Here is a 288,358-nt window from a genome sequence, read left to right as displayed (position 1 = left end):
TGAATAATAAAGATTGATTAAAAAAAAAAAAAAGTATGTCCCAAATACTGCCTTCTCCATGCAGGAGCCAAAGGGATTCTTTTAAAAAATCAGAATAAGTCACTTCTCTGTTCAAAATCCTGTGATGTCTTTTCATTTCACTTATAATTAAAAAAAAAAAAAAAAAAGTAAAAAAGAACCTTTCAGTAGGATGCAGATAGAATTCAGGTAACAACCCACTGGAATAATTAAGAATAAAAAATGAGGAAGTATTTGTGAAAATTAATATAAGTCTAAGAAAAATCAATATTAAAGAAGCCTTACAGAAAACTAATATTTATACCCAATTCAAGAACATCATACTAGAAGGCAAAATACTCTGGTCCTGACTGCTCCCTTTTTCCTATTTTTTTTTTTATTATTATTCTTGGGGCCCCAGGTTCAATGTTAATGTTAAAATCTGAAGTACCTGGAAGACTAGAATAGTTGAAGATATTCAAGACCTAATAAAAACATCTATAGCTCTAAATATCATGAAATATAACATAGAGACAGAGAACTAACCCTTCCCTAGCCAAACTTGCTTAAAGACCTTCTAATAGGAGATGGAAAGTAATGTTAATGAGAAAGGACATAACTTTAAGGATGGGAGGGTGGAGGTGTAATATGTGCAATCATCTGGAAAAGCTTTGTGAAAATTATTTTGGTTTAAGTTTAAGTTAAAATCTAGTTTGCTCCTGAATTGTCACCAGGCATCATAAAGTCAATAAAACCTTCAAAAAGTGTTCAAGCCAGCTAGACCTCTGTCTTCTACTCCATACTATCCTGGGATCCTAAGCTCTTCTACCTTTCATACTAGCATTTCCTCGTCCTATCTAAAAAAGAGAGAATATGCTAATTGACCCTCACACCATCGCAAAGATGGTGGCACCCACAGCCAATAAGAAGGGAATATGCTAATTGACTCTCCCACCCTCAAAGATGGTGGTGCCCACAGCCACAAGATAGTGGCACTTAGTCCCCTCAGTCCTGCTGGGGCTCCTACCTCTGGACTCCCCCAGTCCTGTCAGCCCCCTAGCCACCCAGGGCCAGCTCAAGGTGTAGGCAAGCCTTGGATGGTGGCTGCCCAGCTGCTCAGGGCCAGCCTGAAGCACAGGCAAGCCTCAGATGGCGGCTAACCAGCTGTCAAGGGACACCCAAGGCTCAGGTAACCAGAGCTGACAGCAGTGGCAGCAGCAGAGGTGTGATGAGGCGTCACCTTCCCCTGATTGCTAGGTCGCCTCCCACCCCTGAGTGCTCCCAGACTGTGAGAGGGGGCAGGCCAGGCTGAAAGACCCCTCTCCAGTGCAAAGATCCCCCTCTAGTTCTATATAATAAAAGACTAATATGCAAATTGTCCCCTCAGAAGTTTAACTGACTGGGAGTTTGGCTCACTATGATGTGTGCTGACCACCAGGAGGTGACACGGAAGAAGGAAGGTCCCAGCCAGCAGCCAGAAGGTCCTGGTTGGCCCTGATTGCTGGCCAGGCCTAGGGACCCTACCTGTGCACAAATTTCATGCACCAGGCCTGTAGTATACAATAATACACTCTTAATATTTTAGTGTGATGATTTATCTCTCAAAGATATTGCAGAACTAATTACTTCAGATTTAAGGTTTAATTTACATTGTTTAGTCAGATTTTTAGAGAGTTAAACTCCCTGATTTCTTTAATAATACTGCCTATCTTTTTGTATATTAAAGAATCTTTCTCGCCGAAGCCGGTTTGGCTCAATGGATAGAGCATCGGCCTGCGGACTGAAGGGTCCCGGGTTCGATTCCGGTCAAGGTCATGTACCTTGGTTGCGGGCATATCCCCAGTGGGGGGTGTGCAAGAGGCAGCTGATCGATGACTCTCTCTCATCGATGTTTCTAACTCTCTATCTCTCTCCCTTCCTCTCTGTACAAAATCAATAAAATATATTTTTTTAAAAAAAAGAATCTTTCTCTATCAAAACCAATATGAGGTAGGTCAAAAGAAAACTTGATTTCAAAATATCTGAACTGCAAAATGGCCACAGCAGCTTTTGTGGCCAATATATACCTATTATTTAAAGTACTAATCAGCCGAAACTGGTTTGGCTCAATGGATAGAGAGTCGGCTTGGGGACTGAAAGGTCCCAGGTTCGATTCCAGTCAAGGACATGTACCTTGGTTGTGGGCACATCCCCAGTAGGGGGTGTGCAAGAGGCAGCTGATCGATGACTCTCTCATTGATGTTTCTAACTCTCTATCTCTCTCCCTTCTTCTCTGTACAAAATCAATAAAATATATTTTTTTAAAAATAAATAAATAAATAAAAATAAAGTTCTGATCATAAAATCCATAACATAAAATCAAATGGCCTCTATTTACTCTTTGGAATAACAAATTAAGTGCAGAAATTCTTTCATACATCTCTCACAGGACCTACTAAAGTAAGCTTGTACTTGCTTAAGCTGTGTCTCTTCAGTGGTTTTATTTCCTACTACCTTGGAAAAAATAAAACTGCTTAAAAGATCAACAAAGACTACATTTTACAACCCTTTGGTGGAGAAAATACAATATATTTACCAATCTTCCTGGAAAATAAGGTTTACTCATATTGTTTTCAGCACCAAGGACAATGCCTTGAGCACAAAATACATTTTACATTCAATAAAAGCCTGTAGAATGATAAATTTGTTAATAGATGCTGGGGCTATCCTCAGGCAAACTAATGTGGGGAGCCTTGTTTTTCATTGAAACAATTATTGCCCTGCTTTATTCCCTCTGGCATTCAGGGCTCTGTGTTCCCTTTTTCCTATCCCCTATGAAAATCTACTCTCAGGGGCGAGAAATATCTTCCCTACTCTACACACTAAAGAATAAAATGAGCATTTATCAAACCATCTATGACAAAGGATTCAATGAAGACCAGGACTTCTGCAAAAAGCAAATAAAACAAGTTACTAGAAAATAAAATTAAAAAATCAAAGATATAAAAAAAACAAATCCCAATTTTTTTATTATTGGCTTCAAAAGACTTAAAATTACATTTCAAGAAACAAAATAAAAACAAACATAATGTAGGAAAAAATAAAGGATCACGGTCTGGCCCAATCTGCTGACTACACTTTGCCAAACACTGGCATAAATTACTAAGGAGCAAAATCTTCCCCCTGTGGGCATTTCCATTTCTGTTACACAAAAATATGCAGGCTAAAAGAGAGATGCCTCTTTTTATACATATTTGAAAGATGAGAATGTGATCAACTAACTTGGGGCAACTGCAGGCTGAGGGGGGGTGGGTGGGATTCCCAGGCTTCTCAGCCATCAGCATGCACAGGCCCGGCCTGTGCTAGGGCATGAGCAGCATTCATAGGTCCAGAGAAAATGTCAGCAGCCAAAGTTTGACAACATTTTCACACTTTCATCACAGGAAACTCCCAAGCCTCTCATCTGAAGCAATGTGGATCCTGACTTGTATCTTTGCTTTCATTGGACTGACTGTGATATTAAGATCTGTTGTCCTGATTTGCATTCCATCCAGCAAAGTAAGTCAGATTATGATTTATTCATATATGGGATATAAAACAGAAAACAACAAACTAACAAACTCACAGACAGACAACAGAAGGTGGGTTACCCAAGAAGAAGGGGGTTTGGGGGAGGATGAAGAGGGTAGAGGGGTTAATTATAGGGTGACAAAGGGAAACTAGACTTTGAGTAGTGAGCACATAGTGCAATATACTAGTACAGAATTGTACACTTGAAACTTATGTAATGTTATCAACCAATGTCATTCCAATAAACTTAGTAAAAAAGATTCTGTTGTCCAATGTTATTAACATATGAATGTACCAAAGGTTTAAAATGTAGACATTTTTAAATGTAAAATTAAGCCAAATTAAGCTGCTTTGCTCAATAGCAGATATACTTGCTATCATATGGGGAGAAAGAAAAATAAGATTAACATTACCAATAAGAAATAAAAATAAGACTTTGAAATTAAATAAATGGATTCATTTGGGTCCAATTGAGAAATTCTTAACAAAGATTGTAAGATATGTTAAACATTAGACTGAATGAAGATAACTTTAATGTGACAATTTTATGTGATGAGAAACGTCATGGACTTTGCCTTGAATTAAATTGATGAGAGGGCTAGAAACAGCATATATCAGTACATCGTCCACAGAACTGTGGGACAGGTAAGGTTTGCATTCTCCTGCTTCCCCTCGTTTTAGCACCTCTGTCAGACTTTGGAACTCTCCTCATATTGTCCTGTACTTCAGATCCTCCATCTGATCTTGGTCTCTCGGGGATTTCCACCCCTGTCCCGCAACTTCCCTCCCTGCAACTTTAGAAGCTAGTTCTATCCCAGTGATTCGGTTTCAGCTTGTAAAACTCTGTCCTTGCCATTATGTAATCAAATTGGAGAGCCTCTCCTTCGTGCTGGGTCTTGTGGCCAGGAGACTGTGAGACTTAGGCCAGTCTCTGGTAGGAAAGTGAAAAAGTGCAATGAAGACAATTATTCCATTGATTTCAGCTATAAATACCACTTTGCCTGAGTTGTCTGAATGACGAGTATTCTGTGCAAATGCTGCTCTCTAGTGCAATAGAACTGCAAATAATGCACATCTGTTCCTTATAATTCCGTTCAACATACTCCAAAGGCTCAAATCTAACAAAACACACCTAATATGACAGTTGGTTCATAATGTAAGTATGGGGAAGAGGAGGGAAACTTCAAGCATGAGGATGCTATAGAGCACATGTGTCAAACACAAGGCCCGCGGGCCAAATCCGTCCCGCCAGGCCTTGCAATGTGGCCCGCACCGCACTGTCATCACTGCACTCCGCTGCGTTTCCATCACAATGACAGTTTATGACTGTTCAGTAAACCATTCGGCCTGCGATTTAGGCTGGATTTTAGATTTTGGCCCCTTCTCTGATTGAGTTCGACACCCCTACTATAGAGGAAGTAAATATGCATAATTTAAGTAATAGGGTGCTAACTTAAACAGGGGTCACTGATAAGGAAAGTATTACTAATCTATCAATAGGCAATTACTAGCAGTTTACTCAGAAATAAAGTATGAAGATAGAGGAAGAATAAAATGTGGCCTCAAAGCCCAAGAAATTGTTTGCAATTTGGTCCAGGTGAAAAGATACGAAATAAGAGAATACATATTTGAGAGACAGAGAATGTGATACAGATGTCTACACTCATACTGTCCAACACAGTATTCACTAGTCACATACACAGTATTCACTAGCCACATCAGCACTTGAAACATGGCTAGTCGAGCCGAAACTGGTTTGGCTCAGTGGATAGAGCGTCGGACTGTGGACTGAAAGATCCCGGGTTCGATTCCGGTCAAGGGCATGTACCTTGGTTGCGGGCTCATCCCCAGTAGGGGGTGTGCAGGAGGCAGCTGATTGATGTTTCTCTCTCATCGATGTTTCTAACTCTCTATCCCTCTCCCTTCCTCTCTGTAAAAAATCAACAATAATAATTAAAATATATATATATATATATATATATATATATATATATATATATATATATATATATATATATATATATATATATATATATATATATATCATGGCTAGTCCAAATTGGGATATGCTGCAAGCATAAAATGTAAACCAGGTTTCTAAGACTATTTTTAATAAAATATTTCATTAATGATTTTAAATTGATCACATGTAGGAATAAAAATATTCTGGCAATATTAGAATAAATAAAATACATTAGAATGTGTTTTACCTGTGTTTAGAAAATGTAAAAATATGCATATGGTTTGCATTTTATTTCTATTAGATAACATGGCTTTGAAAACTGTATTTCAAAATAATGGGAGGTAGGTAGAGAATGGAAGAAAAATATCTTGAATAGGTCTTACTGAACTTGGAGAGAAAGAGAGGATAAAAGGAAAGTAAAATCTGGGAAATGTAGTGATGGAGTGAAAGTGGGGAGAGAATGGAAGAAAGGGGACAGAGGGAGCAGAAGATGCAGTCTGGGGGAGATTACAAAGAACAGCCTGACAGGGAGGGAAGCACAGGGGATACAGAGAGTCTTTGAAGCCAGGCAGAGGTTTGTGGGTTCCTTAGAAGTAAGGCAGACCTTGAAAGGGTTTGAGTCAGGGTAATTATATATGAAAGCTGAAGTTTATGAAGAACATTTTAGTAATGAGGTACTTAAACCTCTCATCACATCAGAAAGTTCTTATATAATCATTAAATTCAGATTTGCAGATGACAACACAAAACTATACAGGTCCGCCACCAAATTCAGTAAGAAATAGCGCATTCTTACAAATCCAATTAACCTTGGCCTTGTTAGTCAACTTTTTTTTCCTCTTGTCATTTTCAAATGCTATTGAATAGATGTGCTGTAATTTCTAATAGTGAGAAGAATAAGAGACTAGAAACTAAAGCACAGAGGAGGCTTGGAAGAGCTTTCAGAGAATGCTATCTGAACTAACAGTCCCCTTTCGTTGTCTTTGGAAAAGATGCCTTTTCTTCAAAGCCCTTTGAAATGAGAAGGGCACGCTGATAAACATCAATTCCTTCTAATTCATAATGTTTGCCAGTTTTTCTTCCTCTATCCCGCCCTTTATGTTGGTCCAGAACATGATTATCACAATATCTGGGTGAGCAAGATTGTGAAATGCAGCCATAAAATAAGTGATTATTTCTGAACTCATCTTTGTCACATTGTAATGCTCCACAAAGCACCTCTCTCGGGGCTACATTTGATTTTATCTGATCCCATCAGTACCATATCTATATACTGAGTGACTTCACAATACCCTCTCTTTCAATAGAAGCCAATCAAGTTATGGATTTGTTAGTAATAAAAATTACCAAGGAGCAGTTTGCAGATGATAAGAGCAACACAAATTCTAAAAAGAAGTAATAAGAGAAATAATGAGCATCTTCCTCACTTGTTGGAAGTGAGCAATCCCAAGCTCCCTGAAGCAACAATTAACCTATGGTATTCAACGGTAATGGACAAATATTAGAAATGTCATGTCAGCTTTTAGACTCTGTTGGTATCACATAGTCATTTAAAAGTTAAGTTCTCCCAAGTATTTTTTTGTCAAGTTGCTTTCTATAGTATTCTTTCCCTGTTAGGACAGAGCCTTAAATAAGCAGAATACTTTTGCTCTTGTTTTAATGATTTGTTTACTGGTTCATTCCAGAGTGTGAGCTACAAAAGGGGGAAGTGTCATAAATAGACTTTTGTGTCCCATGATTTTTCACTGTGTCACTAGTGGTATCATTTCCCATTGCCATAACTATTTGCAGAGCCTAGTAAATGAGCATTCAGCAAGCTGCTATAGAGACATCAGCAATAACTAAAGCACAGGCCTCACACATTTTTCTCTCACCCCAGCCTCCTTGAGTGTGTATCTGCTAAGCCTTTTACGATATATCACATAGCAAGGAAAGTGAGAGGCCAGCAGCCTTAATTACACAGCCAGCTCTCTCTCTCTAAACAAGAAGCATTTGGACTGGAAGGGGGTCTTTTGGGGGATTGCAAAGAAGAGTGAGAAAGACGTGACAGAATCGGAAGAGTCCGAGAGGGTTTCCTTTTAAGGGACTGTTTTCGGTTGGAAAATAGACTTAATGCATGATTTACCTGAAGAGATTTTAAAGGGCTCTTTGGAGAAAGAAGTCCATGCTGAACGGGAGCTACCTTGAGAGATGAAGATTCTGGCAAGCTAACAGGGCTTGATGAAGGAGAGGCAGGGGCCGGGTATTGTGAAATATGCAGTACCAGCCTTCTTCCCTCCACACGTGGGGCAGACAGACAGCTTACTCAGCCACAGCATCGTTATTAAACTGATTCCAGTAAAGCCTTCCCCAAAAATGGGCATTTGCACTTGAGGTGAACTACATGTAACACTTGCTTGGCTTCAGGCTTAAAAGTAAAAGACACCACCCATTTTCCTTTTCAGTTTGATTCATCTAATTCCACTTAGATAAACAAAGGCAAAGCTTCAAAGGAGAGGAAAATGAACAATAAGTTAACACACTTAGAACATGATTATAAAATAGTTATCAAATTCCTAAACTTAAAATGTGCCAAGTATTATAAATGTCATTCCTAAGCCCCATAATAACCCTTTGTATTGGGCATTATCTTAACTCCCCATTTTGTTGTTATTGTTCCCAAAACTGGGACTCTGAGAATTTATTTTCCCCAAATCACTAAAGAAGGAAATTAAAGAAGATACAAATATGTGGAAGCATATACCATGACAGATACACCAATCAGAAAGGATAGATGTGCCCCTATATTCATAGCAGCACAATTTACAACAGCCAAGACTTGGAAACAGCTTAAGTGCCCATCAGCAAATGAGTGAATTAGAAAACTGTGTTACTTTTTTCACAATGGAATACTATGCTGCTAAAAAAAAAAAAAAAAAAAAAAAAAAAAAAAAAAAAAAAAAAAAAAAAAAAAAGGGGGAGGAGGAGGAATTCTTATCATTGGCAACAGCATGGATGGAACTAGAGAGCATTATGCTAAGCAAAATAAGCCATCCAGAGAAAAATAAATATCACATGATCTCACTCATTTGTGGAATATAATAAACCACATAAACTGATGAACAAAAATAGAACAAAAGACATAGAAGCATCAAACAGACTGTCTAAACTATTAGGGAAGGTGGGAGGTGAGGGGGTAAGAGATCAACCAAAGGACTTATATGTATGCATATGAGCATAGCCAATGGATACACAGTAGGAAGTTGAAGTCATGTGCTGGGGGGTGGGAGCAGGCAGAGAAAGGTCAATGGGGGAAAAAGGAGACTCATGTAATACTTTAAACAATAAATATTTTAAATTTTAAAAAAGGGAAGAATTAACATCATTAAAATGTCCACACTATCCAAAGCATTTTACAGATTCAATGCAATTCCTATCAAGATATCAGTGGCATATTGCATAGAACTAAAACAAATATTCCAAAAATTTATAAAGAACCATATTCAGTCTTAGGAAAAAAGAACAAAGTTGGAGGAATCATGTTCCCTGATATCAAACTGTACTATAAGGCCATAGTAATCAAAACAGCCTGGCACTGGCATAAAAACAGATACAAAGATCAATGGAAAAGAAAAGAGAGCACAGAAACAAACCCACACCTTTGCAGTCAATCAATATTTGACAAAGGAGGCAAAAATACACAACGGACTACAGATAGTCTAGTCAATAAATGGTGTTGGGGAAATTAGACAGATACATGCAAAGAATTTAGGCCACCTTCTTACACCATACACAAGAATAAGCTCAATGTGGATTAAAGACTTAAATGTTAGATTCAAAACCATAAAAATCCTAGAAGAAAATATAGGCAGTAAAATGTCGGACATTTACCATAGTAATATTTTTTCTTATATATCTCCTTGGGCAAGGGAAAGAAAAGATAATATAAACAAATGGGACTACATCAAACTAAAAAGTTGTTACAGCAAAGGAAACATCAACAAAATGAAAAGATACCCCACAGAATGGGAGAACATATTCACCAACACATCTGATAAGGGCTTAATATCCAAAATTTATTAAGAACTTATAAAACTCAACACCAAAAAACAAAAACAAAAAAATCCAATTTAAAAATGGGCAAAGGACTTAAATAGAAACTTCCTCAAAAAGGACAGACAGATGGCCAATAGACTTATGAAGAGATGCTCAATGTCACTAATCATCAAAAAAATGCAAATTAAAACTATTGATACAATGAGATATCACCGCATACCTGCCAGAATGGCTAACATCAATAAATCAACAAACAAGTGTTGGTGAAGATGTGGGAAAAAGGGAATCCTTGTGCACTGTTGGTGGGAACGCAGATTGGTGCAGCCCTGTGGGAAGCAGTATGGAGGTAACTCAAAAAATTAAAAACGTAATTGTCTTATGACCCAGCAATTTCACTTCTGGGAATACATCAGAAGAAACCCGAACACTAATTCGAAAGAACAGATGTGGCCCTTTGTTCACTGCAGCATTATTTACAATAGCCAAGATCCGGAAACAGCACAAGTGTTCATCAGTTGATGAGTGGATAAAATAGCTATGGTACATTTACACAATAGGATACTACTCAGCCATAAAAAATCAAGGAAATTTCACCCTTTGCAATAGCATGAATTTACCTTGAGAACATTATGTTAAGGAAATAAGATAGAGAAAGATAAGTACCATATGATTTCACTCATATGTCAAATCTAATGAACAAACTAAGTGAACAAGAAAAAAGAAAGAGACTCATTGAGAGTAGGCAAACAGCTCTAGGCAAGAGGCAGAGGATGCAAGGGTCCTGGAGGGATTGAGAAGAAAAAAAAAGAAAAAAAAAAAAGAGAGGATTTATTAACATGGACAACATTGTGATGATATGAGAGGGGTGTGGAAGTCAAAGAGGGGATATGGGAGAAAAATGATGATGGAATAAATAAAATAGCCCTGGAAGAGGGTTGCAGGTTCAATCCCTGATATGATCGTGAACTTGAGGGAGGCAACAGACTGATGTATCTCCTGCGGTTGATGTTTCTCTCCCTTTCTCTCTCTCCTTTCCTCCCTCTCTAAAAACTATTTAAAAATAAGTAAAAGTTTGAAAAACTATTTTAAAAAAAGGAGTGCCCTGGCCAGTTCTCTCAGTGGTTAAAGTGTTGGCCCGTGCACTGAAGGATCCTGGGTCTGATTCCTGGTCAAGGGGTCAAGGTCACGTATCTGGGTTGCAGATTCCATCACTGGACCTGGTTGGGACCCATGTGGGAGGCAACCAATCAATGTGTCTCTCATATAAAAGTTTCCTTCTCTCTCTTTCCTTCTTTTTCTCACTCTCTCCCTCTTTCCCTCACTTCCTTCCACTTTGTCTAAAGTCAATGGAGAAAATCTCCTTGGGTGAGGATTATCAAACAAACAAAAAAGAATTATGCACTTATTTAATATATTTCCTTTATTTATGAAAAGTGATAGTGGCTTCTTTTTATGGAAGTGATATAAAATCTTCCTTAAAAATAAACTACATTTCAAAAACTAACATTGATTTTAAGGAAGTAATAGCTGGAAGAGATGGCAAATTAGTAAAATACATCCATTTATTGTAAGTCAAAGTGAAACAGCTTGGAATAAGTGAAATTTCTCCTGGCCACTCCTTAAAGCTCACACAAAAGAGGTAGTACTCAAACTCAGACATACAAGGTGAAGAAATGGCTTCCTAAACCAGTCATGTGCTTCCTCTTCTCAGCTCTTGAGAAATTCCCTCTGTGTTAATCAAGACCTCACAGGCCACAGAGGGAGTTTTCTGTGCTTTGTACACTGAGATTGCAGTTGGGAAATGAAGAAGAATCTGTCCTGCACTGCGTTCCCTCGAGGTCAGAACCTGTGCTTCTCACAGTCACAATTAGCTAACGTACACAATTAAGCCATGCAAATGAGGTAGAGGAGAAACCCAGGAGCCAGTGCCCTTCCCAACACATTTTACAGGAACAGTTAGTTCCCAAAGCCTGAAGCAATGGTGGGGCTATTAAGGTGATAGAAAGGAAGGAGGCATAATGGGACAAATGTTTGAGGCCAAGTGGAGTATTGATTGAACTCCTGACACCAAGTGATGCACAAACGTCCCCATTACCCTCTAAAGGGTAGCTTGCTCCTACCTCCAGTGACCACTGGTGAACAGTAATGTACATTTCCAGAGCGACTTTCTGATTTTTACTTTATTTTTAGAGGACACTCTATTAACATTAAACTAGCTCTAGCCAATGTCATCTGCTGATATCATCCTCAATGGCACTAATATGATTCCTGAATTCTAATATGCACATCCCCACACACACATTTTAATATTTCTCAAACTGGACTATACTTTACACCTGAATGTACATGAAATGTGGTCTTTCTTTTTCCTTCTTCATTACATTTCACACCTGATTTCCCCTTAGAATTGAGTAAATATAATGCTCACATGTGTTCATGAGAATTAGGGTGAGTCATAATTTTAGAAGTATGTCACCAAATATAAGCCTCTCAACATATTATTGGCTTTGAAATCATTTCTTTTTTAACTATTAAAAAAAAACTAACACAGTTTGTTAGAAAAAAAAATGCATTTGAACAAGAAACTAAGCTGATAGAAGCATAAAAATAATCAAAAGAATGTTACTATCTCCCAAAGGTTAGAGTCACCTTACTATCAAGAGAGAAAGACTAGATCAAGGAGAACCAGATAGTTCACAAATTGAATATTCCAGCGCTCATTTATCTTTATTTTTAATAATTCCATTTGTATGCATGTGTTAGATCACAAGAAAATGATGTTACTCTTCATGCTGACTTCTCATATAAATTACAAATACATTTTTATGATAATGATTTATGGGGTTAGCTATTTCTCTTTCTGACAGAGAGTTACCTACAAAGAAAAAATTATTCTACATCTGAGATGGGATGTCAGGAAAGGAATGGTTTCCAGATGCTTTGATTAAAAAAAGATTACAGAATATATGCAACAAAAAATTCCAAAGCAGGCAAAACATCCTGGTAGCAGTCAAGTTGGCTACTTTTGGTGAGAAGGATGGGGGAGTGATAGAAAAGGCCCTCTAAGGTAATTCCAGGGAGGGAGAGGCTGGTAGTGTTCTTTTCCTTTACCTAAATGGTGATCTACAGGTGTACTAACTTTTGGAAATTCACTGTGCGGTCTACCTATGAACTGTGCATTCTTCTGTCTTTGTGCTCTATTCTTCAATTTAAAAACAATTTTACAAAATAAATGAAACAGATATAGGAATTTTTATAAAATACTAGAGGCCTGCAGGCTCAGGCTGAAACTGGCTCTCTGACATCCCCCAAGGGGTCCCAGATTGTGAGACGGCACAGGACAGGCTGAGGGACCCCACAGGTGTACAATCAGGGCCGGGAAGAAACATGGGAGGTTGGCCAGCCAGGGAGGGACTGTGGGAGGGCTCCAGGGTGTGTCTGGCCCATCTCTCTCAGTCCCAATCAGGCAGACCCTAGCAGCAAGCTAACCTACTGGTAAGAGATCTGCCCCCTGGTGGTCAGTGCATGTCATAGTGAGCAGTTGAGCAGCCTTAACATATCATTAGCATATTACACTTGGATTGGTTGAAAGGCCGATCAGTCAACCTGACACTTAGCATATTAGGCTTTTATTCTATAGGATTATTTTTTTTTAATATATTTTATTGATTTTTGTACAGAATGGAAGGGAGATAGAGAGTTCGAAACATCAATGAGAGAGAGTCATCTATAAGCTGCCTCCTGCATACCTCCTACCAGGGATATGCCCACAACCAAGGTACATGCCCTTGACCAGAATCGAACCCGGGGCCCTTCAGTCCCCAAGCCGACACTCTATCCATTGAGCCAAACCGGTCCCGGCTCTATAGGATTATTTGTTGACCAAAATGGGATAAATTATTCTGCCTTCAGATAAACTGTCCTACTGGCTTTAATATTACACTGACTAGGGGATAAATGTTGACCCTAAGAACATTAATCTTAATGTTCTCTTAAGCCATTATCTATTTTCTAAGCATTATCAGAATAGAACATCTCTCTATATAAATGACAATCTTTGATCATTCTCAAAGAATAGCATAAAGCATGAAAATCAGAATTATTGATCTTGTGTTGTATAATGATGTTTCTATTGATGTGAAATACTATAGTTTCTATAACATTGTAGTCTTCCTGTTCCAATACACATAACCAGTCCTGGAGGACACCTAGAAATTACTTCCTTAAGTAAGCAGGTTCCAACAGAATAGTTTAGAGGTATGGATGCTGGATTTCTCCATCTCAAGTTACCCAGGTTACTGAGGTCCAGCAGAGGCTCAATAAGTACCACCCTCTTTCTGCTCCCACACAAAGCAGGGAAGAGACAGTGGATGGGGCTTTGAGCAGGGGCTATAGAAAAATAAGGAGCAGCAGAGGATTTAATGTCTCTGGGAACCAGTCAAAATAGGAGACTAAAAACATGTGTTGGAGATCCTGGTACCTGCCAATATGTGTGGGGACATACAATTGCCTCAGATGCCAAATTTGCTTACATCACCACTGCAGTTGGGTGGTGTCTATTAAAGATGGGAACACAGACATGTAGCCTCCACATCTCTTCCCACTCCCAGAGTAAGTAGATTTGTATCAGTGGATAAGGCCTGGTACTCCCCAAGAAGGCTCCATACTCCTACTGAATAATGCTTACCTGCACTCCCCCACCCCAGGCACATTCATGTCCAAATCCCTCGAAACTATGAACGTTACTTTTTTTTTTAGAAAGGGTCTTTGCAGATGTGATTAAGTGACGGATATTGATATGAGATTATTCTGGACAATGAAAACTGTCCTTATCCTATATAATAAAATCCTAATATGCAAATTGACCAAATGGTGGAACAACTAGCAGAATGACCAGTCACTATAATGTAGGGGTGTTGAACTCAATCAGAGAAGGGGCCAAAATCTAAAATCCAGCCTAAATCGCGGGCCGAATGGTTTACTGAACAGTCATAAACTGTCGTTGTGATGGAAACGCAGCGGAGTGCAGTGATGACAGCGCGGTGCGGGCCACATTGCAAGGCCTGGCGGGACGGATTTGGCCCGCGGGCCTTGTGTTTGACACATGTGCTATAATGCGTACTGACCACCAGGGGGAAGATACTCAATGTAGAAGTTGCCCCCTGGTGGTCAGTGGGCTTCCACAGGGAAGGGTCGCTCAGTCAGAAGCTGGGTTCCCAACTGGTGAGTGCAGTTGTGGTGGCAGGAGCCTCTCTTGCCTCCACTGCAGGCCAAAAGTATGGAGCAAGGAGTCCCAGACTGTGAGAGGGTTGTCTTACTGCTGGCTTAGGCATTTGGGTGGCAAATTTGTGAGGAAATCTGAACTCTTCATGCACTCCCAGGGGAATTAAAATGAAAAATTAAAATGCATTTATTCTGGCAATCCTACTTCTGAGGATTTATCTTAATTAAGGATATACCTACACACATATAATATTACTAGAGGCCCGGTGCACGAATTTGTGTATGGATGGGGTCCCTGGGTCTGGCTGGCAATCAGGGGCTGATTGGGAGGGTGGAGGGACCACAGGAGTTTGGCTGTAGGAGTGCACTGACCACCAAGGGGCAGCTCCTTCATTGAGCTTCTGTCCCCTGCTTGTCTGTGCATATACTGGCTGGTCATCTGGTCGTCTGGTCTTAGTGGTCGCTTAAGCTTTTATATATATAAATGTATGTATCAAGCTCTTCATTACAGAATTATTTGCGAAGCAACTCACATGTCTGTTTAAAGAGGTCTGGTTCTGTAATTATGGTTAACCACAGAATGGAATACTCTGCAGCACCTTAAAAAGATGAAGAAGCCCTCTTGGTATTGACATAGAAGGAACACACAGATAGCTGAGTAAAAAATATATAAAATTGGCTGCAGAGTATGAGACTTTTTATCTAAGACAGGAAGGTGATATAAATACATATTTATATTTGCTAGCATTTCTATAAAGAGGTACTAGAGAAAAACAAAAATTGAATAGAAGAAAGTGGTTTCCTGCAAAGGGTAAGAGATATAGAGTGGATGAGGACTGGGGGAGCTAGACTTCTCAGTATATTTATTTTAATATCATTTTGATTTTTTTTAACATGTGAATGTGTAACCTATTCATAAAAATTAAACTTAAGATGTATGCATTAATTGCCTGCTATGTAGAAAACCAATTCAGTACTACAGTTCTAACACTTTTAAACCAGCTACAGTGAATATTTTCAGCATCTATATGCGAGACATGGTATTTGCATTGGCTGGTGGGGGTCGGGGAGGAAGGGAACTCATGGTTTATAAGTTGTATTAAAGTAAAGTTTCTACCTTTGACTTGTATCTCTTTCCCTCAGGGCATAGCAGGTATATGATCTTAGGAAAGACTGAACACATGAATAAAAATATAAAATTCAATAGTGCAGAACAGTACTAAATAACTACCGAAGAAAAAGTGCTCTAGCTCGGAAGAGGAAAAGGTTCCATTGAACTAATCCAGAAAAGCCTCAGAGGAAATAAAATGTAAAATTGGTCTTAGGTATAATATAATTTTTCTTCACAAAAGGTTCTTCTACAGAACTTTTTTCTGTAGAAAAATATGTTTTTAGAACTGCTCTGATTTTATTATTTTCTAGAGGGTGGAGGAGAAATGTAAGAAGGAAATGCCCCATCATTTCTATATTATTTCTATTCATTTCTATTCAATTATCAAAAAGTGAATAACCTTGCAAAAATCAGTTTTTCTGGTCATCTTAGTACTTTATGAAAACAAAAATAGTACATGGAAGTAAGAGTTGGGTTGAAACTCATAATTTTAAGCAGTCTCATTTCTTTATTTTATTCCTAATTTAAAATCGTAATCATCTCAGGAACTTTTCTTTTGGACAGCTTTTGCAAACCACTTCTCAGCATGGCTTGGCCAGAATCAGAAGTGTAAATTTCCATTCCTGTTCTACACTTACAAAGAGGCTGCATTTCATGAATGCTCTTAAGACCCAGTGAGGAAGAGGGAGCACACCCTTGAAGGAGTCATTTGTCACAGCTCTCAGGATTGGAACCACTCCTCTAACACCTGAATGGCCTCTTGCACAGCCAGCCCTTCCTTTACCCTTTACCCCCAGAAACTATTGCCACTGTCATCTTGAAGCAGCTATACCTGCCAACAAGTTCTTAATGCTGACCTGGAAGATCTCATACCTTCAACCCAGTGGTTCTACTGCTAGCCTCGGAGCCCACAGATAAGACAAAATCAGCCCACCAGAGTGAAAGTAGTCACTCCAGAAGAATCATTCTGCCTTTCAGTAGCTTGGAGTCAGGAGGTGGGGGTGGGGAGGAAAAGGGAAGTGAATTAACGTTTTCTTCTTGTTGTTGTTAGTTTGGTTTTAAACACACCTTTATAACTTTTACATTTAAAGTAGTCAGGTACCAATATTTAGATTAATTGCCAAAATATATTACAACAAATAGTACATGTACTATTTAATCATCTAATTGACCATATTCACATGAAAAATGACATTTTCAACAGCATCTTAAACATGTAAAATGATTAGCAGAATAATAATTGTCTGCTAAGGATGCACTAGAGTATTTCAATAGCATTGATTGTATGCATTAATTGCCTGCTATGTAGAACCAAGGCATTCAAAGAAATAACATTTAGGGCTATAGTGATAAGAGATAAGCCAATTCTCTTCCACTAAAGTTATGGCTGCACAGAAATGAGGTGTTTGAACACTTTCCCTGGAGAAAAAGAAAATTTTTAAATAAAGTGCTGCCACTTAAGTTAGTAAGTAATACCCCAAGCAGATTTAATGGCTATGTAAGGAAAGAATTAGCCTACTTATTTGGGAGTTTAGTGGTTTTTGGAACACAGAAAGTGACAATGAGGTTGGGAATGGATGGACTTTGGGGCTTGTTCTGCTTTATAAATAATAATGAACCTTTCCCAGCATAAAGTAATGTAAAATAAATTTCTTTAAAAAAAATTGTCCTTAAAGTATAAAATTACCTCTTAACCCAATTGGCATTTCTCCACTCTGAGCACATTTTCTGAGAGTTCTTCTTAGAGAACGAAAGCTGCTGTATGATAATTAATTTCTACACACTTGGCCTACTGAGCTGGACCGTATACAAGCTGCCCTAGACAAGTGAAACTCAAAACTGCAATTTTTACTTCACAATGACATTACTTAGGCACTTAAAAGGCATCCAAACTACAACTTCACTTGTTCTTTTTATTCTTCATTTGGATTTTTTTTTTCTCCTTGAATACACAAGCAGTTTGTAACAACTGTTAAGAAACTCAGGTGATAATCAGATCTTGGTATACCAAAACTAGAAAGGTATTAGGTATTTGCTATTCATCAAAGGGACCAGAAGTTTTCTTTTCTTTTCCCCCCGGTGTGCAGAAAAGAAATGTGCACATCTTCTGACGTATAATGTGCAGTATATTAGTAGAAAAGGGGCTGTAGAGTTAGATCCTTATGCCATTTCCTATGGAGTATTCTCATTCTTTTCTCAAAGTACTATTTGGTAAAAGCAAGTGATAGTCTTAAGATGTGATCAGCAATGGTCGAGCACCATTTCTATTTTATCAATATATCCCTACACATGGAACATGGGCAAGCAAATAAGCCATTTCTGAGCAGAAAGATAAATTATGAAATAACTCATCTTTGATTTTATAGTAATAACTTACCTTTCATCTATGCACTTAGTTCAGCAATTTTTCAACTGGTGAGCTGCAAGAATTTTTAAAACATGCAATACCTGACTATTTAGTTAGGGGCACTGACCTCTTTTTCCTTACACTGTCAAATAAAAAAATGACAACAGCCAATACAACCAGCCCTCTGGTGTGAATGAGCCAAAATTATACCATTTTTTTAGTCAGATTGGAAAAAAATATATTTCGTGTGTGCTGCAGAATTTTAGTAGTTAGTTTATGTGTGCTATGAAATGAAAAATGTTGAAAAATTGAAGCTAGTTTATTGTTCTATGCTAAATTATTAATGCATGTTTCTGTTTATGAAAAATTACAAAATCTTAATTATGGCATAAGACATTCTGTAATTTCCCAACCAAGCTACCAAAAAGATGAATAGTTCTCTATGTATTTTAAGATGAAAAACAATGACATGACAATTCATTATTTTTTACATCTCTGAAAACAGATTTACTCTCTGTGACTCAGTTGCTTGCTCTCACAGAGTTCTAATTAACTTTCATGATAAAAACTTGCCAAATTTCATTACTTCTATAAAGGTGATACTATCTTATCTTTTATAATCAAATTTTAAATCCATGATTAATGCCATGGGTACAACAGGTTAAAAATAATGTGTCTGCTTTTCTTATCCTTTTATCTTGACAGTATATGAAATGCTTACTTTTATCTACCTAGAAATTTTGATGCTTACGTGGCCTGTTGTTTGTGTCACCTAAAAATACAATGACATTCAAATTAAACTTTTCTTTATTATGCTTCTTGAGATCATGGGCCGTATTTGTAGCTTAGTAAAATTCTGTAGACAAATCTATGCCCTGATTAAATAAATTTTGTTATTTTTGTTTTTGATGGGGACTTGGGTTAAACTGCATTCAACATTTATTGAGATCTAACATAAGCAAGGCACTATGCTTAGAGGCAATAGACCACATGTGTCAAACACAAGGCCCGTGGGCCAAATCCGTCCCGCCAGGCCTTGCAATGTGGCCCGCACCGCACTGTCATCACTGCACTCCGCTGCGTTTCCATCACAATGACAGTTTATGACTGTTCAGTAAACCATTCGGCCAGCGATTTAGGCTGGATTTTAGATTTTGGCCCCTTCTCTGATTGAGTTCGACACCCCTACAATAGACAGACAAGGGTGACTCCGAAAGCAGTCTGGTGAGCAGATAAGACATACTAGCCTTATGGTGATAAAGCAGAAAGACAGCATACCTGTTCATTAGTGCAAAAAGATGTTGGTTACAGAGCTGGCCCAACCTTGAGTAAGTCTCTTTGCCCTCTTAGTATCTTCATTTGTAAATGAGAAATAGACTTATTCAACAACACAAATTGAGCATCTATCATCATAGGAGCCAACATTAATGAGCAATTACCATGTGGCAGTTATCAGGGTAAACATTTCACATGGATCATCTCCTTTAATCTTCAAAGCAACCCCATTTTCAAGAGGAGAAAATTGAGGCTCAGAGATGTTAAGTAATTTTCCCAAGATTACAAAGTGGTTGAGTGGGATTCAAGCCTAGGTTGATTCAAACCCAGAAGCTGATGCTTTTAAATCCTATAATGCGTTTCTGCAATCCCCTCTAATAGCTTCTAACGTCAATATTATATGACCATTGTTTGCCCCCAAAATGTAAAATATAAATACAAAGAATTTGGTTTTACATTAATAATGGAGATTAAAGGTGCATAATAAAATAACACATTGCTTCCACCTAGGGAAGACTTCCTAAATGAGGCAACACATAGCTGAAAATTACAAAGACAGAGTAAGAGTATTCTAGGCTGAAAGAACTGAGTGAGTGGTTGCAGAGCAGTAAACACTCATGGATCTGCAAGGAACATGGGAAAGGGCAGTAAGAATGAAGCTTTGAAAAGTCAGCCTCAATCAGATTGTGGACAGCCTTTAGAATCAATCATGCTGAGGACCTTAGATACCACAGGAAATGGGAAGGTACTGAGAGTTGCAGAATATTAGAGTGAAATGATTAGGTTTTGTTTGTTTGTTTCTTTGTTTCTTTGTTCAGGGATTATTGCTTTGTTTTGTTGCAGTTTTTTATTATTGTTGTTTTTAATTACTTACAAATAATAAGAACAGTTGTCAAGGTTGCCAAATACAATATGAAAATACAAAACTATTATGACTAAACTAGTGACAAATAATTTAAAATGTCATTTTTAGATGACCCAATTTTCAATAGCAACATAATTAAAATATAACTTGGGGAAATATCACAAAAGATGTGAACTGTCTCTTCTGAGAAAATTATAAAACCTAATAAATAAATATAAGAGCATTCATAAGTAGAAAGATATATCATGTTCAAAAATGGAAATACAAAAAATTGATCTATAAGTTAAATGCAACTCCAGTGAAAATGACACAAAGGTTATTTGTGGAATTTTACAGTCCAGTCAATCCTTAATGTTTACATGAAGGAGAACAGGCCAAATTTGTCAAGTTAATTTTGAAGAAAAATGGTTGATATAAAACAACCTCCCCAGATGTCAAAACATTTTAAAACAAAGTGACCTGAGAATGGCCCAGAGACATTAGTGTGGTTTTATATTTCTTTGTTGGGTTAAAGAAATCCTACGGAGAAGGGAGACCAGAAAGATGACACTGATAACAAAGGAAGATGAGCTCCTCCACAGTGCCTCAGGTACTTTGATCAGAGTGACCCTGATCCTTAAACAGAGGACCCAAACTCTTAAGTAAAGACAAAAACTATTTTCAAAAGAAGCACTTGCATCACAGGAGCCTAGCCTAAGGATAATAATTCTTAGTCATTGGGAGTAAATTTCAATCATCCATCTGGCATTGCTAATCATCTGATATGTGCTAATCACAAAAAGATGAAATTGTAAGTACACTGTTCTAGATCTCAAATAGCCTTTGACAAAGTTGAGAGGCAGAAGTCACACATGAAATAACTAAAGAACTACCTATAAAGCAGCATACCAATAATAGAATAAAGAAAGAAAAAATATACTGAGAGTTCCAAGTATAGCAGTATCAAACCATAGGCAGATGTGCTCAGGAAAATATTCTGAGGTGGGTCTGGGTAGTCTATGGCTACAGAGGAAGTTATCATCAAGAGCATTGCCTGCATTTATCCACCAGCTCATCTGCATTTGTCCACCATGACTCAGGCAACAAAACCATTCATGTGCACTGTTGACTGCACCTAAATTCCATTAAATTATAACCAACTTGTGACTACAACTTCAAAACCTGTCTGCCCGCAAAATGTAAAATATAAATACAATCTGTCTTTCTCTGTAAGAAATTAACTAATGACCCTGAGATTTAAGAAAATGATAGGCTTGTCTTCCCACTTCTTGTTCTCCTTTTTGTGTTTAATGATGCTTCAAATAGCTAGAAATTTCTTCCCCCCAGGTACTCTTTATTTTGGGCCTTAGACCACTCACAAATGTTGCCTTTGAGTTACAGAGCAATGTAACTGAGAATAAAGGTTTAATGGGAGGAATTAAGGTTTAATGCCTGGTGGGGTGTTGATTCCTTTCTTGGAGAAATTTATTGGCTTACCCAGTGGTTCTCAACCTTTCTAATGCTGCGACCCTTTAATACAGTTCCTCATGTTGTGGTGACCCCAACCATAAAATTATTTTCATTGCTACTTCATAACTGTAATTTTGCCACTGTTATGAATTCTAATGGAAATATCTGTGTTTTCTGATGGTATATTGATAAATCTACAATGATTAAGCAACCACATAAAATCTCATTACTTAAAAAAAATTAAACTCACTGGTTTATACAGCAAAATTCCTTATTCATGTCCAACATCAGATCACTCACATGCCAGTGCAGTCGAATAATTTGTTGTAATCTTGGTAAATGGGAGGTGATCAACAAGTCCTTAGCTTCAGCTCTGAAGCAGCACATAATTTCTGAAATCCTCCTATATAATAAAGAGGTGATATGCAAATTGACTATCACTCCAACACATAAGATGGCTACCCCCATGTAGTCAAAGATGGTTGCCCCATGTGGATTGGGTCTGTGTGATGGCCTTCAGAGGAGGGCAGTTGTGGGTGATCAGGCCTGTAGGGGAGGGCAGATGGGAGCAACCAGGCATGTAGGGTAGGGTCAAGATCTGCAGGGGAAGGTATTTGAGGGGAACCAGGCCTGAAGGGGAGGCAGTTAGGGGATCCAGGCCTGCAGGGAGGGCAGTTAGGGGCAACCAGACCAGCAGAGGAGGGCATTTGGGGGAACCAGGCCTGCAGGGGAGGACAGTTGAGGGTGACCAGGCCTGCAGGGGAGGGCAGTTGGAGGGAACCAGGCCTTAAGGGGCGACAGGTGGAGGGGCAGGCCTGCAGAGAGGGCAGTAAGGGGCAACCAGGCCAGCAGGAGAATGCAGCTGGGGGCGACCAGGCCTGTGGGGGAGGGCAATTAGGGGTGACCAGGCCAGCAGGGAGGACAGTGAGCAGTTGGGAGCCAGAAGTCCTGGATTGTGAGAGGGATGCCCCAGATTGGAGAGGGTGCAGGCTGGGTTGAGGGACACCGCCCCCCTTGTGCATGAATTTCATGCACTGGGCCTCTAGCACATAAATAAAGAGAGATGGCTTCCCAACAATAACTGACACTTGTAATGTAGCAAGAAGATTCCCTGCGTTCTGATATTATGCTGTTATAAAGTGTAGCTTGCTTGATCTCCGGTGAACCCTGTGAGAAATTACTTTGCTTGCATTTTGCAGCTGAGGAAACTGAGACATGGAGAAGTAATGCTTACACCAGCTCTGATTCCAGAGCCCAAGCTCTTAATCATCTGCCCCCCTAGTTGTAGAGCCTTTTGTATGATTATTCACTAATTATATGTAGAAAGGTGAATAGCCCCAAAATTTCTAAATAGGGTGTGGGGGTATCTTTCTGCTTAGAAATGGAGGACTAGGGCTCTTGCCTGAACCTATATTACAATAGTAAAACCTATTTTAACTTAGATGGTACAGTTATTTCGGGTAGTTTATTTGGGGTGATTAACACTTTGGAGGGGAGGAGAGGTAAAGCCCTCTTAGGTCATCTTTTGGTATTGCCGATATGGATCCTGTTACTTCATCCTTAATATCACTTTCTCTTTGGTTTCCTGGAGAAGGGATGTGTGCTAGGATTTATCCTCCTTTTACACATTTGAGCTTACACATACTATGGACAAACAATACTGTCATAATCACTTTTTCTCTTGTGATTTTTTCTTTATCCGGTCCATTGAAAGACATACAAGATACTGGTACACAATCCTATATAATAAGAGAGAAATATGCTAATTATCTATTATGCCTTGAGGCATAAAGACCAGATCTTGGATCTACAGGAGGGTGGGGCAGCGAACTACAAGCAGGTGTGAAAAGATGTACAGGAAGGGGCAGGGCAGCAAGCTAAGAGGGAGGGGGAAAAGGTGGGGAAGGGCAGGTAGGGACAGTGGGCAGAGAGCTACTGGTACCCCTGGGCAGGGCTACTAACTAGTACCTAAATAATTGTTCATTTAGATGTGGGGGGAAATATTCACCTTCACAAAGCATTAGGCATACAAAGCCACTTTCTTTATAGAACTTATTTCTCCTGGTATTGCAGAAAAGTTAGGCCTTAGGGTTTGGTCATTTCTCTCTTAGGAAGCATAGTTATTCTGGGTTGATATTGCACAAAACCAAAAACCTGTGGAAGGCACAAGGAAATTGTTTTGCCTTTAGGGAAAACTGTGAAATAGAAAAAACTATTTGAAAACTATTCGTCGCTGGGACTTCATCAGAGCCCGGATCTTATTCTGAAGTGGTGTGTGTGTGTGAGCCTAGCCCTCACTAGGTCCATCTGAGAAAGCCGTCATCAATTCAGTTCCAGCCTGGTGTGGGCAGGACTCCGTGGCTCTGGAATTGCACAAAACTGGCCCGAATCAGCCGAAGCTCGGTGGCTTGGGGTGAATAATGTAATCTCTCTGAACCCCAGTTCTGCCCTCTGTAAATCTGGGATGACACTCTATCCTGGATATGTCCAGAAGATTACGCGTAATTCTTCATGTAGACTGAGGCGCACAGCATCAAACACAGCAGGAACCAGATACATGACAGCTACTTGGTGCTATGACATAAACACTGGGCGGTGAGTGAGGGGTGTGTTTCTATGTTTGAAGGAGGCGTTTGTGTTTTTATTCCTCAGTGAACGACGAGGATGTGCTGAATGATTTTTAAAGATGGGAAAACCGTGATGTGCCACTCATCTGCGGAGGAAAGCCTGCAAACACAGTTGCAGGCCAAAGGCTGATTTAACTCGAGGCTTACAGAAATATTGCAACACATCAAACAGAATGGTAAAGCACATTTTCAACGGTTTTTGTGTTTTTTTTAAACTCACTTTGTGCACCAGGCAAAAAATGACTTTTAAAGGTGTGAAAAGCATGCTTGAGAAAATGTTTACAGGTAAAGCAGACAAAACTATGGCGACTACGTCTTGTGGGAGAAGGAAATGACCTCACTGGACTTGGGGTGAGATGATGGTACTTATTGTGTCACAAGGTTAAAAATAAAGACATCCATTTATCAAATATTTGCTGAGCGCCCACACCCGCCCAGCTCACACACCAATTCACAGCACCAACTCCGCGGGGCTTCCTGCGGTCCAGGCGGCTTTCCCCGGCTAATGCCCGAGGCCTCATTTCCACAGGAGCATGGCCCAGCTGAGAACCGAGCAGGTCCAACGGCCCGACCTGAGGCTCGTTAGTTCCCGACACCCACTGCCTGGGGGAGAGCACCCAGAGGGCGCCTACGGTGGCCCGCGAGGAAACGGAGGCGCTTCCCCCGGAAGCTTGTCCGCCCGCAGAAAAGATGGCGCCTGTGGCATCAGGGGACCCTGCCGGCGGTCCTCCCGGCGGGGGCGGGGCCTACAAGGAGCAGGTATGAGTTTCAGAAGCAGGTGTGCTCTGCTTTTCCCGCCCTTTCCCTCCTCCCCTCGCTTTCCCAGCATTTGCTGAGGGTGGACAAGGAAAGAGTCAATAAAATTCGACCAGAAGCACTCTAGGCCGGACGTAGTAGGACAGCCGCGCACGCAGCCCGGCTCGGGGGGCGGGGCTCGGCCGGGCCCGGGGCGGGGCCAGGGCGGGATCGGGGGCGGGGCCTTGCTCGGAGCTGGGCGTGTTGGGGGCGTGGTCAGGCGGGCGGGGCGGGGCGGAGCTGCGGTTGCGGTCCCAGCGCCCGCCGCGGTGGCGGAGGCGCCGGCGTCGGAGAGTGGGTGAGTGAGAAGCCCGCGGGTCGCCGGCTGTCTGGGGTCGGGGGACGGGACCGCGCGGGGCGGAGGCGGAGGCGGGGGCTGTCCCCCGGGTTCGCTTTTCCTCTCTTTCTCCCTCTCTTCCGTGGCCTAATCCGGGTTTCCCTGCCCGGAGACGAGTGGGGTTGTCTGCGTCCGGGCCCCGGGCTTTCAGGCAGCGGCGGCGGCGCCGGGAGCAGGGGCTGGGGACCGAGCCTCCCCGCCGCTCTCCCTCCCGCAGCCCCCGAGCCGGCTCCTCCTCGGGACCCGGTGTCAGACCAATGGGACCCGCTGCATCGCGGGCTCCACGGACAAGAGCCCGGGGCCCGAGAGGCCTGCCCCGGGGAAGGCCGAGAGGCCGCTCCGGACCTAGCTGCGGGCAGCGAGGGGGTAACGCGGCGGGGAGGGCGGCGTGGACCCTGCACGTCCGCGGGCCCGACCCTTTGGGCCGCAGTGCTAGGCTGCCTTAGGCTCCGTTCTGTGGGTCAGGAGCTGCTTGCTTCACCGATCGCGGTCACGCCGATAAAGGAAGCATTGCGACTCGGGCATCACCGGGTGGGGTGGACGGTATCAGTTTCAGAAAGAAGTGCACTGATTACAGGTCCGAGCGGCCCCGGGAACTCTTCCCGGGCGTCTGCGTTCAGGGGGCACCGAGGGAGGTCAGGCACCTGCCCCAGAGAGGTTCACGACAGTCCTTGTTCGTCTATGCAGTGTTTCCCAAAGTGTGGTACGCGTACCCCCAGGGGTACGGCAAGAGTCTGGTGGGGGTACGCGTTGCACCGGAGTTTGGTGGGGATATGCATTTCATCGTGCTTAGCTGCGCCGAATTCTATGTTCTCATGAGTACGAGGGGTACTCAGCGTTACAAAAATTATAGAAGGGGTACACATATGTCAAAAGTTTGGGAAACACTGGTCTATAGCAAAGGAACAGCCTGGTGGTGGCCAGTGGATAAATTCCCATTAAAATTGTTACCATTCTTCACTTGTGATGCAAAGGAAGGGGACACACACTACTGGCATTACTTCTAATTTGTGCAAAAGGGCACCGGGAAATACTGTTAGGTAGGATCTTTCTCAGACTTTGAAAAACTGCACATAATGGGAGCATTACAGAAGCAAGTATATAACATATGGGCGACTAATAATATAGAGTCAGAATACCTGACATGTGATGTTGGTGTATGTGACGAAGATACTGTTGCCAGCACCTCAGCCAAACCCTGCCACTCTTTAGAAAAGGAAATCAGTTGGATTGGCCTTGTGATGACTGTTCCCTCTATGTATAGGAAAAAATGAGAAAAATTATAGATAGCAGTACAGACCTTGCAGTAAACTAGCACTCACCTGCTCCAGGAAACAATTGCATAGGGGCTAAATTTTTCCTTATAAAGTTGATTTTTTTTTAAAAAAATCTTTATTTGGCTCCCTTAGCAGTCTAAAATGTTCCTTTCAGAGAAAGGTAAAAAACATAAAAACTTCCCCACCTTTCAAGCCTGTCCTTGGGCTCAATTTAAGAAGTTACCTGAGAAATTTGAAGCTGTGAGAGATGGCCTGATAGTGATATCTTGATCATCTCTGAGTCTTGCCTAATGAAAATTTAGAAAGTGCTGCACACTGTCTGGAGTTACCAGCAGTTCACTGTCAGTAAAGTTCGTGGGGCAGCTTGTTTTCTAAGGTGGGCGGACTTAGGACCTGTTTCTCTCAAGGCTGGGAGAAGAGAAACAGAAAGCATGGCTACACGCTGGGTGGGTCTTAGTGATGGTTGAATTCTCATTTACAACTTCAGTGAAGCACCCCACTTTCTAAATACCAGTCAAAAAGAGATGACTGATACTTGTAAAGGTTTAAGAAAAGGCAAAGCTTCAGGGCTACCACTCTGCTAACAGTTTTAGCAAATAATTCATATAATCTGCATATGTTATTTTCAGAAAATATGTTGAATATATCTCCTCAACCCTGTCTTTTATAGAGTGGCAAGCCACAGTGCCACCCATTTTAGATCCTGGCTTCCCACAAAAGCTCTGTAGGTTAACAATGTTTGATAAGCCTCTGGGGAAGCTAACACTACATGTAAATAGATACGTACAATAGATTAAAAAAAAAAAAAAAAGACTACTGGTTTTGAACTGGTATTTTTTTCTGCCACATTTGTATATATGGATTTTCCTCACCAAAATGATGACTTTAAGTGTTAGTAAAATCATTTTTAAAGCTTTTAGTTAGACTTCTCTGTGACATTTCATTTCTCAAGTTATTTCTTTTGGCAGGATTTAAAACTTAATATGATGCTTGTCCTTTATTTTATTTATTTTTTTTCGAATGATATTAGCAGTGAGAGTGAATGTAATTAGTGATCTCTCACAGTTTAATTTTAACTATCAGTTAAAAAGTTTTGCCATAATCCAACCAGATTTTACCTTAGGACTCAATTCCATTTTAGGAAATGCTTTTATTTTCAATATAATGATGAAATGCTTGAGTTGCAATGTTGCCTTTATGATTATCCATCTTTTAAAAAAATATATATATATTTTATTGATTTTCCACAGAGAGAAAGGGAGTTGAATAGAAAGCTAGAAAGGTCGATGAGAGAGAAACATTGACCAGTTGCCTCCTGCACACCCCCTACCGGGGATGTGCCCGCAACCAAGGTACATGCCCTTGACCGGAATCGAACCTGGGACCTTTCAGTCCACAGACAGACACTCTTTCCACTGAGCCAAACCGATTTCAGCTTATTCATCATTTTTATCCAGGAAAAAAAAAAGAGCAAAAGAAAAATATAGTATAATACTATTTTATGGCTTTGTGTATACTTAATTCATTTCCTTGGCCTCCAGTTTGCTGTTGTTAAAGACAATAGCATCATTACAGTTTCAATTCAAATTACATTCTTGTATTCTGTCATTGTAAACTGCTTAAGTTGTATCCAAAAAGTGATTATTTTAAACATGCTATCCAGCTTAGATCCACTTACATTGTGATATAATGCATTAAAAAATAAGCATTCTATAAATGAATTTCTGAAGTAAAAGATGCACATGTAAGAACTGCCATTGTGTTAAACCGTTTCTGCACATACTTAGTGTTTGCCAAGTTGTGTGTGCCTATTTTTGACATCATGATAAAAGTGTGCATTTAATGCTCTAAAAATAGAAGTCATTGCTTTTCATCAGTTTCTGAACTCTCTTGACAAGGTATAGATAAATCCTTTAAGTAAAATGGTTTACTTTGACATGAATTTAGTTATAGATCAAATGTATTCTCCCAAAGCAATCATATAGGCAAAGATAGGGATATCACATTTTAGCTAACAACTGCTGTGCTTTATACTTTTGGTGAATGGAATCTACAATTTAGACTTGCTTAAATGAAATTGTCATTTTTAAAATTTTGTGTCTTTGAATACAAATATCAAATTTTAATATTACACAAAACTAGAAGCCCAGTGCATGAAATTCGTGCATGGGTAGAGTCCCTGCTGGCTGGGTCCTCCTTTTCCCAGTTGTTCACTGCAGACTGGGGCCTTCCTTCATTCCGCTCCTCCCTCTGGTGGTTAGAGCACGTCATAGTGAGTGATCGAACTCCCTGTCAATCAAACTCCTGAGGGGACACTTTGCAGATTAGGCTTTTATATATACAGATAGTTGATTCCTTTTACACTAACATCATGCAGAGCATGCACCTCAGTTTTAGTTCCTTGTCACTTTGGATTTCTAAGCATATTTTTGAATATAAGTGACATGTTACTATGTATCATAAAAATACATCAGCAAACACTCAGTGCTAGTTGAATGCCTCTATCTTGGTTGGAGACATGCTTCCAAAACATTTTGACTGAAGAGGAGAAAACTGCGAATGCCGAAATTATTTGGATTGTTGATGAATGACTTTAAAATTGCTGAACCTAATCACTGTTTTGTGTGCCTTGTTTAGATATCCTTGGAGCATTCGGATAATGTGACAGTTGGGATGTAGTGATGTCGACTCTCTGTCCTCCACCATCTCCAGCTGTTGCCAAGACAGAGATTGCTTTAAGTGGTGAATCACCTTTATTAGCTGCTACCTTTGCTTACTGGGACAATATTCTTGGTCCTAGAGTGAGACACATTTGGGCTCCAAAGACAGAACAGGTACTTCTCAGCGATGGAGAAATCACTTTTCTTGCCAACCACACCCTCAATGGAGAAATCCTTCGAAATGCGGAGAGTGGGGCTATAGATGTAAAGTTTTTTGTCTTGTCTGAAAAGGGAGTAATCATTGTTTCATTAATCTTCGATGGAAACTGGAATGGGGATAGGAGCACATATGGACTATCGATTATACTTCCACAGACAGAACTTAGCTTCTACCTCCCGCTTCACAGAGTGTGTGTCGATAGATTAACACACATTATCCGGAAAGGAAGGATATGGATGCATAAGGTGAGTGGTTCTGAGCTTATTAGTCATGTTAACCATTTATCTCCTGACACATTTATATGTAATTTTTAGAAATTATATGCAGCTAACTTCAAACAGTAGCTATTATTTGCAGCTACCGTACTAGATACAGATAGGTCTAGTCTCATGTCTGCCCTATTCATAATGACCATTGAAGGTAGGAGATGATAGTTCCATGTTACAGAGAAAAAGCTAAAGCTTAGAGAAAGTAGAGAACATAAGTTTTAGATCCATTGACCCTATTCTTTTTATTTTTTTTTTGAATTGCATGCCTGTGTGTTTTACTTATTACTTATTGTATGTGGGTACAAGCATTTCAAAACAATTGTTTCATAAGCAGTTGGCCATGAGCCTTTGATCCCTTTAACTTCTTTGCCAAGTTTCTATATTTGTAAAATGAGGACATTGGACAAAATGGTTTCTAGGAGATTCCTGTCATTTCATTTTCATATCATAAATGATAGTCCTATTCATTTTATTCCTCTTGCCGATTAGGCTAGAGCAGTGACCAGCAAACTCATTAGTCAACAGAGCCAAATATTAACAGTACAACGATTGAAATTTCTTTGGAGAGCCAACTTCTTCTAATGCCTCTTCTTCAAAATAGACTCACCCAGGCCATGGTATTTTGTGGAAGAGCCACACTCAAAGGGCCAAAAAGCTGCATGTGGCTCGTGAGCCACAGTTTGCCAACCACGGGGCTAGAGGAAACTATTATTTCCTAAATCCTGTAGTTTAATGTATAGTGACACTTCTGTTTCCATGTACTTTTGGCAGATATGAAGAACAAATTTATTTCACCTTTCTACTATGCAAGTTGATACCAGTACTAACATGGAAATCCATTAAATAATTATTAATTTTATGAGACTTTTTCTAGATAGTAAGGAAAAATACTATCTTTTAAAGGAATAGTTTCTTAACATGTTTGCAGGTTTGCCTCATTATTTTCATGTATATGAAAATTATTTAAAATCATGAAGCTATATTCTCCAGGTTCAGCTTGAACTTAGTTCATTTGAAAGTGCAAATCATTATCTTTGTGAAACTATGCAGATGTTACATTGACTGTTTTCTGTTAAATTATCTGTTTTTAACTGCCAAAAAAGGGTGGTTTTATGGATATGTTTAGTTAATTCCCTCCCTCCCCTTTTTTTCTGTCCTTAAGTGAAAGTATTTTTCCCATTAACTAAATTACACAAGAACATGTCTGCTACTTAACTGTATTGTAAAAAATAAGTGTCAATGTTTTTTGTTTTTGTTTTTAATTGTCTTTATGAATTTTCCCTTGCTAAGGAAAGGCAAGAGAATGTCCAGAAGATAGTGCTCGAAGGCACAGAGAGAATGGAAGATCAGGTAAGGTGGGGACTGCACGCTGTCAAACACTGCCAGGCACACGGTGTGACTGTGTAAGCTTGAGGGCTGTTTGTGTTAAGGCCTTGAGGCCAGATTAGTTTGACAGACTGAGCCCAAAAGTGAACAGAGCCTTAATGGAGATGTGTGGAATGAACCTGATAGAAACCTTACACCTGAATAATTAAATGTAAGTCCAATAGTAATCGCATCTACAGATTAATATTTTGTTACCTGTTGTCCATATCCACAGAGTAAATTTTGAATAACTTGCTCATAGTCAAAATTAAAAATTATGTTTGAGATTTTCTTTAAAGTCACGTTTCTCAGACATTTCCGCAGAAGTAGTTGTAACAGGAGGAAAGTGAGTACTCCTAAGGTATCTGTAGATGTAGGCACAGCTCTAAGCCTAACATACCTTTGAAATGGTATCTTTAGAATTCATGCATTACATTTTATTCTATGAAATGTCTGTCTGTTTTAATGTTATAATTTGCTGGTGTTATTCCTCACCTTTATATGACCGGGCTTCTTGTAATACCAAGTCTCCTGGAAAAAGTGCGTGTTTACCCCAGGACTTTGAATACCCTTAGGGAGCAGGCACCAGAGTTTGCAAAGCATGATTGCAAAGAGAGGGCTCCCTGTAGAAAATACAAGCGATTTCAGCATAGGGCCTAGCAGTTCTTCTGAAGTGGACTCTCCAGTGGAGAAAGGGTTCTTTGCTTTTACTGCTCTTGCCCCAGCCACCCTCTTTGTTCCTTTGAAACTCCAATACAGACATCATGGCTGGATTTTCTTTTCTCTGGTTCTCTTCAGCATGCCCGAAATAGAATACTGCTTTAAACAAAAATTTCCTTTTTTAAAAAATATATTTTTATTGGTTTCAGAAAGGAAGGAGGAGTGAGGGAAAGATAGAAACATCAATGATGAGAAAGAATCATTGATTGGCTGCCTCCTGTATGCCCCCATCCCAGGTATGTGCCCTGACAGGGAATCAAACAGTAACCTCCTGGTTCATAGGTCAGTGCTTAACCATTGAGCCACACCAGCCAGCCTAAACAAAACCTTCTAAAAATTTGTGAAAATGCAAGGGCATTAAGTAAGGAAATACTTTCGTAAATAACTTTTCAGACCAGTGGAGATTATTCTGGGGAAAGGTTTTGAGACTTACAAGAAATTCTCTTTATCCAGAGAAGTCCAGCCTATGCTTGTTAGTCAATAAGCAGCAGTGACTTTTGCCAACCTCTAGTTATGGAGTATTTAGAATTACTTCAAGATAAGGAAATTTAGAATCCAGTAAAATTTTGCTTTTACTGGGACTTTATTTCAAACCGGAGGCCTGTACTTACAAACTTACCACTGTTAATGAATGCTGTCTCGCTTTTAAGGGCTCTTAAAGACATAGTCCTACCCCTTCTGTCACGAGGAATGTATACTGGGACGAACAAGGTTCTTAGAGGGGAAAACATTCTCTTTCTCAGAAGTTTAAGGTAGAGAAGTTGTAGGAGGAAAGGAAACTGATGGGATTTTCTTTTACAGCCTCTCTGTGTTCAGCCTAGTAAGATTTTTTTTGTTAAGCTTCAAGACTGATTTCCTTTGCTTATAATGATGAATGTCAGATATTGTGTATGAACTACTATATATGCCTAAACCTAAGGGAAGGTATTTTCCCCAATTATCCTTTATGACAAGGAGTTGCCTGATAATTGAGGCTTTGCAAATCTCACATAATGTGCTTTCAATGACTTCATTTTAAACAATAAAGACTATTTGGGGATGACATGTAAGTGTAAAACAACTTCAGTCAGTGCTAGTTCTGGATGCTCAGAGTTGTCCTCTGATAAAATCACTGTACAAGGACACAAAAGTAACAGCACCTTCAGTCATTATTCTTGTTGATTTGTAGAGTTATTGATTGTAATTGTAAACAAGCATTTAAATTACTTTAAAAAGCAGAGCGTTTATGTTGTAGAGGTTATTATAGCTTGAATTTTTTAAATAGTAAAACCTTCTATGATGCAAGGAAGCTTCCAGCTTAGGATAAAATTTCCAGAGACAGCATTACATTTATTTATGTAATTGTTTTTGTGGCTTTTTAAATTTTATTTAAATTTTTTTTTAAATTTTAAATGTTGATATATGCCTTACTATGTGAACCCCACACTAAGTCTAACAACAATTGCATATAAATTCTCAAGCAACTTACATGATCAGGGGGCTCTGAAAACTGGGTTAGGTCACTCAAAAAATGAGTGTAGGGATGACAGAAGTTCTAATTTGAAGATGCATATGAAGAACTACATCTCAAAGTTTATATATTGAGGATGGTCAGAAATTTTGGGAGAGTGGTAGTGATAGTGCATAAATGAGGGATCACTTGATTTTCAGAAGCTTTACATTTGTGATATTCTATATTTTTGCTCTAGAAATTACAGATTTCAAAATTATATTTTTGACATATAAAAGAAGTAGAAGTATTATCTTGAAAAAAACTCTAAAGGAAACTTGTGTTTCATTGTATATTAAAATATATGTAATGTTTTTTATTTGTATCTGGGTAGCTTACTAGAGGCTCAGTGCACGGAAATGCGTGCACTTGAGGGTATTCCTCAGCTCAGCCTGCACCCTCTCACAGTTGGAAGCCCTTGGGGGATGTCCAACTGACACCGTAAGCTTCAGTTGGACATTCTTAGTAGCGCTGCCACAGAGGTGGGAGAGGCTCCTGCCACTGCTGCGCTCGCCAGCCTTCAGCCCAGCTTATGACTGAGCAGCATTCCCCCTGTGGGAACACACTGACCACCCGGGGACAGCCCCAGCCCCGGGCCTGCACACCCTCTCCCCCCCACCCCTCCCCGCATTGCCCTGCTGCCGCTGGCACCACCTGCTCACCAGCCCCACCTTCCCACCGACCTGTCATTCCGCCTATGGTGAATGTGCAATTAGGCTTTTATTAAATAGGATTATGAACGTAGAGGTTCAGGCTTTACTACTAAGTTCATTGCTCAGGATTCTAAAGTCTTAGGCTTTGCTTTATTTATTTTAAAATATAAAACATACTGATGACATTTAATTAAGATAGATCTCACATTTCAAAAGGAGAACCTTTCTGAATTTGGGGTGATGATTTAATTATTGCATTTAACAGTAAATGATAAACCAGTGATTCTGTTGTAAGAAAATTATTTCCAGAATAATGGAAATGAGTTTTAAATAGCATGTAAATCCTTTAGAAATGTTTTGGAGTTGTAGACTTGTTTGGAGCTGTGTTTGAACAAGTTAGCAAGTATTTCTATCTTTGCTTTCAATATTTAATTTTTTATGGTCCAGCTTATCTTATATTGTGTGATTTTTCTTCACCTCATTTACTTTTCTGGGCAGGGTCAGAGTATTATTCCAATGCTTACTGGAGAAGTAATTCCTGTAATGGAACTGCTTTCATCTATGAAATCACACAGTGTTCCTGAAGAAATAGATGTAAGTTCTTGTCTTATTAAATAGAAACATTGGTATCCTTTATCCATTTTTGTTACATTATTATTATGTATATTAGCAATATTCTCATTTTATTATTATAATTATGATAATATTAAATTTATTTATTTGACCTCTTTTGTATTTCCTAGAAGTGGGATAATTTCAAACCTTATAGAAGCAATCAATATTTAATGCAGTACTTTTGGTAACAAAACAGTGTGTAATGGAAGTTTACCCGTATTCACTAATGTAGTTTCCTTAATCATTTGTTGAGGACATTTAGGGTTACATACTATGCATGTATAGAGAATTTTTTAGGAAACAATTTTTGTAGCTTCCTGACATTTTTGTCATTAGGATTTGTCTCCTGATCCTGACAGCTCAGAAGAGGGAGTTTTTCTAGTAACAATTGTTGCTTAACCTGCCTGACCAGCCATCACATTTGTTCTTCTGAAAGTTTATGTAGTGCAGAGATTGTTTTATGGGGATTCTTGATGTTTAGAAATGAGGGCAATGTGTTATATTGAACCTAGACTTCAGAAACTTGTATAGTAAAAGTGGTTTTCAACATTGTTATACCAGAATTTTTTTGTGTGACTTTTAGATTGCTGAAACAGTTCTCAACGACGACGACATTGGTGACAGTTGTCATGAAGGCTTTCTTCTCAAGTAAGACTTTTGTTTATTTCCATAAAAGCTGAATGAAACAGATACAGACCTTATGCTTACCTATGAGAGGATATGGAAGGAAGGAAACAACAGAATACTACCCCATGTCTTTGTAGGGACAACATTGCATATGTGAACTATTACTCAGCTTTGTGTTATCTTTTTATTTCTTACATATCTCTGATATATTTGATGTTACTCTTTTCTTAATATCTAAAGAAGCTGAGTTTCGATAATGCCCAGACAAGAAATCTTAGTCCCCTGTTTGATTCTGGTTTCTTGTTTTACTTCTCATTAAAGCTGAAACTGATAATTTTTTCAATATATATTGAATATACTTGAGTTATTTGGGCCTAGAAAAGAAAGTGGGCTCTAAAATCAGATTTTCCAAGTTACTGCTATATAACCTTGGGCAAGCTACCTGAACTCTGTGCCTCCGTGCCTTTATCTGCAAAATGGGAATAATAATAACAATATTTGCTTCATAGGATTGTTCTAAGTGTTTAGTGAGATCAATTAGATTAAGCATTTAAAATAGTGCATGGCTGCCGAAACTGGTTTGGCTCAGTGGATAGAGTGTTGGTCTGCGGACTGAAAGGTCCCGGGTTCGATTCTGGTCAAGGGCATGTGCATTGGTTGCAGGCACATCCCCAGTGGGGGGTGTGCAAGAGGCAGCTGATCGATGATTCTCTCTCATCGATGTTTCTAACTCTCTATCCCTCTCTCTTCCTATCTGTAAAAAATCAATAAAATATATTAAAATAATTAAAAAAATAAAAAAATAAATAAAATAGTGTGTGGCACATAATAATAGCTGACATTTGCTATTTATATTTCTTTTAAGGAAAATGATAATAATAATAGCCAGTATTTATTGAGTGCCTACATGTTAGTCCCTAATCTAAGTGATTTGTCTTCATGTATAGTCTCATCTTGTGCTTTAGTGTTTCTTTATAATTGCAGATTATCATGAAGATTTATTTATTTTTTTAAATAATATTTTACTAATTTGAGACAGAGAGAAAGGAAGGAAGAGGGAGAGAAACATCAATTGGGTGCCTCTTGCATGGCCCTCACCCAGGGATTGAGCCTGCAACCTGGGCATGTGTCCTGACCAGGAATGGAACTGTTGACCTCTTGGTACACAGGACCACTCTCAACCAACTGGGCCACTCTGGCCAGGATATGAAATTTTATTTTTAAAAATGAGGAATGAAAAATGAGGAGTGCTCTTATGCCCAACAGTTTTTTCCTTTAGATTTATGATGGAGAATGGTAGAGGTGAGAGTGAGTCTAACCTAGAGGCCTTAAATGGCTTGAATCAGAAGCTCATTAGTCCTGATTCTGTTCAGTGTTAGCCATTCATAGCATTAATTTTAGTCCCCTTTTTTCTTTAAGTCACTTAACCTCTCTCTATACCTCAGTTCCTTCCACTGTAAAATGGTGATATTTTACTAAATGGGTTGTTTTAAGGTTCAAATGAGAGAATCGCTGTGAAAGGCATGTAAAAATGAGATGGCATTATATTTATAGCTTTGGTGTTTCACATGGAAAGCTATTCTAAATGATTTGAATAGCTTTCCTTCTTTCCTTTTACTTTGTGAAGTTGTTTTACAGTCCATTTTTTATATCTTTTTTCTTCAATTTACAGTGCTATTAGCTCACACCTGCAAACCTGTGGCTGTTCTGTTGTAGTAGGTAGCAGTGCAGAGAAAGTAAATAAGGTAATGTATTTTATAATCTAGCAAATAATCTCACTTTTTAATTCTGCTAACATACCACAGGTTGTAATTTAAAGTTAGGTTACAGACAACATGATCTAACAGTATAAGGCTATGACCAAGTAACTGTGACACGCTAAGCAAAAAGGAGGGTTTCATGGAGAAAGTCTGCATATAATTATAGCAGCCACCTGGAGAGGCACAATATATATTCAAATGTTAAAGGTTTTGAGATGTACTGAAATTTACCAGCATTTCCCAAACTTATTTGACCACAGAGTCCCTATTTTTAGCAACAATTGTTATCATCCATGGACTATTTTGTATGACTACGAAATATTTATTTCTCAGGATATATTTTATTGGCAAAAACAATTGAAATTTCAATTCCAATTTCTTTCATAAGCAAACCAATGCTGTGTGTTTTTTTACATTATATTTTAATGCTAAATTCTTTTCTTTTACAGATAGTAAAAACATTATGCCTTTTTCTGACTCCAGCAGAGAGAAAATGCTCTAGATTATGTGAAGCAGAATCATCATTTAAATATGAGTCAGGACTATTTGTTCAAGGCCTGCTAAAGGTAGAGTCTGCACTTGTCACAAGGGAAAGCGGTTTTGAACATTAGTATTTAATGTATCTCATGTTTTTATGCCAGGGGCCGACTTCCTTTGCAGAGACTGAGCATAGAGTCTATGTCTTATTGTTTTATGGTTGGTATCAGAGACATATCACAGAACATCTTTATGTTTCTCTCTGGTTTCCTGTAGCTGCCTGTTTGTCTTTAGGATTTTTAATTTTTTTAATATGTGCTTGAATCAGGTTGATTGTCTAAAATGGGAACATTTAATTTTTTTTTTACTGAACAAATTTGAATTTTTGTGTTACCATTTGGTTTATGTACCATATTCATTTATTGAAAAAAAATTAAAGCTACTTTCTAACTTGAAAAAGAATATAAATTTTTATCAATTCCTGTGTGTGTATTAAAAAGTTTTTTAATTTTTTTTTATTTGTTTAAATCTGCTATTGAAGGGAAAAGACAAATATTAATTAGCCATTGTTTTGAGTAATTATAGGGAGGACAGTTAATCACTTTATCAAACCTATTGTTGATTTTTTTAATCATAAACAAACACATGAAGTTACAGATTCCTAATGCTTATGTGATTATCTCATAATGGATGCTTTCTTGAAGGTGTAGATATAACAAAACGGACAAAAAATTCTTACAAATAAAAATTATATTCAGCTTTTGCATTTTCAATAATGGGCATGCTATGAGCTCAAAATAATAGTACTTAAATATAAAAACTATTTAAGGGAAACTTATTTCTGATTTGAATTGTACAAATCTGAAAATTAGAACTTCTTCCCTATAAAAAACATAGGTATTTAGTACTTTTTTTTCCCCTCAGCAACCTCTCATTTAATTATATAATTTTATTCCTAAAGTGTTTTATATTAGATTCATATAGGAAAGCTTCAAACTATAGCATAATGAAAATATATTTTAAAATTTTCTATGTAGTTATAAATTTTGTAGCCTTTTAAAAAATGGTTTGACATTATATATCAAGAGCCTTACAGACATTTAAAGACTTAAGTTACTGTTTCTACCTCTGGAAATTCTTCCTAAAGAAACAATTATATGTGCAGAAGATTTACATATAAAGATGATTATCACAGCATAATATTAGTAAAAAAAATGGAAACAGCCTTTATCTTCTATTCTCTTCAAGTACATAGCACATAGCACAGTGCCTTATACAGAGTATGTCCTTATTCCAGGGCAGCCTAGAAAGAAGTGCATTCTTTACTTATTATAAAGATACACATATGATTAGAATTTAAAAGAGCATGTGAATAGCCAAGAAGAAATGGTCATTTGTAATCTCACAATCCAGAGAATAACTATTGTTAATATTTGACATGTATCTTCTGGTTTTGTTTTCTTCTGTATGTATTTTTTTCACATCTCCCCTCACTCCCCCCAAAAATTGGATTATACTTTGCATGTTCTAACCTGTGGGGGGTTTATTTCACAATATATTGTGAACATCTTTCAATATCAACACTTAAACTTCTGCAGTTTAACTTAATCACTTTTTTTTGGATTCTTAGTTGTTTCTATCACTAAAACTTTTTACACAATCATGAGTAATATCTAAATATAAATTTCTAGAAATCGACTTGCTAAATCGAAATCAGGGTATTTGTTTGTTTAAATAAGTCTTTATATCATTTAGCAAATAAGACAGTGACTTTTCCTTTCATCGGGACAGGATTCCACTGGAAGCTTTGTGCTACCCTTCCGGCAAGTCATGTATGCTCCCTACCCCAGCACTCACATAGACGTGGATGTCAACACTGTCAAGCAGATGCCGCCCTGTCACGAGCACATCTACAATCAGCGCCGGTACATGCGCTCCGAGCTGACGGCATTCTGGAGAGCCACTTCAGAGGAGGACATGGCTCAGGACACAGTCATCTACACCGACGAGAGCTTCACTCCCGATCTGTAAGTCATGCTGCCTTTTGATATTGTCATGAAGCAGTATTATGAAATTGTATCTTTTGTGAGTAAGAGCAAAACAGATGAGTCTGTGTTTAAAGGAAAGAAATGTTACTGTGAGTTATGCTTGAAGAAATACTTGGTTAGCCGAATCCAGTTTGGCTCAGTGGATAGAGCATTGGTCTGCGGACTGAAAGGTCCCAGATTCGATTTCGGTCAAGGGCATGTACGTTGGTTGCGGGCACATCCCTGGCAAGGGGTGTGCAGGAGGCAACTGGTCGATGTTTCTCTCTCATAGATGTTTCTAGCTCTCTATCCCTCTTCCTTCCCCTCTGTGGAAAATCAATAAAATATAAAATTAAAAAAAGAAAAAAAAAGAAATACTTGGTTAATCAAGCATTTATTCTTAAATGTTTATTTTTCTTACTGTAATCGTGTTTCTCATAAGATAGGTTAGATTAGTTTTTTAAAATAAACATTTAAATATTTAACAAATATCTATTGAGCCCTAAGCACAGTACTAGCTACTAAGGTTAATAGTGGCCATACAGCCCCAGCTCTAACTTTTTTGCTTATAGTCACATGTATAGGAGTCACTGAAAAGCTTACTAACTAAAACCAAAGAAGTCATTCTAAGTCTTTTCTTTCTTGATATGTGAATATAAAATACAACAAAATTGTCAAAAATATCAATAGAGCATTCTTTTACTTTGAATTTTATATTGTGGTATTCATTCCTTGTCATAAAGTCTGATTAGTATTTTAAAAAGATAAAAAGTAATGATAATAAAATAGTCAGTGTTGACCCAATTAGGAAAAAATGGTGATGATAAATATGAGTTATAAAACCCTAAGTTAACACTGAAATTTTAGGTACTTTCCTATTTACTTCTGAAATCAGGAAAAGATTTGTAGCGTACTGGATACATTATGATTCTCTTTAATTAAAGTGCCTGGCACATAGAACGTGCTCAGTAAATGTTAACTAGAATCATACAGGTTTGAGTATATACAGGAGCAGTAAAATTGGAGTGATCAGCCTGTCCTGTTTTTCTAAGAAAATTTTGAGCCCAGGCAATAGACATGTGGCACACCAGTAGTCACACAGAATGTGCTGACCAAAAACAGAAAAGGAACACTATGTCCACCAGAAAGGGCACACATGTCCACCGGAAAGAGAACACATGTCCACCGGAAAGGGCACACATGTCCACTGGAAAGGGAACACCATGTCAGCTGAAAAGGGAACACATGGCCACCGGAAAGGACACACATGTCCACCGGAAAGGGAACACCATGTCAGCTGGAAAGGGAACACATGTCCACCGGAAAGGGCACACATGTCCACTGGAAGAGGACCACGGGATCTCAGCCTTGTGTGTCCCAGGTGCAGAAAGATGACTTCATTAGGGCCTGTCTTTCCCGGCTCTCCAGTTTTCCTGTTGGTTCCTTAGAAAGCTTTAGGGAAATTGGTTAGAACATGAATTATTCAAAATTGGAATTCCAGGTCACTAAGCTTTCATGTGCAGTATTGGTAATTTGATACACATGTAAAAGTTCTCAGAATTCTTTTGTTCCTTCAAGCATTTTTTTTTCCCTAAAGTATTTAGTTGTTTTTTTGTTGTTGTTGTTGTGTTTTTGTTTGTTGTTGTTTTTTTCTTTTTTTGGTTACTTCATAGCTCTTTTGGGGAATTTGGTGAACTTTAGAACGAGTTTTCAGCCATCTACATAGTATTTTTTTAGAGAGGATATGTGTATACGGTAACATTACTTTTTATTTAAAACAATATCACTAATTTTTAAGATATTTTTTAATTTTAATGTTTAGATATAATTTCAGTCACGACCAATAAAAAATGAAAAATCAGTCACAGTCACTGTAAATATATATATATATATATTTTTTTTTATTTTTTTTTTAATTTGTTTCAGAAAGGAAGGGAGAAGGAGAGGGAAATAGAAATATCAATGATGAGAGAGAATCATTGATCAGAGAATCCTGCAAGCCCCCTTCTAGGGATCAAGCCCAGAATTCAAGCATGTGCCCTTGACTGGAATCAAACCCAGAACCTTTCAGTTCACAGGCCAGTGCTCTATCCACTAAGCCATACCAGCTAGAGCTATTTTTTAACACTTTACTTTATCTAATTCATTATGAACAAGATACTTACTCAGTGAAACAGGCATCTTAAGAACAGCGGGCTTCAAACAGCCTATACCCTCTCCAAAACCAGAGAAGGAGTGCTGTCAGGTCCACATTGGCCACTAACTGGATACCTTGTAATTATTAAATGCTATCTCCCCCCCTCCCCACCCCCCCACCGCCCCATTTTGATTTCCTTCTGTTGTTTGGTATACTCTTCTCTTATAACTAGGAAATTTTAGGTACTTTCCTATTTATTTCTGCACACACACCTCTTCCTGCTACTCCTCTCATTATATGATGATTATTACTATTTTCAGTTAAAAATTGCTTACCTTATGTTACATTACCCTTTTCTCAGTAAACCCTCTAGGGAAGTAGAAGGCAAGGAGAGGGAAGGAGAAGGGGAAAGAGTAAAGGGTTTCAGACCTGGGAAGAGAGCTGTCTCTTTTTATGCACCTGCTCTGCCCTGTGTGGTGTGTTAGATGCACTCTCTCTCAGGTAGGCATTACATCTTAACTTCCTGTCTGATCGTAGACAAGGCAGATGATGCTTTCCTAGAACATTAGCTGGTTCGTGTAACTTGCCAGATGATAGGCTCGTGATGCAAACCCAGTGGTTGTCATGTTGCAGATAGTCATCTAGCTGTGTTTCTTAATCCCACTCCAATGATACCTAGCATCCATCCTTTTGTCTTTCCGGCTGGTGTAGGATTATGGAAATTAGCATTGTGTAGCCATTTCAACATTTGGAGTATTTTCTTCACAGGAATATTTTTCAAGATGTCCTACATAGAGACACGCTAGTAAAAGCCTTCCTGGATCAGGTAAATGTTATGACATGATTTTGGTTTTTTATTTAATGCATCCTCCAATGCCTGTACTCTGTATATAAATCTTAGAATTGAGTCATTATCTTTCTGTAGTGTCTCTGGTCTTTTTGAAAGTATCTACATCATTTTTTTTTTGAGTTGTTAATGAGTAGTAGTCTGAATACTAACAATTAAAGATACATCATTTCCCCCATTCAAATAATAAATGTTTTGTGCGGGAGAAGGAAGAGGGTGCATAAATGTTTTTTTATTTACCTTAATTAAGTCAAAAATGTCTTTAAACCCTGTACCTCTCTTTCAATTATAGCATTTTTATTGTCTCTTTCTTTTGAAAAAAAACAAAACAAGACTGCTTAATTATACATTTGAATAAAATTCTAGATTATATGGAACTTAATATACTAGAGCTTTGTCATAGTATCATTCTGAGAATTAGGTCAGGAAACTTTGTCATAGATGCAGCTTTGAAATAATGAGGTCCTTGGGTTTACTAGAAGTTTTTTATCAGGTCTGTAGTCTGTAACGTAACCCAAAGTTCAAAGATAATACATAGTCGTGTGATTCCGTATTTCTCAAGCTGAAATGAGATCCTTCTACTGCTATAGCTGTACCCTCCCCATGTCCGTTCCCTCTCTCGCCAGCAAGAGGGATATGAATATCTTAAAATCATAAATTAAGTGGGGCTTAACTTCTGGGAGCTTCAACTTTATTTGAAGATGTGGGCAGAAAAAGTCAAGTAACGTAATTAGAAGTAACCTATAAGTATGATTTTTAAAAATTATTTTAGAGAGAAAAAGGGAGAGAGAGACAGAGAAACATCAGTGTGAGAGAGAAACATCGATTGGTTGCCTCTAGCATGCACCCTGACTGGGAATAAAACCTGCTACATTTTGGTGTACAGCATGGTGCTCCAACCAACTGACCCACAATGGCCAGGGCCAATTATTACTTTTAATAATAAAAATAAATATGAGTGTATTCTGAGATAGAATGAAAAATACTAACCCTTAAATATAGCATAGAACTGTCAGAGTGCTTCCAGACTCGGTACTTCTGCCATTCTCCTGCCTGCTAGGAGAACATCTGTGGAAATGATTGTGGGAACTGCTCGAATGTACATTATCTGCCAAACTCTGTTAACACTATAATAGAAACATGCTGTGTAAGTAGAAAGAGATTAAAATATTTATTAAAGCATTCATTTTCCTTTAGGTCTTTCATTTGAAGCCTGGTTTATCTCTCAGGAGTACTTTCCTTGCACAGTTTCTGCTTGTCCTTCACAGAAAAGCTTTGACGCTAATAAAATATATAGAAGATGATACGTAAGTAAAACTATATGGAAGAAAAACATTTGTGCATTTTTTAAAAATTGTTCCTTTTGAGCGTTTTCTATATTACATATTTATTATGATTATTATTATTATTATTTGTAGGCAGAAGGGGAAAAAGCCGTTTAAATCTCTTCGGAACCTGAAGATAGACCTTGATTTAACAGCAGAGGGCGATCTTAACATAATAATGGCTCTAGCTGAGAAAATTAAACCAGGCCTGCACTCCTTTATCTTTGGAAGATCTTTCTATACTAGTGTACAAGAACGAGACGTTCTAATGACTTTTTAACCGTGTAACTTACTAAATATATTTCATCTCACTCATAATTGCTGCTAAAGTAGCTCAGTTGGTATGGGACACATCAGTCCCTGGGGTCATACTTCCAAGTCCAACTTGGCAATGGCAGTTAAACTTAGTTACACTACAGTTGTCAACAGAAATCTGTGAAGGGTGTCAGGTGCATCGTTAGCAGTGGATGGATCTTTTCCTAGTTGTGCTCTCTTGGGATACAGACTTATGTTTACAATTATAATATTATTGCTACCTTTAAAAAAGATATAATAATAGAATATAAACTTGACCACAACTACTGTTTTTTGAAACTTAGGATTCATGGTTTACATGTATCGAAGTGAAATCTGAGTTAGCTTCCAAAGATGGAGTGCTAGTTGACTTTGCACTTTTTGGTGATTCTTGGTATACGGGAATACTAATACTGTTGCAATCAGCTGAAAACTAGAGCTTCTGAATCATTTCATTTTCATAGACAGGAAGCTAACTTGAACCCAGGGTAAGCTTGAAAAAGAAAATATTGTTCAAGAAGATGTTTAGTTAAAGTTAATTATTAGATCCTACTTAGTAGATGTAGTTATTCAGAGTCAGTCTGTGTAAAAATGTCAGGCAGTGTGTAGAGTCCGGTTGTGATGAAAGCAATCAGGGTGGTTTTGTTTTGATGCTAAGTTCTATCAAAGAAAATATAGGAAGTTGGATTTTATGTTGTAGTAGTAGTTGTCAACTTTTTAAATTAATGTTCATTATTTTTGAGCCAACTGGAAATGTGTACTCCTATGTCCTTTTTTTCCTTGGGGACTTTAATTACTTGGAAGAAGCTTGGATTTCACTGGTCAGTCCTTGTCACCTTGTTTTCTTCTTGTAAAGTCTCTCCCTGATGGCAATCATTGTAATTCTGAAACTATGAAATGCAATAGAGAATATACCAATAGCTTTTTTCAGGAATAGAGGATAGTACCTTGACTTCTTACATTTCTGCACATATGTTTTAAGTTGTTGCTGTGTGTCTTTGCCCGCATCGTCTGAGGAGTAGCAGGAGATCCTTGACTGACATGCTATTTAACTAGGTGCTACTTTGGCAGAACTGAGTGGTCTATTTCTTGTGTTTCCTTAATGTGTTTGGACCATTTTGCTGGCTACAATATAACTGATTAACATAATTCTGTGCTAGAACAATATTGTCATAGTAGTAGGATATGCAAGCATAAAAAATTATTTAAAACTGTGAAAGTAACACAAAAGGGAAAAATATTTATAAGAAAGGGATAAAAGAGAGAGAGCCCCTCTGCCCTTGCCCAAGTTTAACCAAAAACTGTTCTGTTTTGAAAAGTCCTAATGGTCTTTCACATCATAGTAAGTATTTTATACACACAGAACTAGATGACTGATGCTGTCATGAAGAAATGTACACATACCACCTTATTGTACCCTATCCTCACTGTTTTTTACGTGATAAATTATTGAAGTGCTGACTGGTTTTCTTTTGTTGCTGGTTTATTATTGTTATTTAGAACGCAAGTTGTACAGTGAAATAAGTTATTAAAGCATGTGTAAACATTGTTACACATATTTTCTCTTGGAGAATTTTGAATAAAATATCTTTGAAATTTTGTCTCTTATGGTTGTTTGTTTAGAAAAGCAATGCTATGATACTGAAAGACTGTTTTCCTGTTCAGCTGACAGTCTTACTGAATCTAAACGTCTTTCTTTTATTTTTTACTAGAGGCCCAGTGCACGAAATTCATGCATGGGAGGGAAAGGGGGAGAGGTGTCCCTCAGCCCAGCCTGCTCCCACTCCAATCTGGGACCCCTTGAGGGATGTCTGACCACCCGTTTAGGCCTGATCCCACCAAGCCTAAACTGATGGTTGGACATCCCTCTCATAATCCAGGACTGCTGGCTCCCAACTGCTTGCCTACCTCTGCCTGATTACCCCTAACCAATTCTGCCTATCAGCCTGATCACCCCCTAACCACTCCCCTGCCAGCCTGATTGATGACTAACTGCTCCCCTGCCAGCCTGTTTGCCCCTAACTGCCCTCCCCTGCTGGCCTGGTCCCCCAAAATTGTCCTTCCCAGCAGGCCTGTTCTTCCCCCCCCCCCCCCCCCCCCCCCCCCCCCCCCCCCACTGCCCTTTCCTGCTGGCCTGGTCTCCTCCAACTGCCCTCCTCTGCTGGTCCAGTCACCCCCAACTGCCCTCCTCTGCTGGCCTGGTCACCCCTAACTACCCACAACTGCCCTCCTCTGTAGGCCATCTTGTGGCAGCCATCTTGTGTCTTGGAGTCAATTTGCATATTCCCTTTTTATTAGATAGGATTTTGAAAGAAAATACATGTAAAGTTCTATTGATGCTGGTGAAGGGGAGCAGAGTTTGCCATCCTATAATAGGCCTTTGGGGATATTGGTTATTTTAATCTGGTTATTTTTAAGAAATAAATGACTCAAAAGAACCTTTGACTTTCCCCCAACTGCCTAAAAACATTTAGTTGGAGGACCTTCACCAAGAAGGGAGAGACCGTCACAATTAACTGTAGTTTCATATGAACTAAGTCTGATAAGCCAGGAGGAATCGAGCAAGGCACTTTTGATTCAAGTCTGTGTTGCACAGTTAAAGCTGGCCCAGCAGTTATTTACCAAACATTTGCTTTTCCCTATTTCGGTAAATTGCTTTCCTGCCCTCTGAAGTCCCAAGCCACAACCCACCTCCTCCCTCCTTAGTTCAAGATGAGTTGTAAGCCTTTACTGCCTGATAGGTCTTGGGATCTTATATTCTATGGAATGCCCATATGTACATACATAATAAATTTGGCCACTTGCTCCTGTTAATCTGTCTCATGTTAATTTGGTTATTAGTCTAACCAAAAGAATTTAGAAGATAGAAGGAAAATTATTTTTCCTGCCCCCTACACTAGAATCTTATGTAAATCTTTATTTAAAAAAAAAAAAAGTCTTCCTGCTTAACTACCAGGATTGCATTTTGATGTCTTAAATGTGTACATTAATATTTCAAATGTATGATAATTATTGGGTAAATACATTTTAAAATTCCTGTTATCATGATATTGATGTAGCAGGGGTTACAGGGTTATAATAATATTGATATAAGAGGATTATAGCACATAATGTACCACTTGTCATATACAATAAGTATCTATAATAATAAAAACATAATATGCTAATTAGACAGTACATCCTTCCAGACGACCTACCGGATGAAGCAGAGGCTGAGAGGGAAACTCCCGTCCTGTCCCGGGTGCCAGAGGGAAGCCGGTGCCGGCAGCTGGGGAAGGAAGGCCTACACTTGCACGAATTTTGTGCATCGGGCCTCTAATAGACTATAAGAACCTTATGATAGTACACTGACATTTCTCCCTCCTCATCTGTGTGCTATTGTGACCTCACATTTTCCTTCTGCATTTATTATAAGATCCACACTTTTTTATTTTTGTGTAAGCAGTCAATTGTCTTTTTAAAGGAATTTAAATATAAGTATCCTAAATATCCCAATGAAAAGGCAGAAGTTGTCAGATTGGATAAAAAACAATATCCAACTGTATGCTGTAAATAAGAAACTCATGAAGGACAAAGATTAAAAGTGATAGGATGAAAAAAGATATACCACACCAATACAAATCAAAAGAAAGCTGGAGTGGCTATTATTAATATCAGGCAAAGTAGATTACAGAACAAAGAATATTACCAGCAACAAAAGATAATTTTATAATGCCAAACATCTTGCTGACCTTCAGTCCTAAGTGCTTGTTTACCTAACTACTATAAAAATGCACAAAATGAAAACTAATAGAACTGTAAGGAGAAACAGGCACTCTACAGTTAATATGTAGGGATTTGATACCCCTAAGACAATGTTTGATAGAACACGAAAACACAAAATAGGCATATAGAAGACTTGAACAAGACTAAAAACCAACTTGATATGTGACATTGTAGCACACAGCAGTGCCTAACAGTAATAGATTGCACATTTACACAAGGAACATATTCTGAGCCATAAATCAAGTCTCAATAAACCTAAAAGGATTCAAGTTACACAATGTGTAATCTCTGATCACATGTAATTAAATTAGAAATGAATAATAGATATCCAGGGAAACCTCAAACAGTTGGAAACTAGCACTTTTAATAGATTAGATAATTTCTAAATTGTGTATTGGGGGATGAGAGGAATGGATTGCAGATCAGAAAGGAAGGAATTGGTATGGTGGGGTGATTTTATGAGAAGTGGAAGAAACTCGCCCTGCCTTTGATGTCTGCCCCCTACAACCCATTTTTCACATGGACTGGAACAGCATGACCCTTGTGAAATCAAATCTGATGGTCACTTCCGTTTAATGGCTCTGTATCATTTATGAAAATAAATCTGAAATCTTTGCAACAGTTTCTGGTCATCCCTGTGACCTCACTGTTCCACTCTCACTTCCTAGTGCTTCCTCTTTGGTTGTATCTGTTCACTGTGCCTGTGCTTTGTCTCCACTGTGAGGCTCGAGTACATCCACGTCCTTTTCACTTTTGTGTTTCTGCCGAGTGTGGTGCCAGGCACAGGGCAGAAGTTGAATGAATATAATGAATATTTTAAACATTTTCTCTACCCTCTCCCCAAAGAGTCAGTTCCTGAAAATTAAGGAAATGGCTTCATCAGGAACTCCCCCGCCCTTTTAGAAAGTCTTTCATTAAAACTGAGCCTATGCACAATCTAGCTCTAAAATTTCAAAGACTTTAAGGCAGTGGTTTTCAATCTTTTTCAGGTAGTAATACCCTATCGTTTTCTGTTTCTGCATCTGTACCTCACTATCTCATCTCTTGCTGAAATATTCTTTTTAAATTAATAGCTTGATAAATTGCTAAGCAACTTTCATCAGACCAATTGGGACAGTGGCAGGTATCCATCTGTGAGTGCGGACATTTAAGAAATGTGATCCCGTATTTAGAAAAAAATCATTCCCCCAGCTCAGAGTTGGCTCCAACTGGCACCTTCTGGCATTTGCTTGTGGGTGGGGAATGTGGAATGCTTTGAAAGCTAAATGGATTTGTCAAGTTTCACAATACCCTTATGGCTGAAGGAAAACAGCATTCATTGTTTAAAATCACCATTGTTTGTTGTTTCTGCTTTTCTGCTCTTTAGAGACTGGTTCTGCAAAAACATTCACACCCAGCATTTTGCTCCTCACACATTTTCTGGAGACCTGAGAGGCCTGGAAACCTTTTTGGGGGGTTGCTCAGAATGTTCAGAACAAATTGAAAAAGTCCATTTTAGTGCTTAAGCTGAATTTTATGGAGAAGGAACATATTCCTATCCTTGAAGGCAGACGGTAGTTAATAGTAGTTAATAGGAGCTTGGGTCCTGGAGTTAGACTTCCAACGCCAAAACCCTGTTTTTCACTTCTTAGCTGTGGCCTTGGACAAGATGTTCAACCTCTCTGTGCTACCTCAATGTCCTCATCTATTAAATAGGAATAAGGATAGAACCTACATCATCAGGTTGTGTGACTATAAGTGGGTTAACACATGCAGAATGCTTCCAGGGAACTAGCACAGAGTAAGTGAACAATAAAATTCAGACATGGCTATTATCATTTTGTCATTGTCATCATCGTTAAGCAACTGAATGTAGAGTTTCCAATATCTAAATACTAAGCCACAACAAGTCTACAGTCAAGTTCTAAGTAATGCCATATCAGTAGCAAGATTGTTTTATTAGCTTGAACCAGGCTAAGTAGAGAGTATTGCCTTAGGATAATGGTCAGCAAACTCATTAATCAACAGAGCCAAATATCACAGTACAACGATTGAAATTTCTTTTGAGAACTAAATTTTTTAAACTTAAACTATATAAGACTGGTGCGACCACTGTGGAAAACAGTATGGCGTTTCCTCAAGAAACTGAAAATGGAACTCCCATTTTACCCAGTAATCCCACTCCTAGGAATATATCCCAAGAAACTAGAAACACCAATCAAAAAGAATATATGCACCCCTATGTTCATAGCAGCACAATCTACAATAGCTAGGATTTGGAAACAGCCTAGGTGCCTGTCAACAGATGATTGGATCAAAAAATCATGGTACATCTACACAATGGAATATGCTGCCATAAAAAAGAAGAAATTCTTATCATTTGCAGCGACCTGGATGGAATTGGAGAACATTATGCTGAGTGAAATAAGCCAGTCAATGAAAGAAAAACACCACATGATCTCACTCATTTATGAATAATAAGGAACATTATAAACTGATGAACAAAAAGATAGATACAGAGACAGTAAAGAAACAAACAGACTGTCAAATTACGCGAGGAGGGTAGGGAGATATGGGGGAGATAAGAGATCAACCTAAGGAATTTATGCATGCATATAAGCATAACCAATGGACACAAAACTCTGAAGAGAGAGGGTAATGGAGGGGGGGGGGGTAGGGATTGGTAAGGTATGTACACATATAATACCTTAATAAAAAAAATGAGGAAAAAAAAATAAACTAGGTAGGTACATTGTTGTTAACTTAATTAGGGTACTCCTAAGCTGGCCTTTGCTAAAAACTCAAGGAGCCAAAGAGCCGCATGTGGCTCCCGAGCTACAGTTTGCCGATCACTGCCTTAGGAGAAAGTTGTATGGCAAGAGAGAGGGGGTGTTAGTGAGTTACTACCCAGAGGCCTCAGCCTGTTTTTCAAACCTTCCACTGTCCCCACTGCCACGATTAAAACCTCGTTTCTCAACTGGATTAACTCAACAGCTTTCTCCTGGTCTCCATAATTTCACCCACGAAATTATGGCCACCCAAACCATTCCCTCCACGGGAGGCAGAGTGATCTTTCTAAAATAACATCCTCTTTGATGTCCTCACTCACTGGCTCTAAGAAACCTCAGTGGCAACCTTTCACACGATATAAAGCCTGCAATCCATGCTGAAGCACAGGGCCTAGGGATCTGACCCAGCAAACTTCTCCACTCCATCATGGGAGCCCCGTGAACTACCCGCCTTCCCCAACTCAATGTGCTCCCATCACCAGCCAGTGTGCATGCTGCCCTCACTGCCTGAAGTACACACTTCACCTGGTCATCTTGTCAGTCAGGATTCACCTCGGTTAGTGTGTGTTTGTCCAGGCCCCTCCCTCAACTTCAGACTAAAGCATCCCAGACTTCATGCTCCATAAGGCGAGGACCATGCCTGTGCACTAACTTATGCGTAATTGCCTGCCTCATCATGTTTATTACCGTATTTTTCGGACCATAAGATGCACCAGTTTTTAGAGAAGAGAAATGAAGAAAAAAAAGATTCTGAAACAAATAGTGTCCTAAAATATTTTATGTGCATTAAAACCCAACATCACAGTCATAAACACATGTAATCAACCCTGTAAAGTAAACAGCAGCATTTAGAACCATTTTAGAGCTGGGCAAGCACACAGAGACCACACAGAGCCGGGCAAGTAAAAAAACTTTTTTTAAAGTATATGTGTAGGCTATATTTGGACCATAAGACGCAGGGACATTTTTCCCCCACTTCTGGGGGAAAAAAGTGCGTCTTATGGTCCGAAAAATACGGTAAATATATGTTCAATTAATTCCCCTCTATTCAGGGCTCTGGTAGGTTTCTGTGATCATAGTCCTAGTATACCACTTAACTCTGTGCATCATCATTACGGGTGGCTTGTGTCTCATGGCTCTCTGAGCTTCAAAAGGCTGGCTCCTGTGTGACACATCATCGTATCCCCAGCTCCCACTGCAGTGCCTGCTATAAAACAGGAACTCAGGAAGTTCTGAAAGGATGGATAGTCTCCGGTTTAAAATTTCCCCAAATTCTGAAGCAAGGGGATTATGGACCCCTTTGGCAATACATGATGTTATCCCAATCATACCACTGACTTGTATGCATATTTTTTCTGGGTGGTGGGTCTACAGCCATGTTAGGTTCTCAAAGGAGTTTCCGATTCCCCCAAAAGGTAAGAATCTATTTCCTAAAGAGTTATTAAACAACAACAACCTGTGAAGCTAAATGTTTACGAGATAGTTTGATGAATCACCCCATTTGATCCAGATAAGGAAGTGTGTTTGTGTCTCCAGCCGGACCTCAGTGTCTCCCTGCTGCTGGACTAGCCATTCCCCATTGGGCTGCAGTGGGTGTTTCTCCTGGATGAGTGTCTCTTTGTAGTGGCCCCGCCCACACACCTGTAGGCAGAGTTTGAGACTCATTTGTATGGCCTTCTGGGCTTTAGAAGCATTGAAGATTCCAGGCCTGAGACCAGCAGCACAGTGTTTTAACCTAGGAATAGAGGTTTTTTTTGTCCAAATTGGAAACCTGTGGTCCCGTTTGGCTGGATATTCTCTGGCTTCCATCAACACACATGGGATTTTTTTTTTTTTTTGCTGGCTTAGACCCACATGAACAAGAAGACTAGAGCTTCTCTAAGAAGCTAAAAAAACAAACACACACACACACACACAAACACACACACACACACACACATTTTTAAAATAACTTAAGCAAATTAATTCATTCTGGTGCAAGCAACCCAGCTACATAAAATAAACTTCTTCAGAGTTTCGCAATAGCAGGTCCTGAACACGTAAACAACCCAAGGTCCACGTGAGCCGCTTGGCTGAACAGAAATTCTGCTGAAATGAAGAGCACCTGATAAAACTAAGAGTCAATCAATGACTGTCATGTGAGAACAAGATGCGGGGAGGAGCAGGACAACCCAACCCAAGGACAGTGAGACAGTCCCTTGACTAGATACTCAAAATCCTGGCTTTCCAGACCAAACTAGGATGGCGAGGGATGGGAGATTACAATCTATGCCTGGAACCTGTGCTGAGACCCTACCAATCCCCCTTTTCCCTGGGGAAAGCCAGAGTCTGCTCACTAAGCCAGAGGAAGGCCCTGCAGGCTCTTCAATGTGTCCTGTTGACAACATCATGGTTTCATTGAAACCCTAATAACATTCTTGGCCAAAGGAGCCCACACTATGATAATAACTTTATAACTAGCCCTTTTTGTGTGTGTATGTGTGTGTGTGTGTGTGTGTGTTTTAGCACAAAAATATGTTCTCTCTTATGAGGACCACGCTGTTCTAGTGAACTTACACTGTGCTTATCTGTGTACTAAAATATTATAGTACTTGCTATAAATAATAAACACAGTGATGATCATCTCATCGTTGTCTAGTTCCCTTCAAAACAAAGTACATTCTCTTTCTTCAGTAGGACTCAGGTCCTCTCTATGTGGGGATCACTGTGCTAGAATCCATAACTTAGAATGGACAGAACTTGGAGAAATTTAGAGAAAGGGCACATAAAACATTTTAAAAACAAGAAAATAACAACTTATGGGAAAGCGCTCAGGAACTTGCTATTGTTTACCTCAGAGATGAGGAAAATGTTGGGGGAAACCTCAATATTTTGTTTCAGGTATACAAAGAACCATGGTCACATTAGCAGCATTTATTGAGCCATGGCTATGTGCCAGGTGCTTTCTGAGCAAATTCTCATTGGACCCTCAGAACAAAGTTGTAAAGCAAATATCCCATGGCCCGCGAAGAGGACAGTGGGGCATATGTTCAATAACTGTCCAAATGCGATGAACATTTTTCACAACTACCCTGCTTTCTTTCTCTTTCTCCCTTTGCTCACCTGGAAGTTGGATTGTAGTTTCCCTTTCAGTGGAATTCAGGCATGACTCCATGAGTCTCTTTAGCCAAAGACATTTGAGCAAGTGACATATGTCACTTTCAAAAGGAAGGTTAGAAGGGAACCCTCATTCACTGCTGGTGGGAATGTAGACTGGTACAGCCACTATGAAAGCAGTCTGGCGATGCCTCAAAAAATTAAAAATAGAGCTGCCATATGACCCAACAATCCCACTCTTGGGTATATCCCAAAAAAACTTGAAATCCTTTATACGCAAAGATACATGATCCCTTATGTTCATTGCAGCATTGTTCATGGTGGCTAAGAGTTGGAAACAGCCAAAGTACCCTGCCAGAGAGGGTGGATAAAGAAGATGTGGTACATATACACAATGGAGCACTACACAGCCCAAAGAAAGGATGAAATAGTGTCATTTATCACAACATGGATGGACCTTGAGAACATTAGGTGAAATCAGTCAAACAGTAAAAGCTAAAAACTATATGGTTTCACTCATATGTGGGATATAAAACTGAAACATATGTACACAAACAGCAGTGTGGTGGTTGTCAGAGGGAGGAGTGGGGGAGAAGAAGGGGTTCCAATGTGAGGTGACAGGAGAAAATTTGCCTTTGGGTGGTGGCACATGGTCCTATATAACGGATTGTGTACATTAGTAATCCACACATGAAACCTATATGTTCATGGTGAGTAATGTCACCCCAATACACTTAAAAAAATAAAATGTTTATTAAAAAAAAAAAAAAGAATTCAATAAAATATCCAAAGTCAAAAGGAAGGCTAGAGAGCCAATGTGAGCTTTGTCTCTTTTTCACTCTGCCACCATTGGAGTGCCCAGGAATGGCTGCTCCACAGCTTCCGTCCTGCAGGGAGAGCTACAGGAGCAGAGCCCCTTCCCACCCCATCAATTTAAGATGAAAGAGCCATTAATCTTCTGTTTTAAGTTTTAAGCTTTGAGATTTGAAGTTTTAAGCTTTGAGATTTGAAGTTTTAAGCCTCAGCTCTAAGCAACTGAACCTGGGAGTTGTTTCTGTAGCAAAACCTGACTGATAGACCAGCTCACCCAGCTGAACTTGACCTGCTCTGTTGCCCATGACTTACTCTTAACTAACATGCTGTGCTGCCTTCCAGGTGCAGAATGATGACTATCCACCTTCTACTGAGTCTAAGGAGCAGGAAAAAGTAGGAGATAGGAATTGTGATTCCCCGAGGGGCAGTGGAGACTGATGGATAGAAAAGCGAGGAAGAGCAAGGAAACTTCCATTGAAGATTTATTCAGAAAAGAACAAAACAGTTACTGTTCTGATGCATTTCCTTCCAGGCATGTTTACTGAACACTTTGCATCTATTTCCTCAAAGAGGAGTCTACTTAAGGGAAAAATTCCTTAATAGAGTTTGTGGCTTGGAATTGTTTTTCTCTGTTCCAAGGTCTCTTTCTGGTTTAGTCTGAGCATATTTGCTTGCAGGCCTCACCACAGGAACCTTCTTCCCTACTATTCAGCACACAAGATGTTCTTTATTTCCAGTCCACCAAGAACCCCACTATCTTGCTTTGGATTCTCTCCAAATCAGAGCCTGAGACAAGAATGTGAGTGCAGTTAGTTTATTTGGGAGGTGACTCCAGGAAGCAGGAGTCAGAGAGCAGAGCGGGCTGACTGGAACAATAAGGAGGAAAAGCCAGTAGGAGGATGAACTGATGACTGGCCACTTCAGGCTTGGATTGTCCACCTCAAGGACAAGAGGGTAGAGCATTGGATCTCATTCCATTAGTTATCCCTGGGGGTTTAGTCCTCCCTACATACAGACACTGCTGCCCCCAGGCTGAGCAGGCTCCTGCAGCTGTGGAAACAGCCTCACGGAACACAGTGAGCTCACGCCTGGTGTATGCTGGAGATCTGGGAAGCCAGCCACCGTCAATGCAGTGGAATCAGAGATGCGTCCAGAGATGCGATGAGGGATACCAAGGACGTCTACCAAACCGGATCCCTAAACTCCAACCTCAGTTCTTATAGGGCTGATGGATGCAAGATGATACAAAGTTGGGTCTAAGACCACCGAAGAAGGCCTGCGTGAACCCTGGGCAAGTTTCCTAATCTCCGTGAGAACCAGATGAGCTAATAGCCAGCACAGCTCAATAACAGCACAGCACAGCCTATCGCACATAATAAGCGCTCAATAAGTGTGAGCTCCCAGCCCTCCCTGTCCTGGAAACATTCGTGAGCTGTGCTAGACGGAGGCAAATGGTCTCGAGGGACCTTCCAGCTCTTACCCCATGTGTTCTTGTTGGCTTCTGGTGCTGACTGTCCACTATTTAAGCAGCAACTTCAAATGAAAACCTGGCTTACTATCCGCTGAGATAAACAGAAAACACAGAGAAGCAGAGAGGCAAGGGAAGGGGATGAAAGTATAATTCAATTTTATTTAAAAAAGGAGAATTGTGCTTTTGGGACATTGGGCAGAAATCTTGATGAGTTGTCTAGCTGTTACAAATCCCCTTTGGGACAAAGTAACAAAGGAAAGGAGGGAAAGAAAGGAAGAAGGGATAGGGGGAGGGAGGGAGGAGAAAATAAATAGAAGGAAGAAATTATCCATTCAGCTCTGGAGACTGTTGAGCATTAAGCAATACTAGTAAGATTTGGGCGGGCGGGGGGGGGGGGGGGGAAGTTTTAACAAACTTTTCTAAAAACCTTCAGGGAGATATTTTTTCCTCAGAAAAGCAGCATCAGGGTTGTTCAATACCCAAGACAAGTCTCTTTCATTTTACTGGACATGAAACACCATCACATTTGAGACTGGCCAGAGGCCATTTAGAAATTCGATAGTTATTCCACCCAAGGGGCTTTCCACACGGTGTAGTGGCCTCTTCGGAGGAAATTAATATTGAGCAGTGTATCACATCTCATTGGGATCTTGAGAAAATAGGGCCCTGATTAGGTGAAACAGCTGGAGGCTAACGCAAGTCAGCAGGAGGGATACCCTCACGTTTGCGTCTTGCCTTCACTGTGATGTGAAAAGAAAAGTATTGTTCTTTTTTATGTCACGGAGGCAAGGCACGGGGTGGTCCGGAGAGGCTCCACATTCATCCACAGCCCACTCCAGGCTGACAGTAGGAAGATTGACTTGACGTCTTCATTTCTTTCAACAGACCTTCCAGGATAGCTTTGGAGGCACCGAAGACTCTCCTTGGTATGCCATCCAGGGCCGCTGGGAGTTAAGGACAGACTTCTTGGCTTGGGAGGTGGGCACTGATCACAAAGGTGGCCAGGCTGTGTGTTCCCCTTCAGGAGGAAGTCCGTGTGAGATCCTCATCATTTTCCTGTTTGGAAGAGGGAGGGGCCTGGGATCCAACCTGAAGAACCCGTGACGCCCACTCTCTTACCATCCCTCCTATGGGCTGAGTTTCCACTTGAGAAAGGTGGTGCAGTCTCCCTCTGGAACTGATTTGGGGATCTGGGCTGTGATGTCTCCAGATGAGACTACCTTTCACGGTCCTTCTCCTGGCAAGCAGCCCTTCTGGCTCCTCCTGACGCCGAGCTGTTTTATGGTGAGACAATTCCTCTCCGTTATTGAGGCTCCTGAGGCTGGCCACACGTGGGTCACACCTGGCTTGTGTCAGGTCTGAGCAAAAACCTCAGGCTCACCTCCTGAGAAGAATGACTTTATTAAAGAATCAAGCGATTCAAGAAAACAACCCACCATCTGGTAGGAGACCTGAAGGGGACGTGGGTCACTAGGAAAAATACAAATGGATCCTAAGAGCAGAAGGGAAGATCACAGTCTCATTTCAATAAAATGAATTTTAAAAATAGCTGGGAAAGAAAGTTCGACTTTATTCTTACAGAAAAGAAGCAGATAAATGTCCGTTAGGGTTCCAAAAAGCACTAGCTTGCTTAGCTGCACTGATACAACTTTGAAAAGTGTCGTGGTTTCTGCTCCTCTCAAACCCTGTCACCGTGCTTAGTTCCTCCTCAGAATGGGACTGATATAAAAAATGTCTAGTGTCATAAATGTTAAGAATTATGCCTGCAGAAAACATGCTTTCATATAACATGGATTTTGTAATGGTTTGAAATGTCTTAAAAAGTTATATATATGTATAAAAGATATATATATATAATGTCTAAAGATACTTATATACATGTTTTTTATATACAGTATATAGTATAAATATTTATTTTATACTAGGAGCTCGGTGCACAAAATTTGTGCACTGTGGGGAGATGGGGTCCCCTCAGACGAGCCTGCCCACTCTCACAGTCCAGGAGTCCTCAGGGGATGTCCTACTGATGACTTAGGCCCACTTCCCGCAATCTGGCCTCCTCTGCAGGAGGCGACCAAGCTGATCAGGGGAAGGCGCCAGCCCCATCACCCCGCTGCTGCAGCCACTGCCAGTCACCACAGCTGCCAGGGTATTTTCATCAACACGAACTCCAGTCAGTCCCTTCACCATGAAAAAAATGACAAATTTCTTTAGACATTTTTAAGATATGTCTTTCATAGGATATGACTTCTTTCTTTCTTTCTTTCTTTCTTTCTTTCTTTCTTTCTTTCTTTCTGTCTGTCTTTCTTCCTGTCTTTCTCTCTGTCTTTCTCTCTTTTCTTTTCTTTTTTATCCTCCATTGATTTTTAGAGAATGTGGAAGAGAAAGGGAGAGTCAGAGAGAAACATCAAAGTGAGAGGAACACTTTGATTGGTTGCCTCCTGCATGAGCCCTGATCTGGGGCCCAGCAAGAGGAGGAGCCTGCAACCTAGGTACATGCTCTTGATCAGAGTCGAACTCTAATCTGCAGGTGGAGGCTCTATCCACTGAGCCAAACCTGTTAGGGCAGGATATGACATTTCTTAGCCCTCCAATAGCGGACCTTTGTTTTTTCCTCCAGGAATGTGGTGGAAAAACCCTAGATCATCTTTTTGGATTCTTATTACCCAAGTTACCAAGAACACTGCCAGTGGTATACAGGGAGCTTAGCCAATGAGTGATCAGAAAAGGTGTTTCCCTCTGCAGCTCACGCACAGAGGCGGAACTGCTGGCAAGCTGAGGCTGGCACCCCTCCACTCCCTCTGCTCAAGCTTCCACTGTGGCTTGGAAATCTGTTAGGTAGACACTTAGACAGTTTGTGAACTGTCATTGGTTAGGGTGAAAGCAAGGGTTCTGCTGTCTGTTAGTAAGCTGCCCCTAACCATTTCAGTTAGCATTCCATGACACTGGGCAATCAGCTGGGAGTCAGAACAAAGAGGACTGCCCTCCCACCAGGTCTAATTTGAATAGCCCTTGAACTCTGAGCACTAGTCTCCAGAGCAAGCATGTCAAACTCAAGGCCCAGCCAATGTAATGGTGTGTAAGCAACACTTTAATAAGAATTCCGTAACTTAATTTGTACAATATCCTGTTATACATAATTATTAGTAAGGTTCTACATACCGGTTTGCTAATGACTAATTACTATAATTGTGTTGCATTCATTTCCCTTATGCTCCTTACGTGCAGGCACACTATTTCTCGCCACTAATACTGGCAGCAGATATTTTAGCAGCCGACTGCCATGTCATTAGTCTTGGACTGATTTGTTTGGTGTGCACAACAGGAAATATATCGCTTTCAGAAAACAAGAAAAATAGGCTTATTTGCATTACACTTATTAATTTGTGCAGTTATTCAGTGTTTGGTAAGTTAATGTTCAAGAAAAAAATATTAATTTTTATTAAGATGTTCTATTACTTTATGTTAACAATTACTCATGTATTTCAGCCCTTTGTCTTTAGCATGTCTCTATCAAAATAAACCTATGTTTCTATGAAAATGGAAGCTTTTGTTTTCTTGCTGCCCACATAAATTTAGACCTTGTGTATTTGGCCCGTGTTAGCCTTTGAGTTTGACACTCTTGTTCCAGAGCCTTATAGCTAGGGGTCTGTTTCTCGGTGACTGCAAACATGCCTTTCCACTTTGACTCCATTGCACTCTGATGTTATGACGTTGCCATGGTGACCCACTTCTGCTATCCCTTTGCTCTTTGGTAGCCTCTCAGAGGAAGCAGTAATGAGGCGGTTTGGCAACAGAATCGTCCTGGGGTTTTTCTTACACACCACTGAAGCCCGGCATGGCTTTTCTTACAGGAAATATAGAAAACCATTTGAAATTGATGAAAAGTAATTTGCACTGACTTGGGCAAAGATGGTGAATGTTATTCATTGTACATCAAACTACCCAGAAATATTCTCTTTTTTTTGTTCCCAATTCCAGGAAACAGTATCCTCAGGGACAGTGAGGCTTCTGAATCCAGCGTGGAATGTAAGACGTGCTGGGGTCTGGGTTTTTGTTTCTGTTTTACCTTCGTGAGGGTGGTGTGAGATGTGCTGCAATGGTGTTTCTTGAGTATTTACCAAGGGGCTGGCACTGTGCTAAGCAGCTCACATGCCTCCCCTCATTGAATTCATTCAGCGGCCTGTGTGTGACTGTCCCCCTGGCATAAGAGGAGGTAGTGAAACATGGAGACGTTAGGCGCCGCGGGCATGAGCATTCCTGACTCTGAGGCCCTTTCTCTTAATCACCGTGCACCTTGTCTTTCTGCAATGCATCTCCCAGGTGCTGCTGGTTCTGCTGTTTTCCCTAGAAGAGCTTGGAAGGGAGATTCCTGAGAGCTCTTGTCCAAGGTGCTCAGATCTATTCCGTAGGAATCTGGAGAGGACCGCCTGAAGCAGCCTAAAAGCTGCCAACTTTGTGTTGGACACATGCACAGTTGTGGCCTTTCCCACTTATATCCCAGGATACACAGAGCACTAATAGTCATGAGACCTGGAATCTATGTCCCAATCTTACTGGTTGTGTAATCTTGTGCAAGTCACTTCATCCTTCCTGCCTTACTCACTTCATCTCTGAAATGGAGTGGTGGAAACCATTCCTGTCCAAAGGTCAGGGCAGCCCAGTTGTCTCAGTATCTATATCTGACCTCTTTTAGAACCTTTTGAGTTTAAGATATATAAGACTGTGCCCTGGACCCAGAATTATGGGTCCATGAATGCTTTTCTTTCTTTCTTTCTTTCTTTCTTTCTTTCTTTCTTTCTTTCTTTCTTTCTTTCTTTCTTTCTTTCTTCCTTCCTTCCTTCCTTCCTTCCTTCCTTCCTTCCTTCCTTCCTTCCTTTCTTTCTTTCTTTCAGTATATTTTTATTGATTTCAGAGAGAAAGGGAGAGGAAGAGAGAGATAGAAACATCAATGATGAGAAAGAATCCTTGATTGGCTGCCTCCTGCATGCCCCCAACTGGGGATCAAGCCCACAACCCTGGCATGTGCTCCTGACCCGAATCGAACCTGGGACCTTTCAGTCTGCAGTCTGAAGCTCTACCCACTGAGCCAAACCAGCTAGAGCCATGAATGCCTTTCTTGAGTGCCCAAACAGAGTTAGCAACCTCTGCAAGAAGTTCATGTTTCTCATTACTCATTGCCTTTTGAGTTACAGCTTCAGACATTGACAGTTCCCTCAGATACTTTTTCTCCCATTAACATCTGTTAATAAGAATTATTAACTTTTCTTTAGAATCCTAGCCCTTATCCTCTAACTACAGGTTTAGTCCACATACCAGGTAGACTGATCTTGATTTCCAGAACACATCTAGCATTTTTCTAAAATTCCTGTGTCTTTACTCTATCTGAAACAAACTTTCTGTCTAACTCCAACAATGCCCACCATCTATAAGTCAGAGCTACATTCTCCCTGCAACTCCCTACAGTCAACTTAATCCAGAATTAACCTTTCCCTTCTCAATGCTCCACAGAAATCTATTACCCCCAATAGTCTTCTCCATATTATTGCTATTTGTATATCTTGTCATTTTTATTGGATTGTAAGCATCTTGAGGGCAAGACCCAGGGCTGCCCATTGCCACATGATAGGCATAGGAGAGCATCAGGGTTACTGCCATGGGCTTAAGCCCCACTGCCACATCGAAAACCTGCTTACACAGTGTACTAGCTACATGACCTTAAGTTAGTCCCTTCAACTTTCTATTCTATAATTTTTTCACCTGGGCCTGCCCCATAGGATAGTTAGGATGAAAGGAAGGGCTCTGCTGTTGGTTAGTAAGCTGCCTGTCATATTCTTAGGAGAATTCAATGAGATGTTTCATGTGGAATGCTTAGCAAGTACCTGGCATACTGTAAGTGCATAATTTTCATTATTTATAGTGCCTATGATAAAGTTTCCTCAATAATTATTTAGTAAACTAGAAGCCCAGTGCATGAAATTCATGCACAGGAGCAAGGGGGGGGGGGCGTTGTCCCTCAGCCCAGCCTGCACCCTCTCCAATCTGGGACCCCTCAAGGGATGTCCAACTGCCTGTTTAGGCCCAATCCCATTCGGACATCCCTCTCACAATCCAGGACTGCTGGCTCCCAACTGCTTGCCTGCCTGCTTTCCTGATTGCCCCTTTTTCTGCCTGCCAGCCTGATCACCCCCTAACCACTCCCATGCCAACCTGATTGATGTCTAACTACACCCCTGCCAAACCGTTTGCCCTCAACTTCCCTCCTCTGCCGGCCTGGTCACCCCTAACTGCCCTCTCCTGCAGGGTTGATCACCTTCAACTGCCCTCCCTTGCAGGCTGGTCCCACTCAACTGTCCTCCCCTGCTGGCCATCTTGAGGTGGCCATCTTGTGTTCACATGGGGGCAGGATCTTTGACCACATGGGGGCATCCATACTGTGTGTTGGAGTGATGGTCAATCTGCATATTACTCTTTTATTAGATAGGATAAAGTCCTGGTGCATAGGTAGGGGCCAGCTGGCTTGCCCTGAAAGGTATCCCAGATCAGGGTGGAGGTTCCCTTGGGGCATGGGGCGGCGTGAGCAAGGGATCTATGGTGGTTTGCAGGCCAGCCAAGCCCCCTGACAACCCAAGCAGAGGCCTGGTATCTGGAATTTGTTTACCTTCTACAACTGAAACTTTGTAGCCTTGAGTGGAAGCCTAAGCCAGCTAGGGCAGGCTGAAAGTTTGGCTGCTTCCGTTGCCAGAGAAACCTAAGCCTCCCTCCTGCTCTCTATGGCTGCAGACATCTTGGTTGGGGTTAATTTGCATATGAGCTCTTATTGGCTGGTGGGCGTGGCTTGTGGAGCTGAGTGGTGGTTAATTTGTATATTACTCTTTTATTAGGTAGGATGTTTATTGAGTGCTGTAGTAATCTGCACAGGCTATTATAAAAAAATACACTATAGACTGGGTGGCTTAAACAACAAACATTTGCCTCTCATAATGCTAGAGGCTGGGAAGTCTAAGGTCATGCTGGCTGCCAGTTTGGTTCCTAGTGAGGATGCTCTTCATGGCTTGTAGACTGCCACCTTCTCACTGTATCCTCACAAGAAAGAGAGAGACCTCTCTTTTTCCTTTTGTTTTCTTGTAAGAGTCATCTCATTATGAGCCCCCCCCCCCCGCCTCATCAGTTAATTTAACCCTAATTGCCTCCCAAAGGCCCCATCTCCAAATACCATCATATTGAGGAGTAGGGCTTCAACATATGAATTTGGGTCAGTCCATAGCAAGTACCTACCCATTTGTGCAGCTAGTTTAGGGATAGAGCAAGAAGCAGAACAGACAAAGACCCCTGTCTTGTGAAATTTATACTCTACTTGAAAGAGTAAGGATGTGTGGCAAATAAAATAATGGCCCACAAAGATGTCCATATTCTTATCTCCATGACCTGTGAATGTGTTACGTTGTGTGGCAAAGGGAAATTAAGGTTGCCGGTGGAATTAAGGTTGCTAATCAGGTGGCCTCACATAGGATGACAATCCTGGATCATCTCGCTGTAATCACAAGAACCCTTATAAGGAGAAGAGGGAAACAGGAAGATCAGACTGATGTCACCTGGAAAGGATTCCACCCGCTGTTGATAGTTTTGAAGATAGAAAAAGGGGACTGTGAGTCAAGGAATGCAAGAGGCCTCCAGGAGCTGATAAAACCAGGGAAACCGATTCTCCCCTATAGACTTCAAAAGGAATGCAGCCCTGCCCGCACCTTGATGTTCGCCCTGTGAGAACTGAGACTTTTAACCTTCTGAACTCTGAGATCATAAATTTCAACCGTTTTAAGCCACTAAGTTTGCTACAGCAGCCCTGGAAAGACAGGCCGTATATATATATCAGAAACCAGATGCAATAAATTACGTGGAGAAAATTGGAGCAGGGAATGCGGACGGCAAGTGTTAGAAGGGTCATTGTAATTTTAGACAGAGTTGAAAGGGGAGGCCTCTGGTGACTTCTGAGTAAATAGCGGAAGGAGGTGAGCTTGTCAGTCATGAAGTATCTGAGGAAAGAGCGTTCCAGGCTGAAGGCATAGCAAGTCGAAGACCCTGCAGTGGGAGTGTACCTGGCGTTTCTGGGAACCACAGAGGGCAGTGCGGATGTACTGGGATTGTGACTGGGATAGGCAATAAGGACAGTGGTAAAGGATGCATGTTCGTGCTGGTTTTACTCTGAGTGAGACAGGGAGCACCAAGAGGGTTTTGAGTAGCAGAGTGACATAATGTAGCTTAGATCTTGATGGAATTACACTGGCTGTTGTATGGGGAATAGACCATAGGGGAGAGGGAAAAAGTGGGGGACTAGTTAGGAGGCTATAATTATCTGTGGCTTAGACTTAAAGGTGAAACCAATAAGACTTGCTGACATGACAGGTGGCATAGAAAGGGATAAAAGTTACACATGTAATTTGGGGTCTTACAGAACTGGAAGGCTGAGTGTCCATTCACCAGGGGGGAAAGACAGCAGCTGGGACTCGTTGGAGGAGGAGGATCAGTTCAGCTTAGGTGAACTTTGGCACCTGAACACTCCTCCCCCATCCCTTCCCTTCAGTTTGCTTTTCTACGGAAGCAAGGAAGCGTACACATAAGGATTGGCAGCCAGTCAGAAGCAGTATCTCCTTCAGTTCATGGTGGAGTCAATGCAAGGCTCCAATAAGAGCTGGATTGGAGATTGAGATGTACCCAGGATGTGTAGATTGAAAGTTTGTGTCTCCCAAAATTCGTATGTTGAATCCTCACCCCAAGGTGGTAATATGTGGAGGTGGGACCTTTGGAAGATCACGAGGACAGAGCTCTTATAAATGAGATTAGTGCCTGGTATAAATGAGGCCCGAGAAAGCTTCCCGGCCCCCTTCTATGTGAGGATATCGCAACACGATGTATCCTCACTGAATCCGCTGTGCCTTGATCTTGGACTTCTCGGCCCCCAGAACTGTGAGAAAGGAATTTCCCTTGTTTGTAAGTCACCCAGTCTGCGGCGTTTTTCTCTAGCGGCCTGCAGGGACTAAGACACAGGAGGACTAAGAAGGGCTTCATTTTTGTTGTTGTTATTTGTTTGTTTGTTTTTAAATATATTTTTATTGATTTGTAACAGAGAGGAAGGAAGAGAGATAGTTAGAAACATCGATGAGAGTCATCGATCAGCTGCCTCTTGCACACCCCCTACGGAGATATGCCCGCAACCAAGGTACATGCCCTTGACCGGAATCAAACCCCCAACCTTTCAGTCCTCAAGCCAAGCCCACTCTCTATCCATTGAGCAAACCGGTTTTGGCAAGAAGGGCTTGGTTTTAAACGCTGGCCTATCCTCCTCCAGCCACCGGGTAACAGGCTGAGAAGCCGTGCAGAGTGGGTGAGAGCTGTGCCACCACTCGTCACACTGCCCTCACGCCCCGGTGAAAATTGTCCAGAAAATACCAAAGTTCCTCCCCATCACAACCTTACCATTGTGCCCCAGGGGAGGAATGAGGGCGTGAAAGTGGGATAAAGGTTTCCTTTTCCTGGAGCAAGGTGAAACAGACAGTTCCTTTAGTGTTTGTGGTTAGACCCGGATGCCCTCTTCCCCCTGCAAGTCCTGCTCACCTCACCCTGGGGGTGGACTGCTCTCCAAGGGTAGAAACTTTCTTTTCTTCCTCTCTTTGGGGACAGGATGGAAAAGGTCATTTAATGAGAATTCTTGGGCAAGCAGCAGCCTCTTCCCAGTCAGGGACTACTGAGTGGGGTGAGGGTGGGGGTTAAAGGTAACCTGCAGTGGTTAAGAGATGCTCCTAATTGTTCTGGATGATGAGGTTCCCTGATTGCTATGAGGCTAAAGAATCCAAAGGAGCTTTAAAGGCTGTGACTGGGCCAAAACCAGTTTGGCTCAGTGGATAGAATGCCTGCGGACTGAAGGGTCCCGGTTTCCATTCCAGCAAAGGCATGTACAGGGATTGCAGGCACATCCCCACTAGGGGGTGTGCAGGAGGCAGCTGATCGATGTTTCTCTCTCATCGATGTTTCTAACTCTCTATCCCTCTCCCTTCCTCTCTGTAAAAAAAAGCAATAAAATATACTTTAAAAAAAAACTGTGACTGTGATTTAAGGCAGTTTGGAAGTGAGATGGCATGACTCAGTGATGAACAGAGACATTGCTTAGTGGCTGGGTTTTTGTTTTGTTTTCCCAACCCCCTCATGTTTGAGTTTTATACTCACAATCTCCACTTTCTTTACCTTGCCCAAATGACACAGAATTACATGGAATCACTTAATCCAGGGTTGATATTATGAGACCGTGACTCTATATTAAATATTTCTTGCAACACTAGAAAGAACTTGGTATTGCAAAGGATGTGTGTGGTTTTAGAGGTTCTCATTCATAGTAGCGGAAACCACATCGGGGGAGGCATGTTTTCTATATATATAGAAAACATTTCTATTTAACATATTTTCATAACCCTTTAAATTGTGTAGTAGGAATTGTAAACTGTAATACTTACTCATTTGGTCAACTGTAATGCTTGAGTCATAATGCTCCATTGGTGTGCATTAAGATGCAAATATATGGGGAAAAGAGATGGGGAAGAGTCATTCTTTTCTTCAGGAAGTTTACGTTGAATGACTCCTACTATGAACGAGGAATACTCTTTATGTTTGGTTTAACCCCAGACAAACACCCTGCAGGTAGATAGTGCTCTTCCCAATCTACAGAGTGGGATACTGATGAAGATCTCTCAGATAGAAAGTGGCGGGGGGAGGGAGGGGGGACTTCAGCGTCCATGCTCATCTCATTACTCCCATCGTGTGCAAATAAACCCGGCATCATCTCCAAGCATTTCCCAGTGATGAATGCTCCCCTCTGTGAGGCAGCCACGTCAGAAAATCTTGGAGAAGATTAGGATCCCCACTCTCTAGGTCCCTTGGTGCCTTGGATGTGGCCTGGTGGACCCAGAACGCATCCTTTCCGGTCTGATACCTCCCTCGCCGCCCTGGCCAGAGGGCCCATGTCTTTCCTTAAGGCTGTGAGCCCCGGAAGGCTGTCCAGTCCTGGCATCTGTCCCCGGAGAAGATGACCCCAGGGCGACCTGAGGCCTTTCCCCCGCGGAGCTGCCATTCCGCGAGCGGCCGCCAGGGGGTCCCCGCTCGGCGCCCCCGCGCGCCCGCCGCGCGCCCAGTGCGTTGGGGGCTCCTCGAGAGCAGAGAGCCTGCAGCCGGAGCCCCGGGCGCACTCGCTGGTCCCGGAGACCCGGCGCGGATCCCCAGGAGGCGCCTCTCTGGCTCCGAGCTCGCCCTCTCCTCTCGCAGGCTGCAGCTCACCCGCCGCAAGACGCCGCCAGGGCCCCGGGCAGAAGGTAAAACCCCGCGGAGAGGGAGAACACGCTCCCGGCGAGGGAGGAGGTGGCGCCGCCCGCGGCCGCTCACGTCCGGTCGCGCCCAGGCGGGCAGGGTGCTGGGCGCACCTGGGAGCGGGTGCGAGGGAGGAGGGGGCGGGAGGATGAAGTAAGGGTGCGGGAGGTGGCGGACCCTGCGTCCCCGCCTGCCCGCGGCTGCTCCCGGCCGGCTTCTCGCACGTCCTGTCCGGTCCCCACCCTGGGTCCGGGGCCTGGATTTTAAGAGATAGCTCACCGTAACCCTTCTCCTTTCGCGGTGCAAGTCTGTGTCCGAGCCCCCCGCGAGCCGCAGAGGGCGCAGGGTGCGTGCAGGGAGCGGGCGGCGGGAGACAAACTTTTGCAGAAGCGCGCGGGGCCGGCGGCGCTGGGGCGTCTTGGTTTAGCGGGAGGCTCGGCGCAGGGCTGCCGGGGGGACTGCGCGCCGTCAGCTAGGTCCCCCTGAACTGTCCATGCTTCTTGGGGAGGGGGTAGGTAGAGGGGGGCTGCTTAAAGGACCCACAAATCCCGCCGAACCCCAGGAACTGTCAAACGTCTGCCATCCCTCACCTCCCTTTCCCTCTGCCGAGGAAAAAGGTGAAAACCCTTTAACTTTCCTTGGATGGTTCCTCCCCGCCTCGGGACCCCTCCCGGAAGGGTAAACGGCCCACCCCCAGGATCGCGGCAAGTAAGGACAGAGACCCCGAGCTCCTCGGGGTCCCCTTGCACCCACCTTCCTGCCCCCCACAGGCCCCCTCCCCTCCCCCCCCCCACACCACCCCTAGACGTCCTTTCTTAGGGACCGCGGGACAGAGGCCACGGAGACCCTGGCGAATGGCCTTTTGTTTCTCTGCGTCCCCCCTATTGTGTGCTTTCCAACATCTGGCGGGGCCAGGGGCGAGCAGGCGGCCCCGGCGCCCTCCGCTCCCGCCCCGCCAGCCACCGGCCCGCCCGCCCGGGATCCCGCCCCGGCCTGCGGTTAGAGAGAGGGCGGAGGGAAAGTTGTTCCTTCCCCGCCTCCTGGCCGCCCGTGGCCCCGGGCGCCTTTCTCAGATCTTATCCCGAGCGCGCAGCGTGGGGCGCAGATCCCTGCCCCGTGGGGCGCGGATCCCCCCACAAGGGGCGCAGATCCCTCCCCCAGGGGGCGCGGATCCCCCACAAGGGGCGCAGATCCCTCCCCCAGGGGGCGCGGATCCCCCTCAGGGGTGCAGCTTTCTAGGGTGGAAGCGAGGTTCCACGTCAACCCGGGGTGTCCCTTGGTGGGTTCCGGCGGATTTCAGCCCCCGCAGCCGGAGGGGATCAGGGCACCCAGGATCTGAGATGTGGAGTTTCCAGGGCTGGGGAGCAGGCGAGTAGCCTTGAAGAGAGCGAGGAGGGAAATAGCCCAGGACGCCTCGAGCCTTTGCCTAGAAGCCACGGGGAGTTGGCCCCCCTGCAGAGGGAACGTGGAGTCCGGACTGCGCTCAGGGTTCCCAGTTTGAATCTCAGACCCCTCCCCGCCGTTAGAAAAGCAGGGCACAGCGCAGAGGCTGCCCTGGCAGTGTTCGCGCTCCCACGTGCGGACCTCGGGACCGGCCAGGAGTGACCTGTGGGTGTGCGCCTGCTGTGGGGACTGCGCGCCGTCAGCTAACCCTAACCCTAACCCTAACCCTAACCCTAACCCTAACCCTAGCCTCTGGTCCTGCTTCCCCCCACAAGTTAGATGCTTACACGCAGTGCTTGTGCTCAGTGAGTGTGGGCTATTTACTAAGGAGCCAGGGCAGAAGCAAAGCAGCCACTTGGAGAAGGCAGGGTCCTCCCAGGAGGGTGCCCGGTAAGTAGCTCTGCCTGCTAGGAGGCGGAGTCTGTGCACCTGTTGCTAAGATACGGAGAGCCACCCATTTACCGGGGTTGCCAGTGTTTCCTGTGAGATGGCCAATGGGCCCCTCTTCCTAGGAGACTAGGTTACAGTCTTCTTATCTCCCTCCTCTTAATCCCTACCCCAAGCCAGGGGCAGGGGGAGGGTTCCATCTGAACGCTTCCACCTGGCTACCCACTCGTGCATTTTAAGTGAACTTGTCTCTGCAGTTCTAGAAGTTTCCCCTGTACCTGACCCACAGGACTTGGGCACTCACTCTTAGCAAAGAACCAAGAGCCTGCTGAATCGGGAAGGCGGACACACAGAGCACTTTCTCCAGACATTTCAGGATTTTACCAGTGGGGCCAGCAAAAAGAAAAAGTAAAATCTTTGAGGCACCTGAGGCACTTTGCAAACACTTCATGATGAAAACGGTCCCCAAGGAAGGGTTCCTTTGGAATTTAGCAGCAGCAGCTGCAGGAGAGAAGCGGCAACAAGGAGCTGGGAGGCTCTCAGTGCCCAGAGGCATCCTTAACAGTGTCATCTGCACTGCTGGTCTCAGCTGCCCCAGCAAGGAACGCAGGGTAATTGTAGTGGAAGATAAGCTTTACGGTTTCTTTAATTTTTGAATGAGACCCCCTTCAAAATTATTGTAGAAAATAGAAAATACAAAGAGGTGGAATAAAACCAAAGGGAGCAGAAATGTTATAAAGAAGGCTCCAGTGAACAGTCTTCTCCAGTGATTTCCTTGGAGTAAATTTCTGGAGATAGGAGAGCTAGGTCAAAGGAGTTGCTGCCTTTTTAGGGTATTTGATTGACTTATTGTCCTGGAGGAACTTGTGCCAACTGACCCTCTCCCCAACAACAGACAGAGGATTTTCCCCTCTCACACTCTGTAGTATTCTTTTCCATCTCTGCCAGACAGATGGGAAGGAAGTGTCTTACTGTTCTCCTTTTGCATTTTTTAAAATCATAAATGAGATGAAACACACTATCTGTGAGTGTTTCTTCCTTAGAGTGTGTCCTCACCTGTTTTTCAGTGGCCTTGGGGTGTTTTGTTTTGTTTTGTTTTGTTTTCCATCTAGTGGTGCTCTTTGCAAAAGCATTCTGTTCTGATTTCTGTCCCTGCCCACACGATCTGTATTGACTTGAAGTGCCAATTCTCTTCCCTCTTGTACAGCAAGCATTTGGCAAGACTGCGAACATCAATTACTAAAGTGACTGACATGATCCCAATAGAGTCATTAGGAAGGCCATGCAAAGGCATTGTTAGAGAAATTCATGGAAAACCCAAGTGTATACTTTCTGATTAGTAGCTTGCACACCCAACTACTTTGATGCTTGCAGTACTATTGTGTTTTTTGTTTTGTTTTTGTTTTTGTTTTGTTTTTAATAGAACGATTCTGTTGATAAGATGTTTTACTGAGTGGATGTTACTAACTCATTTTATGGTCTGCTCCTTCCACTGATAACCAGCAACCATGATCCACAACTTGTTCCTTTAGTTATTCTTTTTGACTGAAATTTGCCTCAGTTTTAGCATAAGACTTCCCATTTGGCTATACTGTTTGAGTCCTATACGTGGATGAATCTTGAATCTAAGCAATTTGGCAGCACCCTGTTACAACAAATAGCAGGAGGTCTCTCCCGGGGGCTGAACCAGGTTCTTTTTACCCTCTTTGTGAATTTGTGTAGCTGCAACCTTGATGCTGGTTCTTGCTTGAAGGTAGACAGAGGATTCTGAAATGGGTTGGAGGAGAAAGGAAGAGAAAGTTCATGTCAGTTAGATGGTAGATTAATATAGATGAGAAACCACATAAGAAAAATTAAATAAATAATCTAGGTAAATCTGGGTACAAAATAACTTCTAGAGAGATAAAATATATTAAAATGTCATGTATTATTAGAATAATTTACTTAACACGGAGAAAGTGATCTTCTAATTGGGAAAATACAATATGAAATTCTTCCAGAGTATGACTGTGGGCCTTTCATTTCAGACACACAAAACAATGAAGTCAAATACTACACTTTTCTGTATTGTTTTCTGCCCCTTTAAATGTAGAAGTGAAATAATATGCATTAAGAATGAACAGCGCTGTCTGCATTCGAGTCATGGGCTCTCAAAGGTTAAACCAGATCTTAATGTTCATCTAATTCAACCATCCAATACGAGAGAGTGGATCTTCACTCTCCTACAAACTTCATATCATTTCAAATAAACCAAGCTGAGAAACAAATGGGCCAGAAATGTCAACCTTTCTTCTTTCTTTTTTTTCTTTTTGAGAGCAGGAAGAGAAAGGGAGGGTTTTAATTATGGAAGTTTGTATAAGCTCTTTAAACAAGTTGAACTTCAGACTAAACAACCTGGACAGCAAGAGGGCTCAGTCCTTGAGGTGATCCATTTTCAGACATTCTCTGACCCATGCTCTCTAGCCATTGGCTTGGTGAAGTTGAAAGGTGAGATTCAAAGCACGTACAACACAGAAAAAGGAGAGAGGAGTGGAGAGCAGGAGATGGAGAGGGAAGAGCATTCCTTTAAAACTTTGTCACGAGACTCTTAGCCACCCCGAGGACGGTGGGCATTGCCTCTCTCAGAGAGGTGAATGTGGCTGGTGTTGCAAGGCCAAACTTGAGAGACAGTCAACATTACAGATGCCACCACCAATCCAGCCGAGAGCAGGCTGAGAGAATAGCCCAGGGATTCTTAAAAGCCAATAAAGGGGGAGGAGATTTTGGAGAGAAACAAAATGTTAGTTTAAAAAAAAAAAAAAAAAAAAAAAAAAGAGATCTACCTTATTTCCTGCTTGTTAGTTCTATGAGTTTCTGGAAGTAGTAGAAACATCTTTTGACTTCCAGTTGGACGATCTTCCAGGCGCAGTGACTGTACTGCTTGTCCTGCAAGAAAGTGCTTATCCTGTGGAAATACCTCCTCAGTTCTAACTTGCTGGGCCGGGGGGTCCTAAGTCCAGGGTGTCCCCTCTCATCCTCCTCCATCTCTTCCTCATCTTCACGTCCCTGCTCTTCTTGCAAGCATTGTTCCAGGTACTGCAGCTGCCAGTGAAGTCCGGTTTGGATTTGTTCCAGGTGTTCCTCTTCCCATGTGGACAGGAAGGCGGGTTGAGTGAAGATGCTGAAGGTCAGCATGGCCATCTCATAGAAGGCCCCCTGGATGTCTCTTTTCAGAAGAGGCTGGGTATGGAATAGGACCTCTCGGGGCAACTTGAAAGCTCTGTTTTCCCGTAGGCACCGCAGAGGAAATGATTTGCTTATATTGGTCAGAAGCATCACATTGTGCCTGGTGATTCTACGCAGATGAATATGCAGCAAGTCACAGCTCAGAGAGAGGGTGCCGGTGACGAACAGGCCTATGAGGCACGTAGGCCACACACACTTCCGAATCACCTCTGGCTTGGTGTTCATTTTCCTTCTAAGCCAAACGATTCGCTGTATTCACGATTCACAACGCTGTGCTGGGTCTTCCGAATGCCTTAGTATACCTTTTATACACCAGAATATCTTCGGTGGGGAGGAGTTTTCTGACTTGTCATTGTATGGTTCTTCGGGTTTCGTCCTCTCTCCTTTCCCTCTGTGTCTTTTTTTTTTTTTTTTTTCTTTTTTTTTTTTTTTACTTTGGATGACTACATTGACTTTGGAAATTCCTAGAAGCCCGGATGATCCATCCCAGCACTATAGAACTGAAGTAACAAGACTGATGCAGAGTGTTTGCGAAAGAACTGAGGGCTGTGTTTCTATACACTCACCCAACACTATGACATAAGAGAAAGGGATCCTCCAAGAATTTAGTTAATCATAGGCATTGACCAGGTGACTGTGATTATTTGGTTATAAGGCTAATCTTGTAAAATTAAGCTTCTAGATTTGGATATTTTCTGTTTTTACTTGATTTTTCCAGGCCTCACAAAAGATTAAAAAAACAACAACAACAGTTGGTCAGTTGATCATGGCACTTATCAAATAAAGGACTAAGCCGGCTGGGTTTTCTGTTGCATTTAGAAAATGTTGATATTCTTTTATATATATATAAAAGAATATATATATATATATATATATATATATATATATTATTGATTTTTACAGTCAGGAAGGGAGAGGGATAGAGAGTTAGAAGCATTGATGAGAGAGAAACATACAATAGATCAGCTGCCTCCTGTACACCCCCTACTGGGGATGTGCTTGCAACCAAGGTACATGCTCTTGACTGGAATCCAACCTGGGACCCTTCAATCCACAGGCTGTCACTCTATCCACTGAGCCAAACCAACTAGAGCAGAAAATATTGATATTCTTTTGTTGTTGTTGTTAACCCTCACCTGAGGATATTTCACTCCCACCCCCCCCAATTGATTTTTTAGAGAGAGTGGAAGGGAGGTCGGAGAGACAGAGAGGAAGAGAGAAACATCAGTGTGAGAGACACATCGATTGGTTGCCTCCTTCCCACATGTGCCCTGACAGGAACTGGATGGAGCCTTGACTGTAATCAAGCTGCCACCCTTTAGTTTGAGGGCAGATGCTCTAACCACTGAGCAACTGGCTGGGGTAGAAAATGTTGATATTCTCTGAGTATTCTTTTTTTTACTTAAAACTGAACCAGTGCTTCCATCTAATAAGACTCGGTTTCAATTCAGCTGAACATAGAATACAAGATAATTCAATATACTATTCTTAAAACTTTTCATTAAAAAACATATATATTCATATGAATACACACATATATTTTTAATTACTCACATAGTCTCTGTAAGGTGCAAAGCACATCTGAGGGCAACACCTTGTATACCTCACGTAACAACTTCTAACTTATGGCTGTTGTTAACCATCTTTACATTCCCTGTACTTCCATGTACAGTTTTGTCATTTTATTCTCTTCACCCCAAATTTTCTGCTTTTATAGACATTCCACATCATATCCTTATTTATTGCAAACTGTGGTTTTAGCACCTAGCACATGCCAGTCACTGGGCAAGGACTTGAAGAAGGAGGGGTAAGGTGGAGTCCAGGACCTTCAGGGGTCCGTGATGGAGCAAACAGGCATGCTCAAGTGTTTCAGGGAGCAGGAGTCATGGATAGGCCCTCCCTGGAGCAAGGACCTCATTCCCCAAGTTCCATAAATGTTAACTGATGCTGATGTTGACAATATTCATGACAAAGAAGAAAAGATGATTGACATGCATATCTTTCCCATTGTCAGTATGGCCTGATTTAGCAAATAAAAACATGGAACACCCGTGCAATATTTGGGATGTACCTATAAGAGCATTCAATGTTTATTCCACAATTTTACCTCTCCACCATGCAAGCTCCCACTGACCTATAAAGCGGAAGTCAGACTTGAAGTTCTCTGCAGGAAGCTTGTCCTCTGCTAGCCGTCCCCCTGGTGCACAGGTGCATTCAATTGTGTTTCTCTGCACCAGCTTTACTGTGTACATATCCACAACAACCATGTGCACTCCAAAAGGGGAACTTGCCATGTTAACACAAAATAGTACACACACACACACACACATGCACACACGCTTACACAGTGGCTCTGATCAGAAGCATTATTGGATTATCAGTCTTTAGTCAGACCTCTGTTCCGTCAAAGCCATCTCCTCTGAATATATCTCAAAATCTACACTAATAAAAGAGAAAGATGCAAATTGACTGTACCTTCATGATGCCCACCAGCCAATCAGGAGTGAGTATTCAAAGTAATAAAAAAGATGGCAGGTTAATTTGCATACACAGGTGGTGGCAGGAAGTGGATGCTTCCACACTGCCCCAGCTGCTCTGGGCCTCTGGGCAGTGTGGGAAGGTGGAAAGGCAACTCTGGGCTGGAACAAAGGCAGTGCTGGCAGCCAGGGGAAGGAAGGCCTATTCTTGCATAAATCTTTGTGCATCAGGCTTCTGGTATAATCATAAAATTGAAAGAAACACAGTGTAAGGAAATGTTCTTGTCAAAATCTGTCACAACTGCCCAGCCAGTCACAGTGGGCTATGTGTGGACATGGCTACTGTTTCTCTGACCTCTGTTTTCATTTCTCTAGTGATGTCTTATTATTTACATTAATATAAATGTAAAGCTTTCCTCTGAGGGGAGGCTGGTTGGCAAGGTTGCCCTGTTGTTGATGGAACTGTGGGAAGCACATGTGGATCACACGGTGAATAGTAGTGGGCAGGATACGATTTGTTTGAAAAAATATCCATGAGACACTTCAGTCTAGACGAGATAACTAATTCAGCTCAGGGGCATTTGGCATCTGCGGGTAAGATTCATTGCTTTTCATGGAAAGGCAAATTTTAATCCAGCACTCGGGAGTAACATGTTGATCATCCATGTTACTCAGTATTGGAGCGTAAGTCATTCCATTTGGGGTCAGTAGGTGATGGGGCCCAGCAGAGAGCTCAGAGATGGGATGCCTGTGTCCGTGTCTGTTGGTGCTTCCCACAGGACATGGGGACAACAGCCACCACAGAGTTGTGAGCAGCTCTGTTAGTGCCAGAGCCACCCTGGAGGCGCACCCTGGTACTCCATTACTGCTGGTAGGTGTTTCTCTCATTCCTCCTGCTTCCTCCCTTGGGACTAGCCTCTCCTGTGGCCGCCTTTTTGGCTCTCCCTCTCTCAGTGATGTACAGGACATAGACACGTATAATGACTACACAAGTAATACCTGGATATGTTCTTGTAAAAATTCAAACATGTCAGATACATGAAAGCCTGGCTTGCCAACTCAGCCTCTGCTCATGCTCTGTCCTCTGGGCAATAGCTACAGGTGTCAGTTTAACTACATTTGATGTAGTTAAGAAGGACATTTGATGTAGTTAAGACAGACATTTGATGTCTGTCCCCACCCTAAACACTAAGTTCTGTGAGTGCAAGGGCAACGACTGGCTTGTTTGCTGCACCCTCTCGAGTGCCCAGCAGACCCCAAAGAGATCAGGAGAGACCGGGACTACTATCATGGATGATGTGTGGCTGAGGAGTTGGGCAACTTGTATATGTACTTAATTGCCAAAGCAGGGTTATAAAAAAAAGTGTAATATGCTTTGAAATTTAATCCTGTAAGTGTATCTCTGTGACTGTCTACATGATATCCTTTGGAAAGAACATAAATAATCTACATTATCAACCCATCGTGAATTTGCGGCCCAGGATAAACGGGCCACCAGACCTAGCTCAGAAGGACCCAGGTGCCTATCTTGGCACCTGGCACTTGGTGGGTACTCAGTAATTACTTGTTGGATGGCTAGCTCCAGGTGATGGCCGACAGTCCTTGGTGTTCCTTGGCTTGTGGATGCTTCACTCCAAGGAAGCTATGTGTCAATAGCAGGGGAGTTATGTTGGGGTTTAGTTGTTGTGGTCGAGGGGTATGGGGAGGAAGAGTCAGGTGCTGAGGACAGCGGAGTCCACAGAATGGTACATGGCAGCACCAGCATCCACTCCGTGTCCTCTCTCACTCCCATTGCTGTGCTCTGGGATTCCCTGGGGCTGGCTAGGCCGGGAGCACCTTGATGCTAGTGGTAACACATAGTTTTGCACTGTTTAGCTGACTCATGTGTCTTTCCCTACGGATGAGAAATGTGTCTTAGTTTTGTTTTCATGGCATCCCTTCCCTAAGAGACTACCTGCTTGCTGCCTAAAAGATTGCATGCAATTTGTTATGTTTTTCAAGTTTGGGTATTAACCTGTGAGGCAGAGCTGCTGAGAGGTGATCAGATCATCCCTTCTGCGTCCACCCCCAGGAGTGCCACTTCTGGTTGTAAATGCTCCGATGAGCTGTCATTGTATCATCTCACCCGAAGAGAGACTCTTGGGGCAAATTTACTCTTGGTTCTATTTTTAGCCCAGCTCCGGGTTATCCCTACAGTAACTTCCTACGCAGGAGTCATTGGGGCTCTAAGAAAATGATCCCTGATCAAAAGGAATTTAACAGGGTGGAATAAGCATTCTGTGAAACGAATACACACCATCAGTAAAACCTACCCTCAGTTTTGGGATTCCCACAGCAGCTTCCATCCATGTTTTTGTCCCACTGTTGTTTCTCTTAGTCCATTTGAACCCCAATGGGGATTTCATTTATGAGAGAATAATGTTTCAGATGTTGACAATAAAAGATCACACCTTCGAGAATAATCCTCCACTTTAGCCCCTGTGTAGATGTGGGTTTCTTCCCAGACCACATCGGAGAGTGCCTGCAGTCTGGAAAGAAATGACAAGCGTGGTATGGGTGATGGACAGGAATGACCACCTGTCTGGGATAAATATTTTTAAAAGGAGTTGCTGCTGTTGCATAGATGAGGACAGTGTCTTCTTTTAATTCTTATCAGCTTGTATGTGGTCATAAGGTTTCTTGACACACAAAAAAACAAGATAAAGAACCAAAAAAAAGGCATTATTATGGAAAAATTTAAGTGAGCTTTTTTTTTTAGACAGACAGAATACTCACATGCGTCACATTTTAGGGTTTATTTTTTATTTATTTTATTTTTTTAGTGTTTGAGCAATGCCTGAGTTGGGGTGGTGTCTGGGAAAAGGAGCTGCGGGAGGTATTAATTTCCTAGAACTGCTGTGAAAGTTTCCACACATTGGGTGGCTTAAAACAACAAAAATTTATTCCCTCAGAAGGCCGTAATCAGAGTCATTAGGACCGTGTTTCCTCCAAACCAGCTAAGGAAGAATCTTTCTTCACTTCTTCTGGCCCCTGGTGACAGCTGGCAGTCCTTGGTGTTGGTTGGTTGGTAGATGTGTCACTCCAATCTCTGCCTCCACTGTCACCTGACACTTCCCCTGGGTCTGTGCCTCTGTCTTCCAGACATTACCTTTAGGTATTCTTTGGCAACAATCTGCCCAATTATTAATAAGAATAAAGGATGCTGTTTGGTTAGTGGTTACAAAGTACCCAATCTTTATGTAAATTACCTTTGGTTCTCACAGCCACTATGTAATGTAAATGTCATTATCCTCAACTTAAAAGGAGGAAATAAAGCTTAGAAATATTAAGTGACTTGCCCAAGGTCACATAACTGACAGGATCAGGATTCAAACCTAGGTCTGTCTCAGGCCACATTGTATTTTTACAGGATCTAATGGTACAAAATCTACTGTGAACATCTCTGCAGTCAGCCCATTTCTTTCCAAAAAGGACTTGAAGCAGCTTATAAAAGATACACAATACAAGAGAATAAAAAGTGTTTAAATCAGAGTTGAGGGTAAACAAAGTGGAGTCGAGGTAGAGCTGGTGCATGAGAATGATGGCTGGCGTCATTATTGCAGAGGGTTGCAAATCTGAATAGATGCGAGAGATAATATAATCTGGTAAGGTAACCACAGTATCCAAAAGATAAAACAAGCCAGTGACAAAGCTAAACCCCCAGTAGAAGCAGAGCTTTCCTTGGTACTGAGTCCTGGGAGGGATTTTTCCTTTTGTGCCTTCAAGAAGAGAGCACTGCCCAGCTGGTGTGGCTCACCGGTGGTTGAGCATCCACCTATGAACCAGGAGGTCACAGTTGGATTCCTAGTCAGGTCACATGACCAGGTTACTGCCCAATCCCCTGTAGGGGGCATACTGAAGGCAGCTGACTAGTGATTCTCTGTTATCATTGATTGGTGTTTCTATCTCCCTCTCCCTTCCTCTTTGAAATCAATAAAAATATATTTTAAAATAATAATAAGAGGAGAGCACTATGGGATTTTTTTTTTTTTTTTAAAGATACCAGCCACTTTCTTATGAGGTGACACCACCACCACCATCACCACCACCACCACCACCACCACCACCACCACCACCATCTCTGCCATCACGTAGGGGGCAGGTCTGTGCCTCATAACCTCCCTCCATGGAGGCGATGTCCTTGCAGGCATTCTGTAGGGGCTTGTTGAGTTTTCTCATGTTGAGCTCCGGAATGGAGTTCAGAAGTTCAGCTGGACTGGGAGAGCGTTTCTTCACCGTGGCTCAGAGTGGGGAAAAGCGTGGTCACACACACTGGCATTCTCAGAGGCGCTGGCGGGCAGCCTGCCTTGGCACTCCCAGAGCCCCCGCCCAGCCCCAGCCCTGCACTTCCTGTGATTCCTACGGAGGAGCTTTGGGGAAACTAACTATCTGTAGGCACGACTGTCCTCCATTTAAGTCAGAAAGGAAAAATGAGCTGTTTTGACCCAGTGCCACACACAGCACTGCAACATGCACTGGACTTGCACATAGTCCTGGGGTTCATTTGCTGTCCTCTCTGAGAGCCATAGCCCGAGATGCAGAAACTCAAGGAGGTGGTTCTGCTCTACATGTTCCCTCCCCTCCGGAAAGGGCTTTTTCATAAGTTGAATCATAAAATTCAAAGCTAGGATAGCCTGGTATCCCCAAATGTTATAGGTAATGAAATATTAAGACACATTCTCTTGGGATTATCAATATTGAAAACCTGGGTACTTCTTTTTTTAAGAGGAAAACTGTGAAAGGGCCACATGGATGGGCCTGGAGTGAAAACCTCTTTGTATTCCTAAGAGAGATGAATTAAGAGACCAAAATTGGGATTGCCCTCTTCTGGGAATGGGTCTGCTGGCATTCATAATGGTCCAGCATTTGACGTGCCACCGGAGGCTGTCCTAGAGACAGCACTGACAGAACTAGGCATTCCTGAACCCCTGGGAACAGAACTGTTTACCTTCACACCGAGGAGGCTGGGAAAGCACCGACATGTGCATGTGGTGTGTGCCCAGGCTGGCTTCGAGGAATTCATGCTGTGACACCTAAACTTCCAACGAGGCTGTCTAACATGAAAAGACAAACACATGTCAGCAGGGCCTGGGGTGGATCCACGTGTGCCCACCGTGTCTGTGACACGATCAAGCGTGCTTTCCTTATTGAAGAGTAGAAAATCATTGTGACTGTGTTGAAGACACAAACACAGAGTCAGAAAGGTAAATTAAAAAAAAAAAAAAAAGTTTTTTTGAGTAATGAAAACAACTAAAAGAAATTGGGATTGCCCTGTATCTATCCCCACCAGGACAGAAGATAGAGCAGTAACACTTCTTGCCAAATGTGATGATAAAGGTTTTTATGGATGGTACATGGGACAAAGAATGCTGAAAGTCCTGACTATACATTGTGTCCATCCATCCATCATCCATCCACCATCCATCCATCCATCTATCCATGTATCCGTCAGTCTCTGAGGATATGATGCCTAAAACAAGGTAATAAAAAAGAAAAGGAAAGTTCATGTCCCCATAGAGTGTCCAGATTTTCAGAGAATACAGATTAAAATTACAGGGTGCCACAAGTGCTAGGAAAGACATAAACAGGGCAAGAGGGTAACTGAGGAAGGTGATGGCGTGAATTGAGATGTGAAGGATGAAGAAACATCAACAATGTAAAGGATGGGAGGGAGGGCATTCAGCCAGAGAGAACTTAAGCCCCAAAGCCCTGATGGAAAAGAGCTTGGGATGTTCAAGGAACATAAAGGAGATTGGTTGGGTGGGAGGGAAGGGGCTGGGGAGGTTGGTACAGGAGAGGTTGTGATTGAGTAAGGGTGGCAGACCAAGATGGAGTTCCACTTTTATCCTAATACCAATGAAGCCACATGAAAGAATTTTAAGCAAGAGAGGAATGTGAAATGGCCTGTGCTTTAAGGAGGTCACTGTGGGGACACAATTTGGTCAAGAGCAGATACTTCAGTAGGTGGGGTGAGTGTGATGACCTAGATAAAGGTAGCAGCAGCAGAGATGGGGAGAATAGACTGATTTGAGAGATATTTTTAGTAAGTTATTTAAGACTCATCTGAGTCCAGGTTCACACCTTTGATGATCAAAGATCGTTTTCCAGATGTGCTGTTGATAATCCATTTGATTATAGGGTCTGTACTGTATCAACGTGATTGTTTTTTGATAACCAGTATGTAATCTCATTTGGCATCACATCTTTAACTGGATGGCCTTAAACTAGGTTAGGTCTCATATGTTGGACAGCAAAATAAATAATTTACTTAATTGGACTTAGGTTGGAGCTGAGGCTTAAATTTCCCAGGGTTAACCTAAAGATTAAATTCCTGAGAATGTCCCTGATGTATCTCCTGTGGGTACACAGAACAAATGTATATTTCTGTATGTTTTGACATTTAAATAAAATAATGTATTTTATGATCAATTTCAAACATGGATAACTATCTGTAGTTTTCTCATAAGGGAATATAATCATACAATTCTGAAGTTAAGAAAGTGATGCTAATCTGTTACCTCCTAAATATAGATGAGAGCTTATAGCTGACCACTCTAATCCTCTCGAATTGATTTTATTTAAAATCTTAGAAATGTTTAGTTGTCAGAAAAGTCCCTCTGTCTCAATGCTCTGACACAGATTATACTTCCATGATGCACTGCTGTTTAATAGGTTGAATCAAGATGAACTTGTCACTTTTCTTATGCCACAGGAAGAGTAAATAAATGAAAAGAAGATTCTGTATTTCAAAGTTTTCAACATTTTTCTTAAGCTTTTGACATGTCTGATGGTTTACCTAGTATAGAGGCTAGTCTTCTTAGTTTTAGATTGTTTGTACTTTTTTAATGAGCAAGCTCATGTCTGGTTTGGCACACAATGATTAGATCCATAATTTTATAATAATCTGTCAGTACTCCATAATTTTTCAAACACCCAGGACTTCCAGATGCGTCAGGCACCAGCTGCTGTAACAAACACATCCAAAAGCGTGAAACGGCTCATGCATGATGGAAGCCTGTAAAGTTTGAACAGAGGTAACTTGAGCTGCAGTGGGCTTTCTTCCAAGCAGTGGCCAGGATTACAGATGCCTTTGATCTTGTGGCTTTGTCATCTCCCGTGTGGCTTCCAAGGTTTCAGGGTTTATCTTCAAAAAGCTGGGACACAATGGCAAGAGCTGGAGGGTTGTCCATAGAAGTGTTCTCTGGGCCAGGCTTGGAGGGTCCCACATCCCTCCCATTTCCATCCCACTGGTGAGGACTTAGTTGCATCGTCCCGGCTCAGTACCAGGGGTGCCAGGAAGTGTAGTCCAGCCATGTGCCCTGGAAGAAGACGGAATCGTTTGATGAGCAGCTAGCGCATTTCTACTCTGCCCCTCAGCCATTTGGAAAAAGAGTCTAGCAATCAAAATGTGGTAGCACTGGTATGAGTTGGCTTGAGGCTTGGGTTGGCATGGAAATGACACCTGGGTGGATACCCATTAGAGGTTTTTTAAAATCCATTTGAAGAGAATCAGAGTTGTCAACCACAGGCAGTTTTCTCATGGGGCTCTTTTCTTTTTTCTGAAGATTAGAAGAAGTATTGTTGAAATAAAATAGTTTTAATTTCTTTTTCCAGGCTATACAAATAAGGGAAATGATTCATTTTGGTGTCTTTTTAAAAAAGCATGCTTTCCTTATAAGAAATCTATTTTGGTAGAAAGACACTGTCATTTGCTTTCTTTAAAAATCAGAATCTCTGAGACTTATTCCCCGTGGGGACCAACATGTAGAAGGAGACCCTTCAGTATCATCCAGGTGAACACTGCACTGTCATTAAGCAGACAGCAAGCTCAGCATCACCGAGTTTGCACACCCCATTTCACTTTGTCACCAAAAGAATCCTGCAAGGTCCCATTTTACAGTTTTGAGGAACCAAGGCTACGGAAAAGTTATATCACTTGGCAAAGGCTGCCCAAAACTAAGGCCTGCCTGGCTTTCTGTTCAGTTGTACTGAAGTGAAAAATAAGTGTCTCATGTCATATTTTTTTTTTAATAAAGAAGAAAATGTGTTACCTAATAACATTACAACAGTAACCTTAAAAAAAGAATAGCTTTCTTGAGAAAGATTTTAAAGATTTCTCTGGCTTCTGACAAAAATGAGTTAAACACACTCGGGTCCTGTTTTCAGCCGGTGGATCGCGAGGTCGTTTCCCTGTCTATGAAGTCAGTTTAGAGGCTCCACGCTGTTTATGAGTTCCTGCGCGTGGCCAGGCAGAGGGGATGGGCGGAGGGGACCCTGTGATTCCTGGGCGTGGCTGGAATTCCCCTCAGGCTCCTGCAGAACAGGGAGGAGCCAATCAATGATTCTCTTGCAACATTGATGTTTCTATCTCTCCCTCTCCCCTCCACTCCAAAATCAATAATATATATATATTTAGAAAATCGCTGCTTTAGCTGAAAGGTATTTATTATGATACTAGAGGCCCGATGCATGTAAGTTGTGCAAGAGTAGGCCTTCCACACTGGCTTCCCTCTGGCACCAGGACCCGTGCTTGGTCCAGAAGGTCGTCTGAAAAGACATCCGATCTAATTAGCATATTGCACTTTTATTATTATAGACTGGGGAAATAGTTCCTTCACAAAATGTTCACAGGAATCAAATCTGTCCTGGGTGCATATTACAAAAAGTCATTTTTCCCAAATGTATTCTTCTGTTTCCCCAGATGCGGGGCTCCTGGTTAGCACTAGTTCATAGTTCTCTATTGGTGCTTTCTTCTTATCCTCCTACTAGGTAACTTTGAATTCCTGGAAAAAAAAATAATAACAACAACAACTTGTTAGTTGCCAAATGTATCCCAAAAGAAAAATTAATTTGTGATTATTTATCATTATCAATATGACTAATTGGGCAACCTAAAGCTCCTCCAAGATGAATTATTCCTCAGACTTACTGTAGGGGTAAAGAATGCTGAATCTGTAGGACATGACTGTTGGTAATTGACCATGATTTAAAAGACATTTGTTGAGACTTCGCTAGATGTTAGAGAGTCAGTTCTGACTCAGAGGTTCTTTCAACCTTGGCCTGGCCGGTAGATCTGAGGGCATTCAGTCACTGGCTCCCACGGAAGCTACCAAAACAACCATCAAGGACAAGCTCTTCAGTTTAATTGCCTGCACCTAATTCCCTGTGTAGCTGCTTCCTGAAGCAACCAAGAAATCAACGGAGGTCCGGAAACCCTTTCTGAAAAGCAGGTTTTCTTGCTGGTCCTGATGGCTGACGGATTTATTCTAAAACAGCGAGGATTACAGAGTGTGTGTTCTGAGCAGCACACTCAGGGGTGCAAAGCCATGTAAGAGCTGCCCAGCGAGGAGAGATTAAGCGCCGTGCAGACTGTGATGAGTAACAAGAGTGGGGATACTGAATAAATGTCCTGTGAACTCAGCGGCACACAGAGGACCCCTCTAGAGGCTACAAAGACAACAGGAGAAGGAGCATGTGAAGGGTGAGTAGCAGATACTCTTGGGTGTGGATCCCAGCCCGACCTCTTACTATGAACATCTTACTATGTGGAAGCTTCATGTTCTTCATTTGCCGAAAGGAGCCTTAGCATCCTCTCATAGACATGATTATAAAGATGTAAAGTGCCCAGATGAGCACTTCAGTGTCTGGAATGAGGGAAGCTCTCCGTAAATCCTATCAGCAAATACAGTAAAGCTTAAAAAAAAAAAAAAAAAAACTTTCCTGAGGAAGATTTTAAAGATTCCTCTGGCTTTTGACAAAAGTGAAAGATGTCTCTGGCTTCTGACTCTGTAAATAGTTTCGTGGGTTTGCCTATCTTTAAAGCAGCGATATCACATCATAGGGCAGCGGTCCAGAGGAAATAAGGTGACAGAATTGAAAGGCCCGGCACAGTGTCTGCCATGTGGTCGGCGTGTGATAGTATTTGCCATCGTTCTCTGTGAAAAATGGGGCAGATGAGAGAGGACACCTCGGACCAGGGAGGAGACACACAACCTGGCCCGGGCTTGGCATGTTGCCCAGGCCTCCTGGACACAGAAGTTGTTCAATTGAATAGCAATCGAAAGGTAGACGGTGGTTGTAAAATGCGTGAAACATAAACGAAGAGCCTCTTCTTCTTTAGGGACCCCGAGGGAAGGATGCCAGGGTTTTGGAAGAAAATCAACTGAGCGGCCTCTAAGTTTTTCTTTTTCTTTTTCTTTTTAAAAAAAATATATTTTATTGATTTTCCACAGAGAGGAGGAGAGAAGGATAGAGAGCTAGAAACATCGATGAGAGAGAAACATCGACCAGCTGCCTCCTGCACACCCCCTACCGGGGATATGCCCGCAACCAATGTACATGCCCTTTACCAGAATTGAACCCGGGACCCTTCAGTCTGCAGACCGACTCTCTACCACTGAGCCAAACCAGTTTCGGCTCTAAGTTTTTCTGATGCTGAGGTTCCGTGGTTCCTGCAAAACTTTTAGTGGGTCCCGGAGAAAGAGGACAGGGAGTGAGACATCCCCGCAGCGGAGCTGCTGGGCTCCCCCTGGAACAGACCGACCATCAGGCAATGACTGCACTCCGAGGTCTTGACAGCAAGCAGCCCGTTTGCTGAGAGGAGACCAGGCTTTGTTTTCATGTGGCAATCGGCCCAGGTGTATTTGATTTGACAGGTAAGAGACGAAAGCAAAGGGCGTGAATGTATTTGGTGATGTGTCATTTCTCGCGCGTGTTTTCCCACCTTTGGCTTGAGATTCAGAGTCAGAGAGGGAATAGGGAAGAAAAGCCCAGCTCCCCCAGGAAATGAGTCTTAAGGCAGAACTGAGACACGTATGAGGGTGAGTCATCAGGCAGGGTCTGGGTTTGCAGCAGCGCACCTGCGGGCGGGGGCCCGGGGAGACCCTCCCCAGGCAGGAACACGCACACCCTGGGCCAGTGGTCGGCAAACTCACTAGTCAACAGAGCCAAACGCAACAGTACAGCGATTGACATTTCTTTTGAGAGCCACATTTTTTAAACTGAAATTTCTTCTAACGCCACGTCTTCAAAATAGACTCGCCCAGGCTGTGGTGTTTTGTGAAAGAGCCACACTCAAGGGGCCAAAAAGCCGCATGTGGCTTGAGAGCCACAGTTTGCCGACCACTGCCCTAGGCTCGTGGGAGGAGCCTGGGAGGTGTGTGGACTTCCTGCAGAGCAGGGCCCACGGCATTGGCCAGAGTCCTTGGACCGTAGAGCAGCCCTCCCGCAGTGTCCCATGAAATGTTACGTGGAGCATAAACTGCCAACAAGTTACAGAGGTTTCTCACTGCAGGACTCGCTGAGACCTCTGACAGGCAGTGAGAGCTGTGAGCATCCTGAGGAGGGAGACTGGGAATGGCACACTTCCCACACTCACTGGGAAGCGGTGCTTTTTGATGGAGGACACAAAGCCCACTTGGGGCCAGGACGACCCGTGGAAATCATTTCTTTGTTCTCACCCTCTCCCAGGGGTCCAGATACAGACACAGGTCTTGGGGCAGCCAAATGGGGGTGAACACTACCCCGGAGAACACTGTCATTTGGAAAAACCTAATGGGACTTGGTAGGCAAAATAATGGGCCTCCACAGAGGTCCACCCTCTAATCCCAGAACCTCTAACTACTTCCCTGACATGGCAATGGAGAGTTAGCACATGGGATTAAACGAGAGATCTTAAAAAAATAATAATAATAATAAAAAAATATATATATATATATATATATATATATATATATATATATATATATATATTATTGATTTTTTTACAGAGAGGAAGAGAGAGGGATAGAAAATTAGAAACATCGATGAGAGAGAGTCATTGATCAGCTGCCTCTTGCACACCTCCCTACTGGGGATGTGCCCCCAACCAAGGTACATGCCCTTGACCGGAATTGAACCCAGGACCCTTCAGTCTGCAGGCCGATGCTCTATCCACTGAGCCAAACCGGTTTTGGCCAATGAAAGATCCTGAGATGGGCAGTTACCCTGGATGATCACGGGGCTTTGTAAGCAGGAGGCCGGTGGGGGGAGTCTGAGGAGGTGCAGGGACAGAGCAGAGGTGAGGGTGACACGGGCCAGGGGGCAGGGAGAGTGCACGGCCTCTGGAGGCTGGAGAAGGCGAGGACGTGGGTTCTCCCGGGAGCCTCTGGGAGGAATGCAGCCGGCAGCCTTAGTAGATTTCTGACCTGCACGCCAGAAGGAAATACCTGTGGGTTGTTATGTGCCACTGCGCTTGTTGTCATTTGTTACAGCAGCCGTAGGGAACTCATACATGGCTCTGCTATTGGTCCCGCCTTTCCTGTGCTGGAAGTGTGGTGGGTGGATTAACATACCCGGGACCCTCCTAAGACCCCAAGCCCCTCCCAGACACTGGCCCTCGAGGGGAGACCTGCTAGTAACCACCATCTGGCCAAGTGGGCCCTGCTTTCTGGGAGTCCTTCCTCCACCTCTCCACCTCCCAGGACCCAATCATCACCGGCTCTTGCTGGGCCGCTCCCATGTGCAGCGACTGATCACCGACAGGCTTTGAAAGAAGCGATGCGACTGGTCACGGTGATGCACACCCGCTATGGACACCCGATAGTGATGTGTGGACTGAAGAGCTACCTGCCGGGTTCACATGTCCTGCAATTACTAGTGTGCTGGGGCTGGTGTTCTTTAACTAAGCCACGTTCGGTGAAATGCGTGCCTATCAGAGCCGTGCAGAAGCGAGGGAGGGCTGCATGTATTGAAATGGTGGCACAAATCCTTTCAGTCCTGTTGTTACCGCTGGACTGGTGGGCGGCCCGGCCAGGTCTTCATGCATCTGCTGAATACCAACGTCTGGATGTCACCGGTGCAAGGCTCAGGCACGGCAGTGAGCAACGTATGAATCTAAAGTAGAGCAAACGGTGGTGAAGGATCATCCGTACCTCGTTTCTGATGATGGAGGTTAGTTCTCCAGGAAACTGACTCTGAGATGCTGAGATGTGCATGTAGGAGGGTTCCTGGGGACCGCTGGTGGCAACGATGTCTCGCAGGGAGATGAGAGCCGCAGGATTGGGCAGAGGAAGAAGGTGACTATGACCAGTCCTGCTCCCACTTCCCTGTGTTGGGGATCAGTGGGGTCAGCACCTCTGATTCTCTGAAGTGACTGATCAGCTCACACTTATGGCTTTAAGAAAAGCTACCCCCCAACCCCCCCAAAAAAAGGGGGGAGTCAGCAGATCTCTCAGGGAGGTTGCCAAGAAATCAGCAGGGAGATGAACGAGATAATGGAGGGCTTTGTCACAAATGGAGACAGCATGCTTTAGAATGGCTGACCTCAAACTTAGGTTAAATACTAAATAAAAAATGATTTGTGCTTACTTTCTCTTTCAAAAGACTGAAGGTGCTCCTGCCTGTCAGAATTCAGCTTTGGCATCCTGGTGGACTGAGGGTGTGCAGGCCGCCTGGCCATGGCCTTGACTCATCTGGAGTGTCTGTCTAGACTCTAGAGGCTGAGTTCAGAAAAAGTCTAAAGGCAGAAAGAGCTTCTGGTTGGCTGATGGCTGCCCTTGTGCACCTGGGAGAGCAGGACAGCTGCTGTGTATTTTTTTTTTTTCCTGGACTAAAGTTTTCACCAACATTCCTCCATTGGCTAAAGGATGTTGTTGTTTTTTAAATGCTATCCAATTCTTACCTTGAATCAGGTGCAGTATATGTGATAGTATTTGTGTTGCTTATCGGTAAAATACTGCACGTAGGACGAAAAAGAGATAATTGTCTAGTCCCTGGATTTTAGAGGAAAGATAAAGAGTAATTGAGCATTTGAGTGGGAAGGAGATAGTGGACTTAGAATGTATAAGTATTATTTGGTTTTTATATTATGTAGGAGACAATGATTTGTGAATCCAAGATAATTCTAGGTCCTATGTGTCTCAACCTGCTTGTTTGGGGAAATGGAGAATTCTCTCATCCTCTCATTTGATCTGATAGCAGGCAGGGAAGAATGAGAGTAGAGCTTGCAGCACCAGGTGTAGCAAATCATGGTGGGAAACTGGAGATCCACCCAATTGGGAAGAAGAGGGATGGGTGTGTTTGGAAGAAATAAGTTAGCTAACTGATGGCACAAGAGTGAAGGACAGAGGGTTCGATTCCAGTGTTTATCTTTTTTGTTGAGTGTGCTGTCCGTGAAAGAGCAACTTGGACTACAGGTAACACCTGAACTGTGATGTTTCCATTTCCTTTTGCCCAGCAACTTCCCTTCCGGTCAAGTCAAACAGCAAAGGGCTGCCCATCAGTCCTCTGGCACTTGCCCATGCTGGAAGCGCATTACTTTGTTCAAAACGTTTCTGCATGCTTGTAAAGGTCCTATAGCTGTCACAGGAGTTTTAAATGAGGATTTTTTTCATCTGTCAAGTGAGGACAGCTATGCCCAATAAGGCAGTTTTGCAAAAGAACTTTGCATCCCTCACAAGATACCTTACAGGTAAGTCACAGTTTTGTTCCAGATGAGGGAATTTGAGACATACTAATAGCCAGAAAGAAACTAAAAAAGGTGAACCAGGCTCAGAGGAAATGTAGCTCCCCTGTTCTGGGTTTCTGGTTTCTGGTATGTTGGCTTTAATGGCAATCTTTTTAACCATTATTTGGATGTGCTCAGCAGTTCCCAAGCCTGGTCAAGTAAGGTCCCAGCATTTAAGAAGAAGAGAAAGTTAAGCTAGATGTAAAAAAAAACAAATGTAACTCACGATTGCCTTTGCATAAGACTCACTGAAAGGTTAATTTTTAATAAAATAATAAACAAAGGTTGACTTTGAATAAAAAATTCATAAACAATATGTATAGTAAATTATTTTGACATAAAACTCAATGGCAAAATGATAATTCAATCCAATATAAGACAAACAGCTTCTAGGAAAAATGAATTCCCAGCATTGAGATTCTTTAATATTAGAATATATTAGTTTTCCTGCATACACACACACACACACACACACACACACACACGCCATTCATTTCCTGCTTTAACTTGTCCCTCAGACGGTGCGATGGTGGCGGATGGTGGCACGGTATGACTCATTTCCCTCACGAAACAGATGTTGCCATGCGAACCAGAAATGGCACGTGTGGAAAGCAACTTAGTACATATTAAAGTGTCTGCCCTCAGAAATGGGCCCTGGATTGGATATGATTAATATTCCAGTTATGGGACGCAGTGATGTCTTCACCTGACACACTTCCTTTCTGTGCGTTTTAAAGGAGGACCTGAGCTCGTCTTGCTGGGACTGTCAGCGTAGTAACATGTGTACATGATGACTTGCTTCATAAGCCTGAAGGGTGAATAGGCTTGCATTCCTCCTCATCCTTTGAGGAGGTTCTTATTGGATCGTTGAATCATAAAAATACAGGACTCTTGGCTTCCAGCCTCAACCTCTGGCTTCTATGGGATTTTTCTTTGTTCCTCAGTTTCTCACCCATAAAAGAAATAAATGATTAGCAGTGGCTCTGAAGTATAAAACTAAATGTATTCGCTCTTTTAAGTCCTTGGGTAAAAGACATGAATTCTAAAACTCTAGTATACAATTTCTGTATTAATAAAGAGAGGAAAAACTGGAATATTAATCATATCCAATCCAGTGCCCAGTTCCTAAAAAGTGAACTTAGGAACCTGGTTAGGATACCCTGGCCAGGCAGGTTAGAATTTAAACTCACGATTCTTTTCTAGTCCATGTATTGGATGGTAATTTATGCAGATGCAGATAAATTTAGTAAAGTGCACTTTGTCAATTCCAGGTTGCGATTTTTTGAATCAGAGGTTGCATATGGTGACCCTCAGAAATGTTTCCTTTGCTCATAGAAAGCAATGGTTTTCCTTTTTAGCTATCAACCTGTAAAAACAGATTCACATAAAAATCCGGATAACTAGCTCCTCCGGAGAAAAAAAAGATCCAGCAATTCTGGGTCTTTATCTCCACGTGAGCACCCGCTGCTCGTGCTGAGTGGCTGCCCCCTTTCCATGGTGGTGCCCCCGCCCTGTGTGTCTTTATCTCCCGCTGGAAACACATGAGAGCCTGGTACTACACACCGGGTTTCCTCTGTGGGTCAGAGGAGAAAATCCTGGCACCGAGAATGAATAATTTCAGCATGACTAATGGTATTTGCATTCAAAGAGATTAGGTACCTGAACAAACACGGAGGGCCTGGCTGCCTTGTTTTTTTAGTAAGAAGTGAGTTCTCCTAACTTTCTTCTATTTTCTCTTAAGTTTGTCCAAGGGGTCATTTGCAAAATGGTTTTCCAAGACATGGCATAACCAGTCCCATCCCACCCCCACCCCCCCCCCCCGCCCCAACGTACACGCCACCTACTTAATTCCAGCAAGTCCTCTAATGAATGGCCCAGCACAGCTCATAAGATTCCCAAAGCCAATTAAACAATGTTCGTCCTTCTACCTCCCAGCAGATTGGGGAGTAGCTCAGCAGAGCAGTGATTGATATGAAAAGTAGCAACGTCTCCTTAAGCACTTGCAGCCCTGTGGTTATTCTATGAGGCACAAGCTTTCAACACAGTGGCCTTTTATCCCCTGTGCTTTGGGAGTGTGAGAACACAGGGAGGCCACACGCACCACAGCGTTCCTGTGGGCCGGGCATCCTGGCCCCGAGGGGGGCAGAGCAGGGGAGTGGCCGTGGGAGCGGGAGCTGGCAGCTGTCCTTGGAACACCACCGCCTCTCCCATTATCCTGTTGCCCAGAAGTCCCAGTCATTCATGCTCTGTATACCTCCAAGACCAGCTTCCTTTGCATGCTGTATTTCCTTGTCTTCTTTGGATCTTCATTTGGACTTCATTGAACTGCTTCAGAAAAACTGGATCTGTTAGTAGAAATTAGAGCTAGTTGGTAGAGAATCTACCCAGCAGAGGAATTTATTTACATGTAAGAAGTTAATGCCAAATCTATATAGTAAGTTTGGTTTATGTTCACTAACCTTTTTTATTTCCTACTAATCTAATAATTAACTAGTTCTACATATATGAAGACTGTAGTCATCCTGATAAGAGAAAAAATGAGGAAAACATTTTATATTATAATTATAGTATTTATTTAGTGTAGAAAATAAAAATTACAAAAATGCAGGAAAATACAATAGGAGAAATTGAAAATCACTCTCTCCTACCATCTAGAGATAATTATTGTTCACTTCGAGCTTATTTTTTTAGTCAAATATATATATATATATATATATATATATATATATATATATATATATAAAATTGAGATCATTCTAGATGTGCTATTTCAGTATCTACTTATTTGTGTATGACTAAATCATAAATATTTTCATATCTTCAAGTTTTGTGTTAAAGCTTTCAAAGATCTTAAAGAATTACATAATATGGGTACTCCATGATTGATCTATTTTTGGGAAGAGATCTTTCCAAATTTGAGTGATAAACATTGTTGTAATACAGATATTTATAAGCTTTCAATCCCAAGTTTTGCACACAGTCTATGATTTTTCATTTGGACAAATTCCCAGAAGTGACCTGTGAGTCAGAGGTTACAGTTGGGCTTTTTTGTGACCTTCAGAAAGGTTGTAGGAATCGACCCTCCCAATGGTATTTTAGGAGAACTCTAAATAGAGAGCTTTTCTGAGAATGTCTTTCTGGGAAGCTACTCTGCATATTCTTCAACTGCTTCTACCTAGATATTTTTACCCATGAGGAAGACTAACCATGCAAGTTTATTGAGTTGTAGGAGGAGAAAAGTGGAGCGCTGCCAGCTGTGAAAACATCTGGGAAAAGTCTGGGCCATCTTAACCATCACCCATTTGTTTTGTGTCATGAATGGAAAACCAGCAGCTCCGTACGAAAACATAAGTGCCTGCTGGGGAACATGTAGTTTCTTTGAGACCCCCTGGGACAGAGAAAACAACATGCATAACAAGGCCACAGGGACACCAAAAACATTAATTAAAGAACGATGTTCCAGTTCCCTGGCAGCGCGGGGACAGCGTGTGCTCTCCCGAAGGACTCGGTCAGAGAAGGAGGATTCCTTTACTGACAAAGGTCCGCGTGCCTGGCTTCCTGGGGGGACCTGATTAAATCAGAGATGAATTTTAAAACAGACCCAATGAAAGTGTGCTGTATGGTAAATGTAATACACTGTTTATCAGAGTCCTAGTTTTCTATTGAGAAGATGAACCACAGTTAAGCACACTCCTATTTTTAAGCATTCAGGCTGCGGAACCAGCATGTCAAACCTATCTGAAGAAGTTGAGAAATAGATACTGGACTGTCCATATGCATAGTGTCCCAGTTTGCAACAAAAGGATCGTCCAGAGACAGGCCCTGCCCTGCCCAGCTGAAGTGGAACTTGAAGTCCTGATGGAAAGAACCATGTTATGTAAACAGATTAAATATGAACAAGTGCTTCGGTGTTAGCTAATAAAATCTAAATGTTCAGTGGTCCTCCCAAGTCCAATGAGGTTTCTAACTCCTAGCAGTAAAGCCAGATTCTCCATAATAGTTTACTTAACAAGTATAATCTCCAGGTGTCCATGAGGTAAAATGTACCAAAATGAATACTACATAACTAGGAAGCCCTGGTTGGAAAACTTGCTATATTTTGTCATGAAAGTAATGAATTTTTTTTGTTGGTTTTGTTTGTTTTTATTCTGATTACTGAGAAAACCTATGATCTGCAGTAGTCTAGAGTGGTAAATCTGTTACATGCCTTCGAAGAGAACCGATGCTAAGTCTAGCAATGTGTTGCCAGCATGATGGTTTTGTAAGAGGCAGTGTCTCTGAGGTACTGGGAACTATGGCTCCTCTACCTGAGGACAGGTGCCTTCACTTGAGAGGACAAGCAAGATCTGGATTTTTTCTTTTTATTTTACAATCAAGGGAGCTCTTGAAACTTTATGTATCTAGAGAGAATGCCTGGGATTCATTTTTCCTGTCGGTTCTGTTGCCTGACTATCAAGCTCAGTGAAGAACTTAACCCCAACAATGCTAATAGGTGACTTTAGCCCAGTAATTTAAAAAAAAAAAAACATCTAAAATTCAAACCCATTAGGTGTTTAACATTATAGCTAACAGCCATTTCCCTGAATTTCACTCATTCATCACATTCGTGGATCCATTCCTTCATTGCCTCGTAAGTGAACTGAGTGCCCACATGGAGTGCAGCAGCCTCTCTGGGCCCTAAGGATGGGCTCCTGGGCCCCGAGGAGCCGGCAGCCCCGTGGAGGAGACGGGAGAAGACAGCCCCGTGTATACTGTCCTGGGTGGGAGTGCGCCCGGTGTGTGCAGGCTCAGGCTGGGCGAAGCTAACCCTGCCTCCAAGTCCACCCCGTTTCCTTCAGCTTCATTTGTTTTATTTTCATTTATCACTCTTTTACCCTAGAGCCATGGTCAGCAAACTGCAGCTCGCAAGCCACATGCGGCTCTTCGGCCCCTTGAGTGTGGCTCTTCCACAAAATACCACGGCCTGGGCGAGTCTAGTTTGAAGAAGTGGCGTTAGAAGAAATTTCAGTTTAAAAAATGTGGCTCTCAAAAGAAATGTCAATTGTTGTACTGTTGCTATTTGGCTCTGTTGACTAATGAGTTTGCCGACCGCTGAGCTAGAGCTTTGTTGCTCCGATGGAGGCACATGGGCCAGCAGCATCCGCACCGCTAGCAGTTTGTTAGAACTCTCCGGACCAGTTGAATCATAATTTGCATTTTAACAACGTCCACAGGATCCAAACTGTCACAGGATTAAAGGTCCCCATATGTGGATGAGGGAGGGGCCCCATTACAAAAGATTGTGCCTAAAGAGCGGGCAGGGAGCTCCCACTCTTGATCAATGAGTGCTGGAAGGTCTTAGTAATAATAGCTCTGTTTCTTACTGCTTGCCAGTGTGGCTGCTAAGTGACTTCAGTATATGTTTTTACCTCTCTCTACAACAAAGGAATTCCTGTCCCCATTTTGCACATTAGAAGTCTAAGGCCATGCAGCAGTGCCAGCTGAGCCAGAAGGCGAAGGCAGGAGGCTGACAGAGCTTCGCCGCCGTGTTCCCTGCAGAACGCACAGGCTTGCGGGACTGGGACGCGTCTCTGAATGCTTGTGTACACTTAGTTCCCGTTATTCGTCGGTCTCATGACAGAAAGTTAGTGCACTAAACCAAACAGTCTAAAACGAGTAGGTTTTCTCCTCCAGATACAATGAACAATTGCCAGCATAATGTCTGGTGGCTGCCGGTTCCAAAAGCAGTTTGGTCCTGGGTTGAATCCCACTCCTCTGATCATTCATGGTGCTCGGTTTTATGAGATGAACAACTTTTCTGAACATCTTCAGGGATCTCCACCCTGCGGACCACTGGGGCAGCACGTGGCTGGCACACTCCCTGTGAGACACCTGGGCCTCCAGGGACTGTCTCTGTGTGGGCTGACAGTGACTCCGCATGCTTATTGAATCAATTCTTAGAAGGTTTTTCTGTTTGTTTGTTTGTTTGTTTGTTTGTTTTTAACTTATGGGATCTATATTTCTTGTCAAGTTTTTATTTTTTTTCTATTCAATTAGAGGAAAAGTGTGACATTTTATGATTGTTGTAACAAGTGTGAAGAAAAAGTTAACAGAGTCTTCCCTCACTTTCATTCCTGCTTCCTTCCTCCACTTCCTCCAGACCGGCTCCCATTGTTCCACACCTTTCTCCTCCCCCAGGCAAACATACACAAGTGATATGCGCATATACAGGGTTTTCAGTTGAACAAAAAATACTCTGCAATTTGCTTTTACTATGTCATAGACATCCCTCCCTCCCTACCTCTCAAATCTCATTTGCAAAATTCCTTTTTCTTCACTGTAAGTGCTCTCTCGCCATTTGAAAAGGGAGAAAATGAGAAGACTGCTTCCAATTTAGGCATCTCGAAATGGAGTTTGGGGAGATAAGCCTATAAAGGTGGGGGTGCAGAGGAAAAGCTGCTTATAAAATACGCAAATGCCTAAATCGACCTTAAAGGAATTATCTTTCCAATCTAGAATTTAGGAAAATGCATGGTGGATCCTGACAGATGGCTTTACCCCCACTTTCCAAAACAAAGCAGCTTGATGGACAGGGATTATTTTGGGGATGAAAATAAGCCTTATTCTGGCAAAATGATTGCAGGGCCTACCTACCGTGTTGAAAAGCTGGGCTGCACTCCTTTCTCTGCCCCTGTCGCTGTGCCGTCTTACATCACTTCAAAGGCCCCCAGCATTTGAAAGTGAACCTGTTTCCTCCTTAATAAACAGCACGAATACACTCTGCTTTCTCTTTTCTAACCTTCTGGTTTATGTGGAATTGGTGCCAAATCCCTCAGCACGAAGGCATCTGTTTTGTGTTTTGACACCAGTGATAGCCTCAAACCGTTATAAATAATATATCTTGTTCCTTTGAGTTATACGTTGCATACTGATCTTGTCCATACTATAGCGTTCTCTTATTCTCGTGATGAAATAATATACATAAAAGAGGATTCTAAAAGTGTAAAGTACTAGGAACATTTGTTGCAACTTTTTTTTTTTTTTAGATTCAAGATATCCTCATTTTATTGTGATACAATATAAAAACAAACACGACTTTTATCATTGTTATTACCACCTTCCACCAGCCTGGTATATGTTGCTTCCTAAAGTAAGAAAAGTGACTGTATGATGTGTTATTTGGGGCTTTGAAAGACAATCTCTTTTGTTCAGGTTGTTGTCATTTTTGTGATCTTCGTTCGCTTTTCCATGCTTCCCTCTGGCATCTCCTTGCGTGTCCCATTGTGCCCCCGGCATCTGAAGGCATTTCACTGGCAACGAAGGCATCGTGGTCCAGGGAAAAGAGCATTGGAAGGAGCATGAGGATACCTGGCCGGGGCGGGGGGCTGGGAGCTCTGTTGCAAGTCAGGTGATCTCTGAAGACCTCCTTGCCCCGCCCCGCCCCCACACAGGCTAAACCATAGCAGCCCCTTCCCCAACAGGCCAAGAGCTCGCACCCTGCCAGCCTTTGCATGCACCGTTTCTTTCCCTGATGCTCTTTCTGGTCTCCCACCAGACAAGCCCCTACCCATCTTTAAGTGTCCAAGTTCAAATCTCATGTCCTGTGGGAGTCTCATGTCTTGCGACCTTCTCTTAAATACCATTACTTGCTTCTTCCTCTTTAAGCAAACCCAGAATTCTGTAAACACACAAGAAAATATTTTGAATATGTCCGTGTGTGTGTGTGTGTGTGTGTGTGTGTGTATAAACCTCCCTCAAAAACCATGAGCACCTTTGGGGCAGGGACTGTGTCTCATTCATCTTCATCTCCCTAGGGCCTAGAGCTTCCTCTGATGCAGAGCAGGTCATCTATACTGAAGGTATGAACCTCAGTTTCCAAACAGAAAATAGATTATTATTTTTTTATTGGGTGCTTTAGTTGCCTCCATGGGGCCTATTCCCAGCCAAGGAAACGTATGCTTTTGCTTGCAGGTATGCACCTTGGAAGGTGCCCTCCAATCTTTACCCTGCCCCCACCCGCAGTTCATGTCCATCTCCTGATCGGGAAATCAGGGCCCATCACCTCCAATTTAAGCTGCCCTTTACATCAGCAACACAGCTGTTCTCTCTCCCTGCATCAAGACAAATGAGCTTGTGGAAACTGCTTTCCACAGTGAGAGCCCAGGACCAGCAGCTGCTGGGTGTGGGTCTAAGGCCCGACCGCAGCCTCTGCAGAGGCCCCTGCTGCTTTCAGACCTGCCTGGGAGTGCGGGGTCCCCACACCTTCTGCTGTAAGGGCCCAGGAGTATTGTGGGCCCAGCTCTGTCCTTCTGCCTTGCCAGTGCTCCTGCGTTGGAAGCTCCGCCCACTCTGAGAAGTGGTCCTGGGTCTCTGGGGTCTCTGTGCACAGGTGTCTTCCTCAGAGGCATCCATCTAAACAAGTCCTTGCCCCATGAATCATAATGTGAATATAGACAGAGCATGCTTCATTGTTAATATGTTATCAACATGTGCACTGGATGCTAATGAAACATCTGCTGGAACGGTCCAACTGGCAATGAAGAACGCTGGTCTAACACCTGGGTGGGTGGTCTGTGTGAACAGGGGCAAGGCCAGTTGTCCTGGGTGGGTCACTGTCATCAGTTAAAGGCAATACTCAGGTTTCTATTATCTGAGGTGTATGGACCCTGTGACTGTGTGTCTCAGAGTCCCAGGCTAGCCATCCAAGGTGGCCCCGGGGTCTGGCTCTGAGGAGGTAATGTAGTGGCTGGTGCCCTAGAGACCCTGCAGCCTGGATATGAGTGCCTGCAGAAAAAGCTCCGGATGCGTGGACACTGAGGTGGGGAGAGAGAACTGGGGGACTGATTCCTGCAGGCGCTGAGCCCACAGAGCAGGTGCCTGCCTGGCCGGGGCGGTGGGCGGACCTGAAAGGCGGCAGCAGGAACCAGGGCTGGGCCAACCAGCAGGGGATCACCCTGGGCCCGCTGCCCCAGGTGCCGCTATGGCGGCCCTTCAACGAGGATGGGGTAGGGTGACAGCAAATGTTTCCAAGTCGCTCGTGCTTTTTATTTAAAGTAGAAACAAGCCCCGCATGATGGCCTCGTTCTGCTCAGTGCTGCCTGCTTGCCAGCCATCGCTCGGAGAGAAATGTGCACTTCCTATGGTTTCCTGCTCCACCCGAGGTTTTGTGTTGTTTCGTTTTGTTTTCAGTCCTGGTTCACTGTCACTGGAAGTGCAGACACCACCGTGTCAGCCCCACCTGGCGGGCAGCACCAGGAGACCTGGTTGGACCTAGGTCTTCTGGCAGCACCAACTAGCCCTCCCCTTCCCTCCTATGAATGAGTCTCCGAAGGGCAGCCCTGAGGAAGCCCCTGATCACCTACCTCTCTTTAGACCTGGGCATTCTCGGCAGGTTGTGTGTTTTCAGAGGAGCAGGCATTATGAAACACAGGTAACATTGCTCACTTGGGGGCATCCTTGCCCCTCAAGGACTTAGATAGAACTTGACCTGAACCCCAGTTCCTGGTATGTGAGTTCAATATGGCCACTCACCCCTTTTCTGACCCCCCTTTGCTCTCTGACCCCTCACCCCTGCTCTGGCTCTCCTTTGCTCTCTGACCCCTCACCCCTGCTCTGGCCCCATCTAGCTCTCTGTCCCCCTCACCCCTGCTCTGGCTGCTCTTTGGCTCCCACCTGTTAACATTCCCCCTCCCCACATACACACCCTTTTGCTTTTCTGTCCCTTCTCCTGACTTGTGCAGTCTCGTCACTTCCACCCAGAATCAGATCTGGTCCCAAGCCTTATCCTTTTTCCCTTTCTCTAAGAAATCCAGTGGAAATCAGCGTTTTCCTGGGCCAGTAGTTTTATTAATGATTTACTGAGAGTTGGGAGCAGAGGAGGGACCACCTCAGTCGTGACCAGCCCTCGGCTTGTCCCCTGCATTGCTGGTTCCCGCTCTCCTTGGCCCTCTGCTGTGCGGGACCCGGTCTTAGGACCTTCCGAGGCCTAGGACCCTCCCACACACATGTCGGACATGTCAGTGTGCACCCACGCCCGCCTCAAATGCAGGGTTTTGCTGCAGGAGATGACAAACATTTCTATAATTTGGACTATAAGTAACTCCTTCGGTTTTGACCGGCTCTGATTTCTCAGGAGTGTTACTATTGCATGTTCTTAAAAAGTGAGAAAATTTAACCAGTTGTTTTCATATAGAATAAAGTATCTTTGAATATTTGGTTTAACACTTAAGGAATAAGCATCATGCATTTGTAGACCTTCACTTAACAGTTGTTATTTTTGTGTGTGTTTTTCTCTTACATTCTGGACACAATTATGTATCTCTCTTAAGTCTTCAAATATTTTTCATATACCCATGATGAGGCACTGGAGCCATGCTACACGGGTGATGAGACAGCTTTAACCGGAGGCCTGTCCACAGAAAAGACCCTAGGCCAGTGGTCGGCAAACTCATTAGTCAACAGAGCCAAATATCAACAGTACAACGACTGGCATTTCTTTTGAGAGCCACATTTTTTTAAACTGAAACTTCTTTTAACACCACTTCTTCAAAATAGACCCGCCCAGGCCGTGGTAGTTTGTGAAAGAGCCACACTCAAGGGGCCAGAGAGGCACATGTGGCTCGAGAGCCGCGGTTTGCCTACCACGGCCTTAGGCGGCTAGTCCCCCACCTTGGCTGCAGCCCTTGCCAGGAGCAGGCCCTGTCCAGCCAACCCACTGACCCCTCGTGCCTTCCGGAATGATGATAAACACAATTTCCTTTGTCTCATCATACATATTTTTGCAGAGCCCAACTAAGTTTAAAAATAGCCGTCTGGTGCATTCCTCGTGCAGGGATTTCGTCAGGAAACTGAAGCAACCTTAGCGAATGCGCCCCTGGGGAGTGTCCTGGCGTGAAGCAGGGAGGAAGACAGGAAGGCTGGGGCACCAGCCCGGGCAAAGGTGCCTCCTGCATCCTGGCAGGGGCTGGGCTGGGTGTGAAGAGCCTGGAAGCCACGATGAACCTCACCTCCTAGGCCCTGGGCCAGACCTGGCATCCCGGGACTGGCTCAGACCACAGCCTCAGAGGAGCAGAAGGGGGCTGCTTTTCCCACCTCTGCTTCCTCCTCCCTGCCCTTTCAGGCATTTGTAACACTCCCGTTTTTATTAACAGCTAGATAAACCCAGGGGACCAGTGAGCCCCAGAGGAGACCCGGTATAAGCAGAGCTGATGGAACAAGCACCCAGACATGATCTGGAGTTTTTCTGAGTGACCACGGGGGCTCCGTGCGCTTTACGTCTGGATTATGCCGTGTTTTGCCCATCCGTTAATATTAGGTCTCTTCGGCCAAATGATAAGGTGGAGCAGGGTGGAAATTACAGGCTGTGGGTCGCAGTGGTGTTTTAGTGGAAGCTAGGCCTTGCAAGGGTTTTTCTTTCGTCTTTTGTTTTCTGTTCTTGTTTTTTGCATTTTACTGACCATGCTCTTTGTGTCATTTTTATCTTTTCCCCTCCTATCTACTGCTTCGATAGCATTTTCTCCCCTCCCTCCCCCCTTTTCTTTTTCTTTTTCCTTTTGGGTTTCTTCTTTAAAATTTAGTAGCCTAGCCCTAGCCAGTTTGGCTCAGTGGATGGAGTGTCAACCTGCAGACTGAAGGGTCCCGGGTTCAGTTTCAGTCGAGCACATGTGACACACAGGCTTTATTGGGGGGAAGGGTACCCCTTCCACGGAGAGGCATAGAACAGAGCGAGCGAGCGAGGGGCTTACAAGCACCTTTAAGGATAGAGGGCGGGGCTTAGGGCACTCAGCACACGCTGATTGATTAGGGACCTAGGGATTTAGGAATGGGAGATTAGGGTATTTGGCAGGTGCTGATTGGTGGTTCAGAACTCAGGAATGCCTGGCTGCCGGTGTGGTTTATGTCTGTCCATCAACTGAGGGAAGGGAGGATTTATCATTTATCACAGGCTCAGTTGCAGGCTCAATCCCTCACACTAGTCCAGCATGTGCAGGAGGCTACCAATCAGTGTGTCTCTCTGACATGGATGTTTTTCTCTCTCCCTCCCTTGCACACACTCTAAAAATCAATGGAGAAATATCCATGTGTGAGGATTAAAAGAACAAAACAAAAATTAGTAGCCAATGTTTAAAATTCAAATTTCTTACAAAACACTGAACTGCCAGCCTTGCTGACCTACCCAACACTGGGTTTGTATTCCTACAGCATGGCAACAATCTGTGAGAGGGACCTCTTTCAGACACTCAGACTCAGCAGTGTGCCCCAGGCTCCACTGGGCTCTATTGTCTCCCTGACCCTGAGGAAACATCAGTTACTTTTCATTTGATCGGCTGCTTTCCCAGACCTGCTGTTGACTCATCTTTGTGACCTCACTGGACCAGGAGGCATCATTTAGCTGGAGCATTTGGTGAATCTACGTGCTATCATTTCTGATATATTTTACTTCATGTCTGCCATTGTGCTTTTCATTTGTCCCACTATTTCTATGCATCCTCTCTCCTTTCTTGTCTTCTTTTGGATTGATTGTGTTGTGTTGTGTGTGTGTGTGTTTTTTAATATATTTTATTGATTTTTTTTTTTTAACAGAGAGGAAGGGAGAGGGATAGAAAATTAGAAACATCGATGAGAGAGAGATATCGATCAGCTGCCTCCTGCACACCTCCTATTGGGGATGTGCCCGCAACCAAGGCACATGCCCTTGACCAGAATCGAACCAGGAACCTTTCAGTCTGCAGATAGATGCTCTATCCATTGAGCCAAACCAGTTTCGGTTGTTGTGTGTGTGTGTTTGTTTGTTTGTTTGTTTTGTCTCACTCCACTTTTTCTTCTGTACCACTCCAAAAATTACAGACTGTTTTTATTTTTTAGTGTTTAACCTACCCTGTTTCCCTGAAAATAAGACAGTGACTTATATTAAATTTTTCTCCCAAAGTTGAGCTAGGTCTTATTTTCAGGGGATGTCTTATCTTTCCATACGCTAGGTCTTATTTTCGGAGGATGTCTTATTTTCGGGGAAACATGGTAGTAATTTCAATGAGTATGTGTCACATACCCAATTCTAAAGTGATCAATATCTTTATCTTCTTCTGGACAACACCCTTTCCACTCATGCCCCTTTAATTCCCATGTTAGTGTTTTGGTATATTTTATTTTTTTTAAAATATATTTTATTGATTTTTTAGAGAGGAGAGGAAGGGAAAGGGATAGAGAGTTAGAAACATCGATAAGAGAGAAACACCGATCAGCTGCCTCCTGCACATCCCCTGCTGGGAATGTGCCCGCAACCAAAGTACATGTCCTTGACCAGAATTGAACCTGGGACCTTTCAGTCCGTAGGCTGACGCTCTATCCTCTGAGTCAAACCTGTTTCGGCTTTTGGTGTATTTTAAAACTATGTATGTTTTCTTTTAAAAATCCCACAAGGCATTGTTTCTTTTGTTCTTTTAGAGCAGTGGTTCTCAACCTTTCTAATGCCGTGACCCTTTAATACACTTCCTCATGTTGTGGTGACCCCCAACCATAAAATTATTTTCGTTGCTACTTCATCAAATTACTTCATAAGTAATTTTGCTACTGCTATGAATTGTAATGTAAGTATCTGTGTTTTCCAATGGTCTTAGGAGACCCTACTAGCAACCCTGCTAGCAGTTCGAGACCCACAGGTTGAGAACCGCTGCTGTAAAGCCTAAGACCATCAGAAAACACAGATACTTACAATTCATAACAGTAGCAAAATTACTTATGAAGTAATTTTATGAAGTAGCAACGAAAATAATTTTGTGGTAGGGGTCACCACAACATGGGGAACTGTATTAAAAGGTTGCGGCATTAGAAAGGTTGAGAACCACTGTTGTAGAGCATCAATGCTTGTATTAATTTAACTATATATTTACCACTTCCAGTCCTCTCAATTCTTTATTTTGTTTCAGAATCTTATGTCTTCTTATATCCTTACAATTCCTTCTTATATCTACTCTTATATGTCTTACATCTGTGATCAATTTTCTTTGGCTCAAACTACATTCTTCAGTATTTTCTTTAGTGAGGATCTGCTGGCGGCAAGCTCTTCCTGGGTTTGTCTGTACATGTCTCAATCGAGTCTTCCTTTTCCCCCTTCCCCCTTCCACTACTACTTTGGAAGTTATACATTCCATTTCTTTTTCATGTCCCCTAAAATTACAATATGTATGCTTAGCTTTAACTTTTATTTATCTTTATTGTTAAAGTATTACAGATGTCCCTTTTGTTCCCTTCACTACTCCCTCTCCCCCTCCCTATCTTCTCTCCCCTTCCCTCTGAGATTCCTCAGTCTGTTCCATGCTTCTATATCTCTGGATCTATTTTGTTCATTAGATTCCATAAATGAGTGAGATCATGTGATACTTTTCTTTCTCTAACTGGCTTATTTCACTTAGCATAACGCTCTCTAGGCCCCTACAGGTTGCTTCATAGGGTAAGAGATTCTTCTTTTCTTACAGCTGCAGAGTATTCCATGGTATAAATATACCACAGCTTTTTTTTTATCCATTTAGCTACTGATGAACACAATATATTCTTCCACTTGTTTATATATTTCTCTCTCCGTCTCCGTCTCCGTCTCCGTCTCCGTCTCCCTCTCCCTCTCCCTCTCCCTCTCCCTCTCCCTCTCCCTCTCCCTCTCCCTCTCCCTCTCCCTCTCCCTCTCCCTCTCCCTCTCCCTCTCCCTCTCCCTCTCCCTCTCCCTCTCCCTCTCCCTCTCCCTCTCCCTCTCCCTCTCCCTCTCCCTCTCCCTCTCTCTCTCTCTCTCTCTTTCTCTCTAACATCCTGTAGTTTTCTGAGTATGGATCTTTTACCTCTTTGGTTATGTTCATTCCTAAGTATCTTAAATTTTTTTGTTGCAATGATAAATGAGATTTTTTCTTTCTTTTTTAGTTTCTCTGTCTGAGAGTTCATTACTCGTGTATAAAAATGCCATGAATTTTGTATCTTGCTACATTGCTGAATTCATTTACTGAATCTAGTAGATTTTTTGGTGGAGTCTATAGGGTTTTCTTGTGCAATATCATGTCATCTGAAAATATATAATGAGAGTTTTACTTCTTCCTTTCCAATTTTGATACCTTTTATGTTTTCTTCTTGCCTGGTTATTGTGGCTAGGATTTCCAATACTATGTTGAATAAGAGTGATAAAAACCTACATCCCTGTCTTGTTCCTATTATTAGGGGAAATGATTTTAGTTTTTGCCCATTGAGTATGATGTTGGCTGTAAGTTTGTCATATATGGCCTTTATCATTTTGAGATATGCTCCCTCTATTCCCACTTTGCTGAGAGTTTTTATCAAAATGGGTGTTGGATTTTGTCCTATGCTTTTTCTGCATCTATTGATATAATCATGTGATATTTTTCTTTTAATTTGTTTATGTGATTTGTAATATTTACTTATTTGTGAATATTGTACCAGCCTTGCATCCATGGAATAAATCTCACTTGGTCAAGTGTATGATCTTTGTAATATATTGCTGGACCCACTTTGCTAATATTTTATTGAGGATTTCAGCATCTATGTTTATTAAGGATATTGGCCTGTAGTTATCTTTTTTTATAGTGTTTTTATTTGGTTTTTGGTATTAGGATAATGCTGGCCTCATAAAAAGAGCTTGGAAGTGTTCATTACTCTTGGATTTTTTGGAATAGTTTGAGGAGTATAGGTGTTAGTTCTTCTTTGAGTGTTTGGTAAAACTCCCCTGTTAAACCATCTGGACCAGGGCTTTTTGTTTGCTGGGAGTTTTTTGATTACTGCTCCTACTTCATCAGTTGATATTGGCCTATTCAGGTTTTCTAATTCAGTTTTGGGAGATTGTATTTTTCTAGGAATTTGTTCATTTCATCTATGTTATCCAGCTTGTAAGCATATAGTTGTTCATAGTATTTTCTTACAATCCTTTTTATTTCTGTGGTGTCAGTTTTTGTTTCTGATTTCATTTATTTGGGTCCTTTCTCTTTGTTTTTTGATAATTTGGCTAAAGGTTCATCAATCTTGTTTATCATTTTAAAAAACTAGCTCTTGATTTCTTTGCTCTTTTGTATTGGGGTTTTGTTTGTTTTTCACATCTCTATGTCATCTATTTCTGCTTTAATCCTTATTATTTTTATTCTTCTACTTACTCTGGGCTTTTCTTGTTCTCTTTCTAATTCTTTAAGTTGTTCAGTTAGACAGTTAGAAATTTTTCTTGACTTTGAGGTAGGCCTATAATGCTATGAACTTCCTCCTCAGGACTGCTTTTGCTGTGTCTCATAGATTTATGGTTGTTGTGTGTTCATTTTCATTTGTTTCCAGGAAGGTTTTTTTACTTATTCTTTGATCTCATTGGTAACCGATTCATTGTTTAATAACATGCTATTTAGCTTCCATGTGTTTCAATGCTTTTGTGTGTGTTTTTAAAAATATATTTAGTATATTGATTTCAGAAAGAGAGAGGGAGAGAGATAGAAACATCAAGGATGAGAGAGAATTATTGATCCACTGCCTTCTGCACATCCACTGCTGGGGATTGAGCCTGCATTATGGGCATGTGGCCTGACTGGGAATCGAACCATGATCACCTGGTTCATAGGTCGACGCTCAACCACTGAGCTATACCAGCTGGCCTTGAGTGTTTTTATTACAGCTGATTTCTAATTTCATGCGATTGTGATCTAAAAAGATGCTTTATATGATTTTAGTCTTCTTGAACTTTTAGACACTTGTTTTGTTGTCCTAACATGTGGTCCATCTTTGAGAATGTCCCATGTACACCTGAGAAGAATGTATATTCTGCAACTCTGGGGTAAAATGTTCTGCAAATGTCAATTAAATTTATCTGACCTAGTGTGTCATTTAGAGTCACTGTTTCCTTGTTGATTTCTTTTTTGTCTGAAAGATCTATCCAGTGAAGTCAATAAAGTGTTCAAGTCCCCTACTATCACTGTATTGCTGTTGCTCTCTCCCTTAAAGTCCTCCAGAAGTGTTTTTTTTTTTTTTAATATATTTAAGTGTTCTCATATTAGATACATATATGTTTCCCAAGGTTACTAGTATATCCTCTTGTTGACTGATCCCTTTTAAGGGGTGTCTGCATATCTCGCCATCTGTCCCTGCTGGACAGAACCCCCAAGGCTTTTCACAGACAGATGTTATATGGACACCTTTCCCAGTTCTGGTGCCTGGGTTGGGGAGACTGGTTTGGGTTGAAACTCCAGACTTCTCAGGGGGAATGCCCCACAGCTGAGATATCCCTTCAGCTGATGCCTGTGGGAGCCTGGCCAGCCCTCTTGTGCCTCCTCCCTCCCTACCAGTCTCCATGTGGCCTCCTCTTTACAACCTTGGTTATAAGGGTTCTCTCCAGCTAGTCTTGAGTTGGTTATTCAGATGATTTTTCTATATTTTAGTTGCAATTCCAGTTTGGTCTTGGAAGAATGTCAGTGTATCTTCCACTTAATCTGCCCTTTAATTTTTTAAATAATCATTCAAAATTGTTTTTCTTTTATAGAAAAACACACACAAAGGCTTTTGAATATTTTAAGTTTGTCCTTCCATATTATTACTATCTAATATTTCAGCTCCAAGTTGTTTATATCTTTTTCCCCATTAATCTTTAAACATTTTTAAGCAGTAGGGTGATTATAAAGTACTGTCATGCTTATCATCTCCTTTACTCATCATTGATTATCATTTTCTTAATTTACTTTACTTCATGTGAAACATTATTATTGTTTAATTTTTTAAAGCATGTCTGTGAATTAGATATTGTCTTTTTTTTTGTATGAATGTCTTTATTTCACACTCATTTCTGAGTGGTAATTTAGTTAAGTGTCAAATAGTTGTCTCACAGTTATTTTCTCTTCCCATTTTGAATATGTTATTCCATTTTCTTCTAGCCTCTAAATCATTAATGAAAAGTTTGCTGCTAATCTGATTGGCATTATTAACCTATATTTTTGTTGTTAACCTATATTTTTCTCTCTGGTTGCTTCCATGACTCTGTCTTTGGTTATGGTATTCTTCAATTTACCACAAGGTGTCCAGGTGTGTGTGTGTGTGTGTGTGTGTGTGTGTGTGTGTGTGTGTTCCTGTTTCTTTTGAATCCTGCTTGGGACTTATGATGTTTTAAATGAAGAACACAAGTATTACTTTAATTCTGCTAAATTCTTAGCCATTATCATTTCAATTTTGCCTCTTTCACAATTTCATACTCCTTTGTCCTAAACTTCAATAAAATATATGTTTTATTTTTTCAATCTATTCTCTGACTTATAACCGCTGACACTTTCTATCTTTGTATTTTCTCTGTGCTACACTATGAGTCATTTCTTCAGTCTTTGTGACAGGTGCTGAGTATCCTAAGTGAGCAATCAGCTATCCACAGCTTGTGTCTCTGTCTCTGTCTCTGTCTGCTAGGTCTGGATGCACGTGGGAAGGACTGAGCTGTGCACAAGGTCTGCTTTTCCCAAACCCTCAGGCGGGTTAGGCAAAGTATCTTTCATAATATGAATTCCCTTTTCAGCTATATCTAATATGCAACTTAAATTGTATTTCTAATTTTTAGTATTCTACTTTTTTTTTTTCAATTCTGACCTTTTTTTTTTTTTTTTTTTTTTTTTTTTTACATGAGTTGACTTTCATTCTAAATACACTTTTAAACATTGTTAGATTTTAGATTTATCAGATTATTCTATGACTACTAGTTCTTGGGATGCTAATTCTGCTTATTGTGTATGTGACCCTCTGATTGGTTTGGTTTTTTGTCTGGTTTGTTCAACAGGAATTGTTTATTCTAAGGGAGTCTTTTGAGTCCTGAGTTATGAACATATTTTTACAAAACGATTTGAGTTTGCCTCTGTAGTCCTCGGGACATTTGCATGGTGATTCATCAGCTCAGGGTTCTTGCATAATCTAAACAATGTATATCTGGGCAACATGCTTGTGCATGTTTTGTGTTTTTCACTAGATGCATTTTTCCCCCCACACTAAGATTGGGGAAGAATACAGACTTAGTTGCTTCTTCCCTGAACTATGAGGGAGCAGTGGTAGTTTTTCTAGTCCTGTTTTTATATAAAGGGAGGTTTTCAGTAATTCTAAGCGTGTGCTGTGACCTCAGTTCCACTCTCCGTCCTACCCTGGCTGTTAAAATCCCAGCCCCAGGCCCTGAAGCAGCTGTATCCAGATTCATCGCCCTCTGGTCATGCAGCCTTTGCTCTCATGCCTACTGCTTCGGCTTCGGCTTTGGGTTCTCTACTCATTTCTGGCCTGTATTTTTAAAAAGTTACATTTTAGGGGAAGGGTGGCTGAGTGGGGAGAGATCAACCAAAGAACTTGTATGCATACCGTGTATATGCATAACCCATGGACACAGACAGTAGGGTGGTGAAGGCCTGGGGCGGGGGAGGGGGCAGGTTACAGGAGGGGGCATATGTAATACTTTCAACAATAAAGATTTAAACAAAGCAAAGTAAAAGTTTTATTTTATAGGTCTATGAAGTACATTCACCAGATAATCACGATGAGTTATATTTTGTATATGTTTGGAAGTGAAGGAGGACCTGGGAGAACTTAGTATGATATCAGGAAGAGGCGAGGTTGGAAGGGTGAGTGGAAGCAGCTAGAGTGCTGTGCTGAGGGAGTCTGACAAGGCTGAGGAGAGTCCTTGAACCAACCTGTCAGGTGAATTTTTATTGCCCAGGGACGGGCTCGCCTCGGTATCTCTGGCATTCTCAGTCACTGGGTAGGACCAGGTTGTGGAGACCATGACTTTGGCATAAACGCAGAGACGGATTTCAGAGCACAGCAGCTGTGCCTCTTGGTCAGTTATGGTCCCTGTCAATTGGATGACTGATTACAAGGTGTATCCTGATGGCAATCACCCTGGGTAAAGAACTTTCCAGGAAGAGGGAACAGCGACTGCAAAGGCTCTTCCCACTTCATATAGGGAGGTCCTGAGCTCCCATTCCTCAGAATGTGACAGAATGTGGAAAAAGGATCATTGCAGTGATAATTAGTTAAGATGAGGTCATCCTGGAGTAGGGTGGGCCTCTAATCTATGCAAACCAGGGTCCTCATGAAAAGGGGAAGTTTGGAGACAGACTGGCTCCCGGCAAGAGCACCCTCATTGGGGTGATAAGTCTGTAAGCCCAGGGACACTGGAGATTGCTAGCAAGCCACCAGAGGCAAAGAGGGAGGCATGGGACAGATCCTTTTCTAGAGCCTTCAAAAGAGCCCAGCTACCCCACCAACAACTCCATTTCAGACTTTTAGCCTCCTAATCTCTGAGATAATAAATTTCTGTTATTTAAGCCAGACAGCTTGTGTTACCTTGTTATGGCAGCCCTAGCAAACCAAGAGACCCCTCAAATGATAGTGAACTTGGTGTGTTATAGAAACATCAAGGAGCCCGTTGTGGGTAGGTGAGTGACAGGAAGAACTGTAGAGGAAGAGGTAGCCAGGGGCCAGATCTATAGATCATGGCTTTGTAAAAATAAGAAAAACACAGTAAAATCAGATGGATCTATGAAGAACTTTTAAGCAGGGTTATGGGGGAGAGAGGGACTGGGTCAGGTGGGGTGTGCTTTATTTGGGAAGCTTGTAGATCCTCAGTGAAGCTTTGCCAGGTTTTGTCCATGAAGATCCCTTTCCTTCCTGTCTTCCCTTTCCTCGCCCCTTCAAAACTCCCCAGACTGGGAAACAGCTGTGTGTCTCATAACCGAAATGACAGGAAGATTCTAACCAGCAGGCCCATGCCATCCATGTCATCAAGGCAATTCATTTGGGGCCTGCTGACCTGGGTTCTGCCATTTGAGATGCCCTTGCCTGCACTTGTTTGCTGGCTGAGGTGAGGTTTAGCCAGCCAGCCTCCGCGAGAGGGATGGCAAAGTGACAGATGGGGAGAAAAGGTCGAGTTGGTAACGTCTGGGGGAATTCCACTTGAATCCTTCCTTCTCAGTCCTCAGGAGATATTGGCAGGCCATGGAGTGATGAGGTGTGCATGTATTTCACCATTAGTCAGAAAGCACCTGTACTTAAGAGGTCCCACTCTGATTACAGGGATAGGGTTGGAAGAAATGCAAGTTATTATCAGAATTACTTTATCTCCTTCCCACGCACTTGGAGGCAGCTCTATAAAATTAAATACACCCTGAACCCGGGCTGTTGTAAAAATGAAGCAATCCGTGTTTCCAGTGCACATGGCTGTGCTCAGGTGAGGGGCCCCAGGTGAAAGCTTAGACTCTCTGGGCAGCTTCCCAAATGAATGCCAAGGTGCTTACTCCTGTGGGCATGACCTCTAATGACCTTGAAGGAACATCTTCATGGTGTCAATTAGCGACTTTCCCTGTTCATGGCTAGGCCCCTGGGTAGAGCAAAGACTAGAATTCCCCCGTACTGTGTCCCATGGTCCATCTGCAAGTCCCTGTGCTGCCCTCAGAAGCCGTGAGGCCCTCCCTGCTTTGGATCAGTTTAGGGACCTAGCTCTCTGCGCAGGAGATTCTTCTCGGCTTGTGATGCCAAACTTCTCTGACTGGACATCACGAAGTCCAAGGCCCTGCCTTCTTCCTGTCTGGGCCCTTCTGCGAGCTAAGCCAAGTCTGGTGCCACAGGCACAACAAGGAGTGACTCCATGTCCCAGCGCGACCCCGTCCTCCCCTTCCCCCTCTCCCCCAGGCACCTGGGCAGGTTGTGCTCACAGCTCACAAGATCCCTCTGCTAGATGAGAAAAACTTGCATCAGACTCAGGACCTCAAGGCCAGGCGTGTGGATTGCATTCTGGGCAGAAATGAAAATCCCGGCGCAGTGGCCTTTCAAAGCTGAAATAAATCAGGCCTCCTTGGCCATCCTGCCGCGGTCTGTCAGGTTTTGTCTCTTTCTAGAAGCCACGCAGGGTTATGGCAAATCAGGGGAGATCAAATGAGCACCAGCTCATTATATAATCACTCTCAATTTCTACAATCTGGGCACAGGCATCTTATGATTTAGAATATAAATATTTGCAAACGGTGTATCTTGATCCGTGATGTGAAGGTCTGCCTCTGAGATGTGCTGAAGTGACTCAGATGGGTTTCTTCTTCTTCTTCTTCTTCTTCTTCTTCTTCTTCTTCTTCTTCTTCTTCTTCTTTTTCTTCTTCTTCTTCCTTTTAGTATGGCAGTCTTACTTATCTTTGTGGAACTTTGTACTTTTCCTTCTTCAACTATATGAAGCCTTTGACCTTTTTTTTTTTTTAAATTAACTAAAGTTGATGGAAGCACTCATCCTGGGTTCAGGGGGTGCATCTTTAAGACCAGCTATCTCATTTCAGATTTTGTTATGTAACCACCATGTGTAGTTGTCAGCGTGTTTGTGGTCAAATGCTTATCAGCATTTTTATAGATTCCTACACCTCCTTCTTCTAAAAGGAATTTGAGTCATCTGGCACTTATATAAAACCAAACACTGTCTCAGCTTGGGGAGCTGCTTGCTTTGTGTGTGTGTGTGTGTGTGTGTGTGTGTGTGTGTGTGGTAGGGTTCGGGGGGCGGGGTGAGGATAAAATGCAATTTAAAGGAAGAGTAGGAGGAAGCACACACCTGTTTTGGTCTCTTGCTGGGCGGGCGCTGTTTTCCTAGGAATGGTGTCCGTGTTTCTGTTTTTCCCATTCTTTCTTGGAACAAAGAGAGAAATTCTCTCATGGAGGCTTTCTCAGCCAGGCTCCTTGATGAATGTGTAATCTTAAATGAAAAAGAAGTCAGTCTATGTGGCTTCCTGGATTCTGTGCTTGGACCGAAAATAAAGCAAGTCCTCACCGCAGGGGCTGGGCTGGGCCCAGGCCCGGGGGCAGTTGATGCCATGCTGTGCTCAAGCAGCACGCTTCTCTGGGCAAATCCCCAGCCTTGGGAGGCTGCGGAGGCTCATTTTCCTCCCCTGTAGCTTTTATTGTTTTCAAGAAGAGCACCCTCACTTGTCATTAAAGAATAGTGTGGGAATCATAAATAAAACGACCCAAAGAAAACAACAGGAAACACAAAAACCACTCCCCTAAGTGAACGAGAAATTGACACCCATCGTGCCTTTGTGGGGTCACTGTTTCCATGCAAGTCGGTCTAGAAACTAGGATATTTTGTCTTTGATTTTTTTTATTGTCTTCTATTTTTAACACTGTTGGCAAGCCCACACTTGGTGGTTACGTAACAAAATCTGAACTGAGATAGTTGGGCCCAGGATGAGTTTTCCTGGCACTGCTGGGAAGAAGCTGGAATTCTCATCATAAAATAATTAATATAAACGTCCAGTCCACACAGGCTTTGTGGCCAGCTGCTCCGTGTGGTTCCTTGAGGAACCTTCTCAGCCTGGTGTTGGTTTTCTGAAGGGCTCCTCTGCCCAGTGGCTGGAGGGAAGCCTGGGAAGGGAAGGCTCAGGGTGGGCCAGCCTCTTCAGTAACCACTGCTCCTACTGAGTGCCTATAGTGTGCCAGACCCCCTGCCAACCTCTTTTCACCTGCCATCTTTTTTAATTAATTAATCTACCCTCCAATTACAGTTGACACACAATATTATATCAGTTTCAGGTATATAGCATGGTGACGAGATGTTTAATACCGTATGATGTGATTGTTCTGATACGTCTAGTACCATCTAACACCATATATACTTATCACCACACTAGAGGCCCAGTGCATGAAAACTCATGCACTGGAGAGGGAGATCCCTCAGTGTGGCCTACGCCCCTCACAATTTCTGGGAGCCCTCAGGGGCAGGAGGTGACCTAGTGATCAGGGAAGATGACGTCCCATCACACCTCTGCCGCTGCCACTGGCTGGCCCTGGTTACCTGAGCCTCAGGTGGCCCTGGATGGCTGGGCAGCCACCATCTGAGGCTTGCTTGCACCTCAGGCCAGCCCTGGGCGGCTGGGGGGCTGAGGGGACTAGGAAGCACCATCTTGTGCCTGTGAGCGCCACCATCTTTAAGGGTAGGGCAGTCAATTAGCATATTCCTTCCTTATTGGGTGTGGGCACTGCCATATTTGCAGCAGCATGAGGGTCAATTATCATATTCCGTCTTTATTAGATAGGACTAGAATTCATGCACTGGTGGTGTCCAGCCTGATGAAGACCATGGGGGCCACCTGTCCAGGGTGAGATCTGCGGACGGTTTGCCACTCCCAATTGAGGTGGGAGTGCCCACTCAGGGGTGGGGCTGGCCGGGGGTGAGGGGTCGTGGGCATTTCTATCATTCTGCCATTTGGTCAATTTGCATATTACATCTTTTTATTAGATAGGATTATTGACAACATTCCCTATGCTGTACTTTACATCCCCATGACTATTTTTGTACCTGTCATTTTGTACTTCCTTAATACCTCTCACTGTTTCCACCCATTCCCCAGTCCTCCTTGCATCTGGCAACCATCAGTTTATTCCCTGTATCTGTGAGTTTGTTTTTGTTTTGTTTGTTTGTTTGCCTACTGTCTTATTCTATCATCCCCACAATCCTGTGAGGTAGCATTAAGAGTATTTTTATAAGGGCAAGAAAGCAGAAAACCTAGTCCCCTGTCCAGAAAGGGATACCCTGTATAACAAAAGCCTAATATGCTAAGTGCCCTGTTGTCCTTTCAGCCAGTCAAAGCATAATATGCTAATGATATGATAAGGCATGCTCACTGACCACCAGGAGGTAGACAGTTGACCTGTCAACCAGTCGCTATAACATGCACTGAGTACCAGGGGAAGACGCGCCAACCTGTAGGTTAGTCTGCTGCCAACTCCCTGGCCCCAATTGTGCACTGGTGGGGTCCCTCGGCCTGGGCTGCACCCTCTAGCAATCCAGGACTTCTCACGGGGGAGCGAGGGGGATGAGGGGGTGTGTGTGGAAGTTGGTGGTGGTGGTGGTGGTGGTGGTGTCGGAGAGCCAGTTTCAGCCCGATATCATAGGCCAGGCCTAGGGACTCCACTAGTGCACGAATTCATGACTGCAGTACACATATAAAAGAAAGCATTATGTGAATGATAAGAATGAAAAGCTAGTACTTATTACACACTTACCTTGTACCTGGGGCTGTGTCAAATGCTTTATTTGGATAATGTCATTTAATTCTCACAACACTACAAGACAGGTCACTTTATTATCTCCATTTTATAAAAGAGGAAACTAATGTTTCACGACGTTACATGATAGGCTCAAGAGACGGCAGCTCTGAAAGTGATAGACCCGGGAGTCACACTCAGGCAGCCTGATCTCAGACCCACTCAGCCACCAGTCTGACAACACGGTCCACAGGCACCGAGGGCAGCAGATGGCCAGCGAGCCAGGCTTTCCATTGGTGGCGTGGACGGTAGACCCGTCAGGGGAGGGTGGTCTCCGATCTCCAGAGTGACTCAGGTTTGTCTTCCTTTTCCATGAGGACTTTTCGCTCATTCATTCTTTCTGCTGGAAATTCAACTCTTCCGAGGACTGTGTTTCTATCTGCCCACTCTCTTCAGGAACAACTGTTAGCCTACACAGCCTTGGATATGCCAGGCCTGGCGTACGAAACTCCCATTTCAGGGAGTTTTTAAAGGTTAGAGTACATCCGAGTCACTCACCTACCTGTCTTCAGAGGGTGGGACCCGAGGGCGCAACCTCGGTTTTCCTGTCGTTGCTGAGGCAGGTGCAGGGCCGGCTTGAACGTAGGTCTGCAGACAGATGTTTCAGGGTGAGGAGGGGTCGTATTTCCTCTTCCTCCGCCAGCCCCTTCTTGAGCCAGAGTTCAAGAGGAAAAAAATGAAAGAGAAAAGTGAGAGGCAGCGCTGGGGGAAGAGTGCAGAACTCAGGAAGAGAAGGCCAAACCCCATCCATGGGCTTGTAAAGAAGCAAGGGCTCAGACTGAGAAGAAACAGAGCCAGATGGGGAAGGGTCAGAAGTAGGCTGAACAGGGGTAGGCTGAACAGGGGGCAGTCTCAGTGTTTGAAGCTGCTTCCATGGATATGTGGGGGCAGCCAGTTGGGTGGGGTGGGTGAGCCCTCATTATAAATGGGCCTTGGGCCCTCATTAAAAATGGGCCTGAAGGTGGGGTGAAGCATGAGAATAAGGCATGATTCCAACTGTTTGGGAGCAGAGGAAGGGCTACTCATTCAAAGGTCAGGAGAGGCTGCTGGGAGGGGGTGGCCACCCTCCAGACCTTGAAGGCTAAAGGCTGGTGGCAGGTGGTGAGTGAGGAAGGACCAGTGCAGTGGGTGTTGGGAATCCAGGAGATGTCTGATGGGTGGAGCTGTCTGATGGGTAGAGCCATGCCTGAAGGTTCTCAGAGGGCTCTCAGTGGCTGTTGGAGAGGATAGCCTAAGAGTGAGAATCCTGCCTGCTTCGAGCACAGAAGAGAGAATTTCATCAATTTTTATAGAATTGAATTCTGCAAAAGAAAAAGATTATGTTCCTTTTATTTTTATTTTTTAAAAAGGCTTAAAAACCCCACAGGGGGTGAAAAAAACATATATGTATCTGCCCAAATTTCTCACCACCATTTATTAAAGAGACTCTTTTGACTCCATTGTATGCTCTTGCCTCCTTTGTCAAATATTAATTGAGCATAATGGCTTGGGTTGATTTCTGGATTCTCTGTTCTGTTCCATTGTTCTATATGCCTGCTCTTGTGCTAGTACCAGACAGTTTTGAGAATCGTGGCTTGATAACTTGATAATATAGTTTGATATCTGATAATGTGATACCTCCAACTTTGTTCTTCTTTCTCAGGATTGCTGTGGCTGTTCGAGGTCTTTTTTTATTCCAGATGCATTTTTTGGAGAGTTTGTTCTAGATCTTTGAAATATGTCTTAATGGGAATTGCATTGAATCTGTAGATTGCTTTGGGTAGTATGGACATATTAATGATGTTAATACTACCAATCCACAAACAGGGTATGTTCTTCCATTTGCTTATGTCTTCCTCTATCTCTTTTTTTAAATGTGCTAAAGTTTTCTGAGTACAGGGCTTTTACATCCTTAGTTAAGTTTATTCCTAGGTATCTTAATTTTTTTGGTGCTATGGTAAATGGGATTCTTGTTTGTTTGCTTTTTTCTCTTTCTATGGGTTAATTATGGGTGTATAAAAAGGCCATAGATTTATGGGTGTTAATTTTGCATCCTGCTACATTTCCAGCTTCATTTATTAGGTCTAGTAGTTTTTTGATGGAGTCTTTAGGGTTTTCTATGTATAGTATCATGTTATCTGCGAATAAGGACAATTTTACTTCTTTTCCAATTTGGGTGCCTTTTATATCTTATTCTTGCTATGGCTAGCATTCCAGTACTTTATTGAAAAGGAGTGGTGAAAGTGGACATCCTTGTCTTATTCCTGTTCTTAGGGGAAATTATTGTAGTTTCGTTTTTAGCCATTGAGTATGATGTTGGCTCTAAACTAGACCACCATCTTACACCACACACAAAAACAAACTCAAAATGGTTAAAGGACTTGAATGTAAGGTGGGAAACCATAAAAATCTTACAAGAATCTATAGGCAGCAAAATAGTGGACATATGTCTTAGCCATATCTTTATAGACACAGCCAATAGGGCAATGGAGATTAAGGAGAAAATAAACAAATGAGACTACATTAAAGTAAAAAGCTTCTGCACAGCAAAAGAAACCATCAACAAAACAACAAGAAAGACCACTGCAAGGGAAAACATATTTGCCAAAGATATTTCCAATAAGGGTTGAATCTCCAAAATTTACAGAGAACTCATACAACTTAACAAAAGGAAAATAAATGATCCAATCAAAAAATGGTCAAGGGACCTAAATAAACACTTTTTGAAAGAGGACATACAGAAGGCCAAGAGACAAATGAAAACATGCTCTAAGGCACTAATCATCTGAGAGATGCAAATCTAAACGACAATGAAGTACCATCTCACACCTGTCAGAATGGCTATCATCAACAAATCAACAAACAACAAGTGCTGGCAAGGATGCGGAGAAAAAGAAACCCTTGTGCACTGCTGGTGGGAATGCACACTGGTGCAGCCACTGTGGAGAACAGTATGGCGTTTCCTGAAAAAGTTAAAAATGGAACTCCCATTTGACCCAGTAATCCCACTTCTAAGACTATATTCCAAGAAATCAAAAACATCAATCAGAACGGCTATATGCACCCCTCTGTTCATAGCAGCACAATTTACAATAGCTAAGATTTGGAAACAGCCTAAGTGCCCATCAGCAGATGAGTGGATTAAAAACCATGGTACATCTATGGGTACATATGGAATACTATGCCACTATAAAAAAGAAGGAACTTTTACCATTTGCAACAGCGTGGGTGGAACTGGAGAGCATTATGTTAAGTGAAATAAACCAGTGTGATAAAGATAAATATCACATGATCTCACTCACATGTGGGATATAATGATCAACATAGTTTGATGAACAAGAATAGATCAATCTAGAGACAAATGGCAGGGGAATGAGGGTTAGAAAGCAGCCAAAGGATTTGTATGCCTGCATATTAGCATAACCAACAGACACAGACACTGGGGCAGTGGAGGCTTGCCTGGGCTGGGAAGGGGTGGGGGAGGGGGTCAACTGGGGAAAAAGGAGACATATGTAAAACTTTAGACAACTAAATAAAAATAAAAATGAAAGGTTTAACATAAAAATAAAATAAAATAGCTTCCTTTAGACCAAACAACAACAACAACATATATATGGTTTGTGTTGAAGTGATAGTTAAGTAGAGGGCAGTTTGCAGGGCAAGAAGGTGTCAATCTTGCTTAAACATTTAAGAGGTTTATGGAGGGAACACAGGCACAGAGGTTATCAGCTCCAGTCTGCTGTGGGCCTCGCCTCACTTTTCTGGGCTGCTCAGGTGTGGCTGCTTCTATTTTTGTACATTGAGAGGCTGGATTGAATTGAGTGCTTTTCCAGGCTTCTTCTTGCTGTAAAATGCTATCAGGTATGACCTCTCCGTAGGCCTTCCCGCAGTCACTGGGTGGCAGGGTGGTGGCTGGAGGAGAATGAATTTCGTAGCATGGTATTGTGCAGGGTGACTGAGGGCACGGGATAGGGGCCCAGGTGGCTGCTGACACCCAGTGGGAAGGGGTGCAAAGGGGACAAGGGTCAATGCAGCAGAGGCAAGAGCGTGGGGTGGTCACAAACTCACAGACATACTGTTTGCTGTAAAGGAGGCGAAGTAATTCATTTCTTCTCTTATTAGAGGGAAAAAGTTCCCCAAGCTGAATGACCTCCTTTCTAACCCTTTGAGGCATATTTTTAAAACTTATTCTTAAAAAAATAAAAAAAGCACACATGGAGAGGTCTTTATAGCACCATGCAAAGATGTTCCAAAGATCTATCACGGATTTTTAAACATTCTTTTAAAGCTGGGCTTGCTTCTAAGGGAGCTGCCTTTTCAGTGAATGCTGGAAAAGGAAAACGTGTGAGCTGCTTGGTCTGGCCCGGGAGGCACATGGCAGGGGCTGACGCTGCTCTTTGCGTGGTTCTCTCTGCTGCCCGGGGTTTATTTGTCGGTTATGTCTCATCATGATTCCAGGAGCAGGGCCCGCTCAGCTGGAGATGGAACTGTGTGTCTGTGTGGTATTTGGTCAGGAATGATTTGGATACTTAGTTCTCCCACAGAACACGAGCCAGGCCCTGGTTCGGGGTTAGTTCTGCAGTGACGTCTGGGGTGCGATCCGGCCTCACAGGCTGATAGGGCGCTGATGGAGACAGCGAGGCGGGATGGAGACTTAGGCGACCCTGCTAGTGGTTCTCAACCTGTGGTTCGTGACCCACAGGTTGAGAACCACGGCTATAGAGCCTAAGACCATTGGAAAATACAGATGCTTACATTACAATTCAGTAACAGTAGCAAAATTACAGTTATGAAGTAGCAACGAAAGTAATTTTATGCTTGGGAGTCACCACAACACCAGGAACTATACTGACGGGTTAAAGGGTCGAGGCATTAGAGAGGTTGAGAACTACTGCTATAGATTATCGTATAGAAGCCAGGCTGCAGGATATGACCAAGTGCGTGGGCGAAATCTTGAGTCTAGGCTTACCCACCATTTCCGAGGCGGTGCTGGCCAGAGCAGGCTTCCTCTCTTCATAAAGCTGGGGAAGAGCCAACGGCACCCTCCTGCGGGCAGGCACCTCCCAGGAGGGAAGGCTGGCAGCTGAGCATGCCCAGTTGGTTCTTCTCAAATTTACCAACTACATGAGCTTGTTCCTCCACTTGCCCCGAGGCAACCTTAGTAAAAGGACAGAGAAAAGCCAGTCATGGACTTCGGGAAAATTCTTCCTCATAAAAACCAGGAGCGAGGGAATGGGGTTGTCCCTCTAGAGTAGGGGTGTCGAACTCAATCAGGGAAGGGGCCAAAATCTAAAATCCAGCCTAAATCGCGGGCCAAATGGTTTACTGAACAGTCATAAACTGTCATTGTGATGGAAACGCAGCGGAGTGCAGTGATGACAGCGCGGTGTGGGCCACATTGCAAGGCCTGGCGGGATGGATTTGGCCCGCGGGCCTTGTGTTTGACACATGTGCTCTAGAGTCAAGTTTCCAAGCTTTTATACAGTGTGAGAGTCAGGTGTTCGGGTCTTGTGGGAAAGAAGTTAAAGAACCTCCTTGACCATGAAGATAGTTAATAATCTGAGATAACCTGATACAGGAGAAATCAGGGTTAATAAATATAGCACTGGTATTTGCCCACGGTTACTTACGTCATCCCACTCATCCCCCAAACACTGTGATATTCGTGTTAGCACCTTCATTCAACCAAGGAAGGAAGAATCTGAAACAAGAGATCGTGAGTAGCCCAGAGGGTAACTAGGTAAGGGCAGAGTCTGGACTCGGCAGGCAGGGCTGTCTCCAGTTCTCCAGGCGGCCTATCGATTACAGCTACTTGTTTAATTCTATTTTGTTTCAAACCTCTTTTGTAGTTGTTGCGGGCATGTTCAGGAGCGCAGAGAGGATAGCATCATTAATTATTTGTCTCTGTGTTATCCTCTTTGTCCATCTGTTTTCACCTCAGCAGATTGAAAAGCTCCCGGGTAGATGGTTGTCTTCTCTCTCCCGGGAGTTTCTGGGGAAGCAGCCTTCATCCTCCGGCCAGATAGCTAATCAGAAAGTTATTCCTGTTATCTGAACACAGAGACCCCTGCTGAGTCATAGCCTGAGGTATTGTATTAAACGTAAAGCATTTTAAAGTTTAAAACAAGAACTTTTATACTTCCTTCGGAAACGTGTTTGCCCTGGTATATCAAAATTCATGAGATAATATTGCAGTGGGTTTTATTACTTGAAAAAAATGTTGGCATCCCCTCACAATGTTAAGCTAAGTGGGTTATAAATGTAGAGGACCACTGACTCAACATCAAATTACTTGGATTCATATTATTTCCTTTTGCCTGAGAATGAGCAGTCCATCCAAATGAAGCCAGAAGGACGTGCTGATTTTACTCTTTTTCTTCTATCCAGGGCTCCCCTTCCCTATCTCTTGCTTATCAGCACACATTTGTATTGAATTATTTTTCATTACTCATATCATTTCTTGGTGTCATGTCAGAAGTTTGTTTCATTTTTTACTCATCACCCTGTTAATGACTATGTAGTGGTTTTCCAATTGTAAAGTGCTTTCCCTGGCCAAGTCTCTTTAAATTTTCACAATAACCTTGAGAAATAAGTGCCATTACCTTTAAAGAAGTTAAAACTGAAGTTCATGAAGGGTTTCTTATCCAAAGACATAGCCAGTTAGAGTTATTGCCAGGACCTGAATCCAGGTCTTCTGACTAGATCATCAAGGTTCAAGAAACACGTGTCTTTGGGAGTGGCATGTGACTGTGTGCTAGGGCTAGGTCTGTGCCTCTCCCACCCCCTTCGCCAACCCCTTCAGATGTGCCCGAGAAGTTCCCCTGGTGTGTGTGTGTGTGTGTGTGTGTGTGTGTGTGTGTGTGTTAACTACCCAACAGTCTATATGCTTTTTAAAAATATATATATATTTTATTGGATTTTTACAGAGAGAAAGGGAGAGAGCTAGAGAGCTAGAAATGTCGATGAGAGAGAAACATCGACCAGCTGCCTCTTGCACACCCCTGGGGGATGTGCCCACAACCAAGGTACATGCCCTTAACCGGAATCGAACCCGAACCCGGGACCTTTCAGTCCAAAGACCGATGCTCTACCATTGAGCCAAACTGGTTTTGGCTACCCAACAGTCTAAAGAGGCAGTCTTAATTGGGGGTTAAGAGTTTTTGAATCAACTTGACTACTTACTGGTTTTCTTACCTGAGACAAAGTTTTAATCATGATGTACCTCAAGTTTCCCTAAAATGGGGAAAATAATAATGCCCACTCATGCGGTTGTTGTGAAAATTAAAATAAGTAGCAAAATAAATGTGAGTTATTGTCACAGGTAATTAAACTGAATAGAATTTTAAGCATTCTAAGATTCTCGGTGGCTGGTTGGTCTCTCGATAATCTGACTATTAAAACGTGCCTCCTGATATGATCGTAATAATGATAACTGTGATGGCAGCAACCATGTTACTCAGTGCCCACCACGTTCCAGACATCTTGCAGATACCTTCTTGAATGTTCACAGCAGCTCCGCCAATGCTGTGTGTTCAGCTACGTGGCTGTATTGCTTCCAAATCTTGCCTGCAGTTGGTGCCAATTTTACCCACCACTCCCAAGCTTAACACAGTGCCCTTTTGAAAATTAGAACTATATTTTCAGTCTTCTAGCCCATTCTGTACTCTCTTGCAGTGGTTCCAGATGTCATACATAAGTTGCCATAGTGCCAGGGGTAACATTTTCCAGACCCCAAGACTCAAATTCACTTTGAGTGGCTAAGATTAAATAAGTCTGTTGACAGTTACAGGAACTAACTTCCTTGAATTTGAATATTTTTCCTTTAAAGCAAGACTTTTCTGAGAAAGGATTGGCATACCCTGTCTCAAAGAGAAAGAAGGAAATGGTAATTGACAATGCCCTTTCTCCCATATATCAGACAGAGGTTCTGAGTGATAGTACCTGTGCTTGAAAAACTAAAAACACCTTTTTTTTCTACCTTAATTTTTTTTTTTTAATTTAAGCTGTTACATTGTCTTTATCTATAGTGCCCTCCCAACTCTCCATTCTCCTACCTGCCTTAGGTATTGTGTTCTCAAATCATGTGTCTTTTTTTTTAAACACAAAAATATTTTCTAGCCACTCCAAAGATCTGGAAATAATAGGGTAAGTGGTAATTGATTTGGAGTTTTCTATTCTTTGAAAAAATTATTAAAATAATTAGTATGTCTTTCATAAATTATAAGTAGGTTAACTGAGCATTTATCTTAAAATAATTCTGCCTTCATTATTTATTTTTAAAACTGTGGTAACATTGGACCATCCTATCCACATGTGGATCAAAAGTTTGCCATCTTCCTTATTACTGGGAATCCAAGCCAGTCTCTTGGCCTTAGGAAGGCCTTTATTTAAGAGAACTTTATGTTCTTTAAGAGAACATTTTTTTAAAAAAATCTGTGTTTCCTTCAGTAGAACATGAGTAGGTAGTGAATTAAACCACATCAAATAAATCGCACCCTTTTCTATCCTTCCATTTTTTGTCACCACAGTGTCTTCTTCCGAAAGGCAGTGTTGAGTTTGTGAAAGGGAGAATCCTGTGGGTCTGTGATGTAGACACCTGTGCCCTGAGCACTCCTTCCTGATGCTGCTGCTGCACTGTGCAAGGTGGAATGCCATGTTTGTAACTTTGGAATATTTACTCATATTTTTAATGCTAACATGTCCTACTAAATAAATATGTAAATGAAACAGTGAGAATACAACTCGAATGGACGTTGAAGAGCAAGAAGATGATGGGGGAGTGAAGGTCATGTGACAAACTTCTTAGGGCTGCACCTGTTTGTCCTGATTTCATCTGTGTTAAGAAATAACATGGACTTCTTAAAGCTCTTCAATCATGGCTGTCTTTCAAGGTTAAAGTGAGGCCGTAATATTTCTGCTAATTAATCTAGAATATGACCAAGTTGAGGAGGTAAGTTAGTTAGTTGGACACACACACAAAAAAAAATTGCAAGGCTGTTTCTTAGGCAGGAATCTCCAATTTGGGGATTGTCTTGTGAGCAAAGGTAGTGCCTAATAAGTAGGCAGGAGTAAAACGGTACATAAATGTTAATAGAATCACATTTTTATGCACATCCTTTTTTTTTTTTTTTAATACATTTTATTGATTTTACATAGAGAGGAATTGAGAGGGATAGAGAGTTAGAAACGTCAATGAGAGAGAAACATCGACCAGCTGCCTCTTGCACACCCCCTACTGGGGATGTGCCCGAAACCAATGTACATGCCCTTGACCGGAATCAAACCTGGGACCTTTTAGTCCGCAGGCTGACGCTCTATCCACTGAGCCAAACCAGTTTTGGCTATGTACATCCTTTTAAAAAATATTCTTTATTGTTTAAAGTATTACATATAATATTATATATTTCTCCCTTTTCCCCCATTGACCTCTCGCCAGCCTCCCCATCCTTCTACCCTTCTCCTTTCCCTGCCTCTTGCTTCCCTCTGAAGTTTGATAGGCTCTTCGATGCTTCTCTAGCTCTGGCTCTATTTTTGTTCATCAGTTTATGTTGCTCATTATATTCCACAAATGAGTGAAATCATGTGATACTTATTTTCTCTGACTGGCTTGTTTCACTTAGCATCATGCTCTCCATGTCCTTTCAAGTTTTCCGAATGATAAGAGTTCTATTCTTTTTTACAGCAGCATTAGTATTCCGTTGTAGGCAAATCCCTTATTGGATCCTGGGAAAGTCAGATGTTCATTTTATTCACACACAGATACTTTAAAATATAAAACCTATTTTTATTCAATATTAGGGGTATGAGAAGAAGGTTCTACAGACTGTTCCAGCCATAAAGAGAAAAATATAGTGGGAAGAGGGCACATCAGACTAGTGATTCTTCAATTGTGAAGGGATGGAAATTTCAGGTAACTGGAGAGGAATGACACATTTGAAAGAGACGTTGGAGATGTCTAGATCTTTTAGGAAGGGACACTTCAGAGTAGCCCAAGAGCTCGGCTTACAGGTTGAGATAGAGCCATTCATTCGGCAACCATTCAGTGAAAGTGGCTCTGTACCTGGCACCACCATTGCCCCTGGAGCTCCAGCAATGGGGCTCTAGGTAGGTCCCTCAGGTGGGGTACTTCTGGGGCATTTCTCTTATGGCCTTCCTGTAGGGAGTTGCCTTGTCAGCTGGTCTTGCCAGGAGGAATCCTTCATCTGACAGATGCAATATTGATCCTCTTTCTTCCCAGCTAATATCAGCATCAGACTCTTTCCTCTCTGTCCTGCCCACCCTTCTGTGCCATCAAGGTCTCTTGAGAGAAGATGGATCTCTCAGGACTGAATGGGAGATTTGTTTTATTTCTCCCTTATCCTTGGCAAGGACTCTCGTTTTTTTGTTTTGTTTTGTTTTGTTTTGTTTTTAACAAATAAGACAGAATATATCAATAGGAAAAGAAAAATAAGCATTTTCCTTGCCAGTGTTGCTTAGTTACCTTGTCAACATTCCCATACTGCCCAGCTAAATTCTCCCTGCATATTTTTATAGTGCACATCATGTTTTATTGCTATAATTGATCTATTAAGCAGAAAATATGGAGAACATATGGAGCTCCTGTCCATTTTATGCTGTTTATTTGGATTTCCATGTTTCTCTTTCCACAAGACCTCATTCCTTATCATCTTTTTTTTCATTCTAACCTTAGTAGCAATGGGAAGGAATCGCATCGCTATCTATATTGGTGCTTTTAGCTTTGTAGTTTAAAAAGCAAAACCCAACAGGCTAACTTCAAAACTAGACATCACACTGTGGATTTTTCAAAGGAAGGGACCAAGTTTTTAGTTGCTCTGTGTTCTTTCTGCCTTAGCCCTATGTCTGCCACATAAAAGGCCTTTAGTAAATGTTTATTGCTTAAAAGAACAATTGGTTTTACATATTTATTGAGAACTAGCATTGTAGTGGGTGCTATTCATAATACAGAATGTGCTTATAGTTTCTATCCAGGGAGCAAAACTTATGACTTGTTCTTTTCTTCCTGGAGACAACAAGGACAGAGAATAATGACTGTTACTGCCAACACTACATTTTATTTAGTGCGAGTAGCTTTTCTGCACGAGGCTGTAGCAGAAGCAGTATCAGCAGCCACTTTCCATCTGGTATTTATGAAAAGGTATTCACTGGGAATCTCTTTGCTTCAGGGTGCTGTGCTGTCCAAATCAATCAAGATCAAAATACCCGGTCATTGTCACCATCTGTCAAGGCCATTGTATTCAAAACAGTGAAGTCTCTGGGTCATTCTCTTTCTCACACACACACACACACATATGCAAACTCAACTGAAAACTGTGTTTATGATGCCAAGAAAACACCAACTGAAAGTTTATTTAATCATCTCTTTCCCCAGCCAGCCAGGCTCCCCTTCAACTCAGTGTGCCTCAAAGCATATATTTCTTAGATTTTATTAAAATGCAGACTTAGATCTACTAAGTCTGGGAGGAGGCCCAAGAGTCTGCATTTCTAATAAGATCCCTTAGTAAGATCAGGGCTAGATAATTAAAGCATCATCCATGGACCAGTATCGTAGTCGGCAAACTGTAGCTCGTGAGCCACTTGGCCCCTTGAGTATGGCTATTCCACTAAATACCACGGCCTGGGCAGATCTATTTTGAAGAAGTGGCGTTAGAAGAAGATTAAGTTTAAAAAATTTGTCTCTCAAAAGAAATTTCAATCATACTATTGATATTTGGCTCTGTTGACTAATGAGTTTGCCGACCACTGGACCAGTAGATTGGGCACCATCAGGGAGCTTGTTAGAAATGCAGATTCTGCACTGGCTGGTTTACTCGGTGGTTAGAATGCCTGCCTGTGCACCGAAGGGTCTCGGGTTTGATTCTGAGTCAAAGGCATGAACATGGTTGCAGGTTCTATCCCTGGCCCTGATTGGGGCATGTGCCAGGGGCAACCAATTGATGTGTCTCTCTCATATCAACTTCTCTCTCTCTCTCTCTCCTGTCTCTTCCCCCATCCCCTTCCTCTCAATCTCTCTAAAAATCAGAGGAAAAAATATCCTCGGGTGGAGGGGTGAAGATGAACAAAACAACAAAAAGAAAGAAATGCAGATTCTTAGGTGCCATCTCAGACATATTGGGTCAGAACCAGGGTTTTAACAAGATCCCACATTAACATTTGAGAAGCATTGCTCTAACCATTTACTATGCCTATAATATAAGTTATAGGCAGGAGTCCTGATGGGGCTCTGGGTTGGAAAATAAGGCAGATAGACTTCCTGTTCCCATTTCAAAACTCTTGTGTACCCCTCTCCCAGTGGCACCGGATAAAGGCACAGACAGATGTCTCTTTGTTTAGTCATTCAGTGGCTTGATGAATTTGTTATCTATCTTGACTACCGTGTTCATCCGTAACACCTTGGAGAGATCCCTTGGGCCTATGATCACACAAGGAGGAGTAACCAGAGATTTGACCAAGATCACGAATACGGATTCCCAGGGTTTTGGCTTAACCTGCACATCCATATTGTCTGGATGGAAGTGGGCACAGCGAAATGCAAAATGGAAATCTGGTCTAAGCCTTTGTCATTTCTTAAATGGATCCTGGGCACTTATGAGACTCTTTTTTCTCCTTTAGGAAGAAACATGAGCTTCCCCCGGAAATCACTCGAGAGGAAGATGGAAGGGGCCATTTAACATAGAAGCTGCAGGCCGCAAGACTGGGGCCAGAGGGCTGGCAGTGGAAAACTCTGTTGGGTTGTGACCTCTCGCTGGGAAGTTCCAGGTGCTTTTTTGCTTCCTGCAAAACCAAGGACGAGAAGGAGAAGACCATGTCCATAGCTCTGAAGCAGGTGTTCAACAAGGACAAGACCTTCCGGCCCAAGAGGAAATTCGAACCTGGCACCCAGAGGTTTGAGCTCCACAAACGGGCTCAGGCGTCCCTCAACTCAGGCGTGGACCTGAAGGCGGCAGTGCAGCTGCCCAGTGGGGAGGACCAGAACGACTGGGTGGCCGTGCACGTGGTGGACTTCTTCAATCGGATCAACCTCATCTATGGCACCATCTGCGAGTTCTGCACCGAGAGGACCTGCCCTGTGATGTCGGGGGGCCCCAAATACGAGTATCGGTGGCAGGATGACCTCAAGTACAAGAAGCCGACCGCACTGCCCGCTCCCCAGTACATGAACCTCCTGATGGATTGGATTGAGGTCCAGATCAACAACGAAGACATCTTTCCAACATGCGTGGGTAAGTCCGTGGCCAGCTCCTTGGTTGTTTTGTCACATCCCACCTGAGCTCAGAAGGTGTGCTGAGGCTCCTTCCAGGACTGCCTTTGAACATTGCATACCACACCTCATCTATTGGTGTTTCCCCAGATTCTGTCTCTCGCACACCTGCAGTTTCTTTTTCTATATCTAAGAACCCCATTGAAATTTTGAAAAATACCATTTGTGGAGCAATAATTTCATGGACCTCAATCATGAAATTACGCCTATCACAAGCTGGGGAACATTGTCTTGGTGAAATGTTAGATTTGATCTTGCTGGCTTCCTTAGGACTTGACTCTAACCCTACCCAGTCATTCTGGTAAGGTTCTTATTATTTACTAATTAACTAGTTAAAGTTACATGATCTCTGGTGCAGTTATTGGTATTTACCTCTCGGGTTAAGAAATCCTAATGGGAGAATCCATGGATTTGTGTGGGGACCAATTCAACAAGGGTTTAACATTCTGGGAAAATAAAGATCCTGTCATTCTGTTCTTTCCTCTCCTGATCACAGGTTATTTATATCCCAGGTTATGCTGTCAACTCTGGACCCTTGTGCAGTTGCTAGACTCACCAGGACACTTGAAATACAAATGCTTTTGTTTCCCTTGTGCTCTGAGTTATAAAACTCTTCCAGGGGAGAGTTTTTACCCCTTGTATTTATTTCTTTATGCTGCTGTTTCCATGCACTTGACGGGCCGAATTTAAAAATCAGGATTTTTACGCCCAAGGTTCAACAGGAAAAAAAAATCTCCTTACTTCCATTGTCATATCTCCAGTGTCCAGCTAGCCTGGTGCCTAGAAACCCCTGCAGGCACTTAGGAAATATTTGTGGAATGACTGAAAAAATACTTGTGCTGTTAGAAAGTATTATTTAAAAGCTCTGAAATGGTTGGCGGATAAAAGAAGCGTTGAAATGCATTGCTGAAATCACTTCTCCTTGGGATGTGTGTGTCCCCATGTGGCGTATGGAAAACTTGAGGTGGGGTGTATGGAAGTAATTAAGTTAATATTACAAGAAAGTGCATAAATTGATTAAGGCAGTGTGTACATCTTGAAATATTCAGCACACAAACCAGTTTGCTCAGAATCACGGTGTTGCCTTGACTTGTGCAGTCCCCTCATGCTCTTTCTCTCCGCTGCACCTTGTTAAGGAAGGAGGTTGGGCGCGGCATGCAAAAGCTTCCTCACCAGAGTAGGAGGAAGAGGGCAGATTCCAACCCCTCTGGCCAGCCATCTAATAGGCACTCCAGTGGGCGAGAATCTCTTAGGCTCATGTCTTTTTTGCACTTTCTTTGACAGTCAGAGGCTCCTTTTGTTGCTGGGAAGATTTTTTCTTTTCTAAAAGCATCACCAGCCATTGAGCACATGCTAGCAATCAAGGTAAATAAATGTGGGCCAGGAGACCTCCTCTTTGTCCTTTCCCTTCTGTTCCTGCTCCCTGATGCTTTGAACTCCGAGCATTTCTGCTCTTGCTGGCAGCTGTGGCTACTACTGGAGTGGGTGACTAGAAACCACATCAGGGCCAAGGTGTGTTACTTGAGGATGAGGAAATTCCCAGAGGTGGTTTTAGACTTTGCTCGGAGGAAATCAGAGTAATTGACTTTGCTATCTTTTTCTAGACATCTTTTTTTTTTTTAGCCATTCACTTGGTTTGGGGGGCATAGTCTCCTCATCAGATTCCTTCTCAATTTATGCTCCACAGTTCACCATTGTTCTGGGAGATTTTAATAGGTGCACCATGATTTTTCCACATGAAAAGATGTTTGGGAAGTGCTGAGTGAAATTGATTTCTTTATTGCAGGACTTTTAATATGCTAATATGCATTCTAAATATCCAAGAAAGGAAAAATACTTTAGTATGTGGTATTTCCTAATTTGAACCTGCTGGCTATTTTTTTTTTTTTTTAATGAAACATCATTATTATCTTTTGGGAAATGTTGATTTATATAAATTAGAGTTGTCAGACTTTTGTTTGTATCAGAATTACTTGGGGCTTCTGTTAAAAAAATATAAATTCCCTGTTTGTTTGTTTTTCTTAACAACTAAATTGTTAAGAAAACCTAAGAATTTGCACTTTTAATAAGAACCCAGCACTCTATCCTCTGTTTATTATAACCACCCAGAATGCTTTTAGTTCCCCAGAAAATGTGTGTTTCTTACCTCTCTGGTTTTATCCACACTGTTCTCTTTTTCTGGATTCACCATCTTCTCTTGCATCCTTGATATTATGTCTTCTTCCACAATTGAGTGTAAGCCCCTTACAGTTATGGAATATGTCTTATTCATTTGACTGCCCCAGCACTAATTCAGTCTTGGTGCCTTGTAAGTTGTTGAATGGGTGGGTGGGAGGATGGAATGATGGATGGACAGACAGAAGGAAGGAAGGAAAAATAATTTTTCTAAAGTCCCAACATGTCTACATATGTTGCTGGTGATCAAAGTGAAGTTAAGCAAATGTCTCTGAATCTCTTTAGTATCATCCTGGGTATTTTGTGTACCTTGCCTCCACAAAGTTTAATTTTCCCTGTTTAACTTTTCCAAGGTGAAAAGTTAGGGCTCAGTAAAAACAACCACCATCCACCATCACCCTGAGGGTCTTCATGATTTGCTCTCAGACCATATTTTGCTACTTTTTGAAATAACTTATCTTCAGGAGCCACTTTCTTTGTTGGAATTCACTTCCTTCTCTTCTTCCTCCTCCCTATTCCAGCCTACTTTTCTTCTTTTTGATCTTTGTGCTGCTATGAGTCATCATTAGCATGAAATTGATGGAGACACCTGTCAGGATAGAGCAAAAGAAGAATTCTCAGCCAACAGCAAACCCTGGGTGGATGAGAAACGGGGACTTCTGCTTAGCATTACAGCTTTGAATCCCAGGCATACTTTCTGGAGTGTGGAAGGGGCTCCAACTTCGCCTCCTCCCCACTGTGATCCAAGGAAATGGAACCGGAAAATGCTGACAGATGTGAAGGCTTTGCCCTTCATTAGGTATTAAAGGATATAAACAGCTGTTGATCAGTACCATTGAAATATGGAGGAAAGAAACGCTTTCATCTGTTCCTAGATTCCAGGGTAACCAGGAGACCCGGGCTGTTTCAGAAGTTGAGCTTTCTCAGTTGGGGAAATACCAAGCAGATGTGGCTCCCTTGTGAACCATAGTCTCCTGCACTTTCCTTGATCCTCTCCAGCTTCCTTTGTTAAAAAGCCAACAGATGTCCCCATTAAAGCTCCTAAGGTAGCAGTAACTTCAGAAGCAAGGCCATCCCCTCTTCGATTGTATCCCCATCCGCTTTTAAATATAATGACAGAAAATAGGAAGCCTACAGAGCCGCAACCTTTTTTTCCTGTTATCTGTCTCCTTATAATAATGTTTATGTCCTAGTCCTCAGCTTCCCGTTTTTTCTATTATGTAATAGAATTTACTATCTTAGATTTGACACGCAGAAAAAAAATGAGTAGAAAACTTAGAGCTCCTCCAACTCATGTTTTAAAAAAGTCTTTGAACGTGGAGCAAAAAGAACATTTAAAAAAATAATTACATGATCTCACCTACCTCTGTGGTTTTAGGATAAATGGGTGTCAAAAAGGAAAGATCAGGGAGAGGAAGGGAAGGAGCGAGGAAGAGAATTCATATTTATTGAGTCTGCTAAGTGCCAGGCACTATTTTTCTTAATTCTTATAATAACTCAATGAATTAAATATCTCAGTTTACCAATGAGCAAGCTGATATTTAAACAAGCTAAGGGGCTTTCCAGCTTTACAGCTGATAAGTCATTCACAAGTCAGCATTGTAGCTCAGAAGTGTCTTGCCAAAAATCGATGCCTTTGTCCACTACCATTCACAGTATGTTTGTTATTTTGTAAAATTTCCTGCTCATAACTGAAGACTTCAGTGGTTTTAGGAGGTTGTCTAGGATGGAGACAATGTCAGAAAACCCAGTTTTTAATATTTTAGATTTGCCTTTCTTTTATTTTATTTATTTATTTATTTATTTTTTTACAGAGAGGAGGAGAGAGGGATAGAGAGTTAGAACCGTCGATGAGAGAGAAACATCGACCAGCTGCCTCTTGTACACCCCCTACCGGGGATGTGCCCGCAACCAATGTACTCAATACATGCCCTTGACCGGAATCGAACCTGGGACCTTTCAATCTGCAGGCTGACGTTCTACCACTGAGTCAAACCGGTTTCGGCTAGAAAACCCAGTTTTTGCGTTTTTAAAGAAAAGTCTTGGTTTTGATTTTGTTCTCTCCTAATTACCTCCAGCATGCCTGAGGAGTTTACGACCATTATAGCTGTTCCCATGTCGCATCCCAAGATTGGACAGAGGATGACATAGCCCATAAAAGGCTTTGTGAGCTCATGACTACCCTTACCACCTTTTGGTCATTCATTCATTCATTCATTCATTCATGTTTGTAGAGCACCGGCTTGGAAGCCAGTTCTATTTAGGCTCCAAGAGAGCAAGGCAGAGATCCTGTCCTTGAGCAGCCTCCCTCATGTCCAGAAAGTCTAGTTGCTCCAAATTGCTCTGCACGTTTTCCAGCATGAGTAGTTTGTTCAGCAGCCAAGTGCATAGTGGAAAGAGTTGCATCCCTCTGGCAACTTTTCTCATGAGCCTACAGCTGAGTTTCATCTTCTCTCAAAATATTGTGGCAGGAAACACGAGACCAGAAAACCGTTCATAGCCATGAGCTTTTCAGTCATGGGCTGTCGGAGAACTGAGTTTATAATGGGCTTTTAAATTTTAGCTTAGCATTTTCTATTGCATGTTTCCCTCATGGTATTTTAATTTTGAAAGAAATGTATGTAATACTGGTAAGACAGAATGTACATCAACAAAATAGACTTCCAGTGTGGTAGACCCAGCACTAGGCTTGTGCACAGAGACCTGGAGGAGGTCAGCTAGCTCTGCATTGCAGATGCTTGCGACACTGGTACAGCCTCTGAGCCAGCATTTCTCTCTTAGTCAACTACAGATTATAATTCTGATCTCACAGGGCTGTTGTAAAGATTAAATGAGGCAGTGTGAGTAAAAACTCATGGCTCAGAGCCATCAGCACCCAGAAGAGGTGCTGAAAAACAAATGTTAGTCAACTCTCCGCATACATTTCTACATAGTTATTAACCAGAACGCATGTAGACCACTAAATGATTTCTGAACAGCACCCCAGAAGAACAAAATGGGTTGTAAAAGACTCATTAAGATTTTTAAAAATTATCCATCTTCATTGCTGAATCATCATGATGAGATTATAAATACTTCAGGTTTTCATCACTCAGAGACTTGGGGAAATTCCAATGTTATTAGGAATTAGACCAAATCCTGGTTTTAGAGATGAGCACCTAACTTTTAAGAGTGAAAGCCTGGATGAAGCTTTTTGCTTGGTTTACAGAAGACTGAGTATTAAATCTGCTCATGTCCAGTGCCAAACCAGCAGGTTAGCTGGAAAAGTGGGGAGAGAGCCCACTAGTCACCTCTAGGGCATGTCACTCATTAAAATCATTGTTGGCCAAGGTGACCTGGATTGGACCTCTCTAGAGGACGGGAAACGGTTTCTCAGACAACTCCAGGCACGGAGCCCCAAGGTAGCCCTGTGAACTGGCGAGTTTTCCCAAGGCTTTGCAGATGTGGTTTGCCTTTGGGATCCGAGACACTGACTCCCTAAGAATTTACTGGTTGGGAGGGTATAATCATAATGCTGCCATTTTCTGAACATGCACTCCCTAAACGCTATGGCTACATGATGCCATTTAATCTGTAAAACAACACGGTTGAGGCAGGTAGTCTGATTTCCATTTCACAGGTGGAAAAGAGTAAGTACCATGCCCAGGGTCACACAGGCCCAGCTAGGACTCAGAGCCAAGGCCACCCAGCTTCATAGTTCCTGCCCGGCCCTCCTCCAGCATCTCCTGCCTATGATGTTCTTGCCCCAGAATCAACAGTTCTTCCTCCGTCCTGTTGCCTCCAATGGTTAGCCCTCTCTAAGCAATGTGGTCAGACAAACCCATCAGTCACAGCAAGGGTCATGGAAAGCAACAGGCCCTGCATCCGAGGGAAACTGTATCGGGTCCTTACTGACAGCAACTCTGAGGTTCTGCGTTTTGTTTTTTTTCACATCTTGCCTCTCTAGATCCTGATGCTAGTCACATTTGTCCAGCTGTCTTTTCATAGAAGACATGCAGAGACAGCTGAATCCCCTCTTCCCCACCCCCACCAGCTGCTGGAGATGGTCTACTGGGATGATCACAGTTCCCCGCCCCCACCTTGTTACCCCAATGCCGGGTGACTTGGTGGCTGAGTTAACAGTGTAAAATAGCCACCCCCACTCAACAGATCCCAAGAGATGCCTCTGAGCAATGGTGAGGGTGTCCGTGTGCTAAGAAGCAGAGAGGAAGGGGAGTGGAGGCAGGGAGCCCAGAGGGCCCAGACGAGGCTGCCCCGCACGCTAAGGCTGATTACCTGCTGTCGGACCTGCACTGCATTCTCCATTACCCGGGCCATGTAATTTTAACAAGCCACATCTCAGGTGACAGGTTGTTACATCTCAGCATTAGCTGGACAGGGACACGGGATATGTGATAGTCCGTGGAGAGCAGAGATAAAAACAAAGGCTGGGATGGGCACCTGCTGCTCTTACAACCTTGGTGGCTGTAGATGCGCGGCCCATCCTCAGCCCAGGGAGGCTGCACTTGTGGGCGTCAGTGCTGCATGGAGAGGCATCGCCACATGGGAAGGAGGTGGAAATGCATCCAGAAGCCTGGAAGTGCAACGGGAGGAAGAGAGAGGACCAAACCAGAACTCTTGCCCCGACCAGAATATGGAGTTGGACAGACGGTTGTGTAAGCCACTGGAAGTAGGGGTGATGTCCCCAAGAGCACACGGGAGTTGTTACCAATGTCCCGACCGAGTTCTAAAGAGAGCATGGGTTTTTGCTTTCTGAGCAGAGCGTATCAGCAGGGCCCTGATACCATAGCCTTTTCACTCTGCCTTCCTGCTAGATGGAGCGTCTAGATACCGAAATAACTTTTGGATAGAGGCCGCATGGTTCACCTGCCCTAGCCTTCCATGTGTAGAAAGTGGTTCACAAGCTTTTCCTTTAAAACACCTGTGAGGCCTCTGACGATGCTTTCCTGGTGCTTTATCTTTGAAAATTCATGTTAATTTCATATTCTAAACTATAATTCTATCCATGTTTTCTGTCACATAATTATTCTTTCCCCAAGTCTTTGTCAGGTAAAGTGGGTGCTCTGGGAAGATGAGCCAGTTTGGGAAGGAGGGGTGGTAACAAGAAACAGACCTGAGTTTGATTCCCAGTTATCAACTTCCAATAGCAAGTTTTCGGTCTCTCTAACCTGGTTGCTTGTCTATAAAATGCATGGCAAAATATTTATTCAATAAGGATTGTCACTACTCCTATATAATAAAGAGCTAATATGCTAATTAGACCGAACTGCAGAACAATGTCCAGACAACCTTCCTAAAGAAGCCAGGGCTGCGAGGGGCTGTGAGGGCCAAGCCCCTTGCACGATTTTCGTGCATCAGGCCTCTAATCTATAATAATAAAAGTATAATATGCTAATTAGACATGACATTCTTTTAGATGACCTTCTAGACAAAGCTGGGGCTTGCGACAGAAGCCTGGGTCCCGGGTGCAGGCTGCTGGGGGAAGGAAGGCCTACTCTTGCACGAATTTCATGCATTGCACTTCTAGTGTAAAATAGCATGCTACATTTAAACACTTATCACAACTTATCCAATGTTAGCTCCCTCAATATCACACAGAAATAGACTGGTCAGGTGAGAAAGGAAAGAGACTGGGATGAAAATCCATCATTACATGAAACATTTGGCTATGGAGTCGATAATGCATGTTCCTTCATCTTTGCTACATTTTGTGGAACCAGCTAAGAAACAGGTAAACATTCATGGGATGAGATTAACTGTGTGGCCTTGACCGCCAACCAGAACCAGGAATGGGTCCACAAGAGACCTGCAGGTGTTTCTCAGGCAAAGCCCGTGGCCCACATGTGTCCTGCATGAAGCGTTCCACCTTCTTGTTTCTGCCACAGAATGTAGCACCCAGCCTAACACTGCGCTGAGAGGACCTGTGGCGAGTGGATCACCACCATGTGTGTGCGAATTGAACCACCGGTTCCACAGGTCAGCTGCAGGACAGGGTGCTCCTGAAAAGTGGAGGCCGTTCAATGTTTTTGTCACTTGGCTACGATGTTCATTTCTCAGAGAGAGTTCAGTAAAGCAAGATTGGCAAAGGGTCCCTTCCTATGTGAATACCTCTTTAATGAAATAAAAGAGTACAAACTGAAGTTGTTAGCTGTGGCTTAGGAAAAGGAAAAAAAAAATCTTTTTTCAAAGGAAGCCATAGGTTTTTGGTGTCTCGACTTCATTAAGCCCAGGATCCCAGGGCTGGAGAGAAGGGGTGATGCAGGGAAGAAACTCCAGCCAGTAGTCAGGTGTTTGTTTTGTTGCCCACTGTGCCATGCTCTCCGGAATCCGCCAGCAGGGACAGGCTCCTTGGCTTCCAGTGCACTGCAGTGAGGGAGCCCCTCACCCGTGGGCAGCACAGTGGAGCGTCAGCCTCTGGGGACCCCCCAGCAATTACTTGTGGATGACTACCTTCAGCATCACCTGATGGCCTGACCCAGCCAGGGCCTCCTCCCATGGCCAGCAGGAGCCGACTGAAGAAAACTGTTGGAGATTGAGGACTTCCCTGCCGTGGCCCTCAGATAAATCGTTTCTATGTGACCATCCCAAGTGGGAAAAAAAAGCCTGCGGCTCAGATCGTCGGTCTTCCTGTGCCATGGGAGAGAAATATGAGCAAGTATGTTAATTACAGGCACCAAGTCCCGTGGGAAACAATCCATAGGCATTGGCTTTGTTTTTGTTTTGCAAAAATAGGGTGCAGGTAAGGGCTCGTCTTCAGTGCAGGTTCAAATCTGTTCCTTTCCTGCCAGCTGCATGATCCCAGCCACCCGGAGCCTTTCTGAGCCCGCCGTCTACTGCTCTGGGGGGAATAAGGATAATGTCCACTTTGAAAGGCTTTGAGAATTAAGTGTCATAACGCATAGGAAGTTCTTAGCGAGTTCCCGGCAGAGGATTAAGTCTGAATACATTTGATTTTTCTTTCCTTTCCACAGCAATGAGGAAGGGAAGACCTCTGATTTATTGCAGCTTGTCATGCTCGATTACATAGAATTTCTCCTGCAGTATCCTCTGCACGTTTTTCCCCCCAACTGAAGTAAACATTGAGAAAAGCGATGGATTGTGTCATAATTACAGTAGCTATCCTGGAAAAAATAACTCCCATGTCCATTAGAATCTCAGCTAATAATGAAAACTTTAACACCAGCTGAAAGCAATAGATTTACTTTTTCTGTAAGGAAGGCAGCAGTTACTAATAATAATGTTAATACACTAATAATAATGTTAACTTCGTTTTCCTATTCCAGCTGAGCAGAGTGCTAGGTTCTTTATGTGTGTTTGCTAATCCTCACAGCAGCGCTGGCTGCCATTCTTACCCCTGTTTTCACATGAGGAAGCTGAGATAAGTTTCTCCCCACAAAGGGTGGGGAGAGCCCAAAGGGAAGCTGGGATGGTGAAGCAATCAGAGTGCAAACCACTGCACCACAGGATCAGACACACAGAGGAGAAGCCAGGGCTATCAGCAGATGGGAGCATGGAGGAGAGGCTGAGACCGAAGGAGAGAGAGGCAGAGAAACTGGGCTTTGCTCTCCTCTAAGCTCCTGCCAGTGCTTCCCATTGCTTTGGGCAAAGGATCTGCTTTGTTTTTGTTTTGCCCTGGGAAATGCATGTTGCAGAGGAAGGGTAGGGAATGCACCTGAGATCTGGTAGGCAAACGACTGGCATATGAAGAACACAGATGAATAAAAATGTATAATTTTTGGTAGTGATAAACTCCATGAAGACAATTAAAATTGGGAAAGGGAATCAGGATACTGTAAGATTTATTTTAAATCCTTACCTGAGGATATGTTCATTGATTTGAGAGAGAAAAACATGGATGTGAGAAAGATCGGTTGGCTACCTCCCATACCTGCCCTGACCTGGGATGGAGCCTGCACTCCAGAGGATGGAATGGGAGAATGCTCCAGCCAGCTGAGCCCCCCCGGCCAGGTGGGATGCTGTAAGATTTAAATGGGATCGACGTAAAACAAAGGTTCTCATTTTATTTTTGTTCCTCAAACCCCTTCATACTAAAAAAATACCGAAAATCTCAAAGCTTTTTTTTTTTTAACATGGGTTATATCTATTAAGAGTCACCATATTAGAAATTAAAACTATAAATATTTTAAAGTATTACTAATTAATTCATTGAAAAAATACTAATAAACCCATCACAGAGTAACATAAACATATTGTTTTAATAAAAAAAACAACAACTATATTTCCCAAAGCAAACAAAAAACTGAGGACAGGAGTGGCATTGTTTTGGTTTCTGCAAATCTTTTTAATGTCTGTTAACTAGAAAACACCTGGACTCTCTTATGTGCTCCTGAATTTTCATCTGTTGTGATGTGTGTTTTAAGTTTAAGTCTGGGTTCATATAGACATGCAGTTGTGTGCCCCTGAACGGGCTCCCAAGGCTCCCTAAAATACTTTTGAGACTTACTGCTATAGCTAAAGCAATGGGGAGGCCAGTCCTGGGCACCTAGGGCTCACTTGGCACTTTTAGTTGAATAAACACAAATTAAGATCATATTGAGAGTTTCACAGTGTCCTTCGTGATAAATGGAGACATTGGTGAGACCTTGGTAGCAGAAACCAGTTAGACAACACCGTTGTTAGGGCCCCATTGATCCGTTGGACAGAGCACAAACCACTCTGGTGTTTACCCTGCGGTACTGATGGCTTTTAACCTCAGTGTTCATAGTCATGCAGTTTCCTTATCGCAGACTTTATTTTTTAATATATTTTATTGATTTTTTACAGAGAGGAAGGGAGAGGGATAGAGTTAGAAACACCGATTAAAGAGAATCATTGACCAGCTGCCTCCTATACACCCCCTATTGGGGATGTGCCCGAAACCAAGGTACAAGCTCTTGACCAGAGTCGAACCTGGGAACGTTCAGTCCACAGGCCGACGCTCTATCCACTGAGCCAAACCAGTTAGGACTATCACAGACTTTTGTAAGACCACCAAAAGATGCTAATTAGTGTTGGAAAAATGCACCCTCTGATTTCCTTAACACTATGTTCACTCTAACCCAATGAGCTCATTCAGACTACATGCTTAAAAGTCCTTGATGTGCACATAAGAAGTATTTTAAAATTTGAATGGGATTGCTGTAATATAATTTTTATGTCGTGCACTACAGTAGAGGGTGGTAGACCACCACCAGTTGTTTAACTTGCAAATGATATGTAACAGTATTCAAGTTTAGGACAGCTTTCTATCTGGGTTAGAAAGGTTATGCATTTCTTTTCACCATCAATTGATACACATTCTTATAGGATATCATAGCCAAGACCTAAGTCATGTTGTAAGGTAGAAAAAAAATTGATCAAATAATTTAGAAAGTATTGATCCATTTGGATTATCTGTGTCCCTGCTCTTTATACCAGCATAGGTAGTTAAATTCAGCTTTTACCGAGTCTCATGACAAGGCCTACTGTGATGGAGAAAACCTCCAGTCAGCTTTCGATGGGCATGGCCACATGACTGCAACCGGCAAATGGGCAGATAGGAGCTACCATCTGTGGACAGACTACTCTGAGTGGCATAATAATCTGGTATATATTAAAGGTATTAGAGGCTTGGTGCATGAATTCCTGCATGGGTGGGGGGTCCGGCCAGCCTGGCCAGGGGGTGGGGACATGGGCAGTTGGCCAATCTGCCTGCTGGTCAAACTCCTGGTCAAGGGGACAATTTGCTTACTAGTCTTTTATTACATAGGATATACACTGAGTGGCCAGATTATTATGCGTTCAGAGATCATAATAATCTGGCCACTCAGTGTAGTTTGTGAATGGGGCTTATAAAAACATCTCTGCTAAATGACATGTGTCTTCACTGTGGGTGTCAGGGGCAAACCTCACACCTATTTTTTGTCATATCTAGCTTTGCCATTATGCAATTGATGTAAAAACATGGTCCATCGTTCATTGTCTACAATAGCTGAGGTACTTTACCAATCTCAATTACTTTTCACAACCTTTTTAGAAAGGTGTTTTGTTTTTACCTCTTTTCCAAAGGTGGAAACTGCTTCTCAGAAAGGTATAGGTCACTTGGCTTCTGAAAGCCTAGCTCTTTCGGACATCCTTGTGTGTTTCAATATGCAGCAAACCCTGTGATTCTAGGCCCATGCACGCATACCTTCTCAAAAACGCATAGACAAACAGATGCAAAGACTGAGAGAGACAAAATCAAAAGGATAATTTGAAGAAGCAGAAAGGCTTTGCAGAAGAAATCCTGCCTGAATGAAATAAGATATTTCAAGCCATGCCTTGTTACTTCCTCATTGTGCCTTCAAAACTGTACATAGATTTTGACTTGTGGTCTGTGCTACCCAGCAGCTGCCCATTGAGGGGGTCCACTTTGTCAGCTCAGGAGAAAAACAAGCCAAAGTGGGGCTCAAGATTTCAAATAAAGTAGTGGAGCCTTTTCCAGGACAATTTGAAAAAGGGATGTTATCAAAATGAATCTTTTATTTATTATACACTGTGTGGCCGGATTATTATGATCTCTGAATGCATAATAATCCAGCCACTCAGTGTGTATCCTATATAATAAAAGGCTAATATGCAAATTGTCCCCTCAACCAGGAGTTCGACCAGCAGGCAGGCCGGCCAACTGCCCATGTCCCCTCCCCCTGGTCAGGCTGGCTGGACCCCACCCATGCACTAATTCCTGCACGGGGCCTCTAAAATACACACACACACACACACACACACACACACACACACACACACACTGAGTAGCCAGATTATTATGCGTTCAGAGATCATAATAATCTGGCCACTCAGTATATATATATATTTCAGAGAGGAAGGGAAAGGGTGAGAGAGGTAGAAACATCAATGATGAGAGAGAATCATTGATTGGCTGCCTCTGACACACCTCTACTAGGGATCGAGCCCATAATCCAGGTATGTGTCCTGATCAGGAATTGAACTGTGACCTCCTAGACATAGGTTGACACTCAACCACAGAGCCATGCTGGCCGGGCAAAGTGAACCTTTTAAATTACCCAATAAGTAGATCCATAGGATAGGTTTCTTTAAAAAGCTAGATTTCAGAACTAAGGTTTATTAAAACCAGGGGTATTAACAACTATTTATTAAGCACCCACCTATTCCAAGTACTGCTTTAGGCACTAGCATGCAAAGACGGGTCCTTGTGAGGGCTCCTCCACAACCATTGACTCAGACCAGAGTCTCTGAGCTTTGCAGGTCTTAGTGGCAGGATGAACTCTACTAGTATTACTCATTTTTGGCCCAACCTCAGACCCCAAATTCTAATTCCAGGAAGCAAATTCTTGTCTGGGACTCTACTTGGTACTACAGTCCCTTAAGATTGGCATCCCGCCTTATCTGCCCATTGTGCCATGTTGGAGTCACACTTCTGGTGTCCTAACCAACAACAGAACCCTTCTCTTTGGCGCCAGCCCCTTCCATGCTGATGACTGACCAGTCCCACATACTCTTGCCTAGGACACTGCTGAGTTCAGGGCTCCCTCCATCATGTCCTACTGAGTTTGCCTCCACACCTGCCTCATCTTCATGGATCTACAAGGGGTTCAGCACATCCTGTCACTGATGGACCTCCTGCCACCAACCCAGCAGCAGAAGTTCTGAAGCCAGACTCAACCTCAGGCGGGCACAATGCTTTCAGTGGGGAGCAAGTGAGGCTTCCAGACTCGGGCAGAAATGGGTGCCCTAATTTACTGCTCAGGTTTTTTCTAAGGTTCATGCTTATCTCCTTTGCCCAAGCTGAAGTGGTGGTGAAAGACTGAGTGACTAAGTGTGGTACAGCCCCTTCCTTAAAAGAATTCTTACCCTGGCCCATAGCTCAGTTGGTTAGAGTATCATCCTAATATACCAAGGTTGGGGGTTTGATCCCTGGCGAGGGTACATACAAGAATCAACCAATGAATGCATAGATGGGTAGAACAACAAACCAATGTTTCTCCCCCCACCCCCCATTCCTCTCTTTCTCTGATATATGTGCATTAAGAATTCTCAGTGCTCTTGACTTTACTGTGGTCTGTGAATGTGACTTCTAAAAGGAGAACAGTGACTGGCTTGCATCACAATGTCTTAACGCTATAACAACTAAATAAGAAAAGAAAAAAATGCACCTGGCATATTCTAGGAGGGCTTATGGAGAGGCCCCTGTTCATCTCATCCAGGAGGCCTTCACTTAAAAAATAGCCAAAAGAAAGAAAGGAAAGAGCAACATAGCTTCTAGATGTGTTTTTGTTTTCGGTAGGATTTAGCGAAGTTGTTATCTCATGCTTTCAGGAGAAGGCTCCAGACTAAAAAATACAGCAATACACTTTTTAAAATGACACAATAAAAAACTGAAAGTCTCCTTTTTGCTTTGGAGATGTGCAGTTTAAGATACAAGACAGACAGCTGTGTCCATAAGGATGGCTCTCTTTTCGACAGCACAGCTCACTGCTCATAAATAATGCGCTTGACACATGTAAGAGGCACCAGGGAATCTCAAAAGCAAGAGCTCTACGGATAGTGTGTCATGCGGTTGCAGGAAGATGCTTATCAGAAATGACTGGATGTTCTTTTTAATGCACAGCAAATGGATCATTCTCATCGATAATCAGTAAATACAAAGATCTCATGTAAATAAACACATTTGGTAACAGAGACAGGCCCCTTCACTGACTAATGTCCAGTGAGCTGGGGTCTATGTCTCCCTGCTGTCAGTGAGGACCAAAATTCATCAAAAAGGACTAAGGCCATCAAATATCTTAACAATTATATAATAGCTCCAAATGAAGTCAGACTTTTGATATTAAAACAATCTCATCTTTTCATAGTATAGTCTTCAATATTCTAAGAGGTTCTGAATGCTAAGAGAGGCACAAACCTTTCCCCCATTCTTCACAAAGCAGAGAGTCATTTCCTTGAAAAGTATAAATTAGATTCTCTGCTGAAAAAAATCCAAGATCTTCTTTCTACAGAAAAGTAGCCTAAATTCTTCCCTTGGCTGGCTGCCCCCTTTGTGAGCAGGCCCCTGGCTACTTCTCTGGCCTTTGAGGGCACCATTGCCCTTGGTCCTGGACTCCAGCCACCCTAAGCCTTCTTGATGCTTCTCAAACAACCCTCCCCTCCACATCCCGACTAGTCGTCCCTCCACTCCCCTCCTCCAGACCTTTGCACTGCTGTTCCTCGTGTCATTGCCCTCTTCCTGGGTTTTTGCATATCTGGCTCCTTCTTGTTATCCAGATCTCAGCTAACAGTTGCCCTCCTTGGAGAGGACTTTGCTATCCACTTGCTATAATGTGACGTAGATCCCTTTGGTTTATCTCAGGTCATCCTGTTCAATTCCCTTAATATTATCTCCTTTCAGAAATTGTGGTCTTGTTCCTTTACTCATGTATGTTAGTTAACAGGGTTAAGAGGACCAGTAATCCTACCTAATAAAAGAGTAATATGCAAATCAACTATCACTCTGCTACACACAAGCCATGCCCACCAACCTCACCCATCAACCAATAGGAGTGAGTATGCAAATAAACCCAACCAAGATGGCTACTGACCACAGAAAGCAGGAGGGAGGCTTGGGTTTCCCAGGCAATGGCAGAAGCCAAGCTTTTCCCCTGCCCTTGCAGGCATAGGTCTCCACTCGAGGCTACAAAGTTTCAATTGTAGAAGGTAAATAAATTCCAGATACCAGAGCCTCCACTTGGGTCACCAGGGGGCGTGGCTGGCCTGAACACCACAGGCCCCTCACTCAGGCCACCCCACACCCAAGGGAACCCCCAACCTTCAGGGCAAACCAGCTGGCACCCACCTGTGCACCAGGCCTCTATTTTATCTAATAAAAGAGTAATATGCAGATTGACCATCACTCCAACACACAATAGCTACCCCCATGTGGTCAAAGATGGCTGCCCCCATGTGGACACAAGATGGCCACCACAAAATGGCCAGCAGGGGAGGGCAGTTGGGAGGCACCAGGCCTGCAAGGGAGGGCAGTTCGGGGTGATCAACCCTGCAGGAGAGGGCAGTTAGGGGTGATCAGGCCAGCAGAGGAAGGAAGTTGGGGGCAAACAGGCTGGCAGGGGAGCAGTTAGACATCAGTCAGGCTGGCATGGAAGTGATTAGGAGATGATCAAGCTGGCAGGCAGAAGCAGTTAGGGGCAATCAGGAAGGCAGGCAGGTGAGCAGTTGGGAGCCAGCAGTCCTGGATTGTGAGACAGATGTCTAACTAAACAGGCAGTGGGACATCTCTCGAGGGGTCCCAGATTGGAGAGTGTGCAGGTGGGGCTGAGGGATACCCTCCCCCAACCCCATGCATGAATTTTGTGCATCAGGCCTCTAGTTCCTAATAAAAATTCTTAAAACTGAAAACTACCCTGTTTCCCCAAAAATAAGACAGTGTTTTATATTAATTTTTGCTCCCAAAGATGCACTAGGTCTTATTTTCAGGGGATGTCTTATTTTTCCATGAAGAAGAATATGGTACACATTTATTGTTAAATGAAAATAAAGGAAATTTATTACCTGTATACGGTATGGTAGTACAGTAGTTGTCAACACAAACCAGACAAACTGTGAATCCTACAGTATCAAGAATTTTCTCATTTATTCAATGACAATCATGTAATCATCTTCTGGAACATCATCATAACAATCCAATTCCTGAATTTCCTGGTGAATTTCTTGTGACTCAATTTCTTTCAGAATCAGTGGACCAAATCTCTCATGTTTAGCAATAGCACTGTCTTTAAATGAGTACTTCTTGTCAAGGTAGCCTGCTCGCAGTGCATGTGCAATGCAACTGTCAGTGATTTTCTCCCATGAATTCTTCACCCAAGTCACAACTTCTTGCAGTTTAGGTTTCACAAAGTTTCCACGCTGATTTCTCTCCATTCTATTTTCAATGTAGTCATTAATTTCCATGCACAAATTGTCTTTGAATGGCTTGTTTATTGCAATATCAAGAGTCTGGAGATAGGCTGTCATTCCTGCGGGAATAATTATCTGATCTATTTTTCTTTCGTGAAGAAATGTCTTCATGTCTTTAGCGCAGTGAGTGCTGGCTACATCCCAGACTAGCAGACCTCTTTGGCTCCCTCGCATAACAAGTGGCAGCATTAAATTGACCCACTTCCTTATAACTGCTTGGGTGGCCCAGGCTTTTTCAGTTTCAAGAATAAAAACATTCAATCTTTTCCTTCTTGCCCTTAGAAATGATTAAAGGTGGGATTTTAGTGCCATCCAGACAAATTGCCAAAATACAGGAAACAGGTGCACTTTCCTAAGCAGTGGAGGGAATGCACACTAAGGAGGCACTCCACTGTTCAATTGTTTGAGATGATTGGCCCATAAACACTGCATCTGCAAAAGTCTCCTCTTCTCTCACGCTCACTCCGACCTCTGCTCTGCCTCCACACAACAATGACGTCAGGACTCCGCGTAACATCACTGGTTGCTAGATGCCAGTTGGGGCGGCCTTAGCGACCAGTTTATGGTAAATTAATTTTCATTCTGAGACAGAGCCTGGGGGAGGAGGGGTGTCTTATTTTCGGGGGGATGCCTTATATTTCACTCAGAAGGAAAACTGTAAGTAGGTCTTATTTTCGGAGGATGTTTTATTTTCAGGGAAACACGATATCATAATAAATCTGAAAGAATACCTTTTTCTATGGACGTGATTGCCTGAAAGAGGTTGCCTAATTGAATGCATATGTACTTACCATGTGCCCAGGATAGGAGGAATTTTGGGAGGCCAATCAGACTGTTGGCAAATATTTACTGAATAGTTCACATGCCAGACAGTGTGCCAGCTTGCAGTGGGATACAGGGTTAAACAAAACAAGCATGACTTCTGCGCACAAACTTATAATCAAATAGCGAGTGAGACATTACAAAGAATGGGAACTCCCGAGTGCAGGAACCGCTCCAAATCTGTGCTGCAGCCCGTGCCTAGAGCAGTGCCTGGCACAGCAGCCTGTGCTAGCTGGTGAGTGAACAAGTGGAATAAATCATTACAAGTGTGAAATGTTTGGCAGAGGAAAATGTAGTGCGCCAAATATACAAAATACAAACACATGCACAAATACTCCCAAACACACACACACACACACACACACACACACACACACACACACAGAGGGTGCTCAGAAATGATCTTTCAGCCGAGACCAGAAGGGTGAGTGAGATTCAGCAAAGAGGAAAGGGTAGGGTAGGGAGGTCGTCTGTGCAGAAGACAGAGCAACCTGTGCAAAAGCTCTGAGGTGAGACAATTGGGCATCTCTGAAGGACGGAAGGCCAATGTGAGTGCTGCGCAGTGCGTGAGGCAGGAGGGACACATGGTTCACAGGGGTAGCAGGCCAGGGAGACCAGGCCATGGGTGTCCAAAGAAGAACTCTGGACCTTATTCTATGGTCACAAGGAGCCCTTAAAAGCAGCTTAGTGGCATGGCAAGACTTGAATGTTTAAAGGATTCCTCTGGCTACAATCGGGAAGGGGAAGGGAGGGTTGCATGAAGGCCAGCTGGAAGCCCGTTGCTGTGGCTCAGATAAGAGGTGGAGAGAGCTTACTTACATCAAGTGTGGAGAGAATTAGGTGGGTTAGAGAGGGAGAATCAGTGATGGGGTATATGGGGGAGGGGGGGAGGGGAGAGGTAGAGCCGGGAACAGAGAATGTAAAAAATAACACCTTGGCTTCCAGTTTGAGCATCTGAGTTAGAGCCCTTTACCAAGGTTGGGGAAGTTGGGAAGAATTGATTTTGAGGTGCCTCGGAACCTTCCCAGTAGGATTATGGGCTTGGCAAGTAGGTATACAGGTTTGGGTCACATGAAGGTCACTGAAGCCATAGGTGTGGCCGAAATCACTTAAAGAGGGACTTTATAAAGAGGAAGGCTAGGCCAGAACCTGGAGGGACACTGCATTTAGCAGATGGGCAGAGCAGGGGTCTGTTGGTGAAGGAGTTTGAGGAGTCAGTTTGGAGGAAAAGCAGGGGTCCAGGAGCAGAGGGAAGAGAGTGCTCCGGGGAGTAGGGTGTCCAAAGGCTAAGTAAGAGGAGCCCAGAAATGACAAGCACATCAGAGGTCACCCTACTGAGGGGAGGGGAGAAGTCCAGGACAGGCAACAACACTTCACGGCAGCCCTGTCCTCCCAAAGAGCTCCCATTCCGTCTGCATCAGTGCCTATCGGAGCCTACCCAGCTCCCGAGTCCTCCTTCTAGGCAGCGCGTGTCAGTGTGTAGCTGGCGGAGAAGCTGGGAGCTGCCCAGAGAGGGTGAGTGAGGCCGGCGGGTCTGAACCTCTCAGCTGCATTTCCATCCCCTCGGGGTGCTGGATCATGTTTCCTGCTCTTGTTTTCTTCCACCAAAGTGCCCATGTTGGCTTACACTCAGTCAAGTAGTTTTCTTTTTGTTCCTTGGGGAGGCCAAGAGCTCTTTGACTGGCAGGTGAGACGTTGCTTGACCTCTGCAGGCTCGGTTAGAGGTCGCCTGGGCGGTGATCCAGTAGCTTCGCAGGCTTACTGCTGTCGTCTGCAACTCCTGAACCATAAATTAAGAATCCCCTGCACCTTCCACATGCACTGAAAGGCTTCCTTCTCCTCTATAAATCACAGGAATTCCAAAGGCCCCGACAATGCACAGGGCAGCCTCCCGCAGTTATTCCGCTTCCAGGAATTCATTCAGGCTTGATTAACTGGAAGGGTGGGGACGGGCTCTGCAGGCTCATTTTTGGGGTCATTGGCAAGAAGTGAGAAACATGCTTCTCTCTCTTTTAAAATTTGTGTTTATAATACATTTTTATTGATTTCAGAGAGGAAGGGAGAGAGAGAGATAGAAACATCAATGGTGAGAATCATTGATGGGATTCCTCCTGCATGCCCCGCATTGGGGATCAAGCCCACAACTTATACCCTGACCAGGAATCAAGCTCTGACCTCCAGGTTCATAGGTCGAGGCTCAACCACTGAGCCACTCCCAGCCAAGTGACATCTCTGTTTAAGGCAGAAGTCATGAGGTTGGTTTATCTCAGAGACATTTCTCATCTCTGAGTTTTGTGACAATAAATAAGGTCTGTGCTCCCATTTTTACTGAACATCTGACACTGATTTCACCCCTGAGTGGCTTATGTCATGGCTGCCTCTCAGGTTGGAATCATCTTCCTGCCCAACGTGGGTGAAGGTGACAGCTATAGCAAGAAACAGACATGGGTGGACAATGCGTGTGGAGCCAGAAAAGAGGGCACATGGGGACTGGAGCAATTTCTGATTTAAAATTCGGGAAATGCCTGGTTGAAAATCAGCAAGTCTGCTTTAGAAAACAATTTCCTGAAAGGGAAATGTTGATCTTTATTAAGGTCTGAGAGAAGGAAAAAAAGGTGTTTCTGAATCCATTCCCTGGCATCCCTCTCCATCTTCCAGGGGAACCGAAAGTCCAGTGTCATTGGGAAATGTTTTGTGTTTTTAGCAAAGATTGGGAACAGCTTTCTCTCCCCTCTTCTTACTTCACCCGATCCTCCAGGGACACTGGGTAATGCACAGTGTCCCTGAAAATCAAATCCCACCCTCTTCTTGGTTGGAGTTGCTCAGTGGTTAGATCACTGGCCCATGCACTTAAGGGTCATGGGTTCAATTCCTGGCCAAGAGCACATACCTGGGTTGCAGGTTCGATAGCTGGCCCTGGTTGAGGCATGTGCGGGAGGCAACCAGTCGATGTGTCTCTCTCATATCAATGTCTCTTCTCTCTCTCCCTCTCTCTCTCTCTCTCTCTCTCTCTCTCTCGCTCTCGCTCTCTCTGTCTCACCTCTCTTCCCCTCCCCCATCTCTTCCTTCTACTTTCTCTTGAAAATCAATGGAAAGTATTACCTCCAGTGAATATTAACAAAACAAACAGGAAGGTTGGAAACTGCATTTTCAATACTGTTTTGGGGTAGGAAGAGATGAGATTAGAAGACTTCGGAATCTTCTCAATTGCTAACACTCTGTTAAGGAAAGGATTCTGGGTTCTCTGTGTCTGGGTTCTACCTCAACCAACCACCACTGGAAAATATTCAGGAGAAAATGTCACATTGCTGCTGATGTGCACTGTGCAGTTAGGCCGCTGATGGTTGTGTCTTTACTGAACACACACACACAAGCTTTTTTCCTTGTCATTATTTCCTTAACAACAAGTACAACAACTACTTGATAGCATTTACATTGTATTGGGTATTATAAATAATCTAGAGGTTATTTAAAGTTTACAGTACAACACACATAGGTTACATGCAAACGCAGTGCCATTTTACATAAAGGATTCGAGCATCCTTATATTTTAGTATCCCCGTGGGGACCTGGGACCAATCCTCTGTGGATACTGAGGGATGGACGACTGTGCCCGCTCTGAGGGCATGCCAGTCAGGGGTTCAGTTCCGTTCAAACGAGACCTACTGCTGACTGCCATGTGCTGGGCCCGGGGTAAGTCCCTGCCTGGCACAGGAACAGCAGCCACAGAGCTCCCTATACTAAGAAAGCCACAGAGCTTTCTTAGTATACAGACTATTCTAATATGGTGTGTGGGAGGGCAATAATTGTGTGATGGAGTTATTACACAGGAGAGAAAATTCGGTTCCCAGAAAGAGAGAAATCTTACAGAATTGCAGGAGGAAGAGCAGAGTCCTATCCGGCTCTCATAGAAATGACTCCAAGGAAAACCTCAGATCCCCTGCTCTTTCCTGCGGCCACTGTAGTAACAGGCTGCCTCCCTCTAATTCAGTGGTCGCCAACCGATGGCCCGAGGACCACTGGTGGTCCCTGAGGTCCGGAAGGTTGGCGACCACTGCGTCTAACTCATTACCCTTTCAGTCGTGCAAGGCGGTTCTTTCCCTGCCAGCGGCAGCTGCCTGCCTGATGTGTTCTGCTCTCAGGCTGCTGGACTGTTTGGGACGTTACCTCTTTTTTCCAGGCTGGTACTCATCTCTTCCAGCCCTGAACGGTTTATTCCGCTCAGCTCTGAGCTGCCCAGCGCTGGGATGCCCGAAAACTCAGCTCATCAATTCTGTGTGTGACACCTCAGCCTGTTCCCCAGAGAGCTGGGGGGAATGTGGGCATGTGTCAGGCCTCGGTGTATGGAGCTGTGCTGCTCCCGCATGCCACTCTGCTGTGTCCAGTTTTAAATGGGAAAAGCATGGCTTCACTGACCTTCTCTGAACAAATGATTTTATGTAAGGCTGCTTGGTGTCATTTGGAAAAGAATGTTCTTTCTCTTCTTCCTCTGGGGCTGCCTCAAGAATTTTCCATTTCAACCAAAACCGGTTTGGCTCAGTGGATAGAGCGTTGGCCTATGGACTGAAAGGTCCCAGGTTCCATTCCGGTCAAGGGCATGTACCTTGGTTGTGGGCACATCCCCAGAGTAGGGGGTGTGCAAGAGGCAGCTGATCGATGATTCTCTCTCATCGATGTTTCTAACTCTCTATCCCTCTCTCTTCCTCTCTGTAAAAAAATCGATAAAATATATTAAAAAAAAAAAAAAAAAGAAGTTTTCCATTTCAAACCCACACATCCCCAGTCATGGGACTCCACCACTCAGAACACAGACGAGAAAGGGCTGGGGCAGCAGCTGAGGGAACACCCTGGAGTCTGTGGCTGGCGGTCAGTTACCTGGGTTTCACTTGTTCTTGAGAAAGATTGACATCAGAAGTCCTCACGCTCCTCCATGGTAGTGCACTTCCATGGCCCCTGGAGGTCAAGCTCTCCTTCCCAAGGGAAGGCTTGTCTTTCTGGAAAGTGCATGAGGCTCTTCTTTCTCTGGGGCTGGAGCTCCCTCTGAATTCTGTGACGATGGGGGAAGGGACAGCCGAGAAGATGAATCTGTCCCCGTCCCGTCTCCATTTCATCCTTGGATAGCCTCTCACATGTGCTTGTTAAATCACTTAGGTCTCTGGGAGCTTGGGGTTAGATGAACGACCGAAATAAAACCCACGCGTCTCTAGTCATGTGAGGGAAATGCTGTGGTTTGTTTAACTTTTGACTCTGTGGATGTGATTCATGGGATTTGTTTGTTTTTTTAATCATGGGTGCCCCCCCCCCCCCCCCCCCCGCCTCCTCGCCGCCCATCTCCTCCTTGGGGAATATAGAGAATGTGCTTTCCACGGGGCAAAAAAAAAAAAAAAAAAATCATCATTTTGAAAAAAAAAAAAAAATTAAAATTTTTCTCTTTAAAAAGAATGTCGAGTTTCCCACAAATCACAGAAATCCGTTTTCCTAGCTATGAACAAAATCCCCGGCCTTTGTAAGCGGAGGAACCTGTTTCAGTGTTTCAGGAATGGCTAAATTAGCAGGGGCCAAATTCTTGGGGCTTAAGCGTCTGAAATCTGATCCTGGACAGGGAAATGTTTTTCTGGTAAGCAGGACCGCAGCTTAACCAACGGGGGTGGGACACAAACACACACACACACACACACACACACACACACACACACACGGTCCCTGTGGTTCATGTTCGGAAGGGGGTTCAGGAGGCAAACGTGGCTGCAGGAGCCAGGCGCTGTGGTGCCTGCTCTCACAGACCATACTTCTAAAACGACAGGCACCACAAAAGCCCTGGCCTCAGAGGCACAGCCATTGGCCCAAGGAGCTTTTCTGTGTTTCCTGATGACCTCTTAGGAATTTCCCATCTCCTTTGAATTCCACCTGGACACACTCTGAGTTTTTCATCTTGGCTTCAGCCCTTCAGTTGTTTCCACTACAGAATATCTGGTATGATGCTACTGACATAGACACATCGTTTGGCTGGTCTTAAACCTGCTGATATTTTTTCAAGCAAACAAAGACATGGAACCTCGAATGATATGAGGAACCTTATACCTATCGTGGCTGCAATGGTGGACAAACAGCTCAAGTTCCACCTGCCCCCTCTCCCCCTTCCCTTCTCCCCCCCCTCCGCACCCCCCCTCCGCACCCTCCCCCCCCCCGCATCAGGACGTGGAACTCTAAAGCTTCAAGGAGCACAGTTTAGAAACCTTTGTTCCCTAAGCATTTGTCACTTATAATTTCCCTTGGGAGCCTGCTTTCCTTCTTCTTCATCTTCTTTTTTTCTATAGAATGTAATTTCTTTAATCTTTATTGTTGAAAGTATTACATATGGCCCCCTTCTCCCTTATTGACCTCTCCCCTCCATCCCCTCCCCAGGCCTTCTCTACCTTATTGTCTGTGTCTATCGGTTATATGTACATGAGTTCATTGATTGATTCCCTTACACACACACACACACACCCATCCCCGCCATTCCCCCCCTGCCACCCCAGCCACCTTCCCTCTGAGGTTTGACAGTCTGTTCAGTGTTTCTATGACTCTGGGTCTATTTTCATTCCTCACTTTATGTTGTTCATTAGATTCCACATATGACTGAGACCATGTGATACTTATCTTTCTCTGACTGGCTTCTTTTTTGAAAAATATATCTATCTCAATTGATTTCATAGAGGAGGGGAGAGGGAGAGAGTGATAGAAACATCAATGATGAGAAAGAATCATCGATTGGCTGCCTTCTGAATGCTCCACATGGGATTGAGCCTTTAACCTGAGCATGTGCCCTGACCAGGAATCAGACCGTGATCTCCTTGGGCTGACTGGCTTATTTCACTTAGCATAATGCTTTCCTTCTTGTTGTTGGGGTCAGGAAGGAGTCACAGACCAAGAGAGGCTGGGGGCTCCGCTGGTCTCAGCAACTCCTCAGACCTTCCCCATCTACCCTAGAAGATGTGCCTGGTGTGGATGGTGAAAGTAACTGGTGAGGGAGAAGCGATGACTCTTTAAATCAGGAAAGGTTCACCAGCAGCTGGGTTAAAGGACCACACTGGGCATTTCCTGCAAGGCAGTCAACACCCATAGGCCCAGCAGGCAGCCCTGTTTGAGCAGAGGGCTCCAGAGGTCTGAGCTTCAAGCACTAATCTTGCTTCCCCAGCTACGATCTTAGATCTAATCCTCAGCACTCCCTTCTCCTCCCCGGCACCTGGTTTCAGAGTAAACTGGGAGCAATGCCATTTTTTACCTGGTGACAGTGCCTATTCCTCCAATGGCAACCTGAAACTCATTGTATGACACTTCAGCCTCATGACCTTGAATGGTAACCTTGAAAACTGGGAGCCCTGCTCCACTCCTGAGCTGACTCCAGCTTTCCATCCAGGCATCAGCCCAGGCAGGCATCCATCTGCATACTCACTCCTCTTCCCAGGTCCCTAACTCCCAGTGCTCCGCCCAGCTTCCAACTCCTGCCACAGCAAACCAGAAAACGAATCACATGCTAGCTTCCAAGAGTATTTCCTCTGTTTATTTTAATGGTCTTCAAATATATTTTTCTCTGAACTGTTCCCGATCTTCTGAAAAACTGCTCTGAGTGGGATTAGAATGTTGTAGGAGTGCTTCCCCCTCTTATTCTCTTTTCCAGTGACCTTAGCCAGCAGGTTTTGGCTGGTGTGTCTACTGTGAGATAGTATTGGTCATCCTGCATGTACCATCTCCTCCCATGAGGGCACTTCCGAACAGCACACATTTCACGTGGGCTCTGCTGTTCGCTGGTGTGCTGGTCGCTGTGACTCACTGTGCTTTCCAAGTGGTTCATCTTGCAACATTACTCTGGAGCCGAAAGCTAACTAACAGCGTATTAGTTGAAGTGAGAGTGACCGAGTGCTCCTAGGGCTGGTGAGAAACACTCGAGGTGTTACTCTTGGCCTTTCCCTGTGCCCTGGCATCCACAGCACAGACCTAAGGGCAGAGTGTCTCCTTATGTCATCTGCAGACGAAACCATTTGGAATCCCTTAAGCTTCTGAAGTGTGTGTGGATCAAGAACACAAACATGAGCCAAAACTGGTTTGGCTCAGTGGATAGAGTCGGACCTGCAGACTGAAGGGTCCTGGGTTCGATTCCGGTCAAGGGCAAGGGCATTAGTTGTGGGCACATCCCCGGTGGGGAGTGTGCAGGAGGCAGCTGGTTGATGTTTCTCTCTCATCGATGTTTCTAACTCTCTATCCTTCTCCCTTCCTCTTTGTAAAAAATCAATTAAAAATATATATATATTTTTAAAAAGAACACAAATGTGAGTGTGAATAGAATGTCGTGTTTATTTTTTTTAAATCTTTTAACTTATATCTGAGTACAGTCCCCTTTCCACCTGGTGGTGGGAATGCCCCTATGATGCTATTGAGGCTCTGATCTTCCTTGGAGTTTGACAGAGCTTCCAGGGCTTGACTCAGCACCAGCCAGTCCTTTATCTACACTGGCTACCACTGAGAAGCCCACTGTCCAGTCCACCTGGCCCTCTTGAGTGTGCTGCTTTTGTGCCAGTCTCAGGGCACAGGAATCTTGGGCAGAGCTGGGAGCCCTAGCACCTGCCATTCAGCCATTTTAGTTGCACCCTGAAGCCATCACCTTTGATGGGTTGCCATCTCCCCTGGCAATAATGAAGTACTTCCTTCTGTTCAGGCATTCGGACTTCAGTGAATAGCAATTCAACATCTTTATTTTACCTTTGCCTCTGCCACCCTTCATTTCCCCTTACAGACCTACTAAGCTCTCTCTGGCCAACTCTCAGTCAGCCTCTGGGTCTCATCTGCAACATCACTGGCCATGTTAGAGGTACCCACGTTGGCACCCTCTCTACCTGCTCATCAGCGTCCCCACTACCTTGTTCTCAAAGAATGATTTGTACTGTGGTCACCTGGGAAATTGTTTAAATACAGAATCTCGGGACCCAAACCGAGATTCTGGCTGGTGTCTCCTGTGAGATACTATTGGTCATTCTGCATCCATCAGATTAATGGAACTGAATCTTTATTTCAATAATATCCCCTGGTGGCCCGTATACTTGCCAAAGTGTGGGAAGCACAGACCCAGCAGATCATGAGTTTCTTGATCAGAAGGACAATTCCCCTTTCCCAGCACTTACTCCACAATAAATAAATAGCTGCTAAATGCATGGATAGCCTATATGGTAATACTATAGACCAAACATTCAGTGTGCAGTAGCTGTTAATAGAGGATAGATTATCCCTAACGTGGGACTTTGGAGCTCTTAAGCTAGACCATGCTGGAGAAGACAGATGTGGGTTGAGACATCACGTGGTGGAGCTAGAATGGTGGATGAGGCTCAGGTTAGGTAGCCAGGCCCACAGGTGAAATAACCACTGCAACAGGCATGGTGGGGCCAGGCGGACTTGGTTGGAGAATCTACGGGAGAGCCTGACCCAGGAGGGAAGGGAGCAAAGGCTGAACCAAAGAAATGGAAGGATGGGTAAGGCAACCTCTGTACGGGTTCCTGAGGGGCATGTTGGGAAATAAGTTTGGACAGGTATGCTGAAATCCCAATGGCATTCATTCCCCACCCAATATTGAAACACAGATTCCAACTAGATCAAAGACAAGAGCAAAAATATGAACAGAATCTTTATTGTTCTGTGCATTTTTTTCTAATGCATTTGACCTTGAGGTTGGGAGAAGAGCCAAAAATCGGATAAACTCTCCTTTCAAGTTAGCTAGGAAATACAAGAGTGTAGCTTTCACACACCTACTTCTCACACAGGCATGAGCACCTGCCCTGACAATAAGACACCATTTGAGTAGCTGGGCAGACGGGCAGCAGGCGTGCCTGTCTGTGCAGACTTTTTTCTCAGACTGCTCACCCTGAAGGAATGTTTGATGTCGGCCATGTGGAATTGGGCTGGCAGGTGAAGTGGTTTGCTCTTACTGGCATTTCCTTTTCCCCAAGAGATAGCCAGATGCTTTTGGGGGATGCTTGCACATGGGTGCCACACCAGTTATTGAAATTTCTCTTTTTGCAGAACATAAACTCTGTGGGTTGAACCAAGAAGGCTGAGCACTGGATCCGGGCTGGGGAAATGGAAGCGCCGCTGTCTTAGGGCTGCATCAGGGCCCCGAGCTCCACTGCAGATGGGCGTGGAGTCAGGCCTTGGTGGCTTCCTACACACCCTCCCCAGGAGTGCCGGGATCTGCTTTTAGGGGAGCCCGTAGCACCCACTCTGCCTTTGCTTGTGGCCAACTTGGATGCCCTCTGCTGAAGTTGGCACCTAGGATAATCCATGCAAATCCCATCTTGCCTACACAAGCATGGGGTTCTGCAAGAAAAATCAAGTGTCTTTGCCCATCCCATTCTCTGTGCCTCTGATGAACTCTGGGTTTTCTTCCAGAGCATTCATGGGGAAGGGGAGGCATCCTGCCTAAAGCCAGGCCTCCCTATTGAGGCAAAGGAAGTAGAGCAAGCTGGGGAGCTGAGTCCTGGGGAACCTGGGCAGCTCATTTTCCCTTGGACTTCTGCGTTAGGAGTGGGACGTGGCACACACTATCTTGAGATCAGCATTCAGCTGAGCTGGGACTTCTTTTGAAGAAGCAGCAGCTGTTGCCCGAACATGAACTGGAGCTCCGTGATAGGCACGACACTGACATCCTCGGGGCAGCTTCACAAGTCCCCCCAGGAAGGGAATTATGTGCCCAGATGAGAGATTCGCTTCACGGTGGCCTGGTCATCTGCCTGGTGCACTGACAAGGGGTTGAAAACCTCTATTTCTCCCCAAGATTCCTCCCACCTCTCCACACACACACCTTCCTGCCCTGTCCCTGACAGACAAAATGAAAATGGCAACAACAACAACAACAACAACAACAACAAAACATATGGCCCGTGTTTCCTCCCTAAAGATGCTTGTAACTGAGGCTATTGGGTTTGAGTACCACTCAGCGTAGATGACTCTACTGGCACCAAGTTACACAGATGACATGTGGGCTCTGGTACAAACCCAGTCTAGATAGAATTCCAATTTTGCCCATTGGTGGCAAGTTGCTTAATCATATTGAATCTCAATTCTTCAGATAAAATGGGGATAATAATAGTACCTGCCCCATAAAATTTACTGATTGCAATAAGACTTTATATTTAAAGGCTTAACACACAATCCTTTGAGATGCACTATTTTTTTTTTTTTTTTTTTTTTTGCTTTTCATAGAAGAGGAGGCCCTCCTTCTGCTCAGTGAATCAGTGCAGTGGACAGGTCAGTCTTCCTTACTGATTCTTTGCCTTTTCTGGTCTACATTTTGAGCTCTCTGAGGTTTGATTCATGAGCAGATGGGGAAATGTATGCTTGAAATGCATTAAGTTTGAAAATGCCTTGCAGACAGGGGTGCTAGGAAATGAAAAATGAAGTGAGGAGAGGGCTGGTGAAACGGCTGCAGGCTTTCTGATAGACACACTGGATGATGTCTCCCACCCCATCCTGACCACATCCAGGTTGGCAAAGTCCCCTGTATTGGGCTTCAGGTTATAAATATGGGCCTCAATCCACCATCAGCCATGCTGGAGTCCACAAGTGTTTTCTTCTGACGTGATTTAACTTGGTCTGACCATTGTTATGTTTCGCTACAAAGATATTAATCTATTCAATTCCAAGATACCGTCACTGGTGCTGCTGGGGATGTTATGTAATAGGCAGTTTATGTTCCATATTACCATTTTTATTTCTGTAAAATCCCAAATTCTGGATTAAATCTGCCCCCAAATAGGACTTTTCTCTGACAAAACTAACTTGAAGTCATCTGAGCAAATAAACACTAAATTGAAGTGGTAGACAAGACATTTATTTCAAGGATTACAGGCATATCTCCCAGAGCTGAAATACAAGTGCCTTCATAAGGGGATGGACACGGGCCTGGGAGATGTAGAGTTCAATGCTATGGGCAGAAGCATAGATGGCTGCCATCGATGCATAGTTATAACCCTGGGCCCTTTCTATAGCAAGTGGGAGGAACATGATTTATGCATGTAAATTAATAGATGGGCTTTCCAGTCGGATATGTTCCTTCCTACTGGCCAACACAAATTGTACTTCCCCACGAAGGCCCTCATCACAACTGGCCTTTTGGAGACTCTTGATGGTGGTCCTCTGAGGTTCTCCTGAGCTCCAGCAGCCCTGTTAATGGAGCATCCGGGGTTTCTGTGCAGATTGTGGTTGGCCCCAGTGGTTTCTTCACTGGGTTTGACATAGCAGGAATCACTGGGAGGTGAATCATGCCCACAGTCGTGGGGTTTGATTCACATGAGAAGAGATGGAAATGAAGTAAAATAAGAGAAAAATGGCAAAAGGCATTTGAGTTGACATGAGGCTGCCTACCCTGATTCTCAGTATTTCCGTGGGCCTTCAGTCTGACTCCCCACATTAGCTCTCCTTCCCAGGCCCGCAGGTCTCAGGGCCCGCTTTCACTTGGTCATGACTATTTGGCATGTTTGGGATGAACCTCTGAATCAACCTAATTATTTTTCTTCTAAATATATTGTCTTTAGTCTTAGTGTCTTTCAGAAGCCACAGAAACCTCTCTACATGTCCCTTTTCCATTTTCCTTCTCTTATCTAACAGCACCCTACATAGGGTAGGGATGTCGGGGCTACCTCAATTTGGGTGATGGTCACCTGTCAGGAAGCTGGAGCTTTGAGAGGTACCTGGACAGGGTGCATAGACATTAGTGATGAGAGGGTGCAGACACTGGAGCCAGATTTCCTGATTCACATCTTCAATCTTCCACTAACTAGCTATATGACCTTCCAAGAGTCATGCAACCTCTCTGTGAGTTAACATGTGTTATTTATGTGTTTCTTCACCTGCAAAGTGGGTGTACTTCATGTCATCATGAGGTTTAAATGAGTTCATATATGTGAAAGCACTTAGAAAGTACCTGGCATATAAATTTTAGTTAAATATTTGCTTCTTTCCTCCTATAAGGTATAGATGTTCTTATTCATTCGTTAAACAAATATTTGGTGTCTACTATGTGAAGGCATTGTGAATGGGTGAACAACTCATCTATCTTCTAGTCTCCTGGTGAACACAGGTGTTAGACAAGTGATTACACATGTTATGAGTTCTATGACAAGCATTATGCGCTCTAAAGTGATTAACAGAAATCAAATAATAATAAACCCTACTTTATTGTCTTTTCTCTTTAATTGCTTCATTCATTCTCCAGGGATTAGGGTGTAAGTAGAGGTGAGCATATCTTAGAACAATGGTAATATCAATTGTTGCTTGCTAGGGATAAGGAGTAATTTAAATCTTGGATAAGTTTTGTTTTGTTTTGTTTTGTTTTGTGTGTGTGTGTGTTTAAAATATATTTTTATTTATTTCAGAGAGGGAGAGAGAAATAGAAACATCAATGATGAGAGAGAATCATTGATTGGCTACATCCTGCACACCCTCTACAGGGGATTGAGCCTACAACCTGGGTATGGTAAATGCCCTGACCAGGAATTGATCCATGACCTTCTAGTTCATAGGTCAATGTTCAACCACTGAGCCATGCAAGCTATATGATAGTTATTTTTAAAGAATTACTATCCTACCTTATGTATGGGAACTAAAGGTATCTATAGAACAGGTAAAATTATTGTATTTACTTGTAATAATAATAATAATAATAATAATAATAATAATAATAACTGGAAGACTTGTAATGCTTAGTGGCTCATGTTTTTACTCTTGATTGTCCCAACTGTGATATAAAGTCAGCATGGCAGGATTTATGCCCAGTTTACAGAAAAGGAAACTAAAGTCCAAAGTAGTAAAATGAGTGACCCCAAGTCACAGGCAGGGTGAGTGCCTGGCACAGAATCAGCGCCAGGACTGTTTATTGAAGAGAATGGCATCCGCCATCCTGCATTTCTGTGGAGTGGTCCTTTTGTTCTCTATGCAGAACAGAGCCCAAACCTACACGCTGCAGTAGCTTTACAGTTCATGCTGATTTAATTTTTTAATCATTTTTTCCTTTTACAATCACAGTTGAAATACAGTATTAGTTTCAGGCGTATTAGTGATTATCCCCAAAACCTCATACCTACCTGACACCATACGTAGTTATTAGGATATTGTTGACTATACGAGAGGCCTGATGGCTGGGCAGGCCGAGCAAGGGTTGCCCACCCATCGCCCCTCTGCCACCACTGGCCTTGACCCCCGCCGACATGTCTTTCCACCATTCGGTCGATTTGCATATTACGCTTTTATTATAAAGGATTCCCTATGCTATACTTTCCACCCCCATAAATACATGCGTATTTAATTATATTAGGATGACGATGAGTACTGCTTCTTTGAACAGCACTTTTTTTCATGGCCTTATCAAGTCCCAACAGTTATATACCCTTATCTTTTTCCTTCTATAGATTCAAGATATGGAAAACTAATTTTCAAAACACATCTTTAAAAAATTTTAAGTACATTTAATAATTTAAAAAAAATCACAATATACTGTTTTCTGATTATTTTTTTCTTTAACTGCAATTTAATTTTCTTTTACTGCAATTTAAGGCAAAGAACAATGGGTGATGTACATGCTTCAACCAGTGCTAGGATTATCTCTTCCAGATGCTGTCTTTTCAGAGCCATTAATATTCACCAGAGGCTGATCTCAGATAGCCATACAGAAAGCTTAGGAACTGCATCCCTCCCTCGACTTGTTGGCAAGATATAAAACCACATATTGCGAAAGAGTGAAAGCAGAAAGATAAAATCCGTCTGCAGCTGTCTTGCTTAAAAATGATGGCTTGGACACAGTGCACCAGTACCTTTAACTTCCTCAGGATGCCCCAACTTAACCTGGGTCAGACTACAGCAGCAGAATTAGAGAAATGACACCAAGATAGGGGTTCTGCATATTTCACCTTCACCAACCGCCTCTGTTGTAAATCTCTGAAAGTAAGCAGTAATATTGGACTTAATTTATGCATGAAGTGGTGGCTACTCAGTTTATTCTAATGCAGACAAGGTTCAGTGAATGAACTCAGGAAACTCTGGGAAATGAAAGTTCAAGTGTAAATTGCTTAGCTAGCCATCTGTTCGGGAAGCAGGATGGGCCCTAGATTTGTAAACTGAATTGAATATTCAATCCTTATCATTTTTCGTTTATAATTTATTGATCTGAGGAGAGGTAGCATCTGATCACCCACTCCTGCATTTATTCATTCCCTCCCTCAGCAATGTCCCAGGCACTGTCTTGACTTCTCCCCTCCTCCCTCCACCTTTCCTTTCGCCTCCCCCTCCCTTCATATCTCTCTTTCCCCTTCATTTCAGGATTTTGTGTTTCAAAGCAGTACATCCTAGTGCTAATAATATAAGCAACCCCAAAAGTCTCAAGTCTCAAAAAAATTGTTTCTTTTAAACCTTACCTCCTCTTCCCAGTTCAAAACTCCAGATGTCACTAAAGATAAAAGCTTGGTATGTATCTTTCTTTACTTTTCCTTTGCTTATTCTAACAGTCATAAACACATTTTCAGATTTATGGTGGTGCTTGTCTTTTGTTTTTACTTTACAGAAATGGAGGGGGGGGGAAAGACTCCATGGCCTCTGCACAACCCTTCAGATTATATCCAACGTGTGTAAGAATGCAGTTTATAGGTCGAGCATCTATAGCTTTACCAGATTGCCAGAGGTAATCCCACCACAACCCCAAATTAAGTAACAGCCATTTAAATTTCTGAAAATCCCAAAACATGGGATTAGACCAGACGCTCTCTCGGGTCCCTCTGCTAGTGCCATGTCATCAGTTTTGCTCATATTCAAATCCAAGAAAAGCTTCTTTTCCCGAGATGCCACTTACTAGATTTCTCTTTTTAATTGATCCTTACGTACCCCTATAATAAAATTTTAGGCTCTTCAAGGTTATGAAGGAAATCTTAATGCTTAATAGAAATACTTGATTTTTTTATGAGTGTAGTTTATTAAATTATAATCATTCATAATTCAGTAATACTTGTACATTGAAAACTATTTTGTATAATCGTTTTATCAGTCAAAATAATGTATTAACCCAAAATACATCTATGGTCACATCATAAGGAGATAAAAATGTATTGCAAGAGTTTAGTAACTATAGATAACTCAGAGGTGACCACATATGAAAAGCAAATCTAATCCTAGGTCTGCATGAGTTAGCTAAGTAAGCGCAAAAAAATTCCCCAATTAAAGCCTCTATGAGTGATGATAGAATCCACTTATCATGCATACAATGCAGAACCAAGCGGGGTGAAACCGTGTTTTCCTCTGCAAGGCAGCCTTCAGCGAAGAGGATGTACGGCTGCTCAGTGTCCCCAGGCGATGCAATGGCTTTCAGATTCATGCCAGGCCATGTGAGTCAGCCAGGACTGCTCCATCTGGAAGTGACAGTGAGGATCCTTCTCCCTCCGCTAGCTTGTAGGGTCAGCCACTGCAGCATGTAGGCTGATATAAGCTATAATGGCCACCTCACTTGAGTTTTAGTGATCCCACCCTAAGTGGATCAGAGACTTTTTTTTTTAATCAGTGGGCAAGAGCACTTTTAGAGAGAGAAGTCATGGATGGGAAAATGAGGAGACCAGCGAACCAAGTCCTCCTCTCTCCAATTTTATAATTTGACATAATCTTAGACTTACAGGTAAATTACAGAAGTGGCCCACAGAGTTTCCATATACCATTCAGCAGACCGCCCTAATGTTAATATTCTACAGAACCCGAGAGCAACTTTCAAGCCCAGGAAATTGACACCGATTGAATCATAATTTTAAATATTTTTTTCCTGAAAGAAAATAATAAAATGTTGCTTTTGGCTTATGTTTGAGGGGAAAAAAATTGTATTTTGTCTTTACAGATTGTGTGCACACAGAAAGCCATTTTATAAAATGCCTTCATTCTAGAGGATTTTAAAAGCCACAGTTAGAGGACAGTTGTGCCCAGCTCTCCTGCAGGATGTTTTCATGTTGGTTAAGAGTTTTAAAGATCTGAGCAGCAAGCTCTACACACAGCTGCTTGGAAGGCCGACACGCGTTTGACTCATTGGGGAGGAAAAACCCCTGTGACCTATGACCGAGCCACCTCATGTTGATGCTGCTGGTTTAAGCCGTGAGGCAGCACTTTGAAAATTACACTGTGTGTATCCGGTTCTTCACCACCAGATCCAGGGCCAGAGGGAGTATACCCTCAGATGCAGGAGCCAAGGAAAACTGCCTTTCATTCAAAATTCTGGCATTTCAAACCTAATCCCTGTATTAGTTTTCCTGAGGCGGGAGGCGGGTCTTGCCTCCTGGGGGGTTGAGGGGGAGGGGCGGGGGGACCCTCAGGGTCACTCTCTGCCCAGCCCTAGTTGAATAGAGGCCATGGGTTTCCGAATGGGCTCTCGGCGGCTGCAAACATCTATAACAATCTGGCGTGCAGATGAATGAGCCCCCCGGGTTTGCGGCTGCCTGCCTCCACCCAGGCCTGCGGCTTCGGACAGATGTTTGTGCTCTGCACACTGGGAATTGAATGCGCAGCTTCATGGCCTGGTGTCAGGGATGCGGGCAACTCACGGTATTACTCTGAGGTCCTCTGAAACTGGTGAGTGCTGCCTGCACTGGTTGGCATCTGCTGGCAAGAGCAGGCACACATTTCTCCAACAGAACCCACTCAGATGTATAGGGAGCCAGCAGTCCTGGATTGTGAGAGGGATGTCTGACTGCCCATTTAGGCCTGATCCTACTGGGATTGAGTCTAACGGGCAATTGGACATGGCTCAAGGGGTCCCAGATTAGAGAGGGTGCAGGCTGGGCTGAGGGACGCACACCCCCATGCACGAATTTCGTGCACTGGGCCTCTAGTATGTAATAAAAGGCTAATATGCAAATTGACCAACTGGTGGAATGACTGGTAGCTATTTCCCACATCCTCACCAACACTTGTTATATTCCATTTTTAAAAATAGTAGCCATCCAATAGGTGTGGAGTGCTATCTTTTCTTGGTTGCAATCAAACATTTAAAGCACATCTTTCTCTGTGGTGGCCACCTCTGAACTGTACAGGGACAGTAACTTAATCATCATTTGGCTCCAGCTCTGGGATCAAACAGCTCTGAGTTTAAACCCCAGAAGGAAATCAGCTCCATGAGGGAAGGAAAGTTAGGCTGTCTCATTTTCCAATGGACCCCCAGTCCCTAGAAGAGAGGCAGGCATATAGTAAGAGCTCAATAATATCTGTCAAATGGATGAATTCCAGCTCCATCACTTACTAGTAATATGACCTGACTTGTTAATAATCTAAGTCTCTGTTTCCTTTACCAGATGCAGGGAGAAAGCTAGTGCCCTTTGCCAGCGCTGCGTGAGGCCTAATGGCCACAGTGCCCACAGAGGGCTTGCCCGCCTCCTGACACACAGCAGCGAGCACTCTGTGAATGGTGGCTGGAATGCTTGCTATGACTAAGCAGGGGGCTTCTCCACAGCACTGCGATGAGTTTCCAGAGGCAGGCAGGGTGCCATGGGTTTAGGGATCCGGGCCGCTTTCATGCTAAGCCAGAGCTTTATAGCAGGAAGGAAGGGGAAGTGCTGCAAAAGCCATTAAGCCCAGAGCTCCCCAGAGCAGTCCCACTCCCTAGCAGTGATGCTGGGGAGCCGGAGGCAGAGGGAGGAGAACCAGAGGCGTGCTCCCACTGGACCCGGCCAGCAGGACCTTAAGCCAGAGCTGTGAGGTTGCAACGGGAGGAACACGCAATGGGGTTAATGACCAGTGATGGATGTGAGGAGGGGTCTTGTAGGGACAGTGACCATGTTTTTTCAAGATGCAGAATAATGCACTGGGGAAATGTAGTTTCTTGTAACCAAATGTTATGGAGTGCTATGTCCGGGAGGAAGTAGACTGGAGGAAGGGAAAGTTGGGGATTTGCCCCTTTGCTCAAGTGTTGATAGAGAAATGCATCTCCCATCTGGGTGCCAAAGTGTAGACTCTTGGGAAAGTGTAGACTCTGAGGACTGAGCTCCCACCTGGTCCGTTCACTTGGTCCCATGAACTGATGCTGGAGGGTGTCAAGCAGATTTCTCTTAGGAGGAGGGTTCTGTCTGCTTTCAACCCCAGTGTGGTTTGCCTGTCTTATCAACTCTACGGAGCCTGCTGGTATGTTTCAGACGTGGTACATGCATTGTTTCAGCAGCTAAGTCAACTACATATTAATCTTCATGGTTTTCATGGCACAGAAGGTCAAGAGATCCTACTCTGTGCTTTACTACAGTCTCTCAGAGGCGCGGACTCAAGCCTGAGTGTGCCGCCTCAGGCACTGCTGAGCTGCTGGTGCTCTGGGCACCAGACTGACTGCCCAGAAGCAGCCTCTAACGATGGAGAGGCCTGCAAGAACTCACGGAGGGGAGCAATGGGGACAGGCAGGACAAGGGCTTGGGTCCCTGGAGCTACTGGTGTGGTGCGTAGTCAAAGATTATGCAGCCCAAGTTTCAGGATTAGGACCAAAAATGGGAGAAAAGCCAATGAAAGAAGTTAAGAGGAAGGGATCTTGGGAGCGAATGGGTACATTTCAGGGATCCCTGTCTTGCCCGAGATAGCCCTGAGGCCTTCGAGCGACCAGTTTCCCTGGAGCGGAAGGAATTCCCATACATGGGAGAGCTCACTGTGGGGAGCACAGGCCTCCCTTGCCTCCTCCACCTCCAGCGCTTCTCTAAGAAGAGGGAGAGGCTGGGCAGAACTCTGGGCCCTGCTGCCCATCATGAGCCTGGAGCTCTCCAAGTCTCAAGGCCCAAGTGCTGGCTTGAACCTAAGCAGCCCCTGCCGTCCCAGTGAGCAGCGAGTGTGAGAGAGTCACTCCACACCTCTGAGTGAGTTGTTTCCTCCTCCTTTGATGGAGGATTCAGCCTGTCTTTATGGCGAAACACAAAGCCCATAATTATAATCCTGCGGCAACGCTTCTGTAAACAGGAGCTTGAGTTGAAAAGACCAGCTCGGAATCTGTGAGAAATGGAGGCAGTCATCCGCCTCCTCTGGGGATGGTTCCCTGACTTCTGAGCTTGTTTTCTAAACTCAGATGGTGACCCGCAGGCCACTTCAGCCTCTCCCAGACCCGCCAGATTACACAAGGAGGAGGATGAGCAGTGGTGGGGTCCTCGGAGATAACGTGGTGTGTTGGTCTTTGTGGACCTCAGCCATTTTTTTCCCTTTTCCCCTCCTCCCCATGCGTATTTGTGGTTTGCTGCAGCTTACACAATGGAAAGTCACTGATTTTCTTCTAAATGTTTTACCTTTTATACTTTGTTCCTTCTTTATTTGTTGTCAAATCCAGAAAGAACTTTCTGCTCCTCTAAAAGTGAGTTCATACTAAAATCTGAAGACAAAATCTGGCCATTGCTTGAAATTTTATATATATATATATTTTTTTTTTAAAATATATTTTATTGATTTTTTAGAGAGAGGAAGGGAGAGATAGATAGCTAGAAAGGTCGATGAGAGAGAAACATCAACCAGCTGCCTCTTGCACATCCCCCACTGGGGATGTGCCCGCAACCAATGTACACGCCCCTGACTGGAATCGAACCCAGGACCCTTCAGTCCGCAGACCAACGCTCTACCACTGAGCCAAACCGGTTTCGGCCATTGCTTGAAATTTTAAAGACATCTGTATGGCTGGGTGAAGTCTTCCTTTTTCACTGTAACTTCCCCTGCTCCATTCTCCCCACCCTCCCTCCACTCCTTGGTCTTTTTGATCATTCCAGACCCTATCCTGGTTGTCTCCAGGGCCAGATACCAGATTCCTGCCCTACACCCCCCTCTTTTTTTCCAGGACTCTTTTCCCTTCTAATCTATTTTTCTCTAGGGGAGATTGCATATCTGATCAGAGATGCAGGGAATCAATTAAGTAGGCTCTTTGGACAACAAGTACAATACATTCAGTAGCATGAGCCACACACAGGGCCTTGGAACAGTCTACCTCTATCCAAAGGCTTATCGCAGGATTGCAAGCTGTTGGCTGTCTCTGGGCTGCTGAAGCCAGCAGGCTCCTGGGAGCTGCACAGAACAATCCCAGCCCTTCCTGGCTTGTCAGGCTGGAACTCAGCACTTTGCCTCTCTCTTCTGCCCACAAGGCCCACAGGCCAAGTGAATGCTGATAGTGTCCACAGAGCACCGGAGAGCCAGCTGGAAATGGGAAAATGAAGGCACCATGCAGTGCTCTGTGAAGGACCAACACTGGGCTTCAGAGCAGTTTATTTATTTTTAATATATTTTATTGATTTTATACAAAGAAGAAGGGAGTGAGATAGTTAGAAATATTGATGAACTAGTAACATCGACCAGCTGCCTCTTGCACCCCCTTCCCCCCCACACACACACACTGGGGATGTGCCCACAATCAAGGTACATGCCCTTGACCAGAATTGAACCTGGGACCTTTCAGTCCGCAGGCTGATGCTTTATTCACTGAGCCAAACCGGTTTTGGACTTCAGAGCAGTTTTTATTGACTTGATAGTCTCTTTGGACTTTTGTTTGTTTATTTTCTAACTTCCTGTCTTACATTTTTTTTAATTTAATTTTTTAAAATTACTTATAGTTCACATTTAATATTGTATTAGTTTCAGGTGTACAGCATAATAGACATTTACATAACTTATGAATTGAAATTCTCAATAAGTCTAATACCCACCTGACACTATACATAGCTGTTACAATATTATTGACTAGCCCTGGTCAGTGATTTCAGTGGTTAGAGCTCGGAAGGGTCACGGATTTGATTCTCGGGCAAGAGCAGGTACCTGGGTTGCAGGTTCAAACCCCAACCCCAGTTGGTGCGTAGGTTATATTCCATATGGTGTACTTCATACCCCCATAACTATTTTGTAACTTCCAATTTGTACTTTTTGATGCTCTTATCTTTTTGCTTTTTTAAAAAATATTTTTATTGCCGAAACCGGTTTGGCTCAGTGGTAGAGCGTCGGTCTGCGGACTGAAAGGTCCCGGGTTCGATTCCAGTCAAGGGCATGTACCTTGGTTGTGGGCACATCCCCAGTAGGGGGTGTGCAAGAGGCAGCTGGTCAATGTTTCTCTCCCATCGACATTTCTAGCTCTCTATCCCTCTCTCCTCCTCTCTGTAAAAAATCAATAAAATATATTTAAAAAAAAATATTTTTATTGATTTTTATAGAGGAAGGGAGAGAGAGAGAGAGAGATAGAAACATCAATAATGAGAGAGAATTATTGATTGGCTGCTTCCTATAGGCCCCACACTGGGGATCAAACCCACAACCTGGGCATGTGTCCTGACTGGGAATCACACAGTGACCTCTTGGTCTATAGGTAGACGCTCAACCACTGAGCCACACTGGCCAGGCCTCTTTACCTTTTTTATCCAGTCCCAATCCTTTTCCCATCCAACAACCATCAGTTTGTTCTCTGGATCTATGAGTTTGTTTCTGTTTGGTTTATGCATTTATTTTTAGATTCCTCATATAAGTGAAATCATATGGTATTGTCCTTCTCTGTCTGACTTATTTTATTTAGCACAATACCTTCTAGGTCCATTCATGTTGTTGCTAATGGTAAGGTTTCACATTCTTTTTCATGGTCAAGTAATATTCCCTTGCATATATGCACCACTTTTTTATTCAGTTGTCTGTCAGTGAACACTTAGGTTGCTTCCATGTCTTGGCTATTAGAAATAATGCTGCAGTGAACATAGGAGTGCATATGTTTTTCAAATTAGGTGAAGTCATTTTGGATGACTTTAGCTAAACACCAGAAGTGATTGCACCAATTTGCATTCTTATCAACAGTGCATGAGGGTTCCCTTTTCTCCACATCCTCACCAACACTAGCTGTTTATTGATTCTTGATGATAACCATTCTGACAAGAGTGAGGTGGTACCTCATTCTGGTTTTAACTTGTATTTCTCTGATATTTAGTCATGCTGAGCCTTTTTTCATATGCCTGTTGCTTATCTGTATGTCCTCTCTGGAGATAGTACCTCTGGAGGTAGCTGTACTGCCTGGGAGTCTTCTCAGATTCGCCATCCTTGCTCAGTGCCCCACAGGAGACCCCATGTGATCCCCCTCCTCTTTGACACAGGTGACTGGACCAGGGTGGACACCTGACCTGAGCCAGGCCCACCAATAGATTGGCCCATGCCATGTAGCTTGTGTGCCAGCCACAGGGAAAGCTGTGCCAACCAGAGCACCCCTCTCATGGCCTTGTACTGTTAGAGATAAACCGAGGTATAGAAGAGTTTATTTGAGCAATGTTATTCCAACCTGGCAGAGCCAAACTGGAAGTGGTTAGAAGCACTGCACCCACAGGAGCCTGGGGAAAGGCCTTTACAGAGAAGAGGCAGAAGCAAACACAGGGGTTAACTGTAGCTAGAGCAGGCACCATCTCTGGGAAAGGCCAATTGGCCGTTTGTGATTGGTTGTCCTCAGGTTCTGAGTTACTAACCCTGAGGCATTCCAGGCTCAGGGTTTGGCTTGTTTACATAGGGAGCTAGGGCATAAAGCCACCTCACTCTAATGGCCTCCTTTTGACATTAATTTAAAAGTGCTTAGGCCCTGAGAGAAGTTGTTCGTCAGAGCCCTTGAGCTGAAAAGTCAGGAGAGCCAAGCTGAGGGTGCCATCAGGGGCTCCTGGGTATGTCACGTGAAGAGTGAACAAAGTCTCACAGGAGGCTGGAGAGAAAGAAAGCCCAGGGACTAGAGTGAGGCAGGGGAGTGAAGCCACGTGGCTCCTGAGAGAAAGGAACATCCATTCCACCCTTCCCTTCCTCCCCCTAGTCCATCTCTGCCTCCTTGTCTACTCTTGGGTGCTATGTTATATAACACAGTCGATCCCTCACTTGCATGGGTTTCTTTCCCTTGTAATGGAGAGATTAAAACACAGCTATCAAAGCAGGTAAAGTAATTTGTACCATAGCATGGAGGAACAGAGGAATGCCATGAGGTCCCCCTTCTAGGTGTCGGTGCTTCTGCCCTCTTCACAGAAGGCTAAGCTAATTTTCCATGTTATTCTCTCCTTGGGGTAACACGAAAAGGGGGAATAGAATGTGTATAGGGAAAACTGCCTCCCTGAAGTAATTGCCTTTATGCACTTGATGTAACACTAGAAGAACCATCATGCATTCGGGCACTGGCCAATCCTTTCACCACCAATACACAGACCTTCTCTGACCTGAGATCCATGCTAGATACGGGGAATAAGGCAATAAGTGAGGTGAAGATTTATCTGCCCCGATTGAGAGTGGGGCGGGGTGAAGAGGGAATACATTTCAGGACACACATCCTATGCTGGTCTCACCGTATGACACTGGATTCTATTTCTGAACCATGAATTGACAATAACACATGAGCTCTTCCAAGGGATGCTGTGATTAAAGGTAAAATCACTTTAATGTTTACTTGGATAACTCAGAAGTGTGATATTTTGAAAAGGGAGGGGTATGCCATAAAATTTGTCTTGGGTCAGCTATCAGAAAAGGTTAGTGTGGAATAGATAAATGTCCTAAGTGGGGGTTCTCAACTGGGAATGACTCTGTACCCCCAGGAGATGTTTGGCAATGTCTAGAGATATTTCTGGTTGTCACACCTGGGAGGGTACTCCTGGCATCTAGTGGGCACATATGACTCTACTCCTCACCCCACCCCCCACTGCACAGCACAGCCTTACTATAATTACCCAGCCCCAAAGGTGATCGTGAGGAGGCTGAGACTCTGGTCCCAGGTGTGCCTGGGGGGAGAATAGTTCAGCTGCTCTAGAAGAGCAAGTGAATTACATGAACTATCAAGTATTTTGTAAGCACTTATTTGCACATAAGAAAATTAATATAATTAGAAATCATAAAACATCTAGTCATAAAAATAATTCTCAGGAGGGAGCTTCTATTATTATCATTATTACTACTACCATTAATATTAGATTCTTCAGAGGTTCTATGAACTTTTTAAAAAGTATATTTTAATAGGAAAGAGATGTAGTCAAATTTCAGAGACTTTGCTCATTGGAGCAAAGAGAGGAACTAATCACTCAGAATTAGTGAAAACTTCAAAATATTGAGGCACTATTGGTTTATTCCCTTGTAATCCATAGATCTGCATAATAATCAATGGAGACCAAATTGATTTGCATTTATTTGGCTGTTGCTTTTTTAATGTATGTGATAATCCTAAATATGTCATAATTCAGTGGGAAAAAAAGCCTGGAATTCAATGAGAATGTTTATGTATCAAACTTGACCCTTTTCGGGGGGCACTTCTGTGAGACTCAGAGTCATAGTGTCTAATCCTAGGCCTGTCAGATGGATTTTATTTCTACTTTGACTTGGAGGAGGATATAAAATTGAAGAGACCAGGGCCTATGTCTTGAACTGAGAGGGGGGGAAAAATCCAATTTTGGAGCTGGATTTGTGAAAAAATACTTCTACCTCCAACCCCCAACTTGATGATATTTTTACTTCAATTAGAGAGGTGTAGAGTGAAACGTTATGGAAAGTGCCCAAGTAGATTACTGGCGTGCATGGGCATCCTTAGGGCCCAGCTAGACATTCTTGAGAACCAGGGGAAACTAATAGCCCAGGCATTCTGTACATTTTTAGACCCATTTGTAACCGATACATGTGGCTCTGGACTGTGAATTTAGTAAGTTCATAATTAATGAATTTACCAAATAACAGAACTAGGGAAACTCTAGCGAATGATAAGCCGATATGAGTACAAGGATAATTTAATCGAGAAATGGTAAGTGGTGTGTGTGTGTGTGGTGTGTGTGTGTGTGTGTGTGTGTGTTTACCTGTAGGTTATGGCTGTTTGTTGCACTGTGTAGAGAAGGTTCTGAGACTATTTTGTGGAAAAGAGTGCAGTAGTCAACTGGTGACATCTGCTTTGGAAGAGTGGTTGGGAGCCTGGGCACATGTAGCCATATATTTGACAATATAGTTGACTACGGCTTATGTTTTTAACAGTTAAGTACTATTCAAAGCCCTAAACTTAAAAGTTTTCTGAGTTAGATCTGTAAAAAGCAAGCAAGCAAACAAGCAAACTCAGAAAGCTGCCTCTGCTCTGCAGTAAAGCAGATTTTAGACCAGAGGAATTTAAAGATGTGTGTCAATGCCATGTGCCTATGGTGCCCCTTGGCGAGCACAGTGTCGCAATAGTGTATCTAATAAACATGTGGGGAAGCAGACATGTATTACACAAGGCATCTCTGAATCTCTGCCTTCCATTTCCTTCACTCAACCACTCAAGGAGTTTTAAAAGACTATGATTTTTTTTTTTTTTTATCCCTGAGGGGATAAAGGAAAACAATATTTTTACATATGAATTTAAAATAAAGAACTCTTTTACTGGTTCATTGCTTTGGGTCAGTTACCCAATGCTCTTCTGGGAGAGGGAAACCCTCACTGCACTTAAGAGTTCACTATATGTCGGCTGGCAAATGGCTTGGAGTTATTTTGTTCTGGAGGATTCCTGCACCTTCCTGTAGAAGAAATAACATCAGGCATTTTCCTTACCCCTTAGCTTCCTTCTTCCTTGATTCTTTTCCTAACTTCTTTTTTTTAAAATATATTTGTATTGATTTCAGAGAGGGAGGAAGAGGAAGAGAGAGAGAGAGAGAGAGAAACATCAATGATAAAAGAGAATCATTGATGGACTGCCTCCTGCACGGCCCCTACTGGGGATCAAACCTGCAATCTGGGCATGTGCCCTTGACCTGAATAGAACCCAGGACCCTTCAGTCCACAGGCTGACGTTCTCTCCCCTGAGCTAAACCAGCTAGGGCTCTAACTTCTTTTTTATTTGAACAAACCTTAGATGTCTTTATTATGAGTCTGTCTTGTAGTTGTTACTGTCCTATGACAAAGGCTTTATTTTTTTTCTTCCTCACAAAGAAAATGTGCTTGGATTTGGTCCAAAATGGCATTTTCTCATAAGTTGCTCAATAAGATGATGAGAGCATTTCACCAAGTATCAGGATACTGCATTCTAATCTGCCCTCTCTCCGGTAGTTTGGCCTTACGCAAGCCATTAAAAGTCTCTCCTCCTTTCTCCACACTGTAAAAGAAATAGAGTTAAAGCAGATGGCAGCTCTTTCTCTTCATCAAAACCATTTTTTAAGTTGTGATAGCTCAGTCTTAGGGCACTTAGGATGCTAACATTAACATTTAACTCAGCAAAAAGATCAGGTGTGTTTAAAGGTAACTGAATTTCATGGAGCCACTGTGCTAGCTAAGAGGAGAACTGAACAGATTAGAAAAGAGGTGCTGTCATCCTTACCCACAGGGTGGAATAAAGTCTGTCATGCTCAGTGAAGAAGGAGATTACATTTGGTGGAAGATGGTCTAGGAGGCAGATGGAAGACCATCCATGAGGTTGAAAAGAAACATGACTAGAGAGGAAGAAAGTAAACAAGACAGGTCTCAGGTAGGGCCCTGTGGCTGCAACAGAAACTGACTGACTAGCCTGAGGGGGAAAAGGGATTTATTAGAATGCAGGTAACTTCAGACTCCAATGAATGAGGATGATTCTGGGTATATATGAGTTGGGGTAAGTAGGGTTGGGGGAGGGATAACAGATTGCCAAACTCACCAGAACCTCAATAACTGAGAGAAAGCTTGTTTTCCCAGGGCAGAAAGCTATGAAAAGAGGAAGTGGGAAAATAATACAGGAAAGATAACTATATCTAGAACAAGTAAAAAAAAAAAAAAAAAAAAAAAGGAAAAGAATTGGACAGACTCGACCAGCTGTTGATGATACATCTGTTTGAAAGCAAGAGAAAACATGGTTTACTATTTTAGAGAAGAAAAAAATGGGGAGTGGGAGGGGTAACCAGGAAAGGAAAGTGAAATAAATCAAACCAAATTACCTTATTGTTGACCATATTTAAAGCTGTCCTTCTCCCTTGGGTGCCCAGACACCTTGTGCTGGGGATCTGAAGAGGAGAGACATGACCCGTGTCCACAGAGAGCTGCCAGGCCAGGAACACACCAGTGAATTCCTTCATTTACTGAATGCCCACTAGGTGCCAAGCTTCTTGCTGAGGGCTTTAAAAGCATATGCAGCTGCCCTAGCTGGTTTGACCCAGTGGATAGAGCATTGGCCTGCGGACTGAAGGGTCCTGGGTTCCAATCAGTCAGAGGGCACGTGCTCGGGGTTGGGGGCTCGATTCCCAGTGAGGGGGTGGGGAGCGTTCAGGATGATGTTTCTCTCTCATCGATGTTTCTGACTCTCTATCCTTCTCCCTTCCTCTCTGTAAAAATCAGTTATATATATATAAATAAACATGCAACTATAAAAAAAGAGGGATCTCTTGCCCTTTGGGATAGCATAGATGGACCTGGAAAATACTATGCTAAGAGAAATAAGCCAATCTGAGAAAGACAAATATTACATGATCTTATTTATTTGTGGACTCTAATGTATAAAATGAATTGGCCAACAAAATAAGACTCAAAGCATGGAGATATGGAACAGACTGACCTATCTCGATGTGGGGTTCAGGGGATGAGAAAAGATAAACCAAAGAACTTATATCCTTGCTAGAGGCCGGATGCACGAAATTTGTGCAAGAGTAGGCCATCGCAGCCCCTGCTTCATCCGGAAGGTCATTTCACTGTTCTGCCACTTGGTTGATTTGCATACTATGCTTTTATTATCATAGATGGGCATAGCCCATGGGCAGGGGCAATAGGGTAGTGAAGAAATGGGGGAGGGGGGGTAAGGGATGGAAGGATGGGGGTAACGGAGGAGGAAAAGGGAGATATCTGTAATGCTGTCAACAATAAAAAGTGTGTTTTTTTTTAAAGCCTATCTCATTTAATCCCCCACGTGTCCTTTGAGGCTAGTCCTGTTGTTATCTCTATCAGTAGATGCCACACAGGGGAGCGGGGAGGGAGCCTATTGCTAAGAGGCAGGCAGGGGCTCGGCCCCCAGGGGCTTCCAGGCCTAGACCCAGTCTGCTGCTGTGTTGCCTGCCTTAGGAAAGAGAAGAGAAGAAATAAAACAGACTAAGCAAAAGGGGAGGGACAGCTCAGCCCCGTGGTATCTCCGGTTATTGCCGTTCACGGAGCACTGTCATGTTCAGGCAGCTGATTCACGTTCGCTCCGCAGTGGATTATTCGGGACAGCCCCCCGGACAAGCTGTGCGCCCGAGCAGCCCGCGGCCGCTGCCAAGCAGGACGGAACTTGCCGCTCTCCGTCTGGGGCAGACCAACTTATCAGGCTGAGCTCCTCCAAGATGACATTCTGACTGGCTGACTCTGCAGATGGCCCCTCCAGCCCTGCACCCCCTCCCCTCACCCCCTCACCCCAAAGTTCAACTTTCACGTCTAAAATGTTTATCCGACACCAGGATAAAAAATGTGTTGTCTCTCCTGGGCCTGGGCCTGTCAGCTGTGAGTGGAAAGCTCCATGATTATTATTTCCAGTCTAGCAGAATCACTGGCTCTCCGACACTTTGTATTGAAACATCCCCAATGTCAATGCCTGGCTCTCGAAACATGAAGCTGCCTTCCCAGCTTTTAAGGTGACATGATCATTCCTCCCCCTTTTAAAATATATCTTCTTATCATTATTAAAAAGTATGCTTGCCAGGCTAGTGTGACTCAGTTGGTTGAGCATTATTCCATGCACCAAGAGGTCCATCAGTTCCATTCCCAGGCAGGGCACAATCATTGATGTTTCTATCTTTCTCTCTCCCTTCTTCTCTCTGAACTCAATAAAAACATATTTTTAAAAAGTATATTTACTTGTATAATAGAAAAAGAAAAAAAAAAAAACCTCATGTATTAAGAAGGATGCCCGATGTGTTATGGTTAATCTGAAATGAATCACTTCCCTGCTGCCGGTGCCATTGCTTAGAAGGAATCTATTGCAGGTGTGCCTGGCTGCCCCCCCCACCCCCCCAAATCTCAAACCTAAAGAGCCGAGGGAGAGAGCACCTCCTGTGAGCCCAGGCCCTGCGTCCTGCTTTCCTTCCTTGCCACCTTCCCACTGCCCTTCCGTGGCTGTTGGGCCTTTCCTTCATGCCCCCGTACAAGTTATCTCGCGGCCAGTGCAGTGGGGCATCAGCTTTTCCCGCTCATCCGCAGCCACTGCTTTGGGATCGCGGGGCCTCTGCCTCTGTTTGCTTTTCCTTTAAAAAGCCATTGAAGTCCGGCGTGTCGGCAGTGACCTTTGGAAATGTTTTTACAGCTTACAGAGACTTCCTGACATGTTTTATGAGCTCTCGGTGCTAGCTAATAAAGTGAGTCTTAGCGAGCCGCCCAAAGTGACAGATTTAGAGCTGCTTCCAAAGGAGCGTTCCCCACATGGCCTCGGAGGAGGCGGGATGACAGGCCCTTGGCCACCACTCTCTGTGCAGTCAGTGGGGCCTGGAGCAACTGCTTCTGGGAGAAAGGGGGCCATCTCTTTAGGAAACACAGCAACCAACTCGTGCTGAGGCCCAGCCCTGGGAAGCCAGACACTGGTGCTCTAGGGACTGATGGATGAGCTTTTCCAAAAGCTCTTTTTTTTTTTTTTTTTTTTTTTTTCTACCTTCACGAAGGTAAACATAAGCCAAATTGGCCAACTGCCTTCCAAGAAGAAAAGAAGAGAAAACAGCTCTTCTTTCCGGTTTATAAACATTAAACACGCTCTCTGTTCTCTGTATTTTTTTTTTACTTAGGAGGTTTAGTGAGGTGGTCTGGGGTTTAGGTCCTGCATTTCCAGACCTAGATTCACATTCTGCCTCTGCTATTCGCTAGCTGGTGACACTGGGCAGGTGTCCTCGTAAGGCTTGGTCTCCTCATAAGAAAGTAGGGATGACAACGGGATGGGATTGTGGGTGCTAAAATGTGACCATGCATGTAGTGTGCTTAGCAGAATGCTTACACATAAGCAAGCACTCCAAAAAGTGTTAGCTCTGAAGTTATTCAATTCTTTGTATGAAAAAAATTTGTTTGCAGAACAGAATTTACTTGTGAGCCTCTCTATCATTTTATACAACTCCTTCCTCCCTCTGTCCACACATACACATTTCTGCACCATTTACAAATAATCACCTGGACTATTCTTACTTTGGAGGAATAATTTACTCATAAACAGGTGTAACAGAAAAAAAGCAAAAAGGTATTTTAAACACACATGGCAGGCATTTACTTGTACCCCCAGCTTTTCACGACAAACAAGGCAGAGGACACATTTCAGACAGTTGGTAACAAGTCAGGTTCCAAAGGTTTCCAATGTGAAACTCCATCAGAACCCAAAGCAAGAAAAGCTTTAAAAAGCTGCCTGGGAACAGTTGGCTAACCAGCTCTTTCCTCCTCCTTTTAATCTCTAGTCTTTATCTCACAGCCAACCCGAGTCCTAGGAGATGGCACAGCCATTGAGAAGAGGACACCAGGGCGGGAAGACATCTGTCAGACCCTCCCCCTATGTGACAGTTGATCAATTCATGTTAGATCATTGATACCCGCAATAACAATTATCCTTACTTTATCGATGAGCAAACTGGGGTGAATTCATCATGTTAGCGATGGCCACATCACACGGCTCACAGAGGCAGAGCTTATAATTGGCTGTTGTCTTCATGAAACCCTGGTCTCTCTACATCCTGAGGGGTCCCGATGTCAGTGCAGGAGTTGGCGCTGCCTGTGGACAGAATAGGGGAAATAGGACATGGCAACACATGCCTCATACTTACCCTAAATTTGTTCCACGTGAAGGGCTGTCCTGTATTCTGAGCTTAATTTTTCCCTTCTTATTTCTTCTTCTCCTCCTCCTCCTTCTTCTTCTTCTCCTCCTCCTCCTCCTCCTCCTCCTCCTCCTCCTTCTTCTTCTTCTATTTCTTCTTCTTCTTCTTTTGTATTTTAAATGCCCTTTCTTTTATGAAATGACTAGAGGCCCCGCTGGTGGGAAGGAGCCTCTGGTGGTTGGCAGGGCCAGCTGGAGGGAGGGGCTTCTGGCGGTTGGCCAGTCAGCCCCTCCCCCTGGTCGAACTCCCTGTTGAGGGGACAATTTGCATATTAGCCTTTTATTGTATAGGATAGTGAGAGTTGATGAGGCATATTTAATTGTCCTTATTGCCAACATAAAGGAGACCACTTACGGTCATCTGTTTGCCTGATTCTTAGAATCTTGCTGGGTTTTGAAATCCAGAAGTCCAATCCTACTACATGACATTCATTTGCTTCCCTCAGAGAACATGCGCATGTCTTATGTGCCCTTGTGTGCTCTCTGTGATCCTCCTCAGAGTTTAGGGGCTGAGGATGGGATTGTGGCTGGCATTTCTCATGGAGATGTAATGATGTTCAAGACTTACCTGCATCCAGACAGGATGAAGGGATGTTTCCTAAGTTGTCCACATTCTACCAAAATGATTCTAGTTAAGATTTCTCTGGGAAACATTAAAATTTCAGAGTCTAGAGTCCTGCCTTTAGAGTTTAGAGATTGATTCAGTAGCTCTGGGCAGTACCCAAATCTGAGTTGTTAGGGCCTCTTTGGGAGGATACTAATGCTGCTCCTCTGGGAACCCTCACCCAAAGGTGGCGGGCCCCATATGAATGGTGTCTTCCCTGCATCAAGATTCTTTTATCTTTCCATAGAGTCGTGGCAAAGTGTCAAGGTCAATTTGTGAATTATAGGAGATTTCTGCATCCATTTCTGGTTAGGACATTGGAAAGAATGGCCTGATTTGCTTTAATCACTTCCTTACAAAATCAAGATAAGTAAAATTCATCTTTAAAATATTACCTACATTTGAAATCACTTTGGCTTCACTACACATATCATACATCCAAGCGGAACCCTGGGCCCACCAGGAAGGTCTTCGTCCTGTGCGTGACATCAGCCAGTTGCCATGGAAGCGAAGGCTGTGCTATCAATTCCACTGACTCGCAGACTTCCCTCTGGTGCAAATCAACCGAGAATTCTTTCTTTTTTGGATCCTACTCAGTGAGGATATTTAGTGTAAACACTGACTTTTATTAAAATACTTTAATGATTTATGGTTTCCAAACATTTCCTGCCATCACATTTTTCACATGAGCAGCATTCTTCCAACAATAACAGAACGTGTTGCATGGAAGGATTATTGGCTCAGGAGAGATGAATCGTCTTAGCTGGGACACCCAGGCGACTCGAAAAGCTGTCTCCTTCCCAGGAGACCATTTCAGCACTGCCCACACCCCAGGATTCACTTACACAGGTGACCTCTGCAGAGGTCAGATATGCTTCCCATATTCAAAAAGAAGACTTTCCTGGGGTGAGAAGGTAGGCGGTGGCAGCACCTCTGTATAGAATGTGCTCAGCCAAACAGCCCGGGAACCGAGCACATTTTACCAAAGTTCTCCTCTTCCCCGCCGTGACCTCTTTTCATAAAGGAGTAGGTGTGGGTAAAGGTTCATGCCTTTGCTCCCCACCCTGTGCTTCCCTTGCCTTTGCCTCACTCCTGCCTCAGAACTCTGTTGGGATTCTCTGACCCCTTTGCCTGCGAGAGGCGCTCCATGGTCCATCTCACGGATGGCCTGTGTCACGTGTTATTCTGACCACAGTGAAAGGGTTCAGCAGTGAGTACAGGTCCTGCAATCAGACCATCCTGGTTTTAGACCCTCTCTTTGTCACCTACTGTGGGAACCTGGGCAGATGACATCATCTTCCAGTTCCGTTTTTAATCTGAAAGTGGGAACAGCAGTTATAGCTTCCCTATAGAGATCATAGGACTGTGAAGTAGGAGAATGCTTATGAAATGTTAGCATATTTCTGGTACACAAATGACATCATCAATTAAGTTATTCTTAAAGTATTATTTAGAAAACTGATATACTTGTCTCACTTCCATGGGCAAGTAACAAGTGTGTGTGTGTGTGTGTGTGTGAGAATGCTTGGGATGAATGGTCATGACATATTCAGAGGGCATATCTAGGCATTAGGGGAAACACTGGTGATCAATGAGTTATGTCTGCCTTCTTCCAACGCTGAAGTGGGGAGCAGTATCTCACATATTTTCTCTTCCTGTACTCTACCTGAAGGACCTCAAGGGTGTTAATGCATTCATGCGCTTAATGTATTGATCATCTATGCACCATGCACTGTCGTATCCATTGTATACACATTGACAAACAAAGCAGACATGGCCCTGGCCTTGTGGAGGTAACAGACTAATAGAGGAGCCCGATAATAGCAAATAATCCTGAAAATAGAGAGAGAAAGCAACTAGTGATGGGGAGTGCTATGTATCAACAGATTGTAGCCACAGAGAATTAAAGACAGAGGCCGAGGCCTACGTCAGGAAGAGTGGTCAGAGGCCAGGACCTGAGTCTGAGAACAGAGACAGGAGCCATGTCCTGGCAGCTGGGGCAGCCTGTGTAAGACCTGAGTAGGAAAGACCCTGGCAGTTCAAGGAAGTGGAAAGAAGCCCCATAGACTGAAGTGTGATCGGAAAGGAGGAGAGCAGAGCAAGAGGAGGGCGCAGTAGGCAGGAGTCCCCAACTCCCAGCGGTCCCCAAGCCCCAGTGGTCTCCAAACCCCAGCATCACAACGGAGAGCTCTGAAAACCCAGGGCACTGGGCCCCACTTCTGAATTTCTGACCCGGTAGGTCTGGGGTAGGGTGGGACCTGGGAACTTGCATTTTTACACAAGTTCCAGCCAGTACCTTTTGTGCTGGTCTGGGGATCACTCTTTGAGAACCCCTCCTAGAAGGCTGTGTCAGGCCATGGTGTAGGGTTTGAATTTTACGTGAAGCCTTGGTGGGAAGCCATCAAAGGATGTCACGAGTCATAGCCTTTAATCACTGTTTTTGCCAGAATGACTCAGAGCATGGTGCCCAGAATTAATTAGAAATTGTCGAGACTGAAGAGTCCATTACGGAAGCTATCCACAGAGGCCAAGCAAGGCTGGGGGAAGTAGAGAGAAGCACTCAGGATGCATTTAAGGAGGTGGAAGCAACATCCCGTTCCTGAGGAAAGGAGAAGTGGAGGATGCTGCCTGGGCTTCTGGCTTGAGGAACAGAGAATATGGACAAGGCATTCCCTGAGAGGGGGAAGACTGGGGCAGGAGCATGTTTTGGAAGGAGAGGAAAAGAATTCATTGAGCATGTTTTAGACATGTTAAATGTAAAGAACCATTGCGGAGTGCTTGGAACCTCACAAGTACAATGCTTCTATGCATGAAACTAAAAATATTAAAAGCAACAGCCATCTAAGGCATTGCTGAAAGGGTAACTACCAGGGTGCTTGGGGACGAGGCCAGCGCCTCAGTCTCCTCTCTCTGAGAACCAGGATTCTCGGTAACAGATCCCCTCTGCCCTGCAGGAGTGGCACCTGCTGTCCATCATTGTAAGTAGGGCGGGCACCTGTGGAAACTAGCCTAGCTCCTAGGTACTGGAGGTTCACACTGGATGCAGTCTCTGTGGATGTTCCTGAGGGGCCAGGGTGCTTTCTGCCACAGGTCCACCCTAACCAGGGTTTCTAAACCTTGACACTGTTGACATGTGGGTGGGATAATGCTTTGCTAGGGGGAGGCGGAGAAGGGGCCTGTCCTCGGCATCTCTGGCCCCCACCTACCAGATGCCAGCAGCACCTGCTCCTCCCATGCATGGCAACCAAACCCTTCCAGGCAATCCCAGATGTCCCCCCGGGGGAGCAAAATCACCTCCAGCTGAGAAGCACTGCCCTACATGTTAATCACCTTGTAGGCCTCCTTGCCATAGACAAACTGCATTCCCCATTTAATAGACCTGTGTTTACTAGGAGTCCCAGCCTCTCAGAACTTCCTGTCCTTCAAGGTGCCTGTCAAGCAATCTGGAATGTTAATACAGGCCAGTGGAGATGCCCTTAACATGCTCCTGTTGTGACCAGACTAAAGGGCTGAGTTTGCCTGCGCACATCAAAGCTCAGAAAGACCCGATGAGGAGCTGACAATAAAGAACGTTTATTTGTAGGAAGTGACTCTCCCCAGAGTCATGGGTGAGCTAATACTCAAGACCTGTCTCCCCAATAGTTTCTAGGAGATGGGTTATATAGGGGACTGAGTTAGGGTCATGGTCAGGGTCGTGGCCTCTACTGTTGGGTGGGCACTAGGGAAGGGGGTAGTTGAGCAGTGAGTGCATCGGGTCCTGGAGTCAGCTATGATGTCACTTTGTCTGGTTTCACCACTTTTCTGGGCCTGGAGCTGAAGCACAACTGAGGCCTAGATGTTACCTTCAGTTTGATTGGAACTCCGTCTCTGTGGTCAGTGCGCCTAAGATTGTTTAATGCTGACCAGGCCTCATTGTTCTGAGAGCTTATTGATTAGGGGTGTGGCCATGCCAGGGAGAAGGAGGCAGGTGAGCCAGGGGACTGAATGAGAAAACAGAGTAAAGAAATGACGTTCCTGTGAGATTACACTGTTGTTTTTGATGCAGGGAACTTTTGGGCAGGAGGAACAATGGGAGAATCTGATGACAGTCAGGATTAGTAATATTAATAACTAGATGCCTGATGCACAAAATTTGTGCATGGGTAGAGTCAGTAGGCCTGGCTGGCAATCAGGGCCGATCTGTGGGGAATGGGCAGGGCGATTGGGCAGCCCCTGCTGGTACCCACCTAGGCTGGCCTGATGCCAGCTGCTTCCTGGCCCTGCCCACCTCCCACCACTGGTCCCCTCTCTCTGTGGGGTGACCAGCAGGATAATCTGAGCTCCCCTCTCCCCACCCCCCACTGGCACCGCATGATGGTCAGCGTGAATCATAGCAATCGGTCGTTCCACCATTTGTTTTGCTATTCAGTCGATTTGCATATCAGGCTTTTATTATATAAGATAATACTTAATAATAAAATGTCAACTGCTAGCATTTATATAGAAATGTGCCATATACACATCTAAGTATTTCAAAAATATTACAGCCACACTATGATGTTGGTAGTATTATTATCAGCCCCATTTTACAGATGAGGAGACTGAGCTGTAGAGCTTTACCCAAGCTCACACAGATAGTTAAATAACAGCTGGGTTCAGACCCAGGCAATCTGCTCCCCTGGCCCTCCACTAACCTACAGTCCATTCTCATAGCTTTACTGCTTCCAAAGGAGGGGGCATCTGATGGGAGAAAGGGGCAGGTGGGTATACAATTATCTGCCTGCTAAGATGCATCACCTTCAATCCTTAATCGTGCTTATAAAACCCTTAATCACTTACAAAACCTCTACTGTAAGGAAATCCCCATACGATAAGTCTTTTAGAAATTTCGACTCCCACTGATGAGAAATATTTTATGCAATCCTTCATTCATCCACTCCTCAATTTCCTTCTGTTTAAAGGAGGCATCTAGCTTCACATTTTTTAAAAAAAAATTTTTTAGTTAACACACACTTAGGTCACAGATTTTAAGCCCCAGGGATGCACTTTTACAGGCTTGTAACTTTATTTTTGGTGCCCAGAGCAACGCTGCCACATTAGCCGCCACTTCCAGATGGCACGGAGACGCCAACACAAACATGTACATTTGCATGGCTGTGCAGCTGCAGGCAGCCGTGAGGTTACAGGTGTGCGGAGTCACGGGGCCTAGGGGGTGAACACTCACACTCTCCCCCAAAGCCCCTGCCGCCAGCAGATGCAGAGGGAAATGTGTGGGATGAGGGGTGTAACACGAGTCCTGAGCTGATTCTCGGATTGCTGCCTGGGCCCCCGGAAAGATAAGCTCATGACATTTTCCTTCAGAACCTGTTTTGAAATGCCATTCCTGTAGCTAATAAAATCCGAGTGAAACTCAGTCTGGCTGGGCCTGAAGGGCCATCACGAATGTGATGACAGCAGATAGAGGGCTACCCCTGACTTTGTTTTTACATTTATAGATTTTGAAATTTCTTTTCAAAGAGCTTCTATCCAGGGGATTTCTCTAAGGAGAGACATCTCTTGCAGTTATGCATGTTCATTTCTGAAAAACATTTTTTTTCATGGTATTCTTGAGAAGATAGAAAACAGCCATCCACACAGTGGTTACTTCAGTCTGCTTTCGATTTTTGTCTTTTTTTTTTTTTAATATATTTTATTGATTTTGTACAGAGAGGAAGGGAGAGAGATAGAAAGCTAGAAACATCGATGAGAGAGAGTCATCGATCAGCTGCCTCTTGCACACCCCCTACTGGGGACATGCCCGCAACCAAGGTACATGCCCTTGACCAGAATCGAACCCGGGTCCCTTCAGTCCCCAAGCCGATGCTCTATCCATTGAGCCAAACCGGTCTCGGCTCGATTTTTGTCTTAAGGAGCTTCACTCCCGGCTCCAGACCATCCAATGGGCTATTGCTGAGATGGGACACTTCCTTGGCCTTTGCTGAGTTGCTCCACAGATAATGTGTCCACGATGATAATATTAAAAATGGCTAAGACATATCAGGCACTTACCTACTGTGCTGATCACCTTACATTCACAATGTAACCCCTCCACTGCCCTCTGATGTATAGATGAGAAAACACAGGCTTTGAGAGAGGTGTCAACTTCCCAGGCCACACGTGTGCCAGTGATGGGGCCAGGACTTGAACTTCCCACTCATTCTCAGGCACCCGGAGTCTCCCATGGGCTGCCTCCACCTGTGAGCTCCACACACCAAAGCAAAGGCAGCGGCAGGCTGGGCTGACCCTGCTTCTGGGCATGTCTGTACCGCGTTCCTGCTGGCCGGAGTTGGCGAGGTGAGAGCCACCCTAGACCTAGACATGTCTGTGGGGAAAATGTCTGAGAACCTGCTTCGTTCCCATGCCCGGAGGCACCCGTCACCGTAAGAGTTGGCACCAGAAGCATCCCAAGCCCCAGGCGCTCCCAGGCCTGTCCCAGCAGCTGCCACACAGACTGTCAGAGGGAGCACGTGCCGCCTGCGGCTGTGCCAGGCCGGGCTGGAGCTCCGCTCTGTGCGCAGAGGCTGTCAGCAAACAATTAAGTGTAAGTGTGTGTCCCCCGCCGCTGGAACCATTAGGGCAATCAATAGCGGCATCTGCTTCACAGGCGTAGTAACAGCCATGCTCCTCCACCGGTCCCACAGGAAGCACCTCCACCATTCCCCCGGGATTTATAAACATCAAGCAACGAAGCCTCTCAGGAGCCCTCACCACCAGGAAACCTGACAGATCAAAGCAGACCTGCTTGACGGGGAGAGGAGGGGGTAAGGAGAGAGGGCAGGAGGGCACCCCTGGCTCTCAGCCTCTCACACCCCAGCCCCTCAGGGCCCAGCAGGCACCCCTGCAACCTGCAGAAGCAGTTTTCAAACCGTCGCCCAGTCCTGCCCGCCTTCTTCATCACCTTGGCCCTATCTCGCTGCCCAGCAGGGCCTGACACCGAAGTGCTGAGGGCACTTGCAACTGAGTGACATGAATTGGCAAAAAATCATGTTTCTAAAACACAGTCTGTTTTAGGAATTCAGGTGAATATGTAAACACCATGGAGGAAACACTTCAGGGAAGCATTCTCCCGCCTCTCCTTTTTCTCCAGCTCCCTCTTGCCCTCCTGCTTCCTGCCCTGCTGCAGGACAAGGCAGCATACACGGTTTGGGTTTGACGCTCATTTCTAGGCAAGACGCCTGCCTCTGCCCCTTGGCGGTGTCCAGATGCTCATCCCGCTTCCCCTGAGGTGATCTGGGTTCCTGGAGGGGGGACTGGAGGCTGGACGCTGCTGGCCCAGGACCAGGCTCACATTCTCTCCTTCACCCAAGCTCCCCTTCCCAGGCACAGGCTGGCACTCACCATGTGGCCAGGAAGACAGATCAGCGGGGGGCGGGGGGCTGGGGGAGGCTGCTCAGGCCCTTGGCAGGCCTCAGGGCAATGCTGGAGGGAAGTGTTGATGGAGGGAGCGTTGCTGCAGGTGTGTCCAGCCCTGATGCGCGTTGGCCTCCACCATTGTTTCCTTTGGAAGAGTAGGAGCTGCTGCCCCATGAGGGGGTTAATGAGAATGCATTTATTTGCCAAGTGACCAGCTTTGTTTTCATGGGTCCAGTGAGGTGTGCGCCAGCCAGCTGGCAAGATGAGTGGAGCCTAAATGCCGTCGGAGGTCGGCGCTGGCCCTTTCTCGAGTCAGGCAGGTGTGCACTCACACCGTTCGTGATAGGGAGTCCCAGCTTGTTACAGACTTTAAAGTTAGAAAACTTAGGCCCAGCACCTGTCCTCTGCTAGGCAGCTCTTTGATTTGAGCCAAGTCACTAAATTCTACTAATCCTTCGTTTTGCCTACAAGTTTTAAAAATGGAAAGCAGCCCTGACTGGTTTGGCACAATGGCTAGAGCATCCACCTGCAGACTCAAGGGTCCCAGGTTCGATTCCAGTCGGGGACATGTACCTTGGTTGCGGACACATCCCCAGTAGGGGGTATGCAGGAGGCAGCTGATCGGTGTTTCTCTCTCATCGATGTTTCTAACTCTTTATCCCTCTCCCTTCCTCTCTGTAAAAAATCAATAAAAGATATATATATTTTTTAAATGAAAAGCAAAAGACAGTCCTGGTGGCTGTTCCAGCGCAGGGTTTTGGGAATGGAGAGTCTTATTTTGGCGGCAGAGTTGGGCATCTCGAGGTGGCTTCTGTTTCCTCACCTGCAAAGCAGTCATCCCTCGCTCAGAGGGAAGGCAAATTGGATCCGGAAACTTCAACATTCCCCCAAGTTTCTATTTATATAGAAAAGGCTCTGTGACCAAGTAGGTTTAGAAAACATTGCATTGAAAGTACACTGCTTTCTTTACTGTAGAATTCCTCGCCACCTTTTTTATTATTAGACACACTAGGACATTTCGTGGAAAGGGCTAGAATAAACAGCATTCTACTTGATTCTGATGTCCTTAAAATTTTTTTAAGTAACATCTAGCCACATGGGAGCCAACTCTAGGGCATACTAGGCAATACCTGTGACAGTAACCTCTCCGTGGCACAGAGAGAGAGTGAGTAAGGGGATCGCAGTGTGTGTGAGAGGCCCCCGGTGCCGGGTGGAATACTGGATAAATCACAGAGGAGAAAGCAGCCACCTCGCACTGAGCAGGCTGCGTACCTGGTCGGTGTACTTACTTCCCAGGCCTTCTTTAAAGGCACAGCTCACAGTTCCATAGAGTTGTTCTGTTCTACTTTGGAAGGAAAATACTCTGCTTCCACACTCACATCCACACTAAACAACCTGCTCGCCCTTCTAGACTTGAGTCAGGAGCCGCCTCCCACAGCCCTCTGTCAGTCCCTTTGACCAGCGTCTGGGCCTCTCTCCTGTAACCCTCACGGGTCCCTGCGGTCTTGGAATCATTTGAGCCTGAGGTTGAACTACTCCCATACCTCCACTTACTGCCCCTTGTGACCTGGTTTCTCCAGCGAGAAAGCTTGGGCCCTACCCACCTCATAAAGATAAAAGTGAATCAGAGAGGTTAAGCGAGAAACCCCGTGAATAGTGGCACTTCCTCCACTGGCCACTTCCTGTGTACTGAGCTCTGTTGTGAGAGCCAACACATAGAAAATTGTTTTATCCTCCTGATGTCCTGTGAGTGAGGTTCTGTTATGAGCTCAGGTGGCGGCACAGAGCAGTCACGTAACTCGTCCAAATGACCGTGTACCAGGATGTAAGCTCGGCAGGCTGATCCCAGATCCACTCCCTTCTCCTTCACCTTCCTGTCTTTCTGGGAAGTACCTGAATAGAGCCTAGCATGCAGTTGGTGTATCCATCCCAATGAGCATTTTCTTCTCTCTCACCTCGGTTCCCTCTGTTCATCTGTTATTGCTTAGTATTTTATTCACTGTACTAGAGGCCCAGGGCACAAAATTCGTGCATGTCCCTAAGCCCAGCCTACACCCTCTCCAATCTGGGATCCCTCTCACAATCCAGAATTGCTGGCTCCCAACGGTTCACCTGCCTGATTGCCCCTAACAGCTTCTGCCTGCCAGCCTGATCAATACCTAACTGCTCACCTGCTGGCCCGATTGCCCCTTACTGCCCTTCCCTACTGGCCTGGTCATCCCTAATTGCCCTCCCCTGCCAGCCTGCCCCCCCCCCCAACTGCCTTCCCTTTCAGGCCTGGGTCCCCCCCCCCCCAAATGTCCTCCCCTGCAGGCCTGGTCACCCCTAATTTTCCTCCATTAACTGCCATCCCTGCCAGCCATCTGGTGGTGGCCATTTTGTGTCCACATGGCAGCAGCCATATTTGACCACATGGGGGTGGCCATCTTATGTGTTAGAGTGATGGTCAATTTGCATATTATCTCTTATTATATAGGATCCTTTCCTCCCCCTGTATCTTCTTGCTTAATAAGTTTTTATTTAATTGTATGTATGTTTAACACATAAAGACCACATAGCACCAAGCCCTGCAAGTCCATGATGTTGCTGTAGAGCTTTGAATAGGGTTGAGGGTGCCGGTGATTCCAGCCCCTGGAACTGCAGGAAGCAGTGCCTGCCGGCTCCGTTCTGGGTGAATAGCCTGGGACTGGCCCCTGAGCATCCCGTCTCCTGGCACCTGGAGAACCAGCTACCTCTACAAATTCACACTTAATCACGTTGTTATTGTGTCTGGGAGGGCAAGGTCCAATGAATTCTTGATCTGATCGTTTCTCAGCCCAGGTAGGAGCTGCGGAGCCATTTGAATGAGTCAGCATGAAGGCATGCCCATGTGCTTGACTTATTAGGTGGTTTTCTCAGCCCCAAGGCATGAGCATGGGGGGAGGGAAGGGTTGGGGAACGGTAGGCTTTGATCTTCTGAACAATGTACATACTTTCCAGCTTCTGGGTGCGTAGAGGGAGTCAGGGCATGGGAGAGAGGTCATGAGGTCATGAATTGGCATCCCCCAGGGATTTTGGAGTCTACAGGAGACACTGGCTCTGCTTCTTCCCTCTCCCAGGTTACACTGAGCTTCCGTAGGCAGCACAAAAACGCAGCCTCTCTGACTGGTCAATCCCATTCAGCTCTCTCTGTTTTAACCAGTTTCACAAGGGGCTAGCAAATTTGAGAGAGAGAGGGGACCACTAAATAGCAAGAACAGCACCCCACAACCCTATTCAAAGCTCTATGCAAGAACAAGGGTGATTGGCAGTGCTGGGGGCAGGACCTCCTCTGCCTCTCCCACTTTGCCTCCCAACTTTATTATTTTAAAATATATATATATTTTATTGGTTTTCTTTCTTTCTTTCTTTCTTTCTTTCTTTCTTTCTTTCTTTCTTTCTTTATTTTACAGAGAGGAAGGGAGAGGGATAGAGAGTTAGAAACATTGATGAGAGAGAAACATCAATCAGCTGCCTCCTGTACACCCCTCACTGGGGATGTGCCCGCAACCAAGACACATGCCTTTGACTGGAATCGAACCTGGGACCCTTGAGTTCGCAGGCCGATGTGCTATCCACTGAGTCAAACCAGTTAGGGCGACCCCAACTTTAATGAGGGGATAGCTCAGCAGGAAAAGTGCCCAGGTATTTCAGCCCTCAGTACAGAGATCTCTTTTTCTGTACTCGGTCCTCCTAAGACTTTGAGAGCTGCTCAGTAAGAACATATTTGGCTGAGAAAGGCTCTGTGGGTGAAGATTTGGACACACCTTGCAAGGTACAGGGGTGACCTAGCTTTTCCCAGAAAAGCTTGGGTGGTTCTGTTGAATTAGCATATCAGGAGTTTCACTGGGGTTAATGTTTTAACCACTGAGTCAATATATTCAATGCCGTTGTATTTGAACAGTCCATTTTTAAGGAGCAAGTTTTGTTTTGTTTTAAAATGAAGAAATGGCAGGAGGAATTCCCAGGGTGCGCTTCATGCCATACTGAAAAGTTTGAATTTTAAAAACCCCAACTATTTTATTTGGACCGAAGAGATGGCTTTTAGCTGAGAGCTCTACGGCTGTTCAGTTCTTACCCTCACTTCGAGGTCTGCCTGTTTCCCTCGCTTGGTGCTCCCTGTGCTGTGCGGTTTGTGTTATTTGGGAGAGGAACTGCTGGTAGCTTTTATTCAGAACCTGCCTTGGGTCAGGTCTCATCTGGTGGTGCCTTCACCTGCTTCATGGCTGGGAGTGAGGATCCACAACAGCGCCTGGGCTCAGAGGCTGGCTCCTGGAAGTCCTGGTGGTGTGCCCTGGGGCAGGGAACTAATCCTCCTGTGCCGCATCCCTCATCTGTGAAATGGGAACCACAGTGGCACCTGCCTGGAGAGGTCATTGTGAGGATTAGGGAGGTAGTGTGCTGGTCCTGGCCCAGAGCAAAACCTCCCCAGGGAATTAGAAGCAAGGCCTGGGAATCTGTCCCGTTAACGTATAATGCAGGGGGTTGTAATGTCAGCCAGCGGTGGAACCACCTCTCTTGCTTGGATGCCCTCTCACACAACACTAGCAAGTGGCCTCTGCCCGGACACCTCCTTGTGTGAGGAACTCACTACCTCCTGAGACAGTTTCCCCCACTTTGGACACTCTGACAGCAGGAGCCTGGGCCTAGGAAGGCAGGGGCTGCCTCTGGCTAAAAGGAGGCAAAACAGAGAGAGGAAAGAGGACAAGCTCATATCAGAGAGAAATGGGCTAGGATCCCATGGCATGCTTGTGAGCTCTGGGCCTGGGCAGAGGCTTGCTATTTTCATCCTCCAAATGACAGCCTCTCAGAATTGGAGCCCTGTCTTCCCAGGCCTCTCCTGGCCTCCCTCCATGATAAGACCTCCTTTTTCCCTGGTCACTGGAGTCACATACCCAGGCTCCACCCCTGCTCTGTCATATAACACAAAGATGCATGTGATCCCTACTGGGGTTCTGGGTCAGGGAATGCATCGGGCTGCAAGGGCCAGAAAGCCAGTGAGTGAGCCAGCAGGTGAGAGGAGAGCAGGCCCTGGCACACCTAATCCCCTCGTCATTCATTTAAGCTGGCCCGGTTCTGAGGCTTCGGGGACCAGGCCCTGGCGGTATCCCTCGGGGCCGGGGACTAAGGGTAGATGTCAAGGCCACATCCTTGAGGGTGACAAGCAAAGACCTGGATGGAGTCAGGGCCTCCTGCCCCTCCTGCTCAGTCTGCCAGGTGCTAAGACCAGAGCTCACCGGGGGGCAAGCTGTGGAGGAATATGGGCTGTGGTCCTGTCACCCATGCCCAGATGCCATAACCGCAGCCCACCTCGCTCAGGCTTAGGCGCAGACCCAGGCGCAGTCAGACCCCGATAGCACCAGTGCCTATTTCATACCCAACCATGCACATGGCACTTTTAGTCTTGAACCAAGAACTCTTCTCCCACTGTATGGGTCAGAAAGGGAAATGCAGAGGTTTCAAGATCTGATTTCTGAAGGTCCTTATTACCATGTGTCTCCAGAGAGCGTGTCTCTCTGAGTTTCAGTTCCTTCATCTGTAACGTCCAGACACACGCACAGTAAGTCCTCACCAATGCTGGTTATGGGTTCTTAGAAACCGCACCTTCCACCAGGCTCACCATAGACACTGATGTAAACGAGAGTTCCGTTCTCACAGCATACTTCCGTATGTCCGTTATCCTATGGTAAGCCAGGGTATCCAGGTTTCCTTATATGTAGTTTCCTTTAAAGTCGCAGATTCCAGGAACCCATCCACAATGTTAAGGGAGGACTTTGCCATAATAACTACCTCCTAGAGTTGCAGGAAGGATTCGATGACACTGTACACAAACAGTATACCCTAAGTGACAGATAGGGATCCGCTTCTTGGAGGTGTTGTAGGCGGTGGGAACACACCGGGTGTTAGATCCATGGGGTCAGACTGGACCTGGGTACAGCAACCTCTGTTCTTGGGTTCTGGCTAGGAAAGAATTCAGAGCCGAGACCCAAACTATCAGGGAACATTTACTGGGTAAATCACAGAGGTAGAAAAAGTAATTCCTAGGAGAAATGGGCTTAGGAAACAAGTTAGAGAGGCCAAGGAAGGACCCTTGGGGCTTGGGAGTGAGGAAGGTAAAGGTAACTTGCCTGCAGGGGAGAAGGAAAGAGGAGGGAGGGAAAGGGACAGGTGTGGGCTGCTCCCGGGAAGGAGAGATTTCGAGATCCTCCATCCTAAGGGTTTTAAGGGTGAAGACTTCCCAGGGGAAGATTTAATAGGATATTTAGCAACTTTTCAGGTGTGCCCTTTTAGGGTCTAGGTCTCCACTGATTGATTGGTCAACACCAGGACAGGGGGTCATTGTCTCATGCAGCCATGGGGTCGCTGATCTGGTTTTGCTGATTTGGGGGGTTGGAGCTGAAATACAACCAAGGCCTAGTGTTATCTCTAGGAGGAAAGGGAAAGGTGTCCAAGCTTCGTGACCAGTGATGTGCTGGAGGAGGAAAGTTCACCCTGGGGGCCAGTCCCACCCTGCAGCTGTCTTTTGCTAGGCACCTGGCTTTGCACCTGGTGACCTCCAGTTCTGGCCCCCAGTTCTGGCTCTGCTCATGTCTCACTGCCGCCACAGAAGGAGGCAGTGCAATTGGGAGTGATTTCTCACCGGCCATCGCCACCTGGGAGAGCAGATGGAGGGCCGCAGCCTCCTTCCCATCCCCCACCCTACACACACACACCCCCCACACACACACACACTGCACAGGCCCGGGAGTTCAAATGAAAAGGTGGCCATCAGCACCTATGTAAAGTTGGCCAGTCCTGTTCTAAGGCAAATACGGAATTTAAATTTTACAGAGGAAATGTGTGCATCGGGGAGAACGTTGCTTCCTTTCTAGGACTTTTATAGGCCACAGTTCAGTGTTTCATGAAGTTCCAGTTTAGCGTAGAAGGTGTGGTTGGGCCAGCTGTGCCAGCATCACCTGGGCCCTTATTAGAAGTGCAAACCTCGGACCCCTCACCCCCAAGCATGCAGCCCAGCAATCCGTGTTCCAACAAGCATCTGCTGCCTCTGTGGCTCCTGTTTGTAGTCTCAGGGTCAGCAGGGTCCCCCTCCCTGCGCCCCCCTCCCACCCCGGGCAGTTTTCAGATCCAGATGACCAAGCCCCTGTCTCTAGTCATATTTGCAGCACTTCTGAAACCGAACAACCAGTGGGTCCAGGCTGCCTGTTACTACTTGAGCCAATTAATTAAGCAGGGACAGTTTATATCCATCATGCCTGCCGGCTGGGAGAGCCATGGGGTCAGACTGGACCTGGGTTCAGCAACCTCAGTACTTGGGTTCTGGCTAGCAGGTTGTCCATGAAAATCTGCTCTGCAATCCCCCATAAAGCAGCTGTTTATATGGGGCAGAAGGACTACGATTGCATGGGGAAGTAGGCGAAAGGAATAAGAATGGGTATCAAGGTTACAGATTACAGGCGATGCAGGCTGGCAGGGGTGGTGAAGGGGAGTGTTGCAAAAGGGCGGCAACAAGGTTGTTGATCTTTCCATGATAACAGGTGGTTCTCGGATAGGGAGGATGGACCCCATTTCCAGGTTAACTCGCAGGCACAGCTCCCAGTCAGGTGAGAATGTGCCTTCTTTAATCAGAGCAACACAATCCCGGTTAACAGAGCATGATCAGTATTTCTTGTAACTATAGCTAGTCTCCACTATTCTACTTCTGCCCCTAACACTTCCTCAGTTTGAAGACAGCTCCTGGGAGAATGATTTATTTTCCCATCCTGGAAGACGCGTCTGTTCATGCCAGCAGCAGGTGGAATCTCCATCCAAGCCTGCACGAGGGCAGAGACAGGGAGCAAACATCTGTTCTGGATGTTCACGCCCCCAGCCCAGTTGGCTTTTTCCTCTTGTCCTGGCTTCCTGCCTGATCTGACCAATAATAACGGTATCTCTGTTAGATAATGATAACCGCAAATATTTATCAAGCTCTGCCTATGTCTGTAAATACGTTTTGTTATTTTCCCCCCACTTAATCCTCATAACAACCCAATGGGGTTAGGTACTATTCATGTCAGCCCCACATCCTGCTGGCGAAACCAGCCTCAGAGAGGCTAATTCAGTGGCAGACAAGAGTCTTAAACTTGACTCTGTCTGATGCCAGATTCTGTGAATCTTCAACCAGCCTCCCTGCTTGGTTAAGCAGGCTAATCCTTGAGCCAGGATTAGGCACAAAGGAATATTTTAGGCCAGTGTTTTTGACGTTAGCACAGATCAGGATTATCTGGAAGGCAGGTTAAGCACAGACTGCTGGGCCCTAGTCCCAGAATCCACTGCTCTGAGGGTCAGTGCCGATAGGCTGGGGGTTGGGGGTTTTCATTTCTACTAAGTTCCCAACAGGCAGGCACCACTGGTCTGGGGACTGCACTTAAGAGTCACTGCTTAGACCACTGCCCCCACCCAGGGCCGCACATTAGAATCATTGGGAGAATTTCAGATTCAGTTCCTCTAGTGTGGGACATGGCGGGCTTTTGTTTTTATACTCCCCAGAGAATTCTAATGTGTGGCCAGGGTTGAGAACTTCTGCTAAATGCAAAGGAAGACTCCTAATTGCTGTTTACAGCTTTAGTTTAAGTCCAATGTCTGCCTCCCCAGCTGAGGCATTCCCACTGCGGGGCCGCAGTGGTAGGCCAGGGAGTACCAACTGCAGGGTAAGCAGGGCCACTCGTTTTATTTCAAGATTAAGGGAAATGTGAATATTCTCTAAAAAACAAAACAAAAGAAACAAACAAAAAGAAAACACAAACCTACTATGAAGGAAAGTGCAACATGTTGAGATGGGAGGAAAGGAGAAAATAGAGAGTGAGGGGATGAACCTCAGGGATGTCAGTATCTGGCGGGGGTCCTAGGGCCAACTTTCAGTGCTCACGTTCACTTCCACGTGAGGTGACCTTATGCTGTATCAGGCCAGTTTAACTCCTTTGCTTATGGCTGAATCTCTCCTGTCTAGCACGTTCCAAAACAAATATGTTTGCTGGTTATTTAAATTGGTGAATGAACAAGTAAACAGAACAGTGGGAGCTTTATCTGGGGAGGGTACTCCATGCTGGACAACTCTGACCAGACCGTGCTGCCTATCAGAGACCGCGGCTCCCCCGGTGTGGAGCCTGCAGGGTCACAGGGATGTGCCCTCAGAAGAGCCCTGTGCCTGGTTCGTACTCCACTGTCACTGTCATGAGATTCTTAGTAGTAATTGTTGAACAAGGGGCTCTCCAAACGATGTAGCCAGTCCTGATCAGAACATTCCATCAGCAAATACAGAAATGTCAGAGCATAAGCCAAAGGGCATAAACCATGGCCTCTGGGCCCGGTCAAATAGTTTTGGCCCAGAGAGTGGTTATTTCTAATATAAATAGACTTTTTATTTAGAATAGTTTTAGATTTACCCAAAAGTTGAAAAGATAATACAGAGAGTTCCCATACCCAGTTCCCAACATCTTCTATCACATTCATACTTACATTTATAATACTAGAGGCCCAGTGCATGAAATTGGTGCATGGGGGAGGGGGTCCCCTCGGCCCAGCCTACACCCGCTTCAATCCGGGACCCCTTGGGGGATATCTGACTGCCGGTTTGGGCCCAATCCTGGCAGTCGGATGTCCCTCTCACAATCCTGGGCTGTTGGCTTTTAATCACTCATCTGCCTGCATGCCTGGTTGCTCCTAACTACCCCTCCTGCCAGCCTGGTCGCCCCTAACTGCCTCCCCACTGCCAGCCAGGTTGCCCCAAACTGCCCCCTCCCTGCCAGTCTGATCGCTCCTAACTGCTCCCAGCCGACCTGGTCACCCCCAACTGCCAGCCTGGTCACTCCTCATGGCCCCCCTGCTGGCATGGTCAACCCACACAACCTGCTTCTTCAGTCATTTGGTCGTCCCATACTAACCCCCCGCCAGCCTAGTCGCCCCAGGCAGCCTGCTTGTTCAGTCTTTTAGTTGTCCCTCACTAACCCCCCCTGTGGGCCTGGTCATAGGCAGCCATCTTGTGAGGGTGTGATGGTGAGATAATTTACATATTATCTCTTTATTATATTGGATTACTCATGACTAAGTAACTAACCTCAGTACATTACTATTAACTGAACTCCACACTGTGTTCAGATTTCACCACATTCCCCCAGTATCCCTTTTCTATCCTGAATTCCATCCGGGATGCCATATTACATATTACATTTAGTTGTCACTCAGGGCTTCTCTGAGCTATGAATGACTTTTTCTCGACCTTCCCTAGTTTCTGATGACTTTGACAATTTTGGGCTATGCTTGTCAGATATTTTGTAAACTGTCCCTCAATTTGGGTTTGTTTCATGTTTTTCTCATGGTTTCTGGGAAGATGGCCACTTTCCCATCACATGATATCAAATGTATGCCAAGGCTATGAATATGACTGCTCACTGATGTCGCTGACCCCGATCACCTGGTCAGCGGAGTGGTCACCAGGCTTCTCCACGCTCTTCTTCCTGCCTCCCTTTCCATGCTGTGCTCTTTGGAAGCAAGATCCCAGCGAACCCCACAGCCAAGGACAGGCGGGGAAACTCACCCCTCTGTTCCCCCACTGCAGGGTGTTTCAGGCTGTCCTGTGCACGTCCTGCCATCACCCCCGCCCCCGCTTCTTCTCCCAGGATCCATGATGTCCTTGGTTGAAGAATGTGCTAGAAACTAAGATCTGGGTGCTGCATATGCTCATGGCTACCTGGGTGACTTTTTTTTTTTTTTTTATTTACATTGACATTTTAAAAAATTAAGCAGTCATCTTATGGAGCATCAACTTTTCTAGGCTGAGTTAACTGTGCATGAAAATAAATAATGTTAATAAATAGAATGTTTTAAAATGTTTGCTTAATGTTTTTGAAATACCAACATTTTAACAAGGACGAAATTTCACATTAGAATAGACTTCCGAACTCTCTCAAGAGGCTAGAAGGTCCAGCAATCTTGGGCCCATATCCCTGCTGAGAACAACCCAAGAAGGCTTAGTGGCTCCTCTCTTCTCCAGCATGGAGCACTCTCTAGGCCGCACCACTCCCCATTGTATCACACCACTCACTGGACTCGTTTATGTTCCCTTGTGACCCTCGAAGGCTTTTGAATACGTGAGTCCATTCATTCAAGTAGATAACTTACAGGTACAGTAGTCCCCCTTTTGGCAGTTCCCTCTCCACCTTCTTAGTTACCTGTGGCCAACTAAGGCAGGAAAATATGAAAAGGAAAATCCCTTAATTCATGAGTTTTAATTTGTGCATCACTCTGGGTGGGATGATGGCATCCCCATGTTGTCCACTCTGTCCCACTCTGATTCACTCAGCAAAGCCACACTGTGTGCTCCTCGCCTGGCAGTCACTTAGTAGGCATCTCAGGTATCAGACCAGTTGTCAGAGAGAGAGGGGCCACGTTTACAGAACTCGTATTGCAGTAGATTGTTCTATTGTTTATTTTATTAGTGGCTATTTTTTTGTTCATCTCTTCCTGTGCCTTATAAATTAAACTTTGTTATAAGTTTGTATGAATAGAGAAAAACTAGAATATGCAGGGTTTGGTACCATTTGAGGTTTTAGGCATCCGCTGGGCGCCTTGGAATGAATCCCGTGGGTAAGCAGGGGCTGCTGTACACAGCATAGTCTGTGAAGTTAGCTCTACCCTGACCCAGAGTGAGCCAGCCAGAGGAGCCTAGCTCTAGGAGGGCTGGAGTATTATATGTAAATTGGGAGGATGTAAAGAGGTGATGATGGAGACACACATGTATGAAACCAGAGAGGGTCATGCCTGCCTGGTTAAATAGCCCTGATTTCCCCTTGAAGCAGTAGGAAGCTGCTTTCGAATTTTATGCAGAAAAACAAATGTCCTGGTTGGGTGTCCTGCCAGGTGGAGATGGGAGAGATCCCGGAGTAGAGGAAGGGAACTTGGTTATGGGGGAACTGCAGCCAACCAGGCAGGAGGTGATAGCTGAGCTGGGGAAGTGGCAGTGGGTTGGGGGAAGTTCATAGATCAGAAACTATTCAGACAAAACTTGGTGTTCATTGCCCTTCAGATAATGGAAGGAATATTTCCCTGGTGAATAAAGAAAAGTTTTGTCTGTTAATATACTCACTATATATCATCCACGACAAAGAGGCTGAGTCATTTTCAAATTCTGACTGGGCCCTAGCTGGTTTGGCCCAGAGGATAGAGCGTAGGCATGCAGACTGAAGGGTCCGGTGTTCGATTCCAATCAATGGCACATGTCCGGGTTGTGGGCTCGATTCTCAGTAGGGTGCATGGAGGAGGCAGCCAATCAATGGTTATCTCTCATCATTGATGTTTCTCTCTCTCTCCCTCTCCCTTCCTCTCTGAAATCAATATATATATACTTTTTTAAAGATATATTTTATTGATTTTTTTACAGAGAGGAAGGGAGAGGGATAGAGAGGTAGAAACATGGATGAGAGAGAAACATCAGTCAGCTGCCTCCTACACACCTCCTACTGGGATGTGCCTGAAACCAAGATACATGCCCTTGACCGGAATCGAACCTGGGACCCTTCAGTCCGAAGGCCAACACTCACTCTATCCATTGAGCCAAACCAGTCAAGGCTATACTTTTTATTTATTTATTTATGTATTTTAATTCTGACTGGGGCTCATGATCCCAGTACCGGTCCTGCTGCCTCCCTTTCCAGTACCAGTGAAGTCCATTAACATCATGCTCTCAGCTCCCTCCATCTCAGTTGCCCATTTGTGATCTTCAGCAAACTGGGCAGGTCTAAAACAGCTAGCGTTTGTTTTTATGACTTCTGTTGCCCATCCATAGTGAATGAGCACCTTCCTCAGGTCTTCTTGGGTCTTTCTTGATTTACGGGCACCTCCATGCAATGACAACAGAGTGTGGAGGCAGCCGTCCTGGAGATGGGACTGCAAATGGAACAGACTCGGCAGAGAAGTGGGACCACAGGCGCACCGTATTGACAGTCGCTCCTTTGGGTGGCTGACGCAGCACTCCCCTTGCCCGGCATATCGCATGTTGGAAGCAATTAACGATCTGTTGAGAACATATCATCATATCATCACATGCTAGTCTATTTTTCTTTCTCTTGGTCCACCCTCTGATAATAGGCCAGCGGGTGACCCAGGGGGGTGGGGCAGGGCGCAGGGAGTCGGGGAATAGAGTAGTAGCCGCTTTATTTCTAACCGTTTGCAGCTGTCCGCTTGTTTGGGGGCCCTTTCCAGGCAGAGGAACAAAGCCTTGCTCCACGGGCTTGTTTTCCTTGGCGCGGGGAACAGACGCTTTCTTGAGGAGCGCCAGAGATAAACGCAAACCATCTGCCGGCAGGAACCAGCGAGAGCACGCGGCTCCGTCAGATAAATACCCACTTCGCAGGGGGCAGGAGGCTGTGTGGAGGGGCAGGGGGGCGTGCAGAAGGGCAGGAGGCTTTGTGGAGGGGCAGGGGGGGCTTGTGGAGGGGCAGGGGGTGTGGAGGGGCAGGGGCTGTGTGGAGGGGCAGGGGGCTCTGTGGAAGGGCAGGGGGTTGGGTGGAGGGGCAGGGAGGTTCTGTGGAGGGGCAGAGGGCCATGTGGAGGGGCAGGGGGCTGTGTGAAGGGGCAGGGGGCCATGTGGAGGGGCTGGGGGCTGTGTGGAGGGGCAGGGCGGAAGATGAAGAGAAGCAGGTGTGTTTGCAGACACAGATCTGTGTTACTAGCCGTTGTGTTTTTTAGTTTGTTTATTTTAGCTAGTGTTGCAGCGCGTTTTGTTTTGTGAGGACTTAGGAAATGGTATGTGCTCAGCCACGCCACCTGGGGAGGTCTGTTTTCTTCTCCCACGTGGGCGGGCTGCTGTTTTTATTCTTGAGAAGGAGAGATGTGTATGCCCTGGAGTGGGGGTTCACACGTGCTGGACTCCAAAGACACAGCCGCTCTCCGACAGGAGGAACAGCTTTAAGGAGAAATATGGGCATTTGGGGTTGTTGTAAACGGACATACCATCGGGGGTCCCCAAAGGCTTGACCAGGGCCTTCGGGTTCGCCTCGTGTCACGTGGGAATGGCTTGCCCCGCTCACAGGATGTTCCCGTTTATCACATTGGCCCCAGCTCCACTCTCCGGAAGGCGTGGGCCCGCGGGGAAAGGCAGCTGCACTTGCCCACTCCCTTACCCACCCACCCCGGGCTCCACGGGGAAGAGCCACGGTCTGAGCAGTGGTGACACCCTGCCTGGTGCTGTGCTGAGTGGCACTGTCCCCATGCCTCAGCTACAGAAACAGAGCCTTTTATTTTATTTTATTTCTGATGGAGGCCCCGCATCCAGAGCATTTATTTCTGCATCCTCTGAGGGACGTCTGCCTTCTGCGGCCTTCCTGCCAAGACAGCAGAAGCACACAGGCCAACAGACAGCCTGTTTGCCCCAAGGAGTGCCCAGAACAGGCATCTGAGGGCTCTGGGGATGAGAGGAGGGAAAGAGAAAGGAAGAAAGAAAGAAAGAAAGAAAGAAAGAAAGAAAGAAAGAAAGAAAGAAAGAAAGAAGAAAGAAGGAGAAATGAAAAGATGAGAAGAGAGAGGAGAGAGAGAAGGAGGAGGAGTTCTTTCGGGGAAGTCGTTACGCTACCATCCCATCGCTCTCTCGCTCGAGCTCGATCTATCTCTCAGTCCCTCGCTCCTCCTCCTATTTACTGGAATTTTTATTAAATTTTGTTTGGGAGAAAAGTGATGTACTGTGTCTGAGATGAAAGGCACATCGGCATGGGGCCCTAGAAAAATGATTCTATCCCATGCTTGATTTAGCTCCCACACTGCCTGTGGCTGGGAGATCAGAGAGCTGTGGTTAGACACATTCATAAACTCTGTCTCTCTCTCCGATGCTGCTTCCCGGCTGAGCGCCAGAGGGAGAGCCATGGGGCTGCCTCCTCGGGCCTTCGAGAGGGACTCCGGACCCCGCACGCTTACCTTCTTGGCCAGCTTCCCCCCAGCTCTCTGGTCGGCCTCCCCCTTGGCCCGATGGCCCTGCCAACAGCAGTCCTGCTTAGAGTGTCATTGTTGAGCAAACTCCTGCTAAAACCGCATAGGAGTGATCGGTTTAGGATTCTGACCTCTGCCCAGGCCTCTTGCTCAGACTGACCCTGTTCTGGGTTCACCGACTCTATGTCAGTGACTCGTGTGCAAAGACCAAGCCCCTCCCACCACCCAGGCCATCCTGAACGAAGGCCATCTTTGATGTCTGTCACCTCTTCGAGCACATTCATTCTGACCACATTTTCTCCCTTGGAGCCCACTTCTTGGAGTGCGACATTACCCAGCTCGATCCTGAGAGTCCTAGGGTGTGGCTGAGGGTGGGATAGAGAAAGGGATGCTGGGAGATCCGCTCATACTTGCCCACCACCTCAGTCCTTCCAATCAAAGGCCGTGTTCCGTGTCACCAGTAGATATCCGCCTGGGATTGTGTCGGATGGCTTGTCTGGGTTATTGTAAGTCTAGTCAAAGTTTAACCGCACATTCTTCCAGCATGCAATCGATTAAGACGGCTGGTTAATAATGTCTGGCATTAACTTTCTAATTGAGCACAGCGACTGAAAATTAACTATCACCCTTTGGAAAAAAAGGCAACGAAGGGAGGCTTTCCTGATAAAGAGGGGAGTTGCAGATTCTCTCTCCCACACCCAACCCGGATCACAGCGTTCTTGTCCCACAGCTCTCCTCCCTTCCCACCAAAAGCCGAGCGCCGCCTGCCGTGCCAGGACCGCACGGGGCCCTGGCAGCGGGCTCTCATCTCTGCTGTCGCCTTTCTTCCTCCCCCTCATAGGAGACGATGGATTCACGTCTTGACTGAATAAGATCACTGCTCCTTTATGATTCAACTTTGATTGATGAGTATTCCCTACCTAGCCCTGTGCCAGGGGCTTTTAAGGGTAGAAAAGAAGTAGAAACGGTTCCTTTGTTCGGGGAATGTAATATAATACAAGGCACACTAGTAAGTTTGAGAAACCTGTAGAAAGTAATACAAGGCCGACGGTAACCCCGTGCCTCACTGAGTACCTGGCGCTCTAAGTTCTTTGCAAGTTCAGAATTGATGTATTGATACCAAGACTGCCATTCTGAAAATAAATATGCAGGAGGAATCTAATGCCAACGTTATGTTTTAGAGAACATTCGGTCTCCGTGGGACACTAAAACTAACAGCTCACGAAAGAGTGCCTACTATCTGCAAGGCATTAGCGAAGCCTTTCATAGGTGTATGTAATCTTCACAACCACCTCCTGAGCTACAGATACCACTGACACCCAGTTTCTTCTGAGATGGGGAAACTGAGGTTCAGAGATACGAAGCCATTAGCATATGGCTATTCTATTAACATGGAGTAGAGCCAGAAAGGAAACTTGAAATGGCTCATTACAGATGCTGTGTTTTAAATCAACAGATACACAGAGTGGCCAGATTATTATGATCTCTGAATGCATAATAATCTGGCTACTCAGTGTGTGTGTGTGTGTGTGTGTGTGTGTGTGTGTGTATTTTAGAGGCCCCGTGCAGGAATTAGTGCATGGGTGGGGTCCAGCCAGCCTGACCAGGGGAAGGGGACATGGGCAGTTGGCTGGCTTGCCTGCTGGTCGAACTCCTGGTAGAGGGGACAATTTGCATATAAGCCTTTTATTATATAGAATACACACTGAGTGGCCAGATTATTATGTGTTCAGAGATCATAGTAATCTGGCCACTCAGTGTATTATGAGCAAAGAAGGTTCCAGAGTTAAATAGGACCATTGCTGCAGGAATTCTCAGACCCTTTCCTGTGTTCAGGTTACTGCAAACTTCTATGAAAGCAGCATTTTTGCTAATATATTTGACCTCAGGATCCTATTTTTTAGCCAAGGATCTCTCAGGATGAGTGATTTTTAAAGCATACCAAGAGTGTAGTGTCCACTCTAGGAAAGAATCTATGTACTTGACAGGAGGAGGGGGTGGGCTATGGTCCGGGGCTAAGTCAGGGCTGTCCTGTAGACCACATAGACTGCCCTTGGCCCAGACCCAGACATTGCACAGCCCTCAGGTTCAGGTTGCCATTTGTAACCAGCCCAGTGTCCACTTGAAACGATTCCCTAACCTTTTATTCTTCCTCCTGCAAACCAGCGGTCGCCAACCAATGGTCCAAGGACCACTGGTGATCCGTGAGGTCCCAAAGGTTGGCGACCACTGTGCTAGACTATTTTCACTTAAAGCAAACAAACAACCCACTGGCTCAGTGGTTGAGTGTTGTCCTATAAACCAGGAAGTCACAGTTTGATTCCTGGTCAGGGTACATGCCTGGGTTGCAGGCTTGATCCCCAGGGCAGAGCATGCAGAAGGATCAGTGATTCTCTCTCATTGCTGCTGTTTCTATCTCTCTCTCCTTCTCCCTTCCTCTCTGAAATCAATCGAATAAGTTTAAAAAAGCAAACAAATGGACAAAGTGCAGGTCGAAAAGCAGCCATCTCAGCAGTGGGGTCCTTGCCACCATGGAGCCTGCAGGAACAGATGTGGAAGGAAGAACCCGAGTTTTAGGGCCAAATGCCTGCTTCACCTCCTTTTCGCTGTGGGGCCAGGGCCAACAGTTTAACTGAGCTAAGACTCCATTACATGATAATAACAACAATAATAATAATAATGCCCATGCTCAGGTGTCACTGGGACTAAATGACCTGCATATCCCAGGCCTCACTTGGGGTTTGCTTGTCTGTGGCTATGGAGACTTCTTATTGGCATCTTAAAAACAAAACATCTCATGTCAATCCATTCTTTGTGACCTGGTCCTTCTGGAGCTGTTGGGGAAGGGAGTGGACCCGCAGGGCTGTCTTGCTACCATGAGGCCACTGACAGAGGGTCCACCAAAGGGCAGCCATCCAGTTCTCTGCCTCCCGAGGGGCGATGTCTTCCACCTTTTGAGAAAGGTTTATTGAAAAGCACATACATACACACAAACATGCACATACATGTATGCCTGAATACCTGCAAGGCAGAGGAGAAAGGAAGAAAAGGGTTAGGATGGTATACAAACTATATAATTGTTTCCTGAACCATCAATAATATTGAGTGAATTTCCCAAATGCCCCGTAACTTTCTTGTTCTCAACCGCATTCTCTGTGAGCTGGGATTTTGTCTCTGGCTCCCAGTGAAACCCAGTGCCCCTGAGACTCCCAGCCTGGGACTTCTCAGCTTCCAGAGCTGGCCTGGGGTGGCTGTGGTGCATGCTGAGTGTGTCCTGACTTGAGCCATTTGCAACGTTCACTTTTGAAGAGTTCATGACCGGTAAGGGAGACTAGGGTGAAAGAGTCAGGCCCAACTTAGCAGCCCGAGCAAAGAGGTCCAGGGCCTGATGTCCCACCTGCCTGAGGTCAGGTGGGAAGTAACAGAAGTAAGACATAGTCCCAAGGTTCCCACTTCAGTGCCAGGCATCTTACACCTCCTATTGTAAGAAGACTTCAGAGGAGATGTTTTTCTCCATGATGAAGGAGAGTGATGGTGTAATTTGCCTAGACAACTAGTAAGTTGTAGAGCTAGGATTTTAAGCTAAAGTCTTCAAACTTCAAAACCAACTCCTCTCAACTACTTTAAGATAATTCCCAGCCCAGCTTGTGTGGCTCAGTGGTTGAGCATCAACCCATGAACCAAGAGGTCACTGGTTCAATTCTTCATCAGGGCACATACCCTGGTTGCAGGCTTGATCCTTAATGGGAGACATGCAGGAGGCAGCTGATGAATGATGTTTCTCTCTCGTTGATGTTTCTATCTATCCCTCTCCCTTTCTTTCTCTCTAAAAAAAAAAAAAAAAAAAAAAAAAAAAAAAAAAAAATCAATAAAAACATTTTTTAAAAAGTATTTAAAAAAAGAAATTTCCCTGTCATAGCCTAAAGGAAGAGCAAACCCAGGTCAAGGCCAAAGGGTAGGCCAGAGACCAGGTGTGGATTGGAGGGCAGAGCCAAGAGCTTGTCAGAGGAATGTTTCCTCACCTGTGAGATGGGAACATAATAGTATCTATCCTTGAGGGCTGTTCAAGGATTCGGTCAGGTAATCCAGGTAAAGGCCTCGGTACAGTTCCTAGAACATGGTAAGTGCTCAGTAAATATTGGCTCTTGCTCTTCGTCTCAGATCCGTGGTCTTAAGGCATGGATGAGAAAACACATTCCTCCTCGGGGACCGCGGAGTGTGTCAGCTGACCTTCACAACTCGGTTCTGTGGCTCCCTAGGGGTAGACATTTTTCTCCCTTTTCTTTTTAAAAAAATATTTTCATGCCACCGAAGAGTAACCTGCAGATGCCCCGTTGTGCTTAGCCATGGGACGATGCCTCTATCCTTGGCAGAGAGAGCGAGTCCCACTCCAAACGTAAGCAGATCTTTGTGGTTTTAGAGGCAAGCTGACTCGGTCCACATCCCAGCCCCGCCACCAGCTAGGCTGCCGGAATGAGTGCATCAGCGCACCGGAGCCTCCGTGCCCTTCGTCTGTGGCACAGGAGGAGTAAAGCCGGTGTCACGGGCAGGCTGCGCCGGTCACAGATGCCAACCCCTGGCACTGGCGCTGTGTGGCTACAGGAGCCTCTTCTGACAGGAACAGGCTTGTCTTCGAGGGGACCAGACCCCTTCCAGCCTGCAGCAGGGGTCTCCTGCCTCCTCCCCCCATCGCCAGCAGAGGAAACAGCCCCTGAGCTCTTTGAGGGGCTGCCCACCACCTTAACCTCAGCTTTACCTCCTCCCAACCCCCTTCAATGCCAGCATCTGTTGCTCAGACAGTCAGCTGCCAAGCTGTGCCCAAGTCTCTCCCAGGTCCATTTCATATGGTGCCACTTTGTTTTTGAAGAAAAGCTGCTATCAGTGCTAGGCCCCGGGGAGGCAGGTCCTGCCTCTGCCAACTGCCAGCCGCGTGCCATCTCTCTCCTCTTGCCCTGGGAGTCCCAGGTGATCCTGTCTCAGTGACAGAGTGTCCCTTACCAGGCAGCTGCCACAGGGACCCTGTGGAGGCACAGACAGCAGACCCCAGGCTCGGTGGGGCCAGGGGTAGCCCCTGGGCTCAGCTCTGCCATTCTGTGGCCAGGTGGCCATGACATCATGCCTACCTTTCTCAATAAGCTGACTCTTCCCTCAGAACAGCAGCCGCATACTGCAGGCCTGGCTTCGCACAGAGAAGGGTCTTTCCCACATAGTGAGCTCACCCTCTGCTCTAGGCACTGAGGAGGGTTTCCCTGGGGTTGACACCCTCCTAGCCATGCAAGGAAGGCCTCCTCATGGCCCCTTGTGACAGGCGGGAAGCCATAGTCACACCAATACCACTTCTAACCTTCCCAACCATCGGAATATTCGTCTGCGTTCTACAACCAGAAAAGCTGAAGTCAGGGAGGTCACACAGCTGGGAAAGGAGCAGAGCGGGAATTCACAGTCTGTTTCACTCGGCAATCCAAAACGTGTCATCACCGAGGACAGTGTGACTGACAGGAGCTTAAGCATTGTGGGAGAACGAGAGAGGAAGGGGCTTGTGGATCTGCCATTTGCTGCCTGACCACTTGGGAGTAGCTGTCGTCAGAAGGGGATTGTGGGTGCCTCGTCTGACCACGCACCCTGTCTGTGTTACGAAAAGCATAGCCCTCCTCTCTCACCCTCCTCAAGGCGATGGGGTGGTAATGAACATAATGCGAGGTATTGCTGGAGTTTGCTGCCTTTATCCGCCTCAGAAAAGTTCCCATCGGAATTGGTGTGCTGGTAACCTGCAGGCATATCTGTCTTAGAAAAATGTCTTTTTTGAGCTGTGATATTCTTTAAACTTTTAGATTAATTGCTAATGTGTCTTTTTTTAAAAATATATTTTACTGGTTTTTTTTTTTGTTTTTTTTTTTGTTTGTTTGTTTGTTTTTTACAGAGAGGAAGGGAAAGGGATAGAGAGTTAGAAACATTGATGGGAGAGAAACATCGACCAGCTGCCTCCTGCACACACCCACTGGGGATGTGCCCACATTCAAGGTATATGCCCCTGACCGGAATCGAACCCGAGACCCTTTAGTCCGCAGGCCGATGCTCTATCCACTGAGCCAAACCAGTTAGGGCTAATGTGTCTTTTTTTTAAAAATGCAGCAAATCACATAGAGCTCCAGATTATTGAATTATCTGGGAAAATCCCAAGCTGGCCACCACTGTCTCCACCACTCCCTAGCACCCCATGTCAGGGTGTGCCAGTCTCCCTGCAGCTCATCCTCTTCCTACCAGTTTGCTTATAGTAGAGCTGGGAAATGAACTTCCTTGTGCTCTATAAAATGGGGAAAAATTAAAAGGCAGTACTAGAGAGTGCACCTTTCTACGTAAAAGTAAGTATTTCTGCCCACTTATTTGCACCGAAATAAGATGAACCCAAAGAGACACACCAGGCCCGTCCCTCCTCCTGGGGGGTCTCTTCCTGTTGTTGTTGGCATCTGACATTGACGCTTGTCTCCAGCAGCGTTAGACCGGCAGCTGCGCCTCTGCAGGTGGCCTGGGGCCCCGGGCCCAGGATGCCCTCGGCCTCTGCCTGGTCCCAGGGCTGCTGGAGCTCTCCCATCATGGTTTTGTTCTCTCTTTTGCCTCCTCCAGGTGTCCCGTTCCCAAAGAACTTCCTGCAGATCTGCAAGAAGATCCTGTGCCGCCTCTTCCGGGTCTTCGTACATGTCTACATCCACCACTTCGACCGGGTCATCGTGATGGGTGCGGAGGCCCACGTCAACACCTGCTACAAGCACTTCTATTACTTCGTCACGGAGATGAACCTCATCGACCGCAAGGAGCTGGAGCCCCTGGTGAGTGTCCCCTGCAGTGACCCAGTCACGCCGGGAGCTCAGCCGCCGGTCACGGTGCACATCCGGACCCAGGCAATGCTCACTACTGGGTCGTTGTTAGCGGAAGCATTGCAGAATGTTCAAGGTCGGTTGAAGGTCAGAAGATGCCAAATGTCAATGGCCATCTAACAAGGGCCTAAAATTCCTCTCGGAGAGGTGGCAGGATATAACGAGATGGTAATGGTTGGGCCAAAGGGAGTAGCTTTCATTCTCAGCTCCAACACCCGTCACCAAATGACTTAGTCCCCTAAGTGGACACCTTTGCTCTCTCATGTCATCTCTTAACTGTTGTTGAAAGATGATCAGAAGCATTTCTTCGGGCGGTAAATAGATACTGAGCACCTGCTGTGTGGCAGCTGCGAGGCAGACAAAGTCAGGTCAATGCCTTGAGTAGCCTTTGCTCTGGGGTGGACAGAAGCAAGCCAGATGAGAGCACAGCATCACAGGACCCTTGCTTTTCATACAGATCCTCTGGGACACAATTTTTTGTGTGTTTTGTTTAATTGATTTCAATGAGGAAGGGAGAGGGAGACAGAGATAGAAACATCAATGATGAGAAAGAATCATTGATTGGCTGCCTCCTGCACTTCCCCTATTGGGGATCCAGCCCATAACCCGGGCATGTGACCTTGACTGGAATCGAACCCAGGACCCTTCAGTCTGCAGGCCAATGCTCTATCCACTGAACCAAAACAGCTAGGGCTGGGACACAAGTTTTAATAGAACAGATTAGAACCCAGAACATTTGATACAAAACTTTGCTGCTATCATTTAGGGGCCAATGTTCATTTTCTTCACAAGTTACTGTTACCGTTAGACCCAGTTGCCTTGGGCAACACACCATCTTTCGTGGCATGTAGCATCTTAACACGATGCTCATCGTGGATATTTCTAGTCAGCTCTGCAAAGGGCTTTTTTAGCCAGAATAATGCACTGCTTTATCGTACAACCATGCTTTCCTCCTGGAACAGTAAGTGGCAGCTTTGTGAAATGTAACTGATATGCTTCATCCTTGTGCATCCGGATAATGGCCAGAATCGTAGGGCAGGCTGTCATCTTGTGCTGCCCTGTCTTACTTTCTCTTTGTGTAAATGTTTCTAAAACAAAGGTTTTATTATTATTTATGTATGGTGAGGCCAGCAGGTCAAACTCTTCGAAGATAGTTTGTTATGCTCACAGATCCCAAGAGACTGGGCACCTTGTGTCATGGGGGCTACACAGGGAAGCAGCCGGGTTGGTGGAGGCCGGAGGAGCAGGGAGAAGGTGGCATCAGCCTGTGCTGTGGTTTCCCTGGGAAGGAATGGGCAAGGCAGGTAAGCAAATGTAAGATGAACCAGTGTGAACCATTTCAGTGGGCTCTGGGCCGAGGGGTTACCCTGGCTTTCTGGGAGCTGGCCTTGGCGGGGATGAGGTCAGGGGAGTAGGAACCTGGGTGTAAGAGGAGAGAGAGGAGGAGGTTGGGGTGTGGGTTCTGTTTATAGGGATTGATGAGTGAGCAAATAGCTTGAGGCTGAGTTATTTGCTATCCCTAGGATTGGCTAACCCTGGGGCCTTTGTGGTCTGTAAGACCCTAGATGTTAAAGAACCCAAGTACAAAAAATAAGACATGTTTAATACAGTACAGTACCTGTATCTGGCAAAGGAGGTGTTCGTGAATGTCATGTATACCGTTAGAGTTTCTGAACTTGAAATCTGTTATAATGCTATGAGAATGCATGGTCGATTTTTAAATTATATTTATTTATTTATTATTTATTTATTTTGCATCACTCAAGAATTCTGGAAGAGGGCAAGACTTTCTGGGTATAATTGAGGCATATCATTGGCTAAAGAAGTGCTAATTTTCTTCCTATTTATTACAACAGCTTTCTAGAAAGCTCTTGAGGACAGGAAGTACGTTGTCCTGAATTTGGTTGGGCAACTGGTGTGGGAAAAAGCTGAAGTACCTCATGAGTGAGCTGGCTCATCTGGGCTGTGTAAAGGCTGCCACGAGTCAACAGTCACTTCAAGTAGAAAAGGTTGTGTAAACAGCTCAAGGGGGTTCAAATGCTGGGAAGAGTGATAAAGCTAATTTTAGAAAATGTCAAGGACAAAGGCAAGAGTGGATGGAGCCGTGAAAGGAAGGATGCTGGGGAACCACTCTGACCTCATGTGAGGAGAAGAGAACGTGCTTCTGCTTCCACCGAGTGTAGAACCAACACGCTCAGGTGGAGGGAAATGCCTTCCTCTGGCCCGCAGGTCCCCCAGGAGGAAGAGCGCACCTAAGCACGCACAGTGCTGGTTCCACTGAGCCAGTCGTCGGCAAACTCGTTAGTCAACAGAGCCAAATAGCAACAGTACAACGATTGAAATTTCTTTGGAGAGCCAAACTTTTTAAACTTAAACTTCTTCCAATGCCACTTCTTCAAAATAGACTCACCCAGGCCGTGGTATTTTGTGCAAGAGCCACACTCAAGGGGCCAAAGAGCCACATGTGGCTCAAGAGCAGCAGTTTGCCGACCAACCACGACACTGAGCTAAGGGAGCAGGAACATTGATGGACAGATGTGAGCGTCTGTTTCTGCTTCTACAGAAACAGAAAGGCCGTTGTAGGACGTAGCTGAGTGGAAGTCAGAAAGTACAGAAAGGCCTTTTCTTTGCCACCAGACAACTTGGTCATTTTCTAAAGAAAGAGGCCACTGCGGCTCTCACACCTGGCCGTGCCAGGGGCTGAGTGAAGTCTCAGAGCCACAGAGAGGCCCCCCAAAACCCTGTATTCTAGATAAGAGCCTCTTTGGGGGAAAACAATCACTATTATTATTAAACTATAATAATAATCAGGAATTGTTAACAGTGGAGGTGAGCAAGAAGGGTATCAGTTGTTGTCCCCCAACCCCAGAAACTTACATTTCTTTAAACCTTGCTTCAGATAGTATCCTTCCTACCTTTATGTTTTGTTAATTATTATTAGAGGGAGAGTAATTTTAATGCTTTTGCAAATTAACAGCAAGTGTTTTTGAATACTTAATTATCTGAAATTATATATTTATTTTACACAAACATGAACCTATAAAAGAAAAGAAAAAGATATTGAGGCTCTTTTGCAAACAGTAACTATGCAGTATCAGACTCTGGATACTTAGTGTTGTGGGGTCGAACCCTGGGTTCAAAATAAGACCACCGGAGGCTGATTAATTAATTTTAAAAAGCAGGCAAGGATTTATTGAACTGGCCAGGACAGCCACAAGAGCACCACAGGCAGGTGGACTCCAAATGACTGCACCATTTCAGGGGTAGGCAATTCCTTTTAAAGGTTTAAACCGCAAGAATTTTCCTTTTGTTCCTAAATCCTAAAGACTAAATTATAAAGACTTGGGGCAACCCACAGGGTTGGTTCCCAGTCACATCCTGCTGGATATTGAAATGTGGCCCTATCTTGCGATAGTAATAACACAGAAGCGGAGCTCAGCGGTTAGACTCTAAAGGTTATCTACAGTTTCTATCCCTGAAGCTACTGAGTCAGTGGGAATCATTTTCTTGTGGTCCTGGTCCCAGGCAAGGGAAAATTGCCTTAGCCTCCAGGTCTTCACCTGGAAGCTGTGGTAAGTACCCTGTGTTTTAATCAGATGCAGGGGCCAAACTAGAAGGGTTAAAATTCAAATAGCAGTTTTTACCAAAGTATGGTTGCCACTATATTTCACTTAGCATAGCCCAGTGTCCACTAGGAATACTGTACTTGTGGATTGGTATTGCTGAAATGAGTGCTTTCAATAGCTGACAGTGCTAGAATTCCTATGTTCTAACTCCACTGTTGCAATGCACATATTAGAGGCAGTCACAGCATATCAAATCAACGGATTTTTATTTTTACTTGGTTTGCAATATATGCCACCTAAGTTGCTCAGATGTTCTAAGTCCATAAGAAAGATAAACTTTTGAGGACTGACAAATGCACTCTTTAAAAATGTAAAGTAGTGTCTGCTACTCATCTTCAGCCCTTGAAGGATGACCAAAGAGTCAGGCATTTGGTTTCACATTCTAGTCAGACATTCTTTAGACTCGAATGCAGCCAGGGGCCAGAGGACACCATTTGTCCTGCCGGTTTCTCTTAGAACATCAGCATTCCCAAGACCCCCACTGTCATGCCTTGGGATCCTTCCGTTTGGAACCAGAGACCCCCACCTTCTGTTTCTCCCTCCATGCTTCCACCATTTGCACCCTCACTTGTCTGCTCCAAGACTCGCCTGGTTGTGTGTCCAACTCACTGGTTGTGTTGAGGCTCCAGCCCCACTGCAAGGGTAGAGATTTCAGTCTCACAGTGCCGGGGATAGAGCCTAACTCTCTACGTTCAGACCCTAAAGACTTCCTTTACTAACTTGCAATCTTGAGCAAGATAGTTGACTTTCAAAGTCTCATTTTCCTCATTCAAAGAATGAGTAGAGTAATAGAATTGTTACAAAAATTAAATGGGTTAATCTCGTGGTTGGTGCTCAAGAAGTGTTAGCTGTGAAGCGAGATAATGAATGTAGCGTAGCTGGCCGGTAAGAAGCAGAGGTTATTAATAATTCTCTCTTCTCCAGATCCCATGGCCTTTGCCATCTCAGTGACCTACCTGGTAGCCTGGTAGCTGAAATAGTTCATTGTATCGGTTCTCCCTCTTGGAGGGATGGCAGTGTATGTGACATAGCTTGCATTGCCTATGTTGCTTGGCACATAATAAATGCTAACTGTGTTTTTAAATTGAGAAGAGTACTTTGTGGGTGACCCACCACCATTGACAGGGATTAAACATGAGGTGTTCATTCTTTGGTGCCTTCCTCATCTCAGAACATATCTACAGACCTTCACTTACCCACTGTTGGAAGTAATGCTTCATGCTATAGGATTAGCAAGAGATTTAAAGCAAAATGAAGTGCAGAGCAGTGAAGAGATACATCCTCAGTCTTAGGCCTGACGGAAAAATGAGACTGAAACTCTAGCCAGTTCTCTGTTCCAGACCTCAACTGGCTCACTCAGGGGATGCTGAATGTTCACACGCTGCCTGTGCCCTGATATGCCGGCATTCGGGGATCAAACCTCCAAAGAGTTAGCACTAAAGACCCCATGTCCTGGGAAAACTCAGTCCCTGGCAAACGGGGCCTCTGAATGGGAATACAATCTGGAATTCAGAAGCTGGGAAGAGGTCACCCTGGCCAGGCACTGCAGATGGCCAGGGCGGCCACCCACCCACAGGGCTTGCCTCCTGGCTCCCTTGGGGACATGCACTGGTCAGCAGCAGCCTGGGAACCCAGGGAGTCACAGGCCATGACACTTGGTCTCCTGCAGGGCGGGGAGGCTGGAGGACTGACACGACAAAGGCTCCATTTCTCATGTAAATAAATGCAAGTTGAACTCCAGCAAGTTCACAGTTGGAGGCAAGGAGTCCAAATGCTGCTGGTAATTAGAAAGCTGGCCAGACCTTGACTGAGGAAACAGGCTGCTGGGGCCTTGGCAGTCTGGGAGTCAGCTGACAGGATCCAGCTCATCAGAACCATTGTTAGCAAGCACAGGGGGCCAGCAGGATTTGCTAAAAAACAAAAGCAGACTCAGAGCGGGCTGTTAGCATTGCAGAAACTGCTGAATGCAGAGCTGATGAGGGAGGTGGAGAGAGGTTGTTCATTCTAGTGCACCTGCTGACCCCTGGGTGACCTTGGTCTAGGGCCCTGGTCGGCCAACTGAGGCTCGCGAGCTGCATGTGGCTCTTTGGCCCCTTGAGTGTGGCTCTTCCACAAAATACCATGGCCTGGGCGAGTCTATTTTGAAGAAGTTGCATTAGAAGAAGTTTAAGTTTAAAAAAATTGGCTCTCAAAAGAAATTTCAATTGTTGTACTGTTGATTTTTGGCTCTGTAGACTAATGAGTTTGCTGACCACTGGTCTAGGGCCTTCACCTTGTCTTTCCAGGGCTCATTTTCTTATCTCTACAGTGAAGGTGACCATGCCATCTCCTGCCTTGTGGAGTGCTGCTGTGACACCAGGTATCCCCACAGGGTGTTGTTACCTTGTAGTCAGGGCTTCTCCGTGGGGGTCTGCACACCAGCAACATCAGAGTCCCCTGGAGGTTATTGTAAAATGTGCACACCTGGGCCTCACCGCAGCCACACAGAAATCAGAATGAGTGAGGTCAGTGCCTCGGACCAAGCACTTCAGTCTGCAGCTCAAACTTGGATGTGCCACCTGGGCCTCTTACCAAAATGCAGGCTTTGTGTCCGTGCACCTGGGCCTGGGCTGGGACCAGAGTGTGTACATTCGCTCCCAGGTGATGTTGACGCTGCTGGTTCCCAGACCACATCCGGAGGGGCAAGATTGTCGGCGGCAAAGATGCTCACCCTTGAGAATCGATATTTTTAGCGCACACAACATCTCTTCCTCTTTTCTGGGTTGGAGGTTGTTAAGTCTGTGAAATGGAGAAGTAAAGCAAAGGAAAAAAAATCTAAGGACGAGTGTTTGCTAAGAGGAGTTTTCACAGTGCTGGTCCTAAGTCACGCTCAGTGAAACAGCTTGTTTGCCTGGATTAGATGAGCTTGTGAAAGGTTACACCATCTCCACCCCGCAAAGACCCACATGGTACAATCACAGATGAAAGGCCCGAGAAGCCATCCAGTGGAGAAACTGGCCCCATTCTCTGCAGTCCAACCCATGTAACAGCTTTGGCCCCTGAAATATTTTTTCTGTTGCTCTCGCTCATGAGCATCTTATAGAGATCACAGCCCATGGACATGATCCACAGTTTAGGCAATACTGTTTATCTCTGCGGTGATGTGTCTCTTGAGTTGGAGCTTTGCCTTGCTGCCTCTGCTCTGGCCCCAGCCACACACCCTCCCCAGTTGCCCGGGTGAGGATGAGAAAAGCCTGAGAGGGAGGGTGGGAAGAAAGTGCAATGCATTTGGGAGGGCTTTCCAGAGAAAGAAAACCCGGCGCTGCTCATTCTCACTCCTCCCACATCATCGCATGACACCCCACCACCGAGGTCTGTTCTTACCATGTGCACGGCACACGGGCCTCTCAAGAAATAAACACTAGCTTCGTTTCTTGAGTTCCAGATGTTCTAGTATGCTCTTTACATACATTATTTCATCTTTCTCTCACATTTGATACCTTTCCTTCAAACAGATGTTACTTCTCAACATCCAAACCACATTCCTCTCCATCCCTCCAGACTCTCCTCGCTGCCATTTGTCACACAAAAGCTCCCCCCACACACACCCCAGCCCCTGTTTGTAGTCAGATTGAGGTTCATGCACCAAACGATTGTGCATTAGCACCAAAAGCACGGCTATAAAAATGGTGGGCCAGAGGGAAGACAGTTTGAATAGCACAGATTTGGAAAGCCTTGTCTCATAATGGCCCAGCATGGCCCACCGAGGTCCAAGCAGATGCTCAGCCTGCGTTCCCCTTTGAGGTGGCCCAGCAGACGCTTGGGTGAGTACGGTAGCCAGGCTGGCCTGTCGTGTCAAGATCAGGTCAGGACTGTGAAAAGAAGCAGAGCTTCTCCCATGAGCCAGAGCTGTTCCCCAAATAGCCGGCCATGGAGAGCCATGGTGGGGCTTTTGAAAGGGCCTTTTCTTCTGAAACATCATCTGGGCAAAGGCCTCGGGGCTGCGTCTCATCAGGTGGGTTCCTTGACTTCCAGCCAAATGGGTTGGACGGGGACTTAGGCACTGAAAAGGAAGACTTTGGCCTTTCCAATGACTTTTCCGCTATTTGGTTACCACAGGAGTTGTCTGACCCTGAGCAAGGCGTGTAATGGCCCGCTGCCTCAGTTTCCCCATCTGTGAGAGAGCATATCTAGAGCCTCCCCCCAGCTTATCTCACTGCGATTATGATCTTTGACATGGTGGCTTGTCCTCTTGCATTCAAGGCGGCCATCTCTTTGCTTAGAGAGGCCTTCGTGGGTTAAAGCTCTCCATGCCAGCAGGAGATTGCATTCAAGGGACTTTGACCATTTAGATGGTGTGTGTGTGTGTGTCTGTGTGTGGTGTGTGCGCCTGTGTGTCCAGCATGGCATCTGCTGGTGGTAGTTGTTCAGGGCAGCCCAAATGCCCAGAGATGGGTGGGTGGGAAAGCCTGCCAGAAACTGTTTTAGGAGCCTTGGCAGACATAGTGTGTAAAGTGTCAATTTGAAAAATAGCAAAGAAATGTGGGGTTGTTTTCAATGAACGGCATTGTGCTGGGTTGTGGGGAATGTGGCAACGTCAGCCACATGCCTTTGTCAGCCATGTTTGTGTAGCCTTTGCTGATGTCCAGGCAGCTTTTGCCTCTGGTTTGTAGGATGGTAGGTGCATGGGTGTGTGGGTTTTGTTTTTATTTTTGTTGTGTGTGTTTTTTATTGGGTCAGAGTGAGATGTGGTCTCTGGCTTATCTCAGAGCCAAACTTATGATTAATCAGAGTTGAAAACGATGATAATGGGGATATTGTCAGCACATAATAGTAAATAATAGACACAGAATTCAACACTGTATTGGAAAATCACTCTCCTCATATATCTATTTATTAGTACTGTCTGTGAGCATCATCATAGATGAGAAAGGAAATACGGCAAAAAATGTCAGAAAAGGTTTTCTTTTGATGGAATGATGGGTACACTTCCTTTTTACATAGACCTATTTGAGCTTTTCAACTTTTCTATTGCAAACATTATCACTTTTGTAATTATCAGAAAAATCAAACCTTGTGCTTTCAAAGGCCCTAACAACAAAGACCGAAGATGTGCAAGCCGAGTGACCTGTGTGCCCAGGACCAGGGGTCTGAGTGCCTCTCCTGCCTCTGGCCTGCCCCTGCTCCCTCAGAGCCGCGATGGCAGAGATGCTCAGAGGAGCAGCCAGTGGCCTCACAGGCCCCTCTGCGACTGCGGGAGGTGGACGTGTGTGGTCGCCTTGGACGAAACGATTCCCTGGATCTGAGGTGCTCCCTCCTAGAGAGTGGAGTTTTGGGGCCCCCATTTTAAGCAGGCAGATCTACATGATTCTAAGGCATATAATGAAGCCTGAAGGTCACCTGTGCGTGATGTGTAACCCTGTGGGGACCAGCTTTGCTCAAGCCACCTCACTGCCAAGGTACAGTGATCTTGCCTGAGGGTTTTGGTTGGCGTTTTTCCCATCCAGATTTCTCTGCTTAACTGGATCTGAAGAGATTTTTTTTTTTTTTAACTTCAAGTTTTAAAAGAGAACAAAAGGGGTTTGTTTGAAAGAAATTAATTCATACCATGGAATAGTCTGTATACACTATTAACTTTCTGTTCCAATTTGCTGTTTATTACACTTAAGTATAAGTGTATGCACAATAACTTCAAATAAGATTTAGCTGCAACTATAGTGTGGGTCTACAGTTCATTTCATTTAAACCCGTTATTACTAAGATATTAGCAAAAATGAGGACCAGAAGTGACTCAGGAATATGTCTCTGCCCTAGTTTCAATCATATTCCTGTTTTATTAGAGAGAGGAGGGGGAGAGAAGGAGAGAGAGAGAGAGAGAGAGAGAAACATCGATTGGTTGTCTCCCAGGGATGGGGATTGAGCTTGTAACCAAGATACATCCCCTGGACCTAAATCAAACCGGGGACCCTTCAGTTTAGAGGCCAATGCTCTATCCTACTGAGCCAAACCAGCTAGGGTGAATTTTCAGTGTTTAACTGCTTACATTTTCAAATACAGAGCCTTATAAAACGATTAATATAGTTTCATGACTCTTATTACTTCTGTTCCAATTTTCTGTTGCACACCTCCACCTAATTCTTACGTGTCAGCTTATGCCCTGGTTCTGCAGGTATGCCACTAGAATGGCAGGCTTACCGATGGTACACTGCCTCTCTCTTTACCTCTGCTGAGTGGGGGTGATTCACAGACTGCCTCTGGCTTTGACTGGCAGTCATTACTAAATCACTCATTAACATATGTTACCCGCTGACCGTGGGCAGAAAATCAGGTCCTTACTTTCAAGGAATCCAGTGCACGTTTCCCCCTTCCCCGTCTTGACTGCAGCATCTCCCAAAGTATTTCCCCCAGAATCTGTTAGTTCTAAGGGATGTCAAAAGGATTATGTGGAAAAGAGTTTCCATGGCAAATACTCTGGGAAATAACGAGTTAATAAAAGTATTCCGGTTTCTCTAATGCCCCGGTGGGCACCCTAATCCTCCAAGCAAGGCTGGGACTTGAAGCTGTGTTTGCTCGGGGAATCCTTTCTCTCCAGAGTATTGGGGGGGGGGGGTTCTAAGGTTTCAAACACCCTTTGGGAAATATGAACTCCACAGCCTTCACAATCTACCTCCTGGGTTAATAAATCAGTGCTCTTCTGGCTGCTAAAGGTCTGTTAAGCCTTTATTGAAAACCCACTGTATGTCAGCTAGTGTGCTGAGTGCCAGAGTGCCAGTCAAATCAGTTCTAGCTCCATTCTTTAAGAAGCTCAGTTAAAGAATCAGACCCTCCCACCCATCACCTAGAGCTGCACTGTCCAGGACAGGAGCCCCTAGCCCATCATGACTACTTAAATTTAAATTAATTAGAATTAAGTAAAAATTAGTTTCTTGATCACACTAGCCACATTTCAAGTACCCAAAAGCCACCACCTGTGTCTAGGGGCTATTGTATTGGGTAGACAGTGAAGATGGGACCATCTCTCGGACACCACTGAATAGAGGCTCTATCTGCCGGAGTTACTGCCTAAGCATGCACTGTTAGCACCTTCTCCCACTAGGCCTGCCTGTCAGCTGTGTTCAAAGCTGTCCCCGTGATATCTCAATGAAGCATTGCCGTGAAGTTCTCTAAGCTTCTGGGATGATCTACTTCTCTTAGCTAGGCCACGTCTCTCCCAGCTTACAGACGAAGAACAGATGCAAAGCCATGTGTTCAGTGTCCCTCCCTAGGTCCCACGTCAGAATGCCCATTGTAGGGGGGAGCTCAATACCTCAGGCTTGGGGCCGGCCGGCCTCGGGGGCTATGGATTGCAGTCACACTTCGCTGTGCCTGCAGTGTTGAAATCACTGCAGAATGTCGATCGCAGCAGGAACGAATTCATCTTCACAAGCATTTACATGAAAATATGAATACTTAGTATGGCTCGATGCCCATGTATAAATAAGCCTGCCAGATCTTGGCTGCCACGTGTGGTCTTGATTAGTTCAAATTTCCTGGCCAGATAAGAGTAGATTCTTTGGCTCCAAAAGATGTCAAATGAGTATTAACTTGGGGACTGTGAAAAGTGAAAAGGTTTTCCTCCCACCACCCACCTGTCCCACTACAATCAGAGCATGAGGATGAGGTTAGAGGCAGTCTCTAACCTAGAGACTTGTGTGGTCACCTAAGAATACCTCTTCCCATGGAATCATTTCAGAAATAAACATCAGATATACGAGCCACCAACAAAGCCAGTTCAGGCAGACCTTGTACTAGAACTTTGTATTTAATTAATATTAGTTCCAGGAGGTTAGTGCCAGTGGATTCCTATTACATTGTGAATCTGAGTGCAACTGCACCACTAAATAAAAAATAAATGCATACAGGTAGGTCTGGGTGAAGACAGTGAAATGTAGATTACTCCAAAGGGACTTCATGGAGCTCCTTAATGGGCCATGTCCTCTCACCTCCGGGCCATAGTATGTGCCAGTCTCTCCACCTCCACATCCTCCTAAGTCCTGAAAATCCCAGCGTAATCATCCCTTCTCCAGAGAGGACCTCATTCTGCACCGTGTTAGGTCCATGCTGACTGCTCTGCTCTCAGAGTTCCCTGATGCCACAGAAGGCAACTAAGATACAAGTGACAGCACCTTCAAGGAATGATGTCAGAAGTGATAACCATCACCTCCTTCATTTTCTATGCCTTAGATGGGACTCACTAAGTCCAGCCCACACTTAAGGGGCAGGGAATGAAGCTCTGTTTCTTGAAGAGAGGAATATCAGATATTTTTTGGACATATTTTAAAAGTACAAACAAAAACCTGACTGGTGATGTTTTATTAGCAAAGAAAAACAGCAACAGGTCTTAGACCTCGGTTCTTAGGTTCAGCAACCTCAGTTCTGGAGCTCTGGCTAAGAAAGAATTCAGAGCCAAGACTTGAATTATAAGACTAAGTTTATTTAGGAAGTCACAGGAATAGAAGAAGAGAGCCATAGGGGGGGAAATGGGCTCAGGAAACAAGTTATATCGAGAAAGAGAGAGAGAGAGAGAGAGAGAGAGAGAGATCATGAAAGAGGAAGGAAAGGTTAGGGTATGCTCCAGAAATGGAGCTGGGAGCTGGGTCCTCCATCCTAAGTGGTGTTTATCTGGAGGGCTCAGGGGAGGATCCCAGTAGAATCTTCATCAGCTTTCCAGGTGTGTTCTTTCAGAGTCATGGTCTCCTCTTGACTGGTCGGTGCTAGGTCAGGCAGTCATTGGTCACTACAGCTGGTCCTGACAGCAGCCATGGTGTCCTTCTGTCTGATTTTGCTTCTCTGTGCCCGGAGCTGAAACAAGCTGAAGCCTAGATGTCATCTCCAGGGGTTAATGCTGAAGGGAGTGGTAGTCCACGAGCTTGTAGTTTTGCCTGTTGCTAGGCACCCAGGGTCCTTCGCCCTGGCGACCTTATGCACTTTGCCCATCATTCCTTCACTGCTCATGCCTGTTTGTCTAATATAGTTTATATTTCATCCCTGCACTTCCCTTTCTTCTGTCCCTTCCCACACCCTACAGCTCAGGTCAGCCCTCCTCAAAGTGCTCATTGCTCCAGAAAACACCTGCCTCGGGAAAAACTCCCAGCCCTCCAAGCAATCACTTCTTCTTCCCTTTCCCAGCCAAGCTCCCAAAGAGGCAACCTAGCCAATCTTCTCCACCTTCTCGCTTCCCTTTCAATTCACAGGACCCGCCCTCACTCACCCCGGAAACCTGCTCCTTCTGCTGAAGTTGTACCCTGAGCAATATAATCTATACTAATGAAAGTGTAATATGCTAATTAGATGGGACATCCTTCCGGATGACCTTCCAGACAAAGCCGGAGCTGCGAGGGAAGGCCAGGTCCCAGGTGCCAGAGGGAAGCTGGTGCCAGCAGCCGGGGGAAGGAAGGCCTACTCTTGTTTGAATTTTGTGCATCGGGCCTCTAGTTCACTAATAATTCATGTTAGGAATAAATTTTAAAAACATTGTGCAGATCCAAGGAAACCAGACACAAAAAGTACACACTGTTTGATCCCATTTATATCAAGTTCTAGAACAGAGTGAAATCACAGTGTCAGGAAGCATGTCAGTGGTTGCCTGGGGCCCAGGGTGGGGGTGGGGGACTGGCTACAAAGGGACGAGAGGGGGTTTTCAGAAATGATGGAAATGTTTCCTATCCGCATTGTAGTGGCTCCATGGAAACATGTGCCTGTCAAAACTCATCATCCAACTGTACATTTTATGAGAAAATATACCTCAATGAACTTTATTCTTAAAGTATGCCTGGTGAATGCATCCAAGTTATTTTACAAACCACCTCAGTATTTACAAGAATGTCTCTATAGGTCTTTGTGGAAAACTTTTGTCTCCCTGCTGCCTGGGTGGTTAATGAGACACACTGAAAGGAAAGGGCAAGTAACACTAAGGTCCAATTAGGATATCTTCCTTTTCAGTAGGTTATCAACCAAAGGAATTCACACCACAGGGACAGGTGGCTCTCCCTTGACTCCGCAGTCAGTTATGAATGGTTGTAAGTCATCCACTGCACATCACTGGGGGAGATCTCAGGAATTATCTCAGTTCTCAGGCCTCCTCCCAGACACTGCCTGCCTGCCAGATGTGTTCAGACCCATTCAATCAGAATCTCCAACCAAAGCTCAATATGACAGCAAGGGGAACCCCAGTGAGACTGAGTGTGGGGCTTCTTCCTGCACAGAACATCTGGGGAGCTTGTGAAGGATGTAAGTGCATGGGTTTTCTTACTGGAAACTCTGAGTCAGCAGATCTGGAATGGGGCTCATGAATCTGTATTTGTTGTTGTTGTTGTTGTTAATCCTTACCTGAGGATGTTTTTCCATTGCTTTTCAGAGAGAGTAGAAGGAGGGAAAGGGAGAGGTAGACAGAGAGAAATATCAACGTGAGAGAGACACATCAATTGGTTGCCTCCAAAATATGCCCAGACCATGGCTGGGGGCCGAACGTGCCAGGCTCTGAGAAACCACTGAGAAACACTGGCCAGGATGGACTTTGCATTTTTTAAAATATATATATTTTATTGATTTTGTACAGAGAGGAAGGGAGAGAGATAGAGAGCTAGAAACATCGATGAGAGAGCGTCATCGATCAGCTGCCCTTGCACACCCCCTACTGGGGATATGCCCGCAACCAAGGTACATGCCCTTGACCGGAATTGAACCTGGGTCCCTTCAGTCCCCAAGCCGACGCTCTATCCATTGAGCCAAACCAGTTTCGGCGGAATTTGCATTTTTAATAAGCGCCCAGGTATTTCTGATCCAGGTGACTCGGGCATCACACTTTGAAACTCATATCCACTACTCCCACATTACTAAGAACTGGAGTTCAACAAGATACCTGGCTCAAAGCCCTTCCATCTTGGATTTGTGATAGCATCTGGCCCAACTACTTCTGTTTGCTTACGCCTAGGCTTACTTCCCCCAGCTCAGCCTATCCTCAGAATCAACCCTACACTTAGTACCTTGTCTAAACCATGATGGTCTTTGTCACCCTCTGCTGGCAGATTATCACCATCTTTCAGCTGCCTGTCCCACACCCCTCACCCTCGCCACCCCACCACACAGACAGATACACACACACACACACACACACACACACAAACACACATTAAACACACATACATACACACACATAAACACATACACACACATACCTCACCTCTTCAAGCTGAGGCCTCACCTGGGTTAGAGCCCCCATCACACTTACCTGAGTGCTGCTGGGCCCAGGGCTCCAGGCGCTGGGCTCAGTGCTGGGGATACAGTCACTGCCCATCTTGGTTGTGGCATGAGCCTTCCTATCAGTACAGTGATAGGAACGGTCCTAATTTCCCTGCTAGTGCTAGTAAAATGACAGGCCATTGCCGAGACTTGTGGTCGGTCCCTAGCAACAGCTGCTGTGACTGTTCTGGGTGAGGCCTGAGCCTAGTCTGGGGACCTCACCTCCTCTTCAACCAAAGCTGTCCCTTTCTCTCCTCAGTGGCTTCCAGGCAGGATTACGCTAAAGAACTGGTTTCTGCCCCTGAAGTAAGTAGATTTCTGTTCAGTTCTGGCATGTCGTGGATCCAGAGTAATTTAGCTGTCACCGTCCTCTCTCTTCCTGTACTTCTATAGTATACTTATTTAGAACAGAGGTTTACGGTAGAAATGTATGTCTTATTAAAGTGTTTCAGCACAGAAGAACTTTACATGGTCTGTAATAACTATGTACTTTTTGAATGTCATATGTCCAGCTTCTGAGGATATAATAGAGACATTAAAAAAAAAATAAAGCTGTGAACTGTCACTGGACTGTGGACTGCAGATGCTGTGGGAAGTTGGTTTAATTATTACCTCATTTAATGTGCTCTCAATTCTGTGAGGTGAATACGTTAGCGAGGAGGGGCATCGGGCAGAGGGCTGTGCAGTGTCACATGGCTGGCTCTGCGGAGGCAGGAGCAACACATGCAGTCTGACTGCCCAGCCCCGTGTGCCTGGCCTTTGGTGGGAAAGTCCCTCGAGGGGGGTCATTCTGATGGGTCCTGATGATCTCCAGCAGCCAGACGCTCCCCAAGGCCCCACCCCTCCCTCAACAGCATGTGGGTGTGAGGCCACGCCAAGTCTAACCGCTATCTGAGCCCATGCCACGTGCATTGTTGAGGAACTCAAATAAGTTGGCCTGAGTAGGAGCTCATGCTAAGTGCTGGGCTACTGAAAGGATGACTCTTGCCTCGGGAAGTTGAATATCTAGAGATCAGAAGACCCAAACTCAAAGCCTACGAGGCCGGCAATCTAGCAAGGACGCGTTAGCAAGGAGGTGGTGGGGAAGAGGAGGCTGTGGGGCAGCCACCATGGCAACCCCAGCTCCTGGCAGCAGTTGGGAGTTGAGACCCGGGTTTCCAAAGCAAAGGAAACTGGAGCTAGGTGAACTCTTCAGAATGATAAATGATGGCAACTGAGGAGAGCAGTTGATTTTTATTTTTTATATTAATTTTTATTTGTTTTAGAGAAAGAGGAAGGGAGAAAAGGAGAAAGAGAGAGAGAAAGAGAGAGATCAGTTGCCTCTCCTATGTGCCCCAACTGGGGATCAAATCTGAAACCTAGGATGTACCGCCACCTTTTAGAGTACAGGACGATGTTCCCACTGAGCCACCCTGCCAGGCCTATTTTATTTTATTTTATTTTATTTTAAAATCTATGGCCTAACAAACTCTTTCTAGGTTTGCACTTTGCCTAAGGGCCATGGTTTTTGCACTCCCGCCTTACATGGAGCCTGAGGTGGGCAGCAGAGAGTCTGCCCATTGCAACCTGGCAGCACATCCACAGTGTCTGAGCTTCACCTGTTCTCTGTAGAGTTTTCCCTCATCTTGAGAGCCCAGAACATCCGTGAAGCGTGTGTGTGTTGGGTAGGTGTACAGGGTTTGTATGAAGCAGACAAGACAGGGGCCATGCGGTGGAGTCGATGTGGGCCCCCCACCATGCTGCTCCGTGCCCCTCACCGTTGCTGGTCTGCAGGGACACGCTGCTGCAGGCACCAGGAGACACAGAGCACGCCTGTTCCTTTGTCACTGCTGTCACGTGACACCACCGGTGTCATCGCCAGTTGGCACTGAGATTGTTGACCCTGTCGCTGCCCGGCCTGGACCAAAAGCAGCTGTTGTTATTGTATGGCTCACCCCAAACAGTGGAGCCTTCAGAAACGCCGCCACACCCCACCCTGCTCTGGGGAACACATGGTGCCGCCGTTCTCACAGCGTCCACAGGAGGGACTGCTTCTCCTTCACCTTTGGAAAGCACTGGCAAGCCGACAGGAGCCAAATAAGATGTTTGCCCACATCCAGCACGCGCTGGTTTCAGTTTTACGAGCTAATGATTGAAGAGGAAGGATTTCCATTAAGACTGGCAGGCCCTCTCATCTCTAAATTCCATTTATAATATAAGGTTTCTAGTGTGGTTTCCTCTTTTTGCAGAACTCACTCTTGCTCCGGTGTTGACAGCAGCCTTTGAACATGTGCTACAGAGGGAACTTAATAGGCGTGCACTGGAGGTGGGCTTTGTCTGTGCTGTCGCTGGTGTAAGATGTTAGTTCTAAGAGGTTCTCAGATAGTTACTTTTCATTTCGGTTTCTGTTGCCGGTGCAAGGGTGCTTGCTATTCTGCATTAAAAGAGATTCTTCTAAATGGAGGGATTCTTGTAAATGTTTTGTTTCCAATAGTGACAGTATTAACAGAGGGAAGTGATTAGTTGAACATGAATATCTTCTGGAAAGCACATGCATAAGCGTGCGCGCGCACACACACACGTACAGGCACACACATTGATGCTCATTTATTCCTGATAAAGCATCAAATCTCTCAAAATCCCTTCTCTGAAAGTTTTCATTTTTTATTTTGTTAATGGAATTATATGTAAAAATTGTCTTCCTGGAAGCTTTTGAAATTGTTTTTTCCAAAACTGATATTTATGGGGCCTTTATTGCTGTTGTCATTTCCTTAAATTTGACTTTGAATTGTGATAAAACACATACAACATAAAATTTATCATCCTGTCTTTCAGTGTACAGTGCAGGGGCATTAAGCAAACTCACATGGTTGTGCAACTCTTACCACCACCATCCATCTGCAGAACTCTTCATCAATAAGCACAATTGTTTTTAAATTTTTTTTCCATATGTGAGTCAAGTCTTTAGGATGTGCAGCTGGAAATGGGCAACAAGAAGTATAAACGAAAAGCAAACCTGCTCTTATTTCTCTTCGACTGAAACAGGACTGCCACCCACTGTCAATAGGCTGGACAAAGTCCCTCTACTGTTGAGAGCAAAACACATTGTTGCAACACAGCACATAATGACCTCTATCGCTAAAAAGCCCAAAATTGCAGCTTCAAAACAAAATATCAGTAAAGAGTGAGGAAGGAGCCCCAGCAGGTGGACATTGCGTTAGCCCTATGACACGTCCCCTTTATGCACATTGTTTTTATGGTTCTCTAGTTGGGACTCTGAGTGTAAGCAAGAAGGGCTTGCCTCCTCTGCATTCTGAAAGCCTCCAAAGTGCAGTGTGAAGGGATGCTGGCAGTTTCCTCCACTCCTGCTTTACTCGTGTTTCCTTACGATGCAGCATCACCGCTCTCCAAGGATACAAGAAATGTTGGATTACTCATGGTCAGGTTGATTTTGGAAAGGCAGTTATAACCACGGGCTCTGAGCCCACAGAGTCACACCCCTCTTGGTGTCTGCAGGCTGCAGAGCGGGCTCAACACACGTTTTCTGTAAAAATTCCGATGCTAAATGCTTTGGCTTGTGGGCCACTCCTGCTCTCAGTCAACTCCTCAATTCCGCCATTGGACTGGGAAAGCAGCCATACACAAGATCAGCAAATGGGTATGTCTGTGATCCAGTATACAACTTTATTTAAAAAAAAACAAAAAACCACAAAGCTTGAAATGTGAATGTAAATATACAGTATCCGTGTGTAATGATATATGACTCTTCCTTTGATTTTTTTCAACAATTTGAAAATGTAAAGAACATTCGTAACTTATGAGCCATACAGAACATGTGTGGACTGAAGGGGGGTCCATGGGCTGCGATTTTGGGGTCCTTGATGCTGAGGAAGTGCCGATCCCAAGGCCCATTGGCTAGATCTGAATGACATTCACATTTTCTCTCTGTCGAGCAGTAACCGACCCTCACCTCTGCAAGTTCCAGCTTCTCCACAGGAGAAGGTTAATGACACTCAGGGAGGTGACGTATGTGACAGAGTGGGACACAAAATGGTTATCGCCCCTAAAGCTCTGGGGGAGGGTCCGTTTCTCTCCATGGAAGCCTGGGAACAGGTTTCAAAAGGTGGCAGTCAAACTCCTAGCGACAGAACTTATTTTATTAAAATGCAAGTACAGTTTGCTTCATGTTTGCATACTCCATCAACATCATCCTTTGTTCCTATCAAAGGCACGAGGCTGCCAAGAAACTACCTACATTACAGGCTCACCGAGGAAGAAAAAAACCTCCGTGTGTTTTCGTCAGCCACACAATAGAGGTCTTATTGAGTGATGGCCAGCTTCGTCCCGCGGTGAGTTCAGCCTGGCTGACCGGTTTCTATGGAATTCTCTGTCCTCCCGAGGGAGGTAGATTCTTCCTCCAGGGACCCGTGCCCGGAAAGTTCACGGCTTACCCAAATAACGAATCAGGCTTCTTCAGGACTTCTTGAATGTCATTAAGAGTTGGATCCATTAAGCTTCCTTCAGAATAAATGAAAGCCTGTGCCTGCAGCCTCACCTAGAGTGGAACTCAGCTTCACCAGCCAGTGCCCCGGGAGAGGCCCCGTGACCAGGGCCAACGGCAGAATCCCATACCCTGTCCTCCCACATCTCGTCTTTAAAGAACTGGGCAACCCTACGGGGGCCCCTGGCCACGTTCAAATCTGTTACATCTTGCTGAGGGAATGGATGCGTTTGGTCACCCATGCTCACCCCCGAACAAGGAGCATCTCCCAGAAACCGATCCAGCGGTGCTGACAAGTGCAGGGTGTGGGAGGAGGGAGGCAGGGGAGATGGGCCCGCAGAGCAAGGAAGGAGGAGGGAGGAGCAGCTGCCAGCCCTAGGGCTGGGTCTGCACCCCGCTGTGATACAGACACATCCCTTTGAGCAGAAATCAGGTGGGACCCCAGCACTGCCACAGGCAGGAGTTTCCAGAGCCCCAGTGAGGAGGCTGGCTTGGGGGAGGGTGTACAGACGGGTCTGCAGAGTAAGTCTGGACGTGACAAAGCACAGACAGGGGCACTGTGCAGCTGTGGGGAGGAGATCTTGAAAAATGCAAGGATGATGAAACGCTCTGATTCAGGCTCTGGCTTCCATGGTGCGCGGTGAGGTTAGATGAGAGGGTTTCAAAAATGTGCAAATCTGCCTTTCCAGGAACCAATGTAAATCAAGGAACCGAGTCTGTTTACACAGAGTGGCTTATTTTTAAGGCTCTCGGGATCTGGGGAGAGAAGAGCAGTGTGATTCGTGTATCGCCTGAGTAAATATTCTCTGTGGGTGGCAGGTCTGTGTGTTTATCCATCCCCGCAGACGTGCACATGTCCTCGGGGCATGCAGCTCTGTGCACAGGTTCACACCCCCCACTGGGAGTGCCCCAGGGTCAGCAACGCGGGCTGCTGTTTAGGAACAGAATTCATCAAATAAATACCAGTTTTTCCCAAAGAGGAGGAAGGGCCAGCCTGCCAGGCTTTCTATTTTTATTCCTTTTGGCTTGTCTGCCGCCCATGTCCCTCACGGAAAGCAGGAAGGACTGTTTTCATTCCTGCGTGCTGGTTGGCTCCCACATGTCCTTTACATTGGGAGGAATTTTTTAAAAAATGTTTGTCGTTTGGCTGCCCTGCCTGCCTCACAGGGATTCAGGCCGTGGGATGCTGGCAAGGAGAGGCAGCGGCCCCAGCTGTGGCCGCCCACAAACGGCTCCTGGCTCCGAGGCTGAGCCCAGCACCTGCGGGTGTGGATGGCTATCTCGTGGGCATGATGCCAGGGCACTCATTAGGAAGACAGGGTGTCACATCCCAACCTTGGCTACCCTAACCTTTGACCCCGGTGCTTAACCTCAGGCGTTTCATCTGAAAATGAGGATCAAACCCCTCAGGAGGTAAGGCAGGGGGAGGACCAGATGAAATAAGGGATGCACAGCGGTGAGCACGGGGCCTGGCCCGTGGGGAAGTGCAGGAGTGGCGGGGGGAGCACAGCACACCTTCCTGGATTATTTAAGGCTTTGCACCATGGCCCCATCTTCTTTATTCCGTTTGTGTGGAATAAATAACTTGGTGAGTGAGTGAATGAATGAATTTTTCACTCACCAAGTTATTTATACGCATAAAGCCTTGCTCCAAAATTCATTCCAAGTGGCTGGTGTCGGCCTCCTACCAGAATTCATTCTCCCAATTCCCTTTGAGCAAATGCAGCCACATTAAGAAAAATAGTGCTGCCGAGACCGGTTTGGTTTGGCTCAATGGATAGAGCGTCGGCTTGGGGACTGAAGGGACCCGGATTCGATTCCGGTCAAGGGCATGTACCTTGGTTGCGGGCATATCCCCAGTAGGGGGTGTGCAAGAGGCGGCTGATCGATGACTCTCTCTCATCGATGTTTCTAATTCTCTATCTCTCTCTCTTCCTCTCTGTACAAAGTCAATAAAATATATTAAAAAAAGAAAAAAGAAAAATAGTGCTAAAAACTGCTCTGGGCACCTGCCCTGGGCTTGAGCCACTTCCTCCTTGCTTCAAAGGCTCTGATGGCAGGAACAAAGTGCTCTGAGCCCTAGGACCCGTGGTCCGCAAACCGGCTCTTTGGCCCCTTGAGTGTGGCTCTTCCACAAAATACCACGGCCTGGGCGAGACTATTTGGAAGAAAGTGGCGTTAGAAGAAGTTTAAGTTTAAAAAACTTGGCTCTCAAAAGAAATTTCAATCGTCATCCTCTTGATATTTGGCTCTGTTGACTAGTGAGTTTGCCTACCACTGCCCTATTGGGAAAGAAAGCAGGACATACTCTCCCAGGCTGGCTTAGGGAACTGCCACCTTCCACAGGGCCAGGAACCCGCTGGGAAAGGTGCGGTCCCTCGGAGGAGGTGGAACTGGGCTGGTGCCCCTGGAGAAGGCACCGAGTGACCCTGTCACAGGCCTGGGCACAGCAGTCCTTCTCTCTGGGCCTTCGCTGTGTATGGAATGAGGGCTCCCAAGAAAGTCCTGCCCCAGTGCATCCCTCCACCCAAATATTTGCCTAACCAGGGGATGGGGAGAGGGCGGGGCCCTTCCTCAGCATTTGGGAGGGAGCTCTGCCCTTAGGTGGACAGCTATGGTCCTGACACCCAGCCTCCCCTCACCGCCCCTCTCCCCCATTCCCCTGTGCCCAAGGGCAGGTGGGATGTTTAGTATTTGTTTGTTTGTTTTCGATTTTTCCCTCCCAGGGATTTCCCTGCAGCAAGCAGCCTGGTGTTTTTCCAGGGCTGTCTCTTAAAGGGGACCCTGCCCTTCAGAGCAGAACCACGTCCCTGTCTGAGGGACAGCTAGCTGTCAGGCCGCATTTTCAGTGGCAGGCTCTGGGGCCGATCCTTTCTCTGAGTCACTGTCTGGCATCTCGGCAGCAGGTAATCCTCAGAGCCGTGCCAGCAGGGCATGGATGGATGAGCAGGTGCCTTCTGGGCAGGGGGAGGGAAGGGGACTCTCCCTGCGGAAGAAACAGCGCAGACACAGAAGCAAGCAAGCAAGACATGTGCAAGGCAGGCCTGAGAAGCTTGCAGCCCCTTGAACTTGCTGGGCCTTTACCTGGAGGGAGGTGGAGGTGAGTGGGAGGTGGAGGTGAGTGGGAATGAGTTGTATGCCTCTGGCTTTCAGCAGCTCCTTTCCAGATGCTGGGTTGATACCAGCAGGGATTAGAGAGGGTAGACCTTTGACCTTGGAGTCAGTAGGCAGCCTGGTATTACAGGGAATGCCGAGTCCTTCAAATGAAGGATTGGGAGACAACCGCTGATTTTGATTCTTATCAAATACCTTAACACAATGTCATCTTCACTCTCTGTATCTGTAGCTCCTAAAACCACATCTGCCCATTCCTAGAATTCTTTTTTTTTCTTCTTGACAATTTTTTAAAAAAATCTGACAACAAAAACCAACAAGTAGGACTCCATTAAACTATGAAGTGTCTGCACAGCAAAGAAAACCATCGACAAAATGAAAGGCAACCTACTGAATGGGGAAAACTATCTGCGAAGCATATATCTGATAAGAGGCTGATATCCAAAATACACAGAGCATTTATATAACTCCATAGCAAAAATAAGCAACTCATTTACAAATGGGTAGAGCATCTGAATCGACATTTTCCCCAAAGAAGACATACAGGTACATGAGAAGATCCTCAGCATCACCAACCATCAGAGAAATTCAAATCAAAATCACCATAAGCCCCAGCTGGTTTTGGCTCAGTGGATAGAGCATCGGCCTATGGACTGAAGGGTCCCGCCTGGTCAAGGGCATATGCCCAGGTTGCAGGCTCCATCCATTCCTGGAATTCTTGACACCAGGATGTCATGCTGCTCAAAGTGTTCTGATGCCTGAAGAAACCTCACTGAACCTTGCCCGGGTCTATACTCAGGAATTACCTCAGACCCATCTACACGGCTTAACTATGGTGTCATCCCTTGCTAATGTCGACTTGCATTTTTTTCTGCTTCTCAGTGTGGGGGAGGAAGAAACTCAGGTTCTTTTGGCTGGTCTAATGATCAAATAGTCATCATAGTCATGAGACAGATTAGCAAGAGAAAAAGGCCAAATTTAATTACATATATGTGCATGGGGAGCCCCAACCATGATTTAGAGACCCCACATGCATGAGAGGTTCAAAAACAGAAAGGAAACATGGGAACAGAAGACTTGCTGAGCTAGGGGTGAGGTAAGGTACATGGAGGGCTCCAGAGGGTCATTGTAGGATGCTAAGAAGAGAGCTGTTTAGTCATTAGAAGTGTGTCCTGCCCCATAGAGAGGTCGGTTAGAAGAGGTTATTGCTGATAATGTCTTCCTATTGGACAAGGCCCCTAATTCAAGTTCTTCTAGGAAGCGAAGGGAGGGGCAGAAGGTCCTCTTCAGCCTGAAGCCAAAGTGGCGTTTAGCTCATCACAAGCCACATACCACTGAGGCATACCTTGGAGTGATTCTTACTGACCTGACAGTTTCAAAGGGACTTGCTTTTGCCACCAGTGAGTTAGATCTCTAGATCTCGGTAAGGAAATAGCCTCATACCAGCTCAGCCCCCAGTGTGGAATGTGGCCTCAGGGAGACGGGTATGGGCAGGGGCTGAGACCCCGGAGGTGTGAGGGGATTGGCTGGTTCTGATTAAATCTTGGCAGTGACATCACTAGCACAGTTGTTTGGATGTAAAAGGGAAGGGGCGGGGGGGGGGGGGGGGGCGACTCCTGAGAAAAATAGAATTTCTCGTGTCAACATGTTCGATCCACACAATCTTAGGGAAGGGAAACCGTAGTCAATAACAAAATAAACCAATGGAGAATACAGATACAAATTGGTGGTTTTAAAGTCTCTTAAGAAATGGAATTTATAGGATGGAAGGTGCACAGAAAACAATCTTTCTGACCTGTGAACCCACCCCCCTCCCCCCCTCCCCAACACACACACACACAAAGGACCTAACTGTGCTGTCCAGCGATGAAAACCTTCCTGATAATAGGGCTTTGCTATTACCTACACCCCAACCCCAGCCCAAGCAGAAACGTCCCAGTGTTTCTTACGGGATTTCAAAGGGACCTTCCCAAGTCTCTGTCAGCGCGGAGACTGGTGGCTGATGCCAGGCGAGGCGTGGCCATGCTCTGGTCTGAGGCTGAGCTGCTGATCGGTGGGCAAGGAAGCACTTTATAAAAAGAGCACCGGCCTGCTGAAACCGGTTTGGCTCAGTGGTAGAGCGTCGGTCTGCAGACTGAAAGGTCCCAGGTTCGATTCCGGTGAAGGGCATGTACATTGGTTGCGGGCACATCCCCGGTAGGGAGTGTGCAGGAGGCAGCTGGTCGATGTTTCTCTCTCATCATTCTCTCTCATCGACGTCTCTAGCTCTCTATCTCTCTCCCTTCCTCTCTGTAAAAACTCAATAAAATATTTTTATTAAAAAAAATATTTTTATTAAAAAAAAAAAGAGCACTGGCCTGGTGACTCCCCGTTTTTCTCTTGTCTCTTCAGCAGCAGTCACCTTCACATATTACCTATAAACGTGCTGACAAAGAGCCCTTCCTGGAGAAAGCGTGTGTTTATGTGTGTGTGCTGACACTCAGCTAACATGAGGTGAGCTGAGAGGCAATCCACTTCCCTCTTAGGGCCAACCTTCCATTAGGTTGAGTGCCTCAAACTGCCCAGTTTTAAGCCATTGATTTTTCTCCTGGGGGCTGCTGGAGGAGAATCTCATTTACATAAACTTCTTTTTCACAGAAGTTCAGCAGGGCTCTCATTCTCCGAACCTTCCACCCCTCCCCCTTCCAGCATTTCTTTATTTCCAATATTTCTCCTTTCTCCTCCTCATTTCTCAGAATTAGCAGAAAGTTGGTGAATTTAAAAAAAAAGAAAAGAAAAGAAAAGAAATGGGCTGGGACTCGGTTTGAAGACTGTGGGCAGCCGTTGAAGGAGTGCAGGTGAAGGGGAGCCTCTCGGGGGAAGGACTGTACTTGACTCTCACTGAGCCAGCTCTAAGAAAGACTTGTTCCCACTCTTGCATCTCTCAAATCAGCCTGAGGGTAGAGTTCAAGACCAGGGGTCCTGTCTCTGCCACCTTTTAGCTGTGCAGTCTCAGGCAGGTCGTTGGCTCTCTCGGTCCGAGTTTTCACGTCTCTAAAATGAAGAGGTTGGACTGGATGATATCTGTGTTCTTCCAGCTTTAACAGAGTCTATGATTCCATCATTTTGTCATTGTTTTGGAAGTTTATTTTATAGTTTTTAATGTCAACTTGTTAAAGTTGCTTGCTAGCACAATAACCTACACCCAAAGACATCATTTATTTGTCTGTTTCATGTAAAAACAAGGTAACTGAAATATGTGATGTAGTGCAGTGATTTTCAACCCAGTGCTGCAAGAACTCTCAAACACGCAGCCCCCGACTCTTCATAGCAGCGCTGGCCTCTGCCCCCTTAGATGGCAGATGAAAAATGGCAACAGGCAGCACAGCAGTAGACATCCCGTGTGAATGAATCAAAATTATACTAATTACAGGATATATGGCTTGATCCAGTTATGTTGTGCTCATATATTGTTTGTACTTTTTCCCAAAAATAATTGGATCAAACCATGCACAGGCAGTCCTTGTGATATGTCAGACTTGACATATGCTGTTTCATGGTTTCATCGCCATCTCCCATTTATTTATTAAAAAAAAAAAAGTTCCGTCATTTTGACATATGTACATATGTGCTTCATGTTTCTTATTATTTACTTATCACAATTCAAGGTCAGGAATTGTTATCTTTCTATTATTTTATTTTTTTACTGTGTCACTTCATTACTCCTGGGCATATGCTCCATGTGAGTGATGCAGGTGGGTTCCAGCTAACGGAGAAAATCGCGTTACATCGCCGTAGGAACAGATCTCCGACGTAACCCAAAGACCTACTGTACAGGAATACTGTTATATGAGGACCAACATATCCCACATCATACTCTCCTATACAACAAGGTTTTAAAGGTCTTCTCCGTTTCGGGCAAAAATAGGTGCTGCAGCCCACTGCTGCTGGAGAGGGTGTGACGGGAGTGTGGGAGCAGTGATGGGGAGCCCAGGCAGGGGGCCACGGAGTCCTCCTGGGAGCTGACAGTTGAGTCTTGAAGGGAGTCAAGTTTGCCAGCTTGGGAGAGCTGTGAGCATCCCTCCAGGGGTGCAGCCTTCAGCAGATAGTTCAAAATGGTTGAATATAATACAGAGTAAAGGTTCAAGGCCACAATGTATAGATCTGTGGTCGGCAAACTCATTAGTCAACAGAGCCAAATATCAGCAGTCCAATGATTGAAATTTCTTTTGAGGGCCCAATTTTTTTTAAACTTAAACTTCTTCTAATGCCACTTCTTCAAAATAGACTCGGCCAAGGCCTTGGTATTTTGTGGAAGAGCCACACTTAAGGTGCCAAAGAGCCGCATGTGGCTCACAAGCCACAGTTTGCCGACCACGGGGATAGGCAACAAGTTCAAGCCTCGGATTAATGAGCGGGCACGTGCAAATCCCATCTTGGAGGGCAAAGCCCTCCCAGCACAGTTATCGCCAAGGGCTGTGGTTGTAAGCTTGACCTTATGGTATTTACCTGTGGTCCCCTGTGCTGAGTAACGTGGACTTGATAGAGTTCATGCGCATGTACTTGAGTGGATTAGAACATTGTTAACATCTTGACCAGGCCCCTTCCTTTGCCTTGTGGAATCTGGCTATAAAATAAAGATACAGTTTTAAGGCTGTGGTGCTGTTGCTAGCTCTCCATCAGAGAGACCCATCCCACTTAGACCCAGCTTTTTTTCTCTTGTCTGTCTTTTCTCCATCCTTCACCACCTCCTCTCAGGCTCACCAAACCTCGCTGAGCTGGCTCGGCACAGAGAGCAGAAAGCTTCTCCCAGAACAAGCAGCCTTTGAGAAGCTACTGAAAGCCTTGCTAGGCCATGGCCTGATGGAGACCAGGGAGGACCCCAGTGGGTGTGGGAGTGGGTGGGGTCCACTCCATAGTAGGTGAAGGGTGGGGGAGGTCCCTGTTATAAACTGCATTGCTTGCCAGGGAGTGGAGTGGGAAATTGCTTCTGTTGATAGTGGGGAACCAGGGACTTGGTAGAATCAATAGTTCCTGACATGAAAGCAAGTGTTACTGAATGAGGAAAGCCCAAACCCAGCTTTACTCTTTTCTTATGGATAGATTTAAAAAAAAATAATAAAAATAAAAATCTACTACTTTAGCCCTGGCCAGTTTGGCTTCATGGACAGAGTGTTGGCCCTTGGACTGAAAGGTCCTAGATTCGACTCCAGTCAATGGCACATAACAATGCAGGCTGGATCCCTGGCCCTAATTGGGGCGCGCGTGGGAGGCAATCAATAGATGAATCTCTAACATCGATGTTTCTCTCTGTCTCTCCCCCTCCCTTCCACTCCCAAGTTTCTATCACTGTTTCCAGAGTTCTGTCTCTTTAAGAATATGAGGAGGCACCCCAGGGGGCAGCTTCTCTCCTGCATTTGGTGCTGCAGGGTGTCCTGGCTTTTCACAGACCAGCTCAAGGGCTCTGGATAAGCCCCCCCATGTCCCCTCTTCTGCAGTGTCGTTGTTTGTTTCCCTACTTCTAATGCCCGCGGTCTTTAGTGGAGTAAATGTTTGAGTATTTGCCATTGCAGCTGCAATTCAAAGTGGCAGGAGTCAGGTGATGAAAACACATCTCTGGCATTTTGAGAATTCAGGAATGTCTGTGGCCATCTGTGATTACTATATATATATATATATATATATATATATGTCAGCATTAAATCAATATCATCTGAATGCACATTCATAGGAACATCTGGCCTTTGCCCTCAACCCTGAGTTCGAATCCCACCCTTGCCACTTCCTGTGTGACTTTGATAAATTGCTCACAGCAAATTCAATTCCAGATCATCCTTATTTACCTTCCTTCCTCACAATAGACGCCCAGGTCCTCATTTGAACCATTGTGAATTGCCCTGTCCCCCTCCCCGCTGTCCCCATGCAGCCAGGTCCCTCTGTCCAGCCACAGCATCTGCAGGTGGCCAGCAGGCTCCACCTCAGCTCTCTCCCCCACTGTTCTCCAGCCCCTCCCCTCCCCGCTCAGGCTGCTCCCCCGCTACACTGTGGGGTTCCCTGTGGGAACATATCAGCGAAGCAGTCTCAAGCCCCACCCCCAGCACCAGTGTCTGCGGCCACGCTTGTGCTCCCCCGGGGACCAGGAGAGGGCATTCATGTGGGCTGAGCCCACCCATCTGTTAATGCTTTTACTCTGCCAGTCACCTCCTCAGGTGACACCATTCGATTGTACTTACTTAAAAAGTATGTTTATTGATTTCAGAGAGGAAGGGAGAGGGAGAGATAGAAACATCAACGATGATGAGAGAACCATTGATCGGCTGCCTCCTGTATTCCCCCTACTGGGGATTGAGCCCACAACTCAGGCATGGGCCCTGACCGGAAAATGTGATCTCCTGGTTCATAGGTCAACGCTCACTGGCCCAGCAACACTATTCCATTTTAAATGAGGAAGCTGAAGGCCCTTTGCTTACTTGCTTGAAGAAATTTTTATTAAATGACAATTGCCAGGAGCTGGGATACAGCAACAAACAGCAGACACAGCCTCGTCCTTCACTCTTCGTGGCACTTACAGGATCAGATGGCATAAATTCAGGAATCAGGGATGAAAAAAATAATAGACTATGTGAGGAAGGACACTATGAAAGGCGGGGCTGTCTCGGAGGTTAGAGGAGGCACCCTAGAAAGAGGCATTTCAGCCAAGACTCGAAGGCACAGAGTGATCACACAAGGGTAGTGAGTGCAGGTGCAGAAGTGGTAACTAAATGTGGGTGAAAGAGGTGGCCAGTTCAATTCCTGGTCAGGGCACATGCCTGGATTGCAGGCTCAATCCCCAGTGTGGGCGTGCAGGAGGCAGCCAATCGATGTTCCTCATTGATGTTTCTATCTCTCCCTCTCCATCACTCTCTAAAAACCAATATGAACATGTTTTTAAAAATTGTAAATGTGGGTGAATTCAGTTCTACCATGCCTCATGGCCTCCCTTCCTCTAAATATTTGCATGCATGTCATTGAATTTTTTTTTAATTGTATAAGTCCTCACCCAAGAATATGCCCCATTAATTTTAGCAAGAAAAGAAAAGAAAGGGAGAGAGAGAAACATCAATTGGTTGCCTCCTGCACACACCCCAACCCAGGAATCAAACCTGAAACCTGGGTATGTGCCCTGACCTGGAATTAAACCCACAACCTTTCAGTGTACGGGACAATGCTCCAACTAACTGAGCCACACTGCCGGGAAGGTTATTATAGTTTAGCATGTGATCTATAGCTCTTTCTCCCACTAGACCATAGCTCCTCCCAAAGCAACCTCATCTCCCACACACCTGCTACACAGTACAAGAAATAGGCCTAAGTAGATGCTCATTTAATTTTTCCATTTATGTATCTGTATGGAATTGCATGCATTTAATAATCTTGTAAGGGTGCTAAATTCTTCTGTGTACTAGTGTGTCCTGTTATTTCTTTAACCAACACATTGTTATGTTTTCCAAGGGTCTCTGAGCACCTAGACACACCCATGCTCAAGCTCCTTTTACTCCTGTTTTATAGCCTGGGGTGATCCAGGGCCTGAGTGCAAGGGGTGTAGCATCTGGCATCAGTTCTGCAGCAGGTGGGACTGGGATGCAGCTCCTCCATCTGTTAGAAATGACATTGAATGAATCCTGCCAAATGCTTCCAGGCCCTGGGTGAGGACAGTGTGTGCCTGGCACGGTGCAGAGTGAGGAATACATGGTGGAAGCACATGTGCGATCCAATGAGATTTTCTTTTCCTGACACTCAGCCGCTCACAGTGGGGAAGGCCCCTAGTCCGTGCACACACACAGAATATGTGGCAGCTCAGTGCGTGCAGGATTCCAGGTGGGTATAAGCGGAGGGAGTGGCTAGCTTCACAGCGGGTCAGGGGGAGTGTAGGAAGGTGTGCCAGGCAGTGAGTTTCTCTTGCTGATTGGCAAGAATTATGTCAATTAGCCAAGGAAAGAGGGCAGGATGTGGTAGGAGCAGGCACAGACAAGAGGCTCAGCCTGTGCAGAGGCCCAGAGAATGAGAACGGCTGGCACCTTTAGCCCCTGGACATGCCCACGAGAGCCAGCCGGGTGGTGGGTGGGTGAAAGGCAAGGTGGTTGGTTGAAGGTCAGACCCATCGGTATAGTCTTCATTTCCATTAAGAAATGTCTTCCCGCCGAAACTGGTTTGGCTCAGTGGTAGAGCGTCGATCTGCAGACTGAAAGGTCCCAGGTTAGATTCCGGTCAAGGGCATGTACATTGGTTGCGGGCACATCCCCGGTAGGGGGTGTGCAAGAGGCAGCTGGTCGATGTTTCTTTCTCATCAACGTTTCTAGCTCTCTATCCCTCTCTCCTCCTCTCTGAAAAAATCAATAAAATATATTTTAAAAAAAAGAAAGAAAGAAATGTCTTCCCTCCTGCTTTTCTTGACTTGTGCCAACTTAGACTGTCCTTCCTTTTTTTCATCTCTGATGGAAACGTGGGTAAAGAGAAGTTATTCTCCAAGAAACACGGCAGTAAAAACCCAAGATCCTCTCCATCTGTAAGTGATACTCACTGCCTGATGGCAAGACACCTGGGAGTGGCAGGGTCTGGGGTAACCTGGAAAGCATGTCCTGCCTCTGAAGGGGCAGCTGGAGGTAAACGGTCTTGCAATATTTCAGAAAAAGCAGGCAACCTGGATTGTCAGCAAGTTAGCTGTGTTTTTAAAAATGCTTTGATTTAGCCCTAATTGGTTTAGCTCAGTGGATAGAGCGCCAACCTGTGGACTCAAGGGTCCGAAGTTCGATTCTGATCAAGGGCATGTACCTTGGTTGCTGGCACATCCCCAGGAGGGGGTGTGCAGAAGGCAGCTGATTGATGTTTCTCTCTCATTGATGTTTCTAACTATCCCTCCCCCTTCCTCTCTTTAAAAAATTGATAAAATATATTTAAAAAAAAAAAAAGGAAATCCTTGACATGAGCCTTAGTGATGACAGAATAATATATTTTTTAAATGCTTTGATTTAAAAAACAAAAAACAAAAACACACGAAACAGAAGACATCTGCAAGCCAAGCCTTATTCCTGGGCCATGCTTGCAGCGTCTTGCTCAAAGGCTCCAGAGGTCACGAGGGCATGTCAGACCCTTCCACCAGCCACTGCTCTGCTCTCACTTCCCTAACCGTGCTTCTCCCTGCTTTCCAGAAGGAGATGACCAGCCGGATGTGTCACTAGCGCCCCGCCCTCCCCTGCGCAAGAAAGAGGGAAGCTGCTCGGTCCTGGAGGCCCAGGTGGGCGGCAGGAGACCTCGGCTGAGATGGAGCTCGGACTTCCAGGAGCCGGCGAGGCGGAAACCGGGGTGACTCCTCCCGGAGAGACATGCCCCTCACTTCCTGCGTCTTCACCCTGAGTGCTGCTAGCCTCGTCCTGTGGACCTGGCCGCCCACGGGACGCGAGAGAAGGACCCCCAGCCCATCGTCCGCAGGAAGCCTCTGCGCCCACGCTGGGCGGATCCGGGCTGTGAGACTGAGACACTGTGTGCTTTCCCGCCTCGGTCTTGTCCGACCTTCCTGTGCGTGTTTTCTAAGTCCCGGGTGCATTCGGATCTCTGGATGCCCTGTGAGTCTGAAACAAGCCTTCTTCCCATTAGAGTCCCTGCAAATCCCCACCGGGCTCCTGTGGTCTGACTGTGCGCAGGGCTGTGGGGCTGGAGACCAGAGGCCCGAGCAGCATCCACACCTTCTCCCCAACAGGCAGTGTATCAGGGACACCCCCTGCAGGGTCTGCACACTTACCGACAGGGAAGAGCCTGGTTTCCAGGCACCCGCTCACCCTGAACCGAATGTGTTTTATCACCACGCCGTTCCTTGTTTCTCCCAGAAGAGAGCAAGGGGAGGGGGGGTAAATGACCAGGGATGGTCTGCAGAAGCCCTGAGCCAGATTAGTGCCGTGTTTGTTCTTCACTGGGGAGGAGAGCGGGGAGTCATGGCTGTCGCTGCTGACACCAAATTGCGGAAAGAAACAACCAAAGTACAATTGGCTGCTGGCGCATGGAGCTCAGACTCCGGGTCACTGCCCGGGGACCTCCCTGGCAGGCCCTCTGAGCGTCTGGGCCCGGCCATGCCCGCTTCCTCTCCCTGCACACTCTCCCGCCTCTGCTGTATGACAGGATGGCCTGAACTAATTTCTGCCCCAATGATTGTGCCACGGTTGTCAAGGTAACCGTGGAGCAGCAGCAAAACACTTCCTTCCTCCACCCTGCCCAAGTTCTCCATCTCCGTGGGGAGGATAACCACTGTGTTATCCGCTTCCTGCCTGTGGAAGCCCCGGGTAGTCTCCCTGCCCTGGTTCATTCACCACCAGCCGAGGCCCCGGTGCCTGTGACTCAGTGGTAATGACACTTCCAGTGAATTGAATATGGCAAGTTTTGAATATGGCAAAATGGCCCTTGGTGGAGGGAAGTAGACACGAATGTACTAGTGCATTTTAATGTAGTACCGATTAAAGGAGAACTAAACCACTCTGGTTTCTGTTTCGTTGTACATAACGCAGTAAAGCCATTCGTGGTGGCCACAGGAGCCCAAGAGCATAAAATCGTTCTTTGTCCAGACCAGGGGTCGGCAAACTGCGGCTCAGGAGCCACGTGCGGCTCTTTGGCCCCTGGAGTGTGGCTCTTCCACAAAATACTACGTGTAGGCATGGACATACAGTGCGATTGAAACTTCGTAGCCCATGCGCAGAAGTCGGTTTTCGGCCTGGGCGAGTCTATTTTGAAGAAGTGGCGTTAGAACACTCAAGGGGCTGAAGAGTTGCATATGGCTCTTGGGCCGAGGTTTGGTGACCACTGGTCCAAACTAAGCAAGGGCCGACTGTCTGGGCTTACCGTCTGGGCTCGGTGGCATTCTGCATTGACCCAGCCCAACCCTGACTTCGCTCTCGTCCACATTGTCTCATGGGATCCAAATGCTGCTACCTCTCTCCGTATGGCTGTGCTCTGGTCAGCAAAAATCACTGTCCTTTTATTTTTGAGAGAAGACAGGCAGAGATGTGTTAGCTTTGTTTTTAGATCCAGAGAAGCAGGAACAAGAGCCCCCGCAAGACCACACACAGCAAGTGCGGCGGGATGCACGCTGGGACAGAGAATGACCTCGGAGCGGCTCGGACGCCTGCACCTGGGACAACCCCGGGGGCTCTGCATTGAACACGGACTGCGTTCCCGCATCTCCGTCACCTAGGATGCTGGACTCTGGAGACATTTGTTATTCATTCTTCTTAAGGTTGTTTCTGTTCACTGTTGGTGCATCTGAAATTTCCATTCCGTTTAAAACTCCAAATATTTTTTCCAGCTCCGTGGAACAGATTCCTCCTGGCTATCCTGCTAACTGCGCTAATCAACTCCTCTAGAATACGCGGTGGCACACAGCTCTTGTTTTTAACTACAGAATATCTTTATTCCCACAGAACCTTGTTTGGCAGATTCTAAAGAAAATCATTACGGGAGGGCTTTTGTTTTGTGTTTTATCTTTTTGGCTCGACCACCTCACAAGTATGCCCTATTATGAACTCAGGACCCCTCAGGCATCCCTGACTCTGGGCCTAAGACTGACCCCTGGCTTCTTCTTCTGAACCTGCTGGCTTTCCACCTCCCACTCTCTTTTCATTGAATACATGTAGCCACTCCTCTTCTTTCTTTCTGAGAAGCTTCAGAAAGGAAAGATTCTAATGAACATCCATAGACCTTTCTGTCACAGGCATCAATTGTTAGCATTTTTTTTCAGTGGTTAACATTTCCGTATGTTCTTTCCCTCTCTGTAAATATACATTCTTATGGATAAACCATGTCAAAACACACTGCAGACATTATAAAACTTTAAAATACTTTATCACTTGTCACTACCTTAAGGAAGATCCAAAGACCACATAGAATAAGTAAAAACATAGCAGATGAGAGCTTTGGCTGCATCCCCGTTCATATTTGAAGACCATTACTAATGGCCCTTCAGCTTTTTCCCCTGAGCCAGCTCTCGTGGGCAGGATTCTCTTAGAAGACTGTTGCTCCTCACTAAGCATTGTGTAGTCCAGGCGAAGCCTTCTCAAAGCTCTCCCTGTCCCTGTGCGTTAGGATGGAGCCCAGAGTGAACATGTAAAAAATCAGTGCATGTTTCCTACAAACTATAGTGTGCCTTAGTTAAATCCGGCTTGATTTTTAAACATTTATGAAATGTCTGATCTGTTTGCCCACACTAAATCATCATCTACATTATATTCACCCATTTTGATGTAACTTCTTGAGTTTTGTTTGTTTTAAACACCTCTTTAATTGGCAGAGTAGAAAGGGACTTGGATAGAGTTCTCACCGTTTTGTGGTGATTTACGCCAATCCGTCCACCTGGTGACCAGTGGAAGCACGGCACTTCCTGTGGCCCCTCGTCTTACATCACACCCACACCCCTTGAGCATCGCACGGTGAGGAAAGAAATACTGTGGGAAAGGCATGGCCACAGCTCAGAGGAGCGTGCGAAAGGGTCAGATGTGTCCCTTGGGTAATCCTGATGTCATTTGTTCTTGGGTCATTTTGGTCCTTGATGAATTAGATGATTCTCTTAGAATTATACAAAGTGTGTTTTGGGAAGAATAGATTTTTTCCCCCTGCTTTAAAAAATTATATCAACAATAAAACAAAACAAACAAAAAAAAGCATATCTCTTTACAGCAGGGTATTTCTTTCTGGGCAGTTATTAATTCTGGGTCAAAAGTTTTCAATGAGTAAATAAGAGTTTGTATAACTTTTAGAATGGAAGAGTCCAGTTCCAGTCTGACAATTAAGCTGTTTTGCTAGCCTTTAGTGTTCTAATTTCAAAGTTTCCAGTATCTTTTCTAATTGCATCAGAAAAATGATTATTTTTTTAGTTCCATTTGTGATTAAATTAAGGGTTTGACAGTACAAGCCTACACAATTGAATCAATTAGAAAAGCAAGATAAAGCAAAATAACATTTATGAAATCAATTCTGTGTGAGCTTGGGAATCCAAATGTCAACAATAAAGGACATCTAATCATCATCTATCCTGTCCTTTTCTATGTGTGCTCAGTTTATTTCTTCATCTTGCAGTGGGCCTGCATCAGCAAAAATTGAGACACTTCCTTCCCATAAAAATTGAACAGATCATCCAATCTATCCAATCTTTCTATTATCCTGACTTAGCTCTGTGTCCAAGCAAACTTCATTGCCACACTGACTAAAATGATAAATGTCCACTGAAAAGCAATGGTAGCATCATATATTATAACAATAATTCATTTTCTCTGACTTATCTTCTTCCTTGTGAAGGAGATTTTAGCGGAACACCTTACTTTCACTGAAATTTCTCAATATTTTAATGCAGTGTTCACCATCTGAGTTTTTGTGATAAAAAAAAAACAAGCAAAAATTCACAGTACAATAAATTAATACTAAATGAGGAAATTCAATTCAATCTAGCTAACCTTTGATTTTCTAACTGTATTACCTCACATTCAATTAAGCTGAACATCTGCTCCAGAGAAAATCATATCATATGACTGAGACATGACCTCACATATTATCAAATCAGCAAAGGATAAGAGTCCAAGCATCTTTAAGAAATACATAGAACATAGTGGGAAAAGATAGCAACAGAATCCGCTGTTATTAACTCAGAAGCAGTATTCCGGATACCTCTTCTCCATGGTTGTGCATATTATGTATCTACAATGATGATTTGTACAAAACTCATGCTAACTGACTCCCACAAGAGTCAGCAGCATTTGGAAAATTCATAAATTGTGATTTGTTTGTTTGCCTAAGTAGTGGCTCTCAACCTTTCTAATGCCTCAACCCTTTAATACAGTTCCTCATGTTGTGGTAACCCCCAACCATAAAATTATTTTTGTTGCTACTTCATAACTGTAATTTTGCTACTGTTAATGAATCATAATGTAAATATCTGTGTTTTCCAATGGTCTTAGGCGACCCTGCTAGCGGTTCTCAACCTGTGGGTCAAGACACACAAATTGAGAACCGCTGCTGTAGAGCCTAAGACCATCGGAAAACACAGATATTTACATTATGATTCATTAACAGTAGCAACGAAATTAATTTTATGGCTGGGGGTCACCACAACATGAGGAACTGTATTAAAGGGTTGCGGCATTAGAAAGGTTGAGAACCACTGGTCTAAAGGCTAATGACTTCACTTGGCTTGTCTCAGTCAGAAATATAATCCCATGGAGGTACGGCAGGGGCATGTGGCCTCCAGGAGTCTGGTTAAGGTGAAGCCTTCGGGAAGCTGCTGAGGCTTTTTAACATCGGCTGGAAGTGAGGAACCGGCTGCCCAGTCCTGCCCTACCTGTGGATGAGAGCATAGCCCCTTCTCTGCTCAAAACCCTGCAATGCTACCCTCTATGCTCAAATTAAAAGCCTCAGCTCCCCCTTTACCCCTCCATCCCAGGCCTCCCTCCCCCAGCCTCCTTGCTGGCCTCACACACACAGGCACAATCATCTTTATGGCCTTGCATTGGCTGTTCCCCTGACTGTATGCCCTTCCCCCAGATGGCCTCGGGGCTAACTCTTTCTCTTTGAAGTTTTTGCTTAAATGTTACCTCAGTAAAGTCCCTGACTATTCATCTGCCCCAAAGGACACACAAACCCCCTTTTTGTGCTCAAATTTATATTACCCTTAGCATTTATATTATATGAGAGGCCTGGTGCACAAATTCGTGCACCAGTGGGATCCCTCAGCCTGGCCTGCAGGATTGGGCCAAAACTGCTCTCTGACATCCCCTGAGGGGTCCTGGATTGCAAGAGGGTGGAGGTCAAACCAAGGGACCCCACCATTGCACAATTGGGGCCTGGGAGGTTGGCCAGCCAGGGAGGAACCATGGGAGGACTCAAGGGCACGTCCGGCTCATCTCGCTCATTCCTAATCAGCCAGACCCTAGCAGCAAGCTCCGCATGACTAGTGTTGAGTGCTGCTGAGTGATTGAGGGTAACTCCAGAGGTGAAGGTGGGGTTCCTAAGTGGGAAGGAACCAGGGAGACAATCAGAAAATCCTGGAGGATTCGCCAGCGAGCAATTACGCTGCTGTAACAAAGAAGGAACTCTTACCATTTGCAATAGCATGAATAGAACTAGAGAGCATTATGCTAAGTGAAATAAGCCAGTCAAATAAAGATAATATCACAGGATCTCACTCATTTGTTGAATGTAATGAACAACATAAACTGATAAACAAAAATAGAACCAGAGACATAGAAGCATGGGACAGACTGTACAACCTACGAGGGAAGACAGTGGGTGAGGGGTAAGAGATCAACCAAAGGACTTGTATGCCTGCATATGAGCAAAACCAAAGGACACAGACAGTAGGGGAGTGAGAGATTGTGCTTGGGGGAGGCTATGGTGGGGAAGAAGTCAATGGGGGAAAAAGGAGACCCATGTAATACTTTAAACAATAAAGAATTTTTAAAAAGAGCACATAAGGAATTTTTAGGTTTTGTTCTTTCCTGCGAAGTTAGAAGAAAAGCATGCATTGTATTCATCCTTATAGAAAAACAAGCAGACTAGTTAAGAATTAATAAACAGAAACACCCACGGCAGAACATCTTAGCTTTGACAATAAGAGGTATGCAGAACTATCGCAGTTAATTTTTTGCTAATTTTCTTTCTCTGCTCAAGAAATTAACTGGCATTAATTCTTAAACCATAATTTAAAATACATGCCATATCGGTACATGAGCAATTAGAAATATGCAGCTGAGAGGTCAGGGCCGTGAGCAGCTGTGAAATTTATTTCTTTTAATATATTTTTGTTGACTTCAGAGAGGGAGAGAGAGATGGAAACATCGATGATGAGAGAATCATTGACTGGCAGGCCCCACACTGGGAATGGAGCCTACCCCGGCACATGCCCCAACAGGGAGTTGAACCGTGACCTCCAGGTTCTTAGGTTGACGCTCAGTCGCTGTGTCATGCCATCCCAGTTGTGAAATGTATTGATGCAGATATTCCCTACACTAACTTTAGAAATGAGCAGGAATCACATTTCCTTTTATAAGCAGCATCTGTCCCACCAGCCTGGCTTGTGCAGCCTCCTCTCAGGGCACCAGGAGCCCTGCAGAGGGTAAATGCTCTTCGGTGCCTGGTTCCAGCAGGAGACCTTGAATACGTCAGGATGTAAGGCCGCTCTTTGACTTAAGGTGGGTGAAGTAAACGTGCTGTGATGAAGTGAATGACTTTCACTTTCCTGTTCCTACGGCCCCATCGATATTGTCCATGAAACGACTGAACTACAGATCATGGAAGGAGGCAGCATGTTAGAAGAGGAGTAGGTAGGAGTGCTGTTGGGTTTTGTCTGAATAGTAAACCATGAGATGCAGCAACTACTGACCCGTGGAAGTTGAAGAAAATTCATTCAAAATGAAAGCCCCATTTCACACTCCCAGGAACAGTTTTTAGCATATTTCCACCCACCCCTAGTATGAGATTCCTGTGGCTGTGCATATACCAAAGAGCCACATGCAGCTCTTTGGCCCCGTGAGTGTGGCTCTTCCACAAAATACCACGGCCTGGGTGAGTCTATGTTGAAGAAGTGGTGTTAAAAGTTGTTTAAGTTTTAAAAATTTGTCTCTCAAAAGAAATTTCAATCATTGTACTGTTGATATTTGGCTCTGTTGACTAATGAGTTTGCAAACACTGCTATATGGCATAGCTCTGATACTAAGCACTGGCAGGACATTATCTGGACACTAAATTCAGCAAAACTCTGCGAGCTTGTGGGCTTGAAAGAAAATAAATAAAAAAACAAAAAAACTGCAAGTCCAGAAAGTTCCTAAGAGCCACAAAGTGGTTTTTGCCATGTTGATACTTTTCCTTCAGGAGAAAGCCTGTGCTGCCCTCTGGCTCACACTATTTCCTTGGAATGTGCCTCTTCTCTCCTGAGTGACTGACTAGGACAGAGAAATGGGGAAGAAAGGGCCCCGGCCTTCACCATTGCCCAGAGGAAGGCAGATAGAAGAGGTAAGAGTTGGAACCACCCCCTGTAGCTCTAGATTCCTGGCTGCCCTGGGAAGAAGGTCTCAGGTGCTGAGGGGACATGAGGAAGACACCAGGGGGAAGAATTGCTGGAATTGGTTCACTGGGAATTTGCTTCATGCCAAGCACCATGCTTGCTTGGTACCTGAGGTAGTTTCTCCCACCCCCTTATCCCGGCTGCTCCTGGAGGTGACCACCCTACAATCAGCTACAAATGCGGAGGCTGAGGGCCCTGGCAGGCGGGGACATGGTGAGCTCAGGCGGTAAGTCCTGCTCTGGCTTAGCGCTGGGCCTCTTGCCAGGCGTTTCACTTGGGTTATCGGATGAGCCTTTACCTCAGTCTTCTGAAGTCAATAGCGCTGTCATTCTTTCCATTTCATAGGTGAGGGCGTTGAGGTTCAGGCACAAGAATCTGATTGAAGGCCATGCAGCTGGTTTGTGCTGGGGCTGGGATTTGAACCCACAACTCTGTCTCCAGATCCTCTGCTCTTAATTCTGTGTCATGTCCCCTTCCACACATGGACTCTATTTACTGGAAAGTGATCACTCCTGCACCTGCTACCTGCACCTGTTCACCTACTACCATGGTAACAAAGCTGCTTCCGCCAGCAGGATCACAAAATGAGTTTCCCCTGAAAAGCCCCAAGGAGCCTTGGAAAGCAGGGATGAGAAAGTCACAGGAGATGGGGTGAACGCTCTCCTCGTGGCAGAAAGAGGGTGAGCCCGATGAAAATGCACCAGAGGGTATTAAGATGGTCAACGTGACTGGGAGGGAACGTGTGGCGCAGTGCCTTTGGGCAGAGTTGTCACCAGGCCACCCCCTAGGGAAGGCAGACTGGGCGGCGGCTCGTCTCACCCACCTGGGAGTGAGTCACAGGGATGGGACAGCTCTTGCACCTTTGATTCGGAGGGATGTGCACCTCCAGTTGTCCGGTAAACAGTTGCGTTCCCAGCCAGACCTAGTCTCCCAGGGAAGACTAGTGCTGCGACCTATCCCCCACCCATGGGCTGTATGTTCCAAGACCCCCCAGTGGATGCCTGAACCACGGATAGCGTAAACTATGATTTTCTGATACATCATGCCTGTAACAAAGTTTAATTAATAAATGGGCACAGTAAGAGATTCATAATCTATAATAATAAAAAAGTACTGTGCTAATTAGACTGGACATCCACCTGGGACAAAGCCAGGGCTGCAGCTGCGGGATTTTGAGGAAACTGCCACGAAGGCCTACTCTTGCATGAACTTAATGCATCGGGCCTCTAGTAACGAATAATAAAATAGAACAATGATAGAACAATATACTGCAATATAAAGTGTGTGGATGGCTTTGGAGCCGTTAGTAAGTAAAATAAGTCATTGGAACAGGAGCCCCACGATACGGTGACTGTCAGTCTGATGGCTGAGGTGGCTCATAAGTGACTAACGGGAAGGTAGCAGGTGCAGCGTGGGGATGCTGGACTAAGGGATGATTTCATCACTCTGCTCAGAAGGGAGCGCAATTTAAAACACATGAATCGCTTATTCTGGAATTCTCCATTTAATCTTTTTTTAAAATATATTTTATTGATGTTCTTACAAAGAGGAAAGGAAAGGGATAGAGAGTTAGAAACATTGATGAGACACCAAAACCGGTTTGGCTCAGTGGATAGAGCATCAGCCTGCAGACTGGAGGGTCCCAGGTTCGATTCCAGTCAAGGGCATGTACCTTGGTTGCAGGCACATCCCCGGTAAGGGGTGTGCAGGAGGCAGCCGATCGATGTTTCTCTCTCATTGATGTTTCTAACTCTCTATCCCTCTCTCTTCCTCTCTGTAAAAAATCAATAAAATATATTTTTTAAAAAAAGAAAGAAAGAAAGAAAGAAGAAAGAAAGAAAGAAAGAAAGAAAGAAAGAAAGAAAGAAAGAAAGAAAGGTTGAAGAGAGAAAAACATCGATCGGCTGCCTCCTGCACACCCCCTACCGGGAATGTGCCCGCAACCAAGGTGCATGCCCTTGACTGGAATCGAACCTGGGATCCTCCAGTTCGCAGGCCAACGCTCTATCCACTAAGCTAAACCGGTTAGGGCTCCATTGAATATTTTTGGAGCTCACAATTGACCGTGGGCAATTAAAACTGAAGGAAGCAAAACCATGGACAAGGGGAACTACTCTACCTCCTGGTGTTGACCTTTTCATACCAGTGAGGGGCTATAGCCACTTATAAGTAGCCAGATGCCTATTCTGGGCTGCCGGAATGGAACCAGGATGAGGAAAGGGTTAGCTAGGCCTTCCTGGGTGTAGCTGGCACACCTGTTCTTCGATTGCATTGGGAGAAAGGAGTTCATAGAGTTTAGTCATAGGAATTTGTAAAGTGAATTAATTCAGAGGCATGAGCATTTGTCATCGGGCCCTGAAGCAAAAGGACAGAAGACTACAGAATGCGGACCTGCTTGCAACCACACAGGGAGGGGAGCCCAGAGCACAGTACAGTCTGAGGTCTCTGGAGCCTGCATTGAGCAGACACTCCCCTTGGTTGCCCTGACAACAGGACCTCATCTCATTTTCAAAAGATGCTTCATGTGGAAAAGCACATGGGTACAAACAAACAGGAGGTCAATGCAGAGCGACTGTCAGGGTGGAGTCTGGGAGGGGTTTGTGTCAGAGAAGAAGGATCAGACTGGTAAGAGAAAGAGCTGTGGTTCTGGGTAAAAGAGGTGATGTTCTTGGGACTCCTCACGTTCTGCAGGCCAGTTGTATAGGGTGACGTCCGGATAAAGAATAAACTGTCCATCTGTGGTTTTATGTCTCTGATCTCTGCCTCCCGATGCCCTCGCCACATGGAAGGACAACCCTGAGAAGATCTTTGTTCCATTGGTAGAATTGGGACGGGATGGTACAATCCTACCAGGTCCGCAGCACACTCTCCCGTGAGTTTTTATTGGGATGGCCTTTTGCCAACCCCAAACTTAGGCCCCAAGTTACTTCTAAGATGAGTTGTCATGAGAAACAGTCCAATAAAATTCATTAATGAGCCTCTCAATTTTTTTTTTTTTTTTTTTTTTTTTAGCATGTGTTTTAGCACCTACTAGTGCTAAAACACATATAGTGCTAGGGTCTGGGGATACAGCCATAAATAAGATACAGAGTCTCACAGAGCTTATATTCTAGCCAGGGCAGACTTCCAGGAAGCAAAAAACAGGCAAACATTTCTTTACTAGAGGCCCACTGAACAAAATCAATGCAAGAGTAAGCCTTCCTTCCCGCCCCCCCCACCACCCTGCTGCCAGCACTGACTTCCCTCTGTCACCTGGGACCCAGGTTTCCCACCAGCCCTGGTTTTGTCTGGAAGGATGTCTGGTCTAATTAGCATATTACACTTTTGTTGTTATAGATGAGCATGAGGAGTCCTGTAGGATAAACCCAAGGCACTTTAAGAGCAGGAGACCTTGACCTGGTCTTGGGTCTGAAAAGGCCTCCCAGGAGGAGGAATATCTAGGCTTATACCTTTGGCATGTTTAAGGGGTGGAGAGAGTGAGATTGGCCCCCCAGCAAGGGAGGTGGTAGGAGGAACAGATGCAGCTGAAGAGGTAAGCAGGGGCAGATCACACCCCCCGCCCCCCCAAAAAAGCCTGTCTGCTTTCAAGAATAGGTATTCATCCTATGAGAAAGAGTTCCTTATTTTTCTCAGCACCGTGGGTCCTGTAAGTGACAAGATTCTCCCTTTTGGATTGCTTGCTATGAAGGGTAGACCCAATTCTATACCCACCTGGAACATGGCCATGGGACTTGGCAGTTGCATTTTTAAGCTTAACGTATTCCTGCTTAATGTATTCCTGCTTAATGGGGTCCCTGCACTTCTTCTTCTAACCTTCCCTCCATATTTTATTTATGCAATCCAGTTATTTCCTGTACTTATTATTACATTTTAAAAATCCTGTCTGGGATAAGATGAGCTAGAGACCAAATAAGTCTAAATATCATGATAGCTTCTTCATTCCATCAGTTTTGGTCAGTGCCCAAGTTCCCAGTTACGTTCGAAGGTGACCTTCATGTCCCCACTTTCTGGGGGCAAATCATTGAACTTCAATGTATATTTAGAGGCCTCTAAGTTTCAGTAAGAACCTGGTGTCCTTGGCTTTTCAGAAAATGCCAACATGATCATCACTTCCAGTTGGATGAGAAGATATAAGGTAGGGGAGAAAGGAACTAGGACAAGATTGCAGCAGGGTGATTGCTGAGAAGAAAGGAAGAGAAAATAGTGTTCAGAAGTTCTGAATATTTCTGAGTCCACTAAATCTCATAGTAGCTACAGTGTTACTTCTCTTTCATCTTCCTGATAACCCCCATCTGAGACTTTAGTAGGGTCCACCCAGGAGGTATATGTGTCAGGATAGGGTAAAGGGAGCCACATGGACAGTGATGAACGGGGTGAGAAGGACATCTGAGTGGGAGAAGGGATGCTTGCAGAATATTAAAACCAAATCAATATTTGGAAGACATAAATATGAGGTCAGGAAGAAATATATGTGGGTTCCAATAGTTACTTTTAATTTCAGGATCTGAGAGTTTAACATTTCACAGCTGGAACAGAGAAGTGTGATGCTGAGGCCCAAGAGAATGGATTTAGATCGCTAAGTGGGATGTCAAACTGAGAGACTGAGAAGTTGGATGCGTTGTCTGTGTGGCCGGTAAGTTTTCGGGAGGCATAGGGCTTGGAAATGGAGATCGGTACAAGAATCTTCAATGAATTGGGTCAGATTGAGAGAAGGACCAAAGACGATAGTGGTGGGTGGGGTGATGGAGAATGGATGGCTAAGTAGCATACATCTTGAAGGACAGATAGTATTAATATTTGAGAGCAGGAAAGTCAAGACCTTGAAGCAGCAAGAATGCCAATCCCACCTCAACATACCAATACACATTGAGGTACATGGGATGTGGGAGAAGAGGTTCCAGAGGCTGGAGTGAATGGCCAGATCTCAGCCCAAACCTGTATGCACACTGGATGTAGGTGCCGCATTTATGCTCTAACATTATTATACAAGCATTCTCATAAACTTAATATCTGTTTAACATTCACCTTAGTGAATATTCATGATATTTTTGGTCAATTACCCTATTATTTGTATTGGGTTGTTTCAAAATTTTCTCATTATAAACAATTAAGTAATGAGCATAATTGTGACTAATTTTTTTTTTCTTTCAGCAGTCAAGATTAATTCATTTATATAGTTTCTCAGCAGTGGAATTTCTATCCTAAATCCTGGGAACAATTTTTAGGCTCTTGACAATTATTTTTTATACTCATCTGTCCCAGCCCTGGAATTCCCCAAGAATTCCTTGTTCTTTTTAGTGGAGAATAATACTCACATGCCAAGCCCTGGGGGCTAGATGGGTTCATTAAATGGAATAGCACTGTCGTCATATTCTCCATCGGACAGAGATAGGGAATTATTGCATGCATGCGTGTATATGTATATGTAATATATGTATTTATATGCATACACATTTACATCAATATTTATTTCTATATCTATCTATATATATCAGAAATCATGGGTTCAAATAGTTACTTTTAATTTCAGGCCAACACTTGTTTACATATTTAGAATTCCCTTCTTAGGTAGCGAGAAATCAGACTGCCATTATACTAAGTGTTTAAGTCCTCTCCGCTTCCCTTCATCCTCTTCTGCAATTAGACTTCTTTCAAGTTGATTCTCTAATTCATCAGGTATGTAGAAACCACAGGTTGGCCTTAATTTGTGAACCTTTATTGCACTGAAAACTTTTAAGTCTTTTTAAATTTATGTGTATGTGTGTGTGTGTTTTTAACATATTTTATTGATTTTTTACAGAAAGAAAGGGAGAGGGATAGAGAGTTACAAACATTGATGAGAGAGAGTCATCGATCAGCTGCCTCCTGCATGTCCCCTACTGGGGATGTGCCTGCAACCAAGGTATATGCCCTTGACCGGAATCAAACCTGCGACCTTTCAGTCCACAGGCCGATGCTCTATCCACTGAGCCAAACCAGTTAGGGCTTATGTGTTGTTGTTTTTACCGATGCTTGTGTCATTTTAATTATAAATGTTATCTAATGCTGAGAGGCTATTCAGCACCAATAATTAAAATTGAGAGAAAGTGAGTTGATCCTTTAATATCATGGAGAATATTGGTGATAGTGCCAATTTAATTTCTTACTTTATTGCTTATTATAAGTTATATATGAGAAAATACTATCAATATTGGGTAATATTATCAATATGAAAGTCCTCTTTTGACTAACTAAATATTATATAATTTTATCAATGTATGTGAGGCAAAGGATGGGTTTCATCATAAAATATGTAAATAAAATATTTCCATGAACCATAACATGCTGGGCATTTGAATTAAATGTCGGTGTCTCCAATTAGCTTTTAACAAACATTTTCACTTCAGTTATCCAAAAAAACAGATGTTGTTGTAATGCTTTGAAAACCAATTTTACTAGCAACAAAATTAATGCTTCTTTAAAATCCTGGGGACCTTCGGGGGCTGGGGGGTCACTTCATAAGTTACATAAATGTGTAACCACTATGCTGGAGCCTGCAACTATTATACTATTGACAACCATAATTGAAAAAAATAATTAAGTGAGATAAAATCCAGGGGCCAATATTTCACATTATTTTATAAATACATATTTCCTAATTTTCAAAGAAAATCTCATAATGTTTTATTTCTTAAAACCAAAGGCCATTAGAATTCCAGGATAAAACAGATAGCAGACTGAGTCACAAAGCGTTTGGAGATCCCTCCCCAGCATTCTGACCTGTTGTTGGTGACGTCATAATGTCCTGGCTAGTTACAGGACCTGCCGGCACCTGGAAGGAAGCTCTGAGAGACACAGGACATTGGCAATCAATCACAGCGTTCCAATGAATTTCATATTGTTTATTTGTTTATCTGGGGTTTATTCCTCAGAGATTAGTACCTTGATTCCCAGTAATGTAGGTGGGTAAGCCTTGGAAGCTTTCACAGACATTATCCTAGAAAATTGATGTTTGGCAATTTTATTGTTGAAAATATGGTACAGTTAAGAAGTTAAGTCTCTGCCTCCAATCACTTGTGGAAAAAAATGGAAGTCCTTCAAAGAAATTAACATATTTCTGATCTATGGTGTGCCATACTTTTTTTTCAGAAGTTTATATGGAGCCTCTAGTTGATGAAGTACATAAAGAAGAAATTAGGCATGACATCCCTCATGATAAAAATGACCATCATTTTAAAGAGGAAAAAAACTGTAAGTGTTTATAGTAATACATATATAAGAACTAATTATATTGGTTTGACTTAACTCTTTAAAAAACTATAATCACATTATTTTCTACTTCTTAAATTTACCATATAGACATTTCAGTGTGTAAAATGAACTTTTTTTCATTTCTGCGACTTCTTCCTGAGATGTTACAAAGTTTAATGAGGTTACCTTAGTAATTGTCTATAATTAACATGGGCTCCATTATAGCATTATGGTTACTTATTCACATGAGTAACAACTAACTTAATTCTATGGTGAGATAACCAGAATTTCTTTGGAGTTGTGCATGAGCTTCCTAGGGCTTCTAAAACAAAATCACACAAACTGGGTAGCTCAAAGCAACAGAAATGCATCCTCTCACAATTCCAGAGGTCAGAAATTGAAAATCAAATTTTGACTCTACCACACTCTCCCTAAAATCTTTAGGGGGGCAGGTCTCTCCTGGCCTCTTTTAGCTTCTGATAGCCCCAGGCATTCCTTGGCTTGTAGTAGCAGAACTCCAATCTCTGACTCATTTTCACGTGGCATTCTTCCTCTGTTTCTGTGTCCAAATTTTTCTCTTCTCATAAGAATACCATTTATAGCTGAAACCGGTTTGGCTCAGTGGATAGAGCGATGGCCTGCGGACTGAAGGGTTCAATTCCGGTCAAGGGCATGTACCTTGGTTGCAGGCACATCCCCAGTGGGGGGTGTACAGGAGGCAGCTCATGGATGTTTCTCTCTCATTGATGTTTCTAACTCTCTATCCTTCTCCCTTCCTCTCTGTAAAAAGAATCAATAAAATATGTGTTGGGTTTTTTTTTGTTGTTGTTGTTTTTTTAAAGAATACTATTTACATCGGATTAAGAGCTCACCCTATTCCAGTGTAACTTCATCTTAACTAAATCTGTAATGACCCTATTTCCGAATTGGGTAATATTCGAGGTTCTGGGGGGTTAGGACCTCAACATTTTATGGGGGGTAGGGGGAGTGGCAAAATTCAACCCATAGAGGATGACTTTAAAGTGTGTGGAAGGCCCATTAAACTTTATTCACCATTCCTCATATGGCTTTCTCTCCAGGTCTTTATAATGTCCACCATTCTAAAAAGTGAAAAGTTCCTAGGAAACTCTTGTTAAAAATTATTTTACATTAAGATTAAATCTAGTTATTCTGGGTTCTTTATTAGTATTAATAAAAAAATACATATACAATGAAGTACTTTGAGAACTATAATTCCTACCTTGTACTTCTATTTTTTCTTTGAGGAATTATTATCCCTCTTTCAAATGTAAGAACAGAACAAAACACACACAACAAAACAAAAGCTGCCTCTGCTGAGCCCCACAGGGTTCAGTCCCTCCTTTTCAGGCTGTACCTATGCTTGAATTAACCAAAGGCAAACAACTCATGAGCCTGATGATTACTTTGAGTAAAGGAAAAATTCTTTCTTACACACACACACCTTTACATAAAATGTAAATGGGATTGTGGCGAAGAACTGCCTTATGACTGACTCTTCTCATTTAGTAGCTTTGGAGCTCTCTATCTTACAAAGAATTAAATGATGGGCAGTTTCTCCCATGTATGCTCTTCTCAGACATTCTTGGGTATCTCTTTCTTTGGATAGATACCAAGTACTGGGATTCCTGAATAAATGGTAAACCTTTTATAATATTGATAAATACCACCAAATTGCCTTCAATTAGGACCTTCCAAATTGTATCCCCCAAGAATGCTCCCTAATCTCACAATAAATAGTGTTAATCATATTTTGTGAATAAATGAGAAACTTTATTCATATTTTTAATTTGCGTCCTGATTACTTGTGAAGTTGAGTATTTTTCTCTGTATTTATCAGGCATTTAATTTCTACTTCTGTGATTTTTCTGTTTTTATCATTAGCCCATTTTTCTATTAGATTATATTTTTACTTATTTGTAGAAGATATTTTTATATTTAGTATATTAACCTTTTCTCTAAAGTAAAAGTAACTAGTATTTTCTTCCAGGCTATGGTTTATCTTTAAACTTATTTAGGTATATTAATCAAAGAGAAAAATTTAAACTTTATAAAATAAATTTTAAATTCCTTTATAACTTCTGCATTGTGCATCTTGTTTAGATGGACCTTATCCAAATAGGTATAAAATATTTTTCTAGTTTACTTAAGTTTCATATTTTTGTTTTTTACTCTTGGGTCTTAAATTTAGTTATTTTTATATATGACATAAAATAGGCATAAAACTTTATGTTTCAAGGGGAATTGCCAAATGTCTAACACCATTTCCCTATTCATGTAAAACTCACATTTAATATAATCTAAATTCTCATTGAAATTTAGTTATTCCCTTTTTGTTTTTCTGATCTGTCTCTGCAAAAATGCCACATTATTTTTTGTTATTGTCATTAATCTTGGCCTGAGGATATATTCTTTCCATTGATTTTTATTGTTTTAGAGAGAGTGGAAGAAGGGAGAGAGATAGAGAGAGAAATACCAATGTGAGAAAGACACATCTATTGGTTGCCTCCCACACACACTCTAACCAGGCCTGGATTGAGCCTGTAACCATATGTGCCTTTGACCAGAATTGAACCCTTGATTCTTCCATCCATGCGGCCAACACTCTAACCACTGAGCAAAGCTAGCTAGGACAAATACCACCTTATTTTAATTTGTACACTTTTATAACTCATAACATGAATGTTGGGCTGCAATTTTCTTGTGGTCTCCATAGATCTAGAAACTTCTAAAAATTTACATTAATAGCACTGGTGTGTGTGTGTGTGTGTGTGTGTGTGTGTGTGTGTGTGTTCTGGGGGGAATAAATATATACATATGTATTGAATATGTATACATTCATATGTATAAAATTTTCTGTCATTCATAGTATTTTGGAAAGAGAAGACGTGTATATATGTTTATCAGCCATCTTTATCCAATTTATTTGACTTGGGTTGGGTGGATATGTCTACTAGTTTTGCATTATAACCAATTCCACTTATAACAATGAAGAGCAGGATCCTTTCTGTGTGTATGCCATGTGAAAGTATGTAGGCGACCTTGATTATTATTGTACTATATACTTTTTTTTTGTGTGTGTGTGTACACATTTAGTTTTATTGTAACAAACCAACTTGTACACTTTTAACGTTTAACACTGAGCATCGTCTTTTCTTTCCAATGAAACAAAAAAGAAAATTTAAAAATAAACAGGAACAAAATTACAATAGAGAAATGTCAATTCTGAATAAGAATCGACAGGTTTTGCTGATTCTCCTGAGTGTCAGGGCTCAAGTCATCATTAGGAGAGAATTTTATTTTAAAAGTGTCATCTTAGACTGCAAGGATGTCCATTTAGCATCACAATTTAACATGCCAAAGGAGAAGCCATGTTGTCAAAATGGCCACTTAATCCACCCAAACATCTCAAACCCACCTTGGCTCACCTTCTATAATCCCCCTCCCCCTTTCTTTTTCTTTTTTCAACAAGAGAAAGTAGACAGATACATGTCGGTAAATGCTAACTGTCCATATTCACATAGAGACACAGTGTAATCTCTGAGCCCAATATACAGAGAAAGGAGGAAAAAAGCTAGAACTCCATGCACTGCTACACAGGGGCCTAGCAACCTCCAGCTCCCACCAGAGCTAAGGGAGTGGGTGGTTTTTCTTTTTTCCCACAAAGCATGTTGATGGTTATTCCATTAAGTTTTTCTTTAGACAGGAAGGGATAAAAATGAATTTGGAACAGAAAGGGGCAAAGATTCTTTTCCCACTGTGTTCTGCTCAAGGTACACCCCCCTCCCGCCCCAAAATAAGGTGAGAACCATGGTGTAAAGGAAAGAAAAAGAGACCTCAAAAACAGGGCGACTGAGCACAGGAGGGGGGTTAAAAAAAGAAAAAGGAAAAAAAAAAAAAAAGACTGCAACTTGCTCCCAGGGGCTGGAGAAAATTAAAAAAGGTTGGAATCCATCTATGTTCATTAGTCGTCTTCTCCTTCATCTTCCTCTCCTTCTTCCCCCTCATCATCCTCATCTTTTTCACCTTCATCCTCAGCCCCTTCTTCATCAACATCTTCCAACCCTTCCTCTTCATCACCATCATCATCTTCTCCTTCTCCCTCTCCTTCTTCATCATCCATGTCAGGAACCAAGTAGCACTGTAAAGGATTTGGCCAAATGTCATCTTTGATGACTTCTCCTAACTCATCGGCACCTGCAGCAGAATGGTCAGTAGCCCAGGTAAAGAAGCTCTCCTGTTCCTCAGGCTGTCTCTTCCTGCTGGCTTTATGCTGTGTTTGACTTGAACGTTTCGTCAAATCCTTTCCAGATTTCCATTTGATTCCAATAGACTTTGAAGATGGATCACCACTCTCGTTCAGATGAAACTCTTTGGAGAGAACTTTTATTTTCGAAGTAAGGATTTTCATCAAAATAAAATCCTATTCTGTAACCTGATTTAATATCTTCAAATTCTGTCACTTCAACTCTTGTCAGATATTGCAGCACCTCTTCCCCCTCTTCCCCAAGCAGTGCAGACACTTGTGGGTGGTTGACAAATGTTGTTACCCAAAAATGTGAGATTTTGGTGATCAATTCTGACCTATTCTGAAAAAATGGTTGACGGAATTTGTTATATTTCTGTTCTACTTTCAAAATCTCCTCACTGGCTTGTTCATGAAGTCTGTTTATTTCATTTTGTGCTTCATCAATATGTTCAATAGCTTCTTGCTGTTCTTTTCCTCCCTTCGGGGGGGCGTGTCAGGGGGGGTTGGCTCCTCCTCCTCCGGCTTGTGGGCTGGAGCCAGTTTCAGTTTCTTCTTTTGTGATGGGAACAAGGGCTGGTGTTTGGGGGCCATGCTGTGAGGCAAGTCCGAGGAGGTGATCGCTGGGAAGTGGCAGAGCTCGAACTATATACTTTTAAGCAAAACTGCTTCACAGTCTAACAGGAGATTCAGGGGCAAATGAGTGTTTCTTACTTGGCATTTTCCTCCCTGTCTAAAAAAATATTTATTTTCATTGATTTGAGAGAGAGAGAGAGAGAGAGAGAGAGAGAGATTAATAAGTAGCTTTCTATATATGCCCCAATTGGGAATCCAACCCACAACCTGGGTATGTGCCCTGATCAGGAATTGAACCAGCGTCCCTTCAGTACATGGGACAATGCTCAACCAACTGAGCTATACCAGCCAGGCCTTACTTGACTTTTTGATAATGTCAGTGCAGTGATAATATTACACATCTACAAATCTACTTTGGTACCTATTATTCACTTAATAGTAAATATGTTTTTCCATAAATTCTCCAATAATTCCTTCTCAGAAAATGTCATTTAGCAAAAGGATAATTAATTTGGCTTTTTTTCCCCATGGATTTTATTTTTGACCTTTGTCCACTTCCTTATTTTGTAGATGAAGAATTTCCCAAATACTTATTATTCTTTTTTTGTAGATGAAGAATTTCCCAAATACTTATTATTTTTTTTAAATATATTTTATTGACTTTTTACAGAGAGGAAGAGAGAGGGATAGAGAGTTAGAAACATCGATGAGCGAGAATCATCTATCAGCTGCCTCTTGCACACCCCCTAATGGGGATGTGCCCGCAACCAAGTTACATGCCCCTGACTAGAATTGAACCCAGGACCTTTCACTCTGCATGCTGACACTCTATCCATTGAGCCAAACCGGTTTCGGCAGCCAAACCGGTTTTGGCTCTTTTCTTTTTTTTTTTTTTTTTTTTTTTTTACTAGTCACTGCATATGTTATTTAAAAAATCAGATGATGAAAAATATAAAGAACCAAAAAGTCTAAACTTAGCTGATGGCTGAAAACTTTTGTCTTATGCTTCTAGATGTGTTCACAACCCAAACTCCAAGTGGCTCCCAGTCTGAAATATCGGTGAAAGCAACAACTAATGTGGATTTTTCTCTAAAAAACTGTAAGTATTGAAAGGTACCAGTGCAAATACAAATATCCCTTAAAACAATATTTCAAACAGCATTAGAGTGTTGGGTAGGAAAAAGATCTTAATGGCACTAATGGCAGAAGTCTTCATTCCTAAATAAGGAGACTCATGTTTATTGCACTGAGAAAGTCTGAAGGCAGGGAGGTGCTTACATTTCTTAGACTCCTACTTTGGGTTTGCATGGAAATAAAAATTAAATAACTAAATTTAGGACTAGAAAATTGTACGTCTTTCTTAGGCCCACATTTTTACTCCTTTCTGCTTTATACCTTCAGCTTCAATCATTGTTTTCTTTTGCACCTTTCCACCAAGTGTAACTATTTGATGATGACTTTGGAGGCCATTAAGTCTCCAAATACATATAACACATCTATTACCCAGGCATGTGACAGCTCCTATCTATGAAACACATAAGCACAAAACAGAATTACAAGGAAAAGAGGATGGAAGTCCATAGAGAAGACAGGGCATTTCTGGCAATGGCATTTCAATATTCGTAAATGACAGGCTCAGTAAGCCTAATTATTAAATAAAGCCACATGACAATACTGGAATATTTTGAGCAGTTTCAAACCTTGGGACATAACCAAGATGGGGACATTTCAAGGGCATTCACTAATGAGACAGCTGACGCGTGGGAATTTTGCTCGTACAAGTAAACAAGCTCTTGAGTTCTTTTGGGTCAAGACACAGAATAGAGAGGCTGTTGAAGAAAACAGACCACGTACCTCTGCTTCCCTTAGGAGATGGTTTATTGAGGACCCAGGGAAGAGGTTCCAAAACCCTAACTTCCATTCCCACAATTCAGGTCCCCAAAGGACTGTCAGAGAAAGTTGGGTTGAGACCAGTTGTTGCCATTTAAGCATTGAAGTAGGGCTCTGACAGAGGGAGACAGGCTGACATGTACAGGACACTCCAGAGGAGCAAGCCCGCACCCCTTGAGATTAAATCTCCAGAATTATGTTGAATAATGATTCTGCTAGTCCGAAAAGTCCAAGGGCAAGTAGCTGAAGCAGCCCAGACACTTTTCTCCAGAACAGAGGAAGGAGGTTGCCGAGCAGAGTCTAAGGATTTCTGGCCACTTGTTCTAGTCCTGCCTGAATCAGTGTCAACTCGGGTAACAATATCTTTTTCCATCCTTTCTTGCAACCAAGATTCCTGTAATGGTGCTGTGTGTAGGCTCAGTCCGAATTCCTTCTGTGTCTCTAGGACTCCTCTGGTAGGGGGACTGCCGTACTGCTCACGGAACTTGATTGACTCCTGTATTAAGCAAAGTTAACTGAAATTTCAGGCCAATTTCATGAGGGAAAGTATGGTCCTCCAGTCACGATGGTCCCCAAATACACTCCTTTTAATATATATATTATTGATTTTTTTTACAGAGAGGAAGGGAGAGGAATAGAGAGCTAGAAACATCGATGAGAGAGAAACATCGACCAGCTGCCTCCTGCACACCCCCTACTGGGGATGTGCCTGCAACCAAGGTACTTGCCCTTGACTGGAATCGAACCTGGGACCTTTAAGTCCACAGACTGATGCTCTATCCACTGAGCCAAAACCAGTTTCGGCCCCAAATACTGACGACCTATCTCCAGATGGACACATGATCGCCTGAGATATGATCCCACTAAATCAGGCCTGAAAACCCTTGATTTGTAAACCCCAAATCTTTATATCCCAAGTTCTGTCGTGAGTAGTAAACACACAGATGTTTCCAATTTACAAGGAAACCAATGCTGCCTACCTGGCCGGTCGGAGTCACTGCAAGGCGTGGGCGGAACCATCTGAGACTGTGTCTGACCCAGTAGCCCTTCCTGACCTCTGGTTGGGGACAGACCCCAGCTTGCCCTCTCTTGCAAAGTGATAGGCATATGAATCCCACCTCAGGCAACACCTTTCCTTTTTCTTTCCCCTGCTTTCAGTTACCTCAAAAAATTGTCAGCATCTTTTGGGAATTTTTTTTTCCCTCTCTCCTTTTCTTTGCTCCACTTTTTAGCTTAAAAAAATATGCCTAATCACAGATGTGGAGTTAATATTTTAATATGCTGATAACCCACTTATCTTTTTTCCTAGATAAAATCAATGAGACATCTGGAGAACTCATTGAAGAACCCCCGTTTAAAAAAATTCCAAGTACTAAAGTTACTATGCTGTATTATACCTGGAGCATATCATTATATGAGTAAAAATTTAAGTTTCACTAGTCTGAGTATTTCATAAAATAATAACATGCTTAAAGAACTTTTACTGCTACAGTTCAAAGGCACTCTAAAATCTTTTCTTTATGTTTTTATTGGTTTTAGAGATGAGGAGGAGGAGGAGGAGAAAGAGGGAGGGAGGGAGGGAGGGAGGGAGGGAGGGAGAGAGAGAGAGAGAGAGAGAGAGAGAGAGAGAGAGAGAGAGAGAGAGAGAGAGAGAGAGAGAGAGAGAGAGAGAGAGAGAGAGAGAGAGAGAGAGAGAGAGAGAGAGATTGATCGGTTGCCTTTCACAGGCACCCAACGTGCCCTGACCAGGAATCATGACAACGCTCAGCCAGCTGAGCCACACCCTCTATGGTGCTAAAATATTTTAAACCATGAAAATCTAAGGGTCAATTTTCAGATGCATTTGACAAGGGGTAGAAAATGAGCTCTTTTTAGAATATAATTTTATTTTAATAAAATGTATTAAATTTATATTTATGCATATATTTATGTTGAATGTATTTATATTTAACATAAACACATAATTAATATATATTTCACATAAAGATATAAGTATGTATAAATGTTTAATACATTTTGATATAACATTTTTTAATCCTCACCCAAGGATATTTTTCCATTGATTTTTAGAGAGAGTGGAAGAGAGAAGGAAAGACAGAGAAATATCGATGTGAGAGAAACGCATCCATTGGTTGCCTCTTGCACATGCCCTGACCGGGCCTGGGCCAGGGAGGAGTCTGCAACCAAGGTACATGCTCTTGACCAAATTCGAACCCAGGACTCTTTGGTCCCCAGACTGATGCTCTATCCACTGAGCCATTTTGGCTCGGGCTTAATATAATACCTTTTAATAATTAAATAAAAGTCTCTAACTGCTCGAGGAATAAACTTTTCTCTGCATTGAGGCAATGATTAGTGTTTCCTAAGATTATTTGAGGAGTGGGACTATGAGTAAGAGGCTGCAAAATAAAAAATAATTACTTTACTTTCCTGCCAAGAATATGGTCCCTTATAAAATACTTATGAAACCATAACCCAGAAAGTCTTGAGTGAGTGGTCTCATTGAAGACAATGGACCTGTTGAACTATTTTTCTCCAGTTCATGCAATATAAGTATGTTACTAATATGATTACCCTAAATTTATTAGCATCTTTCACACCACTAGACATAAAAACCTTTATTCAGCTTTTGATATGTTTAAAAATAGAAATCTGATCATGCTGGTATTTTACTTCTTCAATATCTTTAATCATTTGCACTAAAGTTTTAGTTTGCTAAAAGAAAATAAAGAAGAAAATACTAAAAAACCATCTAGAAAGAATATTCAAAATGTTAAAGTTGCAGCACTGTAGGCATGCCTAGAGCATATCACCATATGAGTAAAAATTTAAGTTTCACTACTTAAACTTGGGGTCACGTTCTAACCTCTAACCGAGCAGTCAAGTCTGACGTGACCTGAACATTAAAGAGTGTTTCAGTCTCTTCCCTGGTCGTACGCCCCATCCACATCCTTCATTCCAGACTTCCCGGAGCTCCAGGAGCTTGCCCAGCCTGCCATGGTTCTGAGTCTGCTCACAGTGGAATGACCTCCCTCTGAACTGGTTTGCCTGGCAATGTCTAGCCCTCTGTGCCTGTATTAAAGCACCATCTCCCCTTTGGAGGGTTTCCAGCTTTTGCAAGTTGATTTTGGCCCCTCCATGAATACAACCCGTGCATTTCCTTTACCGCCCTCCTTATCCTACAACATCATTAGCAGCGATTCCTGTCTGCTTTTGAAATTGAGTGTGTTCCTTAAGCACATAAGTCTGTGGTGTTCATTTCTGTCACTTTAGTGCTAACTACAGGTCTTGTTCATGGTAGGAGCTCAAGGGGGTAACTATTAAATGACTAAACTTAACAAGTGAATGAATGAATGTTCTGGCACAAATGTACTAAAGCCGAATTACCTTATTTTGTCATCCTGTTCTATCTTGTTTTTTAAACAGAAACAACCGAGGCTCCAAATGAGTCTGCATTTTGGACAATGTTAGGTAAAGGTAAGCTCATAGTAGTTAGGTAACATTTTCCAATGCTAAAAATGAACGTCAACATTTTGCTGCCATCATCACGTGTAAATGCAGAACACATCCAGAAGGCTGGTCAAGTGTTCTGCTTTTTCCAATTCACCTCCCAAAAGTTTCATGCTCCTACAAATGTTGCAATCAATTTTTTTAAGATTAAAAATTCTAAATAAGGCTCTTGCCCAATATAGTCACTCTTTGAGTTAGGAGCAGCATACACACAAGTATGCGGAGATATATGAATAAATGCAAAGTACATATCAAAATATATGTGTGCATAAAATTAATGTATACATCATAAAATTTTAAGCATGCATTATAAACATAATGCACATATCCTACATGTATTGCATGTTTATTATAGAAGCACATGTGTATAAATGTAATATCACACACATATATGCATGCAATAGAAATGTAAGACATATGCCATATTCAGTTGATCTTCCATATTTGCATATTCCATATTTGAGAATTTACCTACGTGTAAGATGTATGTGTAACCCCCAAATCAATGTGAGAGCACTTTTGTAGTCATGTGCAAACAGGCTCGGAGCAACTAAAAACATTTTTTTTAAAGATATTTTATTGATTTTTTTACAAAGAGGAAGAGAAAGGAGAAAGAGTTAGAAACATCGATGAGAGAGAATCATCGATCAGCTGCCTCTTGCACATCCCCTACTGGGGATGTGCCCACAACCAAGGTACATGCCCTTTACCGGAATCGAACCCAGGACCTCCCAGTTCTCAGACTGATGCTCTATCCACCGAGCCAAACCAGTTTTGGCCAGCCAAACATTTTAATTGTCCATTGCTCATATTTGTAGCTGAGGTGGAAGAAGGCAGCATCCTGCCTTCTTTTTTTAGCGCTCATACTGTAAACACGTGCCATTTTTGTGGTCTATTTGATGCTACATGTATTTCGTGTTTTCTGTGGGTGATTATGCTATTTAAAATGGCCCCCAAGTACAGCATTCAAATGCTGGTGGAGAAAAATGTGTGTTAGGTAAGTAAGCTTTGCTTAGTGGCAGTTATAGAGCTGCTGGCTGTGAGTTCAATGTAATGAATCAGCTATCTATACTAAAACAAAGAGTCTTTAAACATAAACGCACACAACACAGGGCCTTGCATTGATTGGTTGATGGAAATGTTGTGACCTTGCGGGATCCTAACCCCGTTTTTTCTCTATATGATAAAAATAACTAGAATGAATAAATGAGAATAAACTGTTATAATATACCACATGCATACAATGTTAATAAGTGAATGCTGTTTCCCATAACACCAATTTATTGGTTTAACAGTTCTGAATGAAACACTGCCGGAGGAAGAAGCAAGAGATCAATTATTTCAGGCAATTCCAGGTAAGAACAAAATACTGCCATGAAATGAATGCATACATGCCAGCACACGTTTTAGTGCCTGTGTGGTGAGGCTGTTTTCTGGTAAAGTGAGGTCAGAGGAGAGTGTGGGGGCTAACATTGTAGCAGAGAGGACATTCCTGTTTTAGGAAAGTTGTGATTTCAAGCATGATCTCCAGTTCCAGTACTGCACACGGTTCTTTATATCTGTCTTCCTGTTTTGAAACTTATATTCCTGAGCCAGATAAATCCAATGGAGGTGTAGGCAAGTGAATAAAGAATAGAATGCAGTTTGCTTTTGTTATGAACAGACTCTGTTTTTAGAGTGATTTTAGGCTTACAGGAAAAGTGAGCAGAAATTATAGAGAATTCTTATATACTCCATTGCTCAGTTTTTCTGCTTATTAACACTTTGTATTGGTGTGGCACCGTTTTTATAATTTATGAGCCAATCTGGATGCATTATTAACTAAAGCCCATAATTAGTTACAATTGGGCCCACTCTTTGTGTTCTGTATCTATGGGTTTTAACGAATGCAGATGTCACATGTCCACATTACAGTACCATAAAGGATAGTTTCCTTGCCCTAAAAATCCCCTGTGCTCCATCTGTCCACCTCTCCCTTGCCCAGCTCCTGACAACCACAGATATTTTCATTGTCTCTACTTTTGTCTTTTTCAGAATGTAGTATGTTATAAATTAAGAAGGTAGTCTTTTTAGACTGGCTTCTTTCGCTTAGCAATATGCACATAAGATTCCTCCATAGGTTTCCGTGGCTTGATAGTTCATGTCTTTTCATCACTGAATAATATTCCATCGTATGGATGTCCCAGTTTGCTCATCCAGTCACCTACTAAAGGACATCTCAATGGCTCCCAAGTTTTGTCAACAATGAATAAATCTATAAACATTCAGGTGTAGGTTTTTGTGTGCACATAAATTTTCAATTCATTTGAGTGACCAACGATTGATTGCTTTTGTTGATTGTATGGTAAGACCATGCTCAGCGTTGTAAGAAACTACCAAACTGTCTTCCAAAGTGGCTACACCATGTTGCATTCTCACCAGCAATGAATGAGAGAATTCCAGCTGCTAAATGCAGTAACTTTCATTGATGGATTAATTATATTTATATTAGTACAGTAACTCGATTTGAATGGGAAAATTCATGGCAAGGCAATGTATTAATGTCCCTCAAACATCTGTCTTGAAAATAAAGCATTAAAAAGAAATTGCATCTGGTTCTCTATCTTAGGCGTGTCATACAGCTCTGCCCTGGATTATGTGACAGTACAGCCTCTTGCTTTCAGAGCTTTAAGGAAAGGGAGTGAGGCATCTTTGTTCAGAAGAGCTAGATGTAGAAATGACAAATGCTGGGCCACTTGAGAAATATTGTCTTTTCAAGTAATTAAATTAATTGAGCATGATTGATTTTTTTTATCACATACTGAGTACATACTACATGCCAGTGCTTCACAGACATTATTATGTCAGTCCTCACAGCAACTCTGTGAAGTTGGTATTACCTCCATTTTACAGATGAGAAAACTGAAGCCTGGAGAGGAAAACTCTGTTCAAACTTGTAACTGGAGTTTGCATAATCTCCAGTGGTCAGAAATTCTAAGTCCTCCTCTAGTTTGGGCCATCACCTTGACAAACAAAATGTCCTATAAACAAAGCTCTTTACAAAATCCCTTTTAAAGGAGTAGCAAAGCAATGGAGGAGCCTGGTTCATTTTAACATTTGTTTGATTATTCCCGGAGTAATCTGCCTGAAAGTCAAGATATCAGTCTTTGACAATTGTACACTGTTCACTCCTTTTCTGACAATTATAATTTTTTTTAAAATTAGAGAATATAAACATGGGGGAGCTTGTCATTGCTTATTACCAAAATACCATTATCTGGAAAACAATGAAAGCCTTTGAAACTTTTGGAAAGATGTTGGGGTAAAGGGGAGAAATACCAACATGGTCATGTAAAGTCATCATTATATAAATATAATATTAAGTCATACATATTAAAAAAATCAAATTTTGATTGCAAAGATATATTTTTATTAATAGATTTAGTAGAAAAACCTGACATATCTGAATCTGGACATATCTTTATTATAGAACTTATTTTAGAAAGTTAAGTAAGTTTCCATTTCTTTTTTTAATGTCAAGTACACTAGGTTTGAGCTCAGTAATAAAAGGGCAAATTCAGTTCTTAAGCCTCATGGAGACAGCATCCTTTTAGCTGAAAAGAAAAATCGACGCATGGCCCAATAGGAGAAGTGCATCTTCCTCTTTCGAAGGATGTGTGCAAAGTCATATGGTTAGTATAATAGTAATCTCTTCAGAGTTGTGAACTGGTTTTTACTAGTCAGAGAGGAAGTCTGCTACATACACATTTTAATATCAGTAACCTGGTTTTGAACCCAGATTTTGCCACTTACCAGCTCTGTGCCACGGCAAATTCAGACACTCTGGGGTCCTGTGAAATGGAGCTGAGGACAGCTTCTCAGGACGCTGGGAGGGTTACACGGGAAAAGTTAAGAATCTGGGCCACCATAGCCTTCTCCTTGCGTTGCCTGAGGGCAGGAGAGTGGTTGTGCCTGCTTCCCGAGGGGGGAAGGCCTGCAGTGGCTTTGTTTGTAATCTACCCTTCAGGACACAAGGACCCTTTTCATTGCATTTTCTTTCTTCTCAGACTCTGATTTGAATGGTACTATGAGTGAAGACACAGGTGTAAAAGCACAGGATAACAAGTTAAAATTAATGCTGGGCATCTCACTGTTGACCCTCCTCCTTTTCACCATCCTCCTGGCGTCCTCTAGTGCCTTGCTGTTCAAGCTGAAGACCACGTAAGCCCACAGCCCTCCGGAGGGTCTGTGACAGGCGCGAAGTGACGCTCCCAGCCGCCTCGCCAGCAGACGGTCAGGAGATGGGACTCCCAAATGTGTGCGGACGGGGTTCAGTTGGCCACATTTCCCTGGCTCAGAAAGAAGCATGGGCTGTCTGTGAGGGAAGGCCCTCTTGACACATGTCCCCAATATTTTAAAATAATCCTCCAGAAATAGAAACCACCCTCATCAACTGGGAAGGATAGAGAGCGCCTGGCTAGGCATCCTTTGATGAAAGCCTTGGCACAAAAGGGCCACGGCTCTGTTCTAACTGGCACACCTGCTTAGGGTCTAGCAGTGTTCGCTCATTTGCATAGCGTGCTACCAAGTAAGTGACAGAATGGACAGAATCCATACACTGTTTTAACGTTTGTGATACTGTTGTTGTTTTTTGTTGTTGTTTTTTTTTTTTATGTCTAATCCACATAATGCAGATTTATTAATGAGGGAATATATGACTTATCAAATTGACAGGTTAGATGTTACTGGTAAAAGGTATGAGATGTAGCCAACCTAGCCGGGACATATTGATCAATAAAAATCTGATATCTTTTGGGTCATTTTACTTAAAAATTAAATTATCCAAAGGAAATATTCAGAGATGTACTCTAAGGTTCATGTGCAAGAATATGTACATTGCAGTGTTGTTTTGAAAACTTAAAAGTTGGAAGCAACCTAAATGACCCAGTTGACAACAGTTAAATTATGATTCGGCCTAACGAACAAAGTGTTTCACAGCCCTTACCCAGGTTTTAACACATCTTTAAATGTGGAACTTCATAGTGTGTACCTTTTCCCCCCCATGCAAATGCCAAGTACGAATGACAAAATATTAAGTAAAGACATTTTTCTGTAAATTTCCAAATATTCTACAAGTTCCTTTTTATCCTAAAAGTAAATTTTTTTTTGGACTGGAACTAGGTTTTTACTGTTTTGATTTGCCGGGCAAACGTGCATCACTTAAAACCATCGCTGCAGTGTGCTTTTTTTTTTTTTTTTTTTTTTTTTTTTTTTTTTCAGTTATAACAAGCAGCTTGAGCGTCAGTACACCATCCAACCGGAGCTGGCCACGCTGTCCTACTTCCAGCCGGTGCACGGCGTCTCGGACTCCTCCTTCTCTAGGAGCGCCGAGAGCAGCAACGTCTGGGCCCAGGAACCCACGTACTAAGAGCGCCGACAGCAGCACCGTCTGGGCCCAGGAACCCACGTAGCCTCGGTGACTACATGCGCCAGACCTCCGAGGGAGGATGTTCCCACTGAGAGAGAGAGAACTTTAGTTTTGTGTCATAAAAAGTATCTTTCTTTGTGAATCACACGGATGTCATGATTTAGAAACCCTGCTGAGATGTTCAAATGTTTCTGGCGTCTTCGTGTTCAATAAAATTCTCTCGGCTATAAAAACGAATGGAAACAAATAAAAGGAAATAATTTAAAGTGTGGAAAACTCATCAAGTAATAATAATCCTAGAAATTGACATGAAACATATTCACTCTAGGTTGTTTCATTTTTAATCCTCATCCAAGGTATGTTTTTTTGTTGCTTGCTTGCTTGCTTGCTTGCTTGTTTTGTTTTAATTGATTTTTAGTGAGAGAGGAAGGGAGAGAGAGCGAGAGCGTGTGCGCATCAATGTGAGAGAGAAACATTGATTGGCTGCCTCCCTCCCACATATGCCCCAATCAGGGGATTGAATTTGCAACCTAGGGAGGATGCTTCAAATGAGCCACCCGGCCAGGGCAAGGCTGTTTAATATTTAAATGAGGACACGCATGCCTATTTACCTTACCTGAGGGCATTTTGAGGACTTTCAGGGCTAATACCATGACCTATGCCCCTCCATCACCAAAGCAAAAAAAAAAAAAAAAAAAAAAAATACACCTGTATGTTTTACTGGCAAAACAGTTGTGCCATATCAGGAGATGAAACTAAATTAATACAAAAGACCCCTAGCATTCTTGAACTGTTTACAAGTCATCAGGGCTGCTCCCCTGGGACAAACAATAAGGAAAAAAAGTTTTCCCTCCCAATTCTAAAGTATCCATAAACATTTGAGACAACAAGGTGTATCAGCGAAGAGAAAGGCAGGAGTCCAAGCATATAACTTGGATCCGAGTCTTTTAGACCTGAAGGGCCTGCCTTCTCTCTTCCCCCAGGGGTCCTGGCTCCTCATACTCTGTAGCTGGGGTGGGGAACGTCCGGCTGCAGGCTGTTTAAGGCCTGAGAAACCATTGGGTCTGGCCCTGCCATGGCATTAGGGGTGAGTTACTTAAATGTTCGACCAACTATAGCGGGCTAATTTTTTAAGTTGATCATTTAGTTATAAATGATGTTATAAATATTCAAATGGCCTTTGGTGGGGAAAAAGGTTCCCCACCCCTGCTCTATTAGAAGAAAAGAAACACATCTCAAAGGCTAATTTAGCTCATTAGTGACTTACGCGGCCCTGATTATCCCCAGGAGTGTTTCAGTTTGCAAAGAACACCAATGGGATGGGGCATGCTTTCCCTTTGGTGGATCAATTTCCCCTGGAAGGATTCCAGGGCCCTGTGTCAGGTGGTATGTGTGGGTGTGTGTGGATTGAGAAGAGGAGGAGAATTTAGGACAGGTTTCATTGTCCTAAATCCTCATCTACTGTATTGGAGGCACTCTGTATTTTACATCCCATTGACATCCATTCCCTTATGGAAGGCGGGTTTCTTTTACAGCTCCACAAGCACACACCAGATCACATGTTAGAGAGGCGAAGCTAGCAGGTGCTTCCGAACAGAGGTTCCATGATGCATGAAGGTTAACAGTCCAATTTCTAACAAAAGTCAAAGGAGGTTGTCAGGAGCATGGCAGGCCCTGCCTGCAGAAGGCAGGAGGATCCTTAATTCGGGAGTTCTTTCAGCTGCTGGGGAGTTGTTTTCCCTTCATCCAGCTGAGGACAGAAACGCACATCACATACAGGTGCCACCTGGTCTACCATCATTGCTCACCTACCATTTCCTCTCCTGACCACACCGCAGCCTCACTATTGGCTGGGGAAGCTCCAAAGCTCCGCCTTTGAGTAGCCATGGACAAGAGGTGTGAGGGTAGGTGCCCACTTTGTCCTGATCTCTCTAGAAACTCCCATAATTCTGAGCCAGTGGTGGTAGCCTTGACCAATAGTCCGTGCTTCCCTCTGCGGGTTACTTTTGTCATTTTCCAAGCTTCCGAAGGGAAAAATGCAGTGGGAACTGAGTGAGGCAAGCAGGTTGCAGCTTCTTCCAGGTGCCGAAAGCCCTGTGGGGGCTGTGGGTGAGAGAGGGCCCTGGGAAGACTGTCGGGAGGGCGTGGGGAGGGTGACCACCAACCATAGCCATTTTGGGGAAATGCCAGGTCTTTTCTTCATTGAAAATAAATATAATAGTTATGTCTGCATCATATAACTTGTCTCCAGTGCTCAAGTATTGTACAGCGAGCAAGTTAATCATTGGAGCATTACTCTGGCTAAAATGGCTAAAAGAAATAATTATTTTTTTTAAATTGGCTTGTCATCCCCCGCGGGCATGCTTACAGGGCCCACGGTGAAGTCTGGCCCAGGTACTGGGGTGGGGAGGGGCCTTGCTGGTCACCAAGGTCTGCTCCCCACTTCACTGGTGTGGAAGCCAGAGGGCCGTGCAGCCCAGGCCGGAGCGCGGAGGGGTGGTGCTCTCCTTGGGTCCCTGCTGATCTACTCCGTGGCTAAGCCTGCATTTCCTGACCGGGTTCTCTGGGCCCGGGGAGGACATAAACCCCCTGGAGCCTGTCCGTGTCTCCCCCATTCTGAAACACCCTCCTATTTCCTTTCTCTGACGCCCATAGCCTGCTCTTCCCTGGCCTTCAAACAGGGATTTCTGTTTCCCCTTCCTGAATACTTTAGGGCAGTGGTCAGCAAACTGCTGCTCACAAGCTATATACATGCGACTCTTTGGCCCCTTGAGTGTGGCTCTTCCACAAAATACCACGGCCTGGGCGAGTCTATTTTGAAGAAGTGGCGTTAGAACACATGTGTCAAACACAAGGCCCGCGGGCCAAATCCGTCCCGCCAGGCCTTGCAATGTGGCCCGCACCGCGCTGTCATCACTGCACTCCGCTGCGTTTCCATCACAATGACAGTTTATGACTGTTCAGTAAACCATTCGGCCCGTGATTTAGGCTGGATTTTAGATTTTGGCCCCTTCTCTGATTGAGTTCGACACCCCTACGTTAGAAGAAGTTTAAAAAATTTGGCGCTCAAAAGAAATTTCAGTCGCTGTCCTGTTGCTATTTGGCTCTGTTGACCATTGCTTTAGGGCAATTCCTAGAGTGGCTGTGGTGGGTCAGAGACAGACAAGGCTGGCCTTGAACTAGCAGCCAAGCTGATCCAGGGACCCCAGGAGTCTCCTCCCAGCCTCACCCCCAGGGGCTAGTTCTTGGTTCCTCCTTCCGTCCTTCCAACCCAACCAAGAGTGTGTTCTGAGAGGCGCCCAGCAGTGACGTGCCACTGGGGTTATTAAGGTCATTTTTCGATGACCTTGGGGGGGAGGTCATACAGTTCCTGAGACCCGAGAGGGCCGTCCCGGTGTTGGGAAGATGGTTGGGTGGGCGCCCTGCCCCAAAGCGTCTCTTTGGATGCGAGAAGAGGGCGCTTCCCCCAGGAGCAGCTGAAAGTTCTGCTCAGGGGCCCGGTCTGAATGTGTGCAGGGGCGCGGGTGAGGGGGTCTGAGGTCTCCTCTAAGGACCAGAGTTTGCCAGCTCCTGGGAGCGAGTGCCCAGAAGGGTGCACTGCAGAGCTGGTGAGATGCGCGTGTGGTGTCCTGCGGGTTCTCCTTCCCCCTCCCCCCCCCCCCCGCCCCCGCATACATCCTGCGTGGCGGGGGGGCTGTTATTGGGGCTCCCTGTGCTCTGGAGGAAAGCGGGGCGGGACCAGGGTGGGCAGGAGTGATTGTAAATGTAAGGGAGCTGTTCCCAGTGCGGCTAGCCTGAGCGAAGATTCTGGGTGTTCCTTCCCAGGGCACAGTCAGCCCTCCAAATCCACTGCCAGAAGCTCACCTTTTTAACTTGTGAGATAGAGGGAAGCATCATCGCTTTCCCCTCAGTCCCACCCCAAAGCACTGCTTACTCAGCCCTGCCTGCACCACCGCAGCCAAATACACCCAGCTTTTGCCAGAAAGCAATCCTGGCTGATTGTTCGGAGTTGACTTCCCTTTCCAGGTTTATTTAAGGAGAAATGAGAGCCAGACGTTTATGTTTGGGTCTGGATAATTGTCCCTGTGCCTGTGAGCCCCTTCTCCCTCCTCCGTCAAAATGCCACGCACCTTGTCACACGCTCTGTTCCGGATGGATTTCAGGGGAGCTCGGGTCTTAGGAGAAAATGAAGGATAAATTAAAAGGCTGTCAGGCCAGGAGAAAGCTCATTGTGTAAAGAAGAAGCACGTGTGAGTTATCCAAACATGTAAGTTATCTAAAGTAAACTCGGAGTTTTAGAAAGCAAAATTTGGACCGCATCTCCTATCTGAAATATCTTGTTTGGGAGAAGGGGAAAGTGTGTAAATTATCCTATAATTGATATGGGAAGGCTTGTCTTGGAAAGAGGGAAGAGGTGGAAAGGAAGGAGCCCTTTCTACCCCTAGCGTTTAGTTCATTTGTTGTGTGTGGTTGTTTTTTTTAATATATATTTTTATTAATTTCAGAGAGGAATGGTGAGGGAGAGAGAGAGAGAAACATCAATGATAGAATCCTTGATCAGCTGCCTCCTGCAAGCCTCCTACTGGGAATCAAACCCACAACCCAGGCATGTGCCCTGACCAGGAATCAAACCATAACCTCCTGGCTCATAGGTTGAGCCACACTGGCTGAGCTAGAGTTTAGTTTTACTTGTTGATTTTTTAACGTTTGTGAGTAGGGGTATGTGTTTTGTTTTATTTTGTGTTTGAGACATTCTATAGAACACCGGGAACCTTAGAATGTTGGGACAACTAAATTAAGAAAAGACTACTGCTTTAAGAGGCATTCAGCAGTTTGAATTGTTTCCAAATTGTCAGTGTTTGGTAAATAAAAAGGTGACTAGTATATAGCTAACCTATGTCACATTTGACACAGTTTAATAATTATGTATAAGCCTAACCTGTCCCACTGCTGTACAGTGATAAGACACAAGTGTGCTTTGATCAATCATGGGAATGAGCTACACATTTGAAAGATTTTAACAGCGATGGTCATTGACTTTTCATTCTTCTAAGAGCTGATAGCTTCCAGAAAGAGTTAAATGACAGAAAACCACTTGTTTAGGCTATCCTGGAGTCTGCATTTCATCTTGTGTGATTTTTTAAAGAATATATTATAGTGATATTTTACAGAGAGGAAGGGGGAGGGATAGAGAATTAGAAACATCTATGAGAAACACCGATTCAGCTGCCTCCTGCACAGTTCCCACTGGGGATGTGCCCACAACCAAGGTACATGCCCTTCCAGTTCGCAGGCCAATGCTCTATCTACTGGGCTTGTGTGATTTTTTAAAGATAAAACAAAACTTCCCTTCCATGGGCAACAGTAGGTGCAGCTCTGGAAGAACTGAAAAGAACAGACAGGAATGAAGTCAGTCAAGACTAACTTCAATAGTCTTGGAAAAAAGTGGAAAAAAACTCTTTTAAGAGTTTTATTTAATGCTTAAAGAGCTACTTCAAAGCCCCCTAGTCTCCTTGAGTGACTCAAATGTGAGACACAAATTTCCTGAACATTCTGGTAGCCCTCTTCCAAAAAGGAGGAGGAATGAGCCATCAAAGAACAAAGAGAGTCAACTACAGATGTCCAGCGACAGATGCTGAAGATGATCCCTCGCTCAGTTATTCCACAGGGCTGCTGGGGGTATCTGGAGCCGAGCAGGACAAAGCTGAAATGCAGACTTCCACCAATGCAACTGAAAATTGCCTCAAGTCCCTGGAGAGCCAATGGGCTTCTGTTTCACTAATAAGAATTAAAATAATTCTTCAAGATTTTGATGAAAGTGACCTTGTGCTAGATGTACCTCCCATCATGCCTACTTCTAAGAAATCAAAACCATTTAGAAGCTTCAAACATCAGAGTATGGATGAAAGGATATATATAACATCCCTGGAGGAGAGAAAGCTTCAAATTACAAGAGGAAAACAGGTAAAACCCAACTAACCATACAAATAGATGATGATGATAACAAATCAGAACCACAAAATCACTCGTACTAAACAAAACATATGTATTAAACGTAACATAAACTTGTGTGGTGTCATAAGCTACATTTCTAAGATGGGTGATAAAAAGTATAACTGTATTTCAGAAGAAAGTGTATTTTGTCCATCTCTCGGTGGCAAAGAAATGCAAGATGAAAAGGATAATGCAAGTTATCCTAAGAGCAAAAAACCTCTACAAACAACTCATGATACTTGAAAGGAAGAAAGTGAATGTCAGGGTTCACAAAGCCAACCCCAGATCTCTTGAGCAAAATTTGATTTTGATAAGGAGCTTACTGAAGACACTTCCTCTGGTTCTGATGACGTTACCGAGGAATGTCTTCGAATTTTCAATGAGGTCATAGAAAGTGAAGCTTGTCAGGGAAAGAATGTTAAGCAGGTTGGTCAGATTTTTTTAAATCCTTTTCCTATATCTAAGGGGTCTCCCTTAAATACATAGTCTCTATATATCCTAAACTTTATAGAATATATATTGTGTAACATGTGCATATGATATATATATATATATATATATATATATATTCTAAATCTTGTGATCAATAATATAAAGAGTGGGGAAATGTCAGTTTACAGTTGAGTACACTGAACACTTTATTCTTGTATTATTATTAATTATTGTATTATTTTGCATATGAACAACTGTAAACCTACTTATGCTCCACCCTGAATTGGAACAACAAGGCAAAAACCCTGATAATTGGCCATCCAGTGTCTTGCAGACTTGACAGTTCCAGAGGCCATGATGTTACATACAGTGATTTTTTATTTCCCAGCTTAGAACAGACTTTTATGGGGATCTATGTCTGTTAAATTATCCAGATTAAATTATTTTTAATTAGCTGCCCAGTATTTTGTACCTTGCATTGCTGTGGCTCTCCACAAAGCATGCTAAATTTGCCTTTACTATGCTGAAATTTGATAATTTGTACCTTTTCCCCACTAGGCTTCAGGAAAGCAAATGAAATTGAATATGTTGTATTACCAAACATTTCTGGACCGGAAAAGAGAATTGCACACACTGCCATGTTTGATGAAAGTTATTTAGACTCAGGGCCTCTCTCTCTTTCTCTCTGTCTCTCCACCTTACAGTGCATACCTTGCCATTTCTAGCATTTAATGTATTCTGGTACGTGTGTCCTGTTAACCACCAGGGGGCACATGTGGGCAATCAGTAAACTCCTACTTATAAGCATTTTCAACCTCCTTTATATTTTCCCCCATATTATCTAACATTTTCATTAAAAATAGACATAGTGTTATTGAATAACCTTTTACCCATAAATTAAGGTAATCCATATTATTTGCAGATTCGGTATTTTCAAATTCACCTATTCACTAAAATTAACTTAAAACCTCAATGTCGGGACTTGTGCTTTTGTGGTCCATTGCAGACATGCAGGTTCAAAAGTGGTTTATGTCCTTTCTAGAGCCCAGAGTCAGATACACAGGTATTCACTGGTTTCTTTCCCTTCTTCCTTCTCTCTCTCTCATGAAGAAGTGTTTTGGAAGCTAACATTATTTCCCTTTAATTGCTAATGTTGAGGTGTTTATAGTTTCTGTTTTACTGTCCTACATACCCTACCTCCCTAGTCTTATATTTAAGCAATTGTTGGTTTAATCAGTGATTTTTTTTTCTTAAAATCTCACAAATGGAAGTGACTGGATAAAAGAGATATGAAAGCTTGGGATTGTTGCTATGAAAATGTACAAAGTGCTAAGGATGCGAAAGAAGGGGGCACAGGATTTTAGAGGTTGAAGACATCTGTGTTGTGCTCTCAGCTTGCATAACTGGATTATGTTTCTTGGGCCAGGTCAACAGTGGAGGTACAGGATGGGAGAAGTTGTCATTGGAGCCAGTCTTCCATGGGGCTCCAGCAGGGAGGGAAAGAAGGGGCAGGTGGTAGGAGAAGGTGTTGAGAAAGAGTTGAGGTGGAATCAGAGTAGGATAAAGAAGTGATGGTGAAGTGGAGCTGGGGCACCAGGGGACATGGGGGAAAGGGGGGAAGAGGAAGGATAAAGATGGTCAGGACATTGGCAATTGCAATTCACCTTCAAAGTACAACCCCCGAAGAACTCTGCTTCCAGGAGTCGAGTTTTCCTGTTCATTATGTGATAACTAAAAACATGATGTGCAGAGTATAGCATCAGATCACTTGCAAGGTAATGTCCTTAGAAGTATCTGAGGGTAAGAAAAGACTCATGCTCTAGGGTCAGCCGCTCTGCCTTGTAAAGCTTGTTTGTTTTGATTTTGATTTTTTGGTTTGCAGGTTTCAGTGGCTTAGAGACATGGTACAGCTGTTGTGAAGGTTTCCTTGGCTCTGTGGTATCAGGTCGTCAAGGTAGGGTTTGTCACCCAGAAAGCTGCTTGTTTCAGAACAGGAGTCGCTGCCTCTAGCTCAGACCTTGGGGACCAGTAAGCATTTGAAAGAATTAATTAGCTAAGTTCCAGTCCATGAAATTTTTATGAGCTTAATTGCTCTTGCAAAAACATAGAGTAATTTATTTGGCAGTGTTTATTTCAGCTTCGTGTTTGTGTCCAAAAAGAATACCTCTGGGGCTTTGTGAGATTCCCACCGCCTGACAGTAATCACGGTGTTTTTGCTGTGAATTGTGAGATGGGGTGTCGCTTTTAGATTTTACCTTAATGCATAATCACAGCTGAAAAGTGTGATACACTGTACATAAGATAAAGCATTTTCCTAGACTCTACCTCTCAGTTCCACATCGCTCTGCAGTGTGGTCCACACACTGTCAGGTGAAGCAACAGAAGCTGAGCAGGGCTAGGTTTGACAGAGTTCCTGCTTAGTCAAGGATGGAACCAGGCATTGGTCCATGAGTCTCTGTTTTTTATAATCCTCACCCGAGGATATTTTTCCATTGATTTTTAGGGAGAGTGGAAGAAAGAGGGAAAGACAGAAACACTGATGTGAGAGAAACATATCAATTAGTTGCCTCCTTCACGTGCCCAAATGGGACCGGGGTCAGGGAGTAGCCTACAACCAAGGTACATCCCCTTGACTGGAATCAAATCTGGGACCCTTTGGTCCACAGGCTGACACTCTTATGCACTGAGCCAAACTGGCTAGGGACATGAGCCCCTTTTTAACTATTATTGACCCTTGCATATTACCAGTGGTGGTTCTACTCCTCAAATTGCTGAAATTATATGGGTAGAAAATGTAATTGAGTACTGATGTTATCCCCAAAATCAGAATAAAAGTTTTAATAAGTATTTTTTAAAACACTATTGTTTATAGAGACAGTAAAATATTTATAGGGATTTATCTTTCATATGAGAATCAATACTAAAAAGGAGGGAGAAGACATCACTTGGAATCATGAGAGCTGGGAAGCCCCCCTCCCCCACCCCCACCCACTGCAAACCCAGAGCAAGTCTCCTTTGATGCCCTAATCTGTAAATTGTGGGGTAGTAACCTCAGGTGACTGTGAGAATCAGATGAGCTCACCTATGGAAAGTGCTTTGTGGGTGTCAGATATCATGTGAACAGTCATCTTCAACAAAACATGTTCATTACATATTTATTCCCTGTAGGATATTAGGGAAGCAGATTTGTAGAGTTAATTGTAATAAATACAGAAGGGCAGTGTTCATTTTTCAAGCTCAGGTCTTTAAGTGAATACAGTGTAGACTGCTTCCAGCTTAGAAAATCAAATACCCTTGCGTGTTGTCCTCTATGGTGCAATGTTTATGTAACCGATGTAGGGTTTTCCATTTTTCAGTCAGCAAGGTCTGTAACTGCAATTACCAATATGGTAGCCACTTGCCAGATGTAGCTATTTAAACTGAAATAAATGAAAATTCAGTAAAGTTAAAAATTCAGTTCTTCAGTCTGTACCAGCCATGTTTCAAATACTCATTAGCCATGTATGACAAGTGGCAAACATATTAGACCACATAGAAATACAGAAGATTCTATTGGATAATGTGGATTTCCAATGAAAATGATTGTAAAGGCAGAGCCAAAAGGAAGAACTTATTTTATTAGCATAAATATTACTAATATTAAGGGGAAAATGAAAACTTTGACCTTTTTTCATAAGCCTGTCAGATCCACTGGCTTTTGCTGGCAAAACTGAATGGTAGGATTAAATTATATCCTAGTTAGAAATATTTCTTTAATATATCTCAGGTGTTAAAAGAAAATACATTTCCTTAATATGTCACTAATATTCCCCCCTTTTAGTACTATTCAGCCAAAGGCTTGGAACTTTCTCGAGTGACCGTGGTTGATCCCAGATTCCAGGTGGTCTTCAGTACATTGTGAAACCAGATGGAGAAGTCATGGACTATAACACAAGATGTGCATCATAGCAAGGTATTCGTTTTTGAAACTCTCAAATATTCAATGCATAGTGTCTATGAAGTTTTAGTTTAGGTACGTTTATTGAGTCAACTTGAAAGCAAGAGCTGCACTATTTTCTTTTAATTCATGTTTTCATTTAAAAAACATATTTTATTAAGTACCTGCTAAAATTACGTATACAGTGTGCTAGGCTCTGAGTTACAAACAAAGAAGAGAAAAGGCTTCAGACCTCATGGTGTTTACATGTTGGAGTGGTAGGTAGGAGTCTAGAGAAACAGGCAAAAATATTGAATAAAGTATCTTATTCATTCATTTTTCAATCAATTAGTTCCTTCTCAGAACACCATAGTATTATTCCCATTAGATAAACATTTTTATAATCTTGTAGATTTTACCTTGAGTATACTTTGCCTTGATATAGCATCAGAGTAATGGCCCAATGCAGATTCTATTACTTATATTAGTATTCAAATATGACATATTACTGATCCAAACTTAATGGTAACTTGAGTAGTACAAGTTCTATGCCTTTAGTTTTTAAAAACTTTATATGAAACACTAGTGATGCTACTAATCAATTTAAACTGGGTTTCTAAAGGCATATGAGCAATGACATGACATTTATATATTTATTTAAATATAAAAAGAACTGATCTTTTCTGGAGTGAAAATTTAGAAGTGTTTATTATTGGTGCAATTGTATTCATTGTTCAATTTCCTTTAACAAATTCTCCAGTGGTACTTAAATTGACACACACATATACACACACACACACACACACGTATGTATAAACAAATACTACTTGTACACACATGTATGAATATAGAATATGCATTATACAATATATAGCATATATACTGTATACTATATATAGTGCTATACAGTATATACAATATCATGTTATATAATACTAGAGGCCAAATGCACCAAATTTGAGCAGGGATAGAGTTCCTAGCGGATGCCAGCCAGCTGTCACACAGGGCCTCCCTTCATTCTGTGCTGCCACCTGGTGGTCAGCACATGTCATAGCAAGTAATTGAACTCCCAGTCTGTTGAACTCCAGAGGGGACACTTTGCATATTAAGCTTATTAGGCATATATAGACTAAAGTCTCAGTACATGAATTTGTGCAAAGATGGGGTCCTTTGGCCAGGCCAGTGATTGAGGCCTATTGAGGAGCTGACTGGCCAGGGGGAGGGGCCACAAGAGGTTGGCTGGCTGTGAGAGTTTGGCTGTGGGAGCACATTAACAACCAAGGGGCAACTCCTGCATTGAGTGTCTGCACCCTAGTGGTCAGTGCACGTCATAGCAACTGGTTGACGAGTTGTTGCAGTCGTTCCGATTATTCAGTCATAATGGTCACTTAGGCTTTTATACATATAGATATGTGTGTGTGTAATAATTTTGGAACACAAAGTAAGGTGATCATGTAAATAAAAGTTGATTTGATGATAAATATTGAATGAATATAGAGAATTGCTAACTAGTTTTTTAAAATATATTTTTTATTGATTTCAGATAGCATAAGAGAGAGAGAGATGGGGGTTGAGGGAGAGAGAGAGAGAGAGAGAGAGAGAGAGAGAGAGAGAAGCATCAATGATGTGAAGGATCATTGATCAGCTGCCTCCTGCATGCCCCACACACATGACCTCCTGGTACATAGGTTGATGCTCAACCACTGAGCCACACTGGCCAGGCAAAAAGGATTTTTTTAACCTAATTCTCTCAAAATTTAGAAAAAGTGTTATATGCATAAACACTCAATAAAAGTTGCTATTATCAGAAATTGAATTTTATGTTCTAATCTCTCTCCTGACCTCATTTGATTTTCTGCCCTCTCATTTTGGCCATATCCTAGCAGTTCCATCTATTGTGCTCCTCCATAACCCCAGCTTTATTGGGATATAATTGGCAGATAATATTGTAATATATCTGAAGTTATACACTTGTTGGTTCTTAGTCTTTCATGGGCTTAATAGGATCTTTCCTAACTCCTTGGAACATGTCAGAAAATATTTGGTACTTATTGATAATTCATAGTGGCAAATGATAACTGAAGGGCTTACATTCACATAAAAGAAACTGAACCTTAAAAAAAAAAAAAACACCTTCAAATGCCTTCAATGCAATGCATTCTTAAAAAAGGTTATAAAATGAACCCTAGTGCTCTATGATAATTTCCTCTTAATCCAAATATTCTCTAAACTGGATAAAGTAACACTATGAACTTAAAATAATGTATTTCCCCATGCTCCAAATTATAAATTTTACTAGGCTACCAGTATAACCTAGTAAATGGATAGTTGACAGTTATACATATAAGATCTCTGTTTTGTTCAGCGATCTTTATCACATTGGGTGATTAATGTGTTCTAACTGACAATGAAATCCACTGAGGTATATGCTTGACTTATATGCATTTTGTGTCTTATGGGGTAGGTTTTCTGGTGTAGTGCAGGATGACTTGAAGAACACTAAAACATCAACCCACAATGTGCAAGCCATTTTGTTGAACCTCTTCATGGTCTACCTACTCTAAAGGTAAAGAATTACAGGCTCATATTTTTTTTTCTTCAAAATTCTATGTTAAGATGGTGTGTTAACAATTAAGTGTGTTATCATTAATGTTTGATTTGCTGTTCAACCAAGATAACAAGAATCCCTGTCTGTGCAGTATAAGAGCTACTACAGTCATTTGACTAATCAAGATTAGAAGGAAAGGCTGCCATCCACTATAATAAAACCAAAATCATTCTCTTTATTAAATGAACAGGAGGACTAAGTTTATCAAATTATTTTATTCACATACTTGGAGATACATTTTTTTTTTTTTACATTAGATCAAGTATGTTTTAGGGAGGCCTCAGAATCAAATGTCATATTCATTTCCCTTGGCATGTTAGGCTTGAAAATCTCACCTTGAAGACTCCCCAGGTTCAAATGGTCTGTTCTTTGCTCTGTGTTCTAGCACAGGAGTCAGCACACTAGCCCATGCTGGCCACCTGCTTTTGAAGATATCTTACTGGGACAGAGTTACCACATTCATTCATTTAAGTTTTTTTCTATTCTATAGCTGATGCACAGTACGTGGGGATTGTTGAGTACTTTTGACAGCGACTGCAAGCCTAAAATATTTACAATTTGACCTCAGTTTACTGGCCACCCCTGTCCAAAGCAGTATTCTACAGCAGTGGTCACCAACCTTTCAGACCTCATGGACCACCAGTGGTCCACAGATCACCAGTTGATGACTGCTGCTCCAAAGATTTCCTTAAACCAGTGGTCACCAACCTTTCGGACCTCATGGACCACCTCATGACTGCTGCTCTAAATATCCATTCTATATATCTAGAATCTTCCGTTCTACATTTTCACTCTCCAGCATTTCATTAGCCACATGTGGCTATTGAGCACTGGAAATGTGTCTAATGAAACTGGGAAAATGTTTTCACCTCATTTCATTCACATTGAGATAGCCACAGGTGGCTGTGTCTGTGGCTGTCACACCGCACAGCACAGCTCTAGACTTTGGGGGCCTACGCTGAGGACTGGTTTCAGCCTCCCTAGGACTTGCCTTCATACAGAGAAGGGCTGGTTCTTTGATGAAAGAATATAGGTAAGGCCATTTAATTTCCATAGGCGCGTGCTAGCCTTTCTCTCTGTAAAGCTGCCAGCCCAAGTGGAGATGTTTATTTTGCACCACGGTGTTACCTTTGGGTGTGACAGATAAGCCCCGAAGGTGCTTCCACAGAGACCAGACCAAACTGTGGGAAAGAGAGTTGGGGACATCGGTTTTCTGTGAGAAAGCTCTTCACAGGGATGGTCTTCTGTCCCCTCGGAGACATCACGTCTCAAACTGGACTTCTCACAGCAACCTAATGCTGCCTCTTCCCCAGAGCAGAAAATTTCTAAGCATCATGTTTCCTTCATTGCTTGTAATCAGTCTCTTTCTTCATCCAAGTAAGTCATTTCTACTTTTCTGTTTCCATCACCACCTTCTTTTATTTACTCAGCACCTTGTAGCCAGGAACCAGTGCCCCTGTGGTGGTTGGCACATTAAGTGACAATTTTAGATGCTTATGGGTGTGGTGGCATAGTAGGTGCTAAACATGATATTTCCAACTCCTCATTTCTCAGTCATTCTATAAGCTCTGCTTGTCCTGAGACTAATCTTACTCAGTGCCTTTTCAAATTACAGCTCTCTTAAGGATGAACTCAAAGTGGTACCGGGCCTGCTAGGCTCTGTTACCTGGCTCCTTTCCCCTGTGTCTATCCTTTCGTATTTCAGGCTTTACCAAATCACAGTAAAAATTGATTCAACTTTATTTGTGAGCACAGACAGATCAGTAACCACTGAAAGGACATGCACTGAACTGAGGTGTGCCCTCAGCTAGTCACAAGGTGGGCGGAGCCTGGCTCTTTCTACACTCTGTCATTGGTGGAATCTCTGTGCTTTTGCTGCCCCCTTGTGGTGCTCTCATTATTTTATTTTTTTCCTACTCAACTAACTTAGGCAACTTTCTTAACCTATCAAAGCCTGTTTCCTTGGCTGTAAAAAAGCGCAATAAAATACCTCATTATGTTACTCAGGAGGTTGTAATGACATAATTCATGTGAAGTGCATAGTGACTCAGCTGCTCTGTTACTTGCTGTTGTATGAGTTACTTTTGCTACAGTTATAGTTGCTGCTATCATCGACCTTATTCTTTGAGAAGAGCTTTGGATAGTTTGTCTTTCATTTGACAATTAATTCATACTTCGATTGTGGACATGACGTTTCTGTTTCCTCATTGGCTAGACTTGCCTCACAAAGACCCCTTAAGAGTCTTGCAGCTGACAACCTGCAGAGAATCATTCCGAATGACGGAAAGAACCACTTACTTATTCATATTAGAATCCTGAGTCTGAGTTGACTGAACAAGCCAGGGTCCATGGCAAAAGTCTGCTGTCTGAAATGCTTATGGTGGGTCTTCCCTGGGGGTTTCCTGAACCTGTGGCGACTAAAGCAGCTGCCTGTGTATGTATAAAGCATCACAGGCCCACTGCCTGGCACGGTCCAAGTGGCTCCACAGGCATCTCAGCAGCGACACTGAGAATGGTGGCAGAGACTGGTGCAGCAAGCACTAGCCTTTGAACTCGTACATAAAACTTCAGTGGGTATGGAGGTCTAATTCCATTCTAAATTTTGCTGAGTTCCTCTTTTCATATGAGTATTTCAGTAAACCAAATGAGATGCTAAAATTGGTTGGGCTCCGTTATCTCACCCTGAGTAAATATGTGTGCGTGTTGTTAGAAGTATAGCTCAAACCAGTAGATTCATTGTATGTGTGCTTGCTTTACACCAGATTGGTATGTCTTGCTCTCAGAACTTTTTTTTTTTCCTGATGAAATATATCAACTTTAAACAAGTTAGTCAAGTACAATAGGTACAGCCACCAACTACCTGTGAGTAGCATTGCCATATGCACAGTTTACCAATACCTGACTTGGGATGGAGGTTAGTTATTCTATATATTCGCACATGCCCATATAGCTAATTATGTTACAATGTTTTGTTTCTAAATATGGTTAATACTCCTCTAATTCTGTTATTAATTGTACAAAATTCAGATTTTATCCAATGGTCTTTAGTCTTTCATTCTATGTCACTAGACACACGTTTCTTTTTGCTGAGGATCTTTATATTATCCATTTTGTTAAAAATATATCTCAAAAAGTATTCCCCTAAAATTTTATTATAAAGCATGTAATATGTTCTATTAAAAACAATCTTGAACCATGACATAAAAATATTTCACTTAACAAAAATGATCTGTAGTATTCCAAATTGCCTATAAAAACAAAATTTTCTAAAAGTTACATATCATTTCTCAGAATATGACACAAAGAAATGAAAACTATATTACCATTTTAGAATTATGGATCATGTGATTTTTCTCAATCTCAGACACCACTTTTCTCATCAGATTCATAGGCTTTATATTCTGGGTAAATTTCATCTTCTCTTAAAGCCACATAATCTTGTATCTAATGTCATTCTTTTATTTAGAGAAGTGTACTTTTTCTAGCATTCCATATTTCCAGCTCCTTGCCAGATCTCTGTCCTTTGGGGGGCATCACTTTGCTGGTATATATCTCCCTGGAAAAAAGGTACATGGAGAAGCTACCGATATGCTATCCAATTTCAGCTAGGAAGTGGCCATGTGGTAAGACACAGTCCACAGAAAAATGGAGATGCTTGCTACTCTGGATTTATAGAAAGCTCTTATATAGCAACTGCTAGGGGTTGTTTTGGGAATGTGTGTTAAAAATTATATTTTGGGTGTTAAAATTTATATTTTGGTAAGTGGCCGTGTTAATCGTATATAATAAAAGCATAATATGCAAATTGTTCCCTTGACCAGGAGTTTGTCCTAGAGTTAGACTAGGGGATGGGGTCAGTTGAGGGAAGGGAGGGAGTACCCAGCCAGCAGCCGGCAGCTGCTAGGAACCTTTCCAGTGCACAAATTTCATGCACTGGGCCTCTTGTTTTGCTATAAAAGGCTTTGTTTTGAAAACATTTATGGATAACAGCACAATAAACCATCTTGTGTCTAATGTGTTACTTTATATTCTCCAGTGTTTGGAGGTCACAATTCAAGCATGGCACTGGTCCTATGGATGGTGCAAGAAGATCTGAGAGGAAAGAAGAAATCACTTTACCCAAGAATATCTCAACATCGTGGTGTCTCCCCCTGCCCTCCGTTGCTGGCAGTAGAGTTCGGTCAATAAGGTATGAGGTTTCCTGACAGTTTCTGATAGAGTAGGAGGGAAATGGCTGTTGGTGTTTATTTATTACATCTTAAAGGTTAAATTGGCACAGTGGTTTCTAAAGTCGTGCCTGGGTGGTGGTGGGAGGAACGAGGTTAGTTGGAATTTTTGGCTCGCCCTCAGAGGTAGTTTGCAGTGGAAGATGGTTGACAGCTGAAGGAATGGGTCCATGACATACATTCACAAAGATTGTTTCTCAGGTTACCTGCATCTTTTTCTGTCAATGCCTAACGCCATCATACTTCTTGGAGTTACAATTTTGTTAAAGATGCTTTCAACAGTTTTCTTTAGCTCTCCTACAGACAAATAGAAGTCAAGGTTTTCCTTACAAAAATATATGGAAGTAAATGTAAACTTTTCTGTGCATCCCGTTAACTTAAGCATTTTGGTCATTTGGCTATTGTGTAGTGTGTTTTTACTCTAAGTGGTGTCCTGATACATTATTTTATTTTTAATTCTTTTTTTTTTTTTTTGTATCAAGTATTACATATGTCTCCTTTCCCCCCACTGATCTCTCCCCAGCAATTCTCCCTATCACATGCCCTCAACCCCCTAGTGTCTGTGTCAGTTGGTTATGCTTATAAGCATGCATACAAGTCCTTTGGTTGATCTCTTACCCACCCCTCAACCCTCCCCTACCTTTCCTCTGAGGTTTGATGGACTGCTCGATGCTTCTATGTCTCTGGATCTATTTTGTTCATAAGTTTATGTCATTGATTATATTCCACAAACGAGTGGAATCATGTGGTATTTATTTTTCTTCGACTGGCTTATTTTTCTTAGCATAATGCTCTCCATGTCCATCCATGCTGTTGCGAATGGTCAAAGTTGTTTCATTTTTACAGCAGTGCAGTATTCCATTGTGTAGATGTACCGCACACAGTTTTTAATCCACTCACCTGCTGATGGGCACTTAGGCTGTTTCCATATCCTAGCTATTGTAAATTGTGTTTCTATGAAAAATAGGGGTGCATATATCCTTTCTGATTGTTTTTGGTTTCTTGGAATATATTCCTAGAAGTGGGATTACTTGGTCAAATGGGAGTTCCATTTTTATTTTTTTTAGGAAACTCCATACTGTTTTCACAGTGGCTGCACCAGTCTGCATTCCCACCAGCAGTGCACAGGATTCCTTTATCTTCACATCTTCACCAGTACTTGTCATTTGTTGATTTGTTAATGATAGCCATTCTGACAGGTGTTAGATGATACCTCATTGTTGTTTAGATTTACATCTCTCAGATGATTAATGACTTCGAGTATGTTTTCATATATCTCTTGGCCTTCTATATGTCCACTTTTGA

At 44.0% G+C, this 288,358-nt stretch overlaps 4 protein-coding genes and 2 pseudogenes across 7 annotated transcripts; 4 read left to right on the top strand and 2 right to left on the bottom strand.

The window, feature by feature from the left end:
• The first annotated feature begins 25,445 nt into the window (after positions 1-25,445).
• Positions 25,446-47,149, top strand: C9orf72 (C9orf72-SMCR8 complex subunit). 4 transcript variants are annotated; one of them, XM_045580287.1, is made up of 11 exons: positions 25,446-25,534; positions 29,488-29,975; positions 31,290-31,349; positions 34,725-34,820; positions 35,425-35,489; positions 37,141-37,213; positions 37,678-37,794; positions 39,497-39,732; positions 42,638-42,695; positions 43,914-44,023; positions 46,664-47,149. In XM_045580287.1, the coding sequence occupies exons 2-11, from the start codon at positions 29,532-29,534 to the stop codon at positions 46,761-46,763; spliced, it is 1,359 nt and encodes a 452-aa protein (XP_045436243.1). In that variant the 5' UTR covers positions 25,446-25,534; positions 29,488-29,531; the 3' UTR covers positions 46,764-47,149. The 4 variants fall into 4 exon arrangements, with proteins under 4 accessions (XP_045436243.1, XP_036290109.1, XP_045436242.1 ...); XM_036434216.2 differs by lacking the exon at positions 46,664-47,149 and adding an exon at positions 44,135-45,929; XM_045580286.1 differs by lacking the exons at positions 31,290-31,349; positions 46,664-47,149 and adding an exon at positions 44,135-45,929.
• Positions 47,150-72,195: 25,046 nt separating this feature from the next.
• IFNK (interferon kappa) lies at positions 72,196-73,054 on the bottom strand. The gene has a single exon (XM_036434226.2). It carries the CDS (start codon positions 72,878-72,880, stop codon positions 72,254-72,256), a length of 627 nt encoding a protein of 208 aa, XP_036290119.1. The 5' UTR covers positions 72,881-73,054; the 3' UTR covers positions 72,196-72,253.
• A 6,221-nt stretch (positions 73,055-79,275) lies between these two features.
• On the top strand, positions 79,276-81,833 carry LOC123652163 (annotated as a pseudogene).
• Positions 81,834-125,850: 44,017 nt separating this feature from the next.
• MOB3B (MOB kinase activator 3B) lies at positions 125,851-240,428 on the top strand. Its single transcript, XM_036434223.2, has 4 exons — positions 125,851-125,936; positions 127,304-127,914; positions 207,221-207,423; positions 239,118-240,428. The coding sequence occupies exons 2-4, from the start codon at positions 127,497-127,499 to the stop codon at positions 239,145-239,147; spliced, it is 651 nt and encodes a 216-aa protein (XP_036290116.1). The 5' UTR covers positions 125,851-125,936; positions 127,304-127,496; the 3' UTR covers positions 239,148-240,428.
• A 13,686-nt stretch (positions 240,429-254,114) lies between these two features.
• Positions 254,115-269,877, top strand: EQTN (equatorin). Its single transcript, XM_036432772.2, has 7 exons — positions 254,115-254,230; positions 260,083-260,169; positions 262,270-262,329; positions 264,387-264,437; positions 265,766-265,825; positions 268,517-268,670; positions 269,730-269,877. Exons 1-7 carry the CDS (start codon positions 254,137-254,139, stop codon positions 269,875-269,877), a joined length of 654 nt encoding a protein of 217 aa, XP_036288665.1. The 5' UTR covers positions 254,115-254,136.
• LOC118716653 lies at positions 257,715-259,088 on the bottom strand (annotated as a pseudogene).
• Positions 269,878-288,358: the final 18,481 nt, after the last annotated feature.

The sequence above is a fragment of the Pipistrellus kuhlii genome, unplaced genomic scaffold, assembly GCF_014108245.1.
Source record: "Pipistrellus kuhlii isolate mPipKuh1 unplaced genomic scaffold, mPipKuh1.p scaffold_m20_p_12, whole genome shotgun sequence".
NCBI lineage: Eukaryota > Metazoa > Chordata > Mammalia > Chiroptera > Vespertilionidae > Pipistrellus > Pipistrellus kuhlii.
This window is presented reverse-complemented; position numbering and strand designations above follow the sequence as displayed.

Coding starts and splice junctions, on each gene's coding strand:
- C9orf72 (XM_036434216.2), top strand. CDS start 29,532: ATGTCGACTCTCTGTCCTCCACCATCTCCAGCTGTTGCCAAGACAGAG. Junction 37,214..37,677: donor GTGCAGAGAAAGTAAATAAG/GTAATGTATTTT, acceptor TTTCTTTTACAG/ATAGTAAAAACATTATGCCT. Junction 37,795..39,496: donor TTGTTCAAGGCCTGCTAAAG/GTAGAGTCTGCA, acceptor TCATCGGGACAG/GATTCCACTGGAAGCTTTGT.
- IFNK (XM_036434226.2), bottom strand. CDS start 72,880: ATGAACACCAAGCCAGAGGTGATTCGGAAGTGTGTGTGGCCTACGTGC.
- MOB3B (XM_036434223.2), top strand. CDS start 127,497: ATGTCCATAGCTCTGAAGCAGGTGTTCAACAAGGACAAGACCTTCCGG. Junction 127,915..207,220: donor CATCTTTCCAACATGCGTGG/GTAAGTCCGTGG, acceptor TGCCTCCTCCAG/GTGTCCCGTTCCCAAAGAAC. Junction 207,424..239,117: donor GCAAGGAGCTGGAGCCCCTG/GTGAGTGTCCCC, acceptor CCTGCTTTCCAG/AAGGAGATGACCAGCCGGAT.
- EQTN (XM_036432772.2), top strand. CDS start 254,137: ATGGAGCCTCTAGTTGATGAAGTACATAAAGAAGAAATTAGGCATGAC. Junction 254,231..260,082: donor TTTTAAAGAGGAAAAAAACT/GTAAGTGTTTAT, acceptor TTATGCTTCTAG/ATGTGTTCACAACCCAAACT. Junction 265,826..268,516: donor ATTATTTCAGGCAATTCCAG/GTAAGAACAAAA, acceptor CTTTCTTCTCAG/ACTCTGATTTGAATGGTACT.